General features: G+C 45.1%; 1 protein-coding gene across 2 annotated transcripts; it reads right to left on the bottom strand.

The window, feature by feature from the left end:
* Positions 1 to 96,290: 96,290 nt before the first annotated feature.
* Positions 96,291 to 266,972, bottom strand: OBSCN (obscurin, cytoskeletal calmodulin and titin-interacting RhoGEF). 2 transcript variants are annotated; one of them, XM_043467097.1, is made up of 57 exons: positions 266,822 to 266,972; positions 262,610 to 263,617; positions 261,213 to 261,482; positions 260,711 to 260,971; positions 259,646 to 259,954; positions 258,927 to 259,193; positions 258,130 to 258,414; positions 224,771 to 225,046; positions 220,638 to 220,913; positions 213,391 to 213,666; positions 209,545 to 209,820; positions 204,593 to 204,868; positions 194,300 to 194,575; positions 190,394 to 190,669; positions 186,566 to 186,841; positions 173,400 to 173,675; positions 168,953 to 169,228; positions 164,962 to 165,237; positions 158,838 to 159,113; positions 151,917 to 152,192; positions 137,061 to 137,336; positions 130,769 to 131,044; positions 129,187 to 129,471; positions 128,762 to 129,028; positions 128,329 to 128,598; positions 127,595 to 127,861; positions 127,051 to 127,317; positions 126,763 to 126,875; positions 126,500 to 126,653; positions 126,156 to 126,317; positions 125,934 to 126,038; positions 124,900 to 125,166; positions 124,184 to 124,453; positions 123,801 to 124,067; positions 122,722 to 122,988; positions 122,355 to 122,621; positions 121,559 to 121,831; positions 120,566 to 120,832; positions 120,104 to 120,370; positions 115,030 to 115,302; positions 114,359 to 114,625; positions 113,207 to 113,473; positions 112,830 to 113,093; positions 112,255 to 112,518; positions 111,471 to 111,734; positions 110,886 to 111,149; positions 110,226 to 110,489; positions 107,981 to 108,244; positions 106,570 to 106,833; positions 104,295 to 104,558; positions 102,883 to 103,146; positions 100,625 to 100,888; positions 99,212 to 99,475; positions 98,627 to 98,890; positions 97,586 to 97,849; positions 96,999 to 97,262; positions 96,291 to 96,475 (listed from the first exon to the last, which is right to left on the bottom strand). In XM_043467097.1, exons 2-57 carry the CDS (start codon positions 263,592 to 263,594, stop codon positions 96,306 to 96,308), a joined length of 15,225 nt encoding a protein of 5,074 aa, XP_043323032.1. In that variant the 5' UTR covers positions 263,595 to 263,617; positions 266,822 to 266,972; the 3' UTR covers positions 96,291 to 96,305. The 2 variants fall into 2 exon arrangements, with proteins under 2 accessions (XP_043323032.1, XP_043323033.1); XM_043467098.1 differs by lacking the exon at positions 130,769 to 131,044.
* Between the last annotated feature and the right edge of the window lie 6,670 nt (positions 266,973 to 273,642).

Raw genomic sequence — 273,642 nt, 5'->3', positions numbered from 1 at the left:
TGAGTGCAATTCAAGGGCAGTAACAAATTCCCGTTGCTATACAACTGTCTCCACTGTCCCTCCAGAGGCTGTATCACCCCAGCTTCATCTCTCTTGCCGTGAAACAGTACTTCCTGTTACTTTCTGTGCAGTGCTTAGTCTTTCAGTCGTGTCTGACTATCTGCAACCTCATGGACTGCAGCCCGCCAGGCTCCTCTGTCCATAAGGATTCTCCAGGCAAGAATACTGGAGTGGGTTGCCATGCCCTCCTCCAGGGGATCGTCCCAACCCAGGGATAGAACCCAGGTCTCCTGCATTGCAGGTGGATTCTTTACCGTCTAAGCCACCAGAGAAGTCCAAGAATACTAGAATGGGTAGCCTATCCCTGCTCCAAGGGATCCTCCTGACCCAGGAATTGAATTCAGGCTCTCCTGAACTGCAAGAGGATTCTTTACTAGCTGAACTACCAGGGTAGTCCCCTCTTACTTTCTACTCCCTTGTAAAGATCATTCCACTTTCTGTGTCTATGAATTTGACTACTCTAAGTACATTTATAAATAAAACCATCTTTGTCCTTTGGAGTGTGCTTTCTTTCAAAAGGATAAGGCTTTCAAGAGTCTTGTACATTGTAGCATGTGTCAGATCAATTCATTTCATTTTAAGGCAGAATACCATTGTGTTGAATACGTACATCAGTTTTATTATACATTTATCTGTCAATGGACATTTGGGCTGCTTTCATTTTTTGGTTACTGTAAGTAATGCAGGTAAGAGATTATCTTTCCAAGCCTCTGCCTTGAAATTGGGGAGAGTACCCCTAGATGGGAATTGCTCACTGATGCTAATACTATGTTTACTGTTAGAGAATAAAATATGCTATAGTATAATTTTTATATAATAAATTATACTATACTTAGACAAACTGTCAGACTTATTTCCACAGTAGCTGCACCATTTTTCATTCCCAGCAAGAACATACAAAGGTCCCAAATTTTACTTCCCCACAAACACTTTCTAATTAGGGGTGTCTGAATATTATATCAGAGGGACCAATAGGCACAATATACATATGAACAGTGACAGGAAATGTTTCTGTTTACCACATATTGAAATGTTGTACAAATGAAGAAATGCTGAATCCACTTTCTCCTCAGATGCAGAGAGTGTGACCAGAGTCCAGACCAAGGGCCTCCAAACATGGAGAGAAACTGCCTTCTCCCCAGAGTTGCCCCTTCTGGCCTTTGAGGACTCCTTGGGAATGTCACTGACCTGCATGGCTCTGCGGTTTTTGCCATCGCAGCTGTGGCTTTGTGGGTCCTTGTGAAGCACTGAGACTCCCCCACAGTCAAGGCCAATAACCGGGCTCTCAGCTGTGTCCTGCTCCTCTTCCTCCTCCTCTGCTCCTTGCTCTTCATCGGTCGTCCCAGCACAGCCACCTGTGTCCTCCAACAAATCACACTTGGAGTTGTGTTCACCATGGCTGTTGCCACTGTTTTGGTCAAAACCCTGACTGTGGTTTTGGCATTCAAGGTCAGGAAACCAGGAAGAACCATGAGACGGTTCTTATAGCAGGAGCTTCTAACTATGTCATTCTTATGTATTTCCTGATCTGTGGAGTCTGTCTGGGAACCTTTCCCCCTTTCCTTGAGATGGACACTCATTCTGAGCCCGAGGATCTCATCATGGTGTGCAAGGGCTTGGTCACTGCTTTCTACTATATCCTGGGATACCTGGGCCCCTTAGCCCTGTAGAGTTTCTCCTTGGCTTTCCTGGCCAAGAACCTGCCTGAGACCTTCACAGCACCAAGGGCAAGGTCATGGCGGCTGTGGAGATCTTCTCCATGTTGGCCTCCATTGCTGGGCTCCTTGGCTGCATCTTTGTGCCAAAGTGCTACATTATTCTCATAAGACCTGAGAAGAACTCTCTGAAAGGTTTAAGTGACCAAGCAGAGTCTGAGAGAAACAGGCATTCAGGTTTTATCTCATAATAAGTTTCTATTACACTTGGCTTTCGAACAGTATATCACTCTGATATGTTACATGTTTATTCATTCAGAAGTTAGAAGCCATTGCACCTGTTTTACCTATCTTTTTAGCAAGGGATTCTCCCTTCTCTTTTTAAAAGTCTCTGTGTACAACTTAGTCATTAAGAGTTAAAGATAGATGGTCTGTTTAATGGCAATATTCAAACTTTTTCTACTGAATCTAGCCAGTTCCTCCATTATTAAGTATATAGTAAGCACATCCTTATTGCTTCACCTATTCAGCCACCAATAAATTGATTCCACTAATAGGTAATAGCCTGAATTGTGTCTTCCTAGGCTTATGAAATTCAATAGAATCTTCTTGGAAAAGAGAAAACGCATTTCTCCCCAGAAAAGTATCTCGAGGATGTTTCAGTCTCACATGAGAAGCTGGGTGGGTGGTCTCTTTGCTCAAAGGGGCCACTCAGACTCCTTGGACTCATGGCCAAGAGATGACGGTGAAGCTTCGGGTCCCTAGGACCCTGGCTCTGACTCAAAGTTGAGCCACATGGCAGAGAAACAGTCGTCACCAGCTTGGTGGCAAGCAAGAGGAAGCATGTGGAGGAACTGGTATCTCCAAAGTTCTCCCAGAAGAGGGTGTGGTATTCGTGACACGGATGACAGCATTGGCCATGGTCTAGACGGTGTGATGGGACACAGGTTTTCTAGCTGTGGATCTCCAACCTCCTAGATGCTGTCGACCCATCCCCTGGGGTATGGATTCACCCCTCCCCCACTATGAAGAGGACTGTTTTGTCTGGCATCAGGTCCTCAAGGTGACTCATTTAGAATCTTCTGTCTCAGGAACCTCTAGAATCCCTTGTCAGCACAGGGGGTTGCCATGGTTATTATCAGGCTGCACCACCCAGACCACCTCTTCAGAAACTACCAGGGATGTTGTCTTCTGGGAGCTTGCAACTGAATCCTTTTTGCCAGAATTTTCCTAGGCTTAAGGGAGCTGCTTGGTCCAAAGTTATGTCCCCTCCCTAGGGGAAGTCACATTTGACGACTGGCCAGGGGCACAAATGCCTGCCCCACTCCAGTGCCTAAATGCATGTTGTGGGTTCAGTTGTGTCCCCCAAAAGATATATCCAAGATATATCCAAGACCTAATTCCCAGCACCTCAGAATGTAAGCCTCTTTGAAAATTACATTGTAGATGTAATTTGTTCAGGTTTAAGGTGAGGCTGTCCTGGAGTAGACTAAATCCCTAATCTGATATAACTGGGGTTCTTATAAAAGGCAGAAAATTGGACACAGACACGAGATCAGGGAAAGCCCTATGTGAAGATGGAAGCAGGAATTGGGAAAATGGGTCTACTAGCCAGGGAATGCTAAAGATCCCCAGCAAACTGCCTTCAGAAGGAAATAACCCTGCAGACAAATTAATCTTAGACTTTCAGCCTAAAAAACATAAAACAGAAGCAATGCTGTAACAAATTTAATAAAGATCTTTAAAATGGTCCACATCAAAAAAACCTTTAAAAAATAAGTAAACTAAAGTACAAATGATTAAAAGTTCTTCAGGGCTGTGACCCTGGAGTCCTTTTAGTCTCTTATTCCCACAGAATTCCTGGGCTCCTCCAAGATCTCCCCTTTACTGCATCTGAACTCATTGTCAAGATGGAAAACTATTTTTTGTAAATGACTTCTGGAACATGCAGCTGGTCAGCCTTCCTTGGTATCTAGAACACAAAACATTTTTTATTTTCTACATGGCCTCAGTTTCACTGTTTCATTGTTTCCTCTGTTAAGTTGGACATATTTTTTGAGCTATCTTTTTAAACACAAAATAAAATGTGACATTTGGATAAAATGTTGGACCAAGACTGTTCTCCAAGTCATGGAGAATGAGCTCATTTGAATAGTCTTTACTCCTTTTTTCCTTGGAGAAATGTGTTTCAAATTGTAAAGTTGCACCACAACCTCTGGAGGGTTTCTACAACTCAGAAGTCTGGACCTCAACCAGCAGTCTGGAGTGGAATGGAGAATTTTAATCTCTAAGAAGTTCCTAGCAATGTGGATGCTGCTGGTACAGCCACCACACATTGAGAACTGGAGAAAGCTGAAGGTCATTATCCAGTGCGGAATCCAGACCAATTCATGTAACAAATTACTCAAACACTAAAACTTCACTTCCTGAAAATTTTTAAAAAGATTCACTTAACGATACTTATGCAAATGTATCATCTTTTAAGTGATACACTGCAATAAATGAGCAATTGCAGCATAAGATCCCAAACTTTCTCTCCATAATCCAATCACAAGATGCTAGTCACAATGAAGGGTTTAAAATGCAAATCTGATCAGTCACTTTAATTTATATGTTAATGTTTTGAATTTTTTTTTTATATGAACCATTTTTAAAGTCTTTATTCTTTGAAGATTTCTACAGTATTCTTCTGTTTTACGTTTGGGGGTTTTTTGGCTGTGAGGCATAGGGGATCTTAGCTCTCTGATTAGGCATCAAACCCCCACTCCCTGCATTGGAAACATGGAGTCTTAACCACTGGACCACTGGACCACCAGGGAAGTCCCAGTAACCTTACTTTAATCCTTCATTTCTGTCTTCAGCAGATATTTATCCTGTTGTCTTATCATAGTTATTGATACTATACTTCCCTTTTCATTCCCCAATACGTCCCCATAGAGAGGGAAAATTATTTGGTCTTCTTTTTTATTATAGAGCACACATTTTATATGCGTAAACTTATTGTCCCTGTTGATGTTAATACTACTGAGAGGAAAAAGTTATGTGAGCACACAGATTTACAACATGTTATATAGAAATAACTTCCATGATGATCCACAAGGTTTTCTCCAGCCAGCACCAATAGAAATAAAACATGACCTACATAGTTTTAAATTTTGTAGAACACACATTGAGGAAAGCAAATACAAATAGAGAATATTTTTTTAATTCTCCTTTTAAACCAAAGAAGTTAAAGTTATCATTCCAAAATGAAGTCTGCTTCAGAATGATGCACAAAATATATTATATCCTTTTCTTCTTTCTGAGCCTTGAAAAATCATTTTCAAATTATAGCCCATCTAGTTCAAAAGTTTACTTTGATCTGTATCAAGATTTTATAGGATTTCCAGTTGTAATAAACACACAAGTATTTTTAATCTTTTAATGATGTTTTATTCTAGAGTTTGATCATTTCCAGTGCAGTTTTAGATTTTGTTTCATGACAGAATTATTAATATTTACGTAATGTCTTAATACACTCTATCTGATGTATGTAACTCAAAATCTTATCCCACTCATATTTTTCACCCCTTCCATCTTACTAGTGAATTTTGGTAAATTTTGAGAAATTTTGAGGAATTCTAATATAGCGTCATATGATGGGAGTTGCAATTTTTTATCATTTCAATCAGCTCGCTCAGTCGTGTCTGCCTCTTTGTGACTCTTTTTTTATTATTTGTGTTTAATTGTATCAAAAGGAATAATTTTTATCCTCACTGTAAAAATGAAGCTATGGGGACTTCCCCAGTTAAGAACCTGCCCTCCAGTGCAGGGGATGAAGGTTCAATCCCTGGTCAGGGAAATAAGATCACACATGCCTCAGGGCAACTAAGTCCTGGAGCCGCAACAAGAGAGCCCACCTGTCACAAGGAGAGACCCTACATACCTCAGTGTGAAGGAGGAAAGGAACAGGCTATGCTGACTCCATTTTGAGAAGGAAACTCTCTCTTATTTTCTCAGTGAACATTGGGCTATACGCCTGGCAGCCATGGAGACAACACACCTATGGCCGAACAGGCCTTCCGAGCTGATAAACACCAGACCCCGTGCCTAGATTTCCCGTTGCCAGAAAGAATGTAATGATCCCCTATGTCGTCAATCACTTCTGTAATCTTTATGGCACCCATTGATGTAGACTACAACATATAACCAGCTGACCTCTTAGATTTTGAATCATGACTGTAACCTGATTGTATCTCTCTTTAACATTTTCCAGGCTAGGTTTAAGGAATTTGGGGATGTGGGCTTGAGCACGTACACTTAAGGTATATAAGGTTTTCACAAAAGTTGCAGGGTCCCTGGCCAAAGAGGAGACTCTGCCACAGCCCGCTAGTATAATAAAGTGCACTTCACTATCTGCACTGTCCTTCTGAGTGAGTCTGTTTCCCAGGGTGATTGGCTATAACGTTTGGTGCATGGGCTGGGGAAACTCCTCACTTTGAGGAGACAAGTCTCGTTTGGGGCTACTCCCAGGCCTCACGGCTGGGATCTTCTAGAGGGGGAGAGGCGCCTCACCCCTCTGGAAAGGTTCTGTTTCTTGACGCCCGGACCTTTCACACTAGTGGGTAGTGGATGGCAGCAGGGAAGCTGAGCCCTCAGATAAGGAGGCTCCCACCCAGCAGGTTGGGAGAGGGGGCTGATCACACCCGCCCCTCCGGGAGGGAATCGGGAACACACTGACCGTGAGTATCACAGAGGAGGTAGTGTCTGCAAAGTCTTGGGATAAATTTGTCAGGTGGTTTCAAGAAGGCTTTTGGAGAGAAACTTGAATGTCACAGAGGAGGTGGTGTCCGCGCAGTCTTGGGGCAAATTATTACCAAGCCATTATTATTAGAGGGCTTTAGGGGGAAGAAACTTGGTCTTCGTATGCTCGTATTTTTGCCCTCCCCAAGGAGGAGTCCTATCTGCTGTGAAATTCTTAATCCCCTCAGGCTTGTCAGGAGAGGAGGGAAATACATGAGTGAATATGAATTGGCCTTTCCAGAGACAGCCTGGGACGTGGGATACCTAACTCATCTGTGTTTCCACCCACACCCGATCAAGCTCACCAGGACAGAACGAACTCCTAAAGGCCAGAGGAGAAACAGTCTTGGACAACGTAGTGTTCTGGTTCAACCATGTTGATCGGCAAGTGAGGACACGCTGATCCCCTTTCTCCCTCTGGGATCTGGCAGGTAAGGTTCTTCTCACTTCAGTCAGGAAAGAGGCAGAATGGCAATTTAAATGCTTCATTGAGTGGAAATATCAGAAGCACTTAGGATACCAAAAACTCCGTAGACAAAGAGGGAAGAAAAGAGAAGACCTGGAAAGGTAAGCAAAATGGGAGGAAATTAATCCAGGGCAACTGTATTGGAAAATATGATTTAAAACTTTAAAAAAGTATTTGGAGGAGATTATGGGATAAAGATGTCAGCTAGCCGACTCCGTGCCCTCTATGAGGATGAATGGCGCTTCATGGGAGTTGGATGGCCACCAGAGGGCACTATGGACTTAAACATAGTAAAAGCTGTTTCTGCCATGGTCACAGGGAACCCTGGACATCCAGATCAATTTCCCTATATTGACTCATGGCTAGGGTTAGCCCAACACCCTCCTCCTTGGACGAGGCTCTGTATCCAGAAAGGGAAGGGAAAATTATTCATGGCACAAAAATTGACTGATGATAAAAAAGAAATTCTACAGGATTTGGAGGGGATGACCTACCCCCTCCACCGTACTGGATGGTGATGCATCTGCCCTTTAGTGCTCCACCGGGACCAGACACTATCTTAATGCCTGATCCAGGGCGGCTGAAATCCCACACTGCCGCTGCTCCTCCGCCAGCTCCCGCGGAGATCATTGAGCCGCCGTTCCAGCAGGCTCCGATCCCAGCGGAAGGAGCCTCTGGACACCGCCCCCAGCATTCCGCCTCAGCCGGCCCTCCCAGGCTGTACCCGCCCCTCCCGGTGAGTAGGAACGAAAAGGGGGAAGGAAACACAGGAATTAGACAGAGACTGTGCTCCGCCAAGGAACAGGGGGGGAAACCCCACTGCAGATGCCCCTCAGAGAGATACAACTACCCCCAGTTCAGGACGCAGACGGGCCCTACCATCAGCCCCTTGTAGCCTATGATTTCCAGCCATCTTCCTCCACAGATATATTAAACTGGCAAAGATACATTCCTCCGTGCTGAGGGGGAGCCACAAGGTATGATTAGACTATTGGAGACTATTTTTCAAACCCAGCCCTACAGGGGATGACATAATCCAACTGCTAGTCTCCCTTTTCAGCACTGAGGCAAGACGCAGGATCCCAACTGAGGCTAGAAAATGGTTAAAGAGATGGCACCTGAAGGTACCGTCAACCCACAGCCGGGGCAGAGCTAGCTGCCCCTGATGAGAGGCCCAGTTGGGATTATAACTCAGAGGAAGGAAGGGGCCACCTGGAGAGACATCAGGTGGCTATTTTACAAGGCCTCAAGAAGGGACCCGAAAACCTATGAATATGGCAAAACCCTCTGAAGTGATTCAGAGGGAAATGGAATCACTCTTTGAGTTCTATGAAAGACTGTGTTAGGCCTATAGACTTTATATGCCAATAGATCCAGAGGCCGCTGGATCTCAGATGGTGATAGATGCAGCCTTTGTGTCTCAAGCCTACCCCAGTATCAGACGCAAACTTCCAAAGACGGACAGGGTATTGGCCATACTAACTCACAGATGATTGAGATCGCTGTTAAGGTATTCAGAAATAGAGACACAGAGATACAATGGGAAACAGAGAAAAAGCAGAGAGAAGATAGTAAGACAGCAGATCAGAGGATCCTGTTTCTGGCCGCGGCTTTACGAAGGCCCTTTCCTGGGTCCTCCCCAAAGTTCCCCCTGAGTTGGAGCCGATCTCTCGGCAAGCCCCCTACGAGAAGGCCCAGAGCCACCCTGCAACCAAATCAGTGTGCCTGATGCTGGGGCTTCGGCCATTGGGAAAATGAATGCCCCCACAATAACGGGGGAAAGGATTTGGCATCAGCTGTTACGGGGCTGGCTGGACTGGAGACTGAATAGGGGTGCTGGGGCTCAAAGACACAAGGTCCCCACGAGCCCATGGTGAAACCAAAAGTAGGGGACCAAATCACTGACTTTATGATAGACCCTGGAGCAGAGATGTCACTAGTAACCGAGCCAATGGCACCCCTCAAGAAAGGCCACTGCTACAGAAGGAGTGACCAGGGAACGGTTGATTAGACCTTTCTGCCTGCCCTGGAAATGCCAGATGGGGGGACATCAAGTGACTCATGAATTTCTGTACATTCCTGAATGCCCAGTACCTCTGTTGTGAAGAGATTTATTATCCAAGTTGGGGCACAAGTGACTTTCTCCCCCTGAGAAAGACCCACTCTTTGAGTGGGCTTAGCCACCTATTTACTGTCCCTCTCGGTAGCCCCTCAAGATGAATGGAGGTTACATGACCTCCTAGAAAGGAAACTAGATGGACTGAACAGCAGAGAAAAAGAGTTAACTCAACAATTCCCTGAGGTTTGGGTGGAAGATAACCTTCCCAGGCTTGCCATACATCAAGCTCCAATAGTAGAACTCAAACCTGGTGCTGCCCCAGTCAGAAAACGTCAGTACCAGCTGCAGCTAGAGGCTCGAATTGACATTTTGCCATACATAAACAGACTGAAACAGGCAGGTATCCTGATTGAATGACAGTCAGCCTGAAATACACCGACCCTGCCAGTCAAGAAAGAAGGGGGACAGGACTATAGACATGTGTAGGGCCTCAGACTGGTCAACCAAGCCACCGTGACTCTACTTCCCACTGCTCCTAACCCCTATATTTTACTTAGCCTCCTCCCACTGAGTGCTAAGATCTATACTTGTTTAGATATCAAGGATAACTTCTTCTGTATATGCCTCACCCCGGTGTCTCAACCTATTTTTGCTTTTGAATGGGAAGACCCAGAAGTGGGCAGCAAACAGCAGCTCACCTGGACTTGCCTCCCACAAGGATTTAAGGATTCTCCAACTGTCTTTGGGGAAGCCTTGGCTTCCGACCTGGACTCATTCCAGCCAGAGAGGTTCAGATGCTAGTTGCTACAATGGATGTGGTTGCTACAATGGACGTGGTTGCTACGTGGACGACTTGCTTTTGGCTGCCGAGAACAGAGAAGACTCCTGGGAAGGAACCAAGACTTTACTAGAGCTGTTGATGGAGTCCGGCTACCGAGTCTGGAAAAAGATGGCACAGATCTGCAAAGAGGAGGCAAGATATTTGGGGTTTGTTCTGAGAGGAAGCACGAGGCTGTTAGACCAGTCCAGAAAAGAGGTCATTTTGAGAATTCCACAACCAAGAACCAGATGACAGGTCCGAGAGTTCTTGGGAGCCACTGGGCTTTGTAAGATTTGGATTGCGGGCTATTCCCAGATGGTCCAGGTGTTATATGAACTCCTAACTGGACCAGAAGGAGATTTACTAAATTGGACTGAGAAACAGCAACAGGCCTTTGAGGAACTAAAGCTGGCAATTATGTCAGCACCTGCCTTGGGCCTGCCAGACCTTGCTAAGCCGTTTACTCTCTACATGACTGAAAAGGACAAGGTAGCTATGGGAGTGTTGACCCAGACTTTGAGGACATGGGGCAGACCCGTGGCTTTTCTCTTGAAATGGCTGGACAATGTTGCCACTGGGTGGCCGGGATGCTTACAGGCAATTGCTGTGGTTGCCTTACTGGTCCAGGAGGTAATCAAGCTGACTTTGGGCCAGGACTTGATTGTAAAAGTCCCCCATGAGGTCAACACTCCCCTATGAGAGAACCCCATAAATGGCTGTCGACATCCCGGATTACTCAGTACCAGGGACTCTTATGTGAGAACCCCCGTGTTACTATTGAGCCTTGTCAGGCCCTGAACCCAGCCACTCTCCTTCCTGTGGGAGAAGGTGGGCCCTCACATGATTGCAAGGAAATCCTAGAAGTTTATGCCAGCAGACCCAACTTGAGAGACCAGCCAATCCTGGACCTAGATTGGGTCCTGTACACCAATGGCGCACAGCCTGGTAAAACAAGGACGACAATTGTCAGGATGTGCAGTAATCACAGAAGAAACCATTGTTGAGGCCAGCTGTCTGCCATCGCTCTGGTCTGCTCAAGGGGCCGAACTACATGCTCTAATCCGGGCCCTCCAGCTGCCAAAAGGTAAGAAGATGAGTATTTACACTGACTCTAGGTGTGGTTTGCCACTTTGCATGTACATGGGGCTTTATATAAAGGGAGAGGTCTTCTGATGGCCAGTGGAAAGGACATTAAAAACAAGGAAGAAATCTTGACTCTATTATTTGCTGTGTGGGAACCTGAAAAGGTAGCAGTGATGCGTTGTCAGGGTCACCAAAACTCCCCCAAGCATGGGGAAACTGACTAGCAGATAAAGCTGCAAAACATGCAGCTGAGGAATTTGGGGCTGCTGGGGGAGGACTTGTCAGAACATTTGTGCTCTCAAAAGTGCTTGAACTAACTTTAACTCTCTCGCAGTATACCCTGGCCCAAGACCAGCTGGCAGAAACAGAAAAGGCCACCAAAAATGAAAAAGGTTGGTAGGAACTGCCGGATGGCGGGTCACTGGTACCCAAGGCAGTGGTCCCCACACTGGTGTCTCAGGTCCACCAGGCAACCCACTCAGGACATGACAAAGTGGAAGAATTTATTCTAAAATATTTCCTAATTCCACGATTTTCCTCCTTGTGTACAATGGAATCCCGGAACTGTTCTGCCTGCTTATAGGTCCATGCTGCCCCTGGACATAAAAACCTCCAGGAACACAGTTAAAAGGCACTCTGCCCTTTGAACATTTAGAGGTGGACTTTACTGAGATGAAAGCCTGCCGACATTATCGTTATTTACCCATCTATGTACCATCTCAGGATGGGATGTGGCCTTCTCTACCTGAACTGAAAAAGCTAGTGAAATGGCTTGCTGTCTGCTTCAAGAAATAATCCCCAGATTCAGGTTCCCAACCAGCATAGGATGAGACAACAGCCCTGACTTTATAGCTGACTTAATTCAACACGTATGTAAAGCTCTAAATCAGTTCAGTTCAGTTCAGTTCATTTGCTCAGTCGTGTCTGACTCTTTGTGACCCCATGGACTGCAGCACGCCAGGCCTCCCTGTCCATCACCAACTCACGGAGTTTACTCAAACTCATGTCCATTGAGTCAGTGATTCCATTCCAACCATCTCATCTTCTGTCATCCCCTTCTGCTCCCGCCTTCATTCTTTCCCAGCATCATGGTCTTTTCGAATGAGTCAGTTCTTAACATCAGGTGGCCAAAGTGTTGGAGTTTCAGCTTCAACATCAGTCCTTCCAATGAACATTCAGGACTGATCTCCTTTAGGATGGACTGGTTGGATCTCCTTGCTGTCCAAGGGACTCTCAAGAGTCTTCTCCAACACCACAATTCAAAAGCATCAATTCTTCAGCGCCCAGCTTTCTTTATAGTCCAACTCTCACATCCATACATGACTACTGGAAAAACCATAGCTATGACAAGATGGACCTTTGTTGGCAAAGTAATGTCTCTGCTTTTAATATGCTGTCTAGGTTGGTCATAATTTTTCTTCCAAGGAGCAAGTGTCTTTTAATTTCACCACTGCAGTCACCATCTGCAGTGATTTTGGAGCCCAAATGAAGTCTGTCACTGCTTCCACTGTTTCCCCATCTATTTCCCATGATGGTACCAGATGCCATGATCTTAGTTTTCTAAATGTTGAATTTTAAGCCAACTTTTTCACTCTTCTCTTTCACTTTCATCAAGAGGCTCTTTAGTTCTTCACTTTCTGCCATAAGGGTGGTGTCATCTGCATATCTGAAGTTATATTTTTCTTGGCAATTTTGATTCCAGCTTGTGCTTCATCCAGTCCAGCGTTTCTCATGATGTACTCTGCGTATAAGTTAAATAAGCAGGGTGGCAATACACAGCCTTGACATACTCCTTTCCCAATTTGGAACCAGTCTGTTGTTCCATGTCCAGTTCTACCTGTTGCTTCTTGACCTGCATACAGATTTCTCAGGTCAGATGGTCTGGTATTCTCATTTCTTGAAGAATTTTTAGCAGTTTGTTGTGACCCACAAAGTCAAAGGTTTTGGCATAGTCAATAAAGCAGAAACAGATGTTTTTCTAGAACTCTCTTGCTTTCTTGATGATCCAACGGATGTTGGCAATTTGATCTCTGGTTCCTCTGCCTTTTCTAAATCCAGCTTGAACATCTGGAAGTTCATAGTTCATGTACTGTTGAAGCCTGGCTTGGAGAATTTTGAGCATTACATTGCTAGTGTGTGAGATGAGTGCAATTGTGCAGTAGTTTAAGCATTCTTTGGCATTGCCTTTCTTTGGGACTGGAATGAAAACTGACCTTTTCCAGTCTTGTGGCCACTGTGGAGCATTCCAAATTTGCTGGCATATTGAGTGCAGCACTTTCACAGCATTATCTTTTGGGATTTGAAATAACTCAACTGGAATTCCATCATCTCCACTAGCTTTGTTCATAATGATGCTTTCTAAGGCCCACTTGACTTTGCATTCCAGGATGTCTGGCTCTAGGTGAGTGATCACACCATCGTGATTATCTGGATCATGAAGATTTTTTTGTACAGTTCTTCTGTGTATTCTTGCCACCTCTTCTTAACATCTTCTGCTTCTGTTAGGTCCATACCATTTCTGTCCTTTATTGTGCCCATCTTTGCATGAAAAGGGCTTCCCTTTTCCCTTTTTTGGTCATTCAGGCATGACCTAAATCAAACCCCTTACGTTTGCACAATGGAAGAGACAAATGGATTCAGGGGATTAGATCTGATAGACAGAGTGCCTGAAGAACTATGGATGGAGGTTTGTGACATTGTACAGGAGGCAGTGATCAAGACCATCCTCAAGAAACAGAAATGCAAAAAAAGCAAAATGGTTGTCTAAGGAGGCCTTACAAATAGCTATGAAAAGAAGAGAAGTGAAACGCAAAGGAGAAAAGGAAAGATACACCCATTTGAATACAGAGTTCCAAAGAATAGCAAGGAGAGATAAGAATGCCTTCCTCAGTGATCAGTGCAATGAAATAGAGGAAAACAATAGAATGGGAAGGACTAGAGATCTCTTCAAGAAAATCTGAGATACCAGGGGAACATTTCATGCAAAGATGGGCACAATAAAGGACAGAAGGCTCTCCATATTAAATGGAAACTACAAATGGCATATAGGCCCCAGAGTTCTGGATTGGTAGAAAGAACCAACTGGACTCTTAAAGAAACACTCTCAAAATGGATTGTAGAGACTGACTGTTCATAGATGGACTTGCTGCTGGCAGCCTTACTCAAATTAAGGGTGACCCCATGTTCCCACGGTTTTTCTCCTTATGAAATTACCTATGGGAGGCCCCCTTCCATAGTGAGACATGTGTCAGCAAATCTGCCACAGGTAAGAGGGAATGGAATTTCACAGCAGATGGAACAACTGGGTAAGGTAATAAATCAGATAACTAAGTTTGTTAGTTAACAAGTTAGTTAACAAGAAAGGGTGCCGCTCCCCCTTAGGGAACAGATTCACAAATTTGTGCCTGGTGATCAGGTGTGAGTTAAGGACTGGAAACACGACTCCTTGGCTCCACATTGGAAGGGTCCATAAACTGTTGTTCTAGCCACACCTACGGCAGTTAAAGTTATAGGTGTCACTCCCTGAATCCACCACACAAGGGTGAAGAGAGCATACCACACATACCCAGAGGACGCTGAGTGGACTATGCAAAAAGACCCCGCTGATCCCTATGAAACCGAGATCATCTTAAAGAAGAAGAGATGAAACTCTACAGTCAACTGCTGCTACAAGGACTTGCCAATATAAGGATTAGAGTTGAAGCTCTAACTAATTTCACCCAAAGAGCCCTAAATGACCACCTGAGGGCAATTCAAGCCTTAAATACAGAACAAATACAGATGAGAAAGGCAGTAATTCAACATCAGATGGCTTTAGATATACTTACAGCCACACAAGGAGGGGCCTGTGCTATAATCAAAGTTGGATGTTGTGTATGTATTCCTGATTTATCTGGCAATGTATCAGCCACTCTAGACGATATGAAAGGTCAAGTGAAAGCTATGTCTGATGGTAATCTTCCTTTTTGGACTTCTGTTCTGTCATGGGTAAATGGTGATTGGTGGAAAACTGTACTAACCGTTGTTATAATCACATTATTAATCTTGTTGTGTGGGCCTTGTATTCTCCAATGTATTGTTAATTTTGTTTCACTGAGACTATCTTCGTTCACCCAAATATATATCAAAATACCTAAAGCACAGTGCATCCCAATGAATGATGCTCACACTGGGAGTTGAGAGCATCAGGAGGCAGGAGTGAAGGAGGAAAGGAACAGGCCAAGCTGAATCCATTTTGAGAAGAAGGAAACTCTCTTATTTTCTCAGTGAACTTTGGACTATATGCCTGGCAGCCGTGGAGACAACATACATATGACCAAACAGACCTCCCAAACTGATAAACACCAGACCCTGTGCCTAGATTTCCCATCTCCAGAAAGGATGTAATGATCCCCTATGTAGTCAATCACTTCTGTAATCTTTATGGCACCCGTTGATGTAGACCACCAGCTGAACTCTTAGATTTTGAATCATGACTGTAACCTGATTGTATCTCTCTTTAACATTTTCCAGGCTAGGTTTAAGGAATTTGGGGATGTGGGCTTGAGCACGTACACTTAAGGTATATAAGGTTTTCACAAAAGTTGGTCAGGGTCCCTGGCTAAAGAGGAGACTCTGCCTTGGACTGCTGGTGTGATAAAGTGCACTCCACTATCTGCACTGTCCTTCTGAGTGAGTTTGTTTCCCCAGGTGATTGGCTGTAACAAATGAAGATCCTAAGGGCTGCAACTAAGACTCAATGCAGCCAAATAAACAAATATAAAAGATAAATAAAGCTATGCGTTTTGCTTTTGTCAGAAGTGAAATTAAGCATTTAATTGATTATGAAGGTGTTGTGTTTAGTTGTGAAAGGTTGTTGCTGAGCCATGCAAGACACCAGCATTCTTGGCCTCCAGAGAAGAGGAATTCAGTGACAAGGCTTGATCACTCAGAGGTTTTGTGTGATAAAGTTTTATTAAAGTAGAAAAGAGATAGACAAAGCTTCTGACATAGACATCAGAAGGGGGCAGAAAGAGTGCCCCCTGCTAGCCGTTAGCAATATGTTATATACCTACCAGCAAGCTGTTAATTAGAGAAAGGAAATGTCTCAAAGCTCAGAGAGGCACCAGGCCCCTCATCCACAACATGCATTTTGAGATAACACTGGCACAAAGTGAGACATCCCAGGCCATAAAGCGATTGACATGAATCTTGAAGAAAGGCAGGTTTCCAAGTAAATATATAGCTTCATTAGCATAGAATAGGAGAACAATGTATGAGGAAAACATACTGGTTTGTTGAGCCCTTATCAGTTCTGAGTCTTAAGAACTGACTAGAAGAAAGAGCCTAGGGTAAATACATAGTTCATTAACATAGCTTAAGAAAAACATTTCCATAAGAAAAATGCATTGATTAACTCAAGGTTTGAGAAAAGTTCAGGTGGAACCAGGTGTCATAATGGCAACAAAAAATTTTAAAAGAAACCTCGTTTTAAATTTGTATAGAGAAGAAAAAAAAATCCGACATTTGTAGTTTGTTTCCTCCGCTGCTTAAAAGAGAGATAAATGTCTGACACTTGCAGCCTATTTCCTCCATTTGGAGACCCCTAGCCTTCCTGCCTGTTACACTCTCAGTTGCTCAGTAGTTTCCTACTCTTTGCGACCCCATGGACTGCAGCCCACCAGGCTCCTCTGTCCATAAGGATTCTCCAGGCAAGAATACTGGAGTGGGTTGCTATGCCCTCCTCCAGGGATCTTCCCAACCCAGGGATAGAACCCAGGTCTCCTGCATTGCAGGTGGATTCTTTACTGTCTGAACCACCAGGGAAGGGAATTTGATGAGGAATGGACATCACAGTGAAAATATATACAAACATGTTCCAAATGGATGAGAGACATCAACCCACAGAGGGAATTAACTCAATGGTCTTTAAGCAAAGAAAATACATGGGAAAAATAATGAGTTACACTATGGTCTAATATCAGGTCAGGAAGCAACAGTGAGAACTGGACATGGAACAACAGACTGGTTCCAAAAAGGAAAAGGAGTACATCAAGGCTGTATATTGTCACCCTGCTTATTTAACTTATATGCAGAGTACATCATGAGAAACGCTGGGCTGGATGAAGCACAAGCTGGAATCAAGATTGCCGGGAGAAATATCAATAACCTCAGATATGCAGATGATGAAGAAGGAATTCACAGGGCCTGGACCCCATCTCAGGCCTGTCCATGCTGGTCATGCGCGGCCGCCTCTCCAGTGGACTCTGAGCTCAGTGCTTAGCACCTGTGGGAACGACAATGGAAGGATAGGACCCCCTCCGCACTGGGGGACCTTGAAGAGCATGTCGAGGTTACTCATTGCCTAAGAGAAAACAGACACTTATCACCCCTGTCTCTGGACAGGCCATAAATTTTTTCTGTATCTATTGGAATGTAGCCATAGGCTTATCAGTTATTAACTGGTTAGAATGTAACCAAGGGCTTATTGATTATTAACTATTTGAACACATAACACATGAATGATGGGGTTATTGTGATTGTATTTACCCTTCCTTTGTTTATGTAAGTCTCAAGGAATTTGGAGTGGTGGGTTTGGATATGTACACATGGGGTGTAAAAGATTTTCACATATGCTGGTCGGGGTCCTTGGCTAAGAGGAGACTCTGCCTTGGGCCTGCCAGTGTAATAAACTGCACTCCACTATCTGCATTGTCCTTCTGAGTGAGTTTGTTTCCCGGAACACGTGGCTATAACAATGACACCACCCTTATGGCAGAAAGTGAAGAAGAACTAAAGAGCCTTTTGATGAAAGTGAAAGAGGAGAGTGAAAAAGTTGGCTTAAAATTCAACATTCAGAAAACTAAGATCATGGCATCCAGTCCCATCACTTCATGGGAAATAGATGGGGAAACAGTGGAAACAGTGTCAGACTATTTTTTGGGGATCCAAAATCACTGCAGATGGTGATTGCAGCCATGAAATTAAAAGAGGCTTACTCCTTGGAAGGAAAGTTATGACCAACCTAGACAGCATATTAAAAGCAGAGACATTTCTTTGCCAACAAAGGTTTGTCTAGTCAAGGCTATGGTTTTTCCAGTGGTCATGTATGGATGTGAGAGTTGGACTGTGAAGAAAGCTGAGCACAGAAGAATTGATGCTTCTGAACTGTGGTGTTGGAGAAGACTCTTGAGAGTCCCTTGGACTGCAAGGAGATCCAACCAGTCCATCCTAAAGGAGATCAGTCCTGGGTGTTCATTGGAAGGACTGATGCTGAAGCTGAAACTCCAATACTTTGGCCACCTAATGGGAAGAACTGACTCATTTAAAAAGACCCTGATGCTGGGAGGGATTGGGGGCCAGAGGAGAAGGGGACAGCAGAGGATGAGATGGCTGGATGGCATCACCAACTTGATGGACGTGAGTTTGGGTAAACTCCAGGAGTTGGTGATGGACAGGGAGGCCTGGCGTGCTGCAATTCATGGGGTCGCAAAGAGTCAGACATGACTGAGCGACTGAACTGAACTGAAGGTCTAATAATCAGAGTGAATGTAAATGATTTTAGAGAATACAAAGATCAAATAAGCAAGGAAATGCTAATTGGTAACATCTGAACATAAATAACATAGAGATCAAGAAAGCACCATTGTTAAAGTGATCAAAATCATATCAAATCAGAATTGTATACTCACCATCAATATTGCCCCCAATAAAGAAGTTTTTAAAAAATGTAAAGTGAAACATTTCCTTGTTAGCAGCCTTTGAATAGATAGACTACTAGAGTGAGTTATGAAGTTCAAAGGAACATAATATCAGATTGAAAACCAGAAATGCAAAAGGAAATGAAGATAAAAGGAAAGAATAGTTTAGAAATAAATGTAAATAAATTTTGCTCTATAAAGAAATTCTAGAACTATCTCATGGAGATTAAAAAACATGCAGAATTAAGATGCATGACCACAGTAACAGAAAAATCAGGAACGTTGAAATGGAAATGAAAGTATTTTTAAGTACTAGCATTTGGGAGAGGTGATAAGAGCAATTAATTTTATTATTCTATATTAAGTAAAGGTTTCAGAATTTAACCACTAAAGTAACTGCAGAAGTTTTGCATAAGATTGGAACTAACAAGTTTATAGAGGGAAAATGGAATAAAAAAAAGAACTAAATCATTGTCAATGAAATAATGAGAAGGGTCAAAATGTCAGGAAGGAGTAAGATGATTGAAATAATACCAATTGTTGCTGCTCAGTCACTAAGTCTTGTCCCACTCTTTGCCACCCCATGGACTGCAGCATGCCAGGCTCCCCTATCCTTCACTATCTCCCAGAGTTGCTCAAATTCTTGTCCATTGAGTCAGTGATACCATCCAACCATCTCATCCTCTGCTGCCCCCCTCTTTTTTTGCCTTCAATCTTTTCCAGCATCAAGGCCTATTCCAACTGGTCTGCTCTTGTATCAATAGACAAAATATTAGAGCATCAGCTTCAGCATCAGCCTTTCCAATGAATATTCAGGGTTGGTTTTCTTTAGGATTGACTGGTTTGATTTCCTTGCTGTCCAAGGGACTCTCAAGAGTCTTCTCCAGCACAACAATTTGAAAGCATCAATTCTTCACCACTCAGCCTTCTTTATGTTCCAATTTTCACATCTGTACATGACTACCAGAAAAACAATAGCTTTGACTATATGGACTTTTGTTGGCCAAGTGATGTCTCTGCTTTTTCATATACTGTCTAGGTTTTTCATAGCTTTCCTTTCAAGGAGCAAGTGTATTTTTCATTTTATGGCTACAGTCTCTGCCTCCAGTCATTTTGGAACCCAAGAAAAGAAAATCTGTCATTACTTCCAGTTTTCCCCCTTCGATTTGTCATGAAGTGATGGGATCAGAGGGCTTGATCTTAGTTTTTGTATATTGAGTTTTATGCCAGCTTTTTCACTTTCCTCTTTAACCCTCAATGAAGCTATGAACAATGCTATGCAGGGCCACCCAAGACAGATGAATCATACTGAAGAATTATGAGAAAATGTAACTCCACTGGAGGAGGGAATGGCAAGCAACTACAGTATTCTTGTAGAGAGAACCCAATGAACAGTATGAAAAGGCAAAAAGATATGAGGCCACAAGATGAGCCCCCCACCCCCACCTAGGTCAGAAGGTGTCCAATACTCTACTGGGGAAGAGCAGAGGGGAATAGCTCCAGAAAGAATAAAGCGGATGAGCCAAAACAGAGATGATGTTCTGTTGTGGATATGTCTGATTGTGAAAGCAAAACCTGATGCTGTAAAGAACAACATTACATAGTAATTTGGAATGTTAGGTCCTTGAATCAAGACGTTGTCAAGCAGTAGATGGCAAGAGTGAACATCAACATTTTAATCAGTGAACTAAAATGGATGGGAATGGTTGAATTTAATTCAGATAACCATTATATCTACTACTGAGGGCAAGAATCCCTTAGAAGAAATGGAATAGCCCTCCTGGTCATCAAGAGTATGAAATGCAGTACTTGGGTGTAATCTCAAAAACGACAGAATGATCTAGGTTCATTTCCAAGGCAGACCATTCGACATCATGGTGAAGTGAAGTGAAGTGAAGTCGCTCAGTTGTGTCTGACTCTTTGTGACCCCGTGGACTGTAGGCCACCAGGCTCCTCCATCCACGGGATTCTCCAGGCAAGAATACTGGAGTGTGTTGCCATTTCCTTCTCCAGAGGATCTTCCTGACCCAGGGATCGAACCCGGGTCTCCCACATTGTAGGCATACACTTTACCGTCTGAGCCATCAGGGAAGTCCCTTGAATGGTATATCTGGCTTCAAACATGGTAATCTAAGCCTGTTCTCCAAGTGCTGCTGCTGAAGAAGCTGAAGCTAACTGGTTCTATGAAGACCTACAAGACCTTCTAAACTAAGAGCAAAAAAGGTTGTCCTTTTCACTACAAGGGATTGGAATGCAAAAGTAGGAAGTCAGTCAAGAGATACCTGGAGTAACAGGCAAGTTTGGCCTTGGAGTACAAAATGAAGCAGGGCAAAGGCTAACAGAGTTTTGTCAAGGGAATACACTGGTCATAGGAAATAACTATAGCAAACAACTATAGCAAATAACTTTTCCAATAACACAAGCGACAACTTTACACATGGACATCCCCAAGTAGTCAATACCAAAATCAGGTTGATTATATTTTTTGCAGCCAAAGATAGAGAAGTTCCATACAGTCAGCAAAAACAAAACCTGGAGCTGACTGTGGCTCAGATCATGAACTCCTAGTTGCAAAATTCAGGCTTACATTGAGGAAAGTAGGGAAAACCACTGGACCATTCAGACAGGGTCTATCAAATCCATTTCACAGGGAGGTGATGAATAAATTCAAGGGATTAGGTCTAATAGACAGAATGCCTGAAGAACTATAGACAGAGGTTCATAAAACTGTAGAGGAATCAGTGACCAAAACCAACCCCAAGAAAGAGAAATGCAAGAAGGTAAAGTTGTCTGAGGAGGCTTTACAAATACCTGAGGAAAGAAGAGAAGCAAAAAGCAAATGAGAATGGGTTAGATATACCCAAAGAAGAACAATGCAGAGTCATAGAGGCAAACAATAGAATGGATAAAACTAGAGATCTCTTAAAGAAAGTTTGAGATATCAAGGGAACATTTCATGCAAGGATGGGCATGATAAAGGACAGAAATGGTAAGGACCTAACAGAAGAAGAAGAGATTAAGAAGAGGAGGCAAGAATACACAGAAGAACTACACAAAAAAGTCTTAATGACTGGGATAACCTCAATGGTGTAGTCATTCACCTAGAGCCAGGCATCTTGGAATGTGAAGTCAAGTGAGCCTTAGGAAGCATCACTATGAACAAAGATAGTGGAGGTGAGGGAATTCTAGATGAGCTATTTCAAATCCTAAAAGATGATGCTATTAAAGTGCTGCACTCAATATGCTATTAAATTTGGAATACTCGCACTGGGATGACCCAGAGGGGTGGGATGGGGAGAGAGGTGGGAGGGGGGTTCAGGATGGGGAACACATGTAAATCCATGGCTGATTCATGTCAATGTATGGCAAAAACCACTACAATATTGTAAAGTAATTAGCCTCCAACTAACAAAAATAATTGGGAAAAAATAAATAAATAAATTTGGAAAACTCAGCGGTGGCCACAGGACTAGAAAAGGTTCATTTTCATTCCAATCCCAAAGAATTGGACAATGCCAAAGATTGTTCAAACTATTGTACAATCGTGCTCATTTCACATGCTAGTAAAGTTATTCTCAAAATACTTCAAGCTAGACTTTAGCAGTACATGAGTGGGGAACTTCCAGATGTACAAACTAGGTTTAGAAAAGGCAGAGGAGCCAGATATCAAATTGCCAACAGTCATTGGATCAGAGAAAGCAAGGGAGTTCTGGAAAAACATCTGCTTTATTGACTACAATAAGACTTTGACTGTGTAGATTGTGAAAAACTGTGGAAAATTCTCAAAGTGATGGGAATACCTGACTACCTTACCTGTCTCCTGAGAAACCTGTATGTGGGCCAAGAAACAACAATTAGAACCTTATATGGAACAGCTGACTGGTTCTAAATCAGGAAAGGAGTACAACAAGCTGTATATTGTTATCTGTTTATTTATCTTATATGCAGAGTACATCATCCAAAATACTGAGTTGGAATCAAGATTATTGGGAAAAATATCAACAACCTCAGATATGCAGATGGATACCACTCTAATGGCAGAAAGTGAAGCTAAAAAATTATCTCAGATTTACCTGTAGTTAGGTGAAATGTCAACATACAAAACATTCAGTTCTTATTGATGACTGTATTATAGATTTCATAGACTTGTTAGTAAATATGTTCAACAATATTTTATTTAAACATTGAAACAAGTTGTAATTTGTTTCTTGATGAACATAAATTGCATGGAAATTTTAGCTTATAGAAATGTCCATAACTATTTTTGTAGAAGGTGTCCATAAAAACAGAAACATCAAAATTTTGAAAGTAGAAATAACATCTCCACTCACAAATTATTAAATTTTTCATATAGTATTTCATATTTTTGAATAGTATCTAATATTGCCAATAGCCCCAAATTCCTGTGCTTGTGGATAAAAATTTAGGACTCTCTCTGATCCCTTTGATCTGAGATATAGGGTGTGTCCTCTGGATTGGGTTATTTTCTGATTGGGTTGTTCACTCTCTTCCCATATAAAAACAGAATCAGAGACAGAAGTCACTGTGCTTTCTGGCAAGGCGCAGGCTGTCTGCCTCTCAGCAGTGAGTCAGGAGAGGCTCTTTGAAGATGGGGGAACCTGCATTGACCAGGTTTCTAAGCCAACCTCTTCTGGTGTGTGTGGAATCCATATTGTTGGCAAGAGTATTCATTAGGATGCTTTCTTCTTGTGTAAAATCTCAGTAAGCAGAATTTAGCTCTTGAAATAAGAAGATATCTGGTAGCTCAGTGGTAAAGAATTTGCCTGCCAACAAGAGATGACAGAGACTCTGGTTTTATCCCTGGGTCAGGAAGATCCCTGGAGAAGGAAATGGCAACCCAATCCAGTATTCTTGCCTGGAAAATCCCATGGACAGAGCAGCCTGCTTTTTAAAAAAAGAAAAAAAGAAAAAAAAAATCCTTAGGTAGTGGAAGTAGTTTTTGGCCCTAGAGTAGTTAAATCATTCTCCTCTATGGACAATTCTTTGCCCACAGAGTGTTTGGTCTTTTTTTGTTTGTTTGTTTGTTTGTTTTTTCTTCTTGTATTTTAAAATTCTGTTCTGTGCTTCAAATAGGCCTTCTCCAATCTCTTGTCACCCATCATTGTAGATAATTTATTTTCCTATTCCCCCTCCTTACTTCTCTCTATATCTCCCTCTTATTCCCTCTGTTTCTATGTTGATGTTACTGTTTATCATAACACTTAATTATATTTAACACTGTTATTAAACATTTCTTAGTTTATGATGCTTTTCTCTCCCCAAGATGAAAATAATCAGAGTACTGAATTGGTTAAGTTAAATTCCGAGTCTTGGGTTTTAGTAAACAACTCAGCATATAAGGGTTGATGGATATATAGGCAGATCAAGTCATTTTTCTATCAAACATTCCATTATATCTTGACTAATGCAAGAGTTGGTCTAATAATAATGTCAGGAAAACAGGAATAAAATAAGGTTTATGGTTTCCCTTAAAAAATATCTTCAGGAGACAGAAATGTGAGATTTCAAGGAAAGGAGCCTCATCAGGAGGTTTACAATTTAAATAGATTAGTGTGATGAGTCTCATAATGGATCTCAGAGAGAAAGGATTGAAATCTTAGTGGCAACTGATTACAATTTAGCACAAAAGAGATAAACTCATTTTATAATTGTAGGTGTGTGAATTTGTTAGAAAAACTTGGAAAGTGCTTTTTAGAGTGTGCATAGTTTCTCTAAAAAAAGATATTTGTGCACCTTGGAAAGTGAAAGTAATAAGTGATTATATCCAAGAAAATATTAAATTTCTCTGTCTTCATTCAGTAGTCAACTTATTGAGAAAAGCAATCAAAGATAAGTAGATAATATCACACATAAAATTTAAAAATTAACAAAGAGACAATATAAGATTTATTTTGATATGGCATCAGGAAAGGTCATTCTGTGGAAATGGTACTTTGTAGATCAAATGAAAGGTGCCCAAGAATTATTGAAAAATTGGGAAGCTTCAGGTGGATTCAGAAGGTCAAATGGTTGACTAATTGGCATAAGAGTGTGAAGTGGTAGGGTGTCCAGACTGCCATTCAGGGTTAGACGGGATATTAGTTCCAATAAGTGAGTTTACGGGGACATTGAGATAAAGATGAATTATTTGGGAAAACTGGTTGGTTCAGCTTGTGACCTGGTCACTGTGAGTTGAGTCATGAATATTATCACTGATGTGGTGGGTGGACAGATGGATATTTGCCTTTTAGAGTTGAACTCAGATCAAGGAAACTGAGCATTTCTTGTTCATTAAGAATATTTGAAGCCAGGGAAATGGGTGGGATTGCCTGGAAGAAGGTGTAGATGTAGAACAGATGTGAAAGCAGGACTGACTTATAAGAAGCAAAAATAGTTAAGTGAGATAAAAGAGAGGAGTAGGAGGGGAAGAAGGGACAAAAATAGTTGTTTACAGTGGAAAAAAGGAACTTTATGAAGAGAATATGGCTTTTCTAAGTTATGTAATAAGCAGGAGAATATTTGAGGGAAGATGGGACTTGGGTTTGAAAGCAAAGTATCTGAGAGTTGAGAGGTACATGATCACACTGGAGATGAGGTACAAAAGGATGATGAAAATTAGATAATTGTGAGTCTTAAAGGAAAGTAAAAGAAGAGATATCAGAAAGTGTAATGTCTTGATATTCAAAGAACCCTGTGATCTCTGTCCAGGTGATGTTGGATTCAGGGGACCAGCATGTTTGTGCTTGACAGTGACAAGGATGGGAAAAGGAAAATATCCTCAAAGGAAGATGAGTAGGGGGAAGTCTGAAATTAATACTGGATGATGACCTGGAGCTTTCTGTTCTTTGAATATCTGCTTGATGCCCCAGGATTCAGTTCTCAATGTGTGGTGCCTATACTAGCAACATCACCATCCAATGGGAATGCTTGGAAATGCAATCTTTTGTCTCCACCCAAGACTGTTGGCATTGAGAGCCCAAAGTCTGAGTTCTGTCAATCCATTGAATAAATGTGATGCACAGAGAAATTTGAGATTCATTTCACTGGGAAGAGTGCAGTGTGGTTATCCAAATGTGCTGAAAACATTCTCTCTGACCGGCAGTGGTTTCATCCCCATTTTGTTCACATTTTTACATTTAATTTTGTTTTCAAAGGGGAGGTTCAAAAGAAATATGATGCCCAAAAAACTGGAGAAGAAAAGACAAGAGCTTTTCACCAAGGCCAAGCAGAGACATCATGACAGATCTGTACTTCCTCTGAGGCTGACCAGATGCACTTTCCAAAAGCCAGTCACAAGGATACCCTCCCATCCTGGAGATCTGGTCAGGCACCGCTCATGCGAGGGGACCCTAGGAGAAGCTGCAGCAAGTCTGTGCATTCAGGAGGCTGCAGGAGCTCCAGGCCTACAGCCCTTAAGGAGAGCCTTTCAGGACCTTGGACAGCACAAATGTTTTGTGGGTAATTGCCTGCTCTGCACACCAGCCCTGAGCCCATCACTGCTGTCTTCAGACAAGGCAGAAGACCCAGGATTGGGACTTTTGACCCAGGATTGGGGCAAAAACAAGAGGCATAAATGTTTTTGTGGATAAGAGATTGGGTTTCATGTGACAAGAGTAAAGATTTTCGCATATCTTTGTACACCTCAATTTCTGCTTGTCAGAATTTCTTTATTGAATTCTGCAAAGGCAGTCTAGCTTGGGGAATTATTTAGTGTTTTTAGTTATTATATTTTCTTACATTACTTATACTTAAGCAAGAAACAATCTGTTCTAAATAGATTATTTTAAGCTTGCTTTTAATTCTCCTTTTTAACATGAGCTACTTCCTTTCTTTTTATCATTCCTGTGTCAAATGCTAAATCAGACAGATGACATTTTACTGTAAATCAATTAGCACTTATGCTATGTGTTACGTCCATATCTGTTACCTAAAAACTGTGTATTGTTTTTGAAGAATGTCACTTTGTGAAATGTTATTTATTTGTTTATTTCCGTTTTGGCTGCACCAAGTCTTCCGTTGCTGCCCACCGGCTTTCTCTAGCTGCGGAGAGCCAGGCTAGTCTCTAGCGGTCATGCCCAGGCGTCTCGTGTGGTGACTTCTCTTGTTGCAGAGCGCGGGCTCTAGGTGCTCGGTTTCACTGTTTCTAGCACATGGACTTAGTTACTCCAGGGCATGTGAAATCAGGGATCAAACCCTCGTGCCCTGCATTGGCAGGCAGACTTTTAACCACTGAACCACCAGGGAGGTCCTATTCTTAAAAATTAGATTTGAATTTTGATTCTTAAGAAGGAACATGTTTTTTGGAAACATTTTCTGCTGAAAATGACTTGCCAGCAATCTTGCTGCCCTGACTAAAAGCAAGTCTGAGTCACTGAAATTTGTTCACCTCACAGTGTTGGGCCCATCATATTTGGTAATTTTTCAAGAAACACATCATTGCTTATTCAGTAAATAATTTATTTTACTTATAAACACTCCATTCAATAAACACCATAATTGTTTCCACTGAACACATAGAAGGTGGAATAAAGCTGTCATGCTACAGAAGTCCCAGAGGGACAGTATCAGGAAGGAAAATAATGACATTTTCTGAAATTCTTTGTACAATTTTGATAAAGTTGCTTTATCAGTAGTGAAGAGCAAAGGCTGATTCCAGAGGGCCAAAAAGGACTTCCCTGATGCCTCAGATGGTAAAGCGTCTGCCTACAATACGTGAGACCGAGGTTCAATCCCTGGGTTGGGAAGATCTCTTGGAGAAAGAAATGGCAACCCACTCCAGTATTCTTGCCTGGAAAATCCCATGGATGGAGGAGCCTGTTAGGCTACAGTCCATGGGGTTGCAAAGAGTCAGACACGACTGAGCAACTTCACTTTCACTAAAGAGTGGCTGATAAATAGAAGGACAGAGAGTGAGTAGGTGGGCAGCTGTTCCTTCTGTCAACAGGCTCTGGATTTAACTCTGTCATAAGTCTGATAAGTTCTCCCCACTGTGGGTAGTACTTAGATTTTCTTCTGTGATTTCAAAGTTCAAGCCACCAATAAATTTGTTCGTGTTCTCGAGTTTTCTCCATCATGGACTTGGTTACTTCAGCCCGATTCCCCGAAGCTGAGGGAGATGAGAGAGATTTCAGGGATGGATGCAGACTGAACCTGTCCTGGCTCTGTGGTGAGAGCATGTGTTGCTCCAGGAAACACTTCTAGGAGCACCTCCAGGGGGACCCAGCATTGCTGCTATGGCCTCTGAGCACCTGCCACCATTGAACCAGTCCTGGGCACCTTTCTGTCTTCCTACAAAACATCATTTGAACAGAATGACCATTCCAGATCCAAATATAATCAAAATTAATATAATATATTAATATATATTAACAACAATTAATATATTAATTTATAATAATATATTATATTAACATCTTATATATAAATAGAGGTCATGAAAAACCCATAGGTGACATCCTTCTTAATAAAATCTGAAAACATTTTCTGTAAGATCATGAACTCAAGAGAAAGATGACTGCTTTTGTCACTTCTAGTCACCATAGGAAAGGAATTCCTGCCCAGAGGAACTAGGCAAGAAAAATAAAATATACCAAGGCATCCACGTAAGGAAGATGTAAAATTATTTCTATTAGAACATGACATGAACTTGTACATAGAATCCCTAAAGATTACACATTCACATTAACCATTCACAAAAGACACACACAAACACACGTATGCAGTTTCAGAAACAATTATAAGTGAATTCAGCAAAGTTGCAAGATATAAATTAACATAAAAACCATTTGTGTTTCTATAGCATAAGACTAACAACACAAAAAGGAAAAAAATTCTTTTGAAAAAACATAATCAATGAGGCAAAAGACCTGTACTCTGAAAACTACAAACACTTACTGAACAATATTAAAGGAGACGTAAAAATGGAAAGAAAATCCATGTCATGAATTGGAAGACTGATATTGCTAAATGATGATACTAACCAAAGTAACATACAGATTCTATTCAATCCTAAGAAATTCTGGCAACATTTTTACACAAATAGGAAAATCTATCCTAAAATTCATTTGAAATCCCAAGGGACTTGGCCAAAAAATCTTGAAAAAGCAGACCAAAGTTGGAGATATCAAACCTCCTGATCCCCAACTTCCAGGCAAGAGTACTGGAGTGGGGTGCCATTCCCTTCTCCAGACTACAAAGCTACTACAAAGTAATTAAACCAATATGTTATGGTATATAGAACATTGAAGTAGAATCCAGAGCCCAAGGTGAAAACCCTCCAATACATGGTCAACCGATTTTCAACAAAAGTGCCTTTCCTTTCAATGAGGAAAGGACAATTTTTTCAGCAAATGATATTAAGCAAAGTGGCAAACCAGATGAAGGGCAAGTGTTTTTCATTGTTCTTGAGGGTAGGGCAGAGACTCTATAACGCGTCCAAGCCCCAGTGTCATCAGCATCTAAAGGCAGGGTTAATTTGGACAGATCTGAGCAGTAGAAGACAGCATTTAGTTCTTTCTGAGATAGACACTAATCTTAGAAACTGATTTCCCTTACTTTCAAGCAATGCTTCTATCAAAACTAGCATGCCTGGACCTACAGATCTCTTATCCATCATCATGGTGTCCCGTACACACTGCTTCTGAAGAAGGACTGCATTGCACAAGAAATGAAGTGTGGCAGTGAGCTACTGCTTCTGGAATCCACTGATCCTTCCCTTTTCCCAGTCATCCTGAAGCATCTTACCTGACACTACAGTGCAATGGGCTTTTGAGGACTGAGAGTCAATGTCCCTAGGTGACAATATATTGCAAAGGAAGGGAGATGCTCTTTGGGAGGCTATATAAGCTCTAAATCATCATCAGTTATAGGGAAATGATATTCTCATATCTAGGACCACAAGGTCCATGGAATAAAAGTTGAAATGGGAGTGACTCCACTGTGATCCCTGCTACTACCCAGGATCTGCTAACAGACCTTTGATGGCATGTCAATGGGACTTTGTGCTCTGCTGGTCTGGAGGTCTTAGTCCCTAAGGGAGTTGGGTTTTGACAAGACCTACTGATTTTAATAAACCGATTTTAAGATTAAGGCTAAACCTTTGGTCCAATCATGCCTATAAATCAATGAGCAAAGAAAGAAAATTTTGTACTGGGTCAGGTGGTAGATCTTGAACTCTTGACTCTGCAATGAAGGTGAGGAAGGCTTAGTCTGGAAATGAAGAGGTTCCTAAGGGCTTTCTTAGTATCAAGATATCCCATGATTAAAATCAATGGAGAACTACAAAGAACCCATCCACGCAAGACTACTAACGACCTAGACTCTTCAGGGAGAATGGCTCTCCCAGGCAGTCAGGCACACCAGGACCAGCTGAGATGTTTGCTGGGGGTAAAGGGCATATAACATGGAAACCCTTTATCTGCTAGTAATAGGGTGGATGCTTGGTGTGGCTGTTAACCACTCAGATTGGAGGCATTTCCATACTTTAATTGGTGGGGCTATGTCCATTCATGTCCACCTACCATCAGTCTTGGAGCATCTCCTCTTGTTCCCCTCAAATTGCCCTTCACAAGCTTCATCCATCAAAGCGCCTAACAGGGAATTTTCACACACATCACCATCACAAAACACATCTCAAGGCAGTGGTAAAGAACACAGCCAACCCAGGGGCTACAAGCTCTGGGGTCAGGCCCAGCTGCTCCTTTAGGACACGTCGGTAATAACGTGAACCTGGATGTAAACTGGTGATTGTGAGACGATGGGCCTCAAAACCACAAAGGCCCAAAAGTCACCAGGGACAGTAAAAGTGTAAATTTCTGAGGAATAGTCCTACCAAAGGAGGTTAAAAAAAACCTATACTCGGAAAAGTAGAAGATACTGATGAAAGAAATTGAAGATGGCACAAACAGGTGGGAAGATGACTTGTGCTCATGGATTGAAAGAATTAATATAATTAATTAAATTGTTAAGTATGTTAAAATGACCATTCTACTCAAGATAATCTGCAGATTCAAGCCAAAATCTGTCAAAATACTAATGATGTTTTTCACAGAACTAGAGCTAATAACTTTTAAAATTGTATGAAGACACAAAAGATGATGAATTGCCTAAACAATCCTGAGAAAGAAGAATGGAGATGGAGGGATTCTGCACATGTGACAGTTAACCTTCTTTGTCAACATGACTGGGGTAAGGGCGCCCCGAATAGGTGGCTAAGCACTGTTTCTGGGCAGGGGTGGGGAGGGGGGTAGGTGTTTCTGGAAGAGATTAGCATTTGATTCTGGTAGACTGAGTAAAGAATCCCCCTTCACCAATGTGGGGAGGTGTTTTCCAATCTCCTGAAGGGCCAAGTAGAACTCAAAGTGAAGGAAGGGTGAATCCACCCTCTCCTCCTGAGGTAGGACATCCATCTTTTCCTGCCTTTGGACATTGGAACTTCTGTTTCTCAGGCCTTCAGACTTGGACTCAATTGTATCACCAGCTTTTCTGATCCTCCAGCTTTGAAATGGCAGTCCCTGGGACTTCATCACTTAAACCTGCGAGCCAATTCCTACAATAAATTTTCAAATATACATGAGAAGTTATGATGAAATCATCAGGCTTATGTTTTAAATGGATGATTCTATCTAGAATATAGTAATTGATTTAATGAAGAAAGGAATTGCAATCATAAACTGTTATTGCAGATTTATTGCTCTATGTAGTATGCACCAAAATCACTGTGGACAGTTAATGCAGCCTTGAAATTAAAAGATGCTTGCTCCTTGGGAGGAAAGATGTGACAAAACTAGATAGCATATTAAAAAGCAGATACATCACTTTGCTGACAATGTCAAAGCTATGATTTTTCCAGGAGTCAGGTACAGATGTGCAAGTTCGACCATAAAGACTGAAAGCCGATGAACTGATGCTTTTGAATTGTGGTGCTGAAGGAGACTCTTGAGAGTCTCTTGGACAGCAAGGAGATTACACCAGTCAATCCTAAAGGAAATCAACTCTGAATATTCTTTGGAAGGACTGATGTGAAGCGCCAATACTTTGGCCACCTGATGCGAAGAGCTGAGTCATTGTGAGCTCTTCGAATCAGAGCTGACTCATTCCCCTGATGCTGGGAAAGGTTGAAGGCAAAAGGAGAAGCAGACGGCAGAGAATGAGATGTACAGATAGCATCACCAACTTGATGGGCATGAATTTGACCAAACTTCAGGAGACAGTAGAGGACAGAAGAGCCTGGCATGCTGCAGTCCATGATGTTGCCAAGAGTCAGACATGAATTAGCAACTGAACAACAAAATTGCAGTATGTGACTCAAAATGACATCTTGTGCAAGTGTAGTTAGTGAATGGATTTTAAATCTTTCAGGGGGTCAATTTGAGTGTTTCAATCATTTATTTGTAAATTGGTCTGGATTTGGCACTGGATTATGACCTTGAGATTTCTGTCATTGTCTCACATTCATTTCATGATGACCCAGGATCTAATTCTTACCATTCGTTCCCTGAGCCAGAAGCATTTACAATACCTGAGAATCTATTAGAAATGAAAATTCTCCATCCCCACCCCAGACTTACTGGTGTTGATGTCCAGCAATCTGAGATTTCAAAACTGTCTAGATGATTGTGATGCAGACTACAAATTTGAAATGCATTTCTCCAGGGATAGCAGGAAGACAGAATATCCGAATGAGCTGAAACATTTACCATGGATGACAGTCTTTGTCCTCATTTTACTAAATTCACACTTTATTATTAAAACCAAGGGTCAACCATATACCAAAAAAAAAAAGAAAAACATAATTCAAAAAGATATATACACACCAATGTCCATTGAAGCACTATTTACAATACACAGGACACGGAAGCAATCTAAATGTCTGTCAACAGAGGAATGGATAAAGAACGTATGGTACATATACACAATGGAAAGTTAGCCATATAAAAGAATGAAATATTGCCATTTGCAGCACCATCGATGGGCTTAGAGATTGCCACGTTGAGTGAAGATAGTCAGACACAGAAAGACAATATCATATGATACCGCTTATTGTAAGGTGAGTGCAGAGAAAAAGAGAGCAAGAAAAGGAAATTTATTAGAGGGAAAAGAGAGGGTGACTGGTTCTTAGGGAGAACCAGGGTCCTCCCTTTCTGACGGAGTCCTTCTTATACCCCACCAATGAAAAATTCTCTGAAGGGATGGTCACGTAGCCGGGGGTCTGGAATCTGGTGGTCTGGAGCTTTGAGAAGATAAGCGCCAGTGAGATAACAGGATGCCATTTGGGCAATTTGGTCAGTCTCACAGATCACTGTGATTTATTCTTTATTTGTGAGGTCAGCATAACGAGCCATCTTATATCAATGAGTCCCTATGTGGGCCCTATCATTTCGGCCATTTGATTTAGGATAAGGGCCAAAGGTCAATCTTCTGTAACAGCTTCCTGTGGGGCAGGGATGTTGTGGGAGTAAAATAAGAAAAGACTAGGATGCGGGTCAAGGGGATTTGTGTGGGATCGAAGTTTTTGATAATCTGAGTGAGTTAGAAGCAGCTCATGGATAGTTCAGTTAGTGAAGGCTTGTAAGTGGTCCTGAAGAAATTTTGAAAACAGACGCATTAAACATGGGCCGAAAGTTAGAATAAGGGTAAGTAGAAGGAGAGGGCCTAGAAAAAGTAGGACCCAGGGCCTCCAATTCCAATTGCTTAACCAGTTTTTCCATGAATTACTGAGGTGTTGGCGTATTCTCGAGGCCCTGTTTGTCAGATTTCTTGCTGCTTCCTTTACAATGCCTGATTTATTGATGTAGAAATAGCAGGCTTCCTCCAAAAATAGGCATAGGCCTCCTTTTTCTGCTGTGAGGAGGTTTAATCCTCTTCTGTTTTGGAGGAACACAGCTGCCAAGGAATCTAGTTGGTTTTGGATAGTGATAAGGCTGTTAGCTATTTCTTCTAGACTGTCAGTGAGGTCTTCAGAAAGGCTTTGATGGTAATTTAAAGAGGTTATGAGTCCTGCGGTCCCTGTCGCAATCCTAACATCTATTCCTAAACTGATTAATAGAGGAATGAACTAAATTGCCCGTCTGGGTCGGTTCTGAGTTAGTGGGATGAGGAGGGTCTGATTGTTAGGAGCAATAGAAATATCTGGGGCCAGATGTACCAGGGTGCATGTTCCTGGCCAGTTAGTGGGAAGACATAAATAAATAGTGGTTCCACACAAGAAAAGTACTCCAGGAGTAAGAAGACAACAGCTGAAATCAATAGCAAATAGGAGTCTTTCTGGGAACTTGTTAGTAGTCTCTGAAACTGATAGTGAACTTGCCTGTGTAGCCCCTACAAGAGGAGTATTTATACCATATGCAGAAGGGAGTCTCCCTGAGGAAGTAAGAAAATGTCATGCAATTCCTGAGGCATGACAGACAGATGAGCCTGAAGGAAAGGAGCGATGTGAAGTGTGATTACAGAGGTGTGGCGGTATGGTTCCTAGTTGGGGGTAAGAATTGTTTATAGGGTTTTGTCTGGAAAAATAGAAAGGAGCCTGTTGTTGTAGACGAACGTCAGAAGTGGTGGGTGTTAAAGTGCAGTAACCAGGCTAGATCAGAGGGTGGGCTTGGGGTAGTATAGAGGCTTTGAATTTTGAGAGAAGGTCTCTCCCAACAATAATAGGAGGGGGGCATTTTGGGAGTAGGAGAAAAGAATGGGAAAATGGGATGTCTTGAAGTGTGCAAGGTAGAGGCTCAGTTATTCTTGGTGTAGATATTAAAACTTCAAGCCCCTAACAGAGACCTGAGAGACCTTGGTTTTCCTGGAGTAGGCAGGCACAGTAGAGTAAGTGGCCCCCATGTCAATGAGAAAGGAGATCGGCTTACCCACCACTTTAAGAGTTACCCTGGGCTCCAGGCGAGGGTGGGATGATCTGAGAGAATAGCATTGAAACATGTATATTATCAAGAGTGAAACAGATCGCCAGCCCAGGATGGATGCATGAGACAGGTGCTCGGGGCTGGTGCACTGGGAAGACCCAGCGGGACGGGATGGGGAGGGAGGCGGGAGGGGGGATCGGGATGGGGAACACATGTAAATCCATGGCTGATTCATGTCAATGTATGGCAAAAACCACTACAATGTTGTAAAGTAATTAGCCTCCAACTAATAAAAATAAATGAAAAAAAAAAAAAGAGTTACCCTGGGCTCCATAGAGGTGATGAGAGTTGGGGCCTCAGGCCCTGGGCAGCTTCAGTCTTCAGCAGCGAGTCTGAGGAGGCTGGGCAGAGCTGGGTCAGAGGACTCCTGCTCGGGACCGGGAGGGGACGTCCGGATCCCTGGAGGGGATTTGGGCAGTTGACCTTTGTTAGGTAGTTAGAATAGGGAAAAGGAGTCCAGAATGGCGGTGGCTAAAAGACCTGGAAGGCAAAATCCCGCGAAAATAGAACAAAGGAAGGTCCGAGGACCGGAGTGAGAACCTCAGGTAAAACAAACAACACTCTTGCCTAAGCCCAATTTGCATAGGACAGGCTCCAGGGGGAACAAAAAAAAAAAAAAAACATATAAAAAGAGGAGCCAAAGCCCTTTTCTCTCTCTCTCCTGCATGATGGGGCGCTCTTCTCTTCCCGTCTTTGGATCGACGTGCCCTCACACCTCAAAGATGGATTTTCCAGCTATCATCTAAATAAAATAGAGCTGTAACACTGATTTATTTAAGAGCTGTAACACTGGTCTGCCCAAGACCCAAGAGCTGTGACCCGCCGAGGGGGCTTCAATGTCCACCACTCCAAATTTTTGTTGTGACGAGACAAAGAACGGAGGAGCAGACACTCGCCTGACATCTATGGTGCCGCGACTGATTCGAACCGACCGACGTTGCTGCGGCCACAACGCAGAGTACCAACCGCGTCAGGCGAGTGTCTGGAGGGGTGGGGCAGGGGAGGGAGCGGGGCCCTGCGGTGAAGTGTCCTGTTTTAAAGCTTTTCGGGACCAAGTAAAGGGAGGGGATGTAGGGAGGTCGGGGTGAAGCCTCGGGACCCTTGGGGTAGAGGTTGGGGCTCAGAGCTTATCTCAGGCACAGGCTGGGGAGGGGAGTTGGGAGCTGCACTTGAGAAGAGGGGAGGGCGGAGGGGACGTAAGGTGGAGGTTGTGGAACTGGACCTGGAGTGGCTGCAAGGGGATTGGGAGCGATAAGGGGTGGGCTGTGGTCGGAACGGTCGAAGGAAGAAGAAGAAAAGTCTCAACAGGGATCGGGAGACATTGTATTAGGAGGACGTGGCCCAGAGTGGGCTAAGAGTATCTGAGAAGTGTAACAGGATTCACAGAGAGAGGGTCAAGAGTGAAGAGCAAAGAAAGCCTGAACATAAGGGATTTCTAACCACTGCCCATTGCAGCAGCAGAAGTTACTGAGGTCCCGGAGAGTATTATAATCAAGAGTTCTGTTTTCTGGCCATTGGTACCTGTTATCAAATATATATTGCAGCCAGACAGTGTTGGAATAGTAAATAATTCTTTTTGGTCTTATCTCCCACTGGAAGCCCAAGTCTTTTAGGTTTCAGAGAAGGCATCCTAGAGGAGTAGATTTGGAGGGCTGGGATTGAGAATTTCCCATTGCGGCCGAATAGGGAGGTTAGACAAGGGCGAGTGAAAATGAAGAGAAAGGTCAGAGACAAAAGGCATCCCCGTTCTCAGGACTTTCTCAGAGAGTGATAACAGTCTGCTTTGAAATGGGCGTCCCCTATTTCAAAGTCAGACGGGGTGCAAGGCTGAGGGCCCAAGGCCCCAGGGCTGTGGGGATCCTCCCGCCAAGCACTAGGGCTTGGAAAGGAGGCGCGCGAGGGAGGATCTGAGAGGATGGGATTTCATTCACCCTTGTGACCAATGGATGAGATGTGGGCGGGTGCATGGATGTCAGTCCAGCAAGGCAAGCGCAGAGTCCGTGCCGGAGCTCGTCTCAGGTTCTAGGCAGGGTCCCAGGGAGGGGACCACCAGAGGCGGGCTTGTGAGAGAAGCCCACCCAGTTGCAGTGGATCCTCCCTCCTGGGTTTCAGCACCAGAATGTAAAGTGAGTGCAGAGAAAAAGAGCGAGCCTGCAGTCAGGCAAGAAAAGGAAATTTATTAGAGGGAAAAGAGAGGGTAACTGGCTCTTAAGGAGAACCAGCGTCCTCCCTTCCTGACGGAGTCCTTCTTATACCCAACCAATGAAAAATTCTCTGAAGGGATGGTCACGTAGCCGAAGGTCTGGAATCTGGTGGTCTGGAGCTTTGAGAAGACAAACGCCAGTGAGATAACAGGATGCTATTTGGGCAATTTGGTCAGTCTCACAGATCACTGTGATTTTTCCTTTGTTTGTGAGGTCAGCATAACGAGCCATCTTATATCAATGAGTCCCTATGTGGGCCCTATCATTTCGGCCATTTGATTTAGGATAAGGGCCGAAGGTCAATCTTCTGTAACAGCTTCCTGTGGGGCAGGGATGTTGTGGGAGTAAAATAAGAAAAGACTAGGATGCGGGTCAAGGGGATTTGTGTGGGATCGAAGTTTTTGATAATCTGAGTGAGTTAGAAGCAGCTCATGGATAGTTCAGTTAGTGAAGGCTTGTAAGTGGTCCTGAAGAAATTTTGAAAACAGACGCATTAAACATGGGCCGAAAGTTAGAATAAGGGTAAGTAGAAGGAGAGGGCCTAGAAAAAGTAGGACCCAGGGCCTCCAATTCCAATTGCTTAACCAGTTTTTCCATGAATTACTGAGGTGTTGGCGTATTCTCGAGGCCCTGTTTGTCAGATTTCTTGCTGCTTCCTTTACAATGCCTGATTTATTGATGTAGAAATAGCAGGCTTCCTCCAAAAATAGGCATAGGCCTCCTTTTTCTGCTGTGAGGAGGTTTAATCCTCTTCTGTTTTGGAGGAACACAGCTGCCAAGGAATCTAGTTGGTTTTGGATAGTGATAAGGCTGTTAGCTATTTCTTCTAGACTGTCAGTGAGGTCTTCAGAAAGGCTTTGATGGTAATTTAAAGAGGTTATGAGTCCTGCGGTCCCTGTCGCAATCCTAACATCTATTCCTAAACTGATTAATAGAGGAATGAACTAAATTGCCCGTCTGGGTCGGTTCTGAGTTAGTGGGATGAGGAGGGTCTGATTGTTAGGAGCAATAGAAATATCTGGGGCCAGATGTACCAGGGTGCATGTTCCTGGCCAGTTAGTGGGAAGACATAAATAAATAGTGGTTCCACACAAGAAAAGTACTCCAGGAGTAAGAAGACAACAGCTGAAATCAATAGCAAATAGGAGTCTTTCTGGGAACTTGTTAGTAGTCTCTGAAACTGATAGTGAACTTGCCTGTGTAGCCCCTACAAGAGGAGTATTTATACCATATGCAGAAGGGAGTCTCCCTGAGGAAGTAAGAAAATGTCATGCAATTCCTGAGGCATGACAGACAGATGAGCCTGAAGGAAAGGAGCGATGTGAAGTGTGATTACAGAGGTGTGGCGGTATGGTTCCTAGTTGGGGGTAAGAATTGTTTATAGGGTTTTGTCTGGAAAAATAGAAAGGAGCCTGTTGTTGTAGACGAACGTCAGAAGTGGTGGGTGTTAAAGTGCAGTAACCAGGCTAGATCAGAGGGTGGGCTTGGGGTAGTATAGAGGCTTTGAATTTTGAGAGAAGGTCTCTCCCAACAATAATAGGAGGGGGGCATTTTGGGAGTAGGAGAAAAGAATGGGAAAATGGGATGTCTTGAAGTGTGCAAGGTAGAGGCTCAGTTATTCTTGGTGTAGATATTAAAACTTCAAGCCCCTAACAGAGACCTGAGAGACCTTGGTTTTCCTGGAGCAGGCAGGCACAGTAGAGTAAGTGGCCCCCATGTCAATGAGAAAGGAGATCGGCTTACCCACCACTTTAAGAGTTACCCTGGGCTCCAGGCGAGGGTGGGATGATCTGAGAGAATAGCATTGAAACATGTATATTATCAAGAGTGAAACAGATCGCCAGCCCAGGATGGATGCATGAGACAGGTGCTCGGGGCTGGTGCACTGGGAAGACCCAGCGGGACGGGATGGGGAGGGAGGCGGGAGGGGGGATCGGGATGGGGAACACATGTAAATCCATGGCTGATTCATGTCAATGTATGGCAAAAACCACTACAATGTTGTAAAGTAATTAGCCTCCAACTAATAAAAATAAATGAAAAAAAAAAAAAGAGTTACCCTGGGCTCCATAGAGGTGATGAGAGTTGGGGCCTCAGGCCCTGGGCAGCTTCAGTCTTCAGCAGCGAGTCTGAGGAGGCTGGGCAGAGCTGGGTCAGAGGACTCCTGCTCGGGACCGGGAGGGGACGTCCGGATCCCTGGAGGGGATTTGGGCAGTTGACCTTTGTTAGGTAGTTAGAATAGGGAAAAGGAGTCCAGAATGGCGGTGGCTAAAAGACCTGGAAGGCAAAATCCCGCGAAAATAGAACAAAGGAAGGTCCGAGGACCGGAGTGAGAACCTCAGGTAAAACAAACAACACTCTTGCCTAAGCCCAATTTGCATAGGACAGGCTCCAGGGGGAACAAAAAAAAAAAAAAAACATATAAAAAGAGGAGCCAAAGCCCTTTTCTCTCTCTCTCCTGCATGATGGGGCGCTCTTCTCTTCCCGTCTTTGGATCGACGTGCCCTCACACCTCAAAGATGGATTTTCCAGCTATCATCTAAATAAAATAGAGCTGTAACACTGATTTATTTAAGAGCTGTAACACTGGTCTGCCCAAGACCCAAGAGCTGTGACCCGCCGAGGGGGCTTCAATGTCCACCACTCCAAATTTTTGTTGTGACGAGACAAAGAACGGAGGAGCAGACACTCGCCTGACATCTATGGTGCCGCGACTGATTCGAACCGACCGACGTTGCTGCGGCCACAACGCAGAGTACCAACCGCGTCAGGCGAGTGTCTGGAGGGGTGGGGCAGGGGAGGGAGCGGGGCCCTGCGGTGAAGTGTCCTGTTTTAAAGCTTTTCGGGACCAAGTAAAGGGAGGGGATGTAGGGAGGTCGGGGTGAAGCCTCGGGACCCTTGGGGTAGAGGTTGGGGCTCAGAGCTTATCTCAGGCACAGGCTGGGGAGGGGAGTTGGGAGCTGCACTTGAGAAGAGGGGAGGGCGGAGGGGACGTAAGGTGGAGGTTGTGGAACTGGACCTGGAGTGGCTGCAAGGGGATTGGGAGCGATAAGGGGTGGGCTGTGGTCGGAACGGTCGAAGGAAGAAGAAGAAAAGTCTCAACAGGGATCGGGAGACATTGTATTAGGAGGACGTGGCCCAGAGTGGGCTAAGAGTATCTGAGAAGTGTAACAGGATTCACAGAGAGAGGGTCAAGAGTGAAGAGCAAAGAAAGCCTGAACATAAGGGATTTCTAACCACTGCCCATTGCAGCAGCAGAAGTTACTGAGGTCCCGGAGAGTATTATAATCAAGAGTTCTGTTTTCTGGCCATTGGTACCTGTTATCAAATATATATTGCAGCCAGACAGTGTTGGAATAGTAAATAATTCTTTTTGGTCTTATCTCCCGCTGGAAGCCCAAGTCTTTTAGGTTTCAGAGAAGGCATCCTAGAGGAGTAGATTTGGAGGGCTGGGATTGAGAATTTCCCATTGCGGCCGAATAGGGAGGTTAGACAAGGGCGAGTGAAAATGAAGAGAAAGGTCAGAGACAAAAGGCATCCCCGTTCTCAGGACTTTCTCAGAGAGTAATAACAGTCTGCTTTGAAATGGGCGTCCCCTATTTCAAAGTCAGATGGGGTGCAAGGCTGAGGGCCCAAGACCCCAGGGCTGTGGGGATCCTCCCGCCAAGCACTAGGGCTTGGAAAGGAGGCGCGCGAGGGAGGATCTGAGAGGATGGGATTTCATTCACCCTTGTGACCAATGGATGAGATGTGGGCGGGTGCATGGATGTCAGTCCAGCAAGGCAAGCGCAGAGTCCGTGCCGGAGCTCGTCTCAGGTTCTAGGCAGGGTCCCAGGGAGGGGACCACCAGAGGCGGGCTTGTGAGAGAAGCCCACCCAGTTGCAGTGGATCCTCCCTCCTGGGTTTCAGCACCAGAATGTAAAGTGAGTGCAGAGAAAAAGAGCGAGCCTGCAGTCAGGCAAGAAAAGGAAATTTATTAGAGGGAAAAGAGAGGGTAACTGGCTCTTAAGGAGAACCAGCGTCCTCCCTTCCTGACGGAGTCCTTCTTATACCCAACCAATGAAAAATTCTCTGAAGGGATGGTCACGTAGCCGAAGGTCTGGAATCTGGTGGTCTGGAGCTTTGAGAAGACAAACGCCAGTGAGATAACAGGATGCTATTTGGGCAATTTGGTCAGTCTCACAGATCACTGTGATTTTTCCTTTGTTTGTGAAGTCAGCATAGCGAGCCATCTTATCAATGAGTTCCCATGTGGGCCCTATCACTTATATGTGAAATCTAAAAATGGGTGTAAGTCACCTTATTTACAAAACAGAAGTAGAGTCTTGAATGCAGAAGACAAATTAATGGATACCAGTGGATAAGAAGGGAAGAATAAATTGGGAGATCGGGATTGACATAAACCCACTATTATTTATAAAATCGATAGCTAATAAAGGCCTACTGTATATCACAGGGAACTCGTACCTATACTGCAAAAGAATCTAAAACAACAAAAAAAAGAGTGCATATATGTATATGCATAACGGATTTACCTTGTTGTACACCTAAAACTAACACAGCACTGTAAATCAACTGTACTCCAAAAAAATTTTAAAACAATGAAAACTCAGGAAACCACGCCCCAATGTCACAGAGGAAACAAAGAGACCGAGAAACAGGCCAGGCAGAAATTTGACTAAAACTCTAGACACTTTGTAAGGCTAACCAGCAGCATATTCCAGAACTAAGCTACAAGAACAATCTCCCAGCCTGACGATGAGTTCAGAGGCAACTAGAGGAAGAGGCCTTGGAGGAGCCCCAGCAAGTCTGTGGGAAAAAGAGACCGAAGGGACTCCAGGTTGCAGCCCTGAAGGAGAAATTGCATGTCTTTTGAATGCCATAAATAACTTAAAAGCAATTCCACCAAATAATTCAGGCAAATTCCTCAGTCTGGGAGAGGGTAGGGGTGTGTGTACCAGCCCTAACCCACCCTGGGCAATGTGCATACTGGGCAGAGATAAGCCCAGGAACAGGCCTGGCTCTCTCACAGTCCTTCTACAGGAAACAAGTAACTTCTGGAGACAGCAACAGAGAGGAGCTGATTGTGAAGAAACCAGGGGAGGGGCTGCCTCTTCCGTGAGAACACATGGAATGGCCAACAAGGCAGAGAGCATGAGGAACCAAGAAAGATCCCTGAAAACACAGTGACAAAGGCAACATTCATGCTGAGGAAAAGGAGGGGTGCAGACCTTGAGAAATTCATGTTGTGATCTGACATTCACTAACACCTACTTAGGAGAAGGTGATGGCACCCCACTCCAGTACTCTTGCCTGGAGAATCCCATGGATGGAGGAGCCTGGTAGGCTGTGGTCCATGGGGTCACTAAGAGTCGGACACGACTGGGCGATTTCACTTTCACTTTTCACTTTTGCACATTGGAGCAGGAAATGGCAACCCACTCCAGTGTTCTTGCCTGGAGAATCCCAGGGACAGGGGAGCCTGGTAGGCTGCCATCTATGGGGTTGCACAGAGTCACACATGACTGAAGTGACTTAGCAGCAGCACCTACTTGCAATGTGCATCATAATCTTCACATTTCTTGTAAACCTCAGTTTATATTATCCATGATTGGTCTTCACTTTTATATTGAAATCAATAAGATAATTGAGGCGGCTGGTTAACTTGCTTATTTGAATTTACATTTCTTGGTCCAGTCAGTCAGTCAATTCAGTCACTCAGTCATGTCTGACTCTTTGTGACCCCATGGACTGCAGCACACCAGGCTTCCCTGTCCATCACCAACTCACGGAGTTTACTCAAACTCATGTCCATTGAGTCGGTGTTTCCATGCATGCAACCATCTCACCCTCTGTCGTCCCCTTCTCCTCCTGCCCTCAACCTTTCCCAGCATCAGGGTCTTTTCAAATGACTCAGCTCTTCGCATCAGGTGGCCAAAGTATTGGAGTTTCAGCTTCAACATCAGTCCTTCCAGTGAACACCCAGGACTGATCTCCTTTAGGATGGACTGGTTGGCTCTCCTTGCTGTCCAAGGGACTCTCAAGAGTCTTCTCCAACACCACAGTTCAAAAGCATCAATTCTTCAGCGCTCAGCTTTCTTTATAGTCCAACTCTCACATCCATACATGACCACTGGAAAAACCATAGCTTTGATTAGACAGACCTTTGTTGGCAAAGCAATGTCTCTGATTTTTAACATGCTGTCTAGTTTGGTCATAACTTTTCTTCCAAGGACCAAGTGTCTTTTAATTTCATGGCAGCAGTCACCATCCACAGTGATTTTGGAGCCCCCCAAAATAAAGTTTCTCACTGTCTCCCCATCTATTTGTGAGAAGTGATGGGACTGGATGCCATGATCTTAGTTTTCTGTATGTTGAGTTTTAAGCCAACTTTTTTTCACTCTCCTCTTTCATTTTCATCAAGAGGCTCTTTAGTTCTTCTTTGCTTTCTGCCGTAAGGGTGGTGTTATCTGCATATCTGAGGTTATTGATATTTCTCCCAGCAATCTTGATTCCAGCTTGTGCTTCAACCAGCCCAGCGTTTCTCAAGATGTACTCTGCATATAAGTTAAATAAGTAGGGTGACTATATACAGCCTTGACATACTCCTTTCCTGATTTGGAACCAGTCTGTTGTTCCATGTCCAGTTCTAACTATTGCTTCCTGACCTGCATACAGATTTCTCAAGAGGCAAGTCAGGTGGTCTGGTATTCCCATCTCTTTTAGAATTTTCCACAGTTTGTTGTGATCCACACAGTCAAAGGCTTTGGCATAGTCAATAAAGCAGAAGCAGATGTTTTTCTGGAACTCTCTTGCTGTTTTGATGATCCAGCAGATGTTGGCAATTTGATCTCTGGTTCCTCTGTCTTTTCTAATACCAGCTTGAACATCTGGAAGTTCATAGTTCATGTATTGTTGAAGCCTGGCTTGGAGATTTTTGAGCATTACTTTACTAGCGTGTGAGATGAGTGCAATTGTGTGGTAGTTTGAGCATTCTTTGGCATTGCCCTTCTTTGGGATTGGAATGAAAACTGACCTTTTCCAGTCCTGTGGTACTGCTGCATTTTCCAAATTTGCCGGGATATTGAGTGCAGCACTTCCACAGCATCATCTTTTAGGATTTGAAGTAGTTCAACTGGAATTCCATCATCTCCACTAGCTTTGTTCATAGTGATGCTTCCTAACGCCCATTTGACTTTGCATTCCAGGATGTCTGACTCTAGGAGAGTGATCACCCCATCGTGGTTATCTGGGTTGTGAAGATCTTTTTGTAGAGTTCTTCTCTATATGCTTGCCACCTCTTCTTAATATCTTCTGCTTCCATTAGGTCCATACCATTTTGTCATGACGAACCTAGACAGTATATTAAAAAGCAGAGACATTACTTTGTCAGCAAAGGTCCATCTAGTCAAGGCTATGGTTTTTCCAGTGGTCATGTATGGATGTGAGAGTTGGACTATAAAGAAAGCTGAGTGCTGAAGAATTGATGCTTTTGAACTGTGGTGTTGGAGAAGACTCTTAAGAGTCCCTTGGACTGCAAGGAGAGCCAACCAGTCCATCCTAAAGGAGATCAGTCCTGGATGTTCACTGGAAGGACTGATGTTGAAGCTGAAACTCCAATACTTTGGCCACCTGATGCGAAGAGCTGAGTCATTTGAAAAGACCCTGATGCTGGGAAAGGTTGAGGGCAGGAGGAGAAGGGGACGACATAGGATGAGGTAGTTGGATGGCATCACTGACTCAATGGACATGGGTTTGGGTGGACTCCAGGAGTTGGTGATGGACAGGGAGGTCTGGTGTGCTGCGGTTCATGGGGTTGCAGGGAGTCGGACACGACTGAGCAACTGAACTGAACTGTACTGATATGAGAGTTGTATCATGAAGAAGGTTGAGCCTCTTGGACAGCACAGATGTCCAACCAGTCAATCCTAAAGGAAATAAGCCCTGAATATTTATGTGCAGGACTAATGCTGAATTCCAATGGCCACCTGATGTGAAGAGATGAATCACTGGAAAAGACCTTGAGTTTGGGAAAGATTGAAGGGAAAAGAGAAGGGAGCAGCAGAGGATGAGATGGTTGACTCAGTGAACACGAATTTGAGCCATCTCTGGGAGATAGTGGACGACAGAGGAGCCTGGCACGCTGTAGTCCATAGGGTAGCAAAGAGGTGGACACAAACTGGTGACTGAACAAAAACAACAAATATTTATTGGATTTGCTTCTAATTTTCACATAAGATCCATCAATCTTTCCCTTGTCACATCTTAATTCATATATAGGTAATTTTTATATAAGAAATTAGCTTCCTTAGTATTTGACATGGTTTTCACGTCAAGTAAGTAGGAAAATTATGATTTAAAATAATGGGGAAAATATATTACAAGATTGAAAATTGGCTAAATCTTCATTGAGAAATACATCTTTTATTTTTTATTTAATTTTAAATTAGTATATTACATTAATTTAGAGTTTTGAAACCCTAAAAGAGTTGCAATAGCACATTGGCAAATCACGTATAAGTTGAATATTTTATCTAAATGTGACTCTTTACACTAACTGACCACTGAAGAATCAAAACAGAAGGTACAGTGAAAGTATTCTGAATACTATTTAGTTATCTAAGAACAGTCACGGGATGGAGACCAGTTGAGGGAATAAAGATGTGCTTACTGTACACACAACAATAGAGGAAATGGCTAGATTAATACCAAAAGCTTTGGGAAAGTCATTAACCTGAGATAGAACGTCTCTCTGTGAGCATGAGGACCGAGCGTAGCTGTACAGGCTCTTAAGAGATGGAGCAGAATCCTTGACACATAGGCTTGAAATAGTTTTTGATGGCTTCTAACATTTGAATGAATAAACAGAATATTATTTCTCTGAGTCGTTCTTTGCTCAAGGCCAAAACTGTGATTGAGACTTACGGGCTAAAACATCAATGTCTATCTCCCTTAGAATCTCTTTTGTTACTCAGAACGTTCAGAGAGTTCTTCTCGGGTCTCAGGAGGATAATGTAGCACTCTGGGGCAAAGATGCAGCCCAGAAGCCCAGCACTGGAGGCCAGCATGGAGCGGATCTCTACGGCCACCATGCCCTTGCCCTTGGTGCTGTGGCAGACAGGGAGGACGGTGACCCAGACACTGCAGAACACCAGCATGCTGAAGGTCAGGAACTCAGCTTCACTGAAGGTGTCAGGCAGGTTCCTGGCCAGGAGAGCCAGGGAAAATGTTCCCAGGGCTAAGGAGCCCAGCTATCCCAGGACAGAGTAGAAGGCAGTGACTGAGCCCTTGTTGTACATGATAATAGCTCCTTGGGCTCAGAATGAGTGTCCATCTCAAGGAAAGGGGGCGAGGTTCCCAGCCAGACTCCACAGAGAATCACTTGGATCAGGGAGCACAAGGGAGTGAATGACATAGTTAGAAACTCCTGTTACCAGCAACTGCCACACGGTTCTTCCCGGTTTCCTGGCCTTGAATGCCAGGATCACAGTCAGAGTTTTGGTCAAAACGGGGGCAACAGCCACAGTGAACACAGTTCCAAATGTGATTTGTCGGAGGATGCAGGTGGCTGTGCTGGGACGACCAATGAAGAGTAAGGAGCAGAGGAAACACAGGATGAGGAGATGAGCAGGACATGGCTGGGAGCCCGGTTATTTGCCTTGACTATGGGGGTGTCTCAGTGCTTCACAAAGACCCACAAAACCACAGCTGTGATGGCAGATAAACAGAGAGCCGTGCAAGCCAGAGACATTGCCAGAGAATCCTCGAAGGCCAGGAAAGTCACAATTTTGGGGTGGGAATGATTTCTCTCCCAGTTTGGATACTCTTGGTCTGGGCACTGGACACACAGCTCTGCATCTGGGGAGAAATTAGACTCAGCATTTCGTTGTTTGTACCACATTTCAAAATGTGGCAAACAGAGACATTTCCTGTCATTGTACATGCTAATCCCTTCTGATATAATATTTAGAAGTGTTGGAGAGGATGTAAAGTTTGAAACCTTTGTATGTTCTTGATAAGAATGAGGAATGGTACAGCTGCTGCAGAAATAAGTGTGACAATTTCTCTAAAAATCAAACATAGAATTAGCATCAGTGAGCAATTTTTATCTAGGTGTATTCTCTTCAAATCTGAAGCAATGATTTGAATAAATAATGTCTCTCCAGCATTACTTACAATAGGCAAAAAATGGAAACAACCCAAATGTCCGTTGACAGATAATTGGCTAAACAAAATGAGGTGCATATATACAATGCAAGAGTACTCTGCCTTAAAAAGAAAGGAATTTATCTGACACAGGCTACAATGTGCATGAATTTTGGAAGTCTTATCCTTTTGAAAAAAATCACACTCCAAAGGACAAATATGGTTTTATTTATAGATGTGCATTAAGGGCTAAGTGATTTGAGTCATGTCCGACTCTTTGAGACACTATGGACTGTAGTCCTCCAGGGTCCTCAGTCCATAGGATTCTCCACGTAAGAATACAGGAGTGGGTTACCATTTCCTACCCCAAGGGATCTTCCCATCTCAGGGATCAAACTTGCATGTCTTATATCTCCTACATTGGCAGGAGGGTTCTTTACCACTAGCACCACCTCTGAAGCCTTTATTTATAGATGTATTAATGCTTAGAATAGGCAAATTCATAGACACAGAAAGTGGAATGAGGTTCACAGGGGAGTTGAGACTAAGAGGAAGTAAGTTTCATGTTAAAAGAGATGAAGTTAAGGGTGATCGTTCTGCAGAGGGACAGTGGAGAAGATCGCACAGCAATAGAAATTTGTTAATGTCACTGAATTGTACTCATAAGGATAAAATGGTAAATTTTAAATGATGTATCAGTCAGTCATTTCAGTCGCTCAGTCGTGTCCGACTTTTTGTGACCCCATGAATTGCAGCATGCCAGGCCTCCCTGTCCATCACAAACTCCAGGAGCTTACTCAACTTAACCACAATAAAAGTGGAAAGGTCAAAAAATAAATAAGTACATGAATTGAGAAACGAGTCCCCCATAACCCCTTCCGCATAGCCCTCCATTTCCTTCTCATCACGAAACGGGTGAGGGGCAGGATGACCATGCTGTGCTCAGTCAGTCAGTCGTGTCCAACTCCTTGCAACCCCATGGACTGTGTGTGGCCCACCAGGCTCCTCGGTCCATGGGATTCTCCAGGCAAGAATACTGGAGTGGGTTGCCACGCACTCCTCCAGGGGATCTTCCCGACCCAGGGGTGAACCCAGGTGTCCCACATTGCAGGTGGATTCTTTGCCTTCTGAGCCAGCAGGGAAGCCCAAGAATCCCAGAGAGGGTAGCCTACCCCTTCTCCAGAGGATCTTCCCAATCCAGGAATTGAACCGCGGTCTCCTGCATTGCAGGTGGATTTTTTACCAGCTGAGCTACCAGGGAAGCCCTGGTAGGATGACCACAGGTGAGTATAAATTTTTATACCTATGTGTCAGGGAATGTTTGACGGGAGGATTCCTACATGCTGTCTCTCATGAGTCCTTTGTCCCTCTTCAAGCGGAACAGCACACTGCTCCCAGGGACTGAGGTCATTGTGTGAGGCAAGCATGAGTCTCCTTTAGTAAATATTCTCCTTAGGACAAAACAGCTTAGTCTCCTTCCCCTTTCTTGAGATAGGGATTGTCTTCTGGCCTTGTGACTAACTTTAGCCCATGTTTCCTTGGTAACGTTTGCTGTACATTTGGTTTTCTGATCTCTATCATTCCCGAACGAAGTTTCTTGTACTGCAGCCTATATATACTCATAGAAAAATCATTAAAGCACCTTTGCTCCATCAGAGCTTGGGTCCCCGGGTCTTTTTTGTCTCTCTCTCTCTCTCTCTCTCCTTTTCTGGCTGACTCTCTGGAGCGTGGAGACCCGTCGTGCTCACTTTTCTGCCCGGGCTTCTAAGACCCCCTCGAGAGGGCGCCTGGTGCCTTCGTGAGCGATGCAAGTCCTGTGTCAAGGACTTTATTGGTCCTCTGCGTAAACCAAGGGACATCGGCCTCTTTCTCTCTTTCACTTTCTTATCGTCGACTCCGTACCTCCAGATTCCGGTCCATTAAAGGACCCCAACACCTATGCGGTTGGAAATGTCTCTCTCTGGACGCAAAGCACAATAAAGCAGCAAATAGGCCTTCCTTCTTGTGAATTTTCCTGAACCCTGAAATACATCTCTGGCTACATGCAAATTTTGGTGTCTGAAAGGAAAAATAGACAATCTTTGGTCAAATCTGGTATATGATTAGCTGCTATCAGAGAATATCTGTATTTCTCACAGAAGAAAAACATTTCATCTTCTGTTACATCACCAGGTCTCCTCCCCAATCCCAGCCTTGCCATATTCTCTAGAAACCTAAGTATGAGATACTAAATGACATTTCCACATTCTTTACACTGAAATATTTACAAAGACAAACTAAATTTTACCGCAGTATTTCATGGCTTCTATATCATATATTCCTGACAATGAACCTTGTGTTTCTCTTGTTTAACCACATAATCCAAAAATCTTGTCAGTACAAATATCCATAGGGTCATGATACCGAAGTTTTATCTGCAAAACATTATTTTACTATGCTCTCATATGTAAAATATGAGAGCATTTAATTTATGTAAAATATGAGAGCATAGTAAAATGTTCTGTATGTATTTTACTATGAGCATATGTCTCATATGCTCTGTATGCAGGTCAAGAAGCAACAGTTAGAACTGGACATGGAACAACAGACTTGTTTCAAATCAGGAAAGGAGTACGTCAAGGCTGTATATTGCCACCCTGCTTATTTAACTTATATGCAGAATGCATCATGCAAAATGCTGGGCCGGTTAAAGCACAAGCTGGAATCAAGATTGCCAGGAGAAATATCAGATACGCAAAAAGGCACCACCCTTATGGCAGAAAGTGAAGAACTAAAGAGCCTCTTAATGAAGACAAAAGAGAGTGAAATGGCTGGCTTAAAATTCAACATTTAGAAAACTAAGATCATGGCATCTGGTGCCATCACTTCATGCAAATAGATGAGGAAACAAAGGAAACAGTGAAAGACTATTTTCTTGGGCTCCAAAATTACTGCAGATAGTGACTGCAGCCATGAAATTAAAAGATACTTGCTCTTTGGAAGAAAAGCTATGACCAACCTAGACAGCATATTAAAAAGCTAAGACATTACTCTGCTGACAAAGGTCTGTCTAGTCAAGGCTATGGTTTTTCCAGTAGACATGTGTGGATGTGAGACCTGGACCATAAAGAAAGCTGAGCACTGAAGAATTGATGCTTTTGATCTATAGATTCAATGCAATCCCTATCAAGCTACCAACGGTATTTTTCAGAGAACTAGAACAAATAATTTCACAATTTGTATGGAAATACAAAAAACCTCGAATAGCCAAAGTAATCTTGAGAAAGAAGAATGGAACTGGAGGAATCAACCTGCCTGACTTCAGACTCTACTACAAAGACACAGTCATCAAGACAGTATGGTACTGGCACAAAGACAGAAATATAGATCAATGGAACAGAATAGAAAGCCCAGAGATAAATCCACGAACCTATGGACACCTTATCTTCGACAAAGGAGGCAAGGATATACAATGGAAAAAAGACAACCTCTTTAACAAGTGGTGCTGGGAAAACTGGTCAACCACTTGTAAAAGAATGAAACTAGAACACTTTCTAACACCATACACAAAAATAAACTCAAAATGGATTAAAGATCTAAATGTAAGACCAGAAACTATAAAACTCCTAGAGAAGAACATAGGCAAAACACTCTCCGACATAAATCACAGCAGGATCCTCTATGACCCGCCTCCCAGAATATTGGAAATAAAAGCAAAACTAAACAAATGGGACCTAATGAAACTTAAAAGCTTTTGCACTACAAAGGAAACTATAAGTAAGGTGAAAAGACAGCCCTCAGATTGGGAGAAAATAATAGCAAATGAAGAAACAGACAAAGGATTAATCTCAAAAATATACAACAACTCCTGCAGCTCAATTCCAGAAAAATAAAAAAAAAAAAAAAAAAATGGGCCAAAGAACTAAACAGACATTTCTCCAAAGAAGACATACAGATGGCTACAAACACATGAAAAGATGCTCAACATCACTCATTATCAGAGAAATGCAAATCAAACCACAATGAGGTACCATTACACGCCAGTCAGGATGGCTGCTATCCAAAAGTCTACAAGCAATAAATGCTGGAGAGGGTGTGGAGAAAAGGGAACCCTCTTACACTGTTGGTGGGAATGCAAACTAGTACAGCCGCTATGGAGAACAGTGTGGAGATTTCTTAAAAAACTGGAATAGAACTGCCATATGACCCAGCAATCCCACTTCTGGGCATACACACTGAGGAAACCAGATCTGAAAGAGACACGTGCACCCCAATGTTCATCGCAGCACTGTTTATAATAGCCAGGACATGGAAGCAACCTAGATGCCCATCAGCAGATGAATGGATAAGGAAGCTGTGGTACATATACACCATGGAATATTACTCAGCTGTTAAAAAGAATTCATTTGAACCAGTCCTAATGAGATGGATGAAACTGGAGCCCCTTATACAGAGTGAAGTAAGCCAGAAAGATAAAGAACATTACAGCATACTAACACATATATATGGAATTTAGAAAGATGGTAATGATAACCCTATATGCAAAACAGAAAAAGAGACACAGAAGTACAGAACAGACTTTTGAACTCTGTGGGAGAAGTGAGGGTGGGATGTTTCGAAAGAACAGCATGTATATTTCTATGGTGAAACAGATCACCAGCCCAGGTGGATGCATGAGACAAGTGCTCGGGCCCTGGTGCACTGGGAAGACCCAGAGGAATCGGTGGAGAGGGAGGTGGAGGGGGGCTCGGGATGGGGAATACATGTAACTCCATGGCTGATTCATGTCAATGTATGACAAAACCCACTGAAATGTTGTGAAGTAATTAGCCTCCAACTAATAAAAAAATAAACAAATAAAATTTAAAAAAGAATTGATGCTTTTGAATTGGTGTTGGAGAACACTTTTGAGAGTCCCTTGGACTGCAAGGAGATCCAGTCAGTCCATCCTAAAGGAAATCAGTCCTAAATATTCACTGGAAGGATTGATGCTGAAGCTGAAACTCCAGTACTTTGGCCACCTGATGGGAAGAACTGACTCATTTGAAAAGACCCTGATGCTGGGAAAGATTGAAGGTGGGAGGAGAAGGGGATGACAGAGGATGAGATGGTTGGATGGTATCACTGACCCAATGGGCATGAGTTTGAGTAAGCTCCGGGAGTTGGTGATGGACAGGGAAGCCTGATGTGCTGCAGTCCATGGGGTCGTAATGAGTTGGACACAACTGAGCTACTGAACTGACTGACTGACTGATGCTCTCATATTGGCTGCATAGAGGATGGAGGTTTTAGGTAAAAGAACCTAACAATGTCAAAGCAGACACACTATGAAAAGTGGCTTCACAAACAATTAATGAAGACACAAACCATGAGAAAGTGTTATGGAATGCAGATTTTGATTAATGCAATTCATGGCTCCTGAACAGGGTGGCACAGACTTGTAAAATAGTTCAAAGTATTTTCATGTGCAAAATGTTAAACAGGTGCACAAAGAATCATCTTAAAATTACCCTGGAGTTTTCAAATTGGGAAATTTTTTTAAAACAGCGGTCAATGCTTTGAAATACTAATTAGAATGAAGTTTGATGATTCAGTAATGTGCGTATAACCAAGGGAATGTCTAAATGGAATCTTCTAAGAAATAGTTGACATAATCTATTTGCGTTTATCTAAAGATAAGAAGGAATCTTATCCATATGTAAATAAGGTCATGGTGTTCAATATATCCATTAACATTATTTTTTGCATTCACCCAACTGTAGCAAAAATAGATACACCCAAACTAAAAATATTCACCTATACAACTACTCCTTCTAGACACTGCCTCAGAAGATATGTAAGATTCTACAATATGAGTGAAGATGTTGAATTCAAAGAGTAAATTTAGTGCTCAGGGAAATGTATATACTCTTCATTTCTTATGAAGAATCAGCTCTAATATCTTTAGTCTACATATCTAATCTTGAAACAATGTCATATCTCTTTGAATCCAATAGGCCATTCTACCATCTCATCATTGATCACCAAGCCTTGATCATATAGACCATTGAAGCCAAACTCTCCCACTTTAACCTGGAGCCAAAGACCAGCTAGAAAACTCACAGCATTCAGGATATCATACTGCATCACATGGCTTCCTTTCTCATCTAACGATATGTGCTCCCTGGCACTGTTTCTAAACTGGAGCTTTCTTAGGAATGGGTGAAGCTAGGAAAAAAGAAACTTTAAAATAAATAGTGTATTCAAATTAAAGATGGAAGGCCCATTCTTACAAAAGAACCATCTCTTTCCACCTCCCCAGCTTCAAGTTCTTGTTGGTAGTTGTGTGTGTGTGTGTTTACCATCTCCAGGACTCTAGTGACTTGGAATTTACCTCTCATTCTGAAAACAAAGAGAGAAGGAATTTAACTCAATGACACATTCAATGAACGTGTCAACACATTCATGACACAATCAAAGGGTGCTTCAGTCATGGGTTTTGGTGCATCCCAATCCCAGACAAATTTTTCTTGGGGTTTCTTGAAAGAAGAGTCTGTACTGTAAATCAGTATAACATGGGATTTTTCCTCTTACCTTTTACCCCACAATATGATTGGTGAAAACAGAGGGGAAACTTTCCCTATGAAAGGAAACTAAAATTTACATCTTGTAGAGTGTTACTGAAACTGGACTTCGCCTTTAATCCTTTAAACCCAGAACTTTTGACACTGTCTTGTAGGAGGTACTAAATCTATATTGTTTGCTTTAGATTTAGGTAAAATTTGCATAAGGTTTAATTCACCATTTTAAGCAGTATAATTCAGTGAGTTTTAGTAAATTCACATATTGTGCGATCATCACCACTGTTTGATGTCAAAACAGTTTCCTTATCTGAAAGGAAATCCCACACGAATTAAGGAATCACTCATTTCCCCTAAATCAGCATCTTAGAACACATAATTTACTTTTTGTTTATAGATAAACCTATTCTGCACATTTCATGCAAATGGAGTCCTTCACTGTCTGGCTTCTTTCACTTAGCATACTATTTTCTAAGTTTGTAAGTGTATCAGAAACTTATTTCTGTTAATGGGTGAATCTTACTCCATTGCATGCATTAGTCACATTTTGTCATTCATCAGTTGATTGACACTGGGGTTGTCTCCACTTTTGCTATTATGCACACTGATATGAATATTCATTATAAAATTTGAGTTAAATATTTGTGTCCCACTTGGGGGACTACATCTGTCAGAATGCAAGTGCAGTGTCATTAGAAAATACTATGTTTATTGTTGTTTAATTCGTGTTTTTAAGTTTGAAATAATCCACACAAAATTTATTTTCTTTCATAAATATAACAGCAAATGTCTATTTTATTCCTAGATAGACCACAAAATACTTATTTTTATAAGTTCTCCAGGTATGCATTTAAATTTTGATGAGGTGGTAAATATAGTCATGTGGAAACACACAAGAAAATGTACAATTAAATTATAAATATTCATTACCACTGATTTTTCTTCAACCATCAAATAGATGTATTCAGTATGACTGCTCAAAAGCTTATGAAGATGTAGGCTCAACAAAGGAGCATACATAGCAACTCCCAGATAGAATGTTTGAGCAATAATTCCTGAGAGGTGTCTCAGGCACCATTTCCATTAATTTATTTTTCCTATATGACACCTCTCTAGTGGAAAAACATGAAGAGGAACTAAAGGACCTCTTGATGAAGGTGAAAGAGAGTGAAATAGCTGGCTTAAAACTCAACGTTCAAAAAACTAAGATCATGGCATCTGGTCCCATCACTTCATGTCAAATGGATGAGGAAAAAATGGAAACAATGACAGACTTCATTTTCTTGGACTCCAGAATCACTGCAGATGGTGACTACAGCCATAAAATTAAAAGATGCTTATCCTTGGGAGAAAAGTTACGACCAACCTAGACAACATATTAAAAAGCAGAGACATTACTTTGCCAACAAAGGTTCATCTATTCAAAGCTATGGTTTTTCTAGTAATGTTCAAATGTGAGAGTTGAACCATAAGGAAGGTTGAGTGCCAAAGAATTGATGTTTTCTAACTGTGGTGTTGGAGAAGACTCTTGAGAGTCCCTTGGACAGCAAGGAGATCAAATCAGTCAATCCTAAAGGAAATCAACCCTGGATATTCATTGGAAGGACTGATGCTGAAGCTGAAGCACCAAGACTTTGGCCACCCAACACAAAGAGCTGATTCACTGGAAAAGACCCTGATGCTGGGAAAGATTGAAGGCGGGAGGAGAAGACGGTGACAGAGGATGAGATGGTTGGATGGCATCGCGGACTCAATGGATATGAGTTTGAGCAAACTCTGGGAGATAGTGAAGGATATGGAAGCCTGGAATGCTGCAGTCCATGGGGTTGCAAAGAGTCGGACACAACTGAGTGACTGAACAACAACAAGTATAAGCCATTCTTCCATGTTTCTCTGTATTTTTGATAAAAACTTGATATTCAGAGTATTTGTCCAAATTCTAATGGAAAAGCTACAGAAATCAGCTTCTCCCCACTACCCAGCAATTATAGTTACTGCTGATTGTAACACTTGTTATTTTGTTTACGGTGTTGTCTGAGCCAATCTTGTATATTCCACATTCTTTCTCATATATGGAGCCTTTTAAAGTCTTTATTATCCAAAGCATCTCTTTCCCCAGCCCATCCTCCAATGCTATAGAGGTTTTATATAGTGTTTCCCAACCGTAATTTCTGACCCCAGGTAAAGCTAATTCATTTACCTTTATATGTTCAACACACTTCAGGTTACCACCTCAGCCCTAGGAAGTTTCAAAGATACAGGAAATAAAGGAAGTCTTATATTAGTCCATCAGAAAACCATCAGGTAGGTCAAAACAAACAATTACACATTTTTTTTAGAATAAGTTTCATAGAACTCCTTCTGGTACTGGTAACCTATATGAAGAATGTGGGATATTATTTAAAAGACCACTTTTGAGCAGGAAACTAACAAATGATACCAGTGTAAATTAAAATATCATAAAGGTTTATACCAAAATTGAGCTGTATCTTCTTACTCTTTATTAAGAATTCTGCCTGTTGGAAATTGTACTTTGGGTACCAAGATTGTAGCATGTTTCCTTTAAGTATATATTAAAAGCTATTAAAAGGATAGGTACTTTATTGGATCTGATTATTTCATTTTATCAACAACTTGAAAATGTGTATTTGTCTCTTGTGTATGAGGACAAAAATTTCTAAATACATTCTGAAATGGATTTGTAGATTCATAAAAGCCTGCCTTAAAATCCAGTGAATTCACTGCTAAACTATGTAGCTTATGTTAAGTTTATAAACATCAGTGTTCTCACATTTTAAATTGTTTGCAGCTTTCATAGAAACAGTTATATCTAGCAATAATTCATTTTCCAGAGTCTGTAGAATATCAGGGAGCCTTCATTTCTCTTTGTCACCACAATCATTTCAAGGAATATTTGAGCCACAGCATATATACCACCATAGATGAAAGTGTTGGATTCTGTTATGATAATTGTGTCAGTACTTTGTGAAATTAACTACACTTTAAGGAAATGTATAGAATTTACAATTTTATGGTTTTCACATGTTTTGTTAAGTCTCCCTTGGATATTTTACTATATTACATCCTAAATAAGGAATTTTTTCCAGCATGCATCCTAATACAATAATTAGAAAGTAAAGACCACTCCATGGTAGAATTCTTTAAATAGACCTAGTCACTCAGTAGTGTCAGACTCTTTGTGACCCCATGGACTGTAGCCCACCAGGCTCCTCTGTCCATGGGATTCTCCAGGCAAGAATACTGGAGTGGGTTGCCATTTCCTTCTCCAGAAATTATAGATACATGTATAACCAGTGTGAAAGAACTCTGCATCCAATTTGCTGAATCCTGTGGACTTGAGACAGAAATATGGTCATGATGTTTCATCTCAATAAAATACAACCAGATAGCCTTTGCTTGTCCATTCATGACCTGCATCTGAAGGACATTTACCTTCCAGGGAAGAAGCATGCATCTCCTGAAGATTCCATTTCTGCTTTCACCACAAGCATTTCATGGAGGGTTTGGGCCGCTATATACACAGCATTTTAGGTGAAATAAGTGTATCGAGACAACCTCGTCATATCAGTAATTTAATGCATAAACTCTAAAGAAGAATTGAGTGGGCAGTCTCCAATTTTTTTCACAGTGTGATCCAGTAAGTGAACATCCAAAAATTTGATGCCACACACTCCTGAAGTAAAAGTTTTCTGGGTATTGGGAAGGATTAACTGTCTTGAGAAAGTGTTTAAAACCTGGGATTTCCCTCTTCCAGTGTGAAAAGGAGAGACTTCCATAGAAAGAGTGTAGTACGTGGTATGCCTCGTTCAAAAGAAAATCTCCCCTTGCTACCATAATCCATACCTTGCCCAAGGTTAAATAGTACACCGCTATTCTGTCCACAGAACTGAAGCATCCACATCATCATGTATTATATACACATTTGAAGATGAAATTATGGGTATGATCACTGAATGTAACTTACTTAATACATGCAATTCCCTAGTGCTAGGAAGTTTTTTAGTAAAGGCCACACATACACCATTCTTTACCATCTCTGCTTTCAGGTCCAAGACAAACTGCTCCTTTTCCCATCTTCAGACAAAAATAGTGCCACCCATGTCCAGTCAAAATGAAGCAACAGCCTAATCATTCCATGAACAAGATAGCTGTCCTCCGTGGCCGTCTGATAAAGAGATGGAAACTGGTCTTTATCACTCAGTGAAGAATCAAAAGGACCATATGCCACCTGAATAAGAAAAGAAAAACATGATTCTGAGTTTCGTGGGCTTGGGGCTATGTTTCTTGGGCAGAGAGTGAGCTGATTCTCTCTGTGACAGGGAGAAAAGAAAGATCTCAGTGGACATTTCACAGTTTTCATTTCATTCTGGGCCCACAGAAGACTATGTTTTCTAGACTCCTCACTTTTAGAAAGGACACATGGTTTCTTCAGACAATTCCTATCACTAGGTTACAAAAAATAAAAGAGAATATTAAGATCTCTATGCGCTTTTAATCTCCTTTGATGGTATTTGAAGAAAGCATGATTTTCAGATCGTGTGCCCAGGAGACTGCAGTGTCTCCATCAAACTCGCCCTGTGTGTGAAGAAGAAATTCCTTCTACTTAGCAATCAGTGTTTTGTGTAAACACTGAGAATAAATAAATCTTGTCTCATTAATATCTTCATGATGGATTCAATGTATCACCACAGCATTATCTGTTATTCTGGAGATTACAATGCCCTATCCTCTCAGATTTTCTTGAAAAAACATTCCAGAACAGAAATCTCCTACATTATGCTGTTGTGTTCATAAGTAATGTCTCTTGCTTGGGGCTGGTCAGATTGATCCTTGGAAAGAGATCTGAGATGGAGAGACCCATGTAGAAAATTTATGGCGGCACCCTCCATATATGCCAGTGGGATGTAGCAAGGCAGAAATGGGGAGAGAAAACTGACCTTCTGAACTGTGGTTCAGAACAGCTGAACAACGAAACAGTTACAACGGACTGCCAATCCTCTGGAGCTGGGATGATTCTTCAGTATTGTCAAAATTGAGAGGAGGGAACCAGGCTTCATATCACCATGTCTCCAAGACACTGGCTTCTGGCTGTTACCTGTGAGCTTCCTGTCCTTGGGTGAGGAAGTTCTCTGTGCTTGAGGCATGTCCTAGGATGTAAAGAGCTGTGAGCCATCATCACTCAATGTCCCCTTAACTGTGAGATTCATGCCTTGACCCTGAGCATGAACTTGGGTTTCAAAGTGCTGACTGCTCGTGCCTGTCACTTTCTTCCTACTTCCCAACCAAAGGAATAATCTCACAATCTGAGGAAGTCTCTGGAATGTGCTTAAAACTCTGTGCCATGCATACACACAGCTTCTACCTTGTTTTTTGATGGGATGAGAGGGAAAGGCATAGGGGAAGAGCAGAGTGTCTCACCAGAAGTCAGACTCTCACCTGTGGGATTCTGTTCAGCTCCAGAAGTGGTTCAATCTGGGCTGAAAATGATGACATAGTTCCTGTAACTATGGCCAGAGATTTCCTCTGTCTCTGGTAGCTGTAGTTAGGGACAGTCTGATTCCCTCCAGAGAGCCAAAGCAGGGCATTTTCCAGACTGCTGTGATCACTTTCAAAGGCATTGTAGAGATTATAACCCAAGGTCAGGTTGGGGAGGAGGTGAGGGTTCTTGTTGATCTCCTCAATGGCAAAGATAAAAGCCAGAACATATTGCTAATTCTTGAGGAAGCACCTAAACAGAGGGGACAGCATTGGACAGAATGGTCATATAATACAGGGCTATATCCTAAGCCATCCAAGGGAAGAGAAGAGCTTTAAACTTGGGGTTTATATTCAGAGGCTTTCCTGTCTTGTCATATGGAGATGGTGTGAATAAGTTTCTGAGGGCTCTGAACATGCAGATAATATTATGAATAAATAAGCAAAAGACCAGCACCCCAGTAGAAGTATCATTACAGGCAGAGTATGAACAAGCACGCTCTTTGACAAATCCATACAAGGTATAAAAATATAGACAACGTTATTTAGATTCTAATTAGCCAAGAAATGCACATTAAAATGAGGGCCAGGTGTTTCCTACCTTGAAGTGATGCAAAAAGTATCTCTAGTTCAGCAAGAAAAAGGAAACTCTGCCCTCTGCTGGCTTCATTGTGAAATGCTAGTCTCCCAGCTGTGACTACCGTCTGCACAGAGCCAAGGCTGTCTGAAGGCGCATGGGTCTTGATCCAACAATATACAATTACCAAAATCAGAGAAGTGTTCCAAGCTTGTTAAGAAAAAATAATTGTCACTCATTTAATGTTACATTAAATTAATGCCAAAGGCTAAATTATATCCCATATCTATATGAAACGACATTTCTAGACAGCAAATCACAAGGTAAATGTATATTTCCTTATATTAAATTATGTCCGTGATAAATTTCTATGTATGGGAAGTGGTTCACAAAAGAAGTTGATAGTGTATACCCACATGGCAACCCACAGAGTTTAAAATAACATTCCTGAGCTCCTCAGTTAAGTGATGCCTGCTGCTCCTCTGCCTAGAATAGAGATGTCTATATATTTCTCTGGCTGAAGGACAGGGGGGAGGGTACAAAGTTTCACCTCCAACCTTGGGACATCACTAAAGCTTCACCTCTCTCCTATACTAGCCACCTAGACAAAAACAGGTTCTGTCTTTCCCTAGACAGTGAGACAGAGAGTTTCCTCCATTCCCAATAGTCACTTCCTGCCATCCTAACCCCAAAAGAGGTCAAATAATTAGCAGCTTCCAGCAAACTAGAAGATGTACACACCTGAAATAATTTCCACCAAGCATTCTATTTCATATTTTTGTAAAATATGCAGAAGCAAACCATGGGGAGAAAAAACATGAAATGAGAAAGCGGAACAGGACAAAGATTGTCAAAAGTCCTCACACAGAAGAGTAAAAACAAAATTAAAGTTCTCCCCTCAAATTAGCAGCTCTCCAGTAGCATAGCAGTTGCCAACAGAACTAGTGTTTTAAAAAATTCTAAGTACAACTAGCAAAAAAACAAGGTGCACACGTTCTAAACACGTCTTCTGCTCTGAGGACATGGGCATGTTGATAAATATTGCAAAACCATTAGAAATTCTATGAACCAACAAAGCATGAACAGAACACAGACTGCTTGATGCAAACCCCTACTTAAGCACTGCTATGCTAACTCAAAGACATGCACGTCACACGGTTAGATAAAGTCCACATTTGGGGGCAAAATTCATCACTTTTCCCAGAGAAATTAATGATAAGGATAAAAATGAAGGGTTTCACTGTCTTCTGACATAGTATCTACTTTTCTATCTTTTGCTTCCAGAATATTAGGCTGAACACCCCACATTTGATGGGAGCAAATTAATAATATTAATATTTGGTGGGACTTCTTTTTTTAGGGTGGAGAATACATGTCCCTTAGAGTCTTTCCATGGGGGCACATTTCAGCACTATCTTTGTCAGCAGTGAACATTCAGGCTGAGCCACTTCATCCTAAGAGTGGCCTTTGGCCAGGGGATCAGTGTCTCAAAGGGATTGTCTTTCTCAGTCAAGGACCTTGGCAGCAGGAGGGACTGGGGCTCAACAGGCTCATTAACTCTAAGATCCTCTGGAACAGAGCTTGTGTATCCTGCTGGTGATACAACAGGAAAGATGCATAATTCTCTCCTCTGTCTTGGAGCAGGAAAAGTAGCTATTAGAGAGGCAAAGAAGGGATAGAATATTCAGAATCCATCAATCTAAATGAGATGGATGAAACTGGAGCCTATTACACAGGGTGAAGTAAGTCAGAAAGAAAAACACCAATACAGGATATTATTAATGCATATATTAACGCGTATATACGGAGAGTAGATACTATGTCAGCATCTGACCCCTGCTCTGCTCTCAGAGAGGAAAATGTCCCCTCATGTACAGCACGGCATATGCCCGCTACCACTCTGCCGCTCCGCCTGTGGAAGCCCTGCAGGGCTTGTGCCAGGCTGGCGTGCCAGACAAGGGCACAGTTAGAACCAGAAGGTTGGTGTGCATGCGGGAGTCACAGTGCTGAGACCTCACTCTCGGTGTCGCTGTGACAGGAGCAGCCTGGCTTCCCCTCCTTTTCACTGCTTCAGATCAGTCCCTTGGGGGACCTCTGGGGAGGCTCTTGTCCTGGGGCTCTGCACCTGTTCCCCTCCATCCTGGTGAAAAACAATGAGGAAAAGCATGTTTTCCCCCTTGCCTCTTTGGTTTCACAGTAGTTAGTCAAGCTTCAGCGCTTGGGGGCAGAAAGGGAGGTGTGGGGGGACAAGCCTATCATGGCACTGAGAAATCTGTCCCCTGTGTCCGTGACTGACGTCCCTGCCCAGAGCTCATGGCTGTTGTCACCACCGCTCTGATAGACTTGGCAGGTTTCAAATCATCTCAGGACTCTTCAGCATGATGTCAAATGATGCTTTAGCACTTAGGCAAAAAATAAACATCAGTTATTGATAGTGGCATATGTAATCAAGATGTCAGTTTTTTAACTCAAAAAGTTATTTCAAATCTATCTTAGCAAGAACCTAACTTTACATCTTAAAGAATTAGGAAAAGTAGGAAAAACTAGGCCTTCCATGTGGTGCTGTGTTAAAATATCTGCCAATGCAGGACACGCAAGAATCATGGGTCAGGAAGACCCCCTGGAGTAGGAAATGGCAACCCCCTCCAGTATTCTTGCTTGGAAAATGCCATGGACAGTGGAGCCTGGTGGGCTACAGTCCATGGGGTCCCAAAGAGTCAGACCCAACTGAGCAACCGAGTGCTCACAGACACACACACAGGGAAAACTAAAATCTATCAAACAGAATGAAACACTAGAGATTAGAGATAAATAATCCAGGAGAGAAAAACAATACTCAAAGCCATGAAAGTTGGTTCTTGGAAAAGATCAGCAACATTGACAAAGCTTTAATCACATTGACTGAGAAAGAACAGAGCAGACTCAAACTATTAAAAAGATAAGTGAGGAAATCCCTGACGGTTCACTGGCCAGGATTCAGTGCTCTCACTGTGGTGACCCAAGTTCAATCCTGGTTCAGAAAGTTAGATCCTGCAGGCTGTGTGGCCTGATCAAAAGATAAAATAAGAAACGAATGTGTGGGCATTACTCCTGAATAGACAGAAATAGAAATAATTATATAAAAATACTAAGTCCAGCTGCACATGAACAGATTAGATAACCCAGATGGTATGAATAATTCATGGAGATGCTCCCACCAAACTGAATCATGAAGAAATAGGAAATCTGAATAGACTAGTAATAAGAATGAATCAGCAACCCAAAAAGTCCAACAAAGATCAACCCTGGACCATATGAATTCAGTGTTGAATTCTACCAAACATAAAATATTAGTTAAGGATAATCATTTGCAAATGCTTCCCAAAAATGAAGAAAAGGGAACACTTTCTAACTCATTCCATGAGGACTGTAGTATATCCTTTTACCAAAGGGAGACAAAGACATTACAAAAAAGAAACCTCAGATGAATATCTTCATGAAGGCCAATAAAAATATCTTCAGCAAAATACTACCAAGTAGAAAGAGTAGGAATACAAGGAAACTTTAATATGATACAGGCCATGAAAAACCCACAGGTGACATCTCACTCAATAAAGTCTGAAAATATTTTCCATAAGACTGTGAGCAAGAGAAAGACATCAGCTTTTGCTGTTTCTAATCAAATAGGACAGGAATTCCTAGCCAGAGCAATTAGGCAAGAGAAAAAAAAATACTGAGGCATCCACATAGGGAAGGAAGAAATAAAGTTATCTCTGTTCAAACATGACATGAACTTGTACATAGAAACTCCTAAAGATTACACACACATGTTAACATACCCACACAGAATACACAAACACACATGCATTCACTTTCAGAGATAATAATAAGTGAATTTGACAAAGTTGCAAGATACAAATCAGCATAAAAATCACTTGTGTTTCTGTACAACAACAACGAACAGTACAAAGAGGAATAAAATTCTTGGGAATAAACATAGCCAGTGAGGCAAAAGACTTGTACTCTGAAAATTACAAACCACTGCTAAAAAAAATTAAAGGAGACATGACTAATGAAAAGACATCCCATGTCATGGATTGGAAGATTGATGCTGCTAAATGACAATACTAACCAAAGTGACCTACAGGTTCCATTCAACCCTATCAAAATTCTGATTACCTTATTACAGAAAGCAAAACATTTATTTGACTCAGAAGAGTCAAGATCTCCATCTTGCACTTGATTTTACAAGGTGTTTCTAGAGGATAATGTTCAAACTGCCAGATGGAAATACGTTAGCTCCAATCTTTGGGTGGATTTTGGGGTGCCTGTTTACTGCTCATTTCAATATTTTAACTGGTCAGAATGTGTGCATGCATGTCCACCCACTATCGATCTGGAGGCAACTCCTTCTGCACCCTTCACACTGCTCATCTAGTGCCTCATCTTTCAAACCTCCCAACAGGAAGCTTTGAAAGTTTCACACACACCCCATGACGAAAACACTCCTCAAGTCAGTGGTAAGAATATAGCCACCCCAAGGACTAAAAGCTCTGGGTTCAGGCCCATCTGCTCCTTTAGGACACATTGGTAACATGAATGAGGGTGTAAACCAGTGATTGTCTGAGATGACGGCCTCAGGTCTGCAATGTGGAAGACCTGGGTTCAGTCCCTGTGTTGGGACAATCCTCTGGAGCAGGGAATGGCTACCCACTCCAGTATTCTGGCCTGGAGAATTCCATGGACTGTATAGTCCATGGGATCACAAAGACTCAGACATGACTGAGTGACTTTCACTTTCATGTTCATGGACTTCAGAACCACATGGGTCTAGAAGTCCAGAAGTCAACACTGGCAGGAAAAGACAATGTAAAATTCCCAGGAGTAATCCTACCAAAGGAGGGGGGAAACCTGTACTCAAAAAAGTATGACATTGATAAAGGAATTGAAGAAGACACAAAGAGATGGGAAGATATTTTGTGTTCATGGATTGGAAGAATTAATATAGTTAATTAAATTGTTAAGTATGTTAAAATGAACATCCTACTCAAGGCAATCCCCATCAAAATACCATGACTCTATTTTCATAGAGTCACAGATATAGAAAATTAACTTATAAATACCAAGTGGATAAAGAGGAGAGGGACACATTGGGAGATGGATTGACACAAACTGCTATCTATAAAACAGATAACTAATAAAAACCTACACTATAGCATAGGGGACTCATTACTTTTTAATGACCTATACAGGAGATGCATCTAAAAAAGAGTGTACATATGTATATGAATAACCAATTTGCTATACAGCTGAAACTAAAAGTACATTGTAATTTAATAATACTCTGTAAAAGAATAATTTTAAAAAAGAACATATGAAGATAAAATTATTCATTAAAAAACCAGTGACACTTCTCACAGAACTAGGACTAATAATTTTGAAAAATTTAAAAAAAATGACACTAAATAGTCAAAACAGTCTTGAGATACAAGAAAAGAGCTGGAGCAATCACTGTCCGTGCATGACAGTTAATCTTACTTGTCAACTCGCCTGGGCCAAGGCTTGCCAGATGGGTGGCTAAGCACTGTTTCTGGGTATGCTCTTGAGGGTGTTTCTGGCAGAGACTAGCATTTGGTTCTGGTAGATGGAGTAAAGAATGCCCCCTCACCCATGTAAGCATGTGTTTTCCAGTCTTCTAAAGGCCGGAATAGAACCCAAAGCGAAGGAAAGTCAATCCACCCTCACTTTCTGAGCTGGGACATCCATCTCTTCCTGCCCTGGGACATCAGAACGTCTGGTTCTCAAGACTTCAGACTTGGACTCAATTATGCCACCAGCTTTTCTGCTTCTCCTGCTTGGAGATGGCCATCTCTGGGACTCCTCTATCTTATAACCCTGCAAGTCAATTCCTATAATAAATTTTTAGATATGTGTGAAAAGTTATGGTGAAGTGATCGTGTTTATGTCTGAACTGGATCAATGTGACTAGAATCACAAATGAATTTTACCAAGAAAGGATTTAGACTCCTAAGCTGCTGTTGCTAGTTCATTGCTGTGTATCACTCAAAAGATGACATCTTGTGTAAGTGTAGTTAGTGGATGGATTTTAACTTTTTCGGGAGGTAAAGGTTTAGTATTTGAAAAATGTATTACATAAATTGGTCTGGATTTGGCACTGGATAATGACTTTCACCTTTCTGTCCTTGTAGACTACAATTTGAGAGACATTTTTCAAGGGACAGAGCAGGATAGAACATTCAAATTAGTTGAGACCTTCCCCATGCATGGTAGTCTTCTGCCTCCATTTTATTCAAATTTCACATTTTAATTTTACAAAGAAAGCTCAAAAATAATGCCCAACTTCACAGAGGAAACAGTGAGGACATGAAACAAGCCAAGCAGAAAACCAGCATAAGCTCTAGACACCCTGTGAGACAGACCAGCTGCCTCTTCCAGAGGCCAGTGACTCGAACAGACCTCAGGCTGAGAGCGAGATCAGGGCAGCCAATGGGAGGAGACCTTGGAGAACAGGAGCCTGCAGGGGCTCAGGTGAAGGAGAACTGGTGTGTCCTTCGGATTCTACGAATGCCTTAATAACAATTGCACCCGTAGTTCGGTGAATCCCTGGACCCACCTAAGGGTGGGTGAGGGTCTGCATACCAGCCCTCATAAAGCCCAAGCAGTGTCCATACCAGTCACGGATGAGCGCAGGAATGGGCCTGGGTCTCTCACAGCCCCTCTGCAGGGAACAGGTCACTTTTGGAGATATCAAGAGTCAGACGCAGGTCGTGAAGAAAGCAGAGGAGAATCTGACTCTGGCCTCGATGGCAGGTGGGGTTGTCAGGGAGGCAGAGAGAAAGAGGAACCAAGAAAGACCGAAAGGCCCTGAAAAAAGAGTGGACAGGCTACACTGGTGCTGAAGGAAAGGACAGTGGGGTGGTCCTTGAGGAAAGTGCATCTGACAGATTTCACCTTCACCAGCCTCTCCTTGCAATGTCCATCTGATCTTTCAAGCCTCATGGGAAACTTCAGTTTGTATTTCCCGTGATTGGTCTTCATTTTTATACTAAGATCTATAGGCTAATTGAAACTGAGGGTCTACTTAATATTTGAAGTTACATTTGTTTCTTCTTGTAGTTACCCTCAAGGAAGAGATGATACCTATTGAAATGAGAATTTTCTGTTAACGTAATATAAAATCTGATCCCATAAAGCATTATTTTTCCCAGCTTGGCTTTGTATCTGATTTTAACAAAATCCAGCAATACTTTTCTTCTCTGTCACTCAATTCAGACATAGATAATTCTTTATACTAAGTTAAGTCCTTTAGTAATTCAAAAGTTGCCATTTCTAGTATGTTGGAAATTTATGATTTAAGAGGATGAGGAAAATACATGACAAACATTTTAAAATTGGCTAAACCATCATTTAGAAGTAATTTACAACTTTTTCATCTAATTTGAATTAGTATTTTATTTTAAATTTGCATTGTAAAAGTTAAAGAGTTACAAAGACAAGTGGGAAAACCATGTATAACTTCGATATTTTATCCAAATATAAACCTTTGCACTAAGTGTCAGTTGGTGAGACCAAACAGACAAGGTACAATAAAGTGTGGTGAGAAGTCTGAGTTCTAAAATGACCTTTGTGGACTAGAGGAGTGGCCGAATAATAAAGATGTGCTTTGTTGTGTGGTTGTTTAGTCACTAAGTCGTGTCCAACTCTTTAAGACCTCAAGGACTGTAGTCTGCCATGCTCTTCTGTTATTGGGATTTCCCAGACAAGAATACTGGAGGGAGTTGCCACTCCCTTCTCCAGAGAATCTTTCTGACTGAGCAATCAAACTTGGGTTTGATCTTCTGCTTGACAGGCAGATTCTTTATCCGTGAGCCACCTGGGAAGCCCCAAGGATGTGCTTACTGTGTACTTAATTGTGGAGGAAATGGCTAGATTTTTATCAACCATTTGTCCTCTGTAGTGCATTTCAAACAGATGCAGTAGCTGTTTTTCCAGAGCAGCGCGTTTATGGGTTTGCTGATCTAAAATAAAGTCAATAGTATTATTAATGGAAATCAAATGAATGCTCCCCTTCTGTCAAGAATATGCAAACACATTACATGTATCTCGTCTAATCCTAACACCTTCTAAACATTAAGCTCACTTTCTAGAAGGAAACAATGAAGCTCCAAAAAGTTAAGTCCTTATATAAGGTCGCACAACTACCCTTTGGCAGAGGCGGACACAGAATTTTATTACCATTATCATTTTTGTCAGTGAATGACTCATTTTTAAAGGTGTGGTTTATTTGTCAGCTTGTGGATGTTCTACCATGAGAAGAAAGCAGAGAATAACCACCTGAAATGACACTGCATGAGGTCCTTGAGATTTTCCTTCCAGAATATTTCCTGGGCACAGACATCCTATATCCTATGAGAAGTTACCCTATGAGACTAGAGGTCTCTTCAAAAACACTAGAGATACCAAGGGAATATGTCATGCAAAGATGGGCACAATAAAGGACAGAAATGATGTGGACCTAACAGAAGTAGAAGATATTAAGAAGAGGTGGTAATAATACACAGAACTATACAAAAAAGATCTCAATGACCCAGATAACCACAATGATGTGATCACTCACCTAGAGCCACACATCCTGGAATGTGAAGTCAAGCGGGCCTTAGGAAGCATCACTATGAACAAAGCTAGTGGAGGTGATGGAATTCCAGCTGAGCTATTTCAAATCCTAAAAGATGATGTTGTGGAAATGCTGCACTCAATATGCCAGCAGATCTGGAAAACTCAGCAGTGGCCACAGGACTGGAAAAGGTCAGTTTTCATTCCAATCCCAAAGAAAGGAAATGCCAAAGATTGCTCAAACTACCGCACAATTGCACTCATCTCAAACGCTAGCAAAGTAATGCTCAAAATTCTCCAAGCTAGTTTTCAACAGTACATGAACCAAAAACTTCCAGATGTTCAAGCTGAATTTAGAAAAGGCAGAGGAACCAGAGATCAAATTGTCAACATCCTCTGGATCATAGAAAAAGCAAGAGAATTCCAGAAAACCATCTACTTCTGCTTTATTGACTATGCCAAAGCCTTTGACTGTGTGGATCACGATAAACTGTGGAAAATTCTTCAAGAAATGGGAATACCAGACCACCTTACCTGCCTCCTGTGAAACCTGTATGCAGGTCAAGAAGCAACAGTTAGAAACGGACATCGAACAACAGACTGGTTCAAAATTGGGTAAGGAGGACGTCAAGGCTGTATATTGTCACCCTGCTTATTTAACTTCTATGCAGAGTACATCATGTAAAATGCCTGGCTGGATGAAGCACAAGCTGGTATCACGACTGATAGGAGAAATATCAATAATCTCAGATATACAGATGACGCCACTCTAATGGCAGAAAGGGAAGAGGAACTAAAGAACCTATTGATGAAGGTGAAAGAGGAGATTGAAAAAGCTGGTTTAAAACTCAACATTCGAAAAAACTAAGTTCGTGACATCTGGTCCCATCACTTCATGGTAAATAGATGGGGAAACAGTGGAAACAGTGAGAGACTTTTTTGAGGCTCCAAAATCACTGCAGATGGTGACTGCCTCTGTGAAATTAAAAGAGGCTTGTTCCTTGGCAGAAAAGCTATGACCAACCTTGACAGCATATTAAAAAGCAGAGACATTATTTTGCCAACAATGGTCTGTCTAGTGAAAACTATGGTTTTTCCAGTAGTCATGTATGGATGTAAGAGTTAGACCATAAAAAAGCCTGAGCATTGAAAAACTGATGCTTTTGAACTGTGGTGTTGGAGAAGACTCTTGAGAGTCCCTTGGTCTTCAAGGAGATCAAACCAGTCAGTCCTAAAGGAAATCAGTTCTGTATATTCACTGGAAGGACTGATGCTGAAGCTGAAACTCCAGTCCTTTGGCCATCTGATGCAAAGAGCTGACTCATTAGAAAAGACACTAATGCTGGAAAAGATTGAAGGCAGGAGGAGAAGGGGATGACAGAGGACGAGATGGTTAGATGGCATCACTGACTCAATGGATATGAGTTTGAGCAAGCTCCAGGTGATGGTGAAGGACAGAGAATCCTGGTTTGCCTCAGTCCATGGTGTCGCAAAGAGTCAGACACAAGTAGTGACTGAGCAACAACAAGTAGTGTGCCTAATTATCACAGCATCAGCATCTTCCATCTAGAAACTATTCTCTTCTTTCTAACCAAGTATGAAAGGATGGTAGGAATGTCATCAGGCATACAAGTTCTCAAAGTCATAACTACACAGAAACGCATGTGAAAGATTTTGGATAAAGTGTATAATAAAGTAGAGAGATTTTCATTGATTTATGAAATAAAACTGATTGGATATCTTGGTGATATTTGGTGAGCATTTTAAAAAGAGGAAAGTTAACCATCTCTCTCTCTCTCTTTAGTTGCTAAGTCATGTCTGAGTCTTGCGACCCCATGGACTGTATGTAGCCCGCCAGGCTCATCTGTCCATGGGATTCTTCAGGCAAAAATACTGCAGTGGGTTGCCATTTCCTTCTCCAGGGGATCTTCCCAACCCAGGGATCAAACCCAGGTCTCCTGCCCTACAGGCAGATTCTTTACCGACTGAGCTACGAGGGAAGCCCAGGTTAACCATCAGTTCAGTTCAGTTCAGTCGCTCAGTCATGTCCGACTCTTTGTGATCCCATGGACCACAGCACGCCAGGCCTCCCTGTCCATCACCAACTCCCGGAGTTTACCCAAACTCATGTCCATCGAGTCAGTGATGCCATCCAGCCATCTCATCCTCTGTCGTCCCCTTCTCCTCCTGCCCCCAATCCCTCCCAGCATCAGGGTCTTTTCCAGTGAGTCAACTCTTCGCATGAGACATGCTTAATTATATGTCTACATTGTATCAACAGTGGAGGGTGGGGGTACACAGTGATGACCTTCTATCAAAATTCTCACTTACAAGGCCAGAAATACAGACATCCTCTTAAAGCTGCTCATTTTCTGCAAAATTATGACCATAATTCTCTCTTCCCTTCAGATCCCTTAATCAGTGTGCAGCCAGACGTGTGTTCCAGGATTCAGGAAAATTCCAGAGGAAGGAAAGCCTATCTGCTGCTTTATCTGTGTTTCATGCACTGGGAGAGAATTTTCCAATCAGACAGGTAGAAAATAAGTTTGCACTTTATGGCAACTTCCCCCCATGAATACTCTCAATAAGAAGAAAACCAAGGGGATTGGCATCAGGGCCAATATGCACCATTGCTCTCAATTCATGCTTCCACTCATTCCTTCAACGTCTTCATATTTTAATCACTATTGTTTCCCAATTATGTGTAATCTCAGGTCGGCCTGTGGTCTTCCTATCAGGCTCCACTGAAGTACTGTTTCCAGGGGGAAATTTCATTCTGAAGTCTCATCAGCGACCATGCTAAAGCCTGCCATAAAATATAACATATATGATCAGCAAGGCAGCCTGTGGGTACCTTGAAAGCTTGAGACTTAATATTTTTCACACCCAGATGATAAGCACAGAGCAGGTACATATAAATCAATACAGAAATATTTTATTACCTTATGTACTAAGACCTGAATACTGCACAACTTATCAAGTGTGTGTAACTAACACCAGGGCTCTACCGTTTGGAATATTATAATATAGAAAAGAATCATGTAAAAAAGAAAAAGACGTTAAAAAGAATTCATTTGAATCAGTTCTAATGAGATGGATGAAACTGGAGCCCATTATACAGAGTGAAGTAAGCCAGAAAGATAAACAACATTACAGCATACTAACACATATATATGGAATTTAGAAAGATGGTAACGATAACCCTATATGCAAAACAGAAAAAGAGACACAGAAGTACAGAACAGATTTTTGAACTCTGTGGGAGAAGGTGAGGGTGGGATGTTTCGAAAGAACAGCATGTATATTATCTATGGTGAAACAGATCACCAGCCCAGGTGGGATGCATGAGACAAGTGCTCGGGCCTGGTGCACTGGGAAGACCCAGAGGAATCGGGTGGAGAGGGAGGTGGGAGGGGGGATCGGGATGGGGAATACGTGTAACTCTATGGCTGATTCATATCAATGTATGACAAAACCCACTGAAATGTTGTGAAGTAATTAGCCTCCAACTAATAAAAAAAAAATAAATTAAAAAAAAAAAAGAAAAAGACATCATTCTAATTTAAATCACAACTAATAGACCCTAAATGCAGCTGTTGCTTGAAATAGAGATTTATAAACTTATGTACTGAAACAAAACATGTTACTATAAAATATTAAATGGAGAAGGGTTACAGTGCTTCAATTTTCTAAAATATTAAGTCTCTGGTTGGCTGAGATTAAAACTGAGTAATAGACCCTCTGTGCCATCAATACAATCCTAATGCATTTTTCATTATGATGAACTCCCACTTGGGCCCTCTTTCTGAGGTTCAGGCAGAGGTAAAAGAGGCATGTCTTGCTTGTTTACTAGCATTTAAATAAGATTGCTCTTTTCCAACAAACAGTAACAATTTTGTGCTTAAGATGATTTCTGGAAAGGTAGAAATATTGTATTTATTTGACCATCTGTTAGGAGAGCACTGAGTCAATAGAACAGGCTTCCAACTGATTCACATTTCAGAACTTTAATAAAATATTTTAAGCAAAGGTCACATGGATAGCCCATTTTCCAGTAAATAATACCCAAACACATATACACATGCATACTTATCACACATTCTCATTCATACATACACTTACATGCATGTAACTGCTCACATGTGTACTAACATGCACACATGTGCATGTTACACATGTGTATAGATACACATACATGTATGAAGATACACATACATGTATACACAAGTATACACTCAGATGCACACACATGCACATACACATATATGCACACCCATGTACCCATACACAGGCATAGAGAGAGAGAGAGAGAGATGAGAGTTGGACCATAAAGAAAGCTGAAAGCCAAAGAATTGATGCTTTTGAATTGTGGTGTTGGAGAAGTCTCTTGAGAGTTCATTGGACTGTAAGGAGATCAAACCAGTCAATCCTAAAGGAAATAAACCCTGAATATTCATTGGAATGACTGATACTGAAGCTGAAACTCCAATACTTTGGTCACCGATGCAAAGAACTGACTAATGAGAAAAGACCGTGATGCTAGGAAAGATTGAAGGCAGGAGGAGAATGGAACAACAGAGGATGAGATGGTTGGATGGCATCACTGACTTGATGGAAATGAGTTTGAGCAAGCCCTGGGAAGTCTGGCATGCTCTAATCCATGGAGTTGCAAGGAGTCAAAACACGACTGAGTGACTGAACTGAACTGATATACCTGAAGTAGGCTGGAAATTAAACTCTCAAAGATAGGAGGACCTAATCCCTGCCACTTGTTATCTTATTTGGGGAAAAGGTCATGGATTTAGAAAAGGCAGAGGAAGCAGAGATCAAATTGCCAACATCAAATGGATCATAGAAAAAGCAAAAGAATTTCAGAAAAACACCTACTTCTTTTTCATTGACTGTGAAAGAAAGCTGAGCACGAAAATTGATGCTTTTGAACTGTGGTGTTGGAGAAGACTCTTGAGAGTCCCTTGGACTGCAAGGAGATCCAACCAGTCCATCCTGAAGGAGATCAGTCCTGGGTGTTCATTGGAGGACTGATGCTGACGCTGAAACTCCAATACTTTGGCCACCTCATGTGAAGAGTTGACTCATTGAAAAAGACGCTGATGCTTGGAGGGATTGGGGGCAGGAGGAGAAGGGGACGACAGAAGATGAGATGGCTGGATGGCATCACCGACTCGATGGACATGAGTTTGACTAAGCTCCAGGAGTTTGTGGTGGACAGGGAGGCCTGGCGTGCTACGATTCATGGGGTCACAAAGAGTCGGACACGACTGAGCGACTGAACTAAACTGAACTGGAAGCCAGTGGAACACCAATCCACAAACTGGATGCTATGCTTGGCCTTGATGGTGGCAGTGGCAGCATTGACATCTTTGGGAACAACATCACCACGGTACAACAGGAGGAGCAAGCCATGTATTTACCATGGCGAGGGTTGTATTTCACCATCTGGTTGGCTGGCTCAAAGCAAGCATTGGTGCTCTCTGCTACAGAAAGCTGTTTATGGTAGGCTTTCTCAGCAGAGATGACAGGGGATGACAGAGATGACAGATGTGGCCCGAGGGAAGTGGATGTGGGGATACGGCACCAGGTTGGTCTGAAACTCTGTCTGATCCACATTCAGGATTCCATCAAACCTCAGGGAAGCAGTGATGGAGGACACTATCTGGCTAAGAAGGAGGTTAAGATTCATGTAGGTTGGGCACTCAATATCAAGATTTCTATGACAGATGTCATGGATGGCCTGATTGTCTACCATGAAGGCACAATCAGAGTGCCCCAGGATGGTGTGGGTGGTGAGGATGGAGTTGTAGGGCTCAATTGCTGCTGTGGAAACCTGGGGGGCTGGGTAAATGGAAAACTCCAGCTTGGACTTCTTGCCATGATCCACAGAGAGACGTTCCATCAGCAGGGAGGTGAGCCCAGAACCCGTCCCCCCACCAAAGCTGTGGAAAACCGAGAGGCCCTGAAGACCTGTGCACTGGTCAGCCAGTTTCCAAATTCAGCCCAAGACAAGGTCAGTGATTTCCTTGCCAATGGTGTCATAACCTCGGGTATAGCTATTGGCAGCATCTTCTCTGCCAGTGATGGGTTGCTCAGGGTGGAAGAGCTGGCGGTAGGTGCCAGTGCGAACCTCATCAATGACTCTGGGTTCCAAGTCTACAAACACTGCTCTGGGCACGTGCTTGCCAGCACCTGTCTCGCTGAAGAAGGTGTTGAACCATCTTGTCACTTGGCATCTGGCCATCAGGCTGGATGCCGTGTTCCAGGCAGTAGAGCTCCCAGCAGGTAGTGTGGATCTGGACACCAGCCTGGCCAACGCGGATGGAAATGCACTCACATGAGGGATACAGATCAGCAGGCAACAGAAGTAGACACCGGTCCTGGTCACCGTCCCCAACAAGCTAAGAGTCAAAGTAAGTTACACACTCCATTATCCAGTTTTAATGGGTTTGAGAAAACTGGAGAGGAAATGGAATACAGGAAGAAGATAATCCAAGATAAGGTCACAGTGGTAGGCAAGGCCCAATCCTGAAAGACCATTTAGGCCTTGGCAATGGTCATAACTCCAAACACAGAAGGCTTTGGCAGGTCTTCAGCAGGGTACAATAGGACTTGTTTGAAAAGGAAAATTATTGCTGGGTGTGAAGAGGACTCAGATGGGACAAGCATGGTGAATGATGCTGCTTGCCCTCAATTGCAAACAGAGCTAGAGGAGAATAGAGGGTGTTTTGGCTGAAGTCACCAAGATGTGGTATTCCACGCACATTGGACTGGTACACTGGAGAGCTACTGGCAATATATATTCAAAGTCTTTTAAAAATACACATCTTTGGGAGGGGGTTTGGGGGAGAATGGATACACATATGGCTGAGTCCCTCCACTCTTCACCTGAAACTACCACACATTGTTAATCGGCTATACCCTAATACAAAATAAAAAGTTTAAAGTTTGAAAAAAAAAATACACCCCATTTGACTCATACATTCCATTTCCACTTTTGCACAGTTTTATATTTACAAGAATGTTCATCACAGCATAAAATAGGTAAATTTTAGAAGCAAACTAAATGTCAAATGGTGTATTGGTACAACTTTATCATGCGTCGCCACCAGGGGCAAAATTGGTTCTTGAGTGTGAGGAGGAGAGAATATGACTAAGCTATTACAATGGTTTTTGGCCACAGTATCTAAACAAGAGGTACAGTGTACCTATGCTATTAATATTTCACGTCGGGGAGAAAAAAATGTTGAGAAAAACTGATCTGTGTAATAGAATACTTTGCAGTTATTAAAAATGGTGACTAAAAGTATGTTTTTGGAAAGACATTTACAATATTTGTTGAATGGAAAAAACCAGTGAAACATTATTATGCATTATTAAGACTTCTCGGGTGGCTCAGAGGGTAAAGTGTCTGCCTACAGTGCGGGGGACCCGGGTTTGATCTCTGGGTCGGGAAGATGCTCTGGAGAAGGAAATGGCAACCCACTCCAGTACTCTTGCCTGGAAAATCCCATGGATGAAGGAGCATGGTAGGCTACCGTCCGTGGGGTCGCAAAGAGTTGGACACGACTGAGCAACTTTACTTATGAAGCAATAATACAGTATGGCTCAACATCCTGGAAATATAATTATGCACATGCATAGGAAAGAAACTATACATATATGGAAAAGATATAATCCAAGATGTTTACAGGGACTTTAGGTAAAAGGAGCATGGGTAAGTTTTTTCTTCTTCTCCTGTGTATTTTCTCTCTCTCTCTCTTTCTTTTTTCTTTTTTTTTTTTTGGCCATGTACAGAGCTGCGCACAAACTCTTAGCTCCCCAGCCAGGGATTGGGCCCGTGCACCCTGCAGTGGGAGTGGGGATTCTTAACCCCTGGACCTCCAGGGAAGTTCCTCTTCTCTGCTTTTCAGTTGTCAATACTAAACACATTACTTGTAGCTTTAAAACTTGACCATTTTCTGAGTGGTAAGGATTGAGAACGTTAGGATGTGTTTCCTCCCATCCTCCTAATACCATAGCATTAACTGCTTCAGAACGTGATGGGGACCAGGCAACCCCACTTTGAAGCTGGAAACTGTAAAGATAGGGACTGTGGTTCAGTTGTGAGTACCTAGGCACAGAGTCTCAAGCCCACCCCGACCCGGTGCAGCGTGGCTCGACCCTTTCGTCGGCATAATCATAGTTGTCTTAAATAAGAGCTCTTCCAACACCTGGTGCGGGCTTTGAAACCATCTCAACCACTCTGTATATTCTGATACATTTGCTTTTTCTACATGCGACAGAAAAACAAAGGGGTCCCCAACAGCCAGCCCCCACAGGGAGGCCCAGCTGCCTGGCCAAGGAGAGGGGCTGGTGCTCCTGATGGAGTCAAGTCAGCTTCTGGGGCCACCTGGAAAGGGGATCCTAACACCCTGTCTTCAGTTCACTCAGCATGTCTCCTTTGGGCAGAATGTGACTGCCATTGGTTTTGAACCTTCAAGGTATTGGCCCTGAATACTGAGAATATTCTGATTACTGAATACTGAATATTGAAGCTTCCCACAGCTTCAGCCAGGACACTCACTGTGGTTGAATCCTTCAGCCATGAATTCAAAATGTACTGATGACTAGTGTCTTTGTTGTTATTGTTTAGTCTCTCAGTCGTGTCTGACTCTTTGTGACCCCATAGACTATAGCCCACCAGGCTCCTCTGTCCTTGGAATTCTCCAGGCAAGGATACTGAGTGGGTTGCCATTTTCTATTCCAGGGGATCTTCCCTAGTCCAGGGATCAAACTTGTCTCCTGCAAGTCCCCTGCATTGCAGGCAGATTCTTTACTGAGCTGAGCCCAACTAATAACATTACTTACCTTTTAAAATGTTTTATTATAATAAAATATACATAACATGAAAGTTACCATTTTAAATGTACAATTCAGAGGTATTCAGTACATTTACAATGTTGTGCAAGTATTTCCACTCTCTATCTGTAGAACTTTTTCATCTTCTCCATTGAAATTCTGTACCATTTACATGCTTAACTCCTCAGCCCTTGGTAACCTCTGTTCTACTATCTATCTCCAGGAATTTGCCTTTTACAGTACCTGACATAAGTGGAATCATTCAGTAATTGTCCTTTTGAGTATGGTTTATTTCACTTAACACTGTTTTCAAGGCCTATCCATGTCCTCAAGAGTTTTCTTCCTTTTAAAGCTGAATAACATTCTGTTGTGTATATATATTATATACATATATATATATACTACATTTTGCTTATCCATTAATTCACTCAAGTGTTGGTTCCACCTTTTAGCTATTGTAAATAGTGCTACTTTGAACTTTGATGTGCAACTATCTTTTTGATTTTCTGCTTTCTATTCTTTCAGTCTGTATGGAAAACAGTTGGGCAGTTCTTCAAAAAGTTAAGCATAAAATTACCATTTGAAAAAAAAATTACCATATGATTCAGCAATTCCATTCCTAGATTGAACTATTTGACATCCCTCTCAGCAATACATGGGGCTTCGAAGTCTCTCTTTATTCTCACCAACACTTGTTGTTTTCTGGGTTTATTTTTGTTTTTTGACAATAACTGTCCTAAAGAGTGTGAAGTAGTATTTCACTGTGGTTTCGATTTGCATTTCCCTAATGTTTAGAGACATTGAGCATTTTTTTCATGTGCTTATTGGCCATTTGTATATCTCCTTTGGAGAAATGTCTATTCATGTCCTTTGTCCATGTTTGAATTGGGTTGTTTGGTTTTTCTGTTGTTGAGTTTTAAGGGTTCTTTATATATTCTGGATATTAATCCCCTGTCAGATAATGATTTGCAAATATTTTCTCTCATTCTCTGGTTTGCCCCTTACATTTTTGAGTCTTTTTAATTTCATCCTCCCTTTGAAAGGTTCCTTCACCCACTGCTTCCTAGCTTTCACACATGGATTCTGTTCATGAGTTTGTTCACCCAGCGAATGGTGAGCCCTAGAGCCGTGATCCCAGGAGGCAACATCCTGCCCTGAGAGCGACCTGTCTAGAGGGGCAGATGAGCAAAAATTAATAAACATGCAATTCAGTCCATGACTATAGACTGTGCCAAGTACTATGTATCATGGCAAGAGCCCCTCATGTAATTTGAGGGGTAAGGAAGTTGCTGAGAAAGTGGCACTCAAACTGGGATTTGACAGGTGGACCAGGCCTGGTTAGAAGAGGGTGATTTGGCAGAGGGAAGACTTTGAGGGTGGGAGACTCCAAAGCAGGAGTGGCAGCCCCAAGGCCAGATGAGCAGGGAGGGGTTCCTTCTACTTCAGAGGGAAACCGCTGAAGGCTCTAGGTGTACGGTGACACAGTCCAATTTATACACTTCCAAGACAGTCTTACTCCTATGCTAAGAACAATTTTATAAGGAGTCCTCCTTCCTCCCCTACCTCACCCGACATTCACCACATCCTGCCTTATGTCCATAGGCATCACTTTGTTCATCTGATGTCCCCTAGCCATCTGATGAATACAACTGATCTCCCTGGCTATACTCTTGGCCTTTGTCTGGTCACTCTCACCACAGTAAGAGTGATTTTTTTTTTCTCCCTGCCAATATTTTTCTGAGATACAATTTACATGCCATACCATTTTTTAAAAATTTTTGGCTGCACTGAGTCTTCATTGCTTCCCACAGGCTTTGTCTAGTTGTAGCATGCAAGGGTGACTGTCCAGTTGCAATGTGGTGGCTTCTCTTGTTGCAAAGCAAGGGTTCGTGGGCTTCAGTAGTTCTGGCGCGCGGGCTTAGTTGTCCTGCGGCATGTGGAATCCTCCCAAACCAGGGATCAAACCCATGTTCCCTGCATTGGCAGGCAGACTCCCAACTACTGGATCACCTGGGAGGTCCACAATTTTTTTTTTAAATATATTCACAGAGTTGTCCAACCGTGACATTCTAAGTTTAGAACATTTTCATCACCCCATAAAGAAACACCATGCCCATTATCCAGAGTCACCTTTCAAAACTGCAAATCATATCCCATAACTCCCCTGCTTTATATCCTCCATGGCTCCCAACTGCACTTAAGTTAAGAGGACCATTTCTTTGCCATGGTCCTCACTGTCCTGCATGGTGCGATGCCATGTACCTCTCCATCACCCCATTACTTTTCTACCACTTTTTCTACACCCCAGCTACACTGACCTCCTTTCTGCTCTTTTCTACCCACAGGCCTTTGCAAATGGTATTTCCTTTGCCTGGAGCACTCTCCCCAAATGCTCATCCTCACTAACTCCTTCTTCAGGCTTTTCTCTATCAAATTCCTCTATTCATTTCCTTCATAGTGTTTCTGCACTCTGTGATTATCTTATTTATTTATGTAACTACTTTTTATTGCCTGTTCCCTACACTAGAATGTTGGTTCCATTGCTAACACCAGATGGAGTGCCTGGAATGTACTAGGCATGAACACATAATTGTTGGCTGAGAGATGAATTAAGGAAAGGAGGGAGAAGGACATGTGAAGGTCAGTACACTGAGGTAGATGAAGGTGGGGAACACTGGAGGTAGACGGAAGGAGCAAGTCAGTAGGTCCATTTTGAACATGTTAAATTTGAAATGCCTCCAAGATATCCAAGTGGAGATGTCCTGGCTTAGCTGACATTTTACGAGTTTAAAGCTAAAAAGAGCAATCTAGATGGGATATAAAATGTGGACATAACAGGATACAGATGATATTTTCTTAGGAATAAATTAAGGGGCTTACCTTTGAGAAGTGGCTCTTGGGGATTCCATCTCCAGGTATCACACACATTGCAGATTGGGAGTCTGTGTCAATGAAAGAATGAGTGAATCAGTAGGAGAAAACAGCAAAAGAGGCTGAAAGGGAGTCGCCAGAAAGATGGGCAAAGCCTGGGAAGCATTAGGGTAACAGAAACAAAGAACAGGGTTTCTGGTGAAACAGTTTGGTCAACAGCATAAAATTATGGTGAGAGGATTCAGAAGATACAGGAAACAAAGCCCCAAAATATATGTCTCTGATGCCTTTGCAACAGGAGTTTAGGTTGAGCAGAAAGACTGGAAGCCAGACTAGAAACGCAGAGAAGATTAAGGGAGGGCATATGCAATATCAGCCTTCTTAGAATCAAATGTAATAAACATATGTTGATGTAGGCCACTGAATTTGTGGTAATTTGTTACAGAGTATCAGAAAATTAATACAAGGTTTATTCCAGGAATCAAATTAAGAACAAAAATCATATGATTACATATATCCATAAACAATAAATAGGATTGATGGATAGATCTCTATCCCTAATAAAATCATAAATAGGAATAGAAGTAAAATACTTAAATACCAAAAAGACTTTTTACCAAAACTCAAAAGCATAAAGCAAAGTAAATATAATTAGCAAAGTTGTTTCCACTAAAATTCAGATCAAGACAAGTACGCCCACTACTTCTTAAAATTGTGTTGGAGGGTCTAGCTAGACCATGCAATTAGAGCTGGTTTAAATGATCTCGGAGTCCAATTGGAGGGCTTCCCTGGTGGTTCAGTGGTAAAGACTCCACCTACCAGGATAAGAGGTTCCATCCTTGGTCCAGGAGGATCGCACGTGTCGCAGATCGACTAAGCCTGTGCAGCATGACTGTGGAGTCTGTGCCCTGGAGCAACTACTGAGGCCCACGCGCCTGGAGTCCGTGCTGCACATCGAGGCCACCACACTGCAAGCAAGGCAGATCCTGCCCCAGAAGAGAGAAAGCCCTCGCACAGGAACAGAGACCTAGAACAGCCAAAAATAAGTAAATAATAAAGTCCAACAGGAAGAACCAGTGCCTGCGTAGATCCCAGAACACTGTGAATAGGAGAATGGGAGTGGAGTAGAACTGGCCACGAAAAGGACAAGAAGAATTCAGAAATAGCCGCAGATAGATTTTGGAAATTAATACGTGGCTAAGACGGCATTACTGTTGAGTGGAAAGATGATTAATCTGATAAATGATGTTGACATTATCGGCCATGATTACGGGGAAAGAAATAAAAGCCAGGCTGGGCTGTAACCCAGCAGTTCTCAACTAGGGGGGATCTTTACCCCCAAAGGACATTTGGCAATGTCTGGTGACATTTTGGTTGTCACACCTGGGGCCTGCTATTGGCATGTAGTGAGTAAATGCCAGGGATGCTGCTAAATAGCCTGCAACGCACAGGACAGCCACAACAAACAGTTACCCAACTCCAAATGTCAGCAGTGCTGTGGTTTAGAAAACTGGCTCTGAAATAACACAAAACACCAAAATACTTTTCTGATGTATTAAAGGTTTCATAATAAATATTTAAATATAAAACAAGATAGCAGTGGGGGAAAAAAAAGAATATATAACTTTGGGGTGGAAAGTCCTCCCAAAGTCTGGAAACCAAGAAGTCTCTCTCTTCTTATATATAAGGTTTTTTTGTACTGCACATAAATTTTGAGTTTTTCTAGTAGAAAGTAAAATATATAAGCAAATGAGAAAATAGTTATAAAATTTGTGAAAGACAAAAAGTCAAAAGCCCAATATGTTGTTATACTACAATTTTTAACAGATCAAATAAAAAAAACAGGATATGTAAATATTTTATGAATAGGGGTTTATTAACTTTACTCATAAAGTTTGTGAATAGGGGTTCAACCTAACAAGTAGAGAAATGCAAAGTAAAGCAGCAACAGGATTGGCTAAAATTAAAGAGCAATTTGTGTCCACAATCCCTTATTTATTCCCAATCCAAAATTCATAAAATCCTGGAAACCTGAAAAATGTTTTGGCTTTGTCAAATTTGAGGCCAGTTCATTAAACAGCAAGACTTAACCTGAGCTACTATGAGGCTCTTTGCAGTCTTGACGTAACTTGTTTGGTGAGAATATTTCTTATATCCTGCTACAGAACCATTAATTAATGTGTTTGATTAGGAGATGCTACCTCAGAGCCTGCTGGGAGTGTCATAGAACTTTCTAAAATCCAGAAAATTCTGTATTCTGAAACGTAAGGATTTTGAATAAGAGTTTATAGATCTGTAATTTCCAGAGCTGACAAGGATGCAGTTAGTGAGAGAAGTATATATTGACTGATTTTCAAGTATTAAAACAACGTTGCATCCCTGAGATAATCCTACTTGGTCATAAATGTATTATATTTTATGGAATGTAGGTTTGATTTGCTAATGTTTTATAAGGATATTTAAGTCTCTATTCATGAGGGCTATTGGTCTGCAATTTTCTTTTTGTAATGACTTCATAGGTAATGCTGGCCTCAGAACAGGTTTCTTTAGAGTTCCTCATTCCTTTGTTTTCTGCAAGTGTTTGTATGAGATTGTTGTTTGTTTCTACTTTAATAAAATTGACCAGTGAAATCATCTGAGCCTGGATTTTTCTTTGGGAGAATGTTTGGATTACAAAATCAATTTCTTAACCTGTGTTTTTGTTGTTTTGGTTTTTTTTTGGTGGGGGGGAAGCCTGACGGCAAATACCTCCCCACCCCCCCACTGTCTCCACAGTCAGAACTTTGTTGCGTTCTCAGCCCCAACCAACCAAGGGCAGGGAGGTGGTTCTGCTGTGATTACCTTAAACAAGTCATGATTTATCCCTGAATCAGGATAAGGGGCACCTTCTCCAAAGATGGAACACAAACAGTCACAATTCTGTAGGCAAAGAAGCAGAGAATGGAGATAATACAGGCAACCCAGTGTCTGCTACAGAATAAGAAGGAGGAAAGAAAGAAAAATGGAAAGACTGAGGAATTGTCCCCTCAAAGACTAAATCCAGAAAGACTGTCACCATTAAAGAGCAGGTTAGCTTGGTTCAGTAGAAATGGGGCTCAGAACAGGATACGCTTGAATTTGAGGATACTTTGACCTGTCATCCATTGTTCAAGAAGGAATTCTAGATTCTCAGGGCTCACAGTCTCAAGGGTAATAATCTGTGTGCTTGCTTGTTTGTACTGTTTTGTCTCAGAAAGGATTTCATTTCTGTTCAGTTCAGTCGCTTAGTCGTGTCTGACTCTACGACCCCATGGACTGCAGCATGCCAGCATGACAGGGATCCATCATCAACTCCCAGTGTTTGCTCAAAATGTCCATCGAGTCAGTGATGCCATCCAACCATCTCATCCTCTGTCGTCCCCTTCTCCTCCTGCCTTCAATTTTTCCCAGTGTTAGGGTCTTTTCCAACGAGTTACTTCTTCACATCATGTGGCCAAAGTATTGGAACTTAAGAAAGGATTTAGCATCCATTAGTCAAGATGTGCTACATTATCCTGCAATAACAACCCAAAATCTCAACACAGAAAAGTTGATTTCTCATTGTTTTTTTTTTTTTTTTCCAGTGGGTTTTGTCATACATTGATATGAATCAGCCATAGATTTACACGTATTCCCCATCCCGATCCCCCCTCCCACCTCCCTCTCCACCCGATTCCTCTGGGTCTTCCCAGTGCACCAGGCCCGAGCACTTGTCTCATGCATCCACCTGGGCTGGTGATCTGTTTCACCATAGATAGTATACATGCTGTTCTTTTGAAATATCCCACCCTCACATTCTCCCACAGAGTTCAAAAGTCTGTTCTGTATTTCTGTGTCTCTTTTTTCTGTTTTGCATATAGGGTTATCATTACCATCTTTCTAAATTCCATATATATGTTTTAGTATGCTGTAATGTTCTTTATCTTTCTGGCTTACTTCACTCTGTATAATGGGCTCCAGTTTCATCCATCTCATTAGGACTGATTCAAATGAATTCTTTTTAATGGCTGAGTAATATTCCATGGTGTATATGTACCACAGCTTCCTTATCCATTCATCTGCTGATGGGCATCTAGGTTGCTTCCATGTCTGGCTATTATAAACAGTGCTGCGTGCCCTGGTGCCGTGAACATTGGGGGTGCACGTGTCTCTTTCAGACTGGTTTCCTCAGTGTGTATGCCCAGAAGTGGGATTGCTGGGTCATATGGCAGTTCTATTTCCAGTTTTTTAAGAAATCTCCACACTGTTTTCCATAGTGGTTGTACTAGTTTGCATTCCCACCAACAGTGTAAGAGGGTTCCCTTTTCTCCACACCCTCTCCAGCATTTATTGCTTGTAGACTTTTGGATAGCAGCCATCCTGACTGGTGTGTAATGGTACCTCATTGTGGTTTTGATTTGCTTTTCTCTAATAATGAGTGATGTTGAGCATCTTTTCATGTGTTTGTTAGCCATCTGTATGTCTTCTTTGGAGAAATGTCTGTTTAGTTCTTTGGCCCATTTTTTGATTGGGTCATTTATTTTTCTGGAATTGGCTGCAGAGTTGCTTGTATATTTTTTTGAGATTAATTCCTTTGTCTGTTCTTCATTTGCTATTAATTTTCTCCCAATCTGACGGCTGTCTTTTCACCTTGCCTTATAGTTTCCTTGTAGTGCAAAGCTTTTAATTCAATTAGATCCATTTTGTTAGTTTTGCTTTTATTCCAATCTCTTGGGAGGTGGGTCATAGAGGATCTTTGCTGTGATTTATGTCGGAGAGTGTTTTGCCTATGTTCTCTCTAGGAGTTTTATAGTTTCTGGTCTTACATTTAGATCTTTAATCCATTTTGAGTTTATTTTTGTGTATGGTGTTAGAAAGTGTTCTAGTTTCATTCTTTTACAAGTGGTTGACCAATTTTCCCAGCACCACTTGTTAAAGAGGTTGTTTTTTTCCATTGTATATTCTTGCCTCCTTTGTCGAAGATATACACACACAGGCAGGATATTTTCAGCTAGAATTTTTTGTATTATCACGTCTCATAGTCTATTCAACAAATACCAGTCAGAAGGAAAGGCAAATCATATTTTCCGTAACAGTATACACTTTGATATCCTTGCCAAAGGTAAAATATATTCCAAGTATTTAATAGAATGGAAAATGAAAAAAGGCCCCCATACTTATCACAGCCAAAATGTATCTTTCTCAATGAAAAGGGTATTTATATATATATAAACACACACACATATATTTATGTATATATAAACACACACATATATTTATATATATATATATAAACACACACACACACACATATACACAAAGCTACTAGGAAAATCCCATTAAATACCAAACTGCCCGAACTTCCCTGGTGGTGCAGTGGCTAAGACTCGGGGCTCCCAGTGCAGAGGGTTCCTGTTCCATCCTTGGTCAGGGAACTAGAAAATATCAAACTGTAATGTTTTCAATGGCCCATTAACTGATAATGAATAGAACATTATAAACCTTTCATTTCACTCTAATTTCACTTAACCCCACTCCAGGATCCAACAGGCTTCAAACAGGAAGAGAAAAAAACTCATTATCTGATTAAAAGAAAAAGTAACTACCTTTAAGTCTTAAGTTGAATGCTTCCTAATGTTGAAGACCTCCAGGTGGCAGCGGTAAAGGATCTGCCTGCCAATGCAGGAGATGCAAGCGACATGGATTCCCTGGCTGTGGAAGATTCGCTGATGTAGGAAATGGCAACCCACTCCAGTATTCTTGCCTGGAAAACCCCTTGGACAGAGGGGCCTGGTGGGCTACAGTCCATGGGGTCACAAAGACTCAGATAAAAGTGAGCCACTGAACACGCACACACACACACACACACACACACACACACACATTAGTGTTGAAAGCTTATAGAATTTGCTCATTTTAGTATTAATTTCTAAAATTTCTAAAACTAGTAGAATTCCAGCATTCAAGGATACACTTGAAGAAAGATCCTTAGTAAACACAACATGCCTGCCAACAGAGATGCAAGAGACATGGGTTTGACCCCTGGGTTGAGAAGATACCCTGGAGAAGGAAATGGCAACCCACTCCAGTATTCTTGCCTGGAAAAGTCCATGGACACAGGAGCCTGGAGGGCTACAGTCCATGGGAGTGCAAAGAGTGGCACATGACTGAAGCACTCATGCAACTTTCACACTTAGAGAAAAGTTGAAATAATAAGAGTCGCTCTGTGGTGAAGAACCTGCCTGCAATACAGGAGACCAGGGTTCAATCCCTGGGTCTGGAAGATCCTCTGGAGGAGGGCATGGCAACCCACTCCAGTATTCTTGCCTGGAGAATCCCATGGACAGAGAAGCATTCTGGGCTAGGGTCCATAGGGTTGCAGAATGAGACATGACTGAAGCTACTTAACACAGACGCATGCACCTCTTGGGATGGCTCAGAGAGTTAAATAACATCCTCTATGTAGGGCAACTGACCATGACTGGCACACAGTAAGGACTCAGTAAATGCCTGCTTTCAAAGATCCATTTAATAGTTATCGATGGCCTTCTGCGTCTCAGCTCTTGTGATAGTTTTGAGAGTACAGAGATGGATCTGTTGCTAGTCTCTCTCTTTGAAGAGTTTCCATGGTGCTTGGTGGCAAGACACACAGAGAAATGTCAGAGCTCTCAACTAGACATGGACCAGATTCTAGTGTTAGTTAGTGTGTTAGTCACTCAGTCGTGTTTGACTCTGCGACCCCATGGACTGTAGCCGGCCAGGCTCCTGTCTGTGGAATTCTCCAGACAAGGATACTGGGTTGCCCTTCCCTTTTCCAGGGGATCTTCCCAACCATTTCTTCCTCCAGGGGATCTCCCTGACCCAGGGATCGAACCCTGGTCTCCTGCACTGCAGGCAGATTCTTTACTCTCTGAGTCACCAGGAAACCCCAGACCAGGTGCTAAGGGCCATCAGAAGGAGTGTGACTGCAGCTTGGGAGCATCAGCCAGGTCGTCCTTCATTCCTGTACTCCAACAACTCTCACAAGTGCCCCCCTTCAAAGGACAATTGGGAGTTTCTGGAGACATTTTTGGTTGTTACAACTGGAGAAGTGGGGAGATGTGCTGTAATGTCTAGTGGGTCAAGGCCAGGGATGCTGCTCAACTTCCTAGAATGCACGTCGACTTAAAAAATAGTCACAACCTAAAAGTTGAGACTTATGTTTTATTCAGTGGAAGATGCTTGCTCCTTGGAAGAAAAGCTATGACAAACCTAGACAGCATAATAAAAAGCAAAGATATCACTTTACTGACAGAGGTCCATCTAGTCAAAGTTGTGGTTTTCCCTGTAGTCATGTATGGATGTGAGAGCTGGACTATAAAGAAAGCTGAGCATCGAAGAACTGATGCTTTTGAACTGTGGTGTTGGAGAAGACTGTTGAGAGTCCCTTGGACTTCAAGGAGACCCAACCAGTCCATCCTAAAGTAAATCAGTCTTGAATATTCATTGGAAGGACTGATGCTGAAGCTGAAACTCCAATACTTTGGCCACCTGATGCAAAGAACCGACTCACTGGAAAACCCTGATGTTGGGAAAGATTGAAGGCAGGAGGAGAAGGAGATGACAGAGGATGAGATGGTTGGATGGCATCACTGATTCAATGGACATGAGTTTGAGCAAACTCCGGGAGTTGGTGATGGACAGGGAAGCCTGGCATGCTGCAGTCCATGGAGTCGCAAAGATTCAGACACAACTGAGTGACTGAATTGAATTGGTTGAAGCCCAGGAGCCAGCATCTCAAGTAGCCTTGAGCGAATGACTCAGTGGAGGTGAGGGGAGGAACCAGGTTATACAGAGTATATAGAAGTTTTGTAACAAGGGCAGGTAGCCTGAACATCAAAAGATTATTATTAATTAAAGAAAACCAAATATCCCAAGTGAAGGGATTCAGGGCTTTTCTGTGTATGGGAAGATACAAGAACCTGGGCTCACCGAAATCTTTCGTTTCACAGGCACCTCACCTATCTCGGGCCAGTTTCCTGTGTTTTTCACTTCCTGAACTCCCTTGGGGCTCACTGTTGTTGTTCTTCAGTGACTAAGTCGTGTCTGACTCTTTGTGACCCCATGGACTGCAGCATGCCAGGCTTTCCTGCCTTTCACTATCTCCCAGAGTCTGCTCAAACTCATGTCCATTGGGTTGGTGATGCCATTCAAACATCTCATCCTTTGTCTCCCCATTCTTCTCCTGCTCTCAATCTTTCCCAGCTTTAGGGTATTTTCCAATGAGTCAGCTCTGCATCAGGTGGCCAAAGTATTGGAGCTTCAGCTTTAGCATCAGTCCTTCCAATGAGTATGCACGGTTGATTTCCTTTAGGATCAACTGGTTTGATCCTCTTTCTGTCCAAGGGACTGTCAACAGTCTTCTCCAGCACCACAACTAGAAAGCATCAGTTCTTCAGCACTCAACCTTCTTTATGGCCCAGCTCTCACATCTGTACATATGAGTTCCTACAGGGCTCACCAGAGGGAATGGGTATAGTCTCCTGGCTTCTAGAAGGTATTTTTCTCCTTCCCGAGTGCCTTTAGGGCTCACCAGCTCACATTGGAGGGTTGCAATTGCCAATGACTGGGACATCCTTGTTTACTGATATGGCAGGAAATATTCCATTTCTCATACAGAATAGACCCCACTGCAAAGATGAGCCAGCTTCAGATGTCAGCAGTGCCAAGGATGATAAACCCTGCTGTATTTACTTAACAAGGGCTTCCCAGGTGGTTCAGTGGTAAAGAATCCACCTGCCAATGCAGGAGACATGATTCAATTCCAGGGTCGGGAAGATCCCCTGGAGGAGGAAATGGCCCACTCCCATATTCTTGCCTGGGAAATCCCATTGACAGAAGAGCCTGGCAGGCTACAGTCCACGGGGTCTCAAAGAGTCGGACATGACTGAAGTGACTTAGCACGCACACAAGGGGAAGTCTAGCAGGTTAGGTGACTAGGTTAGGACTAGGTGCAAGCAAATACCCTTGACAACTAAATTTAAGGGACCACCACACAATTCAGTGGCCAAGAAAAATCACATTTCATGCAATATTTTTAAAACTCAAAATTAATGCAAAAAATTCACAATGAACAGAGTATCAGCATTTTAAATAAAGATGGGCTACAACTCTGCACTTTCATCAACCTGCCTCAGTCTTCTTGCTCTGACCCAGCCCTTGGGGTCTAGAGTATGACTCCTAATTGTATGTACATTCACTAAGTTCAACTTCTTTGGTTGTTTTTAATTTGTAACTTAAATTAATACCATGTAAAACTTGATAAATTTGTAAAGCAATTAATAAAAAATAATGTAAAGGAGTAAAAACACAGTTTGTTAAATTTCAGAATTCAATGACATTAATCAAACTAGAATGAGTTGATTTTTTTCTTTAGTGATCTCAGGGAAGCACACTGGCCCTTCTTGGATGTAATTCAGAAGTCACCTATGCTGTCAATTCTCTCATATTCACATAGTCTGATTCCTACCCATTTCCCAGGATGATCAGTATATTCTAAGATGTCTCCAGATTTGTGATCAGTCATGGAGCACCGGCTATACCCCAGGGCTTGTTCTAGCCACTTAATAATCCATTGTACATAACATTTTCAAAAGAGGCAGTCCTTACCATCTGGGACTTCTTCACAATTTATAATAGAGAAAAAGGATGTTTCCAAATATTGTTAATGAACTAACATGAATCTTTCAATACAACCCAGGAGCCTGACTTTATAAAAGGAATCAGAATTATTTTTAGCTCAAGCAACTTCACATTTAAACACAACACTCTTTATATTAATACACCTGCTAACAAAACCAAACACAAAAAGCATATAGCCTGTTTCATTAAACTTAAGACATGTCTCCCCAGGTCCCTCAAATCAGGTGTTTCTTCCTAACTACCAGAGAGCAGCATATTTTAAGCTTTGGCCTCATTTCATTGATGTCTGCTAAAGTTGGTGTCTTCTTTCCAATCTGGGTTTAAAAAAAAGGCTGTGATTCGTAGCACTGGGGTGTAAAGACTTCCACTGTGGCTGATTTCATCTGGGAAAAAATGGAAACAGTGAGAGACTTTATTTTTGGGGGGCTCCAAAATCACTGCAGATGGTGACTGCAGCCATGAAATTAAAAGACGCTTGCTCCTTGGAAGAAATGCTATGACTAAAGTAGACAGCATATTAAAAAGCAGAGACATTACTTTGCCAACAAAGGTCTGCCTAGTCAAAGCTATAGTTTTTCCAGTAGTCATATATGGATGTGAGAGATGGACCATAAAGAAAGCTGAGCACTGAACAATTGATGCTTTTGAACTGTGGTGTTGGAGAAGACTCTTGAGAGTATCTTGGACTGCAAGGAGATTGAACCAGTCAACCCTAAAGGAAATCAGTCCTGAATATTCATTGGAAGGACTGATGCTGAAGCTGAAGCTCCAATACTTTGGCCACCTGATGTGAAGAACTGATTGACTCACTGGAAAAGACCCTGATGCTGGGAAAGACTGAAGGCAGGAGGAGAAGGGGATGACAGAGGATGAGATGGTTGGATGGCATCGCCTACTGTATGGACATGAGTTTGAGTAAGCTCCGGGAGTTGGTGATGGACAGGGAAGCCTGGCGTGCTGCAGTCCATGGGGTCACAAAGAGTCAGATACGATTGAGTGACTGAACTGAACTAAATGTGATGTCACTGAAAGTGAAGCTGGGCAGAGATGCCCACAGTTGCCTCCTGGGAGCAGGTGAGAGTCAGCTTCAGCACACCACTGGATATGAGAAACAGGTTTGACAGTAGGTGTCTTTCTAATGGCTTTTATTTTCTTTTTGAGGTAGTTGGGGGTTGAGAATAAGTGGGAGGTCATATGCCTGAATGTGACAGGAAAGACAGGGCTGGGAATGGAGAAGATTTGATATCATGTTGCAGAAAATTAGAGACTAATCTGATGTATTAGTCTGGTTCCTGTGAGGAAACAGATGGACAGTCACACTGGGTAACTGAAGTAAAGCTTAACAAAGGGTTTGTTTTAAAGAAGGTTTAGGAAAAGACTAGCAACAGTGGAGAACCATTACCACCTCCTGGCCTGAAGCAGCAAGGGGAGGGAGTGATTCCATCACCTGGAGAGAAGATGGGAAGAGGCAGAGAGCCACCTGCAGGAATTGTGGTCTATGGTATAGACGCATGGTAGATGGATCAGCTAAACCACGGCAATTCAGCAAGGAGGGAGCTGGGCAAACAAACAGCTCCATCCACCCCTCCAGGCTCCCTCTGATGCCCAGTGGCCAAATGCAGCTAGAAACTAGAGGGTGAGGCAGGCTGTCTGGGGATCATTCATACATAAAGTTAGAAGTCTGCCTTATTGTTGTATGTGTGCATGCGTGAGTGCTAAGTCGCTTCAGTTGTGTCCAACTCTTTGTGACTATGGACTAAGCCTGCCAGGATTTTCTGTCCATGGGATTCTCCAGGCAAGAATACTGGAGTGGGTTGTCATGCCTTCCTCCAGGGTATCTTTCCAACCCAGGGATGGAACCCAGGTCTCCTGCAGCTCCTTCACGGCAGGCGTATTCTTTACCGCTGAGCCACCAGGGAAGCCTTCTATTGCTGTATAGTGTTTCCCTATAGTGTTCAGTGGCCTTCAGGCAGGCATAAGGTCGAAAGCTGGATTCATCCTGGATTGGGATTTGGTAAAAGAAGAACAAAGGGAAAAAGTGAAAAAATTAAATAGTCATAAGGAGATTGGTCAGACTGGTCAGCTGTAAGGAGAGAAAAGGGGTAAGAGGAAAGGAAAGAAAGTCCCCAGAAAAAAAAAAAAAAAAAAGCCAAGAAAAAAAAAAAAAAAGGCAAAACATAAAACAGAAACAATACTGGAACAAATTCAATAAAATCTTTTAAAAAATGGCCCAAGTAAAAAAAAAAAAAAATTACACAAAAACTCATTCAAGGATGAAGAGGGAGCATAGAGCCAGTTGCAGGGAATGGTTGGGAAAAAATAATAAATTTGTTTCCTCTTTGCACCCCACTGGGTCCAACCAGATAAATCAGAAATTTACATGAGGAAACCAGGCCAGTGGAGTCAGCCACACAAGCAGCATCAGGCAGGACAAGGTGAAAAAGAAACCAAACCAGACCATGACAGGGGTTCTGCCTTTGGCTGCTCTGATAATTATTCTTACCAGTTCATTAGTAAGGAAACACAGAAGTCCCATCTCAAAAGTCATTGATGTAGCACTTCAGAACCATTAAATCCAGTTAGCATTGTGATAACTATGTAGTAAGCTGTGTATTATTTTCATTCCCAAAATGAAAGTCCAAGTTTAAAAAAAAAAAAAAAAAAACAACCTGCGGTTTTGTTGTGTGGATACATCTGAACTGGGTTGGCCATTAGAAGTTCAGATTCTGGAGTCCAGAGAGAACAGAGTCATCATCTAGCTGGCATGGTAAAACATTTAGTCAAAGGGCTCTACATATGAAACCCTTGAAAATGGCTTTCTTGGTCTTAAAGTAAGTAAATGGCTTTCTTGGTCTCACTTACTAGGTTTGATTCACAAACCTAACACCCAAGTTCCTGTCTCGCATTAAAGAGACCCGTGTCACCGGCCAGTCGACACCCACTTTCAGTATCCTTGCTCTCCTGGAGTTCTTAGGCAGGGCACTGGGTGTCATTCTCTCGCCCACACCGCCAGCAGCCCTGAGAAATCAGCTCCACTGCCCTGCTATATAACCACAGACACCAAGGTTTGGAAAGATGAGGGACTTTTTGGAGGGCCTCAACCCAGGGATCAAACCCAGGTCTCCAGCATGGCAGGAGGATTCTTTACCAGCTGAGCCGCCAGGGAAGCCCAAGAATACTGGAGTGGGTATCCTTCCAATGAACACCCAGGACTGATCTCCTTTAGGATGAACTGGTTGGATCTCCTTGCAGTCCAAGGGACTCTCAAGAGTCTTCTCCAACACCACAGTTCAAAAGAATCAATTCTTCAGCGCTCAGCTTTCTTTACAGTCCAACTCTCACGTCCATACATGACCACTGGAAAAACCATAGCCTTGACTAGACAGACCCTTGTTAACAAAGTAATGTCTCTGCTTTTTAATATGCTGTCTAGATTGGGTATAACTTTCCTTCCAAGGAGTAAGCGTCTTTTAACTTCATGGCTGCAATCACCGTCTGCAGTGATTTCAGAGCCTAGAAAAATAAAGTCAGACACTGTTTCCACTGTTTCCCCATCTATTTGCCATGAAGTGATGGGACCGATGCCATGATCTCAGTTTTCTGAATGGTGAGCTTTAAGCCAACTTTTTCACTCTCCTCTTTCACTTTCATCAAGAGGCTCTTTAGTTCTTCTTCAATTTCTGCCATAAGGGTGGTGTCATAATCAACTATACTCCAATATAAAATAAAAAGTTAAAGGTATCAAAGTGATGAAAATTAGTTGGGATAAAATACTCATCTTGCAAGAACTGGAAGAATCAATACGTTTGTTCATAAATTTACAGTTTTGATCAGAAAGGTTTTAAATTGGAAATGAAAGTAGTGCAGTGAAAATGCTCAGTTAAAACTATAAAAATAGAATGGTTACTTTGGAGGACATAAATGATATTGGAAGAAGACTTGCAATAGAGGAGAGGCTCAATAATTTACATCAGAAAACCATTTGCAAAGGAGAGGCAGATGGTAAGAGTTATGATCTGAGATGTCTATACTCCAAAGCACAATGGGTAATAAATTTGAGATACTAACACAAGGAAATAAATACAATTTTATTTATCAGATCAGTAAATATTTATTGAATGCTGATTATGTACTAAGCCCTGAGTTACAGAGATGAAATACAGTGTCTGAGAACTTCAGTGGCTGCGACCTACAGTCTAGTGGGTGAGGCAGTTTAATGGACTAATAATTATAGTATTTTAAATACTGATAGAGATACATATGGATTTCTGTGAAATAAAAGATGAGGGACATCTAACTGAAGAGGTTAGGGAAAATTTGCTAGAGTAGGTGGCTCTTGAACAAAGTCCAAAAGAGCAGAAAGAGCAGGGATGTTCTAAGCAAAGAAGTGTAGTTGGCCTTTTGTAGACACAGGTTCTACACACAGATTGAACCAATTAGAGATGAAAACATTCTCCCCAAATTCCAGAATGTCCTCAAAAGCAAAATTTGAATTTGCCATACTCCAGCAACTATTTACATATTATTTACATTACATTTGCAACTATTTACATAGCATTTGCATTTTATTCTGTATTAAAAGTAATCTTAAGATGTTCTAAAGTATCCACAGATTTTACATAGGTTATATGCATATACGACACCATTTTTTAAAGAGACTGGAGCATCCACAGATTTTGGTATATGCAGTTCTTCCAAATCCCCAATGAATACCTAGGGGTGGCTGTAATGTATTTCCCAAAGTTGATAGGACAACACTGCAGCTGGATATCAGAGACTAAAATGTTATTATTTCACTGAAAAGAATCCCAGGCTGGAGAAAGAGCAATGTGACTGGTAGAAAAGCTGGAGGAGAATAAAAGGAGAAAAAGAAACCTGAGACCACTCAGGGCATATACAACAGGCTCTTTGGCCAACTGAAGGGTATAAATGCCACATTTCTGATGCAGCCATTTTAAAAGCAAAAAAAAAAAAAAAAACTCAGAAGGGACAGGATGGAAGACGGGATGTCTACCGGGTGGGTCAATACAGCTATGCAGCTGGGACATGTTCTATCCTACAAAGTTGGGAATAACCCCAAAGGCAAGGCTGCCACTGCAGCCATGGTCCCAGAGGGCCACCTCTGTGCAGGGCCCAGAAGTCAGGGCATTGAGCCAGAGGGTCATTCTCTAATCTTGAAAATCTCACAGCATTTGTCCTTACTAGGTGCCAGATTTCTGTGGAACCAGTGGCCTCTTTCTTCTTTCCTATTTCTTTCTTTTACAATGGGGATATCTACCCCATGCCTGTTCCACTGAAGTATTTTGGAAGCACATAACTTGTCTGATGTTTCAGGTTTATAACTGCAGAGGAATTCTGCCTCAGGATGAATCATATCTCCAATCTCACACACACTTGATTTAGATGAGATTTAGATGAGACTTTGGATTTAGCCTGACACTAAAATTGGTTAAAATTTTTGGGTTTGGGGTAAATGTACTCTGCATGTCAGAACATGCATTTTGGGGGCAAGAAACTGAGTGTCATGGACTGAATCATTTTTCTTCTCAGTCGCTCAATCATGTCCAATTCTTTGTGACCCCATGAACTGTAGCAGGCTTCCCTGTCCATCACCAACTCTTGGAGCTTGCTCAAACTCATGTTCATCAAGTCACTGATGCCATCCAACCATCTCATCCTCTGCGGTCCCCTTCTCCTGCCCTTGAACTTTCCCAGCATCAGGGTCTTTTCCAATGAGTCAGCTCTTCGCATCAGGTGGCCAAAGTATTGGAGCTTCAGCTTCAGTATCAGTCCTTCCAATGGACATTCAGGACTGATTTCCTTTAGGATTGACTGGTTTAATATCCTTGCAGTCCAAGGGGACTCTCAAGAGTCTTCTCCAAAACTACAGCTCAAAAGTATTAATTCTTCGGTCCTCAGCTTTCTTTATGGTCCAAATCTTTATGGACTGAATCATGTCTCCCCTCAAATTTATATACTGAAGTCTTAACCCTCAGGAACTAAGTATGTGAATTTATTTGGAAATAAGGTTTTTGTAGAGGTAATTAGGGTAGAATGGAGTTACCGGGAGGGTGACTAATTCAAATTGACTTATAAGTGTTCCTATAAGAAGAGATTAGAACACAGGACACACAAAAGGATAACCAGGTGAGGACAAAGAAAGAACACGGCCAGCTACCAGCCAAGGAGAGAAATCTCCTGCGGACACCTTGATCTTGGACTTCCAACCTCCCGGACTATGAAACAATAAATGTGTGTTGTAAGTCACCTGTATGTGATATTTGCTACACAGCCCAAGTTTTCTGAGACACAGCTCTTTAGAGGTTGCACACAATCTCCAAGGTCAATCAAACGCTGTCTGATTAGCACAACACAGGAGGGCTTGGCCTGTCCGCCACCTGCTCCCTGAACTGCCAAACACCACACCTCAGTCCTGCGGCGCAGCTCTGTCACCAGCATGAACGACCCCACCGCACACCTGGGGCCCGGAGCCCACACACCCCCTCAGCCTCAGCGTGGCTGAGGGCCGCTGTCTAAACCATAATGCCTGCTTGCTGGTGCCTCCCTGAGGGTGTCCTTGCACCACGCACCCCTGGGGTCTGCACCCACAGGGCCTACATAGGGTTGGCCAGTGTTTTTGTGAAAAGGATTGTAACCCTGAGCCAACAGTGCGCTGGGAGAACACGTTCCGAATGGCAGAGGGAAGTCACGAGCGTGGCCACGTGCAGTCTTTACCCGTGACACCAGTGTGGCCGAGGTGCTCTCCTGCCCACACACCCCACAGGGTCCACCACGACCAGGCCACAGAGCTCCAGCTCACACGCGGCCCCGTCCTGCCCCAGGCTCACTACGCTCTGTATGTGAGGAGCTCAGGCCCCTTCCTCCACTCCACAGGGCCGCCTTGCTCAGCTCACAGTGCAGGGTGGTTGTGGCCCCTTCTGAGGCCTTTTTGTTCCTCAGGTGCTTTGTGAAACTGGTGGGCAGGACTGGGCAGAAAGACAAACACGCAATCACAGTAGGTGAACACGCAGAGAAGACACGAGGTAAAAAGAACCAAGGAAACACGAAACCCAAGTGGACATGGGCCATGCTCGGGGTGGGCCAAGAACACGCCGTGGGTGGGGTTTCCCTCAGCGCCCCTTCAGGGGATGCCTCGGGCCTCAGACGTGGCATTCAGCTGACAGGCAGGGCTGGGCGCACCAGTAACATGGACACCATGAGATTCTCTGGAGAACTGTTGGGAAGGAAGTGACAGGGTGGAGGAAAGGACTCAGACTCGGACACGACAACAGAGGAGTGTCAGTGGCGACACAAATGGTGGGAAGTGGGTTAAATGCCGGCTTCTTTTGGTTCACACATCAGCACAGGAAGGTGAAAGAGATTCCACAGTCTTCTGGAAACAGGCGGCATTGACACAGGGAGGGAGCATGGACTGAATACAGAAGGACGCCGTGAAGTCAGTAACTGGACAACAAAGCACAGCTCTGCTTGGCCACACACGGTCTTTACCCCTGACGGTGAGCGTGGCTGAGGTTTTCTCCTGCCCGCACACGCACGAGTACTCCCCAGCATCCTCCATGGTTAGGTCACGGATCTCCAGCTCATACATGGCTCCCTCCTGCCTCAGGCTCACTCTGTCCCCGGCTCTGAGGGTCTCGGGCCCCTTCCTCCACTCCACGGGGGCCGCCTTGCTCAGCTCACAGTGCAGCTTGGCTGTGGCCCCTTCCACGGCCTCCTCCTTCCTCAGACCCTTTGTGAACTTGGCAGGCAGGGCTGGAGATGGGCAGACAGACACAAACACGATCACACTCTCTGAACGCACAGAAGCAGCAGGATGTGGACAGTGCAGAGAAGACACAAACCCCAGCTGGACGCGGCCCACCTGCTGGGGGTGGACACACACCGTGACTGTGACTTTAAAAGGTCCAACCTGCACATGTGCTGCAGAACAGACGGGAACACGGCAGGGAGACAAGGTAACTATGGGAGGAAAGGGAGCAGGACAGAGGGAGAGCAGGGCAGGAGAGGGAACTGGGAGCGGAGCGATGACTGGCAGCCACCAAACGCCAGTCCATGTGGTCACGCGTGGTCTTTACCCCTGACGGTGAGTGTGGCTGAGGTCTTCTCCTGCCCGCACATGCACAAGTACTCCCCAGCATCCTCCACGGTCAGCTCACGGATCTCCAGCTCACACACGGCTCCCTCCTGCTTCACCCGCAGTCTGTCTCCAGTTCTGAGGGTCTCGGGCCCCTTCCTCCACTCCACAGGGGCCGCCTTGCTCAGCTCACAGTGCAGCTTGGCTGTGGCCCCTTCCACGGCCTCCTCCTTTCTCAGACCCTTTATGAACTTGGCAGGCAGGGCTGGAGATGGGCAGAAAGACACAAACACTATAATGCTCTCTGAACCCACTGATTAGATAGGTCCTGGACATCACAGACAAGACACAAGACCCAGTTGGACACAGGCCACAGGCTGGGTGTCCCAGGTGCACACACTGGACCGTGGCCCCCTCGGCCCAGTCCGCTCAGCGTGCCCATGACCCCTTCCACAGACCCCTCAGGCCTCACATCTGTGAATCTGGTGAGCAGGGCAGGAGAGGTTAGAAGGTGTAGAGAACATCTGATTCTCCAGAGCTCACTGGGGGACAGGATGGGACAGGATGGAGTGAAAGATGCAGACCCCAACAGGATGCAGAACAGAACGTTCAGTGACACGAGGGGTGGGAAGCAGCTCAGAGGCTGGTTCCCTGCAGTTTACACAACAGCCCAGGAAGGAGGAAGGAAACCCACAAAGTTACGGGAAGAAGGGGGCTACCCTGGTGGCCCAGTGGTAAAGAATAAGCCTGCCATGCAGGAGACGCAGGAGACACAGGTTCGATCCCTGGGTCGGGAAGACCCCCTGGAGGAGGACATGGCAACCCACTCCAATATTCTTGCCTGGAGGATCGCACAGACAGAGGAGCCTGTTGGGCTAAGGTCCATAGGGTCCCTAAAGAGACACAACTGAAGCGACTCAGCACTGCACGTGGGGAAACGGCGATGCTGAGACGCGGAGGGAAGGTGGGACAAGTGCAAGATGCCATAAGTCGGTAACTGGACACCAAAGCACAGCTCTGCTTGGCCACACGTGGTCTTTACCCCTGACGGTGAGCGTGGCTGAGGTTTTCTCCTGCCCGCACATGCACGAGTACTCCCCAGCATCCTCCACGGTCAGGTCACGGATCTCCAGCTCACACATGGCTCCCTCCTGCTTCACTCGCAGTCTGTCTCCAGTTCTGAGGGTCTCGGGCCCCTTCCTCCACTCCACGGGGGCCGCCTTGCTCAGCTCACAGTGCAGCTTGGCTGTGGCCCCTTCCATGGCCTCCTCCTTCCTCAGACCCTTTGTGAACTTGGCAGGCAGGGCTGGAGACGGGCAGACAGACACAAACACTATAATGCTCTCTGAATACACAGAAGCAGCAGGATGTGGACAGTGCAGAGAAGACACAAACCCCAGCTGGACGGGGCCCACCTGCTGGGGGTGGACACACACCATGACTGTGACTTTAAAAGGTCCAACCTGCACACGTGCTGCAGAACAGACAGGAACACGGCAGGGAGACGAGGTAACTATGGGAGGAAAGGGAGCAGGACAGAGGGAGAGCAGGGCAGGAGAGGGAACTGGGAGCGGAGAGGACGGGCAGACACCAAACGCCAGTCCATGTGGTCACACGTGGTCTTTACCCCTAACGGTGAGCGTGGCTGAGGTTTTCTCCTGCCCGCACACGCACGAGTACTCCCCAGCATCCTCCACGGTCAGCTCACGGATCTCCAGCTCACACACAGCTCCATCTTGCCTCAGGCTCACTCTGTCCCTGGCTCTGAGGATCTCAGACCCCTTCTTCCACTCCACAGGGGCCGCCTTGCTCAGCTCACAGTGCAGCTTGGCTGTGGTCCCTTCTGGGGCCTCTTCCTTCCTCAGACCCTTTACGAACTTGGCAGGCAGGACTGGAGGTGGTCAGAAAGACACAAACGATCATGGCTTCCTGAACTCACAAAAGCAACAGGATACAGAGAAGACACAAAACCCAACTGGACTTGGACCACCTGCTAGAGGTGCCAGTATGCACCTTGACTGTGACCTTAAAAGGTCCCACCTGCACACGTGCTACAAAACAGACACGGAACATGACAGGGAGAACAGAATAATCATGGGAGGAAAAGGAGCAGGACAGTGAGTCAGCAAGGCAGAAAAGGGAACTGAGGGCAAAGAGATGATTATGGTGTTGTTCAGTGATTAAACTGTGTCCAACTCTTTGCAACCCCGTGGAGTGAAGCATGCCAGGCTTCCCTGTCCTTCACCATCTCCTGGAGTTTTCCCAAATTCATATCCATTGAGTGGGTGATGCCATCCAACCATCCCATCCTCTGTCATCCCTCTCTCTTCCTGCCTTCCATCTTTTCCCGCATCAGGGTCTTTTCCAACGAGTTAGCTCTTTCCATCAGGTGGCCAAAGTGCTGGAGCTTCAGGTGGGCAGCCACCAAACGCCAGTCCAGGTGGTCACATGCAGTCCTCACCCCTGACAACGAGCCTGGCCAAAGACCTCTCCTGCCCCCACACACTCCCCTGCAACAATTATAGCCAAGCCATGATCCCCAGCTCACACGCTGCCCCATCCTGCCGCAGGCACAGTCTTATTTCCATCTCTAGGGTTTCGGCCCAATTCTCCAGTCCTCATGGACCACCCTGCTCAGCTCACAGCACAGTATGGCCGTGGTCCCTTCCGTGGCCTCTTCATGGTTCAGACCTTTTGTGAGCTCGGCAGGCAGGGCTGAGGAGGGCTACGAAGTCACTGAGAACATGACTCTCAGGGTAACTCTCTCCAGGACACAAAACCCCACAAACGGCAAAAGACCACAGTACAAACAAGTAAAGAGATGCACAGATGGTAACGGAGGCAAACGTCCCAGACGGAACAGAAGACACACAGCAGTGGACATTGACATCTACTGAACGAGGAGCCCAAAGCCAAGAGACATCTGCAGGGACCCAGGTGAAAAGACAGAAAAAGTCACAGAATCCTACAGTGGAGCCAGTGACAGAGACCACACGCAAACATGAAGCCACAGGTCCCTGTGGCCTCTGATGGCCTTTACCCTTGACGGTGAGCGTGGCTGAGGTCTTCTCCTGCCCACACACGCAGGAGTACTCCCCTGTGTCCTCCACGGTCAGGCCACGGATCTCCAGCTCACACACGGCTCCCTCCTGCTTCAGGCTCACTCTGTCCCCGGCTCTGAGCATCTCAGGCCCCTTCCTCCACTCCACGGGGGCCGCCTTGCTCAGCTCACAGCGCAGTGTGACCGTGGTGCCTTCTGTGGCCTCCTCCTTTTTCAGGCCCTTTGTGAACTTGGTGGGCAGGGCTGGGCAGGGTCAGAGTGACAAAGGAAACATCAGAGTCTCTGGAAAATGTAGGGGATCAGCATGTGGACACTTGACAATGGAACAGTCACACGTTGGAGCAAATGAGGAATAAAAGCTTAGGCCCACAGACATATGGGTAGGTGGCTGTGCTGGGGCGGAGTGTGTGCAGAGGACAGACAAACCAGCACGGACATGGACTCCTCAGGGAGGACCTCACGGCATGGACAGAACATGGAAATGGCCACAGTGCCCGCAGAAAGTGATGATAAATTGGAACGGATGTCCTCCAGCATCTTCCATGGCCCAGCTTACACCACACCACGGCCATGGCCCCCTCCAGGCCTTATTCTTTAGTGACTTTATGATCTTGAGGGATATAGCTGGGAACGGAGATACAAATAGAGCTACCTAAACTATCCCACATGTCTACCCCAGCATACCCCCCTTGTCAGCTCCTACTGCTGCTGGGGCCAGAGCCCAGGGCTGACAGGGCCTGAAAAGCACAGACAGAACAAGGAGCACCATGGCCAGAAGGGAAGCAGAAGCCACCCCACTCCTGCCCTGTCGCCCTGGAGTAGGAGTCCCTGGGGTCTGCACATTCTGAGAAGCCGCTCTCTTGGACTGCTTGTGGCTGGTTAACTTGAGCGCTCTGCAGGCTTGCTCAGTCGCTTCAGCTGTGGCTGACTCTTCAGCTGTGTCTGACCCCATGGACTGTGGCCCGCTAGGCTCCTCTGTCCATGGCATTTCCAAGGGAAGAATACTGGGGTGCATTGCCATGCTCTCCTCCAGGGGTTCTTCCCAACCCAGGAATCAAACCTGAGTCTCTGATGTCTCCAGCACTGGCAGGCGGGGTCTTTACCACGAGCGCCACTGGGTTCTTTGGTCCTCGGCCCTTGGTGGTGCTTCCTCCCTGCAGTGGAAGCTGCTCCTGACTGTGTGGCAGGCCTCCAAGCCCACACCCCTTGTGGTCTCCTGGCGAGTCTGAACAGTGTGGGTACCAGTGTCTCTGTGCTAGAGATGCTATGCTCCACTCATGAAGTTCATTCATGAAGGTGGCATCGTGGCCTGATCTCTGCCCAGAGATCTGAGTATCTGTGTTCACAATGGCCCTGGCCAGCCTCGGAATCCTCTTCTTTACTGTTCCACCTTGTCTCATGAGTTCACCCCAACAGGGCCCAGAATGTGAGGCCTCTGTACACCTTTTGCTCTGGGAGGTCACATCACACCTTGACAGAAGACCTTCTATGGTAGCGTCTAGAGTCAGCTCACCCACCACAGATGCCAGACACTGACCCCGAGCCCAGGGTGGGTGCCCACCTGCCTTCCTGGATCTGGCTCTGCTCCCCAGTGTGGTGGCCCGTCCCTCCTTCCTCTCCTCCCGTGGTCAAGCACTGTCCACTCCAGTCTACACCTAGACCTCACCTCCCGTCTTACCTCCGCCTCACCTCCACAGCCAACTCTCACTCTCATTTCACTTTCACTTCAAACGCCACCTCACCTCCACATCCACGTGTCACCTCCACATCAACCCAAACTCCAGCACGTCTCCCCCTCCCCCACACCCCGCACTCACCTCCCATAACCACCAGACACTGGACAGAGGACCCCAGGCCCTCCCCTCATGGCTCTCTCACAGACTTCCCTCTCAACACCCCGTCAACACCCCACCCTCAAGGGCCACGCTCTCATCCACCTCCCAGCATCTCTCCTGTCATGTTCCCTCGAGAGGACTGCAATTCTGTGCTTTTCCTATGTGGCTGCCTGCCTCCTCTTTCTCAGACACGAGCCCCTGAGGACAGTGAGGACCTTATTCTCGGCTTGTTATCTGAGGTGGGCATTAGAGAAGGGAGGGAGACTGTGGAGACTCCCGCTCCAAGAGTGCAGGAGATACACAGAGACACGAAAGACTGCAGACAGACAGGGTGGAGCTGGAGGACACATTAAAGCCCGCAGACACGAAGCCTCTGCTCCACAGGCTGCACGGGATCTTTACCCCTGACGGTGAGCGTAGCTGAGGTTTTCTCCTGCCCGCACACGCACGAGTACTCCCCAGCATCCTCCACGGTCAGCTCACGGATCTCCAGCTCACACACGGCTCCCTCCTGCCTCAGGCTCACTCTGTCCCCGGCTCTGAGGGTCTCGGGCCCCTTCCTCCACTCCACAGGGACCGCCTTGCTCAGCTCACAGTGCAGTTTGGCTGTGGTCCCTTCCGTGGCCTCTTCCTTCCTCAGACCCTTTATGAACTTGGCAGGCAGGGCTGGAGACGGGCAGACAGACACAAACACGATCACGCTTCCTGAACTCACAGAAGCAAGAGGATACAGAGAAGACACAAAACCCAACTGGACTTGGACCACCTGCTAGAGGTGCCAGTATGCACCGTGACTGTGACTTTAAAAGGTCCCACCTGCACACGTGCTACAGAACAGACACGGAACATGACAGGGAGAACAGAATAATCATGGGAGGAAAAGGAGCAGGACAGTGAGTCAGCAAGGCAGAAAAGGGAACTGAGGGCAAAGAGATGATTATGGTGTTGTTCAGTGATTAAACTGTGTCCAACTCTTTGCAACCCCGTGGACTGCAGCATGCCAGGCTTCCCTGTCCTTCACCATCTCCTGGAGTTTTCTCAAATTCATATCCATTGAGTGGGTGATGCCATCCAACCATCTCATCCTCTGTCATCCCTCTCTCCTCCTGCCTTCCATCTTTTCCCGCATCAGGGTCTTTTCCAATGAGTCAGCTCTTTCCATCAGGTGGCCAAAGTGCTGGAGCTTCAGGTGGGCAGCCACCAAACGCCAGTGCAGGTGGTCACATGCAGTCCTCACCCCTGACAACAAGCCTGGCCAAAGACCTCTCCTGCCCCCACACTCCCCTGCAACCATTATTGCCAAGCCATGATCCCCAGCTCACACGCTGCCCCATCCTGCCTCAGGCACAGTCTTATTTCCATATCTAGGGTTTCGGCCCAATCCTCCAGTCCTCATGGACCACCCTGTTCAGCTCACAGCACAGTATGGCCATCGTCCCGTCCGTGGCCTCTTCATGGTTCAGACCTTTTGTAAGCTCGGCAGGCAGGGCTGAGGAGGGCTACGAAGTCACTGAGAACATGACTCTCAGGGTAACTCTCTCCAGGACACAAAACCCCACAAACGGCAAAAGACCACAGTACAAACAAGTAAAGAGATGCACAGATGGTAACGGAGGCAAACGTCCCAGAGGGAACAGAGGACACACAGCAGTGGACATTGACATCTACTGAACGAGGAGCCCAAAGCCAAGAGACATCTGCAGGGACCCAGGTGAAAAGACAGAAAAAGTCACAGAATCCTACAGTGGAGCCAGTGACAGAGACCACACGCAAACATGAAGCCACAGGTCCCTGTGGCCTCTGATGGCCTTTACCCTTGACGGTGAGTGTGGCTGAGGTCTTCTCCTGCCCACACACGCAGGAGTACTCCCCTGTGTCCTCCACGGTCAGGCCACGGATCTCCAGCTCACACACGGCTCCCTCCTGCTTCAGGCTCACTCTGTCCCCGGCTCTGAGCATCTCAGGCCCCTTCCTCCACTCCACGGGGGCCGCCTTGCTCAGCTCACAGCGCAGTGTGACCGTGGTCCCTTCTGTGGCCTCCTCCTTCTTCAGGCCCTTTGTGAACTTGGTGGGCAGGGCTGGGCAGGGTCAGAGTGACAAAGGAAACATCAGAGTCTCTGGAAAACGTAGGGGATCAGCATGTGGACACTTGACAATGGAACAGTCACACGTTGGAGCAAATGAGGAATAAAAGCTTAGGCCCACAAACATATGGGTAGGTAGCTGTGCTGGGGCGGAGTGTGTGCAGAAGACAGACAAACCAGCACGGAAATGGACTCCTCAGGGAAGACCTCACGGCATGGACAGAACATGGAAATGGCCACAGTGCCCGCAGAAAGTGACGATAAATTGGAACGGATGTCCTCCAGCATCTTCCATGGCCCAGCTTACACCACACCACGGCCATGGCCCCCTCCAGGCCTTATTCTTTAGTGACTTTATGATCTTGAGGGATATAGCTGGGAACGGAGATACAAATAGAGCTACCTAAACTATCCCACATGTTACCCCAGCATACGCCCCTTGTCAGCTCCTACTGCTGCTGGGGCCAGAGCCCAGGGCTGACAGGGCCTGAAAAGCACAGACAGAACAAGGAGCACCATGGCCAGAAGGGAAGCAGAAGCCACCCCACTCCTGCCCTGTCGCCCTGGAGTAGGAGTCCCTGGGGTCTGCACATTCTGAGAAGCCGCTCTCTTGGACTGCTTGTTGCTGGTTAACTTGAGTGCTCTGCAGGCTTGCTCAGTCGCTTCAGCTGTGGCTGACTCTTCAGCTGCGTCTGACTCTTCAGCTGTGTCTGACCCCATGGAGTGTGGCCCACTAGCCTCCTCTGTCCATGGCATTTCCAAGGGAAGAATACTGGAGTGCATTGTCATGCCCTCCTCCAGGGTTTCTTCCCAACTCAGGAATCAAACCTGAGTCTCTGATGTCTCCAGCACTGGCAGGCGGGGTCTTTACCACGAGCGCCACCGGGTTCTTTGGTCCTCGGCCCTTGGTGGTGCTTCCTCCCTGCAGTGGAAGCTGCTCCTGACTGTGTGACAGGCCTCCAAGTCCACACCCCTTGTGGTCTCCTGGCGAGTCTGAACAGTGTGGGTACCAGTGTCTCTGTGCTAGAGATGCTATGGTCCACTCATGAAGTTCATTCATGAAGGTGGCATCGTGGCCTGATCTCTGCCCAGAGATCTGAGTATCTGTGTTCACAATGGCCCTGGCCAGCCTCGGAATCCTCTTCTTTACTGTTCCACCTTGTCTCATGAGTTCACCCCAACAGGGCCCAGAATGTGAGGCCTCTGTGCACCTTTTGCTCTGGGAGGTCACATCACACCTTGACAGAAGACCTTCTATGGTAGCGTCTGGAGTCAGCTCACCCACCACAGATGCCAGACACTGACCCCGAGCCCAGTGTGGGTGCCCACCTGCCTTCCTGGATCTGGCTCTGCTCCCCAGTGTGGCGGCCCGTCCCTCCTTCCTCTCCTCCCGTGGTCAAGCACTGTCCACTCCACTCTACACCCAGACCTCACCTCCAGTCTTACCTCCGCCTCACCTCCACAGCCAACTCTCACTCTCATTTCACTTTCACTTCAAACGCCACCTCACCTCCACATCCACGTGTCACCTCCACATCAACCCAAACTCCAGCATGTCTCCCCCTCCCCCACACCTCGCGCTTACCTCCCATAACCACCAGACACTGGACAGAGGACCCCAGGCCCTCCCCTCATGGCTCCCTCACAGACTTCCCTCTCAACACCCCGTCAACACCCCACCTTCAAGGGCCGCGCTCTCATCCACCTCCCAGCATCTCTCCTGTCATGTTCCCTTGAGAGGACTGCAATTCTGTGCTTTTCCTATGTGGCTGCCTGCCTCCTCTTTCTCAGACGCGAGCCCCTGAGGACAGTGAGGACCTTATTCTCGGCTTGTTATCTGAGGTGGGCCTCAGAGAAGGGAGGGAGACTGTGGAGACTCCTACTCCAAGAGTGCAGGAGATACACAGAGACACGAAAGACTGCAGACAGACAGGGTGGAGCTGGAGGACACATTAAAGCCCGCAGACACGAAGCCTCTGCTCCACAGGCTGCACGGGATCTTTACCCCTGACGGTGAGCGTAGCTGAGGTTTTCTCCTGCCCGCACACGCACGAGTACTCCCCAGCATCCTCCACGGTCAGCTCACGGATCTCCAGCTCACACACGGCTCCCTCCTGCCTCAGGCTCACTCTGTCCCCGGCTCTGAGGGTCTCGGGCCCCTTCCTCCACTCCACAGGGACCGCCTTGCTCAGCTCACAGTGCAGCTTGGCTGTGGTCCCTTCCGGGGCCTCTTCCTTCCTCAGACCCTTTATGAACTTGGCAGGCAGGGCTGGAGACGGGCAGACAGACACAAACACGATCACGCTTCCTGAACTCACAGAAGCAAGAGGATACAGAGAAGACACAAAACCCAACTGGACTTGGACCACCTGCTAGAGGTGCCAGTATGCACCGTGACTGTGACTTTAAAAGGTCCCACCTGCACACGTGCTACAGAACAGACACGGAACATGACAGGGAGAACAGAATAATCATGGGAGGAAAAGGAGCAGGACAGTGAGTCAGCAAGGCAGAAAAGGGAACTGAGGGCAAAGAGATGATTATGGTGTTGTTCAGTGATTAAACTGTGTCCAACTCTTTGCAACCCCGTGGACTGCAGCATGCCAGGCTTCCCTGTCCTTCACCATCTCCTGGAGTTTTCTCAAATTCATATCCATTGAGTGGGTGATGCCATCCAACCATCTCATCCTCTGTCATCCCTCTCTCCTCCTGCCTTCCATCTTTTCCCGCATCAGGGTCTTTTCCAATGAGTCAGCTCTTTCCATCAGGTGGCCAAAGTGCTGGAGCTTCAGGTGGGCAGCCACCAAACGCCAGTGCAGGTGGTCACATGCAGTCCTCACCCCTGACAACAAGCCTGGCCAAAGACCTCTCCTGCCCCCACACTCCCCTGCAACCATTATTGCCAAGCCATGATCCCCAGCTCACACGCTGCCCCATCCTGCCTCAGGCACAGTCTTATTTCCATATCTAGGGTTTCGGCCCAATCCTCCAGTCCTCATGGACCACCCTGTTCAGCTCACAGCACAGTATGGCCATCGTCCCGTCCGTGGCCTCTTCATGGTTCAGACCTTTTGTAACCTTGGCAGGCAGGGCTGAGGAGGGCTACGAAGTCACTGAGAACATGACTCTCAGGGTAACTCTCTCCAGGACACAAAACCCCAAAAACGGCAAAAGACCACAGTACAAACAAGTAAAGAGATGCACAGATGGTAACGGAGGCAAACGTCCCAGAGGGAACAGAGGACACACAGCAGTGGCCACTGACATCTACTGAACGAGGAGCCCAGAGCCAACAGACATCTGCAGGGACCCAGGTGAAAAGACAGAAAAAGCCACAGATCCTACGGTGGAGCCAGTGACAGAGACCACACGCAAACATGAAGCCGCAGGTCCCTGTGGCCTCTGATGGCCTTTACCCTTGACGGTGAGCGTGGCTGAGGTCTTCTCCTGCCCACACACACAGGAGTACTCCCCTGTGTCCTCCACGGTCAGGCCACGGATCTCCAGCTCACACACGGCTCCCTCCTGCTTCAGGCTCACTCTGTTCCCGGCTCTGAGCGTCTCAGGCCCCTTCCTCCACTCCACGGGGGCCGCCTTGCTCAGCTCACAGCGCAGTGTGACCGTGGTCCCTTCTGTGGCCTCCTCCTTCTTCAGGCCCTTTGTGAACTTGGTGGGCAGGGCTGGGCAGGGTCAGAGTGACAAAGGAAACATCAGAGTCTCTGGAAAATGTAGGGGATCAGCATGTGGACATTTGACAATGGGACAGTCACACGTTGGAGCAAATGAGGAATAAAAGCTTAGGCCCACAGACATATGGGTAGGTAGCTGTGCTGGGGCGGAGTGTGTGCAGAAGACAGACAAACCAGCACGGAAATGGACTCCTCAGGGAAGACCTCACGGCATGGACAGAACATGGAAATGGCCACAGTGCCCGCAGAAAGTGACGATAAATTGGAATGGATGTCCTCCAGCATCTTCCATGGCCCAGCTTACACCACACCACGGCCATGGCCCCCTCCAGGCCTTATTCTTTAGTGACTTTATGATCTTGAGGGATATAGCTGGGAACGGAGATACAAATAGAGCTACCTAAACTATCCCACGTCTACCCCAGCATACGCCCCTTGTCAGCTCCTACTGCTGCTGGGGCCAGAGCCCAGGGCTGACAGGGCCTGAAAAGCACAGACAGAACAAGGAGTACCATGGCCAGAAGGGAAGCAGAAGCCACCCCACTCCTGCCCTGTCGCCCTGGAGTAGGAGTCCCTGGGGTCTGAACATTCTGAGAAGCCGCTCTCTTGGACTGCTTGTGGCTGGTTAACTTGAGCGCTCTGCAGGCTTGCTCAGTCGCTTCAGCTGTGGCTGACTCTTCAGCTGTGTCTGACCCCATGGACTGTGGCCCGCTAGGCTGCTCTGTCCATGGCGTTTCCAAGGGAAGAATACTGGAGTGCGTTGTCATGCCCTCCTCCAGGGTTTCTTCCCAACTCAGGAATCAAACCTGAGTCTCTGATGTCTCCAGCACTGGCAGGCGGGGTCTTTACCACGAGCGCCATTGGGTTCTCTGGTCCTTGGCCCTTGGTGGTGCTTCCTCCCTGCAGTGGAAGCTGCTCCTGACTGTGTGACAGGCCTCCAAGTCCACACCCCTTGTGGTCTCCTGGCGAGTCTGAACAGTGTGGGTACCAGTGTCTCTGTGCTAGAGATGCTATGGTCCACTCATGAAGTTCATTCATGAAGGTGGCATCGTGGCCTGATCTCTGCCCAGAGATCTGAGTATCTGTGTTCACAATGGCCCTGGCCAGCCTCGGAATCCTCTTCTTTACTGTTCCACCTTGTCTCATGAGTTCACCCCAACAGGGCCCAGAATGTGAGGCCTCTGTGCACCTTTTGCTCTGGGAGGTCACATCACACCTTGACAGAAGACCTTCTATGGTAGCGTCTGGAGTCAGCTCACCCACCACAGATGCCAGACACTGACCCCGAGCCCAGGGTGGGTGCCCACCTGCCTTCCTGGATCTGGCTCTGCTCCCCAGTGTGGCAGCCCATCCCTCCTTCCTCTCCTCCCGTGGTCAAGCACTGTCCACTCCACTCTACACCCAGACCTCACCTCCCGTCTTACCTCCGCCTCACCTCCACAGCCAACTCTCACTCTCATTTCACTTTCACTTCAAACGCCACCTCACCTCCACATCCACATGTCACCTCCACATCAACCCAAAGTCCAGCATGTCTCCCCCTCCTCCACACCTCGCGCTCACCTCCCATAACCACCAGACACTGGACAGAGGACCCCAGGCCCTCCCCTCATGGCTCTCTCACAGACTTCCCTCTCAACACCCTACCCTCAAGGGCCGCGCTCTCATCCACCTCCCAGCATCTCTCCTGTCATGTTCCCTTGAGAGGACTGCAATTCTGTGCTTTTACTATGTGGCTGCCTGCCTCCTCTTTCTCAGACGCGAGCCCCTGAGGACAGTGAGGACCTTATTCTCGGCTTGTTATCTGAGGTGGGCCTCAGAGAAGGGAGGGAGACTGTGGAGACTCCTGCTCCAAGAGTGCAGGAGATACGCAGAGACACGAAAGACTGCAGACAGACAGGGTGGAGCTGGAGGACACATTAAAGCCCGCAGACACGAAGCCTCTGCTCCACAGGCTGCACGTGATCTTTACCCCTGACGGTGAGCGTGGCTGAGGTTTTCTCCTGCCCGCACACGCACGAGTACTCCCCAGCATCCTCCACGGTCAGCTCACGGATCTCCAGCTCACACACGGCTCCCTCCTGCTTCACCCGCAGTCTGTCTCCAGTTCTGAGGGTCTCGGGCCCCTTCCTCCACTCCACAGGGCCCGCCTTGCTCAGCTCACAGTGCAGCTTGGCTGTGGCCCCTTCTGTGGCCTCTTCCTTCCTCAGACCCTTTATGAACTTGGCAGGCAAGGCTGGAGATGGGCAGACAGACAGAGACTCTCAGGCGGCCTGTACACACAGGTGAAGCAGGAAGTAGGCGGTACACAGAAGACACAAGACCCAGCTGGACACAGGCCACAGGCTGGGTGTCCCAGGAGCACACGCTGGACCACGGATGGAGGAAAGGACTCAGACTCGGACACAACAACAGAACAGTGTCAGTGGTGACACAAATGGTGGGAAGTGGGTTAAATGCCGGCTTCTTTTGGTTCACACATCAGCACAGGAAGGTGAAAGAGATTCCACAGTCTTCTGGAAACAGGCGGCATTGACACGGGGAGGGAGCATGAACTGAATACAGAAGGACGCCGTGAAGTCAGTAACTGGACAACAAAGCACAGCTCTGCTTGGCCACACACGGTCTTTACCCCTGACGGTGAGCGTGGCTGAGGTCTTCTCCTGCCCACACACACATGAGTATTCTCCAGCATCCTCCACGATCAGGTCACAGATCTCCAGCTCACACACGGCTCCCTCCTGCCTCAGGCTCACTCTGTCCCCGGCTTTGAGGGTCTTGGGCCCCTTCCTCCACTCCACGGGGGCCGCCTTGCTCAGCTCACAGTGCAGCTTGGCTGTGGCCCCTTCCACAGCCTCCTCCTTCCTCAGACCCTTTGTGAACTTGGCAGGCAGGCCTGGAGATGGGCAGACAGACACAAACATGATCACACTCTCTGAACGCACAGAAGCAGCAGGATGTGGACAGTGCAGAGAAGACACAAACCCCAGCTGGACGGGGCCCACCTGCTGGGGGTGGACACACACCGTGACTGTGACTTTAAAAGGTCCAACCTGCACATGTGCCGCAGAACAGACGGGAACACGGCAGGGAGACGAGGTAACTATGGGAGGAAAGGGAGCAGGACAGAGGGAGAGCAGGGCAGGAGAGGGAACTGGGAGCAGAGAGGATGGGCAGACACCAAACGCCAGTCCATGTGGTCACGAATGGTCTTTACCCCTGACGGTGAGTGTGGCTGAGGTTTTCTCCTGCCCGCACACGCACAAGTACTCCCCAGCATCCTCCACGGTCAGGTCACGGATCTCCAGCTCACACACGGCTCCCTCCTGCCTCAGGCTCACTCTGTCTCCAGCTCTGAGGCTCTTGGGCCCCTTCCTCCACTCCACAGGGGCTGCCTTGCTCAGCTCACAGCACAGCTTGGCTGTGGCCCCTTCTGTGGTCTCTTCCTTCTTCAGACCTTTTGTGAACTTGGCAGGCAGGGCTGGAGATGGGCAAAAAGACACAAACACTATAATGCTCTTTGAACCCACTGATGAGATAGGTCCTGGACATCACAGAGAAGACACAGGCCACAGGCTGGGTGTCCCAGGTGCACACGCTGGACCACGGCCCCCTCAGCCCAGTCTGTTCGGCGTGCCCGTGACCCCGTCCACAGACCCCTCAGGCCTCATGCCTGTGAATCTGGTGGGCAGGGCAGGAGAGGTTAGAAGGTGTGGAGAACGCCCAATTCTCCAGAGCTCCCTGGGGGACAGGACGGGACAGGATGGAGTGAAAGATGCAGACCCCAACAGGATGCAGGACAGAACCTTCAGTGACACAAGGGGTGGGAAGCAGCTCGAGGCGTGTTTCTCACGGTTCTTGCACGTGCCAGGAAGGAGGGAGGAATGTCATGGGAAGAGGCTAAGACTGAGATGAGGAGGGAAGGTGGGACGAGTGCAGGGAGATGCCATGAAGTTAATAACTGGACACCAAAACTCTGCTTTGCCACACATGGTCCTTACCCCTGATGGTGAGGGTGGCTGAGGTTTTCTCCTGCCCACACACACACAAATACTCCCCAGCATCCTCCACCACAAGGTCATGGATCTCCAGCTCACACACGGCTCCCTCCTGCTTCAGGCTCACTCGGTCCCCGGCTCTGAGGGTCTCAGACCCCTTCCTCCACTCCACGGGGGCCGCCTTGCTCAGCTCACAGTGCAGGGTGACTGTGGCCCCTTCTGTGGCCTCCTTGCCTCTCAGTCTTCTTGTGAACTCGGCAGGCAAAGCTGAGGACAGAGAGACATGAATATCAGAGTCTTGGAGAACTCTGAAGGCAAGGCATGACAAGACACAGAAGAAGACAGACGCTCCCACAGGACACAGGACAGAACCTGCAGGGACATAAGAGCTGGAACGCAGCTCAGAGGCTGGTTTCTCGTGGTTCACACAACAGCCCAGGAAGGAGGAAGTTCTGGGGAGTTACGGGAAGAGGGTGACGCTGAGACGAGGAGGGAAGGTGGGATGAGGGCACGGAGATGACACGAAGTCAGTAATGGACACCAAAGCACAGCTCCTCCTGGCCACACGTGGTTTTTACCCCTGATGGTGAGCGTGGCTGAGGTCTTCTCCTGCCCGCACACACATGAATATTCTCCAGCATCCTCCACGGTCAGGTCACGCATCTCCAGCTCACACACGGCCCCGTCCTGCCTCAGGCTCACTCTGTCCCCGGCTCTGAGGGTCTCGGGCCCCTTCCTCCACTCCACGGGAGCTTCCTTGCTGAGCTCACAGTGGAATGTGGCCGTGGTCCCTTCCACGACCTCCTTGCTTCTCAGTCTTCCTATGAACTCAGCAGGCAGAGCTGCAACAAGGTCCAATGGACACAGCACATCACCTTCATCCTCCCACAAAGGATGAAAGGGGTGGGGTGGGACTGCGTGGTGTCACGTGGGCAGAGTGGCTGAAGATGCTTACCCTTTACGGTGAGCCTGGCCGATGTCATCTGGTCCCCAAAACTGCAGAAGTACTGCCCGCTGTCCTGAGGCCGCAGGTCTCGGACCACCAGCTCCAGCACGGTCCCGTCCTGTCGCAAGCTGTACTTGCCTCCAGGCTGCAGAAGCTCATCCCCACGCCGCCACTCCACAGGCCTGACCACGGATGACAGCATGCAGCGCAGGGTGGCAGCACCCCCCTCCAGCACCTCCACGTCCTTCAGACCCTCTCGGAACTGCACTGGCCGAGCTGTGGACAGTCATGAGCTCAGTCAGTATAGCCCACATGGCTGAGGGTGGTGGAGGGCAGCAACCAGCAGAGGCAGGCAGGCCCACCTCACTGTCTGCATAGGGGACTAGGGATGGGGACCTCGAGACCTCTGCCTATCCAGGAGGGTGAGCCAAATGGCACGAAGCAGAGGAGGGTGGGGTGTTACGGGCGACATTTAATCCCCCAATTCACCTGCTGGAGCCCGAACCCTCAGGACCAAAGAATGCAGCCATATTTGGAGATAGGGGTCTTGAAAGAGATGATTGAGTTAAATTAGGTCAGTAGAATGGGTCTTACTCCCATATTATTGGTGTCCTTACAAGAAATGGAAACTAGCACACAGATACACACAGAGGGATGACCAGGTGAAGACACAGGGAAAAGATGGCCATCTATAAGCCCAGGAGAGAGGCCTTAAGGGAAACCAGGCCTACAACACCTTGATCTCAGACTTCTGGTCTCCAAACCTAGGAGACAATAAATGTCTGTATTTAAGCCACCCAGTCTGTGGCATTTGGTAGCCAGGCCAAGCCAACTGAGATGGAGATGAGCCAAGCCAAGAGAAGGGAGACATGGCAATGTAAGCACACAGATAGTCAGCAGTGAAGTTAAAAAAAAAAAGACTGCTGGTCAGAAGACCAGGAGAGGCTGAGAGAGGCTTTCAGGAGCAGAAGAAACCCAGAGACAGGGCAGCCAGCGGGCAGAGTGAGATCAACGAACAGGGGGACAGAAGGAGCCTTAGGACACCCTGCACCCACACATGAAGAGGACAGAGAGCGTCCTGGAGTCGCCCTGGCCCTGAGCATGGCGAGAGTGTCAGGAGTGTGGCTGGAGGCCACCCAGCACCACTCTCCCGGGGCTCACCATGGACCCTGACAATGGAACTGCTCCAGGCGCCCGCAGTCTCACACTTGTAGCGCCCGCTGTCCTGCAGGGTGGTCTCAGTGATGACCAGCTGGGCCCGGCGGCCCTCATAGGTCAGCTGGCACCGGGCCGATGGCCGCAGAGGCTTCCCATCCTTGGTCCAGCACACAGGGCTGTCTGAGGCAGAAGTCTCGCAGACCAGGGTGAGATCCTCCCCCTCTGTGACTGTGGCATCCGTGAGCCCCTGGGAGAAAGCACTTGGCTTCTCTGCAGACAGAGAGGGATGCGTAAGACTGTTGGGGGCTCCTGCAGGAGCAGCCCCTGGTCTTGCTACACACCAGCAACACTCCTGGTCAGTGCCCACCTGCCCCCACACCCCCATTCTGGGCTGCAGACAGGACTGCTGGGAGAACAGGACAGGCTCTATGTGGCCCCGCCCCCACACTGACCTTGGGTTCACCTCTGCATGCCATGTACAACAACATGTCTTCAAACAGCACCACTCAGCCCTGGGATCCAAGGCTCCAGCCCAAGAGAAGCCTATGGTGCCTTCCGTCTCTGTGAGCCCCAGGGCCTCACCCAGGAGATGGCCAAGCCACTGCCTTGAAGTTGCATGCTCAGCCATATGGACTGGCCCCCACCATGCACTGGGCGCTGGGCCCGCAACCTACCTGTGACCTGCAAGGCAGCTGAGGTTCGCTGGTCGCCTGCCTCAAAATGGACCGTGCCCGAGTCCTTGAGCGCCAGCTGCCGCAGGGTGAGCACGTGGTAGCCACCGGGCTGGGCCTCGATCTCATTGAGTTCATTGGCAGACAGGGGTGTCTTGTCCAAGAACCAGTGGACAGGCCTGTAGTCGGCAGGGGAGATGCGGCAGCAGAAGGTGGCCGAGGAGCCCTCCTGCACCTCCACATCCTCCAGGTCCTCTGTGATGAGCACTTTCTGGCCTGCAGAGACACAGACGGGCACGTCAGGGGCCCCCTGGACAGCTGCCAAGGGAAACAGGGTGCTCCCCAAGGCCTGATCTGGGGCGGGCGCTCAGCAGGGAGCGAGCAAATGCCTCTAACAGAAAACATTAAGTGGGTCTGAGCTGAACGGTCCAGGCCCACCAGTGAGCCCTCAATCCACCTCTCGGGTCTTTCTGCAGAGCACCCAGGCTGACCCACAGCATGGCCCCTCCCCAAGCTGTGCTCCATCCATTGTCCCTGTCACAGAAATTACCCAATGCCATTCAGTTCTGTATTAACAGAAGTGTGGGGGAAGAAAAGAGAATGTGGCTATGATAACATTTAAATTGAATGACTTGGAGGACTAACATGAATTTCTAGAAAAAAAATTTGTTTTTGCTGCTGTCTTAGGTTATGCGAGCAAATTTGGAAAACTCAGCAGTGGCCACAAGACTGGAAAAGGGCAGTTTTCATTCCAATACATAAGAAAGGCAATCCCAAAGAATGCTCAAACTACCACAATTGCACTCATCTCACAAACTAGTAAAGTAATGCTCAAAATTCTCCAAGCCAGGCTTCATCAATACGTGAACCGAGAACTTCCAGATGTTCAAGCTGGTTTTAGAAAAGGCAGGGGAACCAGAGATCAAGTTGCCAATATCTGCTGGATCATCGAAAAAGCAAGAGAGTTCCAGAAAAACATCTTTTTCTGCTTTATTTACTACGCCAAAGCCTTGGACTGTGTGGATCACAATAAATTGTGGAAAATTCTGAAAGAGATGGGAATACCAGACCACCTGACCTGCCTCTTGAGGAACCTGTACGCAGGTCAGGAAGCAACAGTTAGAAGTGGACATGGAACAACAGACTGATTCCAAATAGGAAAATGAGTATGTCAAGGCTGTATATCGTCACCCTGCTTATTTAACTTATATGCAGAGTACATCATGAGAAACGCTGGGCTGGATGAAGCACAAGCTGGAATCAAGATTGCCAGGAGAAATATCAATAACCTCAGATATGCAGATGACACCACCTTATGGCAGAAAGTGAAGAGGAACTAAAACGCCTCTTGATGAAAGTGAAAGAGGAGAGTGAAAAAGTTGGCTTAAAGCTCAACATTCAGAAAACTAAGATCATGGCATCTGGTCCCATCACCTCATGGGAAACAGATGGGGAGACAGTGGAAACAGTGTCAGACTTTATTGTTTTGGGTTCCAAAATCACCGCAGATGGTGATTGCAGCCATGAAATTAAAAGACGCTTACTCCTTGGAAGGAAAGTTATGACCAACCTAGATAGCATATTAAAAAGCAGAGACATTACTTTGCCAACAAAGGTCCATCTGGTCAAGGTTATGGTTTTTCCAGTGGTCATGTATGGATGTGAGAGTTGGACTGTGAAGAAAGCTGAGCACCAAAAATGATGCTTTTGCACTGTGATGTTGGAGAAGACTCTTGAGAGTCCCTTGGACTGCAAGGAGATCCAACCAGTCCATCCTAAAGGAGATCAGTCCTGGGTGTTCATTGGAAGGACTGATGCTGAAGCTGAAACTCCAGTACTTTGGCCACCTCATGCGAAGAGTTGACTCATTGGAAAAGACCCTGATGCTGGGAGGGATTGGGGGCAGGAGGAGAAGGGGACGACAGAGGGTGAGAAGGCTGGATGGCATCACCAACTTGATGGGCATGAGTTTGAGTAAACTCTGGGAGTTTGTGATGGACAGGGAGGCCTGGCGTGCTGCGACTCATGGGGTCACAAAGAGTCGGACACGACTGAGCGACTGAACTGAACTGAACTAGGTATGGTGAAAGCTGAAGAAGTCATAAATACTGACTGGCTGCCAGATTCCTTCTGCATTCACAGGTGTCTTGAAGCTATTGCATACCAGAAAGCATAGATGGCATATCTGTTCTTGTTGTTGTTCAGTCCCTAAGTGTGTTTGACTCTTTGTGACCCCATGGACTGCAGCACACCAGGCTCCTCCGTCCTCCACCGTCTTCCTGAGTTTGCTCAAATTCACGTCCATTGAGTCAGTGATGCTATCTAACCATTTCATCTTCTGCCACCCCCTTCTCCTTAAGCCTTCAATCTTTCTCAGCATCAGGGTCGTTTCCAATGAGTCGGCTCTTCACATTAAGTGGCCAAATACTAGAGCTTTGGCTTCAGCATCAGTCCTTCCAATGAATATTGAGAGTTGATTTCCTTTAGGATTGATTGATTTGATCTTCCTGCAGTCCAAGGGACTCTCAAGAGCCTTCTTCAGCACAATTCGAAAGCATCCATTCTTCAACACTCAGCCATCTTAATGGTCCAACTATCACATCCGTACATGACTACTGGAAAAAACATAGCTTTCACTGTATGGACTTTGGCAGCAAAGTGATGTCTCTGCTTTTTAATATGCTGTCTAGGTTTGTCATAGCTTCCTTCCAAGGAGCAAGCGTCTTTTAATTTCATGGCTGCAGTCACCGTCCACAGTGATTTTGCAGCACAAGAAAAGAAAATCTGTCACTTTTTCCCCTTCTATCTGCCATGAAGTGATGGGACCAGATGCCATGATTCTAGTTTTTAATGTTGAATTTTAAGCCAGAGTTTTCAAACTCCTCCTTCACCCTTATCAAGAGACTCTTTAGCTCCTCTTCCCTTTCTGCCATTAGAGTTGTACGATCTGCATATCTGAGCTTATTGATATTTCTCCCAGCAATCTTGATTCCAGCTTGTGTTTCATCCAGCCTGGCATTTCACATGATGTACTCTGCATATAAGTTAAATAAGCAGGATGACCATATACAATGCACTCCTTTCCCAATTTTGAACCAGTTCCTTGTTCCATGTCTGGTTTTAACTGCAGCTTCTTGACCCATATACAGGTTTCTCAGGAGACAGGTATGGTGGTCTGGTATTCCCATCTCTTTCAGAATTTTCCACAGTTTGTTGTGATCCACACAGGCAAAGGCGTTAGCGTAGTCAATGAAGCAGAAGTAGATGTTCCTCTGTAATTTTCTTGCTTTCTCTATGATTCAGCGAATGTTGGCAATTTGATCTCTGGTTCCCGTGCAGCTTGTCATCTGGAAGTTCTCGGTCCACGTGCTGCTGAAGCCTGGCTCCAAGGACTTTGAGCAGAACCTTATGCTGCTGCTGCTTAGTCGCTCAGTCGTGTCCGACTCTGTGCAACCCCGTGGACTGCATCCCGCCAGGCTGCTCTGTCCATGGGGATTCTCCAGGCAAGAGTACTGGAGTGGGTTGCCATGCCCTCCTCCAGGGGATCTTTGTGACCCAGGGATCAAACCCAGGTCTCCACCAGGGGAGCCCAGTGTGAAATGAGTGTAACTGTATAGTAGTCTGAACATTCTTTGGCATTGCTCTTCTTTGGGATTGGAATGAAAACTGACCTTTTCCAGTCCTGTGCCCACTGCTGAGTTTCCCAAATTTGCTGGCACATTGAGCGCAGCACGTTGACAACATCAGATGGCACATCAGGAGAGTGATTTATTCAAAAGGAGATAGGCACCAATCTCATCATCTTTGTGTGTCAGTTGTGATTCATGAACTGACACAAGGAAAAGGCTTTGGCAGGAAGCGTTAGCCTGGCACAAGCCTGTGTGTTCTGAATTTGTCCAAAGACTGTATGTTGTTATTATGGTACACTCACTTTTATAATTGTGTGTTAGTCGCTCAGTCGTGCCCTGCTCTTTGTGACCCCAAGGACTGCAGCCTGCCAGGCTTCTCTGTCCATGGGACTTTCCAAGCGAGGACACTGGAATGGGTTGCCATTTCCCTCTCAAGGGCACCTCCCCAACCCAGGGATCAAACCCAGGTATCCTGCATGGCAGGCAGATTCTTTATAGACTGAGCTACTAGGGAAACTCCACTTTTATAACACATACATTTATTTATTTACCATCTATTTAGCTGCATTAGGTCTTAGCATGGGGGCTTCAGTAATTGTGGCATGCAGACTTAGCTGCTCCAAGGCATGTGGGATCTTAGTTCCCCGAGCAGGGATTGAACCCATATTCCCTGCATGGCAAGGCAGATTCTCAACCACTGGACCACCAGGGAAGTCTGGACACTTGCTTGAATGGCCTTTTTTAAGTATTAACATTCACTTTAGATTAGACAGCTGTGCTTCCACTGCACTAATGAAATGTTTTCACTGAGCTCAGTGGATTCACTGTATTTCACTGAAAAAGAGGAAGAGATCAAGGGTGGGGCTTCTTTGTTATTTTCTATGGACAGATCCCAGGAAGGACCTACAGCTGACTTCACCCTGATGCCAGCCCTGGGATCAGCAGGGCTAGGGTCAACCCGGCCCTGACACCTAATTGCCCTGCAACCCTGGAGCAGCCAACAAGCCCCAGTGAAGCCCCAGTGTGTTTAGCAGTGTAGCAGGAGAATGACAACCCTCGTCCTGCTGGCCAGGGGAAAACCGATGTTCAAACCGTAAGACCTTGCTGAGCCAGTGACTCTGCACAGGAGTAGAGGAGGTACATTCACGTGTAAGTATGTGCACAGCCCAGGCGTGGACACATGCTGGAGGGCTCCAGAAACATTCACCCGGCAAACAAATGCACAAACAGGGGTGCCAACTCATTGACACAAGGCCCAGCAACAAGACCGCCCAGGGCAACCCTCCTTGGAAATGGGGAAACCAAGGCTGAGTTAATCCAGGGCCAGGCAGAGCTCTGATCTCTGCCCACCTCCAAATCTACTTTAAACAACGCTTACAGCTGAGCACGCCACAGGCCTTGAAATCTAGTGGGCAAACGCGAGCAACAGCAGAGTGCCCGAGCCTAACCTTTCACCAGCAGCCGAGCCTGGGACTGGGCCTGGCCAATGTCGCAGGTGTAGGTGTCACTGTCTGCCTTCTCCAGGGCGCTGATGGTGAGCCGCAAGGTCAGGCCCTCCTGGCTGGGCGCGTGCTTCCCCGAGGCCCGCAGCTCCGTGAGGCCCTTGCGCCAGGTCACCAAGCCAGCAGGGTGCTCTGTCTTGCAGGTGAATGTGGCTGTGCCCTTCTCCTCCACATGCAGGTCAGCCAACGGCTCCGTGAACCGGTTTGCCTTTTCTGGTGAGGGGCAGGAATGAACGGGAGGGTGAGGCCGATGCAGACGCCATGCAGGCCCTCAGGATGGGAAATCATTCCCATCACTCGTGGTTCTCCAGGCCCACCCCAGACCCTCAGGGACCTGGACGAGTCCCTTCTCTGCTGGGTGCCTCTCCCTTCCTACCTGGGGCAGCCCCAGGCGCTCATGGGGTTTACCTTTCACTTGGAGACTGGCTGTGCTTTTGGAAGACTCCGTCTCACATGTGTATTTGCCTGAGTCTTTGAGTGAGACTGCATGGATGACCAGCGAGGCCCGAGTGCCTTCGGTGAGCAGGTCGTACTTCTGACTCTTGCGGATGGCCTTCCCATCCTTCAGCCAGTGCACTGGGGTCCCTTCCCGCGACAGCTCACACCTCAGCACCACATCCTCACCCAGCGTGGCCTGCTGGTCTTCCAGTGGCTTCATAATGTCAACTGACCTCTCTGAAAAGAACAGACATGGTGCCTGATAAGGCCTGGCCGTAGCTCCACCCATGACCATGGCCCTAGCCACGCCTGGGGTTAAGACAGGGCAAGCATTCAAGAGCTTTCAAGCTCTGGAGGCTGAGACCACAGAACCTACAACTCTAAAACTTCTAACTCTGGAACCTCAGGCCTAGGGACCTCAGAGCTCTGGAATGATAGGGGAGGACCCTGGGAAAGAGAGCTGTTAGACCACAGAATCTTAGGTTCTCACCACTGTTCAAAGCTCTGGAACTCCAAGCATGGCCATGGGCTGAGCTTTACCCATTGGCACCAAGTATTTATGCTGGAAGTAACAGCTTATAAATTTCAATGGCAATTTCACTACCAACATGAGCCATGCACCCTGGGAGCTACCACAGCAGTTGAACCACGGGCTGAGGATTACAAAACCTGCTCCTGCCCAAAGGCTCCAGAACCTCATCCTAAAGGGTAATCCTGGTCGTCCACACACGTCTGGATGACCAGAACACCCCAGTACTCCAACAGATACCTCGAGGTGCTCAGCAGGGGCTGGGGAGACAGTCCCTAGACATACAGACACACATCCTTGCAGCTTCCAAGCCCAGGACCCTGCCTCCAGGCTTCCTGGGGAAAGCCCAGGCTCAGGAGCTCCCAAAACAGCCCCTGGACACAGCCCCTTGACCTGCCCAAGCCAGTCAGTCCCCGCTGCCAGCATTCACCCACCTTTGACGATGAGTGAGGCCTTGGAGGTGAGGCCCCGCACAGAGAAGACCACCTCCCCAGCGTCACTTGGCACGGCATCTCGGACAGCTAGAGTGTACTTGCGGCCCTGGCGCGTGGCACAGAAGCGGCCAGAGCTGCCCACTGTTCTCCCGCTCACTGTCCACTCAGCCACACCGCCAGTGTCCTCATGGGACAGGATGCACTCGAAGCTGCAGCTCTCGCCCTCCAGCACCTCCACCGTCTTCAGCCTCTTGGTGATGCCCACGTGCAGCTCTGCAGGCCACGGGAGACAGCTGTCATGCCGGCTGGGCCCAAGAAGGCCTGCCCCATGAGACAGGTGCCACCAAGCTGATAGCAGCCTCAGGCCAGACCCCAGGAGGGGGCACACCTCTGGATGACATGCATACCCCCTTCTCTAACCCCACTCCCAGGAGGCCTGCTGCCTCTCTCAGCAAGTGTCCTCTTGGCCTCCTGCTGTCCACACCCTGGCAGTCAGATGGCTGACAGCTGTGAGTGGCAACCAGAACCCGGAGCCACGCCCCACCGTCTGCAGCTGGCTGCCGCACGCACCACGCACGCTGACCCCGGAGCCACGCCCCACCGTCTGCAGCTGGCCCCGCACGCACCACGCATGCTGACCCCGGAGCCACGCCCCACCGTCTGCAGCTGGCTGCCGCACGCACCACGCACGCTGACCCCGGAGCCACGCCCCACCGTCTGCAGCTGGCCCCGCACGCACCACGCACGCTGACCCCGGAGCCACACCCCACCATCTGCAGCTGGCCGCCGCACGCACCATGCACGCTGACACGAGCACGGGTCTCATCAGTGCCCACGTCGCAGGTGTATAGGCCGGCATCATCCCGAGTCAGGCCGTGCACCACGAGGCCTCGCGTGCCCGCCGTGTGCAGGAAGTCATACTTGTCACTGGGGCCCAACTCCACGCCGTCCTTACGCCACACCACGTGGGCGTGCTGATCAGACACCTCACACTGCAAGGTCAGTGTGCCCCGCTCCTCTGCAGACACATCGTCCAATGCCTTCAGGAACACCACCGGCTTCCCTGCAGGAAGAGCGTGGGCGTCTCAGGGGACCACCTGCCACCTCTGGCCCTCTGGGCAAGGGTCCCAAGGGTCCCCACGGGCCACACACAGCCACCTCACCTCTGACCGCCAGGTGGGCGGAGGCTGCAACCTTGGGGGAGGAGATGCTCACGGTGCCCCTGTCAGCCTGCCGGACCCGCTTCAGCACCAGCGTGTGGCGGCGGCCCTCGTGGGTGATCTCGTGGAAGCTGTCGTTATACAGCGGCGTCCCATTGAGCAACCAGTCCACTTCTTCATCCTCGTGGGACAGCTCGCAGGAGAAGCAGGCACGGCCCTCCTCCAGCACCTCCACGTCCTCCAGCGGCTGTGTCACCGTCACCTTCCGTTCTGCCGGGAGCATGAGGCAGCTTCAGCCTGACCGCTGCCGCTGCCTCCTCTAGAGACCCTCTGGGGTCCATGGCCCTGCTCTACCTTCCACAGTGACCTCCCAGAGACCCTCTGGGGCCCACGCCCCTTCTCAACTTTCCACAGAGACCTCCCAGAGACCCTCTGGGGCCCATGCCCCACGTCTCTCTGCCTTCCACAGTGACCTCCTAGACACCCTCTGGGGTCCACGCCCCCTCGCTCTCTACCTTCCACAGTGACCTCCCAGAGACCCTCTGGGGCCCATGCCCCCTCTCTCTCTGCCTTCCACAATGACCTCCCAGACACCCTCCGGGGCCCACGCCCCCTCTCTGCCTTCCACAGTGACCTCCCAGAGACCCTCTGGGGCCCACACCTCCTCTCTCTCTGCCTTCCACAGTGACCTCCTAGAGACCCTCTGGGGCCCACGCCCCCTCTCTGCCTTCCACAGTGACCTCTTAGAGACCCTCTGGGGCCCACGCCCCCTCTCTGCCTTCCACAGTGACCTCCCAGAGACCCTCTGGGGCCCACGCCCCCTCTGCCTTCCACAGTGACCTCCTAGAGACCCTCTGGGGCCCATGCCCCCTCTCTGCCTTCCACAGTGACCTCCCAGAGACCCTTTGGGGCCCACGCCCCCTTTCTGCCTTCCATAGTGACCTCCCAGAGACCCTCTGGGGCCCACGCCCCCTCTCTGCCTTCCACAGTGACCTCCCAGAGACCCTCTGGGGCCCACGCCCCCTCTCTGCCTTCCACAGTGACCTCCCAGAGACCCTCTGGGGCCCACGTCCCCTCTCTACCTTCCACAGTGACCTCCGCGCTGCTCTGGGCACTGCCAGCCTGGCACCGGTAGACACCGGCGTCCTCAGGGGTGAGCCGCAGGACACGCAGCTCTGCCATGTGGCCCTCCAGCCTCATCTTGAACTTGCTGGACGGTGCCAGGGGTGTCTCCTCCTTGTACCACTGCACAGCCTTGGGGGGAGGCTTGAAGTCACAGGACAGGATGACGGACTGCATCTCCCGCCCCACCTTGGGCTCCAGGGGCCGTGTGAGCACCACGGGAATGTCTGTGGCGGAGCAAAGAGGGAAGCAGGCATAAAGTGGGCCAGACCATGAGGCCGGAAGCCCTGCCCGCCCAGGCCCTGTCCACCCTCCGCCGAGCCGTCGGGCAGGGCCCTCTCACCGGAGACCACCAAGGAGGCGGTGGAGCGTGACTTGCCGATGGTGAAGTGCACCGGTCCCGTCATGGTGGAGTAGGTGCGCCGCAGAGTCAGCCGGTGCACCGTGCCCTCCTGCTCTATCCCCACGTCAGCCCCCGCCTGCAGCACCGTCTTTCCCAGCAGCCACTTGGGGGGCCGCACCGAGGGGATGGAGGTTTCACACTCGAACCAGGCAGGCGCCGGCTCCATCACCGTCACATCCTGCAGGCCCCGCACGATCACAATGGACTGCTCTGTGGATGAGGGCCAGTCAGCGGGGCAGTCCTATGGGAAGGTCATGAGCCGCCCCGCACCCCCCACCTCTGCAGGGTCTGCTCCTGGGAACAAACCCTCTCAGACACACTCACATCCTCCCAGGAGCACCCCGAGGCCCTCCTCAGAGCTGGATGCTCAGTCGCTTTAGCTGTGTCCAGCTCTGTGCAACCCTATGGACTGTAGCCCGCCAGGCTCCTCCATCGATGGGATTCTCCAGGCAGGAATACTGGAGTGGGTTGCCCTGCCCTCCTCCGGGGGATCTTCCCCACCCAGGGATCGAACCCAGGTCTCTTACGTCTCCTGCATTGGCAGGTGGGTTCTTTACCACTAGCGCCATCTGGGAAGCTCAAGCCTCCAAGTGCCACAGGCCACAAACCCTCTCCTGGGGAAAAAAGGAACAGCTTCCACCCGGCCCTGCCCAAACCTTCTACGAAGAAGTGTGCACTGGTCTTCACGTCGCCGGCATCGCACGTGTAGGTGTCCTCGTCCTCGGGCTGGACGGTGTTGATGACCAGCTTGCGGTAGAGGCCGTCGCTGACCATCTCGTACTTGGCCCCGGGATGCAGCTCCACGCCGCCCTTGAACCACCGCACCTGGGCACTGGCCCTGGACATCTGGCATTCGAGCACGCCGCGGTGCTTCTCCATCGCAATCTTATCCCGCAGTGGGCGAAGGATGGACACGGGCAACTCTGGGGGTCCACCCCGCGGGGTCAGAGTGGGCGCACAGCGAGCCTGAACCCCAGGACGCGGTGCTCTGGCTGTGCATCTTCCCACCAGCCAAACTGGGACCCCACGCTCAGGCCGAAAAGAGCCCAGGCGACCCACCCGCCAGAGCCAGCAGGCGGCGAGGCAGAGTCTCACCCTCAGGCTGGCCTGGGACGCGCCGCTCACCTCCGACCACGAGGACAGAGTGCACACCCCCACACCCGCTACCGTCCAGTGGGCCCTCGGCACGTGCGTGCCCGCCCCACCCGACACCCCATCCATCCCCTCACCACACGGCCTCGCTCTCACCCGGCACGCCCCTGGGTCCACTACACCCTGTCCTCACCATGTATATCCCAGCAGCGCGGGCCCCTACCCCAGCCTGCTCCCAGGCCCCTTCCCCCTCCTGCCCCCCATCACCCCGACTGTCACCAAGGTCACCAGAAAAGGCTGCTATGCTCACCTCCTGCAGGGGCCTTTCTCTCCAGCATTTGCTGAGGTCCCAGGAGGGACAATTTACTGGTAATGACATTTTAAACAAAGAAGGAGACCCCAAGACTGCCTCCCCTACTCCACTTTCTTCCTGCTGAGGAGGGAACACCCCTTCCCCTCCTCCGGGGTCATTTCTAACCTCATTCCAGGAGGGACCCCAGGACAAAGACAGCGGGCATTCCAGCCCCGTAAGACTCAGCATGTGTGCTTGTTCACACAGACCCTGTCCAGCCCATGCCTTGTCCGGGGCTCCCATTACCTTTGACTCGGAGCTGGGCTCGCGATTCTGCATTTCCCGCTATAAACTTGATTTCCCCTGCATCTTCCACCAGGACCCTCCGATAGATGAGAATGTATGTCCTTCCTGGGGACAAAGCCCACTCAGCACTAAAAGGCAGGCTGGCCCGGGGACGGGGAGGGATGGCCTGGGGGCAGGAAGTGGGGAGAACCCCTGCTGGCCCCCCCACTGCTCCCGTCTCACCTTCCTGGCGGATCCTCACGTTGTCACTGGGCCGGAGCTTACTGTCCTCCCAGAACCACTGCGCAGGCACCTCATCGTGGGAGACCTCACAGGAGAAGGTGGCGCCCTCTTTCTCCACCACTTCCACATCCTCCAGAGGCCTCACGATCTGGACGTTCCGGCCTGGGGCACACAGCAGACCCTGCTACACCCCGAGGCACAGACCTCCTATCTGACCACCACCCCCGGCCCAGCTTGCTGACGGGATACAGGCTGGGCACAAGGGCAGAACCAGAGGGCCAAGCACTTGCTGGGGGACGCAGTAGGGGCCAGGAGGTCCTTGCAGCCACCCGCCCAGCCCTCACCTTGCACCTTCAGGGAGGCCGAGCTCTGAGCATCATGGGCATCGCACACGTACACGCCCTGGTCTCCAAGCTCACATCGGTAAATGACGAGACTCCTGCAGGCCCCCTGGGCCACCATGCCCATGGTCTTGCTTGCCCGCAGCTCCACACTGTCCTGTGAAGGGATGAGGCCGGGTCAAGGGCTGGCACTGCCCAGCAGAGTGGTCTGACACTTGCCCATCCCTGGTGAGAGGCAAGAGGGGAGCAGAGGAGTCCGCAGGCACCTTCAACCAGCGCACATCCACGTTGGGGCGTGAGAGCTCACAGTCCAGGGCCACCTTCTCCTTCTCTGTGGCCACCACATCCTGCAGAGGGCGGACGAACTTCACGGGCAGCTCTGAGAAGACAGGAGGGAAGTGCTGAGAAGCAGGGCCTCTGTGCAGGGACAGGGTCTGAACTGGCTGGAGTCACTCAGCTGGTTTCAGGAAGGAGTCCCCTCCCCTACCATTCCCCACCAGCCTCCCTGGCACCGTAGGGACAGGGGCAGGCACTCTCCACCTGTGAGCACCCACCAGTGACCACCAGATGAGCAGAGGTGTGCACGCCCTCCGCCCTGAAGGCCACCAAGCCACCGTCCTGCCGCTGCAGCCGTGACAGCGTGAGGGTGTGTGTAGGGCCGTGCACCGCCAGCTGGCAGTTGGGTCCCGGCTGCAGCCGAAGACCGTTTCGAGTCCAGCTGCCCTCCACGTCCGCGTGGGACAGCTCTACTTCCATGGTGGCTGTGCCCTGCTCCTGCGCCTCCACGGCCTGCAGGCCCCGCACGAGCTGGACCTGGCGCACTACGGGACAAACGAAGGGGAGGATGAGCCACTGCAGCAAGACCCTGGCCCTTGGGCCAGCCCCCGTCACTTCCCCCGGGAGCCTCTCGGTGCCCTGAGGGGGAGGCCTCCCCCGCTTCACTCCCTTCCCCTCCTCCCCAGCCCCGGCCAAGTACAGGGTGTTCTTCCCTTTCCCCCCTGTTCCAAGGCCCTGCCCCTAGACGGAGATCCCCTCTCCTCCTACCCTCGCTACCTCCTCAATGCTCAACCCCTAGACCAAGCTCGCTTAGCTGCTCACTTTCCACAGTCAGCTTGGCCTGTGTCTTATCGTCTGGTGTCTCGCAGCCGTAGAAGCCACGGTCAGCGAAACCCACGCCGTGGAGGACCAGACGGTGACTTGCGCCCTCGGCGTGGATCTCCACTTTCTCGCCCGACGCGAGTGCTACAGCATTGCGTGTCCACTTGACCTCCGGCCACGGCCTCGTCAGCTCCACCTCCATGGTCACCGAGCTCCGCTCCTCCACTGTCTGTGGCTCCAGCTTCTTTTTGAACAACACCGGAGCCTCTGGAGTCATGAAAGAAAGAGATCACCAGAACCCCTGTTTCCTCTCAGAAGAGCAAGGCAGAGGGACCTGGCCCCTGACCCCCAGCCAGAGAGCTACCCTCCACCACATTCTGACTCCGAGCTAGGGGAGGCCTTGGCCATACACAGGGCCCAGCTGTACGTGTGCGCAAGTACGATTTTATGGGTGGATAACAGCACTTCAGCTGGAGGAGAGCGTGGCAGCTCACTCCAGTATTTTGGCCTGGAGAATCCCATAGACAGAGAGTTTACCATCGCCCCTTCAGAGCAGGTGCCTGGCCCCATGGCCCCACACTGCATCTGACAAACCCACGGCCTCTGAAGCCAGCCCAAGCAGCTGGATCCAGGCCGGCAGCAGGGTGTGTCAGCACAGCCGCCTGGGAACCAGCTCACTAGGAGAAGTTGGTACAAGAAGCTGCCGCGCCCTCCCTGCCGCCCCACAAGCTCACCTCGGACCCGGAGGGCGGCCGTGGACTTGATGCCCTCAGCCTCCGCAGTGACTTGGCCGGCATCCTCCAGGGCCAGGCTTAAGATGGTCAGGCTGTGGTTGGCACCCTTCTGCGATATGAGAAACTTCTCGCCGGACTGTAGTTGGACACCATCTCGGAACCATGTGACCGCCACGTCGCTGGGGGTCACCACGCACTGGAAAGTGGCCTCGCCCCCCTCCTCCGCAACCACAGCGCTCAGCCCAGACGTGAACTTGACCACGCGGGGTACTGTGGACAGGGGATCCACTTGAGATACAGATAGGATAGGCGGGGCCTCCCCCTCTTGCAGACTCCGCGGAAGCACACGTCTTCCAGGAAGCCTCCCAAGAATGCGCCGCCAAGCCACCCACCCTCCCCGGCGACCCAGCCCATGGACCTGGCACGCGCATACCGATAACGGTGAGCGTGGCGCTGGTGTGGTCGTCGCGGCTCTCACACACGTACTCCCCTGCATCCTCTGCCCGCAGGCCCGACACCGTGAGTGAGCGCCGCGGCCCCGCAGCCGCCATCTGGAAGCGTTTGCCGGCCCGGAGTTGCGTGCTTCCGCGGCGCCACACCACCTCCGCCTGCTCGGGGCTCAGCTCACAGACGAGCGTCGCCGTGCCGCCCAGATCCCCGCTCACAGGCTCCAGGGGGCGGCAAAACTTGGCAGCCACCTCTAGGGTAGGGGAGAGGAAGGGACGTCAGCCTGGCAGGGTTCAGGCCGCGGGACCGGCTCCGAGCCACCTGGCTGCACGCCCGGAGCCCCACCCGGTCTCCACTCCAGGATGCTGCCAACAAGGGGTTCCCAGGGGACCACCCCATGGAGCCACTCACCTTCCACCTGCACCGGGAAGTCCTGCCCCTCTGCGCCCACGCGGCAGCTGTAGACAGCACTGTCCAGGGTCTGCGCCCCACGCATGGTCAGGGTGTGGGTGTCCCCCAGGCTGGCCATCTCATGCCGCTTGCTGCGGCGAATCTCCACACCATCTTTGAACCAGGTCACCGTGGCCACGGAGGGCGCGGCCAGAGTGGCTGTCAGGACGATGTCCTCGTGTTCCCTGACCACCAGCAGTTCCCTGCGTCTGGGTTTCTCTGGGGCCGGGGGCTCAAACTCTGGCTCTGGGCAGGGGGATAACAAAGGAACATTAGACAGGGGACCCTCTCATCCTTGGCCTGAATCCCAGCCCCCTCCAGGCCATGTGGTGGGAGAAGACTTGAAATGAAACTGCTTAGGCTGTCCGCCTCTCCACCGCGGCCTCTGCTGAGCAAGCCAGAGAGGAACACATCAGGGCCACACTCCGCCTGCCAGGCGCCATCCAGGCTCCCGGGGCAGCACAGGGCAGTGAGGAGGAGCCCCCTTGGACCACAGGCCTGGGGGCCACAAGCTCTGCCCAGCAAGAGCTGTGAGTCCAGGATCGCTGCCCCAGCCCAAGGGGAGATGGGCCCCGTGAGCAGCTAAGGCAGGGGTAGCGGGGCACATAATGGCCCTGACGCAGCCTGGGGCTGGGCCAGAATTCCAGAAGAGCAGGAGGGAGCGCGGCTGGAAGGGCAGCCAGGGAGGACAAGCTCAGTAGAGGAACCCTGCTGTGGGGAGGGGAGAGACCAGGCAAAGACTGGGAGGTGTGAAAGAGCCTGAGTGCCTCTAGCAGCTGGGCACCAGGGAAAGGCCAGGGCAGAGAAGGGGGCAGAGGGGGGCCTGGGAGGGGGCCTACGAGGGCCCCTGGGGGGCTGATCCAGGGGCCACCTGGCTGCAGGATCAGATGCCAGGGCCACGGCTGGGGAGAGAGACAGGGTCAGTGAGCTCAGGACTCGGAAACCCAGTGATGTCACCAGCAGCAAGAGGGACAGGAGCAAGCAGGCAATACCTCCGCTTGGCTCAGGCCCAGGACAGAGGCCAACACAACAGGCTGACCTAAATACAGCTGGACTGTCAGGGGCCCGAGCCCAGAGAAGGGGGCTCCAGACCCAGTGAAGGCAGGGGCGTTCAAGGCCAGAAGTTCCCCAGAGCAGGGCTCCACAGCTGCCCAGGAAGACTTAATATGGGAATAGTGCCCCCTGCCGACCACAGACAGAGAACGGTCATTTCAACAGACTACAGACTTTTGCAGCCTGCAGATGGCTGAGAAAGCCTCTGTGGCAGGTTTCATGCTGGGAAAGGTACGGATGTGGTGGGGAGAAGCGGGAATCTGGGGGAGCAGATGTCAAGAGTGTCCTGGACTCAGGGCTGTGGCAGGCATCCTGCCACTCAAGGGCCTTGCCAGGGGACAGAGCCCTGGAGCTGACTTCATCCACGGAGAACCCAGCAGAGGACCCCAGGCCCAGCATCCGCCGCACTCACGTCCCCCACCCTGCTGGGGACGTGCTCATTCCCCCGTTTGTCGGCTGCTCACGCCCTCCACCCAGCCCTGGCACCCACCCGTGACGTCCAGGTGGAAGGAGACCTTCTGGCCCCCGGCCTCGCAGCTGTACTCCCCGGCATCCGCCTTGCCCGCCTGCTGCACCACCAGCTGCCGGGTGCAGCCCGTGGCCTCCACATGCACTTTTGAGCTTGAACTCAGCTTCTTGCCGTCCTTGTACCACGTCACCTCCGTCTGGGCCTGGGCCACCTCGCAGCTCAGCGTGGTGCGGGCTCCTGCCTTGGCCTGCACCTCTGTGTGCACTGACTGCTCCTTGGCAAACGCCACCACAGGCTCTGCAGACAAGGAGGATGCACAGGGTCAGAGATGCATCTAAGCCGGGAATGCAGCAGTATGGGAAGAAGGCCTGGGCAGACAGAAAGGGGGGCTGGGCCCTGCTCCAGGCTCTGCCTTGGGCCACAAGTGCCCACAATTGATCTATACATTCTGTGCATGCTGCTCCAAGTGGGGACTCTGGGAAAGATTTCTTCCCTACACATATTCCTCTAGGAAAGGAACTGTGGGATCAGGATGCACGTGCCCTTCAACCTTCCTAGATGATGCCGTCTTTCTCCCCTGACTGTACAGAGAACACTCCCACCCACAGTGCATGAGAGTTCCTGAGGCTCCGTGCTCTCCGTGTCGTCAGCTGGCGGCAAGCCAGTAGGGAGCATGGTTGTACTTCCCGAGCTTTCTTTTGCACAGTCTTAACGGGCAATGGCAACCCACGCCAATATTCTTGCCTGGAAAATCCCATGGACAGAGGAGCCTGTGTGGGCTATACTCCACAGGGTAGCAAAGAGTCGGACACGACTGAGCAACTTCACTTCACTTTCAACAACTTGCAAAGTGAAGCACCATTTCTGATCTTTTTGGCTTTTGGTGTTTGTCCTTCTGCAGTATCACTGCCAGATGTTCACCCAGTTATCAGTAGCACTGTCTGTCTTTTCCTTTTTCATTTTCAGGAGCTCTTCATATATAGAACTTTGACAATTATGGGTGTGTAAATATTTTCTGCATCTTTGTCACTTGCTTCTTTATCTTTTTATGTGTCTTCTGTTGACATAAAGGTCTGAGTTTTAACACAGGCAAGTATGTCAATTGTCCTTTGTGGGACCCTCTTACACTGCTGGTGGGAATGCAAACTAGTACAGCCACTATGGAGAAAAGTGTGAAGATTCCTTAAAAAACTGGGAACAGAACTGCCATATGACCCACCAATCCCACTGCTGGGCATACACACTGAGGAAGCCAGAATTGAAAGAGAGATGTGTACCCCAATGTTCATCGCAGCACTGTTTACAATAGCTAGGACACCTGATGCAAAGAACTGACTCATTGGGAAAGACCCTGATGCTGGGAAAGACTGAAGGCAGGAGGAGAAGGGGATGACAGAGGATGAGATGGTTGGATGGCATCACCAACTCGATGGACACAAGTTTGAGCAAGCTCTGGGAGTTGGTGGTGGACAGGGAGGCCTGCTGTGCTGCGGTCCATGGGGTCACAAAGAGTTGGACACAACTGAGTGACTGAACTGAATTGAGGACATGGAAGCAACCTAGATCTCCACTGGCAGATGAATAGATAAGAAAGATGTGGTACATATACAAAATGGAATATTATTCAGCTATAAAAAGGAATGCATGTGAGTCAGTTCTAATTAGGTGGATGAAACTGGAACCCATTATACAGAGTGGAAGTAAGTCAGAAAGAGAAACACCAATATAGTATATTGATGCATGTATGTGGAATTTAGAAAGATGGTAGCGGTGATCCTATATGCAAGGAAACAAAAGACACACAGATGTAAAGAAAAGACTTTTGGACTCAGTGGGAGAAGATGAGGGTGGGAAGATTCGAGAGGACAGCATTGAAACATGTATATTACTATAGATAAAATAGATGGCCAATGCGAGTTTGATGCATGAAGCAGGGCACTCAAAGCCAGTGGCTCTGGGACAACCCAGAGAGATGAGGTGGGGAGGGAGGTGGGAGTGGGATTCAGGATGGGGGACACATGTGCATCCATGGTTGATTCATGTCAATGCATGGCAAAACCACCACAATATTGTAAAGTAAGTATCCTCCAATTAAAATTAATTAATTTTAAAAATGTATCCTTTGTGATTAATACATTTATATACTGCTTAAATCTTTTATTACCATCAGGTCATTAAATAATCTATATTAGCTGCTAAGAGCTTGTTTTAACGTTTATACTGGAGTCTCTAACTCACCTGAGTTAGTGTCCATGTCTGCTGTGAGTATGATGTTAATTTTTATTATAGAGGAGTAGATATAAATATATATATGGTTATATGGTATTAGCACAGTTTATGAAGAAAATTACTCTTTTTCTACACCACACAGTAGCACTACATAGTTAGAAAACAGAAAGGGGATGGGAGAGTTTGGTTAAATGCAGGGCTGTGTCAGAGCTCACTATTCTATTTCTTTGTATTTACCCCTGCACTGAAACCCAGCTGTTCACTACTGTAATTTTATAATGTTTGATATCTTGCAGATCAAGTGCTCTCATTTTACAAGTGCTTGAATTCCACTTGACCCCTGGAATCAACTTGTCAATTTTGACACACCCACAGAAGAACTTCTCTCTGGATTCTGATTGGTGGTATGTGCTCAGTTATGTCCACTCTGTCCACGGAACTCTCCAGGCAGGAATACCTGGCCTGGGCTGCCATTTCCTTCTCCAGGATTCTGAGTAGGAATGGACATCTTTGTGCCTCCCATGCATAGCTCACCATTCATCTAGATCTTCGTTGTCTCCCTAAAATGTTTAATAGTATCCTCTCCTGGAAGGCTTAAACACATTTTATTAGACATGGAGTCAGAAGCCTGACACTTTCGATGTTATTTAATTGTCTTAAAGTATCATTTTCTGACTCTCAGTATATCAACATAGAAGCATTTTTTGTGTATTTTGTATGTGGCGATTATTCTTAACTTTCTTACTAACTTTAAAAATTCTTTCTACTGTCTGCATTAATAATGTTATCATCTAGGAACTCACTTATTGCTTTATCTAAATTTTACTGTATATTTTTCCTGACAGTCTCTACAGTATTGGACATAAGTTGTGATAGTGGAGCCACCTGAAATGCTCCAATGAAAAGAAAAGCTTTCAAGGTTTCTCTGTAAGTGTGATGTTTGCTGTTGTTTTCTTTAGTACTCTGTATCAAATTAAGGAACTATCCATTTATTACTAGCTCAGTAAGAAGTTATCAAAATGAATATATCCTGTATTTTATAAAACTCAATCTAGATATGATATAAATATTTTATCAAGCATTTTTATTCTGCGTTTTTTAAGGCAGAAATATGCTTTTTCTCTTTTAGCTTCTTAATGTTAAAGACTGATTTTTCTAATGCTCTGATCCACAGGACTGGGAAAGGTCAGTTTTCATTCCAATCCCAAAGAAAGGCAATCCCAAAGAATGCTCAAACTACCGCACAATTGCACTCATCTCACACGCTAGTAAAGTAATGCTCAAAATTCTCCAAGCCAAGCTTCATCAATACGTGAACCGAGAACTTCCAGATGTTCAAGCTGGTTTTAGAAAAGGCAGGGGAACCAGAGATCAAATTGCCAACATCTGCTGGATCATCGAAAAAGCAAGAGAGTTCCAGAAAAACATCTATTTCTGCTTTGTTGACTATGCCAAAGCCTTTGACTGTCTGGATCACAATAAACTGTGGAAAATTCTGAAAGAGATGGGAATACCAGGCCACCCGACCTGCCTCTTGAGAAACTTGTATGCAGGTCAGGAAGCAACAGTTAGAAGTGGACATGGAACAACAGACTGGTTCCAAATAGGAAAAGGAGTATGTCAAGGCTGTATATCGTCACCCTGCTTATTCACCTAATATGCAGAGTACATCATGAGAAACTCTGGGCTGGAAGAAGCACAGCTGGAATCAAGATTGATGGGAGAAATATCAATAACCTCAGATATGCAGATGACACTACCTTTATGGCAGAAAGTGAAGATGAACTAAAGAGCCTCTTAATGAAAATGAAAGAGGAGAGTGAAAAAGTTGGCTTAAAGCTCAACATTCAGAAAACTAAGATCATGGCATCTGGTCCCATCACTTCATGGCAAATAGATGGGGAGACAGTGGAAATAGTGTCAGACTTTATTTTTTGGGGCTCCAAAATCACTGCAGATGGTGATTGCAGCCATGAAATTAAAAGACGCTTACTCCTTGGAAGGAAAGTTATGCCCAACCTAGACAGCATATTAAAAAGCAGAGACATTACTTTGCCAACAAAGGTCCACCTGGTCAAGGCTATGGTTTTTCCAGTGGTCATGTATGGATGTGAGAGTTGGACTGTGAGGAAAGCTGAGCGCTGAAGAATTGATGTTTTTGAGCTGTGGTGTTGGAGAAGACTCTTGAGAGTCCCTTGGACTGCAAGGAGATCCAACCAGTCCATCCTAAAGGAGATCAGTCCTGGGTGTTCATTGGAAGGACTGATGCTGAAGCTGAAACTCCATTACTTTGGCCACCTGATGTGAAGAGTTGACTCATTGGAAAAGACCCTGATGCTGGGAGGGATTGGGGGCAGGAAGAGAAGGGGATAACAGAGGATGAGATGGCTGGATGGCATCACCGACTCGATGGACATGGGTTTGAGTAAACTCCGGGAGTTGGTGATGGACAGGGAGGTCTGGCTTGCTGTGATTCATGGGGTCACAAAGAGTCGGACACGACTGAGCGACTGAACTGACTGACTGACTGATGTTGAACAAACCTTGCATTCCTGGATTAAGATCTTCATGTATTGCTCCACTCACTTTGCCAATATTTTGTACAGGATTTTGATATTGATATCCATAAAAGATTGGCCTGTAAATTCAATTCTTTATACTTTGTCAGATTTTGGTATCAGTGCTATGATAGCTACATGAAATGAGTTAAAGAGTGTCTGTCTATACACACACACACACACACATATAAATAGACATCTACACACACACACACACACATATATATATATCCTTTTTCCATTCTCTTAAAGAATCTCCATGAATATGAAATAGTTTTCCAGAATATTTCATATAATTTGCCAGTAGAGCCACTGAGCTTCATTTTGTGCTATGAGATTATTTTATTATGGTTCCATCTATGTAAAAGATTATAAGACTGTTCAAGTTTATTTCTTCTTGTGTAAGTTTTGATATAGTTTTATAAGAGTTGGCCCATATTTCAAAACTTCTTAAATTTACTTGTGTGAAATAATATCATATTTTATTATAATAATGTCAAAATGATTCACAGTGGATTTCTTGGTATCTATATACACCTATGAATCACTATATACTAATACAATATCAAACTGTTATCTGGTGGCACTTAGGAGTCAATGTAGGACCACAGCCCATCTCTACTTGAAGTTAACCTCTCTTAACAAAAGGAAACTAAAGTTAGTCTGCAGACATCTCTGTGGAGCACCTCAGAAGGCACAGAAAGATACACGTCATTAGGAATGAAACTACCAGTCAGTGGTGCTACTATAGTACCTCTTCTTTAAGAAAGCCTATTGCTGTAGGGAAAGCTCCTTAATACTCTGCATTTCTAAATTTATAAATCAAGCTCCAAAGGGAATACTGACACAGAATGTACTAACTGAAGGCAAAAACCCCCCCAAAATTTGCTTTTGAAAGAATGTACCATATCTCAGAGGTGCACATCAAAGGCACCAATCCTCTTCTCTTGGTTTACTTTGCACAGACGTTGCAACAGAACAGGAACCTAGATTTTGAAACATTTAGGTGCACAGATAACTTCTACAACCATGCGCAAGAAAGAAATAGTGTCCCATAACAGCTAAAATAAATTCAAACTTGAGGCAATGCCAAGTACGATTATGGGGCTGAAATCCTCTTGTCAGGTTCAAAAAACTACAAACATCTCTGATTATGGAGAATCCTTATATGATGCTGGGTGAGAGAATTTGGATATTGCTAAAATGTCCAAAAAGTACATTCACATATCCTGAGGTGAGGGATATCTGGTCTACTTGAGACCCCAAGGGCCAGATGGAGCCAGGGTCCTGGGCACCAAAGATCACCTGGAATATTACAACACGGAAACACCACTGGGGGTGCATAAGAGAGGCCCCTCCTCCTCCCCCACACACCATTCCCACCCAGTGTCCCTGGGATCAGCCACGAGCATGAGAATGGGAGCTGGGAAGATGGGAGACATGAAGAGGTTAAACGCAATGAAAAGATCCTGTCATGGCTGTAAGTCAGTCACATCATCTCCAAAAGATCCTCTCAAATAACTGACCTGTGACGTCCAGGTGGAAGGAGACCTTCTGGCCCCCGGCCTCGCAGCTGTACTCCCCGGCGTCCGCCTTGCCCGCCTGCTGCACCACCAGCCGCCGCCCGCGGCCCGTGGCCTCCACACGCACTTTCGAGCTCGGACTCAGCTTCTTGCCGTCCTTGTACCACGTCACCTCCGTCTGGGCCTGGGCCACCTCGCAGCTCAGCGTGGCGCTGCTTCCCGCCACGGCCTGCACTTCACTGCGCACTGCCTGCTCCTTCGCAAACGCCACCATAGGCTCTGGGGACAAGGAGGGATGCACAAGGTCAGAGACAGTAAGTCAAGATGCAGCAATGGGGAGGAAGGACTAAATGGTGAAGCAAGAAAACTGGAAATTTCTCTAGATCCTGGCTAGCTATGTGGCCTTCTCACCGAGTAATGACATTTTACCTATATGTTCTCCCACTGATCCATGCGTGTTGTTCCAGGTGAAGATGTTGCAAGAGACTTCAGCGTACACACTACTCTGGGAGAGCTTCAGGGTCCTGAGGCATTGGCTCCTCAACCTCTCTAGATGGGCACCCAAAGGTCAGTGTAGGCCCCCAGCCACAGTTATCTGACATTAACGCTCCCACAGGCCAGCTCAGGGAGGGATGCACTCTCAGCTGCAGTGCAGACGCGGTCTGGAGCCTCCAGCCTCTGGTGTACGCTCAGCGTGTCAGCTGTGGCCAGTCGGGTGGGCAGGAAGTTGGACCCCCTTGGCTGCCTCTTGCACGGCACGCATGACTCAGAAAGTGGAGTGGCGTTTTCAGTCTTCTGGCCATTACTGTCTGCTCTCCTGTGGTGTGACTCTTCCAGTGTTTCAGCTGACTTTCAATAGCATTTTCTGTCTCCCCCTTACTCATTCTCCAGATCTCTTCACGTGCTTAAGTGCTGGACATTTGACAGATGATGCAGTTTGCAAATACTGTACCCATCTGCATAACTTGCCTTTTCACTCAAGCTTTTGTTTTAAATCTGTTTATTTGGTTTCACCACATAGCTTGTAGGATCTTAGTTCCCCAACAACGGATTAAACCTGTGCCCCCTGCAGTGGAAGCACAGATTCCTAACCACTGGCCTACCAGGGAAGCCCCCAAATTTAGTTTTAAGGTAGTCGAATATAGGACATTGTTCCACTGTTCTATTTAAGACTTCTTTTACCCGAAGCCATTAGATAATCTATGTCATCACCTGATGTTCTATGGTCTTCCTTTCATACTCTGGTCTCGAAACCACCTGGAGTTCCTTTCTAAGTGCTGTTCCAGTTACCTATGCAATTTTTTATGGTTAAATGCTGCAAACATCATATTAAAAAGACCATCCTTTCTCCATTGCCTATACAAGCTCACCAGTTTAAAAACAAAAACGGTGCAGATGGGGGCGGAGTTGGAAGTTCATTTATTCACAGATCTGATTGTGAGTTCACTATTCTGTTCCTTTGATCTGATAACTATCCCTGTATTGTAACCCCAGTATCTTTATTACTGTAGCTTTATGATAATTTTTTTTCAAGAGTATGTTGGCTCTACTTGACCTTTGGAATCTGCTTCTCAATTTTCAACTATCCAAAGAAAAACATTTGTTGGACTTTGATTGGATGTGAATATATCTGAGTCTTTCATAGAGTTCCATCTGTTTCTTTAGGCATTTTTTACTCTCTCTCTCAACAATGTTTAACCATTCCCCCCCCACTAATGTCTTAAACATCTTTATTTTATTTGGAATTGGAAACATCATACTTTTCACAATTTTGTAAATCTTTTAAAATTTCATTTTCCAACTAAGTTGCTACTATATGGAAACATGTTTTCCATATATTGACTTTTTACATGGCAATTTTCTCAACTCTTATACTAAGTCTAATTAATCTTTTAGATTTTCTGAATTGATATCCATGTAATCTGTCATTTCTTCTAACGTTTCATGCTTTGTATTGATCTGCTTTGTTTCTGAAGCTACATAAGCCTTGCAATATGGGAGTACAACTTTATCACAGTGTATTGTCTTCTTGATATATTGCTGAATTCAGTTTGCTAATATTTTGTCTAGGGTTTTCCTTTGAGAGCTGTAATAAACTGACCTGTAATTTTAATTATTGGTACATTCCTTGTCAGATTTTGGTGACCATGTTATGTTACCTGCAGAAAACCATTTGCAGAGTGTATGTCCTTCTATTCTCTAGAAGAATCTCCCTGAACATGGAATAATTTCTTTCTAAAATGTTTAATATAACTTACCAGGAAAGCCACTGGGCTTAGATCTTTCTGAGAAAAATTATTTACTGTGGTTCAACTTACTTTTTAAAAGGTTTAAAACTGTTCAGTTCAGTCGATCAGTCGTGTCCGACTATTTGTGACCCCATGAATCGCAGCATGCCAGGCCTCCCTGTCCGTCACCAACTCCCGGAGTCTACCCAAACCCATGCCCATCGAGTCGGTGATGGCATCAGAACTGTTAGAGTTGTCTAATTCTCCTGTGTTACTTTTGATAATAGTTTTCTAGGAACTGGCCAAATTGCCAAAATTTTTCAAATTGACTACCATAAAATAATGTCATATTCTCTTAAAATATTAATAACATTTGACAAAGGTACAGAGTGAGTTTTCTGGTATCTGTACATACCCACAAGCTATTATGTACAGGTACAATACCACACTGTTAGGTACTGGCAACCAGAGGTCAGTCAGTGTAGGATCACAGCCATAGTTATTTGACATTAACACCCTCTTTTTGTAAACTATTTATTTATGCTTTTTATAGTATAATGAACAATGAACCCACTACCCACTCAGTTATCTACCTGTAACAAACTCCTAATGAAAGGAAAAGAAATTTAGATCTCAGACCTCTCTATGAACCAGCCAGGGAGGCACAAATACTGTAACCCTGAGGGAAATTCTATAAAGTAAATACTGTCTTATGAGACCATGGCTGCTGCTACTACAAAAACTCATCTTTAATGAAATGTAGTGGTACAGTATTAGCTACTTATTCGTTTCCATCTCTAAGCTTACGAATCAAACTCCAAGAATACTGACACAAAAGTTCTAACTGAAGACAAAGGAAAACAATATGTTGTTTGAAAAGAGCATTCTAAACCTCAGGCACGTATCACAGGTGCATACCTACCAACACTCAGACCAAACCTGCATCTAGAATTTGGTACACAGAGTGAAAAGAGAAAAGAGCCTCCCAGAACACCTAAAACTATTATGAACCAAATTTTAGTGTTGAGATAATTCCAAGCATGATTATGTGGCCAAAAAAGAAAAAGTCCCCTTAATTTTGGTTCAGTGAAATTCAAACAGGTCTCACTAGTAAGAACTCTCATGTGGTGGCAGGTGAGGGATGTGGGAACAGCCAAAACAGTCAACAGAAGGATATGCACACAGTCCCAGGTGAGAGACATCTGGTCTACTTCAAACCTCAAGCACCAGGTGGATTCCAGAGTCCTCAACACGGGGAAGATTCTATACAGCTGTTGGGACATGTGAATAAGTGTTTACATCAGACACTACTTGAAGTTTACAAGAAGGGCCAAGCTCCCTTCCATATACATGCCACTCCAGTTTAAATTCCCTTGGTTCGGCCATGGGCATAAGAATAGGAAGTGGAAGGACGGGAGACTTGAAGAGAAGAAATCTAATGTAAAGAGCACTAGGGTCCAGTGAGTCTATTAGTCAGTCCCATCACCTCCTCCAAATGCTCTCGGTCAGAACCCCCCGTGATGTCCATGCCCAAGGAGACCTTCCGGCCTCCAGCCTCAGAGCTGTACTCCCCAGTGTCTGCTTTCCCTGCCCGCTGCACCACCAGCCCTGAGCACGGCCCTGGGTCTCTTCACGCACTTCTGAGCTGGCACTCAGCTTCTTCTCATCCTTGAACCATGTCACTTCCTTCTGGGTCTGGGCTACCTTGCAGCTCAGCATGGCTGTCCCCCCAATCACAGTACGCCCTTCACTCAACACCGGCTGTTCCCTGGCAAATGATGTACAGCCATGGACTCTGGGGACAGGGGGCGAAGTACAAAGTTAAAGACATGATCATCTAAGGCAGGAAGGCAACAGTAGGGGGAAAGGGACTGCACAGGGAGGTAGGAAGACTAGAAACTTCTCTAAGCTCTGCACTAGATACGTGCCCAAGAGGCCCCATACCTTATCAGCAGTGGTGACTCAATTTATCTATACATTTGGCCACAGCTCCAAGTGGGCAGTTCTAAGTAAGAACATTGCAAAAGACTTCTCTGTATATAGGATCTGTGGGGGCAGGGGGCGGGGAGTCATGATCCATGCAACCTTCCTAGATGAAGGCAGAGTCTTCTTCCTAGATAAAGCCTCAACCTTCCTAGATGAAGCCAGTCTCTCCCACTCAACTGTGCAGAGAGCGTTCCTACCCGCAGTGCATGAAAATTACTGAGGCTCCACCCTCTTGCCTATTCTGTGTGTCTACTGTTGCCAATCTGGAGGAGTGAGGTGATACTTCCTGTGGCTGTCTCCTGTATGGTCCTGGTGACCCACAACGTGGAGAAGCTTTATTAATCTTTTTTGTAATTATGGTCATTTTTTGGTCATTTTCTCTTCTGTGGTGTCACAGTTAAAGAACTTGCCTGGTTTTCAATAGCACTGTCTGCCTTTTTCATATTCATTTTTAGGACTTCTATTTGCATGCTAAAACTTTTCTCTTCCATATCTGTGTGACTTGCATGCCACTCTTTTATGGTGTCTTCTGATGAATCGAGATGGTTCGACGGCATCACTGACTCAATGGACATGAGTTTGAGCAGGCTCTGGGAGATGGTGAAGGACAGGGAGGCCTGGCGTGCTGCAGTCCATGGGGTCGCACAGAGCTGGACATGACTGAGTGACTGAACTGAACTGAATGAATCTAATGAAAGCTTTTAGTTTTGCTTTTTTTTTTATTATTATTATTGTAAAGTTTTTAGTTTTAATGCAGTCAAATGTGTCTGTCATTCTTGTTCCATGGTAGTGCATTTGCGTTCTGTGTCAGGAATCTCCCCTTACTCAAAAACCACAAGGCAATCTTAAGTCATCATCTAAGAGTTTTTATGGTTTTATCTCTTACTCTGAGGTCTCTAACCGACCTGGAGTTGGTTCTGTGTGGTTTGTGTTATCAGATGAACTGTTTTTCCTTATATGGTCAAATGGAAAAACAAATTCTTACAAAAAGACCATCATTTTCCACTCCTTGCACAGCCACCACACTAAAAAAAAAAAAATGTGGGGATGGAACAAAGGTCCGTCTGTGGACAGATCTTTTGCTAAACTCTCTCTTCTGTTCCTTTGGTCTGATAACTGTCCTTTCATTGAGCCACCTTTCTACATTACTGTAGCTTGACAATAGTTTTTAATATTGATAGAGCAAATGCTCACACTGAATTTGACTGTCAATTCTCAATACTCTTCACCCTCCCGAAGAACATCTGCTTGGATATGGACTGTTATTGAACATCCTAGATTCTTTCATGAATTTCTATCCATTTATTTAGGACCTTCTTTATCATCTCTCAAAAATGTTATTCCCCCCCAAAGCCATTAAGCACCTTGTATTACATTTGGAATTAGAAACATGATACCTCTGATGCTATTATTAATGTTTTAAAATTTTATTTTAAAATAACTGTTTGTAATTAGTATATAAATGTAGTAGTATTTTCTGTGTGTTAATATTTGTGTGCATTTATATTTCCAAATGCTCTGTCAAATCATTTATCCTTGAATTTCAGCATTGATAATCATGTCATCTTTGAATTCCACCATGTTTTTCCAACTTTTATGCATTTCATTTACCTCGCTTCTGTTTTGTGCAGCGTTGGACAGCAGTGGTGACAGTTGGCCTACTTCTCTTGTTTGCTAACTCATATTGAAACTTTCAAGGTTTTACTTTAAATGTGATATTGGCTGGTGTTTTCTAGAATGCCATTTATCAAGGTAAGGGAAAGTTTGTTTATTGATAGAATTTTATGGCATAAATTGATGACAAAATTATGGTGTTAAAATTGATCAAACTTTTATTCTGCATTTACTGAGAAAAATCACATCATTTCTCACTTCCAATCAGTTAAATGTCATGCATTATATTGGTTTTCTAATGGTCAAATTATTAAATCAATGTTGCATACCTGGACTATGTCTTTCATTGTAATCTGTTCTCACCTTCATACATTGTTCAGTGACTTTGCCAGTATTTTGTTGAAGATATTGGCCTCAACATCCACAAGATTTGATGATGCAGAGTCCATGTCTCCCCACCAATAGGATATTTACCAGATGCTGGTGGAGGACCTTGGACACCCAGGAAGACCAGAGGAACCCCCGAACAACTGGGTAGGATGTGGGGGGTAGCGACGGGGGAGGAGAGGTGGAGGCAGGAGGGCGTGGCAGGCACACCCGAGGGGAGGCTGGGTACAGGGAGGGGTTTACACCCCTGAAGAGACACATTTACCTTCCGGGATCAGCAGGGACTAGGAGGGACCTGAGGGGTTGGGGATCAGGGAAACACATCTAGCATTCTCCACCCCTGGTCACTCAGCTCCAGGGAGCTTGCTGAGGCCCTGGGCCTCTAAAACTTGAGGCCAGAGGCACTCCAGAGGGCCCCCTACAGGCCAGGCTGAGCCTGGGCGCCACCCCAACACCCACCTAGGGCCTTTTCTGGCCTGGGTCCTAAGCCTAAACCCCACCCTGCCTAAGGGCAGCCCTGCCTAAGCCCTGCCCCCCACAGCCAAGGCTTTTTCTGGTCATTTTTGTTTTGGTTTGGTTTGGTTTTGGGTTTTTTCCTTTGCTACTGGAGTTCTGTTTTACCTTCTGGTATGTTTGTTTCATATATATTCTTATTTTTTCTAATATATCTGCTGGTTTTCTAAATTATAATTTTTATCCTTTGTTTTTGTTCTGCTCTTCTTTTTTTTTTTGCAGTGTCCTGTGACCTGTGAGATCTCAGTTCATGGGCCAGAGACTGGAAATGAGCTCTAGTGGTGGGCAAGTCTGAACCACTGAACTAATAGAGAATCTCAGACCCCAGGGAATACTAATCAGAGTAAGGTCTCCCAGAGGTCCACATCTCAACACCAAGACCCAGTTTGACCCAACTGCCTGCAAACTTCACTGCAAGAAACCTCAGGCCAAACAAACAGATAGGAACACATTCCTACTCATAAAAAAAAAAAATTAGGATGACAAAAAAATATGTTACAGATAAAGGAGCGAGGTAAAAACCTACAGGATCAAATAAATGAGGAGGAAATAGGCAACTATCTGAAAAATAATTCAAAGGAGTGATAGTAAAGATGATCCAAAATCTCAGAAATAGAATGAAGAAAATGCATTAAACAAACACCTAGAAGAACAAAAGAATGAACAAACAGTGATGAAAGATGCAATAACTAAAACTAAAAATATGCTAGAAGGAATCAATAGCAGAATAACTGAGGCAGAAGAATGAATAAGTGAACTGGAAGACAGAATGATGGAAATAACTTCCAAGGAGCAGAATAAAGGAAAAAAATGAAGAGAACTGAAGATAGTCTCAGAGCTCTCTGGGACAATATTATATTAAATGCACCAACATTTGAATTATAGGGGTCCCAGAAAAAGAGAAAGAAAAAGGGTCTGAGAAGATATTTGAAGAGATTATAGTTGAGAACTTCCCTAACACAGGAGAGGAAAGACTCACCAAAATCCAGGAAGTGTAGAGAGTCCCATATAGGAAAAGCTCAAGGAGAAACACACCAAGACACATATTAATCAAACTAATAAAAATTAAATACAAAGAAAAACTATTAAAAGCAGCAGTGGAAAAGCAAAAAATAACATACAAGGGAGTCCCCATATGGCTATCAGCTGATTTTTCAGCAGAAACTCTGCCGGTCAGAAGGGAATGACAGGATATATGTAAAGTAATGAAAGGAAAAAAGTCTACAACCAAGACTATACAGCAAAGATCTCATTCAGATTTGGCAGAGAAATCAAAAGCTTTACAGACAAGCAAAAGCAAAGAGAATTCAACACCAAGTAAGAAAACAGTAGAGAAAATGGTAATGGGAACGTATAAATCATACATAAATGTAAATGGATTAAATGCCCCAACCAAAAGACACAGACACTGAATGGATACAAAAACAAGGCCCATGTATATGCTGCCTATGAGAGACCCATTTCAGACCTAAGGACACATACAGGCTGAAAGTGAGAGATGGAAAAAGATATTCCATGCAAATGGAAATCAAAAGAAAGCTGGAGTAGCAATACTCATATCAGATAAAATAGACTTTAAAATAAAAATTGTTAAAGAGGTCAGGAAGGACAGTACATAATGGTCAAAGATTCAATCCAAGAAGGTAAAACAATTACAAATAGTTATGCATAGAAATAGGAGCACCTCAATACACAAGGCAGACACTAACAACCATAAAAGAAAACTTCATAAATCCATATGATTTCCAACCATATGGAAATCAACCATAACACAATTAGTATTGGGGGACTTTAGCTCCCCACTTACACCAGTGGAAACATCATCCAAACAGAAAATAACTAAGCAAACACAAGCTTTCAATGACACAACAGACCAGAAAGAGTTAATTGATATTTATAGGACATTCCACCTGAAAGCAGGAGAACAAACTTTTTTCTCAAGTGCCCATGGAGCATTCTCCAGGATAAACCACATCTTGGATCATATATCAAGCCTTGGAAAATTTGAGAAAATTGAAATCGTATCAGCATTTTTTCCTACCACAATGCTATGAGTTTAGAAATCAATTACAGGTAAAAAAAAAAAAAAACTGTAAAAAAAAAACAACACATGGAAACTAAACAGTGCGCTGCTAAATAAACAAGAGATCACTGAAGAAATTAAAGAGGAAATTTAAAAATATATAGAAACTAATGATGCTGAAAACATGACAACACAAAATCTATCGGAACACAGTAAAAGCAGTTCTAAAAGGGAAGCTTATAGCAATTCAATCTCACCTCAAGAAACAAGAAAAAAATCTCAAATGAACAATCTAACCAACTAGTGAAAGAGGAGAAAGAAAACCCAAAGTCAATAGAAGAAAGGAAATCATAAAGATCAGACCAGAAATAAATGAAATAGGAAACAAGAAAACAATAGCAAAGATCAATAAAAGTAAAAGTAGGTTCCTTGAGAAGGTAAACAAAATTGATAAATCTTCAACCAGACTCCTCAAGAAAAAAAAGAGCAAGGACTCAATAAAATTAGAAATGAGAAAGAAGAAATCACAACTGACAACTCAGATATACAAAGGATCATAGAGACTGCTATAAACAACTGTAATCCAGTAAAAAATGACAACCTGGGAAAAATGGATAAATTCTTGGAAAAATACATGCATGCTTTCAAGGGAGCTGTGGTACATATACACCATGGAATATTACTCAGCCGTTAAAAAGAATTCATTCGAATCAGTTCTAATGAGATGGATGAAACTGGAGCCCATTATACAGAGTGAAGTAAGCCAGAAAGATAAAGACCATTACAGTATACTAACACATATATATGGAATTTAGAAATATGGTAATGATAACCCTATATGCAAAACAGAAAAAGAGACACAGATGTACAGAACAGTCTTTTGGACTCTGTGGGAGAAGGCGAGGGTGGGATGTTTCGAGAGAACAGCATCAAAACATGTATATTACCTATGGTGAAACAGATCACCAGCCCAGGCTGGATGCATGAGACAAGTGCTCAGGCCTGGTGCACTGGGAAGACCCAGAGGAATCGGGTAGAGAGGGAGGTGGGAGGGGGGATCAGGATGGGGAATACATGTAAATCCATGGCTGATTCATGTCAATGTATGGCAAAAACCACTACAATATTGTAAAGTAATTAGCCTCCAACTAATAAAAATAAATGAAAAAAAATAAAATAAAAGTATCATACATCATGATCAAGTGGTTATCCCAGGGATGCAAGGATTTTTCAGTATATGCAAATCAAACAATGTGATAACCATATTAACAAATTAAAGAATAAAAACCATATGATCATCTCAATAGAGGCAGAAAAAGCTTCTGACAAAATTCAATAACCATTTATGATAAAAATTCTCCAGAAAACTGGCATAGAGGGAACCTACCTCAACATAATAAAGGCCATATACAACAAACCCATAGTAACCATCATTCTCAATGGTGAAAATCTGAAAGCACTTCCCTTAAGATTAGGAACAAGACAAGGATGTCCACTCTCACCACTCTTATTCAACATAGTTTTGGAAGTCCTCACCATGGCACTCACAGAAGTTAAAGAAATAAAAGAAATCCAAATTGGAAAAGAAGTAAAAGTGTCAGTGTAGGCAAACGACAGGTTATCACAGAGAAAACTCTAAAGATGCCACTAGAAAAACTACTGGACCTGATCAATGAATTTAGTAAAGTTGCAGGATACAAAATTAATACACAGAAATCTCCTGCATTCCTTTATACTAACAATGAAAGAGCAGAAAGAGAAATTAAGAAAACAATTCTGTTTGCCATCAAGACAAAAAGAATAAAATATCCAGGAATAAACCTACCTAAGGAAGCAAAAGATCTGTACTCACAAAACTATAAAACACTGATGAAAGAAATCCAAGAGGACACAAACAGATGAAGAAATAGACCATATTCTTGGACTGGAAGAATCAATATATAATGAAAATGACTACACTATGCAAAGCAATCTACAACTTCAGTGCAATTCCTATCAAATTACTAATGGCATTCTTTACTGAGTTAGAACAAAAAATGGTATAAATTATACGGAAACACAAAAGACCCTGAAGAGACAAAACAATCTTGAGACAGAAAAATGGAGCTGGCTCTCTGACTTCAAACTATAATACAAAGCTACAGTCACCAAGACAGCATGGTGCTGACACAAAAAACAGAAATATAGACCAACAGGACAAGATATAAAGCTGAGATAAGATATGGGCACCTTGCCTTTGACAAAGGAGGCAAGAATATACCTTGGAGATACTGAGAATATGGAGAAAAGACAGCGTCTTCAATAAGTGGAGCTGGGAAAACTGGACAGCTACATGTGAAAGAATGAAATCAGAACACTCCCTAACACCATCCACAAAAATAAACTCAAAATGGATTAAAGACCTAAATGTAAGACTGGACACTATAAAATTCTTAGAGGAAAACAGAAAAAACACTCTTGACATAAGCCACAGCAAGATCTTTTTTGACCCACCTCCCAGAGCAATGAAAATAAAAAGGAAAATGAACAAATAGTATATAATTAAACTTAAAAAGCTTTTGTACAGCAAAGGAAATCATAAATAAGACAAAAAGACAACCCTCAGAATGGGAGAAAATATTTTCAAACAAAGCAACAGACAAAGGATTAATCTCCAAAATATACAGGCAACTCATGAAGATCAATATCAAAAAACAAACAACCCAATCAAAAAATGGGCAGAAGCACTAAACAGACATCTCTTCAAAGAAGACATACAGATGGTCAAGAGGCATATGAAAAGATGCTCAACATCATTATTAGGAAAATGCAAATCAAAACTACAATGAGGTATCATCTCACACCAGTCAGAATGGCTAGCATCAAAAAAAGTCTGCAAACATGCTAGAAATGTTTGAAAGGGTGGAAATGCTGGGAAGGGTGTGGGGAAAAGGGAACCCTCTTACACTACTGGTGGGGATGTAAATTGATACAACCACTTTGAAGAACACTACGGAGGTTCATTAAAATCTAAATATTAAACTACCATATGACCCAGCAATCCCACTACTGGGCATATACCTGAGAAAACCATAAATCAAAAAGACACATATACCACACTGTTCACCGCAGTGCTATTTACAATAACCAAGACAAGGAAGCAACCTAGATGTCCGTAGACAGATGACTGAATAAAGAAGATGTGGTACATATACACAATGGAATATCACTTGGGCAGAAAAAGGAATAAAATTGAGTCATCTGTCGTAATGTGGGTGAACCTAGCCTGACATACAGCATGAAGGAAGTCAGAAAGAGAAAAACAAGTATTATATATTAACACGTATGTGGAATCTAGAAACATGATACTGAAGGACCTATTTGCATGGCAGGAACAGAGATGCAGACACAGAGAGTGGACTGTGGATGGGGTGAGGGGGAAGGAGAGGGACCAATTGGGAGAGCAGCACTGATGTATACACACTACCACGTGTGAAATAGATGGCTAGTAGGAAGCTGCTCTACAGCACACAGAGCCAGCTTGGTGCTCTGTGATGATCTTGGGGGGTGCAGTGGGAGCGGGGGAGTGGGAGACAGTCTCAAGGGGAAGGGGATATATATATATATACACACACACTTACGGCTGATTTGCATTGTTTTATGGCAGAAATGCTATGGGAGAAAAGCTTCCATGACCTTGGAAGAAAAGCTATGACCAACCTAGACAGCATATTAAAAAGCAGAGACGTTACTTTGCCTACACAGGACCGTCAAGTCAAAGCTATGGTTTTTCCAGTAGCCACATGTGTGGATGTGACATTTGGACTATAAAGAAAGCTGAGCACTGAAGAATTGATGCTTTTGAACTGTGGTGTTGGAGAAGACTCTTAAGAGTCCCTTGGACTGCAAGGAGATCCAACCAGTCCATCCTAAAGGAGATCAGTCCTGGGTGTTCACTGGAAGGACTGATGCTGAAGCTGAAGCTCCAATACTTTGGCCACCTGATGAGAAGTACTGACTCACTGGAAAAGGCCCTGATGCTGGCAAAGACTGAAGGCAGGAAGAGAAGGAGATGACACAGGATTGAGATGGTTGGATGGCATCACCAACTCAATGAATATAAGTTTGAGAAAGCTCCAGGAGTTGGTGATAAACAGGGAAGCCTGGCATGCTGTAGTCCATGGAGTCTCAAAGAGTCAGACACAACTGAACAACTGAACTGGAATGGCAGAAACCAACACAACATTGTAAAGCAGTTATATCCCAATTTTAAAATTTTCATCGGACTATTTGAGCTACCTATTTCTTCTTCTGTGACTTTTTCATATGGTTTTCTAACATTCGATCAATTTGTTGAAAATTTAAGAATTATTACCATAAAATAACTTAGTCTCTTAAAAACCATTTTAGGAAGATACATAAATATTTTAGTTATCTGTACTCACCCACAAATCATTCGTATACTGACATACAACCAAACTGTTACCTGTACATAATATAATACCATCACCCACACCTCTCTAATGTTGAGACCCAGGAAATAAATTGTTATCAGACTTCTCCATGAACCTGCCACAGTGGCACAGACACACACTCCTCAGGATGTGCTCTAGAATAAATACCAACTTATCAGTAAATGACTGCTACTATACGGACTCATCTTTAACAAAGTGCATTCACATAGCTTAGGCTACTTATTTCTTTCCATTTCTAAATTTACAAATCAAACTCCAGGAAGAATTCTGACACAGAATGGTCTTACTAAAGATAAGCTATGAATTCCAGACCTCACATGTGCATGTCTCAGACACACACCTACCAGTCCTCTGGTCTTTTTTATCTCCCACAAACACTGCACAAAAACATATCTAGATTTTGTTACAAATGGGAGCACAGATAACTTCTGCAGGCACACTTTGTTTTACTGCACTTTGTGGAGGTTGGCAGATATTGCATTTTGTGCAAATCGAAGGTTTGTGACAACCCTGCATCAAACAAGTCTTTCAGTGCCATTTTCCCAACAGCATTTATTCACTTCATGTCTGTGTGGCATATTTTGGTAATCTTTGCAATATTTCAACCTTTTTCATTACTATCTTAAGGGCAATCAGTCCTGAATATTCACTGAAAGGACTGATGCTGAAGCTGAAACTCCAATACTTTGGCCACCTGATACAAAGAACTGACTCATCTGAAAAGACTCTGATGCTGGGAAAGATTGAAAGTGGGAGGAGAAAGGGACAGCAGAGGATGAGAAGGTTGGATGGCATCACCAACTCGATGGACATGAGTTTGAGTAAGCTCCAGGAGTTGGTGACGGACAGGGAAGCCTGGCGTGCTGCAGTCCATGGGGTCACAGAGAGTCGGACAAGACTGAGCAAATGAACTGAACAGATACATGCTATGGTGATCTTTGATCAATGGTCTCTGATGTTACTACTACTCACTGAAGGCTCATATGATGGCTAGCATTTTTAGCAATAAAGTATTTTTTGCCTAAATTATGTACATTTTAAAACATACTGCTATTGCACACTTAACAGACTACAGTATAGTGTAAACATAACTTTTATATGCACTGGGAAAACAAAAAATCTGTTAAGTCACTTTATTGCCATCAATATTTACTTTATTACAGTGGTCTGGAACCAAACCCATAATATCTCCTAGGCATGTCTACCTATAAATATACATGAGGGTCTTAAATAAAATATTATTAACCCAAAGTTTAGTCAACCTTATACTTACACAAAGAAATTCAGACATCCAAAAAGGCACAGTCACATAACTCAGGTGTGAGATGACTAGTCTACTTCAGAATTCAAGCATCCAATAGAGCCACAGTCCCGGACACCAAGGAACATGACAAGGGTCGTGGGCAGGTTTAATCACGCTCAGGATGCGTGATTAAACACTACTATATGGAAGGACCACAAGGTGTTCAAAAACAGTCCCCTTCCTCTCATACACACCCTTTCCATCTTGTCTTCCTTGGCCTAGTCACGGGCATGAAAATAGGAGGTAGGAGGATGGGAGGCCTGAAGAGATGATGTCTAATGAGAGAGCATCAGGGTCTGATGGAATTCAACCACCATCTCCAAACAAGACTAAGTACCACAAAGGACTGACCTGTGACGTCCAGGTGGAAGGAGACCTTCTGGCCCCCGGCCTCGCAGCTGTACTCCCCGGCGTCCGCCTTGCCCGCCTGCTGCACCACCAGCCGCCGCCCGCGGCCCGTGGCCTCCACACGCACTTCTGAGCTCGGACTCAGCTTCTTGCCGTCCTTGTACCACGTCACCTCCGTCTGGGCCTGGGCCACCTCGCAGCTCAGCGTGGCGCTGCTTCCCGCCACGGCCTGCACGTCACTGCGTGCCGGCTGCTCCTTGGCAAACACCACCGAGGGCTCTGGGGACACAGAGGGGGAGACACAGGGTCAGAGACCCCATCTATGTCAAGATGCAACACTGAGGAAAGAAAGATTAAACAGGGAGGCAAGAAGACAGGAAACTTCTCCAGGCTTTACACCAGCTCTGTGACCTAGAGAAACTCCACCACCTTCTCAGCAACAAGCAACACCATTTATTTCTATATTCTACCCCTGATCTGTGGAGGCTGTTTGATTGAGAAGTTGTGAAAGACGTCTCTCATGCATAAGTCCTCTAAGAGAAGATTTGCAGAGTCATGCATTCCTCAACCTTCCTATGGGAGGCCAGAGTCCTTCCCATACAGCTGTTCAGGGCACGTTCTCATCTGCAGTGAATGAGCGCTCCTGAGGCTCCACCCTAACCACACTCTCAGTGTTGTCAGCTGTTGGCGACCTGATGGGAGTGAAGCTACTCCACTGTGGCTATCTATTACATGGTCCTAATGAACTTTGCCAACAAAGGTCCGTCTAGTCAAGGCTATGGTTTTTCCAGTGGTCATCTATGCGTGTGAGAGTTGGACTGTGAAGAAGGCTGAGTGCCAAAAAATTGATGCTTTTGAACTGTGGTGTTGGAGAAGACTCTTGAGAGTCCCTTGGACAGCAAGGAGATCCAACCAGTCCATCCTAAAGGAGATCAGTCCTGGGTGTTCATTGGAAAGACTGATGCTGAAGCTGAAACTCCAATACTTTGGCCACCTGATGCGAAGAGTTGACTCATTGGAAAAGACCCTGATGCTGGGAGGGATTGGTGACAGGAGGAGAAGAGGACGACAGAGGATGAGATGGCTGGATGGCATCACCGACTCGATGGACATGAGTTTGAGTCAACTCTGGGAGTTGGTGATGGACAGGGAGGCCTGGCGTGCTGGGATTCATGGGGTTGCAGAGAGTCGGACATGACTGAGCGACTGAACTGACTGAATGATTCACAAACTGAAGAACATGAGTTTTACAGTTATTCTGTAGTTTACTCTTCGGTGGTTCAAGTTTTGTACAATTTTCAAAATTTGCAGTCTGTTTTTCCCAGATTCATTTAGAAGCTCCTTATATAATTAAATGTTATACAGTGTTGATGGTTCAGTTCAGTTGCTCAGTCATGTCCGACTCTTTGAGACCCCATGAATCGCAGCACGCCAGGCCTCCCTATCTATCACAAACTCCCACAGTCCACCCAAACTCATGTCCATTGAGTCGGTGATGCTATCCAACCATCTCATCCTCTGTCGTCCCCTTCTCCTCCTGCCCCCAATCTTTTCCAGCATCAGGGTCTTTTCAAATGAGTCATCTCTTCGCATCAGGTGGCCAAAGTATTGGAGTTTCAGCTTTAACATCAGTCCTTCCAATGAACACCCAGGACTGATTTCCCTCAGGATGGACTGGTTGGATCTCCTTGCAGTCCAAGGGACTCTCAAGAGTCTTCTCCAACACCACAGTTCAAAAGCATCAATTCTTCGGTGCTCAGCTTTCTTCACAGCCCAACTCTCACATTCATGCATGACCATTGGAAAAACCATAGCTTTGACTAGACAGACCTTTCTTGGCAAAGTAATGTCTCTGCTTTTTAATATGCTGTCTAGGTTGGTCATAACTTTTCTTCCAAGGAGTAAGTATCTTTTAATTTCATGGCTGAAGTCACCATCTGCAGTGATTTTGGAGCCCCCCAAAATAAAGTCAGCCACTGTTTCCACATCTATTTGCCATGAAGTGATGGGACCGGATGCCATGATCTTAGTTTTCTGAATGTTGAGCTTTAAGCCAACTTTTTGACGCTCCTCTTTAAGAGAACACTCTACACATGGACATCACCAGATGGCCAACTCTGAAATCATATTGATTATATTCTTTGCAGCCAAAGATGGAGAAGCTCCATACAGTCAGCAAAAACAAGACCGGGAGCTGACTGTGGCTCAGATCATGAACTCCTTATTGCAAAATTCAGACTTAAATTAATGAAAGTACAGAAAACCACTAGACCATTCAGGTATGACCTAAATCAAATCCCTTAAATGGAAATGAGAAATAGATTTAAGGGACTAGATGTGATAGACAGGCTGCCTGATGAACTATGGACGGAAGTTCGTGACATTGTGCAGGAGATAGGGAGCAAGACCATCCCCAAGAACAAGAAATGCAAAAAAGCAAAATGCCTGCCTGAGGAGGCCTTACAAATAGCTGTGAAAAGAAGGGAAGTGAAAAGCAAAGGAGAAAAGGAAAGATATTCCCATTTGAATGCAGAGTTCCAAAGAGTAGCAAGGAGAGATAAGAAAGCCTTTCTCAGCAATCAATGCAAAGAAGTAGAGAAAAACAATAGAATGGGAAAGACTACAGAACTCTTCAAGAAAATTAGAGATACCAAGGGAACATTTCATGCAGATGGGCTCAAAAAAGGACAGAAATGGTACGGACCTAACAGAAGCAGAAGATATTAAGAAGAGGTGGCAAGAATACACAGAAGAACTGTACCAAAAAAGATCTTCACGACCCAGATAATCATGATGGTGTGATCACTTACCTAGAGCCAGACATCCTGGAATGTGAAGTGAAGTGGCCTTTAGGAAGCATCACTACGAACAAAGCTAGTAGAAGTGATGGAATTCCTGTTGAGCTATTTCAAATCCTAAAAGATGCTGTGAAAGTGCTGCCCTCAATATGCCAGCAAATTTGGAAAACAGCAGTGGCCACAGGACTGGAAAACAGTTTTCATTCCAATCCCTAAGAAAGGCAATCCCAAAGAAAGCTCAAACTACTGCACAATTGCACTCATTTCACACACTAGTAAAGTAATACTCAAAATTGTCCAAGCCAGGCTTCAGCAATACGTGAACTGTGAACTTCCAGATGTTCAAGCTGGTTTTAGAAAAGGCAGAGGAACCAGAGATCAAATTGCCAACATCTGCTGGATCATTGAAAAATCAAGAGTTCCAGAAAAACATCTATTTCTGCTTTATTGACTATGCCAAAGCCTTTGACTGTGTGGATCACAATAAACTGTAGAAAATTCTGAAAGAGATGGGAATACCAGGCCACCTGACCTGCTTCTTGAGAAACCTGTATGCAGGTCAGGAAGCAACAGTTACAACTGGACATGGAACAACAGACTGAATTCCAAATAGGAAAAGGAGTATGTCAAGGCTGTATATTGTCACCCTGCTTATTTAACTTATATGCAGAGTACATCATGAGAAACGCTGGGCTGGAGGAAGCACAAGCTGGAATCAAGATTGCTGGGAGAAATATCAATAACCTCAGATATGCAAATGACACCACCCCTATGGCAGAAAGTGAAGAAGAACTAAAGAGCCTCTTGATGAAAGTGAAAGAGGAGAGTGAAAAAGTGTTGATGGTTACATGTGTTTATCTCTCCTGCCACTTTTGTGCTATGTTTTTTCATTTTTTTAGTAATGTTTCTAGTGAGATTAAGTTATTTAACTAAGGCAAGTATATCCATTTGTCCTTTGTGGTTTCTGCATTTATGTTCTGTTTAAAAATCTTTCATTATCCCATGGTCATTAAATAATCTTTATTATCATATAAAAGCTTGCTTTACCTTTCACACAGAGGTCTCTAACCTGCCTGGAGTTGGTTCTTTGTGTGGTAGGAGGTAGATTCCAATGTTATTTTATTTGTCTATGGTTAATGGCCTTACCATCAATGACGAAAAGATCCTCCTTTCTCTACACTTCAGTGTGAGCTCATCATGCCATTCCTTTGGGCTATTTATCTCTGCATTGAGACCCACTTGTCTAAATTGCTGTAATGTTTTTTTTGTTGTTGTTGTTTAAAGTCATGATTAGGTTGGAGCAAATGTCCTCATTTTGTTAAGACTCACTTGGTTCTCTTTGGCCATTGCAATCAACTTGTCAATATTCTAACACCCAAAAGAACTGTGGTCTGGCATTTAATGGGAAGTGAACGTCTCTGAGTCTTCCATAGATTTGTATACATTTATTTACATCTTGGAATTAGTAACATGACCCATATACTCTTATTGTCATTCTTTTAAAATTTCATTTTCCAGTTGTTTGTTTCTGGTATATAGATATAGAATTGTTTTCTGTATATTGTTTTTGTATGCAGCAATGTTTACCAATTCTCTTACTAACTGTAGTAATCAATGTTTCTAGATTTTCTAAATTGCTAATCATATCATCTGCATGTTTCATTTTTATTTTTCTAAGTTTTAATCTTTTATTTCCCTCCTTAGTGTGTTATGAATGCAGCATCAAAGTGGTGAGAACTGGCTTCCTTATCTTGTTCCCTACTGCAAAGGCAATGCCTTCAAGGTTTCACTTTATGTACGAGGATAGCCAGTTTTTCTCTATACTGCCAATTATTAAACAAAAGAAGAATCCTTATACTTTGGTAAGAATTTTATGGCAGGAATTAATGCTCAATTTTATCAAGTATTTCTCTTGGATATATATAGCTATATTTTATTGTGTATTTTTATTCTCCATTTATTGGGGAAATCATATCATTTTTCTTTTATTTTATTGACATTAAGCTTTCCATCAGTATGACAAAACCCACTGAAAAAATAAATAAATTAATTAATTAAAAAAAAAAAAAAGCTTTCCATCAAATTTTCTATTGATTCTTGTTTTAAACCAACCTTGCACTCCTGGAATATGACCGTTGCTGTAGTGTATTTTCCTCTTAATAAACTACTGAATTCAGTTTACTATTATTTTGTGGAAGATGTTAGCCTTAATATCATCAACAGATTAACTGTGTTACTTCTTCATAACTACCTTGTCAGATTTTGGTATCAATATGTTCTCTATGTAAGATAATTAGAGAATGCATTCCATTTTTCAATACTACAGAAGAATCTCTGTGAACATGGAATAATTTCTTACCAGAATACTCAGTACAATTTAACAATAGAGCAAGTGGGCTTAGATATTCTGCTGTGAGAAGATTGTTTATTATGATTCCATTTATTTAAAATATTGGGGCCTTTACAACTTGCTTGTTTTCCACTTTGTGAGTTTTGACATAGTTTTCTAGGAACTGATCAATTTGCAATCTTCTCTATTTTCATGAATTTTGTACACACATTACAACAAAACATGGACTAGATTTTGCTACATCTGTGTTCAGGGAGTTTACTCATCCATGTGAAAATTGCTATCCCAGAATATCTAAAGATTTCTATCTATCCCAGAATATCCAAAGATTTATAAGCCAAAATTCTGCCATGAAATAATTCCAAGCATTACTGTGTGGCCAAAATTTTCTCTTATTCTGGTTCAGTGAATTCTTGCTAACAGGAACTCTCAAGTGTTCTGGGTAAGAATCTGCCAGGAAAACCCCAGGGGAAAGATATCTTGTCTACCTCAGCCCTATAGCTCAGGTAGAGCCCGAGTAATAGACACCCAGGACCACCAATGGAGTCTGAACACTTGTGATAATGTGACTGAGCATTATTACATGGAAAACAATGCATGGTATGAAAGAACTGCCTCTCTTCCTCCAGAATACACTCACTCACCCATGCTTTCTTGGCTCAACATTGGCAATAAAGATGGAAGAATACAGGATGGAAGAATACAGGATAAAATAATTCAGGAAATCAATTAAAAAAAAAAAAGAGTACCAGAATCTCTTGGCTATACGGGTGTCCTATCCTCATTGCAAAATATGATAATTTGGTATCCCAAGAAAACTCACTTATATAGATGGAAAAATACATTCAGGTCCTAGGAAAAACAGAGTATTACCTGATGTCAATCTTGCCAAACTGATGTACAGACAGCTACATCCCAAAGGCCTTCACTCCATACATACTTTCAAACTCGACTCAGCTTCTTCCCATCCTTAGACCACCCACTCAATCCAGTTATGCACCACCTCACATTTCAGCAGGAAAATGCACCAATTTGACCCATACCACTCTACACGCCAGGTGTTCCTTGAACACCACTGAGGACTACAGCAAAGGGACTGATGCACAGGATGAAAGACACCATATGACAGAAACAGAAAATGAACACAGGCCTGGATGGTGACAGGGAAGGAGAACTTCTACAGGCTTTCTACCAGCCCTCTGTGCCGCCAAACTCCCTCTGCCTATCTCAGTGACAAGGAGCATTCTCCCACTGACCTCCTGTATCTAGGGAAATGGAGGGAAGACCTCCCAGAAACCTCAAGTTTGATCATTCAAACGTTACTCCTGAGAGAATGCGAAAGAAGATTGTCAGGGATACATCACACTGAAACAGCTGACCAAGTGAGAATTCGCATTAGGTGCCCGGTGAGGATGTGTGCTGGCTCTCCGGAAAAATGCATGGTGGGAGGAAAGTCACACATCCCCAGGCCTACCTCAGCCCCCCGGCATCAGGGAGAGCCAGGGTCCTGACACCAGGAAAAATAGGAAGGTTCTGGGCAGGTGCTAAGACAGTGTGACTGAGCCCCACTGCCTGGCAACAGGGAGACAGAAACAACCTTTCTTCTTTCCATATGCACTCTCCCCATCCATCCTCTTCCAGGTCAAAATGGGCCTCCAATGGGATGCAGAAAGACAGGGAGGCTGAAGAGATGAAGGTTCAAGGCACTCATGTCTGAAAGCCAGGCCCCTCATCCTCTGCACACAGGCTAGCTCGGCGTCCTCCTCCAGGACTGACCTGTGACGTCCAGGTGGAAGGAGACCTTCTGGCCCCCGGCCTTGCAGCTGTACTCCCCGGCGTCTGCCTTGCCCGCCTGCTGCACCACCAGCCGCCGCCCGCGGCCCGTGGCCTCCACACGCACTTTCGAGCTCGGACTCAGCTTCTTGCCGTCCTTGTACCACGTCACCTCCGTCTGGGCCTGGGCCACCTCGCAGCTCAGCGTGGCGCTGCTTCCCGCCACGGCCTGCACTTCACTGCGTGCCGGCTGCTCCTTGGCAAACACCACCGAGGGCTCTGGGGACAGAGGGGGAGACACGGGGTCAGAGACCCCATCTCAGTCAGGACGGCAGCCCCGGGCAGAGAAGACCTGGATGGGGAGGTGGGAGGGTCCAGGCGGGGGTAGTGAAGCTGGAGACTTTTCCAGGCTCTGCACCAGCCCTGCGCCCTGCAGAGGTCCTTCAGACATTCTCAGGGACAAGTGACACAGTCTATGCATTTTCCCACAGGTCCACCTGTATGAGCTGGTCCCACACGGGAAGGGTCGTTGGAGAAGACCCACACGGGAAGGGTCGTTGGAGAAGACATCTCCCTGTTTATGACATCTGCAGGATAACAAAGCAAGTATCCCCCAACCTCCCTACATGATGTCCCAGTCTTCTCCATAGGCTTATGCAGGGAACTTTCACCTGCAGTCCATGGAGATGTCTGAGGCCTCAGTATTGTCAACTGGTAGCAATCTGGGAGGAGTACTTCCACCTCCCTGTGGCTTTCTTTGTCATCGTCTGAGGAATGAAGAAGTACCTTCCCCTTAGAACTGGGTTCCCCATCACTGTTTTCTTCTTCCTAGTGAAACCATTCAAATCTTTTCTCCACTTACTAATAGTAGGCTCTCTGTTCTCAAGATTCACCTCTGGCCACTCTTTATCCACTTAAATACCAGAGAATGACACATAGGTAGGTTTTAAGGATGTTCCCAACTATGTGACTTGCATTTTCACTCTCTGATTGAGTCCTCTGTTAAATCAAACTTTTTCCTTCCAATAGTGTCAAATGTCCATTTCAAAGCCCCTTGAGTTTGGAGCATTTGTGTTTGTACTTAAGAAATCCTTCCTTACCTTAAGTCTTCAAATAAGTCATGTTATCATCCAAGGGAATTTTGGGTTTTACCATTTACACTGAGGTTCTAATCCACCCTGAGTTGACTTTTGTATGTGGTGTGAATTGCTGGTACAATTTAAGTTTTCAGAATGGTCAAACAGTCCAAGTACCATTTATGAAGACAGCACTCTCTTCAACTTCTCCAATAGACAGCACAGTATCAAGTGGAAGGTGAGGGTGGGTAAATGGGTGGTGCAAAAATCCATTTATGCAAGGAACTATTTCTGAGCTCACTGTTCTGTCCCTCTGACGTGGTAACTATCCCTGCACTGGGATCCTCTTATCTTCAAAATTGTAGCTTTGTGACATCAGGTCCCATTAAATGCTCCCACCATGCTTTCCTTCAAGAAAACAGTGTATTGATGGCACCTGGCCTTTGGAATCTGCCTGTTATTCTTCCATCAGACCACGCAAACAGAAATCTGGTTTCAATTCTGATTGCTAATAAACATCTTTGATTTTTTTCCCTCAGATTCCTATCTCTTTATTCCAAATTCCTACTGTCTCTCAAGAATCTTGAATAATTTCCCCACACACAGCCACTTAGCAACTTTTATCAGACCTGGAATGAGAAACATAATGTAATTGTGCTAGTCTAACTCTAACATAAAATTTCATTTTCCAAGTATTCTTTGCCGAGACATAGGCAAAGAAATGCTTTCTGTATAATTACTTTTTTACACAATAATTTTCTACTCAAGAATCTTATACATTCTAATAATTTATCTTTGGGATTGTCTGAGTTGATAGTATATCGTTATGCCTCCCAGGGAAGTTGGTGGGGCCCTGGTATAGGACAGTTCAGGTAGAGAGCAAAATAAAAAGATGTTTAAAGCTAAGTGAGACTGCCAGAAGTTAGCACTTAGTTAGTTGGATGTGGGAAGAAGTTAAAAACGACTCCTAGGTTCCTGATCTACTAAGTACAGAGTGTGGAATGAGAATGAAGGAGGGCTTTAAGCCAGCAAATGATGCCAAGAAAAAATATTCAGGTAGGTAGAAAGAAATCCAACAGGACGTGGGTTGTAAAAGCCGATGAAAAGCTTATAACCAGAGCTTGAACATGTTCAACAAGCCATCACTACCCAATAATCTGACAGCAGGTTATGGAGCAGTAGAAAGGTCGTGGGTAAGTCTGGGCGTGCACAATACGGCCCACGTTAGGATCCTTGCACAAGACAAGATGCTATGTTTACAGTCAGCAGCTCACCTCCAAAAACCGTCTTGAATCATATGTTGCAAGAAACAGCAACGGTTCTCAGAGCAGATGTCTTAAGCAATATTTAGGAAGAAAAAATTTTCCTAAAACACATAATGTCTTCAGAGGTGCAGTTCTAGGCACAACAAACACAAATTTCAAGATGTCATAAGGGGTAGTTTGGCCTGTTCGAGGCTCCTGAATTACTTCATTCCAGATTGGGGCCTTTCACTTACTCAGTCCAACCAGAAGGTTCACTGATTCTGGTTCTCATTAGGGTTGTTCTAAGTGTTTAGTTAGTTAGTTTTGGGCAAATGGAGGGATTACACTTTTTCACTCTCTTGCTTATGTATGTGCAATCACCTACTGTTAAGCTTTCTACCTATTAACATGCTAACGTTAAAAACAATGTGCAATTCTGGACTATGACTTTCATCACTAATCTCTAACAACAGATACACTGGTGAACTCATTTTGCTAACATTTGATTTATGATTTTGGCCTTGATACTCAGAGAAGATTGGTCTGGAATTTCATTCTTCCTGCATTTCTAGTGTGATTCTGGTACTGATATTATGTTCTGTATGTGAGGAGAGTTATGTAATATATCTCATTCTTCTCTCTCTAGGACTATCTCCATGAGTGTGCAATATCTGTTTCCTGGTATTTTGCATAGTGTACTAGAGAACTACAAGTGTGGAGAAGACTTTTCATTATTGCTCCTATTGATAACACAACTGATACAATCTTTAACTTCTATATTCTTTTTTCCATTTTCATGTAGTTTAGAAGCAAAAGGCAAAGGAGAAAAGGAAAGGATATACCCGTTGGAATGCAGCTTTCCAGAGAATAGCAAAAAGAAGTAAGAAAGCATTCCTAAGTGAACAATGCAAAGAAAAAGAGGAAAACAATAGAATGGGAAAGACTAGAGATCTCTTCAAGAAAATTAGAGATACCAAGGGAACATTTCATGCAAAGATGGGCACAATAAAGGACAGAAACGGTATGGACCTAACAGAAGCAGAAGATATTAAGAATTGGCAGGAATACACAGAAGAACTATACAAAAAAGGTCTTAATGACCTGTACAACCCAACAGTGTGATCATTCACCTAGAGCCAGATATCTTGGAGTGTGAAGTCAAGTGGGCCTTAAGAAGCATTACTACTAATAAAGCTAGTAGAGGTGATGGAATTCCAGCTGAGTTATTTCAAATCCCAAAAGATGATGCTGTGAAAGTGCTGCATTCAATATGCTAGCAAATTTGGAAAACTCAGCCAAGGCCACAGGACTGGAAAAGGTCAGTTTTCATTTCAATTCCAAAGAAGGGCAATGCCAAAGAAAGTTCAAACTACCACACATTTGCACTCATTTCAAATGCTAGCAAGGTAATACTCAAAATCCTTCAAGCTAGGCTCCAACAGTACATGAACTGAGAACTTCCAGATGTACAAGCTGGATTTAAAAAAGGCAGAGGAACCAAACTGCCAACATCCGTTGGATCATAGAAAATGCAAGGGAATTCCAGAAAAAGTTCTACTGCTTCACTGACTATACTAAAGCCTTTGACTGTGTGGATTGCAATAAACTATGGAAAACTCTCAAAGATATGTAATACCAGACCACCTTGCCTGCCTTCTGCGAAACCTATACGCAGGTCAGGAAGCAACAGTTAGAACAAGACAAGGAACAGTGTACTGGTTCCAAATTGGAAAAGCAGTATATCAAGGCTGTATATTGTCACCCTGTTTATTTAACATAAATAAATAAACACCCTGTTTATTTTATATTCAGAGTACATCATGCGAAATGCTGGGCTGGATGAAGCTCAAGCTGGAATTAAGATCGCAGGGAGAAATATCAATAACCTCAGATATGCATATTACTACACCCTAAAGGCAGAAAGTGAAGAGCAACTAAAGAGCTTCTTGATTAAGGTGAAAAAGAAGGGTGAAAAAACTGGCTTAAAACTCAACATTTAAAAAATTAAGATCATGGCATCCGGTCCCATCAGTTCACGGCAAATAGATCAGAAAAAAATGGAAACAGTGACAGACTTTATTTTCTTGGGCTCCAAAATCACAGCAGACAGTGACTGCAGCCATGAAATTTTTTAAAAGATGCTTGCTCCTTGGAAGAAAAGCTATGACAAACGTAGACAGCATATCAGCATATTCAAAAGCAGACATCACTTTGCCAACAAAGTTCAGTCTATTCAAGGCTATGGTTTTTCCAGAAGTCATGTATGGATGTGAGAGTTGTACCATAAAGAAAGCTGAGCACCAAACAACTGATGCTTTTGAACCGTGGTGCTGGATAAGACTCTTGAGAGCCCCTTGGCAGCAAGGAGATTAAACCAGTCAATCCTAAAAGAACTCAACTCTGAATATTCATTGGGAGGACTGATGCTGAAACTGAAGCTTCAATACTTTGGCCACCTGATGTGAAGTACTGACTCGTTGGAAAACACCCTGCTGCTGGGAAAGATTGAGGGCAGGAGGAGTAGGGGTCGACAGATAATGAGATGGTTGGATGACTCAATGGCCATCAATTTGAGCAAACTCTAGGAGATAATGCAAGACAAGAAAGCCTGGGGTACTGCAGTCCATGGGGTCTCAAAGAGTTGGATATGACTGAACAACAACTATTTAACCACATTTTCCAACTTTTCTATGATTTTATCTTAGAATACACTCTAACATTGTCAAAAACAAAAAACATTCCAGAAAGATGCATGCTGAGATCTGGGATATCTGTACACATCCACAAATCATCATACATTATTAGTACAGTCAAAAACTGTTAGGTGTTGGCACCTAGAAGTCAAGGTAGGATGGCAGCCCAACTCTATTCAGCATGAAGTCTTCACTGCCAGAAGAAGAATAATCTGATTTCTTAGACTGTCCTGTTTTCCAGGCACAAGGCAGAGACTCATTCAGCACTAGGAAAATGCAATGAAATAAAGACTGCTTTGCGAGGCAGAGGCTAGTAGGACAGTAACTGCTCATTAGCAAAGCCTAGTGATGTGGCAGAAGTGACTTTTTCCTTTCAATTCCTAAATTCACCAGCATCACACCAAGGGGAATACAACCTGCAACATCCAACCTGTTTGAAGACAAAGGCAAAATCATATTTTGCAATCCAAGGTCACCCTAAATGGCACAGGTGACGCTCTACCAATCATCCTTTCTTTCTTCCTTTTGCCAGGACCTGACAACATAACATGGGCTTATTCTGGCTACCTACAGACAACCAGAGCAGGAACAGGAGGGAAGGGCATCCCAGAAACCTCAAATTTCATCATCCAAACTTCATTCCTAAGAGAATTCCAAGTAGCACTGTGTGGTCAGTATGTCTCCTAAACAGGGATCCATCAAGTCCCAGTTCTGGCCAACCGAGACCAGCAAGAGGTACTGGATGGAGGCCTATGCTAGCTCTCAGCAAAGAGATGATGGGAGGAAGGTCAGTTATTCCCAGGCCTACCTCAGCCCCCAAGCATCAGGGAGAAGCAGGGTCTCCACACCAGAAACAACAGGCAGATTATGAGCAGGTGCTAAGACAGTGTGACTGAGCCTCACTGCCTGAAAAATGCATGGACCAAAATGCCCCTTTTCTCTCCATGGACACCCTCCCCAGGGCCAAAATGGGTACCAAGGTGGGACATGGAAGACTGGAAGGCATGAAGAGATGAAGGATCCAGGCAAGTGCAAACATAGTCTGCTGAGGCTGGAAGCCAGTCCCCTCATCACCTGCACACAGGCTAGCGCAGCGTCCTCCTCCAGGACTGACCTGTGACGTCCAGGTGGAAGGAGACCTTCTGGCCCCCGGCCTCGCAGCTGTACTCCCCAGCGTCCGCCTTGCCCGCCTGCTGCACCACCAGCCGCCGCCCACGGCCCGTGGCCTCCACACGCACTTTCGAGCTCGGACTCAGCTTCTTGCCGTCCTTGTACCACGTCACCTCCGTCTGGGCCTGGGCCACCTCGCAGCTCAGCGTGGCGCTGCTTCCCGCCACGGCCTGCACCTCACTGCGTGCCGGCTGCTCCTTGGCAAACACCACCGAGGGCTCTGGGGACACAGAGGGGGATACACAGGGTCAGAGACCCCATCTCAGTCAGGATGGCAGCCCCAGGCAAAGAACAGGGATGAGGAGTTGGGAGTGGGAGGAGGGGAAATGGGGCTGGAGAATTCTTGGGGATCTGCACCAGTCTTGTGCTCTGCAGCGGGGCCCCCGCCTTTCTCGGCAGCAAGTCACACAATTTACGCATTCTCCCACAGGTCCCTGGGGGCAGGTCCACGGTGCAGGACAAATGGAACAGACTTGCCCCCTGCTCATGACAACTGCCAGGTCTCCAGGCAAATGCTCCCCATCCTTCCTCAGCAGTGCCCCAGTTTTCTCCATACTGTTTAAGAGCAGGGAGCTTTTCACCTGTAGTCTATGAAGACGGCTGAGGCTCGGTGCCCTTGTCCGCGCTTAGGATTGTCAGCTGACAGCAATCTGGGGGAGCGCCTGCACCTCATCACTGTCTGAGGAATGAAGAAAGGGAGCCCTTTCCCTTTAGGACTGGGCTTGCCATTCCTGTTCTCTTCGTCCTGTGACACTAGTCAAATCTTTTGCCCACTTACCAACAGTAGGCTCAACCTTTCCTTGATTCAACCCTGGCCACTCTTCAAACATTTAAATACTAGAGAATGATAAACAGGCAGGTCTGAAGGACATTCCCAACTGGGTGACTGCCACATTCACCCTCAGATCCAGTCCTCTGACAATCCAAACTTTCTTCTTCCAACAGTGTCACAAGGCCCATTTCTGCTCTTTGAGTGCAGAGGACTCATTTGTGTTCTATTCAGGAAATACTTCCTTACCTTAAGTTCTTATAGAAACCACTTTCTCATCTGAGGTTTTTTATACCCTGAGGTTTCTAATCCAACGTGAGTTGACTTTTGTGTGTGGTGTGAACTGCTAGGACATTTTAAGTTTTCCATGTGGTTCACTGGTTCAGCAACTATTTTTGACTACAGCATCCTTCCTCAACTTCTCAAATAGACAACACAATAACAAACAGAAGATAAAGAGGATCTGTGAGGATGGTGGGTGCAGGAACCCTTTTATGCAAGAACTGTTTCTGAGCTCACTATCCTGTTCCTCTGACGTGACAACTATCCTGCACTGGGATCCCATTATCTTGAAAAAACTGTAGCCTTACAATAATTCCTCACTTCAGGTCCCAGTAAATGCTTCCACTGTGCTTTTCTTCAAGAAAACAACATATTGGCTGTACCTTGCCTTTGATCTGCCTGTTATTCCTCTATCGACCACCCAAAAAAGAAATTTGGTTTCGATTTTGATTGTTAACATTTTTTATTTTTCCCTCGAATTTCTATCCACATACTGCAACCTCTGACTATGTTTCAAGAATCTTGAATAATGTCCCACACACAGCCTCTGAGTAACTTTTATCAGATCTGGAATTAGAAACATGATACAATTTTGCCAGTCTAACTCACACAAATTTCATTTTGCAAGCCTTCCTTGCCAGGATTAGACGTAGAAATAATTTCTGCATATTGATTTTTTTTACACACTAATCTTACTCAAGAATCAGATACAATCTAACCATTTATCTCTGGGATTGTCTGAGTTGATCATTCCATCATCAGCAAATTCCACCTTTAGTTTTCCAGTGATTTTAGTTTCCTCTTTACTCAACTCAGAGGTTACAGTTAGCTTGAGTGCTGTCCCTCATGTCAAAGATCTCCTGGTACTCCTTAAGTGGGATGCTGTTGTTGGGCTTGTTCTTGTTTTTGCAGGAGTGTGATAACATTAAAAAGAACTCTTTAATATAGTTTGCTAAGAATTTTATGGCACAAACTGATGCTCAATATTATCAAACATTTTGTTCCACCTTCAAGTTCAATCAACTATTTGATTCTGTACTCATGAAGACAATCACATCTTTCTGCATTCAATCCAAAGTCAAGCTTTCTACCTACCAACGATGCCAACGTTGACACAACGTGCAATCCTGAACTATGACTTTCACCACGCATCTCTACCCGTGGATACACTGCTGAGTTCTTTTTATTAACATTTAATATGTGATTTTGACCTTGACACTCACAGTAGATTTTCTGGAATTTCATTCTCCCTGCCTTTCTAGTGTGATTTTGGCATCGATGTTATATTCTGGACATGAAAGAGTTATGGAGGATATCTCATTCTTCTCTCTCCAGGACCATCTCCATAAGCATGGAATGACAATTTTCCAAATATTTTGCATGCCTCACTAGAAAACTACAGGGCTGAGAAGATTTTTCACTACTGGTTCTACTGATTCACAAGTCACAAACGCTTTAAATTTACTCTGTCTTCGTGTGTCCAATTATCACATAATCTCCTAGGATTTAGCCATATATCACAATTTTTCAAAGGTTTTACCATAAAATACTTTCTAATGTGCTCCCAAAAACCACATTCTAAGAGACCCATGGTGGGATCTGGGGTGTATACACACCCACACATCCTGCTACACTGGCATGGTCTCAAACTTTCACATGCTGGCTCCTAGAAGTCAATGTGGCATGGCTGCCACCCCTACTCAGCATGAAGACTCTCTTCCCAGAAAAAGCATGACCTGATTTCTTAGACTGCTTGACATTTCAGCCACGAGAAAGAGACACTCAATGAATACAAGCAAAATGCAAGGAAACAGAGGCTGCTTTGCCAGTCAGAGGCTGCTAGGACAGTAACTGCTTATTAGCAATACCTACTGATGTGGCAGAAGAGACTTTTTTCCTTTCCATTCCTAAATTCATCAACTAATGCCAAGTGGAATACTGACCTGCAACATACAAACTTGTTCGAAGACAAACACAAAATCATACTTGATCTAAGAAGATCACCCTAAATAGCACAGGTGACTATCAATCATCCTTTCTTTCCTCCCTTTGTAAAGCGTGCATGCATGCTAAGTCGCTTCAGTGGTGTCCAACTCTTTGCGACCCTTTGGACTGTAGCCCATCAGGCTCCTCTGTCCATGGGATTCTCCAGGCAAGAATACTGGAGTGAGTTACCACACCCTCCTCCACGGGATCTTCCCAACCCAGGGACCAAACCCGCATCTTCTGCGGCTCCTACATTGCAGGCAGATTCTTTACCGCTGAGCCACCAGGGAAGCCCCACTTTGTATGGCCCTGACAATAAAACATGGTTTTTTTTTTTCTTGCAATGTACAGGCTACTGGAGCTTCTATATCCAGAGAAAGGAAGGAGTGGCATCCCAGAAACCTCAAATTCAATCATCCGAAGTTCACTCCTGCAAGAATTCCAAGTAGGATTGTGTGGCCAGTATTTCCCCTAATCTGGAATGCATCAAACTGAAACACCGAAGCACTAGGATGAGGTACCAGATGAGGGCATGTGCTAGCTCTCAGGAAAGACAGATGATGGGAGAAAAGTCACATATTCCCAGGTCTACCTCTGCCCCCAAGCATCAGGGAGAGTCAGGGTCCCAATACCAAGAATGCGAGGAAGGTTCTGGGCAGGTACTAAGACAGTGTGACTGAGTCTCACTGCCTCCAAAGAGGTGGACAAAAATGGCCCTTCTTCATTGAAGTTGCATCCTCCCCTCCACCCTTCCTCAGGGCCAGGATGATATGAAGATGAGACATGGAGGTATGAAGAAATAAAGGCTACTGGTGAGTACACACATCTGTTGAGACCAAAAGCCAATCCCTTCATCCTCTGCACACAGGCTAGCTCGGCGTCCTCCTCCAGGACTGACCTGTGACGTCCAGGTGGAAGGAGACCTTCTGGCCCCCGGCCTCGCAGATGTACTCCCCGGCATCCGCCTTGCCCGCCTGCTGCACCACCAGCCGCCGCCCACGGCCCGTGGCCTCCACACGCACTTTCGAGCTCGGACTCAGCTTCTTGCCGTCCTTGTACCACGTCACCTCCGTCTGGGCCTGGGCCACCTCGCAGCTCAGCGTGGCGCTGCTTCCCGCCACGGCCTGCACGTCGCTGCGTGCCGGCTGCTCCTTGGCAAACACCACCGAGGGCTCTGGGGACACAGAGGGGGATACACAGGGTCAGAGACCCCATCTCCATCAGGACGGCAGCCCCGGGCAGAGAAGCGGGGGGAGCCGAGGAGGAGGTGTGTGTGGTGGCAGGGGAGCTGAAAGCGTTTCTGGGCTCTGCACCAGCCCTATGCTCTGTAGAGGTCCCCTGCGTTCTCAGCAACAGTCCCACATTTATGCATTCTCCTCTGAGCCCATGGGAGCTGGTCCAGCTGGCAGGGTGGCCACTGGAAAAGACGTCTCCCATGCTCACGGCATCTGCAGGGTCATGAGGCATGTGTCCCCGAACCTTGCTAGATGGTGCCCTAGTTGTCTCCATGTGGTTATGCAGGAACTTTTCGCCTGTGGTCCATGGAGAGGGCTGAGGCTTGGTGCCCTTCTGACTGTTAACTACTGTCAGCTGGTGGCAATCTTGGGGGACTGCCTCCCCCCCTTTCCCTGGCTTTCTTTGTCACCGAGTAATAAAGAAGCTGAGTACCTTTCCTCTTAGCACTGGGTTCACCATTCCTATTTTCTTCTTCATGGTGACACAATTCAAATCTTTTGCCCATCTACAAATAGGAGGCTCTTTTTTCATTCAACTCTGGCCATTCTTTATACACTTACATACCAGAGAATGACTCATACGTAGGATTTAAGGATATTTCCAACTGTGTGACTGGCATTTTCACTCTCAGATCCAGTCCTTTGATAAATCAAAGATTTTCCTTCCAATAGTTTCACAATGTCCATTTCAGCCCTTTTGGGCATAGATCATTTGTGTTCCATTTAAGAAATTTCTCCTTATGTTGTCTTTAAAGAAACCACATTATCATCTGAGGGGTTTTTTGGGTTTTGCCTTTTGCCCCGAGTTTTCTAACCCACTCTGAGCTGACTTCTGTGTGTGGTGTGAATTGCTGGCACAATTTAATTTTTCCGAATGGTTCAGTGGTCCAACACCATTTATTAGACAACATCCTTCCTTGAGTTCTCCCACAGACAACACAGTAACAATGGAAAGGTGTAGGGGGATGGAGGGACGGGTGGTGCAGGAAGCCATTTATGCAAGGAACTGTTTCTGAGCTCACCATTCGGGTCCTCTGATGTGGAAACAATCACTGCACCGGGATCCCCTTATCTCGAACACTACAGCTTTAGGGTAATTCCTGATACATGAGAACTGGTCCGGCTGGTCCCCCATGGAGCAGGGATCACGCGCCCACACACATGTGGCCTTGCAGCCGTTTGCAGAGCTGGCATGCCTGGGTGTGTGTCTGCTTCTGCAGCCAAGAGGGTCCTGAGAAGGAGCCTGCTTTTGTAGATAGCTCTGTGGTTTCAGAGGGCTTCCCAGGTGGTACTAGTGGTAAAGAGTCCACCTACCAATGCATGAGACATAAGAAACGCGGGTCCGATCCCTCGGTTGGGAGGATCCCCTGGAGGAGGAAATGGCAACCCACTCCAGTATTCTTGCCTGGAGAATCCCACAGACAGAGGAGCCCGCCTGGTAAGCTCTAGTCCACAGGGTTGCAAATGGTCTGACACTACTGAAGCAACTTAGCCTAACACAGGTCCCAGGAAACGTCCCCACCATGCTTTTCTTCAAGAAAACAGTGTGTTGGCTGTACCTTGCCTTTGAAATTGGCCTATTATTCTTCCATCAGACCACCCAAAAAAGAAAATTCTATTTTGATTGTTAATAAACACCTTTGACTTTTTCCCTTAGATTTCTCCATCTAATGCAACCTGCCACTGTCTCTCAAGAATCTTAAATATAATTTCCCCACACACAGCCTCTTGGTGACTTTGATCAGACCTGGAATTAGAAACATGATACAACTGTGCTAGTCCAACTCTTAACACAGATTTCATTCTTCAAGCATTCCTAACGAGGACTTAGATGTAGGAATTATTTCACCATACTGATTTTTTTCCTCAAGAATCATTCACAGTCTAATAATGTATCTTCAAATTTTCTGAGTTTCTAAATTTCATCTTTAGTTTTTCAAAACCATCTGCTGGTGATTTTATTCTCCTCTTTACTGGACTCAGGGGTTGCAGTGGCCTCCATGTATTATCCCTCACTCAAAGATTTGCAAGCGGGATACACCTTAAGCAGGATAATGTTATCACTGCTGTTCTTTTCACAAGAATTTTATTATGTTAAAAGAAAAAATATCTTTTACAGTTTCCCAAGTATTTTATGGCAGGGACAGATAGATGCTTGATGTTATCAAATATTTTGTCTTGATGTATGATGTTTGAATTTAATTAACCACTTGATTCTGTACTATGGAGATAATCACATTTGGGATCTTCACGGAACAAGGATCAAACCACTGTCCCTGACATTGGCATTCTGGACCACCAGGGAAGTCCTTGCACTCTATTTCTTAATATAAAGTTTTTTATCTATTAACATAACCAATGTTAAGCCCATTGTGCAACCCTAGACTACAACTTTTATCATGGATCCCTACTCCTAGATACATTGATTAATTCATTTTGCTAACAAATATTATGATTTTTTATTTTGGCCTTGATATTCACAGACAATTGGTCTGGAATTTGATTCTCCCTGCCATTTCTGGGTCATTTTGGTATCAATGCTATGCTTTGTATATGAAGAAAGTTACAGAGTCTGTCTCCTTTTTCTCTCTCTAGGATCATCTCTACAAGCACAGAATAACAGTTTTCCAGGACATTTTGTACAGTGTACCAGAGAACTGGTTTCCCTGGTGGCTGGGCAATAAATAATCTGCCTGCAGTGCAGGAGATGCAAGTTTGATCCCTGGGCCAGGAAGATCCCCTAGAGAAGGAAATGGCAACCCACTCTAGTATTCTTACCTGGGAAATCACACGGACAGAGGAGCAGGGTGAACTACAGTCTACAGGGTCATGAAAGAGTTAGACATGACTTGCAAATAAACAACATCAAAAACAACCAGAGATCTACAGGGCTAAGAAGACTTTTCATTATTGGTCCTACTGATTGACACGTCTTACAACACTTTGACTTCTCTCTATCTTCTTGTGTTCATAGAGCTTACAATGATTTAGCCACATTTCACAAGTTTTTAAAAGTTTTACTTTCAAATACTCTCTAGTGTGCTCCAAAAAACACATTCTATAAAGATGAACTGTGGGATGAGGTATCTATTCACACCCACAAATCATTCTACATTGGCACAGTCTCAAATTACGTGTCAGCACCTAGGAGTAAATGTGAAATGGCAGCCCATCCCTCTTTGGCACGAGACTCTCTTCCGGGAAGAAGAATAAGCTGATTTCTAAGGCTGCCCTATCTTCCAGTCACAAGACAGACACACTCACTGACCATCAGGAAACTGCAAGGAAATAAGCACTGCTTTGCCAGTCAGAGGTTGCTGGGACAGTAACTCCTTCTTAGTAAAGACTACCGATGTGGCAGAAGTGAACGTGTTCCCTTCTGTTCCTAATTCCCTCAGCGGAATGCAAAAAGGAGTACTGATGGGAAAATCCAACCTGTTTGAAGAGAGAGGCAAAAGCATCTTTTATCTAAGATCAGCCTAAATAGCACAGATGACTCTCTACCAATCAGCCCTTTTTCCTTCCCTTTGAAAATATGTGACAACAAACTGGGCCTATTTCCTGCTACCTCTAGGCAACTGGCGCGTCTATATCCAGGAAAAGGAAGAGAAGGCCTCCCAGAAACCTCAAATTTCATCATCCAAAGTTGACCCCTAAGAGAATTTCAAGTAGGATTGTGTAGCCAGTATTTCTCATGGTCAGGATCCACCAAATTGAAACACCTCTTGACAACTGAAAACTGGCATGAGGGGCAACATGAGGGAATGTGCTGGGTGTTAAGGAGAGACTTACGAGGGGACGGAAGGTCTACCTCAGCCCCCAAGCCCAAAGAGACCCAGGGTCTCAACACCAGGAATAACCATTAGGTTCTGGGCAGGTGCTAAGGCAGAGGTATTGAGCCTCACTGCCAGGAAAAGATGTGGGCAGAAACGGTCCCTCTTCATTGCATGCACACCTTCCCCAATTACCCTCCCCCAGGGACTAAGATGGGACAGGGAAGACAGGGAGGCTTCATAAGATGAAGGCAAGCGCACACATGTTTGGTGAGGCACGTAGCCAGTCCTCTGACTGCCTGCACAGGCTAGCTCGGCGTCCTCCCCCAGGACTGACCTGTGACGTCCAGGTGGAAGGAGACCTTCTGGCCCCCGGCCTCGCAGCTGTACTCCCCGGCGTCCGCCTTGCCCGCCTGCTGCACCACCAGCCGCCGCCCGCGGCCCGTGGCCTCCACACGCACTTTCGAGCTCGGACTCAGCTTCTTGCCGTCCTTGTACCACGTCACCTCCGTCTGGGCCTGGGCCACCTCGCAGCTCAGCGTGGCGCTGCTTCCCGCCACGGCCTGCACGTCGCTGCGTGCCAGCTGCTCCTTGGCAAACACCACCGAGGGCTCTGGGGACACAGAGGGGGATACACGGGGTCAGAGACCCCATCTCAGTCAGGACGGCATTCCCGGGCAGAGAAGACCTGGATGGGGAGGTGGTGGGGGGCAGTCGGGAAAGGGGATGCTGGAGCTGGAGACTTCTCCAGGCTCTGCACCAGCCCCGTGCCCTGCAGAGGTCCCCCTGCCTTTCTCAGCAACAGGGACACAATTTATGCATTCTCTCATGGGTCCCTGGGAGTACACCGTGGGGTGGGCAGTCATTGGGACAGATTTGTCCCTTGCTCATGGCATCTGCAGGTCTCGAGGCCACTGTTCCCCAACATTCCCAGATGGTGCCCCAGGCTTCCCCATACTACTATGCAGGAACCTTTCACCTGCAGTCCTGGAGATGGCTGAGGCCCGGCGTGCTTGCCGACTCTCAGGATTCTCAGCTGGTGGCCATCTGGGGGACTGCCTGCACCTCCCCGTGGCTCTCTGTGTCTGTCTGAGGAGTGAAGAAGCAAGCGCCTCCCCCTTAGGACTGGGTTCACCATTCTTGTTTTCTTCTCATTGGTGACACTATTCAAATTCCTTGCCCACTTAACCAATAGGTTCTCTCTTCTCTCAATTCACATCTGGCCACTCTTTGTCAATTTAAATACCAGAGAATGACACATAGGTAGGATTTAAGGATATTCTCAATTGTGTGACCGGCATTTTCACTCTGATCCAGTTCTCCGATAGTTTTTCCTCCAATACTGTCACAATAGCCATTTCGTCCCTTTAAGTGTAGAGCATATGTATTCTATTTAAGAAATCTTTTTACCTTAAGTCTTGAAGAAACCACATTAGCATCTGTGGATTTTGGGGATTTATCTTTAACACTGAGGTGTCTAACCCACCTCAAGTTGACTTATGAGTGTGGTGTGAACTGCTAGTACAAAATTTTTCTCTATGGTGCAGTGGTCTACCCACCATTTTTGGAGGACAACATCCTTCCCCTAGTTCTCAATAGACAACACAGTAACAAATGGAAGATGTGGAGGGTCGGTAGGAATGGGTGATGCAAGATTCCACTTCCACAAGGACTGTTTCTGAGTTCACTGTTCTGTTCCTTGGATATGGTAACCAACCCAGCACTGGGATCCCTTATCTTGAAGACTGTAGCCTTGTAATAATTTTTGACATTGGGTAACTGTAAATGCTCCTACCATGCTCTTCTTCATGAAAATGACATACTGGCTGTATCTTGCCTTTGCAATCTGCCTGTTATTCTTCCATCAGACCACTGAAAAAACAAATTTTCTTCCATTTGGACTGTTAATAAACATCTTTTTATTTTTTTCCCCCATTGGATTTCTATCCATCTCTTGCAACCTTTAACTGTCTCTCAAGAATCCAGAATAATTTCCCCACACACAGCCTCTTGGCAACATTGATCAGACCTGGAATTAGAAACATGATACAACTGAGCTAGTCTAACGCTTTCACACAAATTTCATTTTTTTTCCCAAGCACACCTTGCCAGGACTTAGACACAGAAATGTTTTTTCCATGTTAATTTTTTACACATTAATCCTATGCAAGAATCATATGCATTCTAGTAGTTTATCTTTAAGGATGGTCTGAGTTAATCATCCTATTATCAGCAAATCCAGTTTTAGTTTTTTGAAACCATGTCCAGCGGAACAGCAGTTTCCAGATATTTTGTATAGTGTACCAGAGAACTACAGGGCTGAGAAGATTTTCATCAGTGGTCTTACTGATTCACATGTCATACCTCTGATTTTCTTTTATCTTCCTGTATCTGATTTTCATAGAGATTACTAAGATTTAGCCACACTTCACTATTTTCAAAAGGTTTTACCTTAGAATACTCACTAACATGCTCCAAAAACCACATTTAACAAAGTTGCATGGTGGGATCTGGGGAACACACACACCCACAAACCAACCTACCCTGGCATGATCACAAAATGTCAGAGGTAAGCACCTAGCGATTAACGTGGGGTGGCAGAAGAGCAGGTGGACGTGGAGTACCTCTCCCTCCACGGATGCATCAGGAGTACGCCTTCAGACCCAGAAGTGCATGCAGAACACCAGCTGAGAGCAGGCAGGAGTACCTGACCACCGGAAAAGGATATATAGACCCACGCAAAACTCAGTAGGAGGAAGGAACTAGGGAAAAACAGGAGTGTTAGTAGGACTGGACCTTCCCTTGGTGGGTAGAGAAACTGAAGCAGGGGTCCGATCCCCACACTGGGGCAATTGTCTGAGAAGAGAACCATAGAACCATTTAAGGCTGAGAGTGAAACAGCTGATCCGTGGCAGCCTAAATGAAATAAGAATCAGACAGTCCTTGCTGCAGCCATATGTACCCTGGACAGGGACACAGGTCCCCTATAAGGCACAGCAGCTGTGAGCTGGAGAGTAGGGATTGTGGAGCAATCCCAGGGCGAGGGCTGCTGTTGACTGCGGAAAGACAGATTGAAGGGATGAGAGGGAGGAGATTATGGTGGGAAATCCCTGTGGAGGAAAGCCGGGCAGCCATGGAAGCAAGGTGATACTGCTGAGGCACGCGTAGGGGGTGGAGCCATCACCATAGCCCCTCCCTCCTCACATGCCAGCATCAGCAGCTGAACAATAGAGAGGCTGGCCCATCAAACGTCTGACGCACCAAATTACAGAGTGGGACCCCACCCGGGGTGCCCCTTTATGTGCCTGATGCGCCCATCTACAGAAGAGGACCCCGAATGGGCAGAGCAATGGAGAAAGACGAGACAAAGAGGCCTTCTGACTGCCAGCCGCCAGAGGCTAGAAAAAGACTGATAGGGCCATAACTCCTGCAGCCAACAGAGTCCACGTCCCTGCGCACTTGGTACCACCTGGGTCCTCATGACCCAAGCAGCTGCTCCACCTTCACACTCAACCCCACTGGGGCAGAACTGCCACAGGCAAAACAAAACAAAACAAAACAGACTTGCATCTATGCAAGGCGCAGGGCGCTGCAGTCCTGTCAATTCTGCGACCCTGTGGACTGTGGCCTGGCAGGCTTCTCTGTCACGGGGGTTCTCCAGGCAAGAAAGCTGGAGTGGGTTGCCATATCCTTCTCAGTTCAGTTCAGCTGCTGAGTCATGTTCAACTCTTTGCGACCCCATGGACTGCAGCACACCAGGCTTCCCTGTTTATCAACAACTGCTGGAATTTGCTCAAACTCATGTCCATCGAGTCACTGATGACATCCAACTATCTCTTCTGTCATCCCCTTCTCTTCCTGCCTTCAATCTTTCCCAGCATCAGGGCTTTTTCCAACGAGTCACTACTTTGCATCAGGTGGCCAAAGTACTGGACCTTCAGCTTCAGAATCAGCCCTTCCAATGAATACTCAGGGTTGATTTCCTTTAGGACTCACTGGTTGGATCTCCTTGCAGTCCAAGGGACTCTCAAGAGTCTTCTCCAACACCACAGTTCAAAAACATCAAAGCTTTCAGCTTTCTTTATGGTCCAACGCTCACATCCATACATGACTACTGGAAAAACTATAGCCTTGACTAGATGGACCTTTGTCAGCAAATTAATGTCTCTGCTTTTTAATATGCTGTCTAGGTTTGTCACAGCTTTTCTTCCAAGGAGCAAGCGTCTTAACTTCATGACTGCAGTCACCATCTGCAGTGATTTTGGAGCCTAAGAAAATAAAGTTTGGCACTGTTTCCATTGTTTCCCCATCTATTTGCCATGAAGTGATGGGACCAGATGCCATGATCTTCATTTTTTGAATGCCAAGTTTCAAGCCAGCTTTTTCACTCTCCTCTGTCACTTTCATCAAGAGGCTCTTCAGCTCCTCTTTGCTTTCTGCCATAAAGGTGGTGTCATCTGCATAGCTGAGGTTATTGATATTTCTCCCAGAAATTTTGATTCCAGCTTGTGCTTCATCCAGCCTGGCATTTCTCATGATGTACTCTGCATATAAGTTAAATAAGCAGGGTGACAATATACAGCCTTAATGTACACCTTTCCCAACTTGTAACCAGTCCATTGTTCCATGTCCAGTTCTAACTGTTGCTTCCTGACCTGCATACAGATTTCTCAGGAGGCAGGTCAGCTAGTCTCGTATTCCCATCTCTAAGAATTTTCCACAGTTTGTTGTGACCCATGTAGTCAAAGGCTTTGGCGTAGTCAACAAAGCAGAAGTAGATTTTTTTGTTTTTTTTAGAAGTAGATGTTTTTCTGGAATTTTCTTGCTTTTCCGATGATCCAACAGATGTTGGCAATTTGATCTCTGGTTCCTCTGCCTTTTCTAAATCCAGCTTAAACATCTGGAAGATCACCATTCACGTACTGTTGAAAACTTCCTCAAAAGAATTTTGAGCATTACTTTACTAGCATGTGGGATGAGTGCAACCGTGCGGTAGTTTGAACATTCTTTGCCATTACCTTTCTTGGGATTGGAATGAAAACTGACCTTTTCCAGTCCTGTGGCCACTGCTGAGTTTTCCAAATTTGCTGGCATATTGAGTGCAGCACTTTCACAGCATCATCTTTCAGGAGTTGAAATAGCTGGGCTAGAATTCCATCACCTCCACTAGCTTTGTTCATAGTGATGCTTCCTAAGGCCCACTTGACTTTGCACTGCAGGATGTCTGGCTCTAGGTGAGTTGATCACATCATTGTGATTATCTGGGTCATTAGGATCTTTCTTTGTATAGCTCTTCTGTGTGTTCCTGCCACCTTTTCTTAATATCTTCTGCTCCTTTTAGGTCCATACCACTTCTGTCCTTTATTGCGCCCATCTTTGCATGAAATGTTCCCTTGGCATCTCTAATTTTCTTGAAGAGATCTCTAGTTTTTCCTATTCTATTGTTTTCCTTGATTTGTTTGAACTGATCACTGAGGAAGGCTTTTTTATCTCTCCTTGCTTTTCTTTGGAACTTTTCTTCAGATGGGGGTATCTTTCCTTTTCTCCTTTGCCTTTAGCTTTTCTTCTCTTTTTTAAAATTTTTTTTTAAAAAGTATCTATTTTAATTGGAGACTAATTACTTTACAATATTGTAGTGGTTTTTTCTCAGCTATTTGTAAGGCCTCCTTAGACAACCATTTTGCCTTTTTGCATTTATTTTTCTTCTAGAGCATGATATTTCCTGCTGTCCTAGCCACCAACTCCCCTGAGTACCTGGTGCTGCCAGAACCCCTGCGACCCAAGCAGCTGCCCCACCTCCACACCTGGCCCTCACAAGGGCAAACCCTAGTCCTCCAGGGCAGCCTCAGGAGTAAACCTCAATGGACGACCCACATGCAGAGGGGGAAATAAAACCACAGCTGAAACCCGGGGGCACTGTGACTAAGGAAGAAGACCCAAAACCTTCCCACCAGCTGTACAAGTGCAGATTAAATCCACATGATCAACTAGGCAGACTCTGTGTCTATGGAATATATAAGAGGTCACTGAGAGCTCCCACAAGAGAAACGCGCTAGTTCTGATAGCTGTGGGCATTGGAGGCGAGGACACACAGGAGTAGGAGCAGATTGGAGTCTGAGCTGCCCCCACAGCAGGTCCAGAGACCAGCCTCATATTAGAGGGCGTCCTTGGAAGGCAACGTGGACTGTGACTCACAGTGAGGGAGAGAATGCTGACAGCAGAGACTCAAGAAAAACATTTATTATGCTTATATTTTGACTTGCTCTATAGTTGCTTCTGGATTTTTTTTCTCTGTTTTTTTCCCTACCTCCCCCACCCCGTTGTAGTTGTTGATTTTATTAGCCCTATGAAATCTATTTAAGTTTATGAGATTTTTTTTCAATCACACTTTTTATTTCTGTTATAAACTTCTGCCTTTTGCAGAACTTTGGCCTTTTGCAGTTCTGTAGTTTTCCTTTTTTTTCCTCTTTAATTTAAAAAAAATTTTTTTAAACATTTTCTACATACATTTATTTTTTTGTTTGCTTTTCCTACTGTTCTTTCCCCTTGCAGTTAATCTTTAATATATATAAATCTTTCCCTGCCTCTATTTAACTTTGCATTTCTATTCTTTCTTTCTTTTCTTTTCCTCACCATATTTGTTAGGTTTGTTTTCATTGCTTTATCCCCCAGTTGGTATCTTGCTTTAGTTTTGTTTTCCAGTTTGTGCTTTAGTTAGTTTTGTTCTTAACTGGTGGATATCATTTTTGGCTTCTTTTGTTCACTGGGTCAGTCTGTTGTACTTTATTTTTGTTGGACTGTTTTGATTTTGCTGTGGGTGTTTATGTATGTGTGTGTTGTCCATTATTTTAATTATTATTTGCCTGATTTTGTAATTGCCGTTTGTCTGGGGTTCATCTTTGGTTTCTCCTTTTTGGGCATTTGTTTTAATCCCATTTAATGCCATAACCACCCACCTGTGGAATCTCAGTTCCTGGCCAGAGATCAAGCCCCCAGCCTTTGGAGTGGGAGTGCTGACTCCAAGACCCTAGACTACCAGAGAACTCCTAACCCTAGGGAGTATCAAGTATCGAGAACTCCCACAAAGGCAACCACTTGAATACAAAACCTGACATCGCCCAGCTACCAGTAGCAGGGTGCCTCATCCAAACAACAAAAAAGACAAAAATACAAACCCAATCGTCAGTAGACAGGATGACCACCTACTCAGTCCTGCCCATCAGAGGAAGAAAAAAAAAACTCACTGCCTCCCACCACATGCAAGCACAAGTCACACCCTACACAAAGCTGACACAAACCACTGGACCAAACTTATGAGGGCAGAAACCAAAAGGAAGAAAGAATTCACCTTGAATTCTTTTCTCCTGGAAAAAGGAGACCTCAAACATAATAAGTTTAAAAAAATAAAGAAAAGGCAGAAGCACTGCGCAAACGAAGGAACAAACCAGAAAACACACAAGTCCAAATAAATGAAGAGAAAATAAGCAAACTACCGGAAAAAGAATTCAGAATATTGATAATAAAGATGATACAAAACCTTGAAAATAAAATGGAGAAAATGCAAGAATCAATTAACAAAGAGCCAGAAGAATTAAAGAATACACATACAGATACAAACAACACAATTACTGAAATTAAAAATACTCTAGAAGGAATCAAGAGCAGAATATCTGAAACAGAAGAATGGATCAGCGAGCTGAAAGATAAAATGGTGTAAATCACTGCTGAAGGGCAGAATAAAGTAAAAAGAATGAAAAGAACTGAGGACAGTCTCAGAGATCTCTGGAACAATATTGAATGCACCAAAATTTGAATTACAGGGATCCCAGAAGAAGAAGAGAGAAAGAAAGGGTATAAGAAAAATTTTTAAGAGATTATAGTTGAAAATTTCCCCAACATGGAAAAGGAAATAGTCAGTCAAGTCCAAGAGGTGCAAAGAGTCCCATACAGGATAAACCCAAGGACAAACATGCCAAGACACACAGTAATCAAACTAACAAAGGTTAAACACAAAGAAAGACTATTAAAAGCAGCAAGGGAAAAGCAACAAGTAACATACAAGGGAAACCCCATACATTTAACAGCTGATCTGCCAGCAGAAACTCTGCCCGCCAGAAGGGAATGGCAGGATATACTTTAAGCACTAAAAGGGAAAAATGTACAACCACGATTACTCTGCCTGGCAAGAATTTCATTCAAAATTGATGGAGAAATCAAAAGCTTTACAGACGAGCAAAAGTTAAGAGAATTCAGTACCACTAAATCAGCTTTACAAGAAATATTAAAGGGACTTTATAGTCAAGAAACACAAAATAAAAAAAAATCTACAGAAACAAACCACAAACAATTAAGAAAATGGAAATAGGAACATATATATCAATAATTACTTTAAATTTAAATGGATTAAATGGTCCAACCAAAAGACACAGACTGGCTGAATGGATATGAAATCAAGACCCAAACATATGCTGTCTACAAGAAACCCACTTCATACCTAAAGACACATATAGACTGAAAGTGAGAGGATAGAAAAATATATTTCATGCACATGGGAAGCAAAAGAAAGCTGGAATAGCAATCTTCATATCAAACAAAACAGACCTTGAAATAAAGAATGTTACAAGAGATAAGGAAGCATACTACACAATGATCAAGGGATCAATCCAAGTAACAATTGTAAATACCTATGCACCCAACACAGGAGCACCTCAATGCACAAGACAAACACTCACAGACATAAAAGGAGAAATTGACACAATAATAGCGGGAGACTTTAACACCCCACTCACACCAATGGACAGATCATCAAAACAGAAAATTAATAAGGAAACACGAGTCTTAATTGATACATTAGATGAGATGGATCTCATTGATGTCTTCAGGACAGTCCATCCAAATGCAGAAGAATACACCTTCTTCTCAAGTGCACATGCAACATTCTCCAGGATAGACCACATCTTGGGTCACAAATCAAACCTCAGGAATTTAAGAAAATTGAAGTCATATCAAGCATCTTTTCTGACCACAACTCTATGAGACTAGATATCAATTATAAGAAAAAAACTGTAAAAAACACAAACACATGGAGATTAAACAATATGTTTCTAAATAATGAACAGGTTACTAAAGAAATCAAAAGGGAAATTAAAAAATCCCTAGAAATAAATAACAATGAAAACACGACAACCCAAAACCTAAGGGATGCAGCAAAAGCAGTTCTAAGAGGTAAGTTTATAGCAATACAATCCTACCTCAAGAAACAAGAAAAACATTGAATAGACAACCTAACTTTACACCTAAAACAACTGGAAAAAGAAGAATAAAAAGACTCCCAAATCAGCAGAAGGAAAGAAATCACAAAGATCAGAGCAGAAATAAATGAAAAATAAATGAAAGAAACAATAGTAAAAATTAATAAAACTAAAAGCTCATTCTTTGAGGAGACAAAATTGATAAACCTTTAGCCAGACTCATTGAGAAAAAAGAGAGAAGAAACAAATCAACAAAATTAGAAATGAAAAAGGAGAGGTTACAACAATACAGAACTACTAAGGATTATAAGAGACTATTATGAGCAACTTAATGGCAATAAAATGGATAAACTGGAAGAAATGGGTAGATTCTTAGAAAAGTTAAATCTTTCAAGACTGAAGCAGGAAGAAACAGAAATAATGAACAACCCAATCCACAAGCACTGATATCAAAACTGTGATCAAAAATCCCCCAAAAACCAAAGCCCAGGAACAGATGGCTTCACAGGTGAATTCTAATCAAACACATAGAGAAGAGCTAATACCTATTCTTCTAAAAATCTTTCAAAAAATTGCAGAGGAAGGAACACTTCCAAACTCAATCTATGAGGCCACCATCACCCTGATACCAAAACCAGACAGAGAAAACTACAGGCCAATATCACTGATGAAAATAAATACAAAAATCTCAACAAATTCTAGTAAACAGAATTCAACAACACATTAAAAAGCTCATAACCATGATCAAGTTGGGTTTACTTCAGGGATGCAAGGATTCTTCAGTACACACAAATCAATGTGATGCATCATATTAACAAACTGAAAGATAAAAATCATATGATAATCTCAATAGATGCAGAAAAAGCCTTTGACAAAATTCAGCACCCATTTATGATTAAAGCTCTTCAAAAAATGGGCAGAGAAGGAACCTACCTCAACACAGTAAAGGCCATATATGATAAGCCTACAGCAAACATTATTCTCAATGGTGAAAAACCAAAAGCATTCCCCCTAAGATCAGGAACAAGACAAGGGTGTCCACTTTCACCACTATTATTCAACATAGTTTACAAAGTCCTAGCTACAGCAATCAGAGAAAAAAAAGAAATAAAAGGAATTCAAATTGGAAAAAGAGAAGTAAATCTGTCACTGTTTGCAGATGACATGATACTACACATAGAAAACCCTAAAGATACTGTCAGAAAATTACTAAAGCTAATCAGTGAATTTAGCAAAGTCATAGGATACAAACTCAATACACAGAAATCACTTGCATTCATATATACTAACAATGAAAAATAAGAAAGAGAAATTAAGGGATCAGTCCCATTCACCATTGCAACAAAAATAATAAAATATCTAGGAATAAACCTACCTAAGGTGACAAAAGAACTGCATAGAGAAAATTATAAGACACTGATGAAAGAAATCAAAGACAACATAAACAGATGGGGAGATATTCCATGTTCCTGGGTAGACATAATCAGTATTGTGAAAATGACTATACTACAAAATGCACTCTACAGATTCAATGTGATCCCTGTCAAATTACCAATGGCATTTTTCACAGAACTAGAACAAAATATTTCACAATTCATATAGAAACACAAAAGACCCTGAATAGCCAAAGCAGTCTTGAGAAAGAAGAACGGAGCTGAAGGAATCAACCTTCCTGACTTCAGATTATATACAAAGCTACAGTCATCAGGACAGTGTGGTACTGGCACAAAAACAGAAATATAGACCAATGGAACAAGACAGAAAGCCCATAAATAAACCCATGCACCCATGGGTACCTTATTTTCAACAAAGGAGGCAAGAATATACAATGGGGCAAAGACAGCCTCTTCAATAAATGCTTCTGGGAAAACTGGACAGCTACATGTAAAAGAATGAAATTAGAACACTTTATAACACCATACACAAAGATAAACTCCAAATGGATTAAAGACCTAAATGCAAGATCAGAAACTATAAAACTCTTAGAGAAAAGCATAGGCAGAACACTCAATGACATAAATCAAAGCAAGATCTTCTATGACCCACCTCTTGGAGTAATGGAAATAAAAACAAAAGTAAACAAGTGGGGCCTAGTTAAACTTAACAGCTTTTGCTCAGCAAAGGAAACTACAAACATGGTGAAAAGACAACCCTGAGAATAGGAGAAAATAACAGCAAATGAAACAACTGACAAAGGATTAATTTCCAAAATATACAAGCAGCTCATACAACTCAATACCAGGAAAACAAACAGCCCAATCAAAAAGTGGGGAAAAGACCTAAACAGACATTTCTCCAAAGGAGACATACAGATGGCCAACAAACACATGAAAAGATGCTCAACATTGCTCATTATTAGAGAAATGCAAATCAAAACTACAGTGAGATATCACCTCACACCAGTCAGAATGGCCATCATCAAAAAGTCTACAAACGATAAACTCTGGATAGGGCGTGAAGAAAAGGGAATGCTCTTGCACTGTTGGTGGGAATATAAATTGAAATAGCCACTATGGAAGACGGTATGGAGATTCCTTAAAAAAATCTAGGAATAAAAAAAATCACCACATGACCCAGCAATCCCACTCCTAGGCATATACCCCTGAGGAAACCAAAACTGAAAAAGACACATGTGCTCCAATGTTTATTGCAGCACCACTTACAATTGCTAGAATATGGAAGCAACCTAGATGTCCATCGACAGATGAATGGATAAAGAAGTTGTAGTACACATACACAAGGGAATATTAGTCAGCCATAGAAAGAAATGCATTTGAGTCGGTTCTAATGAGGTGGATGAACCTAGAGCCTATTATAGAGTGAAGTAAGTCAGAAAGACAAAGATAGATATCGTACACTAACGTGTATATATGTGGAATCTAGAAAGATGGTACTGATGACCCTATTTGCAGGGTAGCGATGGAGACACAGACATACAGAACAGACTTATGGACATGGGGAGGGGGAGGAGAGGGTGAGCTGTATGGAGAGAGTACCATGGAAACTTACATCACCATATGTAAAATAGAGAGCCAACGGGAATCTGCTGCATGTCTCAGGGAACTCAAACAGGGGCTCCGTATCATCCCAGAGGGGTGGGATGGGGCGGGAGATGGGAGGGAGGTTCAAGACGGACGGGACACATGTATACCTATGGCTGCTGATGCATGCTGAGGTTTGACAGAAAACAATGAAACTCTATAAAGTAATTATCTTTCAATTAAAAATTAATAATTTTTTTTAAAAAAAGGAAAAAAAAATGTGGGATGGCAGGCCATCTCTATATTGGCATGAAGATCCTCTTCCCAGAAGACTAACCTGATTTTTTAGACCGTCCTGTGCTTGAGGTACGAGGCATGAGGCAGAGAGTCTTACTGACCACTATGAAAATGCAACGAAATAAAGACTGCTTTGCCAGTCAGAGGCTGCGAGGGCAGTAAATCCTCATTAGCAACGCCGACTGATGTGGCAGCTGTGACTTTTTCCTTTCCATTTCTAAATTCATCAGTGTAACACAGACAGGAATACTGACATGGAACATAGAGTCTGTTAGAAGACAAAGGCAACACCATCTTTGATCTAAGAAGATCACCCAAAGTAGCACAAGCGACTTCCATCAATCATCCTCTGTTTCTTCCCTTTGCAAGGAAGTGACAATAAAACATGTCTATTTTTTTTTTCTATGTATGGCCAACTGGAGCTTCTATATCCAGGAAAAGGGAGGAAGAGCCTCCCAGAAACCTCAAATTTTGTAATTCAAAGTTCACTTCTGAGAGAAGGCCAATGAGGATTGTGTGGCCAACCTTTCCCCTGATCAAGATCCCTCAAACTGACACACCACTGGTCAACTGGGACCAGCATGAGGCGCTGGATGAGGGCATGTGCTAGCTCCCAGAAAAGACAGATGATGGGAGGAAAGTAAGTTATCTCCAGGCCGACCTCAGCCCCCAGGCATCAGTGAAAGGCAGGGTCTCGACAGCATGAACAGGAGAAAGGTTCTGGGCAGGTGCCAATACACTGAGAGTGAGCCTCACTGCCTGGACACAGGTGGACAGAAATGGTCCCTCCTCTTTGCAAGCACACCCTCCCTTTACATGCTCCCCCAGCCAAAGTGGGGACCAAGTGGGACAAGGAACACAGGGAGGCTTGAGAGATGGAGGATCCAGGCAAGCACACACATGTTTGGTGAGGCAGGTAGCCAGGCCTCTGATCGCTTGCACAGCCTAGCGCAGCATCCTCCTCCAGGGCTGACCTGTGACGTCCAGGTGGAAGGAGACCTTCTGGCCCCCGGCCTCGCAGCTGTACTCCCCGGCATCCGCCTTGCCCGCCTGCTGCACCACCAGCCGCCGCCCGCGGCCCGTGGCCTCCACACGCACTTTCGAGCTCGGACTCAGCTTCTTGCCGTCCTTGTACCACGTCACCTCCGTCTGGGCCTGGGCCACCTCGCAGCTCAGCGTGGCGCTGCTTCCCGCCACGGCCTGCACCTCACTGCATGCCGGCTGCTCCTTGGCAAACACCACCGAGGGCTCTGGGGACAGAGGGGGATGCACAGGGTCAGAGACCCCATCTCCATCAGGACGGCAGCCCCGGGGCAGAGAAGACCTGGATGGGGAGGTGGGGGGCTGTGTAGGAGGATGGTGGAGCTGGAGACTTCTCCAGGCTCTGCACCAGACCCGTGCCCTGCAGAGGTCTCCCTGCCTTTCTTAGCATGTGACACAATTTACACTTTCTCCCACAGGTCCCTAGGAGCAGGTCCCGGGTGGGAGGCCCTGAGAACAGACTTGTTCTCTGTTCATGACATCTGCAGGTCTCGAGGCAACTGTTCCCCAGCATTCCCAGATGGTGCCCCAGGCTTCCCCATACTACATGCAGGAACCTTTCACCTGCAGTCCTGGAGATGGCTGAGGCTCGGCGCGCTTGCCGACTCTCAGGATTCTCAGCTGGTAGCCATCTGGGGGACTGCCTGCACCCCCCGTGGCTCTCTGTGTCTGTCTGAGGAGTGAAGAAGCAAGCACCTCCCCCTTAGGACTGGGTTTGCCATTACTGTTTTCTTCTTCCTGGTGACTAGGGTCAAATCTTTTGCCCACTTGCCAATAGCAGGCGCTCTCTTGGGTTGATTCAAAGCTGGCCAATTTTTATACATTTACGTGCCAGAGAATGACAAACAGGTAAACTTTAAGGATATTCCCAACCATGTGACTCATATATTCATTCTCCGATCCAGTCCTCTGTTAAGTCAAAGTTTTTCCTTCCGATAGCGTGACAATGTCCATTTCTTCCCTTTGAGTTTAGAGCATTTGTCTTCTACTTAAGAAATCTTTCCTTACCCTAAGTCTTTGAACAGACCATGTTCTTATCTGAGGGCTTTTTTATTTCTCTTGGTTTTACCCTTTACTCTGAGGTTTCTATCCCACCCTGAGCTGACTTCTGTGTGTGGTGTGAATTGTTAGTACAACTTAAGTGTTCTGTGTGGGTCAGTGATCCAACTACCATTTCTTTCTGCAACATCCTCCCTTGACTTCTTCAACAGACAGGAGAGTAACAATCGAAAGGGGTTGGGCGAGGGGGGATGGTGGTGCCGGGAAGTCATTTATGAACTGTTTCTGAACTGAGTTTTCTGTTCCTCCAGTGTGGTAACCATCCCCGCACTGGGACCCCCTTGTCTTGAGAACTGCAGCCTTATGGTAATTCTTGATTCATGTCCCAGTAAAGACTCCCACTCTGATTTTCTACAAGAAAACAACACATTGGCTGTACCTTACCTTGGAATCTTCCTGTTTCTCTTTTATCTGACCCACCCCCCAAAAAACTGGTCTCGATTTTGATTGTTAACAAACATCTTTGATTTTTTTCCCTTGAATTTCTATCCATCTATTTCAACCTCTGCCTGCCTCTCAAGAATCTTGAATAATGTCTCACACACAGACCCTCCGCAACTTTCATCAGGCCTGGGAATTAGAAACACGACACCATTGTGCTAGTCTAACTCTTCCACACAAACTTAACTTTCCAAGCGGTCCCTGCCTGGACTCAGATGTAGAAATAATTCCTGCATACTGATTTTTTACACACTTATCTTACTCAAGAAACAGATGCACTCTAATCATTTATCTCTGGGATTGTCTGAGTTGATCATTACATTATCACCAAATCCCATCTTCAGTTTTTCAAAATTCTACCAATGATTTTATTCTCCTCCTTACTGAACTCAGTGAGTGAACTCTTACTGAGCACTTTGTCAATGACTTTATTCTCCTCCTTACTGAACTCAGCGGGTAGAGCGGCCTGAGTGTGCCGTCCCTCACATCAAAGACTTCCAGGTATACCATAAGTGGGATGTTGTTGTTTTTGCCAGAATGCAATAACATTAAAAAAAAGATATCTTTTATCTAGTTTACTAAGAATTTTATGACAGAAACTGATGCTCAATTTTATCAAACATTTTGTCTCAGTGTTAAGACATGCAAGTTCAATCAACCATTTGATTCTGTGCTTACGGAGATGATCTTTTTGCATTCAATCTAATGTCAAGCTTTCTATCAACGTTGTCAACATTAATACAACATGCAATCCTGAACTACGACTTTCACCACTGATCTCTACCCCTGGATACACTGCTGAATTCACTTTCTTAACATTTAATTCATAATTGTGATACTCGCAGTACATTGGTCTGGTATTTCATCTTCCCTTTGTCTTTCCGGAGTGATTTCAGTATCAATGTTATGTTCTGTACATGAAGACAATTATGGAGGGTATCTCATTCTTCTCTCTCTAGGACCATCTCCAAGCATGGAATTACAATTTCCTGAATATTTTATACAGTTGACCAGAGAACTACGAGGCTGACAAGCCTTTCATTATTTGTCCTCTTGATTACAACTACAAGTCATCCAATTCTTTGAGTTTTCTCTATCTTTGCAGGCAGTCTGATTTTCATGTATTTTACGAGGTTTTAGACACATTTGACAATTTTTCAAAGGTTTTTACCTTAAAGTACTCTTCAATGTGCTTCAAAAATCACATGCTACAAAGATGCATGGTGGAGTCTGGGGTATATACACACCCATGCATCCTGCTACACTGGCACGGTCTCAAACTCTTCGGGGTTGCCACCAAGAGTCAATATGGCTTGGAAGCCCACCCCTATTCTGCATGAAGACTTTCTTCCCAGAAGAAGAATAACCTGATTTCTTAGACTGCCTGATGTTTCAGCCAGGAGAAAGAGACACTCACTGACCACTAGGAAAATGCAAGGAAATAAAGGCTGCTTTGCCCATCAGAGGCTTGCAGGGCAGTAGCTTCTTCTTAACAATCCACACAAATGAGGTAGAAATGACTTTCTCCTTTCCATTCCTAAATTCGTCACGTAATGCCAAGAGGAATGCTGACCTGAAACATCCAACCTTCTTCAAAACAAAGGAAAATCATATTTTATCTAAGAAGATTACCTCTCTACCATCATCATTTGTTTCCTCCTTTCACAAGTCAGTGACAACAAAAAGCAGCCTATTTCTTGGGACCTACCAGCAACCAGACCCTCTCTACAGAGGAAAAGGAATGAAGGGCATCCCAGAAACCTCGAATTTCACCATCCAAAGTTTACCCCTAAGAGAATTCCAAATAGGACTGTGTGGCTGATGTTTTCCTTAATCCAGCATCGACCAAAGTGAAATACCCCTGGCCAGCTGAGGTTATAGATGAGGGTGAGCACTAGTTGTCAGGCAAGACATATGATGGGAGGAAAGTCAATTATACCCCAGGCCTACCTCAGCCCCTAACATCAGGGAGAGCCTGGGTCCTAACACCAGGAGCAACAGGAAGGTTCTGGGCGGGTGCTAAGACAACAGTGTGACTGAGCCTCATGCCAGGAAACAGATGCACACAAACAGGCCCTATTCTTTCCACGAAAACCTCCCCATCCAGCCTTCCTGGAGCCAGTGGGTACAAGATGGGACACAGATGACTGGAAGGTGTGAAGTCCTAAAGCTTACAGGCGATACACAAGTCTGTGAGGCTGGAAGCCAGTCCCCTCAGCACCTGCACACAGGCTAGCTCAGCGTCCTCCTCCAGGACTGACCTGTGACGTCCAGGTGGAAGGAGACCTTCTGGCCCCCGGCCTCGCAGCTGTACTCCCCAGCGTCCGCCTTGCCCGCCTGCTGCACCACCAGCTTCCGGGTGCAGCCCTTGGCCTCCACATGCACTTTCGAGCTTGAACTCAGCTTCTTGCCGTCCTTGTACCACGTCACCTCCGTCTGGGCCTGGGCCACCTCGCAGCTCAGCGTGGCACTGGTTCCTGCCACGGCCTGCACGTCACTGCGTGCCGGCTGCTCCTTGGCAAACACCACCGAGGGCTCTGGGGACACAGAGGGGGACACACAGGGTCAGAGACCCCACCTCAGTGAGGACAGCAGAGAAGACCTGGATGGGGAGTTAGTTTCGGGTGCGATATGAAGGAGCAACAGAGCTTAGAGACTTGTCCAGGCTCTACACCAGCGCTGTCCTCTGCGAGGTCACCCAAACTCTCTCAGTAACCAGTGACAATTTATGAATTCTCCTCTGGGTCCATCCATGAGAGCTACTGCAGGATGGGGTGGCCACTGGAACAGACTTGTTCCCTGCTCATGGTACCTGGCATGTGCTCCCCAACCTTCCCAGATGGTGCCAGTCCTTTCCATAACTTCATCCTTGGAACTTTTCACTTGCAGTCCATTATTTATATGTCTGAGGCTGGCACCTCTGCCTGCTCTTATCATTGCCAACTGGTGGCAACCTGGAGAGAGTGCTTACACCTCCCTATGGCTTTCTGTGTCATTGTCTGAGGAATGAAGAAGCAAGCACCTTTTCCCCTGAGCACTGGGGTCACCATTATTGTTTTTTCTTCCTGGTGACACTATTCAGATCTTTCGCCCACTTACTAGTAGGATGGGAACTGTGGGGTCATGATGGGCGCTTTCCTAGATGCAGCCCCATCTTCCCCACAGAAACGTGCATGCTCTCATCGCAGTGACCAGGACTCACTGAGGCTCCACTCTTGCCCACTCTCACGCTGGCCATCTGGTGGGAATGCATGTGCCTCCTGTGGCGTTCTTCTGCATTTTTCTCATGACACGGAGGAAAGAACCCTTTGTGATATTTTTGCTCACTGGTATTTGCTCTTCTGCATCATCGCTGTTCAAAGATTTTGCCCTGTTTTCAATAGCATCTTCTGTCATTTTGAGGACATTTTTATATATTTAAATGCAAGGCACTGGCAAGTATATATGTTCTAAATGTCTTCCACGTCTGTGTGGTTTGCCCTTTAGTCACTCATGCTAACTTCTGATGAATCTTCATGGTTAGTTTCAGTAAAGTGTTTCAAATTTGTTTCATTATGGCTAGTACACTTGTATTCTAAGAAATTATTCTTTATCCTAAGGCAATTTACGTCTATGATTTTCCCTTCCATTCTGTGGTCTGTAACCCAACAGGAGCTGACTGTGTGTGGTATGACTTACTGGTCCAATCTCTTCTCTGTAGGTTAAATGGTCCACACATCATTTATGAAAACTATGCTGCCTCCATGCCTTGCACCATTCCATAATTTTTAAAAAGGAGAAGGGAAATGTGGTCATTCAGGTCTGTGCCTGAAATCACTCTTGAGATGCTTTGGCCTGTGTGTCTATCTTTGCAACAAGACACTATTATATTCATTACTATAGCTTTATAGTAGTCTTGATATTTGGTAATATCACCAAATATTTGCTCTTCTTCATGAGTGCATTGACTCTACATGGTCTTTGCAATTTACTTGTCAATTTTCAAAGTCCCCTCTAAACAAACTTTTTTTTGGATTTTAATTTGTATTGAACATTTTTTATTCTTCCGTAGATTTCTACCAAACTATTTAGAACTTCTTGACTGTCTCTCAAAAAAATTCCAATAATCCTTCCCACCACAGAGCCTCTCAGAACTTTTTATTAGACTTGTAATTAAAAAATGATGGCTTTGATGCTATTTTAACTCTTAAAATTTCATTTTCAACACGTTTGTTGCTACTATTAGACACAGAAGTTTGTTTTCTTCATACTAACTTTTTCCACAGTAATCATTCTTAACTATCCTATTGTCTCATAACTTATCTTTGGGTAAATCATATTATCTGTGAATTCCACTTTTGTTTATTCACACTTTTATATTATTTTGTTTTTTCCCTAACTGTGCTGTAAAATGTTGGATAAAAGCATTAACAGTGGGTTTCCTTGTCTGGTTCTCTATCTCATAAGCAAAGCTTTCAAACTTTCACTTTTTTGTGTGCAATTAGCTGGATTGCCTGCAGAGTCATTGATCAAATTAAGAAAGAATTGTTTTATTTATAATTCGTTAAGAATTTTATGGCAAAAATTGATGCAAACTTCATTAAACATTTTTTCTCTATTTATAATGCCAAATCTCATCCTTTATTCTGCATGTCATGAACAGAATGTTTTGCTAACATTTCTAGTATTTCAACAATCTTGCACTTCTGGACTATGACTTTCATCACAGTGTATCACCAGTTATCCTCTTAATACATTGTTAAACTTATTCTGATCATGTTTTCTTTCATATGTTGGCCTTGCTCTCTGTAATAGATTGATGATAATTTCAGTCCTCACCCCTTTCCTTGTCAGATATTGGTATCAGTGTTACACAATCCACATGGAACAAAGCAGAGACTGTATCTCATTTTTCTATTCTCCAGAATAACCTCCATGAACAGGGTTCTCCTTTTTAAAGTAGCTCATGTAATTTACCAGTGGCACTACAGGGATTAAACATTCCTCTGTGGGAAGATTTTTCACTGTGATTCCAATTATGTAAAAGGTTCTAAGCTTATCTGAGTTGTCCAGTGTTTCTGTGTCCCTTGGTATATAATTTTCTAAGAACCTGATTAACTCGTCGAGCCTTTCACATTTATTGCCATGAAAAAAATTGTCATACTCTCCTAAAATATCACTCTTTAAAGATACATGCATATTGGCATAGGAGAAGTGACTATTCCTCTTCAAGTCTAAATCTATAAATCAGACTCCAACTATTATTCTGACATAGAATGTTCCAACAGAAGACAAAGGAAATCCATATTTGCTTTGAAAAGAGAATTCCAGACCTCACATGTGCATATTTCAGGCACACATCAACCAATCCTCTGCTCTGTTTACTTCGCACATGTTACAAGCAAAATAGACCTAGATGTGTATGTGCGTGTGTGCTCAGTCCCTTCAGCTGCCTCTCCGTGACACCATGGACTATAACCCGTCAAGCTCCTCGGTGCGTAGGATTCTCCAGGCAAGAATACTGGAGTGGGTTGCCATGCTCTCCTCCTGACCCAGGGATGGAACCTGCGTCTCCTGCATTGCAGGCAGATTCTTTACCCACTAAGCCACCTCAGAAGCCCTGTAGATACACAGATAATTTCAATATCCAGTGCAAAGAAAAAGAGTGTCCAGAACAACTGAAACTCTGGTAAATCCATAGTTCATTCCTGAGATAAATCAAGTACGACAGTGTTGGTCCTGGTTTAATGGAATTCAAACATCTCTCCCTGGGGGGAACCCAGAGGCATTGCTGGGTGGGGCATCTAGGAGCTGTCAGGACAGCCAAGAGGAGCAAATTCACATGCCCACAGTTGAAAGACATCTGGTTCATATCAGACTCCAAGTGCAAGACAGAACCAGAGGCCCAGACACCAGGGAACACCCAGAAGACCCTGGGCAGATGCTGGGAACTGACAACCGTGCATCACTGTGTGGAAATGTCACTCTGGGTTCACAGAACGCCTTTCTCCCTTCTGTTCACACCCTCCCATCCAGCTCCCTTTGCCCAGCCTTGGGTGTGAAAATGGGTGGGAGGACAGAAGACCAAAAGAGATGAAGTCCAATGGAAAGATCATCGGGTCAGTCAGGGGTGCAAGCCCGTCCCATTACCTCCACATAAGGCTAACTGACTGCCTCCAAGGACTGACCTGTGACGTCCAGGTGGAAGGAGACCTTCTGGCCCCCGGCCTCGCAGATGTACTCCCCGGCGTCCGCCTTGCCCGCCTGCTGCAGCACCAGCCGCCGCCCGCGGCCCGTGGCCTCCACACGCACTTTCGAGCTCGGACTCAGCTTCTTGCCGTCCTTGTACCACGTCACCTCCGTCTGGGCCTGGGCCACCTCGCAGCTCAGCGTGGCGCTGCTTCCTGCCACGGCCTGCACCTCACTGCGTGCCGGCTGCTCCTTGGCAAACACCACCGAGGGCTCTGGGGACAGAGGGGTACACAGGGTCAGAGACCCCATCTCAGTCAGGACAGCAGCCCCGGGCAGAGAAGACCTGGATGGGGAGCTGGGAAGCGTGGTAGTGGGAAGGAGTGATGGAGCTGGAGATTTTCCCAGGTTCTGCACCAGCCCTGTGCCTTGCAGAGGACACTCTGTCTTTCTCAGCAGCAAGTCACACAAATCATGCATTCTCCCACAGGTCCCTGTGAAATGGCCTGGGAAAGGGGCTGTTGAAAAAGACATCTCCCCTGCTCATGACATCTGCAGGTTCACAATGCAAATATCCGCCAACCTTCCAAGATAGTGCCCCAGTCTTTTTCATATGGTTATGCAAGGAGCTTCTCATCCGCAGTCAGTGGAGATGTCTGAGGCTCAGCACCCAGCCCACTCTTACTGTTGTCAACTTGTGGCAATCTGCAGGGAGTGCTTACACCTCCCCAAGGCTTTCTTTGCCATTGTCTGAGGAATGGAGAAGCTGAGCACCTTTCCCCTCAGGACTGGGTTCATCATTACTGTTTTCTTCTTCTCAGTTACACTATTCAAATCTTTTGCCCACTTACCCTTGGTAGGCTCTCTCTTTTCTCGATTCACCTCTGGCCACTCTTTATGGTTTAAATACCAAAGAATGACACACAGGTAAGTTTTAAGGATATTCCCAACTGTGTGACTCGCATTTTCACTTTCTGATCAAAACCTGTGATAAACCAAAGCTTTTCCTTTCAACAGGGTCACATTGTCCTTTCATCCCTTTGAGTATAAAGTATTTCTGTTCTATTTAAGAAATTTTTCTTTACCTTAGTCTTTAAAGAAACCATGCTCTCATCTGAGGGTTTTTGGGGAGTTTTACTTTTTACATTGAGGTTTCTAACCTACTACATGTTTACTTCTGTGTGTGGTGTGAACTGTTAGTATAATTTATTTTTTCCCTATGGTTCAGTGGTCCAAGCACCATTTATGAAGACAACATCCTTCCTTGACTTCTCTGACAGACAACACAGTAACAAAAGGAGGACTTGAGAGGGAATGGGTGGTGCAGAAATCCATTTAGGCAATGAATTGCTTCTGAACTCAGTCTTCTATTCCTCTGATGTGGTAACTATTCCTGCACTGGGATCCCCTTATCTTGAAAACTGCAGCTTTATGACAATTCCTGACATCAGGTCCCAGCATATGCTCCCACCATGATTTTCTTGAAGAAAACAGTGTATTGGCTGCATCTTGCCTTTGAAATCTGCCTGTTATTCTTCCATCTGACCACTCACAAAACAAATTCGGTTCCATTTTGATTGCTAATAAACACCTTCAATTGCCCCCCCCCAGATTTCTACCCCTTTATTGCAACCTCTGACTGTCTCTCAAGAATTTGAATCCTTTCCCCACTTACAGTCTCTTAGCAACTTTTATCAGATTGAAATTACAAAAAAAAAAAAATTTTGCTGGTCTAACTCTTTCACACATATTTCATTTCCCAAGCATTCCTTGCCAGAACTTAAGACATAGAAATGTTTTCTGCGTGTTAATTTTTTTACACACTGATCCTATTCAAGAATCCTATGCAGTCTAATCATTTATCTTTGGGATTGTCTGAGTTGATCACCCCATCATCAGCAAATTCTACCTTTAGTTTTTCAAAACTGTTGGCAAGTAATTTTATTTTCCTCCTTACACAACTCAAGGGTTAGTCACCTCCCTGTATTGTGCCTCATGTCAAAGATTTCCTTGCTCATCTCAGGTGGGATGGTGTTGTAGTTCTGCAGGAATTTTACGTTAAAAACTAAGAACACTTGTATACAGTTTGCCAATAGTTTTATGGCAGGAACTGATACTCAATTTAGAAAACTTTCTGTCTCAATGTATGACATTCAAGTTTAATCAACCATTTGATTCTGAACTCATGAAAATGGTCACATCTTTCTGCATTCAATCTCTTAGTGTCCAGCATTCTATTTATTCACATTGCCAACATTAAATTCAATATGCAATCCTGGAATTTGATCACTGGTCTCTAACTGTGGATACATTGCTGAGTTCATTTTGTTAGCAAATGTTATGGTTTATTATTTTGACCTTGATATTTGCAGTAGATTTGTCTGGATTTCATTCTCCCTGCCTTTCTCGTGTGATTATGGTGTTGATGCTACGTTCTGTACATGCAGAGAGTAATGGACGGTATGTATCTCCTTTTTCTGTCTCTAAGATCATCTCCACAAGTATGGAATAAGCGTTTTCCAGGAAATTTTGTATACTGTACCAGAGAACTACAAGGCTGACTTCTCATTATTAGTCTGATTGACAGGTCATACAACTCTGACTTCTATCTTCTTCTCTCCTCTTTCATATAGTTTACTAGAATTTACCCAAATTTCACAATTTTTCAATGGTTTTATCTTAGAACACTCTCTCCTATTCTCAGGAAACCACATTCTACATAGATGCATGATGGGACCTAGGGTATCTATACACACCCATAAATCATCCTACCCTGATAAGTATTGCCACAAAGGAGTCAATGGCATGGTAGCCCAGCCCTATTTGGCATGAAGACTCTCTTCCCAGAAGAATAACCTGATTTCTTGGACTGCCCAAAGTTCCAGCCACAAGAAATAGACCATTAGGAAAATACAACAAAATAAAGACTGCTTGAGGGACGAAAACTCCTGAACTGATTCTATGAGGCCACCATCACCTTGATACCAAAGCCAGACAAAGATATCACAATAAAAGGAAATTACAGGCCAATATCACTGATGAACATAGATGCAAAAATCCTCAACAAAGTTCTAGCAAACAGACTCCAACAACACATTAAAAGAATTATACATCATGATCAAGTGAGATTTATCCCAGGGATACAAGGATTCTTTAATATATGCAAATCAATCAGTGTGATACACCATGTTAACAAATTGAAAGAAAAAATATGATTATCTCAATAGATGCAGAGAAAACTTTTGACAAAATTCAATATCCATTTATGATAAAAAAAAAAGTCCAGGAAATTGGCATAAAAGGAACACACCTCAACATAATAAAGGCCATATATGACAAACCCAGAGCAAACATCATTCTCAATGATGAGAAACTGAAAGCTTTTCCTTTAAGATCGGTAACAAGACAAGGGTTAGGTTACAAGAAAAGGCCCACTCTCACCACTATTATTCAATATAGTTTTGGAAGTCCTAGCCATGGCAACAAAGAAGAAAAAGAAATAAAAGAAATCCAGATTGGAAAAGAAGAAGTAAAATTCATTGTTTGCAGATGACATGATACTATACATATAAAACCCTAAAAGCACCACTAAAAATCTACCAGAGCTAATCAGTGAATTTAGTAAAGTCATAGGATATGAAATTAATACACAGAAACTCCTTACATTACTATATACTAACAATGAAAAATCAGAAAAAGAAATTAAGGAAACTGTTCCATTCATCATTGCAACAAAAAGAATAAAATATCTAGGAATAAACCTATTTAAAGAAACAAAAGACCTGTATGAGAAAACTATAAGACACAGATGAAAGAAATCAAAGACAACATAAACAGATGGAGAGATACTATGTTCTTAGATTAGAAGAATCTATATTTTCAAAGTTGCCATACTACCCAAAGCCATCTACAGATTCAATGTAATCTCTATCAAGCTACCAATGGTATATCCATAGAACCAGAACAAAAAACTTCATAATTTGTATGGAAACACAAAATCCCTGAATAGACAAAGCAATCTTGAGAAAGAAAAATACAGCTGGAAAATTCAACTTTCCTGACTTCAGACTATACTACAAAGCTAACAGTCATCAAGACAGTATGGTACTGGAACAAAAACAGAAATATAGACCAAAGGGACAAGATATAAAGCCCAGAGATAAACCCACACACCAATGGACACCTTATCTTTGACAAAGGAGGCAAGAACATACAATGAGAAAAGACAGCCTCTTCAATAAGTGGTGCTGAGAAAACTGGACTGCTACATGTAAAAGAATGAAACTAGAATATTTCCTAAAACCATACACAAAAATAAAGTCAAAATGGATTAAAGACTTAAACGTATGGCCAGAAACTATAAAGCTCAAAGACAGTATACTGTTTTGCATAAATCACAGCAAGATCCTCTCTCACCCACCTCCTAGACTAATAAAAACAAAAATAAACTAATGGGACCTAATTAAACTTAAAAGCTTTTGCACAGCAAAGGAAACTAAAAACAAGATGAAAAGGATGGGAGAAAATAATAGCAAATGAAACAACTGACAAAAGGTTAATAACCAAAATATATTAGCAGCTCATACAGCTCAATATCAGACAAACAAACAGCTCAATCAAAAAATCAGTGAAAGACCTTAAACAGACATTTCGCCAAAGAAGAAATACAGATGGTCAATGAACACATGAAAAGATGCTCAACATCTCTCATTATTAGAGAAATACAAATCAAAACTTCATACAACTCAGAATGGCCATCATCAAAAAACCTACAGGCAATAAATGCTACAGAGGATGTGGAGAAAAGTGAACCCTTTTGTACTGCTGGTGGGAATGTATACTGATACAACCATTATGGAAAACAGTACAGAGATTCCTTTAAAAACTAGGAATAAATCTACTAAATAACCCAGCAATCCCACTATAGGTCATATACCCTGAGAAAAACCACAATTCTAAAAGACACATGTACCCCAGTGTTCATTGCAGCAGTATTTCCAACAGCCAGGGAATGGAAGCAACCTAGATGTCCACTGACAGATGAATGGATAAAGAAGTTGTGGTACATTTCTACAATGGAATATTACTCAGCCATAAAACGAAATGCATTTGAGTCAGCTGTAGTGAAGTGAATGAACCCAGAGCCTCTGATACAGAGTGAAGTAAGTCAGAAAGAGAAAAGCAAGTATTGTATATTAACGCAATATATATAGAATCCAGAAAAATGGTACTGATGATCCTAGTAGAGAACAGACTTGTGGGCACAGAGGGGGAAGATGAGGAAGGGACTAATTGAGAAAGCAGCATTAACATATATACACAATCGTGTAAAACAGATAGTGGGAATTTGCTAAATAACACAAGGAGCCCAGCCCGGTGCTCTGTGATGAGCTAGAGGGGTGGGATGAGGGCAGGGGAGGGAAGAGCGGCTCAGGAGGGAATTGATTAATTATATATAATTAAATATATATGTAATTATATATTATATACATAATTATGATTGATTCATGTTGTACTATGGCATAAACCAGCACAAAATTATAAAGCAATTTTCCACCAATTAAAAAATTTTTAAAAATATTGCTTGCCCAGTTAGAGGCTGCTAGGACAATAGCTCTTCATTAGCCAAGCCTAATGATGTGACAGAAGCCACTTTTTCCTTTCCATTCCTAAATTCAACAATGTAACGCCAAGGGGAATACTTACCTGCAACACTCAAACTCTTTGCAGGCAAAAACAAAACCATATTTGATCTAAGAAGATCTCCCTAAATAGCACAGGTGTTTCTCCACTAATCATTCTCTCTCTCTTCCCTTTGCCAGGACATGACAGCAAAACACGGCCCTGTTTTTTGCTACCTTTGGGCAACGGGAGCTTTTAAATTCAGGACAAGGAAGGAAAGGCCTCCCAGAAATCTCAAATTTCATCATCCAAAGTTCACTCCTGAAAAAACTCTAAGTGCAATCTTGTGGCCAACATGTCCCCTAATCTGGGATCCATCATACTGAAACACCTCTAACCAACCAAGAACAAGTATGAGGTTTCAGATGAGGGCATGTGATCGCTCTCAGGTAAGACATATGATGGGAGGAAAGTCATGTATCCGCAGGCCTGCCTTAGCCCCCAAGTATCAGGGAGTACCAGAGTCCTCTTAGGGAAGTTACCATGCAGGAGGTATTGTTCAGGCTTCAGAAGCAGGAGAGCAGGCTCTTGACCTTCCTTGTGACCTGCCAGGACACTGCCCGCATTTCCTGCCTGTCTGCAAGCACAGCAAGTCAGGTTGCACTTTAGATAAGAAAGGGAGTGAGTCTTGGAATTCTTGAGCCCCTGGATTCATGCCTGGGTTCTAATGAAATCCTATGACTCACAAGATAAAGCAAACAGCACCGTAAAAATGTTAAACTAAAACCAGAGCTGCATTTTTGCATGCAAACTGGTGATGCGGCCTGGGGTTATAAGCAGGGGCCCCCCAAATTGTAATCTGAAGTCTCATCTGTGGAGTGAACTGCCGCTGAGGCCCTCTTCCCAACTGGGACTCCAGATTGCTGTTAACAAGAGACTTCTCAGCATGATGTTTAAGTCTGGGTGTTGCTCAGCCCAATTTGGTGATATATGTGCTGTTACTCTTTGCTTTTGTTTAATTAATTTATTTTCATTGGAGGATAATTACTTTACAATATTCTGGTGGCTTTTGCCATACATTAACATGAATCAACCACAGGTGCACATGTGTCCCCCCATTCTGAAAACCCCTTCCACCTCCCTCCCCACCCTATCCCTTTGGGTTGTCTCAGAGCACCAGCTTTGCGTGCCCTGCTTCATGCATCGAACTTGCACTGGTCATCTATTTTACATATGGTAATACACATGTTTCAATGTTATTCTCTCACAATTTCCCACCCTTGCCTTTTCCCACAGAGTCCAAAAGTCTATTCTTCACATCTGTGTCTCTTATGCTGCCTTGCATATGGGGTCATTGTTACCGTCTTTCTAAATTCCATATATATATGTGTTAATATACTGTATTGGTGTTTCTTTTTCTGACTTACTTCACTCTGTATAACAGGCTCTAGTTTCATCCACCTCATTAGAACTGATTCAAATGTGTTCCTTTTTATAGTTGAGCAATATTCCATTGTATATATGTCTTCTCTTGTGTTGTTGGAAGAGGTAAACTTCAAACTGCAATTTGAACTCTCATCAGTGGAACTGCCACTGAAGCCCTCTTCCCAATTGGGACTCCAGATTGTTGTTAATGAGAGACTTCTCAGCGTCCTGTTTAAGTCTGGATGTTTTTTTAGTTTACCTCTTCCAACAACACAAGAGAAGACTCTACACATGGCCATCACCAGATGGTCGATACCAAAATCGGATTGATTATATTCTTTTCAGCCAAAGATGGAGAAACTCTATACAGTCAGCAAAAACAAGACTGGGAGCCGACTGTGGCTCAGATCATGAACTCTTTATTGCAAAATTTAGACTTAAATTGAAGAAAGTAGGGAAAGCAACTATACCATCCAGGTATGACCTAAATCAAATCCCTTACGGTTGTACAGTGGAAGTGAGAAATAGATTTAAGGGACTAGATCCGATAGAGTGCCTGAAGAACTATGGATGGAGGTTCATGAGATTGTACAGAAGGCAGGGATCAAGACCATCCCCAAGAAGAAGAAATGCAAAAAGGCAAAATGGTTGTCCAAGGAGCTTACAAATAGCTGACAAAAGAAAAGAAGCTAAAGGCAAAGGAGAAAAGGAAAGACATACCTATTTGAATGCAGAGTTCCAAAGAAAAGCAAGGAGAGATAAGAAAGCCTTCCTCAGTGATCAATGCAAAGAAATAGAGGAAAATGACAGAATGGGAAAGACTAGAGATCTCTTCAAGAAAATTAGAGATACCAAGGGAACATTTCATGCAAAGATGGGCTCAATAAAGGACAGAAACGGTATGGACCTAACAGAAGCAGAAGAGATTAAGAAGAACCGGCAAGAATACACAGAAGAACTGTACAAAATCATCTTCATGACCCAGATAACCACAATGGTGTGACCACTCACCTAGAGTCAGACATCCTGGAATATGAAGTCAAGTGGGCCTTAGGAAGCATCACTACAAACAAAGCTAGTGGAGGTGATGGAATTCCAGTTGAGCTATTTCAAATCCTAAAAGATGATGCTGTGAAAGTGCTGCACGTGATATTCCAGCAAATTTGGAAAATTCAGCAGTGGCCACAGGACTGGAAAAGGTCAGTTTTCATTCCAATCCCAAAGAAAGGCAATCCCAAAGAATGTTAAAACTTATAACACAATTGTACTCATCCCACATGCTAGCAAAGTAATGCTCAAAATCCTCCAAGCCAGGCTTCAACAGTACGTGAGCCGTGAACTTCCAGATGTTCAAGCTGGTTTTAGAAAAGGTAGAGGAACCAGAGATCAAATTGCCAACATTTGTTGGATCATCAAAGAAGTAAGAGAGTTCCAGAAAAACATCCACTTCTGCTTTATTGACTATGCCAAAGTCTTTGACTTTGTGGATCACAACAAACTGTGGAAAATTATTAAAGAGATGGGAATACCAGACCACCTGACGTGCCTCCTGAGAAATCTGTATGCAGGTCAAGAAGCAACAGTTAGAACTGAACATGGGACAACAGACTGGTTCTAAACTCTGAAAGGTGTATGTCAAGGCTGTATATTGTCACCCTGGTTATTTAACTTACATGCAGAAGACATCATGCAAAATGCTGAACTGGATGAAGCACAAGCTGGAATCAAGATTGCCAGGAGAAATATCAGTAACCTCAGAATCGCAGATGACACCACCATTATGGCAGAAAGAGAAGACCTAGAGAGCTTCTTGATGAAAGTGAAAGAGGAGAGTGAAAAAGCTGGCTTAAAACTCAACATTCAGAAAACTAAGATCATGGCATCTGGTCCCATCACTTCATGGCAAATAGATGGGGAAACAGTGGAAACAGTGGCTGACTTTATTTTTCTGGGCTCCAAAATCACTGCAGATGGTCACTGTAGCCATGAAATTAAAAGATGCTTGCTCCTTGGAAGAAAACCTATGACCAACCTAGACAGCATGTTAAAAAACATAGACATTACTTTGCCGACAAAGGTCCATCTTAGTCAAAGCTATGGTTTTTCCAGCAGTCATGTGTGGATGTTGAGAGTTGGACCATAAAGAAAGCTGAGTGTTGAAAAACTGGTGCTTTTGAACTGTGGTGTTGGAGAAGACTCTTGAGAGTCCCTTGGATTGCAAGGCGATCCAACCAGTCAATCCTAAAGGAAATCAGTCCTGAATATTCATTGGAAGGACTGATGCTAAAGCTGAAACTTCAATACTTTGGCCACATAATGCGAAGAAATGACTCACTGGAGGAGACCCTGATGCTGGGAAAGACTGAAGGCAGGAAGAGAAGGGGATGACAGAGGATTAAATGGTTGGATGTCATCACTGACTCGATGGACATGAGTTTGAGCAAACTCCAAAAGTTGGTCATGGTCAGGGAAGCCTGGCACGCTGCAGTCCATTGGGTCACAAAGAGTCGGACACGACTGAGCTGAACTGAACTAAATATTCCATTGTATTCCAACTTCCTTATCTATTCATCTGCCAATGGACATCCAGGTTGCTTCCACGTCCTAGCTATCATAAACAGTGCCGCAATGAACACTGGGGTACATGTGTCTCTTTCAATTTTGGTTTCCTCGGTGTGCATGCCCAACAGTGGCATTGCTGGGTTTTATGGCAGTTCTATTTCCAATATTTTAAGGCATCTTCACTCTGCAGTCCTAGAGACTGTACCAGTTTGCATTCCCACCAACAGTCTATTACTCTTTTCTATTGTTTCTATTTCTTTTAATGATTATATATTGAAATTAAGTTAAATAAACCTCTATTAAATATTGAAATTGCTTATTTGTGTGTAATGATCTGTTTCTTTTGATAACAAATTCTCTGAACCTGAAATCAAAGTAAAACTTTTGGTAAAATAGGTTTTGACACCAGGGAAAAGAAGAAGCTTCTGGGCAGGTGATAAGACAGTGGGACTGAGCCTAACTGCCTGGAAACAGGTGGGCAGAAATGGCCACTCCTCTTTCCAGGCCACCCTTGCCATTCATCCTCCTCCAGGACAAAATGGGTATCAAGATGGGACATGGAAAACTGAGCGGCAAGAAGAGATGAAGGTTATAGCCACGTGCACACATAGTCTGGTGAGACCAAAAGCCAATTCCCTCATACTTGCACACAGGCTAGCTCGGCATCCTCCTCCAGGACTGACCTGTGACGTCCAGGTGGAAGGAGACCTTCTGGCCCCCGGCCTCGCAGCTGTACTCCCCGGCGTCCGCCTTGCCCGCCTGCTGCACCACCAGCCGCCGCCCGCGGCCCGTGGCCTCCACACGCACTTTCGAGCTCGGACTCAGCTTCTTGCCGTCCTTGTACCACGTCACCTCCGTCTGGGCCTGGGCCACCTCGCAGCTCAGCGTGGCACTGCTTCCCGCCACGGCCTGCACGTCGCTGCGTGCCGGCTGCTCCTTGGCAAACACCACCGAGGGCTCTGGGGACAGAGGGGGAGACACAGGGTCAGAGACCCCACCTCAGTCAGGACGGCAGCCCCGGGCAGAGAAGACCTGGATGGGGAGGTGGGCCGAGGGGTGGTGGGAAGGGGCATCGGAGCTGGAGACTCTCAGGCTCTGCACCAGCCCTGTGCCCTGAGGAGGACCCCTGCGTTTCTCAGCAAAAGACACACAATTTAAACATTCCCCATGGGTCCTTCTGAGCTGGTCCGGGGGCGCCACTGGAAAAGACTCCCTGCTCCTGGCATCAGCAGGGTCATGAGGCACCTGTTCCCAAACCTCCCTAGATGGACCCACGGTCGTCTGCCTCCGATTATGCAGGGACGTCTCACCTGCAGTCCACGGAGATGTCAGGCTCAGCCCCCATGCCTATTTGTACTATTGTCAACTTGTACGCTTACACCTACCCATGGTCTTCTCTTCCAGTGTCTGAGGAATGGAGAAACTGACCACCTTTACCATTAGGACTGGCTTTGCCATTACTGCTTTCTTCCTGGTGACACCATTCAAACCAAACTGGTGGGGCGTCATGGGTGCACTCCTAGCCTTCCTCACGAGCCCAGAGTCTTTCCCACAGTGCTGTGTAACCCATGTTCTCATCTGCAGTGAATGGGACTTGCTGAGGCTCCACCCTCACCTACTCTCACCGTTGGCAAACTGGTGGGAGTGAGTGCGCCTCCTGTGTGCTCTTTCGCATTTTTTCTAATGACCCAAAGTAAAAAACTTTCTGATGTTTTTGCTCAACAGTGTTTGCTCTTCTGTGTTGTCACTGTTCAAAGTTTTTGCCTTATTTTCAATAGCACCATCTGTCATTTATTTATTTGAAGGACCTGTTTATTTATTTATATTTAAATGCTGCTGCTGCTGCTGCCAAGTTGCTTCAGTCGTGTCCGACTCTGTGCGACCCCATAGATGGCAGCCCACCAGGCTCCCCCGTCCCTGGGATTTTCCAGGCAAGGACACTGGAGTGGGTTGCCATTTCCTTCTCCAATGCTAGGCACTGACTGACAAGTATGTGTTGTCTAAATATCTTCCATATCTGTGTGGTTTGCCTTTTTTTTTTTTTTTTTTAATTATTTTTTTTTCCAGTGGGTTTTGTCATACATTGATATGAATCAGCCATGGAGTTACATGTATTCCCCATCCCGATCCCCCCTCCCACCTCCCTCTCCACCCGATTCCTCTGGGTCTTCCCAGTGCACCAGGCCCGAGCACTTGTCTCATGCATCCCACCTGGGCTGGTGATCTGTTTCACCATAGATAGTATACATGCTGTTCTTTTGAAATATCCCACCCTCACATTCTCCCACAAAGTTCAAAAGTCTGTTCTGTATTTCTGTGTCTCTTTTTCTGTTTTGCAAATAGGGTTATCGTTATCACATTTCTAAATTCCATATATATGTGTTAGTATGCTGTAATGTTCTTTATCTTTCTGGCTTACTTCACTCTGTATAATGGGCTCCAGCTTCATCCATCTCATTAGGACTGGTTCAGATGAATTCTTTTTAATGGCTGAGTAATATTCCATGGTGTATATGTACCACAGCTTCCTTATCCATTCATCTGCTGATGGACATCTAGGTTGCTTCCATGTCCTGGCTATTATAAACAGTGCTGCGATGAACATTGGGGTGCACGTGTCTCTTTCAGATCTGGTTTCCTCAGTGTGTGGTTTGCCTTTTATGAACTTATGCTATCTTCTGGTAAATCTTCATGTTTCGTTTCAATATATTAAAGTATTTCAAATTTGTTTCAGTATGGTTGAGAGCTTCCAAGAGGTGCTAGTGATAAGGAATCCGCCTGCCAATGCAGGAGATGCAAAAGACTAGGGTTCAGTACCTAGCTCGGGAAGATCCTCTGGAGAAGGAAATGGCACCCCACTCATTATGGCTAGCGAACATTCTAAGAAATCATTCTTTACCCTTAAGTAATTAAAATCATCTATGTTTTCATCTAAGAGTTTTATGAGGACTTCTTTTGTGGCACAGTGGAGAGGAACCTGCCTGCCAACGCCGGGGACACAGGAAGAGTTCACGTGTGAGCTCTAAGAGCATCTAAGCCCATGTACCACGACTACTGAGCTCAAGCTCTAGAACCCAGAAGCTGCAACTACTGAGCCCATGGCCACAACCACCGAAACCTTTGCACTCGAGGGCCCACAAGCTGCAACTGCTGAACCTGAGAGCTGCAACTTCTGCGCTTGCCTCCTGCTGAAGCCTGTGTGCCTAGAGCCTGCGCTCCACAACAAGAGAAGTGACTCAATGAGAAGCCCGTGCACAGCGGTGAAGAATAGCCCCGGCTGACCACAGGCAAAGTCCACATGCAGCAACAAAGACTCAACCCAACCAAAAGTAAACAAATAATTTTTTAAAAAAGAATTGTATGATTTTCCCTTCTATTCCCTTCAACTCCAAAAAGGAGTTGACTATGTGTGGGATGAGTTACAAGTCTGATCTTTTTTTTCCTATTGATTTACTATGGTTAAATGGTTTAAGTACCATTTATTAAGAACATGCTGTCTTTCCCCTTGCACTATTCCACAGTTTTCTTTTAAAAAGAAGGGGAACATGGTCATCCACTCATAGGTCTGTGTCTGAGATCATTTTTCTGGTCCATGGTCTCAATACCTATCCTTGCAACAAGACACTACTGTATGCATTACTTTCTAACAGTATTGATATCTAGTATAGCAAATAACTCTCCTTTTATTCTTCTTCAAGAGTGAATTCACTGCACATGGTCTTTGAAATTTATGTGTCAATTTTCAAAGTCCCACTAAACAAACATTTGTTTGAATTTTAATGGGTATTGAACATGTTTTATTCTTCAACTGATTTCTATCCAACATCTTAGAACTTCTCGACTGTCTCTTAAAAAATTTTTTTAACGTCTCTCTGCCCTTACAGAGCCTCTCAGCACATTTATTAGACTTGGAATTTAGATACTGATCCTTATCATGCCATTGTAACTTTCAAAATTTCATTTTCGAAATGTCTGTTACTACTTATAGAAGTGTTTTTTTCATACCGATTTTTTACATGGTAATCATTTTTAACTATCTTATTATGGCGCATATTTTATCTTTTGGATAAATCATATTATCCATGAATTCCACTTTTGCTTTTTCACACTTTTATATCTTTATATCTTTCACTTTATTTTTGTCCTAACTGTGTTTTAGAATGTTGGACAAAAGCAGCAATAGGTGGCTTCCTTGTCTGGTTTCCTATCTCAAAGGCAAAGCTTTAAAACTGTCACTTTTTTTGTGTACAGACAGCTGGTTTGCCTGCAGCATTGTTCATCAAATTAAGAAAATTGCGTTCTGTATAATTCATAAAGAATTTTATGGCATGATTTGATGCTAACTTGATAAAACGTTTCTTCTGTATTTAAGATGCCAAATCTTATCAAGTACTTTATTCTGCATATCACGAACAGATTGCTTGCCAATGTTTGTAGTGTATAAATAACCTTGATTTCTGGAGTATGACTTTCATCACATTACCAATTTTCCTCTTACTATATTCTTAATTTTGATATTTTGTTCCAGATTTTGGCCTTGATATCCATAATAGATTGGTCTACAATTTTAATTCTTACTACTTTCCCTGTCAGATACTTGTATCAATGTTATATCATCAACATGAAACAGAGACTGTACCTCCTTTCACTGTTCTGTAAAAAAATCTCCATGAACAAGACTTTTTTCCCAAAGTATTTCATGTAATTTGCCAGTGGAACTACTGGGACTAGATCTTTCTCTATGAGAAGATTTTTCATTATGGTTCCAATTACTTTAAAGGTTTTAGGACTATTTAAGTAGTTGAATGTTTCCTGAGTCACTCTTCATAGAGTTTTCCAAGAATCTGATCAATTTGTCAAACTTTTCATATTTATTGCCATGAAAAAATTGTCTATTCTCCTAAAATACCATTTTAAAAAACAAATGCATGCTGGTACAGGAGAAGCTACCATTCCTGTCCAAATCTATAAATCAGATTCCAAGTAGAATTCTGACTCAGAATGTTGTAACAGAAGACATAATAAACTCCGTATTTGCTTTGAAAATGTACCTAGATTTTGTTATATGTAGATGCACAGATAACTTCTAATCCCATGTATAAGAAGAAAGAGTGTCCAGAACACCTACAATTTTGGTAGTCCATAATTCAGTCTTGAGAAAAATCAAGTTAAGACAGTGTTGGTCCTGGTTTAATGGAATTCAAACATCTCTCCCTAGTGGGAACCCAGAGGCATTGCTGGGTGGGCCATTGGGGAGCTGTCAGGACAGCCAAGAGGAGCAAATTCGCATGCCCACAGTTGAAAGACATCTGGTTCACATCAGACTCCAAGTGCAAGACAGAACCAGAGGCCCAGACACCAGGGAACACCCAGAAGACCCTGGGCAGATGCTGGGAACTGACGACCGTGCATCACCGTGTGGAAATGCCACTCTGGGTTCACAGAACGCCTTTCTCCCTTCTGTTCACACCCTCCCATCCAGCTCCCTTGGCCCAGCCTTGGGTGTGAAAATGGGGGTGGGAGGACAGAAGACCAAAAGAGATGAAGTCCAATGGAAAGACCATCAGGTCAGTCAGGGGTGCAAGCCCGTCCCATCACCTCCACATAAGGCTAACTGACTGCCTCCAGGACTGACCTGTGACGTCCAGGTGGAAGGAGACCTTCTGGCCCCCGGCCTCGCAGCTGTACTCCCCGGCATCCGCCTTGCCCGCCTGCTGCACCACCAGCCGCCGCCCACGGCCCGTGGCCTCCACACGCACTTTCGAGCTCAAACTCAGCTTCTTGCCGTCCTTGTACCACGTCACCTCCGTCTGGGCCTGGGCCACCTCGCAGCTCAGCGTGGCGCTGCTTCCCGCCACGGCCTGCACCTCACTGCGTGCCGGCTGCTCCTTGGCAAACACCACCGAGGGCTCTAGGGACAGAGGGATACACAGGGTCAGAGACCCCATCTCAGGACGGCAGCCCCGGGCAGAGAAGACCTGGATGGGGAGCTGGTGGTCAGGTGGGAAGGAGGCACAGAACTGGAGACTTCCCCAGGCTCTACACCAGCCTTATGCCCTGAAGAGGACCCCCCGCCTTTTTCAGCAATGAGTGGCACAATTTACACATTCTCCCATGGATTCCTGTAAGCTGGTCTAAGGGTGGGGGCACTGCTGGAAAATACGTCTCCTCTGCTATGGCATCTGTAGAGTCACGAAGCAAGTGTTCCCCAACCTTCCTATATGGTGCCCTGCCATCTCCACATGGTGACACGGGGAGGTTTTCAACTGCAGTCAACAAAGAAGATGTCTCAGGCTTGGCACCCTTGCCTACTGTTACTATTGTTAACTTATGGCTATCTGCTGGGAGTGTTTGCACCCCTCCGGGGGCCTTCTTTGTCACTGTCTTAGGAATTAAGAAGCCGATCGCCCTTCCGCTTAGGGCTGGGCTTGCCATCACTGCTTTCTTCTTGTTGATGACACTATTGAAGCCTTTTGCCCACTTGCCCATAGCAGGCTCTCTCTTTTCTCCACTCACCTCTGGCCACTCCTTTCCATTCAAAAACAAGAGAATGATGAGACAGGTAGGTTTTAAGGACATTCCCAACTGCGTGGTTGGCATTTTTACTCTCTGATCCAGTCCTCTGATAAACCAGAGCTATTCCTTCCAACAGTGTCATAATGTCCAATAGGCCTTGGCGTATAGATCATTTGTGTTCTATTTAAGAAATCTCTCTTTACCCTACGTCTTCAAAAAAGACCATGTTATCAGCTGAGGGTTTGGGGGGTTTTACCTTTTACACTAAGGTTTCTAACTGACTACGAGTTGACCTTTGTATGTTACGTGAAAAGATAGTACAATTTAATTTTCCATATGATTCAGTGGTCCAAGCACCATTTACAAATACAACATCCTTCCTCGACTTCTCCAATAGACCACCCAGTGACAAACGAAGACACAGGTGTAGGGGATGGGTGGAGCAGGAGTCCATTTATGCAAGAACGCTTTCTGAACTCACTGTTCTGTTCCTCTGATGAGGTAACCAGTCCTGCACTGGGATCCCCTTATCTTTAAAACTGCAGCCTTATGGTAATCGCTGACATCAGGTACACTAAATGCTCACACTATGCATGTCTTCAAGAAAACAAAGCACTAGATGCACAGTGCCTTTGGAATCGGCCTGTTCTTCTTCCTTCAGAACACCCTAAAAACACATGTGGTTTGATTTTGATTGTTAATGAACATCTTTGATTTTTCCCCTCAGATTTCTATCCAACTTTGCAATCTGTCTCTCGAGAATCTTACATAATCTCCCCACATACAGCCTCTTACCAACTTTTATCAGACCTGAAAATAGAAACATAGGACAATTGTGCTAGCCTAACTCTTTCACGCAAATTTCTTATTCCAAGCATCCCTTGCCAGGACTCAGCTGTAGAAATGTTTTCTGCACATTGATTTTTTTACACACTAATCCTACTCGAGAATCATACACAGTCTAATAATTTATCACTGAGATTATCTGAGCTGATTATCACGTCATCAGCAAAGTCCACCTTGATTTTCATATTTTCAAACCTGTTTGCCAGTGATTTTATTCCCCTCCTTACTGAACTCAGCAGTTCCAGTGGCCTAAGTGTGCCGTCCCTCACATCAAAGATCTCCTGGTACGTCCTAAGGGGGATGTTGATGTTGCTGTTTTGTAGGAAGTTTACAACGTTAAAAAAAAGAACACTTTTACATAGCTTGCTAAGAATTTTAAAGCAGGAGTTGATTTGTTCAATACTATCAAATTTTTTATCTCTCCAATTTAATCAACCACTTGATTCTGTATTCATGGAAGTGACATCTTTTTTCATTCAATCTCTTTAAGTCAAGCTTTCTATTAACATTGGCAAAGTCAAACCCAAAGTGCAACCCTGGACTAGAATCACTGATCTCTACCCTCACATACACTACTGAATCCATCTTGATAACATTTAATTTATGATTTGGGCCTGAATATTCACAGTATACTGGTCAGAAATTTCATCCTCTCTTCTTTCACTGTGTGATTTTAGTTGATGTTATGTCCTGTACATTAAGAGAGTTATGGGGTGTACTTTCTTTCTACCTTCTAGAACCTTCTTCACAAGAATGGAGTAACAGTTTTCTAGGTAATTATTTACAGTGTACCAGAAAACCATGGGTTGAGAAGACTTTTCATTATTGGTCTTAATGATTGACAAGTTATACAACTCTTTGACTTTTCTCTATCTTCTTTTGTCCATTTTCACATAGTTTACCGGGATTGAGCCACATTTTACAATATTCCAATACTTTTACCTTAGAATAGTCACTGACATTTCCTGACAACAACTAACCACAAACAACTAACCATGTGAGATCTCAAGTTGTACAAACCCACGAAAATACAAACCTACACTGGCATGGTCCCAAACTGGTATGTGTTGGCACCTAGCAGTCAATGTGAGATGGCAGCCCATCTCTATTTCCCATGGAGTAAGTTTTTCCCAGAAGAAGAATAACCTTACTTCTGGGACTATCCTATGTTCTAGCCACAAGGAACACACACTCACTGAACATTTGGAAAATAGAACAAAATAAAGACTGCTTTGCGAGTCAGAGACTGAGAGAATAGTAACTCCTCATTAGCAAAAACTAGTGATGTGGTAGAAGTGCCTTTTTCCTTTCCATTCCTAAACTCATCAATAACACCAAGGGAAACATTGACCTGGATCATCCAACCTTCTGAAGCCAATGGAAAAACCATATTTTACCTAAGATGATCACCCTAAATAGCACTGGTGACTATACATATCATCCTTTCTAATTCCCTTTTCAAGGACGTGACAAGAAAACATGGGCCAATTTCTTGCTACCTACAGGCAATAAGAGCTTCCACATCCAGCAAAAGGAAGGAAAGGCCTCCCAGAAACCTAATATTTGATCATTCAAAGTTCACTCCTGAGATAATTCCAAGGTCATGTGGCCAACATTTCCCCCCCAAGAAAATGATGAATTTTTGATGAAATTTTATGAATTTTTGATGAATCTGGGATTCATAAAATTGAAACAATTCAGACCAACCAAGAATCTACATGAGGTCCTGAATGAGGGCAAGCGGTGGCTGTCAGAAAAGACACCTGATGAGAAGAAAGTCACATATCCCCACATCTACTTCAGCCCCAAGCTTCAGGGAGAGTCAGGATCCTGACACCAGGAACAATAGGAACGTTCTGGGCAGATGCTAAGACAGTGTGACTGAGCCGCACTGCCTGGAAACAGGCAGACAGAAACAATCCTTCTTCTGTCAACCCCCACCCTCCCCTCCATCCACCCACCCCTGAGCCCAGACAGGTGTCAAGATGGGGCATGAAAGACAGGGAGATATGAAGAGATGAAGGCACCAGGTAAGTGCACACACGAGTCTGGTGAGGCTGGAAGCCAGTCCCCTCATCACCTGCACACAGGCTAGCTCAGCGTCCTCCTCAAGACTGACCTGTGACGTCCAGGTGGAAGGCGACCTTCTGGCCCCCGGCCTCGCAGCTGTACTCCCCGGCGTCCGCCTTGCCCGCCTGCTGCACCACCAGCCGCCGCCCGCGGCCCGTGGCCTCCACACGCACTTTCGAGCTCGGACTCAGCTTCTTGCCGTCCTTGTACCACGTCACCTCCGTCTGGGCCTGGGCCACCTCGCAGCTCAGCGTGGCGCTGCTTCCCGCCACGGCCTGCACCTCACTGCGTGCTGGCTGCTCCTTGGCAAACACCACCGAGGGCTCTGGGGACACAGAGGGGGAGACACAGGGTCAGAGACCCCATCTCAGTCAGGACGGCAGCCCCAGGGCAGAGAAGACCTGGATGGGGAGGTGGGCCGAGGGGTGGTGGGAAGGGGCATCGGAGCTGGAGACTCTCAGGCTCTGCACCAGCCCTGTGCCCTGAGGAGGACCCCTGCGTTTCTCAGCAAAAGACACACACTTTAACCTTTCCCCATGGGTCCTTCTGAGCTGGTCGGGGGCGCCACTGGAAAAGACTCCCTGCTCCTGGCATCAGCAGGGTCATGAGGCACCTGTTCCCAAACCTCCCTAGATGGGCCCACGGTCGTCTGCCTCCGATTATGCAGGGACGTCTCACCTGCAGTCCACGGAGCTGGTTCAGCACCCTTTCCTGTTCTTACTGCTGTCAGCTGACGGCAATCTGCTGGGAGTGCTTACACCTCCCCCTGGCTCTTTTCACACCGCATGAGGATTGAGGAAGCTGAACCCCGTTTCCCTTAGCACTGGGTTCTCTCCCTGTGACTGTGTTCTCCTTCCGAGCAACACTATTCAAAGCTTTTCACAACTACCGATAGTGGGCGCTCTCTTTTCTCGCTTCACCTCTGGCTGCTTTATCCATTTAAACACCAGAGAATGACACAGAATTAGGATTTAAGGATATTTCCAACTATGTGACTACCATTTTTACTCTTCGATCGATTCCTCTGATAAATCAAACGTTTTCCTTTCAATAGTTCTCACATCTTCTCATCTCTTTCATTGTAGAGCGCTGTGTTCTATTTAAGAAGTCTTTCCTTAAATCTTTAAAAATATCATCTGAGGGTTTTTTGGGTTTTACCTTTTACACTGAGGTTTCTAATTTACTACAAGTTTACTTTTGTGTGTGGTGTGAATTGCTATCACAACTTAAGCTTTCTGTATAGTTCAGTGATGCAACCACAATATTTGAAGACCATATCCTTTCTCAACTTCTCTGATAGACAACAGAGTAACAGATGGAACGTGTGGAAGAGGGGGAAGGGGGGTGGCTGGTGCAGGAATCCCTTCATGCAAGGAACTGTTTCTGAGCTCACTATTCTGCCCCTCTCATGTGCTAACTACCCCTGCACTGGAATCCCCTTATCTTGAAAACTGCTGCCTTATGATAACTTCTAACATGGGGTACCAGTAAATGCTCCCACTGAACATTCTTTGAGAAAACTGCATATTGACTGTACCACGCCTTTGGAATCTGCCTGCTATTCTTTCATCTGACGATTAGAAACATACTTTGTTCCATTTTGATTTTTAATAATAATTTTTGATTTCTCCCTCAGATTTCTATCCATCTATTTCAACCTCCGCCTCTCAAGAATCTTGAATAATTTCCCCACACACATCCTCTTAGCAACTTCTATCAGACCTGAAATTAGACTCATGATACAATTATACTACTCTAACTCTTTCACACAAATTTCATTTGCCAAGCATTCTTTGCCAGGACTTGTATGTAGAAATGTTTTCTGCACATTGATTTTTGACATACTAATTCTACTCTATAGTTATATACAGTCTAATAATTTATCTCCGAGATTGTCTGAGTTGATCATCACAACATCAGCAAATTTCACTTTGAGTTTTTCAGAACTGTTTGCTGTTGATTTTATTTCCTTGTTATTCAACTCAGTGGTTGGAGAGGCCTACATGTACCATCTCTCACATCAAATATTTCCAAACAGACCTTGCTCTTCTTGTTGTTGTTGAATGAATTATGTAATGTTAATTTTAAAAAAGAATACTTTTATACATTTGCTAAGAATTTTATGGCAGGAACTGGTGATCAGTATTATTAACTTTTTTTCTTAGTGTATAACATTCAAGTTCAATCAACCATTTGATCTGTACTCATGGAGATTAGTTCAAGGCAGCAGAGTGGATGTGCACTCACCTCCTTCTGGAAGAGCACCAAAATCACAACTAACTGTTGAACAACCATCAGCAGGACTAGGCTTGAACCCACCAATAAATATTCCCCAAGTCCAAAGACAAAGGAGACGCCACAACAGACGGCAGGAGGGGTGCAATCATGATAAAAGGAAATCCCATACCCACCAGGAGGGCAACCCGTGGTCCAGAAAACAATTATAGCACAGAGGTTCTCCCACTGCTGTGAAGGTTCTGAGCCCCACATCAGGCTTCCCACCCTTGGGCTCTGCCGAAGAGACCAGTAATCCCCAGGGCATCTGACTTGAAGGATTTGACTGCAGATTTCTATAGGCCCTGGGGAAACAGAAGCTCCACTCCTGGAGGGCACACACAAAATCCTAGGCACATCAGGACCCGGGGGAAAGGAGCAGTGACCCCGCAGGAGACCGAACCAGACCTGCCTGCTGGCATCAGAGGGTCCCCTGCAGAGGGGTGGGTTGGCAGGGTGATATCTCCTTATCACCACAGAGATAAGGGTACTGACAGGAAGCACCTGTAGGCGTGAGCCCTCCTGGAGGTCTCTGCCATTAGCCCTACCCTAGAGCCTGTGGATACCAGGCAAGAATCACCTCAGGTCAAAACACTAACAGAGAGGGCGGGCAGACCCACCCATCAGCAAACAAGTGGATTTAAGTTACTAAACGCTGCCCTGCAAACCAGAGCAAGACCCAATTCTACCCACCATCAGTCTCTACCATCAGGAAGTTTGCACAAGCCTCTGAGATAGCCTCATCCACCAGAGGGCAGACAACAGAAGCACAATATTCTTAAAGTGATGGAAGAGAAGAAACCATAACCAAAAATACTCTACACAGCAAGGCTCTACTTCTGATTTCATGGAGAAATCAAAAACTTTACAGACAAGAAAAAGTTAAGAGAATTCAGCACCACCAAATCAGCTTTATAGCAAATGCTAAAGGAACTTCTCTAGGCAGGAAATGCAAAAGAAGGAAAAGACCTACAAAACAAATAAAAACAATTAAGAAAATGGTAATAGAAGCATATATATTGATAACTGCCTTAAATGTAAATGGATTAAATGCATCAACCAAAAGACATAGACTGGCTGAGTGGATACAGAAACAAGACCTGTGTATACGCTGTCAAGAGACCCACCTCAGACTGAAAGTGAGGGGATGGAAAAAGATATTCCATGCAAATGGAAATCATAACAAAGCTGGAGTGGTAATGCTCAGACAAAACAGATTTTAAAACAAAGACTGTTATAAGAGATAAAGAAGGACACTACGTAATGATTAAAGTTCAGTTCAGTTCAGTCGCTCAGTTGTGTCTGACTCTTTGCGACCCCATGGACTGCAGCATGCCAGGCCCCCCTGTCCATCACCAACTCCCGGAGCTTACTCAAACTCATGTCCATCAAGTTGGTGATGCCATCCAAACATCTCATCTAATCTAATGATCAAAGGATCAATCTAAAAAGAAGATATAACAATTGTAAATATATATGCGTCCAACATAGGAGCACATCAATATATAAGGCAAATACTAACAACCATAAAGGGAGAAATCAACAGTAACATAATAATAGTGGCAGACTTAACACACCTCTTTTGTCAATGGGCAGATCATCCAAACAGAAAATTAATAGGAAACACAGGCCTTAAATCACACATTAGACCACACGGACTTAATTGATGTTTACAGAGCATTTCATCCAAAAGCACCAAACCACACATTCTCCTCAAGTGCACTCAGAACATTCTCCAGGATTGACCACATGCTGGGCCACAAGGTGAGCCTTGGAAATTTAAGAAAACTGAAATAATCTTTCAATGAAAGTATTTCAGTGAAAACATTTCAAGACTGAAAGCATCTTTTCCAATAGCGATGCTATGAGATTAGAAATAAACTACAAGAAAAAAAAACTATAAAACATACAAACACATGGAGGCTAAACAAGATGCTATGAATGAACAGTAAACGAATCAGTAAAGAAATCAAAGAGGAAATTGAAAAATACCTAGAGACAATGAATCAGTAAAGAAATCAAAGAGGAAATTGAAAAATACCTAGAGACAAATGAAGATGAAAATACAGTGATCCAAAACCTAAGGCATACAGCAAAAGCAATTGTAAGAGGGAAGTTTATAGCAATACAATCTTACCTCAAGAAACAAGAAAAATCTCAAATAAACAATCTAACTCTATACCTAAAACAATTAGTGAAAGAAGGACAAACAAAATCTAAACTTAGTAGGAAGAAATTAATCCTAAAGATTAGAGTAGAAATAAATGAAAAACAGACAAAACTACGGCAAAGATCAAGAAAACTAAAGGCTAGTTCTTTGAAAAGATAAAGAAAATTAATAAACCTTTAGCCAGATTCATCAAGAAAAAAAGGGAGATAACTCAAATCAATAAAATCAGAATGAAAATGAAGAAGTTACATCAGACACCACAGAAATACAAAGGATCATTAAGAGTCTACTACAAGCAACTATATACCAATAAAATGAACAGCTTGGAAGAGATGGACAAATTCTTAGAAAGGAACAATCTCCCAAAACTGATTCTGTACTCATGGAGATGATCAAGTCTTTCCACATTCAATCTCTCAAAGTCAAGCTTTCTATCTATTAACGTTGTCAAGGTTAACTCCAAAGTGCAATCCTGGAGTTGGACTTCCATCAGCGATCTCTAACCCTTGGATACATTGCTGAATTCCTTCCGGTAACATTTAATTTACAATTTTGGCCTTGTTACTGGTAGCACACTGGTCTCAAATTTCATTCTTCCTGCCTTTCTTGTGTGATTTTGGTACTGATGTTGTTTGTTCATGGAGAGAGTTACAGAGTATATCTTCTTTATCTCTCTCTAGGACCAAATGCACAAGCATGGAAGAATACTTCTCCCATTTTGTATAGTTTACCAGAGAACTATGAGACTGAGAAAACTTATCATTATTGATCCTACTGATTGACAAGTCATACAACTCTTCAACTTTTCTCTATCTTCTCGTGCCCATTTTCATAGTTTACTAGGATTTAGCCACATTTCACAACTTTTCAATGGTTTTACCTTAGAATACTCTAACATGCTCTGAAAACCACATCTTCCAAGGATGCATGGTGGGATCTGGGGTATACACACACCCACAAATCTTCCTATCTGGCATGGTCTCAAAGTGTTAGATGTTCGGACCTACTAGTCAATGGAGGATGGCAGCCCACCCCTATTTGGCATGAAGGCTCTCTTCCAATTCTTAGACGGCCCTATGTTTCAGCCATGAAGCAGAGATACTCACTGACTATTTGTTAGGGAAATTAAATGAAAGTAATTTAGTTCAGGCTTCAAAGACAAGAAAGCAAAGTAGACCTCTGACCTTGCTTCTGACCTGCCCAGACATAGGCCTGACTGTGTGCCAGATGTGAGTACAAGCCAAGCAGCACCATAGATAAGAGAGGGCAGATCTTGGGATTCTTGAGCCCTGGAGGGCATCTGGCCAACCATACCTGAGGCTTAACAACCTTCCAAGCCTTGCGAAACAAACAGCTTTGTAAAACATGATTAACATAAAACCCGAGCTGCAATTTACTCCTTTGCAGCCAGGGATTATAAACGGGAACCCCCAAACTGCAATCTGAAGTCTCACCCATGGAGCAGATGGGCTGCCTGAGACATTTTCCCAACTGAGACTCCAGATCGCTGTTACACGGGACTTCTAGCGCTGTTTGAGTCCGGATGTCAGTGGAAACACAATTTGGTGATGTATGTACTGTTACCCTCCTTTACTGTTCTATTTCTCTTTTCTTGTAATGATTGTTTACTGAAAGTTGTTTATTGAGCTTTCCTGGTGGCTCAAATGGTAAAGAGTCTGCCTGCAATGCGGGAGACCCAGGTTTGAAATCTGGGTTGGGAAGATCCCCTGGAGAAGGAAATGGCAACCCACTCCAGTACTCTTGCCTGGAAAATCCCATGGATGGAGGAGCCTGGCAGGCTACAGTCTATGGGGTCAGTCGCAAAGAGTCGGACACTACTGAGCGACTTCTTCTTATTGACAGTAAGATAGATAATTCTCTATTAAATATCAAAATTGTGTATTTGTGTATAATAAGTGGTTTCTTTTGTTAACGAATCCTTAAAATCTGAAACAAAAATTGAAACTTTCAGCAAAACACCATTAGGAAAACAAAATGAAATAAAAGACTGCTTTGTGAGTCAGAGGCTGCTAGGACAGTAACTCCTCATTAGCAAAGCCTACTAACGTAGCAGAAGCAAATTTTTCCTTTCCATTCCTAAATTCATCAATGTAATGCCAAGGGGAATACTGACTCAGGACAGCCGAATCGTTTGAAGACAAATGCAAAATCACATCTGATCTAAGAAGACCACCCTAAATGGCACAGGTGACTCTCCACCAATCATCCTTCCTTTTTTCTCTTTGCAAGGGTGACAAGAAAACATGGACCAATTTCTTGGTACCTACAGGCAACTGGGGCTTCTACATCCGGGAAAAGGAAGGAAGGACCACCCAGAAACTTAAAAATTGATCATCAGATGCTCACTCCTGAAGAATTTCAATAGGACTGTGTGACCAATATCTCCCCTAATCCAGGAACAATGAAATTGTATCACCTCAGGCAAATCAAGAACCTGTATGAGGTGTCAGATTAGGCCATGTTGTGGCTGTCAAGAAAGACATATAACGGGAGGAAAGTCACACATCTCTAGGTCTACATCAGTCCCAAATTATCAGGCAGAGTCGGGGTCTCGACACTAGGAGTAACAGGAAGATTCGGGGCATGTGCTAAGACACTGTGACCGAGCCTTACTGAATGCAAACAAGTGGAGAGGCACAGCCCCACTTCTCCAGGTACCCTCCCCACCCATCCCCCCCAGGCCCACATGGGTATCCGTGTAGGACATGGAAGACAGGGAGGCATGAAGAAATGGAGGATCCAGGCAAGCGCACACGTGTTTGGTGAGGCAGGTAGTCAGTCCCCTCATCCTCTGCACACAGGCTAGCTCGGCGTCCTCCTCCAGGACTGACCTGTGACGTCCAGGTGGAAGGAGACCTTCTGGCCCCCGGCCTCGCAGCTGTACTCCCCAGCGTCCGCCTTGCCCGCCTGCTGCACCACCAGCCGCCGCCCGCGGCCCGTGGCCTCTACACGCACTTTCGAGCTCGGACTCAGCTTCTTGCCGTCCTTGTACCACGTCACCTCCGTCTGGGCCTGGGCCACCTCGCAGCTCAGCGTGGCGCTGCTTCCCGCCACGGCCTGCACCTCACTGCGTGCCGGCTGCTCCTTGGCAAACACCACCGAGGGCTCTGGGGACACAGAGGGAGAGAGACACAGGGTCAGAGACCCCACCTCAGTCAGGACGGCAGCCCCGGGCAGAGAATGAGGATGAGGAGTTGGGAGTGGGAGGAGGGGGAAATGGGGCTGGAGAATTCTCGGGGATCTGCACCAGTCTTGTGCCCTGCAGAGGTCCCCCAAACTTTCTCAGCAACAAGTGACATAGTTTATGCATTCCCCTACATGTGAGCTGTCCATGTGAGCCGGGTCAGGATGTGGTGGCCTTTGGATCAGCCTCATCCCCTACTACTGGCATCAGTAGGGTCACAAGGCAAGGATTCCCCAAGCCTTCTAGATGCATCCCAGTCTTCTCCATAAAGTGCAAGCAGGGACGTTTTCACCTGCAGTGCATGGATGGCTGAGGCTCAGTGCCTTGCCCACTCTTACTATTGTTAACTGATGGCAATCTCGGGGAGCGTTTGCACCTCCCTGTTGCTTTCTTTGCCATTGTCTGAGGAATGAAGAAGCTAAGCAACTTTCCCCTTAGGACTGGGTTCGCCATTTCTTCTTCCTGGTGACACTATTCAGATCTTTTGCCCGCTTACCAGTAGGATGGGAACTGTACGGTTATGACATGTGCATTCCCAGTCTTCCTATATAAGGCTAGAATCTTTTCCATAGGAATGTGCAGCCCCTGTTCTCATTTGCAATGAACGATCCTGAGGCTCCACCTTCACCTGCTCTCACTGCGGGCAAACTGGTAGGAGTGAGTGTTATCTCCTCTGTCTTACACATTTTTTCTGATGACTCAAATTCAAGAACCTTTTCTGATGTTTTGCTCATCGGTGTTTGCTCTTCTGGGTTGTCATTGTTCAAAATTTCTGCCCTATTTTCAATAGCATTGACTGTCATTCATGTGTTCATTTTAAGGAACTCTTTTGTATTTAAATGCTAGGCACTGACAAGAATGTGTGTTCTAAACATCTCTCATATCCGTGTGGTATGCCTTTTACTAACTCATGCTGTCTTCTGATGAATCTTCATGTTTAGTTTTAATGTACTCAAGTATGTTAAATCTCTTTCATTATGGTTAGTGCATTTGTATTCTAAGAAATCACCTTTATCCTAAATTAATCAAAACCATCTATCTTGTCATCTATGATTTTTCCCTTTAATTCCATGGTCTCTAACTCAACAGGAGCTGACTACGTGTGGTATGAGTTATTGGTCTACTCTTTTTTCTATATGGTTAAATGGTTCAAGTAACATTTATTAAAACCATCCTCTCACTAGTCCACATTTTTTAAAGAGGAGAAAGGGAATGTGGTCCTCCATTCACGCACAGGTCTGTGTATGAGATCACTGTTCTGGCCCCTTGGTCTGTGTATCTATCCTTTCAACTAGACACCATTCTAATCATTACTGTAGCTTTATATCAGTTGACACTTGGCATAGCAAATAACTCACCTTTTGCTCTTCCTCAAGAGTAAATTCACTGTACATGGTCTTTGCAACTTGTCAATTTTCAAAATCCCCACTAAAGCAACATTTTTTTAATTTTAATTGGTATTGAAAATTTTTTATTCTTCCACGGATTTCTACCTGTTTAGAACTTCCCATCTCTTTCTCAAAAAAATTTTAATAATCCTCCCCCAGCATCTCTCAGCACATTTTATTAGACCTGGAATTAGAAAATGATTCTTTTCATGCTATTGTAACTCTTTTAAAATTTCATTTTTAGATGTTTGTTGCTAAACACAAAAGTATCTACTTTATGTTGATTTTTTACATGGTAATCTTTCTTAATTATCTTATTAGGTCTCATAGTTTATCTTTTGGATAAATCATATTATCCATGAATTCCACTTTATTTTTTCACTCTTTTGCTTCATTTTTGTCTTAACTGTATTGTAGAATGTCAGATAAAAACAGTAACAGCTGGTTCCCTTGTCTGGCTCCCTATCTCATAAGCAAGGCTTTCAAACTTTCACTTTTCTGTGTGCAATTAGCTTGTTTGTCTACATCATCACTTGTCAAATTAAGAAAAAACAGTTTTAGTTATAATTGGTTAAGAATTTTATGGCATGAATTGATGCTAATTTTATTAAACATTTCTGCATTTATAATGCCAAATCTCATCAAATTCTTTACCCTGCATGTCATATATAGATTGTTTTGTAATGTTTCTAGTGTTTCAACAACCTGGCATTTCTGGACTGTGACTTTCACCACAATGTATTTTCAATTTTCCTCTCAATATACTGCTGAATTTATTTTGATAGTATTTTGTTTCATATTTTAGCCTCGATATCCACAATAGATTGGTCTGTAATTTTAATTCTTACTACCTTCCTTGTCAGATATTGGTATCAATGTTACACTACCTACATGAAACAAATCAGAGACTGTAGTCTTTTTTCTATTCTCAAGAAAAATTTCCACAAATAAGGATTTTTCCAAAGTATTTCACGTAATTTACCAGTGTAAACTACCAGGATTAGATCATTTCCTATGCAGATTTTTCACTATGGCTCTAATCACTTAAAAGATTATAGGACTATTTGAGTTGAATGTTTCTTGTGTCACTCTTAAGACAGTTTCCTAAAAATCTAATCAATTTGTCATAGCTTTCATATTGATTGCCATGAAAAAAATTGCTATATTCTCCTAATATACAATTTTCAAAAGATACATACATGCTGGTATAGGAAAAGCAACTATTCCTTTCCAAGTCTAAATCTATATATCAGACTCCAAGCAGAATTCTGACATAGAATGTTCTAATAGAAGAAAAAAGGAAATCAATATTTGCTTTGAAAAGAGAATTCCCAGAGGGATGGGATGGGGAGGGGGGGTTCAGGATGGGGAACACATGTACACCTGTGGCGGATTCATGTCAATGTATGGCAAAACCAATATAATATTGTAAAGTAATTAGCCTCCAATTAAAATAAATAAATTTACATTTAAAAAAAACAAAAAAAAAGAAAAGAGAATTCCAGGCCTCACATGTGCATATTTCAGGCACATACTGACCAATTCTCTGCTCTATATACTTTGCACACATATTGCAAGAAAAATGGATCTAGATTTTGTTACATGTTAGATTTTGTTACATGCATGCATGCTCAGTCGCTTCAGTTGTGCCTGACTCTTTACAAACTTATGAACTGCAGCTCACCAGGCTCCTCTGCCCATGGGATTCTCCAGGCAAGAATACTGGAGTGAGTTGCCATTCCCTCCTCCAGAGGGTTTTCCCGACTCAGGGATCAAAACTGCATCTCCTGCACTGCAGGCACATTCTTTACCCACTGAGCCATCTCGGAAGTCCTATAGATACACAGTTAACTTCAATATCCATGTGCGAGGAAGAAAGAGTGTCCAGAACACTTAAAACTCTAGTAATCTATAGCTTGGTCTTGAGATAAGTCCAAGCCTTTGCAGCAGAAATTTCCCCTGGTCCTGGTTTAATGGAATTCAATCATCTCTCCCTAGTGGGAACGCACATGCATTGCTGGGTGGGGCATCTAGGAGCTGTCAGGACAGCCAAGAGAAGCAAATTCACATGCCCACAGTTGAAAGACATCTGGTTCACATCAGACTCCAAGTGCAAGACAGAACCAGAGGCCCAGACACCAGGGAACACCCAGAAGACCCTGGGCAGATGCTGGGAACTGACAACCGTGCATCACTGTGTGGAAATGTCACTCTGGGTTCACAGAACACCTTTCTCCCTTCTGTTCACACCCTCCCATCCAGCTCCCTTTGCCCAGCCTTGGGTATGAAAATGGGAGTGGGAGGACAGAAGACCGAAAGAGATGAAGTCCAGTGGAAAGATCATCGGGTCAGTCAGGGGTGCAAGCCCGTCCCATCACCTTCAAGGACTGACCTGTGACGTCCAGGTGGAAGGAGACCTTCTGGCCCCCGGCCTCACAGCTGTACTCCCCGGCATCCGCCTTGCCCGCCTGCTGCACCACCAGCTGCCGGGTGCAGCCCTTGGCCTCCACATGCACTTTCGAGCTCGGACTCAGCTTCTTCCCATCCTTGTACCACGTCACTTCCATCTGGGCCTGGGCCACCTCGCAGCTCAGCGTGGCGCTGGTTCCTGCCACGGCCTTTACCTCCTTACGCATTGGGTGCCCCTTGATAAACACTGCAGAGGACTCTGGGGACACAAAGGGATATACACTGTCAGAGACACAAATCTGATCCTATTCTAGGGGATCTTCCCGACCCAGGGATTGAACACACATCTCTGGTGTCTCCTGCGTGGGCAGGCAGATTCTTTTCCTCTAGCGCCACCTGGGAAGCCCAAACCAGCTTATGAGACTTCAGAGTTCAGGAAAGTTTCTCCTTGGAGCCAGTGATGCCCTAAGCCCAGAAGGGTGCACAGGTAAAGAGTCTGATATGTCTTCTGTGTCAGAACCTCACATGTATTATACTGATGTTCTAACTCAGAAGTAATTCCTAAGGCTGGGAGAAGGTGGCCAAGGTTATTTCAGCATCTGTCACAGCTAGTTCATTCTCCTTCCCACATGACCGTCACCTCTGGTGGACAGACTGAATTGTGTGCTTTTGTATGCCCAGAACGAGGCATACGGTATATTCCCCACAAACTAGCCTACATTTTTCAAGGTATAACGCACATGTAAAGTACACTAATTCACTTACAGCTCAATAAAGTTTAAGTGTACCTATCCCCATGTGACCAAAACACATCAACAAACATTTCCAGATCCCCATTCACTACTGGCCACTCCCCAAAAGTCACCTTTCGACCTTTATCACCATCAACTACTTTTATCTGTTCTTTGATTTCACATGAATGGAATTAAACATTATAAGTTGTTTGGGTCTGTTTTCTTTCACTCAACATAATGTCTGTAAGATCTATCTATGCTATGCTGTAGCAGCAGCCTGTTCTTTCATACTAATATATAGGATTTGTTGTATGAGCAAGCACCACAATTTATTTTCTCCTTTTTCTCTTATGGTTCATTTGGGTTGCTTCCAATTTGGCAATATGATGTGTAAAGTTGCTATGAACATTCTTTTATGTATCTTTTAGAGCACTACAACTGTTGGAACACAGAAGCACCTGCTTTTGGCTTTCACAGATATTTCCAGTTTACCAAAACTGTTTTACCAATTTATGCTGCCAACATAAGTGTGTGGAGTTCCAGTTCTCTACATCCTTACCAACAGCTTATATCATCAATTTTAATAACTGTGCATATGCCAATAAATTCAAATAAATACAGAGAGGATCTCAGAGATTCCATGCTAGAGATGCAGTCATTCACTTATTCACTCAGTCACTGAGGAAACTAATGTCAATGAAGGGTCCATTATCTGCAGGCACTATGGTATAACTGGGAATGCTACACCACAGCTGGAAATGTATACAACACAGTCTCTGTTCTTATAGAGCCCACTTTCTGCTGAGGAAAGACAAACAAACATATAAACCTGAAAATGATGTAATGCTAAGTTGAGTGGTGTGATGAAGTAAAGTGATATGCTAGAGAAAAGGGACTGGTTGGTGGCTTAGATTTGGCAGTCAGAGCAAGCCTTGCAAAGGAGTGATGTTTAGGTGAAGGCTAAATGATAGAAGGGAGGTAGCCTTGAAGAACGCTGAGCGGGTCATTATACTAGAGATGAGACCTAGAGCCAGGTCTCTCCTGAAGGGAAAGGTATGGAGTGAGTGAGGAAGGTAAAAGGGAACTGCACTTTTAGAACCACACTGGGCATCTGATTTTCTCCTGTGGGCATTGCTGCTCCTTGGTACGGCATACGGCCGCTGCAATAAAACAGGAATACTGATCATGCTGTGGACACCTTGTGTGAATAGGGAGATGACGTCAGGGACTGAGGTGACAAGCCTCCAGGGAAAAGAGGCTTTGAGGAATTGAGCCCCACACTCAGTCACATTTCCCCCCAAGATGTTTGATGAGTTCCCCAGCTGCATGGCCCAGGAGACTATGAAGCCAAGCAGAAGATCTCTGAAAACTATAGCAGACATTTTAGCACCTTGCATTAACGGAGAGACAAAGATTAAAATTGAGTCTCTGCTTGGAAAGAGACCCTCACCCCTGCCCCAAGTCTCTGCAGGAATCCTTGGAGGATGCCCAGGACTGGAAGCCAACCAGAGACAGACAACCCTGATCACAACTGCAATGCAGGCTTGAATCAGTGCCGTACCAGGACAGACTAAAATTCTTGGTTGTTCCCTTTATCCCTAGCAAAAGAAATACTGATCCTCTTTCTAAAGAAAGATAACATCATCCACGTTCAAAAAAAAACAATACCTGACCATCAGCTGAAAATTCACTGGCATGCCAAGGATAGGAGTAAATAGAAAATTTTTAAAAGGCAATATTAGACGATCAGTTTGATGGCTATCAGACCAGGATATAACCATGATGTCTCCATGTGCTCAGTTGCTAAATTGTGTCTGACTCTTAGCGACCCCATGGACTGAAGCCCACCAGGCTCCTCTATCCATAGGACTTCCCAGGCAATAACACTGGAGTGGGTTGCCATTTCCTCCTCCAGGGGATCTTCCCAACCCAGGGACTGAACCCATCAAGAACAGGGTCTCTTGTGTCTCCTGCACTGGCAGGCAGGTTCTCTACCTCTGAGCCACCTGGGAAGCTGATACATAAGCTTGATAACATACCTTTAATATGAAAGAAAAGAAAATAGATCACATATAAAAACTTTACTACCAACTCTGGAATCTAAGGACTCTGTAAGAAATTAAACAAACATAAATTATAAAATGGGAAAATACAACTGAAAGCAAACACAGTATAAATGGATTTGACAACATTTAGATAAAAAGGAACAGTAAACCAGTGAACTAGAAACAGAGCTAAAGAAAATATCCAGACTCAAGGAGAGAGAGAGAAAGAACTGAGGTAGAGAGGGAAAAAAGAACTGAGGTAGAGAGAAAGAGAAAAAGACTGAGGTGGAGAGAAAGGGAGAGAAAAAGACTGAGGTGGAGAGAAAGGGAGAGAAAAAGACTGAGGTGGAGAGAAAGGGAGAGAAAAAGAACTGAGTTAGACAGAAAGGGAGAAAAAAAGAACTGAGGGAGAGAGAAAGGGAGATACATGAGAGACACATGAGAAAACTTACTCCATGACTGAGCAAAGACGAAAATCTGCACTGAAAATGCTCTGAAATCCTAACCAGAACGAATACAAAGAAAACCATACCTAGGTGCATCAATATAAACTGCTGAAAGTAAAAAACAGTATCTTAAAAACAACAGGGAAAGAAAAATGAGATCTTGAGGGAAGATAAATCTGACAGTTGATGTTCCAAACAATACCTGCAATCTGGAAGATGGTGGAATAGTCTCTTTAAAAAAAAAAAAAAATTAATATAGTTTGGAGGGTGGATTGTTAAACTGCAATTTGATATTGAGAGAAAATAACCCTCAGAATATTGGGCTAAACTCTGGCTCTATATTTCTCTGGCTACACGAACTTTGGCAAGTTACGGAGTTTCCTTTTGTGCCTTATCTTACAATGGTAGCTCCTCTTCCTGAAGCGATTGTGAAGCTTACACAAGTAAAAACACAAGAAGCACTCATAAAATCCGGCCCTAGGCATATAATTAATACCTGATAGCTGCTATGCCGTAAGCCTTGTGTGGAAACAGGCTTCTAGGTGGCATAATCACACACTCCTCACTCATTAACAGTTAACTTAAGGAACATTAAGGACTTTAAGGAACCCACTTGTGACACTGAGTTGGAAGGAAACCTTCCAGGTCCTGACTTCCCAACCACACTCCTCAGGATCCACCCTGCCCACCTGCTGCGCCACCAGGCTCCAGGTGCAGACCTTGGCCTCCACATACACTTTCAAGCTTCTTCCCTCTTTGAATCATGTCATCTCTGGGCCTGGGCTACCTTACAGCTTAGCGTGGCGCTGGCCCCCACCTCAGCCTGCACTTCCCCTCATGTTGGGTACTCCCTGGAAAACATCAATGTGGGCTCTGAGGACAGGGAGGAACAAACGGTCAGAGACAATCAAATTTCTAGAGCTGGATGAGGGCTCACCGTCTGGAACTCAAAACTAGAATGCCTTGGCTCCAAGCTGGCCCTATCCCTAGCTTTCTCAATGCAGAAAACTTCACATGCAGAAGATGCACAAAAAGCAGGGAACAGCACAGTTCTTGGAATCTGAACGCTCCCAGTTCAGTCGTGTTCAGGTTGATATATGCTACAATCCAGGTTTACTCATCAGCTGTGATCTCATAATTATTCTAACAAAGGGACGCATAATTTGAGGTTGGCACATCAAAGAACTGGTATTTTCAGGGAGAGTTTCTTATACCATGTCACCAAGAACAGGCAATACTCTTGTCAGAGGAACATTAATATGCTAATACGGTCTACAACTTCTAGCAGGCCAACCACCACTGGTGAAATCAAATCGTGTAGTCAAATCCTTGGCCTTGAAATCAGATGTCCTTTTTTTATTAACTTGTTTTATTTGCTTCATATCACATTACTCTAGAACCCATTCTATTACTCCAGATTTGATTTTCTTCTTTATAAAATAAATTCATTGGTAATTATATTTCAGTGAGATTCTGTGAATGATAAATTATCTCCATTTACTCTGTGCTCTTCATTGCTGTTGATAAACCTATATAAGAATAAATATCACCCCATTAATCTTTTTTCTATTTGGAAATAGATGGAGAAACAGTGGAAACAGTGGCTGACTTTATTTTCTTGGGCTCCAAAATCACTGCAGATGGTGACTTCAGCCATGAAATTAAAAGATGCTTACTCCTTGGAAGGAAAGTTATGACCAACCTAGACAGCATATTAAAAGAGACATTACTTTGCCAACAAAGGTCCATCTAGTCAAGGCTGTGGTTTTCCCAGTGTCATGTAGGGATGGGAGAGTTGGACTATAAAGAAAGCTGAGGGCCAAAGAATTGATGCTTTTGAACTGTGATAATGGAGAAGACTCTGGAGAGTCCCTTGGACTGCAAGGAGATCCAACCAGCCCATCCTAAAGGAGATCAGTCCTGGGTGTCCATTGGAAGAACTGATGCTGAAGCTGAGACTCCAATACTTTGGCCACCTGATGTGAAGAGCTGACTCACTGGAAAAGACCCTGATGCTGGGAAAGATTGAAGGCAGGAGGAGAAGGGGACGACAGAGGATGAGATGGTTGGATGGCATCACTGACTCAGTGGACATGAGTTTGAGTAAACTCCAGGAGGTGGTGATGGGCAGGGAGGCCTGGCATGCTGCGGTTCATGCGGTCACAAAGAGTAGGACACGACTGGGCATCTGAACTGAACTGAAGATCTCCTCTTGGTTTTTGACCTTCTGCAATTCACTATGATGTGTCTAGCTGTGGCTGTTTTTACAATTTCCATTATTACTCACAAATCTTACAGTTTAGGATTCATGTCTTATGCCATTTCTAAAATGCCTCCAGTTATTTCTTTCATTATTTCATCTTCTTCATTATTTCCATTCTCTCCTAGAAGTCTTTTTAGATATACATATGGCCTGCTTCTCATCTCTCTTCTGTTATTAACTCTTATTTTTTACTTCTTTGTGATTCATTGAGTAACTTTCTCAGATCTATCTTCTAATTCATAATTTTATGTTCAACTAAGTTTAATTTGCTGTTTATCCCTCTTCTAAATTGTTCGTTATAAATTTTATGTTTCCTTTCCAAGAAATTTCATTTGTTCCTTTAAATCTGCCTGTTCTTTTCCCTAGTATTACACTTTTTCTTACATTTTCAAGTCCTCCATACATCTTTTTAATCATTTTAAATACATTTATATTCCTCTTTCGGACTGTTGTTCTATCATCTGAAGTTCCTGGGTGGTCTAATCTTGCTTATGTTTGTAAGTTCCAACTCTCATTTATATTGGATCATTCCTATGATACTTAGATTTTTATTGTGAGAGCATATTTATCAGGGATTCTTTTTTAAAGAATTTTATTTATTTATTTGGCCATGTCACGCGGCTTATGGAATCTTAATTCCCCAATCAGGGATTAAACTCAGGCCCTTGGAAGTGAAAGTGGGGAGTCCCAACCACTGAACCCCCAAGGAATTCCCCAGGGATTCATTAAGTATGGCCTGATAGTGGAGGGGTATCCCTCCTGAATGCTTACATTTACTCCTGTCAGGTATTTCAGGATTATCATTGGCCTAGAGCTTCATTTTTAGCTTAACTTCTTAATCTGGGGTCCCAAATATGATAAATTCACATACTAATCCATTTCTTTTTGCACCAAGCCAAGGAAAATAGAAAAATACTTTCATACCTCCCTGGGCTATGGGTAGTTTACTTTTGAAAAGTAAAAGGAAAAGTCCAACTTTTCCTTAAATATGTGTTTCTATAAGATTCTCAGATTTGTATAGTTGTCTCAGTTCCACTCCTCCAACTCTCTTGAACCAAAGTTCCTACTGCCTATTTGCAAGTCAGATCCAGATCCCTGAAACCAAAACAACATCAAGTGCACCAATTCATCACTGACTGCTTTAGTCTTTCATTCCATCTTCGCTTCCAACACCAAGAAACTTCCCTTTTTTCCCCTTGTCAGTTCAGATATTAACTTAACCTAACTTTGCTACATTTTGTCCACAAGGAAAGGCCATGTGAAGATAGAGGAAGAGAGCTCTCACAAGAAACTGATCATGATGGCACCTTGATATTGGACTTCCAACCTCCAGAACTGCAAGGAAAAATAAAGTTTTGTTGTTCAAGCCATACAATCTGTGGTATTTTGCTATAAAAACCTGAGCTGACTAATATACTGGATAAATAAAATACACTATACCTCTCCTCTTGAATTCTTTAAAATATGTTTGATAGTTAAAAGCCAAAGATCATCACACTGTCTGAATAAGTTTACAATGTACACAGAGATAATACATAAGACAACTAGTAACATAAAGAAGAGATGATAAAAGTACTTATATATAAGTTCTACAAGTCAACTGAAGTAGTAAAATTCTGGATTCTAAACAGATGGTGAAGAGTATGTTTAGTGCAATCCCTAGGGTAACTACTATGTCACAACAGACAAATTAAAACGAAATACTAAAAACATCATAAATAACCCAGAAAGACAGCAAAGGTAAAAAGAGAAAAAACAAAAATAAATAATAAGGCAGTAGACCAGAATTCAAACAATTACTGCATTAAAACAAGTATAGTCTAAACACACCTATTATAAGAAAGAGATTGTCGGGATGTGTAAAAATGACCCAACATTATGCTGTCTGCAAGAAACTCACATCAAATATGTATAGATAAAATAATGAAACAATATATACAATGCAAACACCAATCAAGACAAATCTTGCGTATCTACATTAATACCAAGCAGAATAGACTTAAGCCAAAAAATTACCAGCAAAAAAGAGGAGTATTACCTAAAGATAATCCAGTCAATGTACATAGAAGACCTTACAATTCTAAATGAGTAAGCACCAAATAGCAGAGCTTCAAAATTCATGAAACAGAAATTGACAGAGCTGAAAGTAAAGCCAGAAAGGCCACAATTACAGCTGAAGACTTCAACACTCTTCACACAATAACTGGTAGAACTAGCAGACAGAACATTGTTAGAAGCTGAACCAATAACTAGCATGATCTGACACGTGTAAGACATTCCACCCAAGGGCAAACTAGGCATCCCTGTCAAGTACACATGGAACATTCACCAACATATACCATATTGTGGTCTACATAAGAAAGTTCTAACAAGTTCTAAAATCTAAAAAATATAAAGTATGTGCTAGTTAGACTAGAAATCAACAACAGAGAGGTAAAAGTAAAATCTCTATAAACACTTGGAAATTAAACAACACACCTCTGAGTAATACAGCAGTTGAAGAAGTTTCAAGCAAAATTAGTAAATATTTTAGACTGAATAACAATGAAAATACAGCATATCAAAATTTGAAGAACAAAGTTAAAGCAGCACTTAAAGGAAATGTGTAGTATTAAATATTTACATTAGAAAAGAAGAAAGATTTCAATCAGAAATCTAAGTTTATACCTTAAGAAATTCAAGAAAGAAAAGATTAGAAAGAAGGAAATGATAAAGATAACTGAAATCAATGAAGTTTAAAAATAAAATCAATGAAACCTACATCTGGTTCTTTGAAAAGATCAATAAAATTGATAAACCTCTAACAAGAAAAAGAAAGAAGATATAAACTAACAATATCAGGAATGAAAAAAGAAATATCACTACATATACTGCAGATATTAAAAGTGAATAGAGGAATACTACAAACAACTCTATGAGCATGAAATAAACAAATCTGATGAAGCAATCATTCCTTAAAATCCAAAAACAAACAAAAAAAAAACTTGCCAAGAGGAAACAGATAAACTATATATTTTCATAAGTATAGCTAAAATGTTTTTATTATTTAGACCTTCCAAAAAAGAAATCTCTGGGCCAGGATGACTTCACTGGTTTACCCAGTGAAATAACTAAAAAAGAAATTAAAGAAGGAATAGAACCAATATAGATTCTACACAACCTCTTCTAGAAAACAGAAGCAAAGAGAATATTTTTCAATGCATTTTGTGATTCCAGCATTACCTTGATACCAAAGCCAGACAAAGACAGTGTAAGAAAGTTACAAACCAAAATTCCTCATGCATGTAAATACAAAAATACTCAACCAAATATTTTCAAACTGAACCCAGTAACATATAAAAAGAACAACACACCACAACCAAATGGGCATAATCCAAGAAAAAAAAGGCTGGTTTCAGTATTTTGAAAATCATCCTGTTGCCATTTACTTTATTGCTTTGGGTTCAAGTTTATACACCCTTTCTGGGTTTCCTGTCTAGAGAAGATCCTTTAGCATTTGTTGGACAGCTGGTTTGGTGGTGCTGAATTCTCTCAACTTTTGCTTATCTGTAAAGCTTTTGATTTCTCCTTCATATCTGAATAATAACCTTGCTGGGTACAGTAATCTGGGCTGTAGGTTATTCTCTTTCATCACTTTAAGTATGTCCTGCCATTCCCTTCTGGCCTGGAGGGTTTCTACTGAAAGATCAGTTGTTATCCTCATGGGAACCCCCTTGTGTGTTATTTGTTGTTTCCCCCTTGCTGCTTTTAATATTTGTTCTTTGTGTTTGATCTTTGTTAATTTGACTAATATGTGTCTTGGGGTGTTTTGCCTTGGGTTTATCCTGTTTGGGACTCTGGGTTTCTTGGACTTGTGTGACTATTTCCTTCCCCATTTTAGGGAAGTTTTCAACTATTATCTCAAGTGTTTTCTCATGGTCTTTCTTTTTGTCTTCTTCTTCTGGAACTCTTATGATTCGAATGTTGGGGTGTTTCACATTGTCCCAGAGGTCTCTGAGGTTATCCTCATTTCTTTTAATTCTTCTTTCTTTTTTCCTCTCTGTTTCTTTTATTTCTACCATTCTATCTTCTACCTCACTTATCCTATCTTCTGCCTCCACTGAATGCCCCAACCAAAAGACAAAGACTGGCTGAATGGATACAAAAACAAGACCCCTATATGTGTTGTCTACAAGAGACCCATCTCGAAACAAGGGACACATACAGACTTAAAGTGAAGGGCTGGAAAAAGATATTCCATGCAAATAGAGACCAAAAGAAAGCAGGAGTAGCAATACTCATATCAGATACAATAGACTTCAAAACAAAGGCTGTGAAAAGAGACAAAATGGACACTACCTAAAGATCAATGGATCAATCCAAGAAGAAGATATAACAAATATAAACATATATGCACCCAACATAGGAGCACCTCAGTATGTAAGACAAATGCTAACAAGTATGAAATGGGAAAATTAACAATAACACAATAATATTGGGAGACCTTAACACCCCACTCACACCTATGGATAGATCAACTAAACAGAAAATTAACAAGGAAACACAAACTTTAAATGACACAATGGACCAGCTAGACCTAATTGATATCTATAGGACATTTCACCCCAAAACAATGAATTTCACCTTTTTCTCAAGCACACACAGAACCTTCTCCAGGATAGATCACATCCTGGGCCATAAATCTAGCCTTGGTAAATTCAAAAAAACTGAAATCATTCCAAGCATCTTTTCTGACCACAATGCAGTAAAATTAGATGTCAATTACAGGAGAAAAACTATTAAAATTCCAGCATATGGAGGCTGAACAATATGCTGCTGAATAACCAACAAATCACAGAAGAAATAAAAAAAGAAATCAAAATATGTATAGAAATGAATGAAAATGAAAACACAACAACCCGAAACCTTTGGGACACTGTAAAAGCAGTGCTAAGTGGAAGGTTCATAGCAATACAGGCTTACCTCAAGAAATAAGAAAAAAGTCAAATAAATAACCTAACTCTACACCTAAAGCAACTAGAAAAGGAAGAAATGAAGAACCCCAGGGTTGGTAGAAGGAAAGAAATCTTAAAAATTAGGGCAGAAATAAATGCAAAAGAAACAAAAGAGACAATAGCAAAAATCAACAAAGCCAAAAGCTGGTTCTTTGAGAAGGTAAATAAAATTGACAAACCATTAGCCAGACTCATCAGGAAACAAAGGGAGAAAAATCAAATCAACAAAATTAGAAATGAAAATGGAGAGATCACAACAGACAACACAGAAACACAAAGGATCATAAGAGACTATTATCAGCAACTATATACAAACAGAATGGACAACTTGGAAGAAATGGACAAATTCTTAGAAAAGTACAACTTTCTAAAACTGAACCAGGAAGAAATAGAAAATCTTAACAGACCCATCACAAGCATGGAAATTGAAACGGTAATCAGAAATCTTCCAAGAAACAAAAGCCCAGGACCAGATGGCTTCACAGCTGAATTCTACCAAAAATTTAGAGAAGAGCTAACACCTATCCTGCTCAAACTCTTCCAGAAAATTGCAGAGGAAGGTAAACTTCCAAACTCATTCTACAAGGCCACCATCACCCTAATACCAAAACCTGAAAAAGATGCCACAAAAAAAGACGACTATAGGCCAGTATCACTGATGAACATAGATGCAAAAATCCTTAACAAAATTCTAGCAAACAGAATCCAACAACATATTAAAAAGATCATACATCATGACCAAGTGGGCTTTATCCCAGGGATGCAAGGATTCTTCAATATTCACAAATCAATCAATGTAATACACCACATTAACAAATTGAAAGATAAAAACCATATGATTATCTCAATAGATGCAGAAAAAGCCTTTGACAAAATTCAACATCCATTTATGATAAAAACCCTCCAGAAAGCAGGAATAGAAGGAACATACCTCAACATAATAAAAACTATATATGACAAACCCACAGCAAGCATTACCCTCAATGGTGAAAAATTAAGCATTTCCCCTAAACTGAGGAACAAGACAAGGGTGCCCACTCTCACCACTACTATTCAACATAGTTTTGGAAGTTTGGGCCACAGCAATCAGAGCAGAAAAAGAAATAAAATGAATCCAGATTGGAAAAGAAGTAAAACTCTCACTGTTTGCAGATGACATGATCCTCTACATAGAAAACCCTAAAGACTCCACCAGAAAATTACTAGAGCTAATCAATAAATATAGTAAAGTTGCAGGATATAAAATTAACACACAGAAATCCCTTACATTGCTATACACTAACAATGAGAAAACGGAAAGAGAAATTAAGGAAACAATACCATTCACCATTGCAACGAAAAGAATAAAATACTTAGGAACATATCTACCTAAAGAAACAAAAGACCTATACATAGAAAACTATAAAACACTGATGAAAGAAACCAAAGAGGACACAAATAGATGGAGAAATATACCGTGTTCATGGATCAGAAGAATCAATACAGTGAAAATGAGTATACTACCCAAAGCATTCTATAGATTCAAGGCAATCCCTATCAAGCTACCAATGGTATTTTTCACAGAACTAGATCAAATAATTTCACAATTTGTATGGAAATACAAAAAACCTCAAATAGCCAAAGCAATCTTGAGAAAGAAAAATGGAACTGGAGGAATCAACCTGCCTGACTTCAGTCTCTACTACAAAGCCACAGTCATCAAGATAGTACGGTACTGGCACAAAGACAGAAATATAGATCAATGGAACAAAACAGAAAGCCTAGAGAGAAATCCATGCACCTGTGGACACCTTATCTTTGATAAAGGAGGCAAGAATATACAATGGAGAAAAGACAATCTCTTTAACAAGTGGTGCTTGGAAAACTGGTCATCCACTTGTAAAAGACTGAAACTAGAACACTTTCTAACACCATATACAAAAATAAACTCAAAATGGATTAAAGATTTAAACATAAGGCCAGAAACTATAAAACTCCTAGAGGAGAACATAGGCAAAACACTCTCCGACATAAATCACAGCAAGATCCTCTGTGACCCACCTCCCAGAATATTGGAAATAAAAGCAAAAATAAACAAATGGGACCTAATTAAAATTAAAAGCTTCTGCACAACAAAGGAAACTATAAACAGGTGAAAAGACAGCTTTCAGAATGGGAGAAAATAATAGCAAATGAAGCAACTGACAAAGAATTAATCTCAAAAATATACAAGGAGCTCCAGCAGCTCAAGTCCAGAAAAATTAATGACCCAATCAAAAAGTGGACCAAAGAACTAAACAGACATCTCTTCCAAAGAAGACATACAGATGGCTAACAAACACATGAAAAGATGCTCAACATCATTCATTATCAGAGAAATGCAAATCAAAACCACAATGAGGTACCATTTCATGCCAGTCAGAATGGCTGCTATCCAAAAGTCTACAAGCAATAAGTGCTGGTGAGGGTGTGGAGAAAAGGGAACCCTCTTACACTGCTGGTGGGAATGCAAACTAGTACAGCCACTATGGAGAACAATGTGGAGGTTCCTTTAAAAACTGGAAATAGATCTGCCATATGACCCAGCAATCCCACTGCTGGGCATACACACCAAGGAAACCAGAATGGAAAGAGACACGTGTACCCCAAGGTTCATTGCAGCACTGTTTATAATCGCCAGGACATGGAAGCAACAGCAGATGAATGGATAAGAAAGCTATGGTACATATACACAATGGAATATTACTCAGCCATTAAAAAGAATACATTTGAATCAATTCTAATGAGGTGGATCAAACTGAAGCCTATTATACAGAGTGAAGTAAGCCAGAAAGAAAACACCAATACAGTATACTAACGCATATATATGGAATTTAGAAAGATGGTAATGATAACCCTGTATGTGAGACAGCAAAAGAGACACAGATGTATAGAACAGTCTTTTGGACTCTGTGGGAGAGGGTGAGAGTGGGATGATATGGGAGAATGGTATTGAATGGTATTGAAACATGTACCATGTGTGAAATGAATTGCCAGTCTAGGTTCGATGTATGATACAGGGTGCTCGGGGCTGGTGCACTGGGATGACCCAGAGGGATGGGATGGGGAGGGAGGTGGGAACGGGGTTCAGGATGGGGAACACATGTACACCCATGGCAGATTCATGTCAATGTATGGCAAAACCAATACAATACTGTAAAGTAAAAAAATAAATAAATAAATAAAACTGAAAAAAAAATAAAATAAAAATAAAATCATCCCAAGACACATGAGCAAAAATGGCAAAATAATAACTTTTTTAAAAAACTCTCTCCCATGAAATCAATTAAGACATTTGCAAAAATTGTTGTAATCAACTTTCCCAAAGCTCTGGATATTAACCAAAGGCTTATTAGCAATCTGAGGAACATACAGTCAAGAAAAACAGTCACATCTTGGTAAGAACAGCAAGACGTGGTGTTTTAACTTGCCCAATCCTCATACCCTTCTCCCTGGTTCTGACGTAGCCTTGAAAACCAACGGTCCACTATCACAATGAAAACCAGCAGCCTGGAAGCCCCCTGGTAGGGTAAAGAATGAAAGGAGGGCTCTTTCAAAGTTCCATTCCCAGAGAACAGTCATTATTTAAGCTGACTAGTGGCTCCTTGCAAAGCCCCACTCACAAGGCTGTCTTTATTTATTCATTATCCAAGTCTGAACAGAAGCTCACCAATTAAAAACAGCTCTTCCCCATGGTTTTTGTTAAAAATAAGCACAGGCAATTACTGAACATGGCTGTCTGGGTTTGTGGATAACGACTGGCAGACAACAGGCTAATCAATGGGCTTAAAAGGAAAAGCTGGATTATGAGATGTTAGTAGATAGCTTTGAAAAGCTCTGACCCCTTCCTGGGCATCTAGAAGGCCATACATACATGATACTCAGAAGATACCCGAGAAGGTTCTAAACTCACACATCTGCTTCATGAAAGCCTACAGTAAAGGCAAAGGTGGATATGGCTTTGAGTTACATGCATGCAACAACACCCACACAAAGTCCCCTGGCAAACACTGGGAGACTTGCAGGTTACAGACATCGAAGGAAATCACTGTGAAATCATTAGCTGACCAATCAGCTAACTGAGGAGACTTCAGTATCTTACACACACACACACATACACACACACAGACTTTACAGAATTAGCTCAGAAAAGTCACTGAACATCCAAACAATAGCAGAAAAAGCAAATAGCAACACCAACACCAGGGAGGATGGGAGAATCTGAACTCCAGAGTTTCCACATATTATCACTTAATATTCCAGTTATCAACAAAGAATTACACGACATGCTAAGAAACAAGAAATCATGGCCCACATACAGGCAAAGAAGCAGTTAACAGAAACCGTGCTTGAGAAAATCCAGATACTGGACTTATTAGAAAAAGTCTTCACATCAGCTATTTTAAGTGTGCTTTTAAAAAACTAAAGGAAACAATTTACAGTGAAATAAAGGAATACATGAGGACAATGTCTCACCAAATAAATAATATCCATTAAATTTTAAAAGTATAATAATTGAAATGAAAACTTCACTAATGAGGTATTCAACAGCCAATTTAAGCAGGCAAAAGAAAGAATCATTCAAGTTAAAGACTCTCTTGAAATTAGCTAGTCTGATGATCAGAAAGAAAAAATAATGAAGAAAATGGACAAAGCCTCAGACACCTGTGGGGCAACATGGATTGTACCAACACATGCATAATGGGAGTCCACAGGAGGGGAGAGAAAGGGGCAAAGAGATTATTTGAAGAAATGGTCAAAAACTTTCAAAACTGATAAAAGACATGAATCTATACACCTAAGAAGCTCAACAAACTCCATGAAGATAAGCTAAAAGAGATTCACACTAAGACAATGTATGTCAAATTGTCAAAGGTCAAAAAAGAGAGAGAGACTCTTGAAAGCAGCAAGACGTGACCTGTCACACACAAGAGCTCCTCAATAAGACAAATAGCTGATTTCTTCTTGGAAACCACAGAGGCCAGAAGGCTGTGGGATGATGAGTTTAAACTGTTAAAAGAAAAAACTATCAGCCAGTGGTTTTAGATTTGCCAAAGCTGTCCTTCAAAAATGAAAGAGAACTTATACAGTCCCAGATAAACAAAAGCTAAGGGTCTCTTTGCTATCCTACTGTCCTACAAAAAAAAAACAAAACACAACTGTCCTACAAAAAATTCTAAAGGAATCTTTCAGCTCAAAATGAAAAGATACAAGACAGTAACTTGAAACCATATGAAAATCAAAGAACAACAGTAAACGTAGCTACACAACTAAATATAAAAGCCAGTAGCATTTTTATTCTGTAATTCATCTTGTTTTTTATATGATTTTTAAAAAGGTATAAACAATAATCATAAAACTACAAAGTTAATGGATACACTATGTATAAAGACATAACTTGTGACAATAAGAACATTCAGCTTGGGGCACTAGTTGTAAATATGCAGTTTTAACTGAAACTAAAATCATATAATTTCAAACTTGATTATTATAAAGCTATATGATAATGACAAATCCCCAGAGTAATAACTTAAGAAAAAATGAATGTATATATACATAAAGAAATGAAAAAGTAACAAAATGGCACACTAGAAAAAAAATCAATTAATCATAAATGACAGTAATGCAGAAGCAACAGCAAAAAGATATGACAAACAAGAAACAAGAGAACAAAATAGCTTCTTTTTAAGAATTAACACCACAAAATGAATTTAAGTGCTGCCTATAAGAGATTCACTTGAGGTCCAGACATACAACTAGGTTGAAAGTGAAAAGATACTCCATGCAAAGAGCAATCAGTAGAGACCTGAGGTGGCCATACTTAAGTAAAAAAAAAAAGAGAAAAGACATTACAAGACATTATATTATAATGTATATAATTTTAGACTGGGCTTCCCTGGTAGCTCCGAAGGTAAAGAATCCGCCTGCAATGAGGGGGACCTGTGTTCAGTCCCTGGGGTGGGATGATCCCCAGCATTCTTGCCTGGAGAATCCCGTGGACAGAGGAGGCTGGCGGGCTCCATGGAGTTGCAAAGAGTTTGACAAGACTGAGCAACTAATCACAGCACAGCACATAGATTAATGATGTTACATATTGATTAAATGAGTCAATTAATTAAGAAGATAACACAGCTATAAACACAAGCACAACAGGAGAGCTCCAAAACATACGAAGTGAAAACTAGAAGATTAAAGAGACAGTTCTCCAAGAACAGCTGAAGACTTCAATATCCTACTTTGAATAATGGACAGAATAACAGATCAATAAAGAAATATGACATGAAAAGCACAACACAAGAAACCAGACCCAACTGAATTATAGCAGACACTCCACCCAACAGCAACAAAAGACACATTTTGCTCAAGTACATATGGAACACTCTCTAATATATGTTAAGTCATAAAACTAGTCTCAATAAATCTTCAAAGACTGAAAGCATACCAAGAGTCTCTTTGACTATGATGGAATGAAACTAAAAATCAATAACTGAAGGAAAACTAGAAAATTCACAATCACATGTCAAAGATATACAATACGCTCAAGACAGAATTACAAGGAAAATTAGAAAATATTTGGGGATGAATGAAAAATGAAAGCAGAGCATACCAAAACTTATGAGATGCAGTGAAAGCAGGGTTCAGAGTTTCCTGCCATCCAGAGCTATAAATTACAGGCCTATGTTTAAAAAAAAAATTATAAATCAATAACCTAACTTCATGCCTTAAGAAACAAGAAAAAGAAGATTAAGTTAAACCCAAGCTCAGAAGAATGAAAAAAATAAAGATTATAGCACAGATAAACAAAATCGAGAATACAAAAGCAACAGAAAGAATTGAGGAAACCAAAAGGTGGTTTTTTGAAAAGATCAACAAAATTGACAAAACATTAGCTAGGCTGATCAAGAAAAACATAGAAGACTAAAATTATTAAAATCAGGGAAAAAACAGGGGACATCAATAAAGACTTTGTAAAAATTAGAAGGATTATAAGAGAATACTACAAGCAACTACCTACCAACTAGATAACCTAGATGAAATGGAGAAATTCCCAGAAACACATAAACTATCAAAACTAACACAAGAATAAACAGAAAAACTCTGAATGGACCTATAACAAGTAAAGAGATTTAATCAGTAATCAAAAGCAAAATGAGAGGCATCCAGACTGGAAGTGAAGTAAAACTATCTGCAGGTGACATGATTTGCCTATTGAAAATCCTAAGGCATTCACAAAAGAACTAAGAGTAAATAAATGGGTTCAGAAAGGCTGCAGGATAGCAGACCAACCGCTATTGCTCAAGTACATATGGATCAAGTCTATTTCTTGATCAAGTCTATTTATATGCATTAAATATGAGTAATTTAAAAGAAAATTAAGAAAATAATTCCATCTACAGTAACATGAAAAAGAATAAAATAGCAACAAATTTAACACATTAAGCACAATTCCTGCACACTAAAAACTATAAAATAATTGAAAGAAAGTTAAAACACCAAAATAAATAGAAAGTCATTTCATATTGTAGGTTAGGAGACTAATGCTGTTACGATGTCAGTATTCCCCAAATTGATCTACACATTGGATGCAATCCCAATCAAAATACGACCTGTAGTTTCTGTAAAATTTTTAAAAGATGATCCTAAAATTTATGTGCAAATGCAAGAGACCTAAAACAGCCAGATCAATGTTGTTTGAAAAAAAAAAGTTTAAAGGATTCACACGTCCCAATTTCAAAATTCACCACAAAGTTACAATAATCCACACTGTAGTAGACATATACATCAATGGAGTAAAATTAAAGAGTCCAGAAAAAACAAGACGGTGTCAAGGAAGAGGAGCACAAAGGTGGGAGGATAAACTCTGCTGCCAAAGCATAAACAAAGGCAGGAGAGATGGAAATCAGCGGGCATACAGCTTTGGCGTGCTTTAAAATTTGAGCAGCAGGAAGGGCGTGTCCAAAAAACGTGGTCTCCAGGTGAGGCCGATTTTATGCTAAGCAAGTTCCCGGCCTCAAGATTCTCCTCAGCAAAGCCCCGGGGCTGGGCACTGTGGCTGGCCTACTTCTGGTAAGGCTGCTCCAAGTGTTTAAAATGTTGGGGGCAGCGTGTCGAAGGGTTGAGTCTTCAGTCGGCAATGCTAGAGCCAGCGGCACTGACTGGGACCATGCTCTGTGCTGAGTTCTCAGTTGGGTTTGACTCTTTGTGAGCCCATGGACTGCAGCCCGCCAGGTTCCTCCGTCCACGGGATTCTCCAGGCAAAAATAAGGGAGTGGGTTGACATGGCCTCCTCCAGGGGATCTTCCCAACCCAGGGATCGAACCCACGTCTCCTGCATTGCAGGCGGATTCTTTACCAACTGAGCCAGCAGGGCAGATTCTTCTGGTGAAGACCTGTTCCTGATGCGCCAATCACCCGGTCCTGGTCCTGCACTACAGGGTACAGACGTGAGCGGTGCTGCTTTCCGAGCGAGCCTCATCCTGGACCTGCTGCTGCTGCTTTCACCACTAACGCCCCAGGCTGTTACCACCCCGCTCCAGACCTCCAACATGCCGGCTCTGGTGGTGAGAAGGCTGCTCCGGGCAGCCACAAAGTACCATGTGGGCGCAGCTCTCAGCCATCATAGTCTTTCTGCTCTTTGGGGATTCCTAGCCCAAATCTTCACCTCCATTAAGGAAAATGGAAACCCCCTCATGTCTGGAACCTTTGTAGTCTCTTCTCTCTGCAACACCCTCATTACTGTTCAGCTACTCTTCTACCGGAAGGCAGACTTCCCACAAGAAAAAAAAGCAGTAGAGTTGAGCTGGCTCCCGGAGTACATTCATTGTTTCTATTCATCCACCCAACCTTGGGGCCCTTCTCATCTGAATCAGTCTGCTGGTGAGAGTTTTAAACATTCCTTGTTCCTGTGCAACTGCAACTTTAGTGGAAATACTTGGTTGACTGCCATCCTTAGAAAGGATAGGGGGAGAGATTTTCAGACTGACATTTTGACATTGTGTGCATTATTACAAAATTCAGGAGAAGAAAGTAAGGAAAACCACTAAGTCATTCAGGTACGACCTACATCAAATCCCTTATGATTATACAGTGGAGGTGACAAATAGATTCAAGGGATTAAATCTTGTAGAGAGAGTGCCTGAAGAACTATGGACAGAAGTTCTTAACACTGTAGAGGAGGCAGTGACCAAAACCATCCCCAAGAAAAAGAAATGCTAGAAAGCAAAGTGGTTGTCTAAGCTATTAGAAAAGAAGAGACGTGAAAGGCAAGGTAGGAAGGAAAAGATATACCCACTGATTGCAGAGTTTGAGAGAAAAGCAAGGACAGATAAGAAGGACTTCTCAAACAAACAATGCAAAGAAACAGAGGAAAACAACAGAACGTGAAAAATCAGAGATCTCTTCTTGAAAACTGGAGATCTCAAGGGAACATTCCATGCAAGGATGGGCATGATAAAGGACCAAAATGGTAAGGACTTAACAGAAGCAGACGAGATTATCAAGAGGTGGCAATAACACATGAAGAACTATATTTACAAGGTCTTAATGATGTGGGTAACCATGATGGTGTGGTCACTCACCCAGAGTCAGACATCCTGGAATGTGAAGTCAAGTGGGCTTTAGGAAGCACCACTCTAACCAAAGCTAATGGAGGTGATGGAATTCCAGCTGAACTATTTGAAATCCTAAAAGATGATGCTGTGAAAGTGCTGCATTCAATGTGTCAGCAAATCTGGAAAACTAAGCAGTAGGCACAGGACTGGGAAAGGTCAGTTTTCAGTCCAATCCCTAAGAAAGGCAATGCCAAAGAATGTTCAAACTACCATACAACTGCATTCATTTCACATGCTAGAAAGGTTATATTCAAAATCCTTCAAGCTGGACTTCAGCAGTATGTGAACAGGACTTCCAGATGTACAAACTGGATATAGAAAAGGCAGAGGAACCAGATATCAAACTGCCAAAATTCATTGGCTCATAGGGAAACCAAGGGAACTTCAGGAAAAAATCTACTTCAGCTTCATTGACTGCACTAAACCCTTTGACTGTGTGGATCACAACAAACTGGGAAATTCTTAAAGAGATGAGAATACCAGATCACCTTACCTGCCTCCTGAGAAACCTGTATGCAGGTCAAGAAGCAACAGTTAGAACTGGACATGGAAAAATGGACTGGTTCCAAACTGGGAAAGGAGTACGTCAAGGCTGTATATTGTCACCCTGCTTGTTTAACTTCTATGCAGAGTATACAGGGGAAATGCCAGGCTGGATGAATCACAAGCTGGAATCAAGATTGCTGAGAGAAACACCAACAACCTCAGATATGCAGAATATACCACAGAAAGTGAAGAGGAACTGAAGAGCCTCTTGATGAAAGTGAAAGAGGAGAGTGAAAAAGCTGGCTTAAAACCCAGTGTTAATAAACCCATGCACCTATGGGTACCTTATTTTTGACAAAGGAGGCAAGAATATACAATGGGGCAAAGACAGCCTCTTCTACAAATGGTGCTGGGAAAACTGGACAGATTCATGTAAAAGAATGAAATTAGAACACTTCCTAACACCACACACAAAGATAAACTCAAAATGGATTAAAGACCTAAATGTAAGACCAGAAATTATAAAAGTCTTAGAGGAAAACATAGGCAGAATATTCTATGACATAAATCAAAGGAAGATCCTCTGTGACCCACCTCCTAGAGTAATGGAAATGAAAATAAAGGTAAATGAGTGGGACCTGATTAAACTTAACAGCTTTTGCACAGCAAAGGAAACTATAAGCAAGGTGAAAAGCCAACCCTCAGAATGGGAGGAAATAATAGCAAATGAAACAACTGACAAAGGATTAATTTCCAAAATATACAAGCAGCTCATACAACTCAATACCAGAAAACAAACAGCCCAAACAAAAAGTGGGAAAAAGACCTCAACAGACATTTCTCCAAAGAAGACATACAGATGGCCAACAAACACATGAAAAGATGCTCAACATTGCTCATTATTAGAGAAATGCAAATCAAAAACTACAATGAGATATCACCTCATACCAGTCAGAATGGCCCTCATCAAAAAGTCTACAAACAATAAATGCTGGAGAGGGTGTGGAGAAAAGGGAATGCTCTTGCACTGTTGGTGGGAATGTAAATTGATACAACCACTATGGAATACAGTATGGAGATTCCTTAAAAAAACTAGGAATAAAACCATCATATGACCCAGCAAACCCACTCCTAGGCATATACCCTGAGGAAACCAAAGTTGAAAGAGACACATGTATCCCATTGTTCACTGCAGTACTATTTACAATAGCTCAAACATGAAAGCAACCTAGATTTCCATCGACAGATGAATGGATAAAGCAGTTGTGGTACATATGCACAGTGGAATATTACTCAGCCATAAAAAGGAATGTATTTGAGTCAGTTCTAATGAGGTGGGTGAACCTAGAACCTATCAAACACAGTGAAGTGAGTCAGAAAGAGAAAGATAAATATCATATTCTAACACATATGTACGGAATCTAGAAAAATGGTATTGAAGAATTCATTTACAGGACAGACATAGAGGAGAGACATATGGACATGGGGAGAGGGGAGGAGAGGGTGAGATGTATGAAAGAGTAACATGGAAACTTACATTACCATGTGTAAAATAGATAGCCAACAGGAATTTGCTGTCTGGCTCAGGAAACTCAAACAGGGGCTCTGTATCAACCTAGAGGGGTGGGAATGGGGAGGGAGACAGGAGGGAGGTTCAAAAGAGAGGGGACATACATATACCTGTGTCTGATTCATGTTGAGGTTTGACAGAAAACAACAAAATTCTGTAAAGCAATTTTCCTTCAATTGAAAAAAAAAGAAAAAAAAACCAACATCAAAAAGAAGTAAGATCATGGCATCCAGTCCCATCACTTCATGGCAAATAGAAGGGGAAGAAGTAGAAACAGTGACAGATTTTATTTTCTTGGGCTTCAAAATCACTGCAGATGTTGATTGCAGCCATGAAATTAAAAGATACTTGCTCCTTGGAAGGAAAGCTATGACAAACCTCAGTTCAGTTTGGTCATTCAGCATGTCTGACTCTTTGCAACCCTATGGACTGCAGCACGCCAGGCCTCCCCGTCCATCACCAACTCCCAGAGACTGCTCAAACTCATTTCCAACGTGTTAGTGATGCCATCCAACCATCTCATCCTCTGTCGTCCCCTTCTCCTCCTGCCTTCAATCTTTCCCAACATCAGGGTCTTTTCAAATAAGTCAGTTCTTTGCATCAGGTGGCCTGAGTTTCAGCCTCAGTCCTTCTAGTGAATATTCAGGACTGGTTTCCTTTTTTTTTTTCCTCCATTTATTTTTATTAGTTGGAGGCTAAATACTTTACAATATTGTAGTGGTTTTTGCCATACATTGACATGAATCAGCCGTGGATTTACATGTGTTCCTTTAGAATTGACTGGTTGGATCTCCTTGCAGTTCAAGGGACTCTCAAAAGTCTTCTCCAACACCACAGTTCAAAAGCATCAATTCTTTGGCACTCAGCTTTCTTTATAGTCCAACTCTCACATCCATACATGACTATTGGATAAACCATAGCTTTGACTAGATGGACCTTTGTTAGCAAACTAATGTCTCTGCTTTTTAACATGCTATCTAGGTTGGTCATAGCTTTTCTTCAAGGAGCAAGCGTCTTTTAATATCATGGCAGCAGTCACCATCCACAGTTATCTTGGAGCCCAAGAAAATAAACTCTGTCACTGTTTCCATTGTTTCCCCATCTATTTGCCATGAAGTGATGGGACCAGATGCCATGATTTTAGTTTTCTGAATGTTGAGTTTTAAGCCAACTTTTTCACTCTCCTCTTTCACCTTCATCAAAAGACTCTTTAGCTCCTCTTCACTTTCTGTGGTATCATCTGCATATCTGAGGTTGTTGATGTTTCTCCCAGCAATCTTGATTCCAGCTTATGCTTCATCCAGCCCAGCATTTTGCATGATGTACTCTGCATTAAGTTAAATAAGCAGGGTGACAATATACATAAATAAGAATTATTGTCACCCTGCTTATTTAACTTATGCAGAGTACATGGCTTAAAGCTCAACATTCAGAAAACTAAGATCATGGCATCCAGTCCCATCACTTCATGGCAAATAGATGGAGAAACAGTGGAAACAGTGGCTGACTTTATTTTGGGGGAATCCAAAATCACTGCAGATGGTAATTGCAGCCATGAAATTAAAAGACACTTACTCCTTGGAATGAACGTTATGACCAATCTAGACAGCATACTAAAAAGCAGAGACATTACTTTGCCAACAAAGGTCTGTCTAGTCAAGGCCATGGTTTTTCCAGTAGTCATATATGGATGTGAGAGTTGGACTATAAAGAAAGCTGAGCACCAAATAATTGATGCTTTTGAAGTGTGGTGCTGGAGAAGATGCTTGAGAGTCCCTTGGACTGCAAGGAGATTCAGCCAGTCAATCCTAAAGGAAATCAGCCCTAAATATTCATTGGAAGGACTGATGCTGAAGCTGAAGGTCCAATACTTTGGCCACCTGATGCAAAGAACTGACTCATTGGAAAAGGCCCTGATGCTGGGAAAGATTGAAGGCAGGAAGAGAAGGGGACGATAGAGGATAAGATGGTTGGATGGCATCACCGACTCAATGGACATGAGTTTGGGTAGTTGATGATGGGCAGGGAGGCCTGGCGTGCTGCAGTTCATGGGCTTGCAAAGAGTCAGACACGGCTGAGCAACTCAACTGAAGTGAACTGACTGACAATATACAGCCATGATGTACTCCTTTCCCAATCTGGAACCAGTTCATTGTTCCATGTCTGATTCTTGACTTGTATACAGATTTCTTAGGAGGCGGGTAAGGTTGTCTGGTATTCCCATCTCTTTAAGAATTTTCCACAGTTTGTTGTGGTCCACGCAGTTGTCTCCTGCATAGGCATGGGTCAGCAGTGGCCTGCTCCAGGGGCTCTGGGTAGAGCAGACCTGGTCACACAATCTGTGGCATAAGCCCTCTTGGAAGAGGTCGCCATTAACCCAGCACAGAGCTGCCGAGCAGACGACCCACAAACTGCAGAACAATTATACCAAATAAATTCTCACACTGTTAAGAAAGTTCTAGGTCCCACAACAGATTTCCCAACCTGGGGATCTGGCAAAGGGACTGAGAATTCCCAGGGAATTTGACTTTGGAGGCAAGGGGGATTTGATTACAGAACTTACAGAGGAATGGGGAAACAAGCCTCTTGTAGGGCACAAACAAAACCTTGTGCACACCAGGACCCAGGAGAAAGGAACAATGACTAACCTAGACAGCTTATTAAGAAGCAGACACATCACTTTGCCTACAAAGATTCATATAGTCAAAGCTACAGTTTTTCCAGTAGTTATGCACAGATGTGAGTGGTGGACCATAAAGAAGGTTGATTGTCAAAGAATTGATGCTTTTGAAATGTGGTGCTGGAAAAGACTCTTGAGAGTCCCTTAGACAGCAAGGAGATCAAACCAGTCAATCCTAAAGGAAATCAACCCTGAAGATTCTAAGAGCCAATTCACTGGAAAAGACCTTGATGATGGGAAAGACTGAAGGTGAAAGGAGAAGGGGTTGGCAGAGGATGTGATAGTTAGATAGCATCACTAACTCAATGGACACAAATCTGAGCAAACTCTGGGAGATAATGAAGGACAGGGGAGCCTAGCATGCTGTAGTCCATGGGGTCGCAAAGAGTCGGACATGGCTTAGCAACTGAACGACAACCACGTTTATAGTCATCTGGCTGAGATTCTTCCTTTGGCAGAAGTGTCCAGCCTCTTACCTATTCTGGGCAAAAGTCTTACCCTGTCTCCCCCATTTCCCCACTTCCCTTCTGACCCTACAGGACACAGCCTGGACAGTGGAAGGGACTAGGTGATGCTGGCTTCCTCCTCTGCTCAGACTAGCTCAGCCTGTCTCCTGGGCCCCAGTGCTTGGTGGGGGGTAGGGGAAGAAGAGTGACTCGGGCCGGGCCCCAGGGTGGGGTGAGGAGACTCCTGTTCTGGCCGGGCCAGGCAGGAGCGGGTGGAGACTGCTGGAGTAAAGGGGAACAGCGATGGGAAAAAAGACTCAGAAACGTGGAAAAAGGTAAGAGTCTCCAGAAGCAGATCCTTAATTCATGGTTAACTGATTTTTCAACAAGGATGCGAAATTCAAAAAAACTGTTTTCAACAAATGGTGCTAGGACAACTGGATATCCACATGGAAGGAATGAAGCTGTACCCCCTACCTCACATCATACACAAAAATTAGCAGAAAATGGATCAAAGACCTACTTAAAGGTCTTTGGGCTAAAAGACCTTTAAAGGGCTAAAACGGGAAAATTATTAGAACATAGGTATCAATCTACTTGACCCTGGATTAGGCAAAGATTTTGTAGATGTGACACCTAAGACACAAGCAACCAAAGAGAATAAACTGGGCTTCATCACAATTTTAAAGCTTTTGTGTGTCAAAGGGCACAATTTAGAAAGTAAATGGAAGAAAATATTTGCAAATCATCAATCTGATAAGGCTCTACTATTCAGAATAAATAAAGAACTCTTACAACTCGTTAATAAAAAGATAAATAACTAAAAACAAGCAAAGAATTTGAAGAGACATTTCTCCAAAGAAGATATGCAGATGGCCAAATGCATATGAAAAGAAGTTCAACGTCATTAGTCATCAGGGTAATATAAATCAAAACAACAAGAAGATAGTCATCCACCAGGATGACTATAATCAAATAAACTGAAAATAACAAGTGTTGGTAGGGATGTGGAGAAAATAGAACCTTCAAACACTTCGCTGGGAATGCAAAATGGTGCAGTCACCCTGGAAAACAGTTTGGCAGCTCCTTAGAAAGTTAAACACAGAGTTACTATATGACCCAGCAATTCCAAGAGAACCTGAACTATATGTTCACACAAACCCATGTATAAGAATATTCATAACAGCACTATTCACAACAGTCAAAAAGTGGGGACAATTTAATTGTCTATTAGCTGATGAATGGCTAGAAAAAATGTGACCCATCGATATAATGAAATGTTATTTGGCCATAAAAAGGAATGGAATACTAACACAGGCTATAGTAAGGATGGCCCTTGTAAACATTACATGGAAAAAGCAGACACAAAAAGCCACACATCAGCGCATTCCTTGGTGGTCCACTGGTTAGGACATGGCACTTTCATTGCTGTGGCCTTCGTTTAATCCCTGGTCGGGGAACTAAGTGCAAGCCACATGGCACCACCAAAAAGAAAAGGACTCAATGTTTTCACTGCAGACACAAAAAGTCATATTGTCATATGATTCCATTTAAATGAAACGTTCAGACGAGTCAAATCCATAGAGACAAAAAGGAGACTGGCAGTTGCCAAAGACTGGGGAAGTGACTAACAGTGGGTTCCGGGTTGCTTTGCGGGGGCCCATAAAAACGGCCTAGAATTAGACTGTGGCAGGGTTGCCATGAATATACTAAAAGCTACAGAACTGCACACTGTAACAAAAGGGTGGATTTGATGCCACGTGAACCTGTTGCTATTTAAGTTGTGTCTGACTCATATGCGACCCCATGGACTGTAGCCCACCAGGCTCCTCTGACCATGGGATTGTCCAGCAAGAATACTGGACTGGGCTGCCATTCCTTCTCCGGGGGATCTTTCTGACCCAGGGACTGAACCCACATCTCCTGCGTCGGCAGGTGGATTCTTTACCACTGAACCACAAAAAAGCCCCGTCATGTGAATCACTCAATTTAAAAAGTCAGTCAACACAATCCTCCATATTAACAGTCCAAAGTAGAAAGCCCATGCTCCTATCAACAGATGCCCAATAAAGCTCACCGAGGACAACTCTGGACTGCATTTGACCAGCTCCCCTTGGTGTGGGGGCTCAGTGCTCTGCTTACCGCAAGGAGACTTAGAGAAATGAGTCTATTAAACTTCACAAGCTCATCAATCAGACTGGCTAGTTTTAATCACCTCTTACAGGTTTCTGTTTTTTAAATTTTAATGCAGAGGGATGCTGAAATAACAAAGTCCCCACACTACTGACACTACTGTGTTATCAAAGACCTCCCTAGGGCAAGTAAATGGAGCAAAACCAATTGCATATTTATATGTAAAAATGCTTGGGGACAAAGAAAAACGCAGGAACTGAAATTAATGGCGCATGAGAAGCCCTGCATGGATTATAGTACATCAAACTCTCTTGGTGGGAACTAACAGTTTAGACTTCCCTTTGTCACCGAGGAACCCCAGTTCCCAACTTCTCCTCACCTGGGCTAAAGACATTAATCCAAGTCTCTGAAGTGGATGGCAGGGCACCAATGGAATGAGAGCAAATGGAACCTGTCTCAACAGTTGTGTATGAATTTAAATATTTAAATCAAATATCAGAAGAAAACAGAATTATTCTAATCCAAACTGCTTGCTCCTCAAAAGAAAAGCCATGACAAACCTAGACAGCATATTAAAAAGCAGATACATTACTTTGCCGATAAAGGTCCATATAGTCAAAGCTATGGTTTTTCCAGTAATGTACAGAGAGTTGGACCATAAAGAAGGCTGGGCGCTGAAGAACTGATGCTTTTGAACTGTGGTGTTGGAGAAGACTCTTGAGAGTCCCTTGGACTGCAAGGATATCAAACCAGTCCATCCTAAAGGAGATCAGTCCTGAATATTCACTGGAAGGACTGATGCTGAAGCTAAAGCTCCAGTACTTTGGCCACCTGATGAAAAGGGCTGACTCATTAGAAAAGACCCTGAAGCTGGGAAGGACTGAAGGCAGGAGGAGAAGGGGATAATAGAGGATGAGATGGTTGGATGGCATCACCAACTCAATGGACATGAGCTTGACCAAGTTTCAGGAGATGGTGAAGGATAAGAAAGCCTGGCGTGCTGCAGTCCACAGGGTCACAAAGAGTCAGACACAACTGAGCTACTGAACAACAAATCCAAACTGCACAGATATCATTGCTAAGGAGGGCTTAGATGGGCAACATTAACTTTTTCAAGGAGTCGATTTAAAGAAAAGTTTTATGCAACGACCACCAATTTGGGATAAAACTCCGGAGGCCTACAGGGATCTGGCTTCCTCTGTACAGCCACAAAGAACCCCACAGCCCATGCAAAAGGGCATCACAGCTTATCACTCAAGTGGACAAATGTGAAAAAGCCATGCAAGCCTGTGGACACATAGCTTCTGTCTCACATTTAGAGTAGCGTGTCTCAGAGGAATAATTTGGGGACGGGCAGAACAGACGGAGCATTAGTGTAGACTGGGTGCTACGTGCACCTCTTGACAAGTGCCATCTCAACCTAATTCCCTGGACAGCCCTCACACTGGGTGGGCCTCATTATGCCCATTATACAGGTGAAAAACTGACACCACACAAAGTAATGATGTGGCTTCCCTGGGGCCCCACTGCAAGCGAGAGCATCGGGACTCAGGCACAGGAGCACACACTACCCAACAGGATCAGGAGCCAAGCACGTGCCCAGACGTTCCCACATCACGTCCAGAACTTTCTGGAGGCCCTGATGCACATTCGGTGGAATGCCACCGTGCCTGACTTGCTTGGGTTCATCCTCCAGTACCAGACACCGGGCCCTGATGCCTGCACCTCTGGCCCATTATGAAAGCTCCGCCCTCCTCCCTTGACCGACCTCACTCCCAGAATCTCAATCCAGCAGTGCTGAGGGAGCCAGACCACACCACTCCTCCAGGGTGTCCTCAGGACAGCTCCAGTAGTTCTATGACTGCCCCTCACCGCAAAGATACTTTGGCCACCTGATGCAAAGAACTGACTCACTGGAAGAGACCCTGATGCTGGGAAAGACTGTAGGCAGGAGAAGGGGACATGAGTTTGAGCAAGCTCCAGGAGTTGGTGATGGACAGGGAAGCCTGCCATGCTGCAGTCCATGGGGTCATAAAGAGTCGGACACGACTGAGCAACTGAACTGACCGAAAAGATGAGAAAACGGGGGTGGGAGGCAAGTGTATGAGGTCCTAGAATGGTCAGAACAAATGACCACAAATGGGGGCTTAAGACAACAGGAATTTGTTCTCTTCCAGTTCTGGACACCAGAAGTCTGGGATAAAGGTGTGGGCAGGCCGAGCTCCCCCCTGAGGCAATGTGGGCAGATCTTTCCAGGCGCTTCCAGTTTCTGGTGCCAGCCATGGGTTTGTGACTGCATCAGCCCAACCTCCTCCTTCACTATCACTGGCCATTTCTCTGTGCCTCTGTATTGCCAACATTCCTCTTCTTTCTCTCATAGGACACCTGTCACTGGCTTCGAGGCCCATCCTAATCCACGGTTATCTCACCTTGTGATGCCTTCCCTGATGTCATCTGCATAGACCCCATTTCCAGTTAAGCCCCCATTCTGAGTTTCCAGGCAGACATGAGGCTACACACTGACAACTCGCCTGAGGTCAACTGGCTCCTAAGAAGCCAGGGTGAGTCTGACCCCGTCCACACGGTGATCCCTCCACAGCCTGCCTCGAAGTCAGGGTCTAAAATCAAGGCACAGTCACGCTGGTGTTGGCACGGGCCAGTCCTGCAAGACAGGCCCCTCAGCAGAGTCAGGCCAGCCACACCACCCTCAGTGTCACGCTGCTGAACCTGGAAGGCACGGCCATCGGACCCAGGTAACACTGGGGGCATCGGGAAACTCTGCTGCGGGTTCCTCAGTGTCTGCTCTCTGAGGAGAGGAACAAGCTGGTGACCCCTGTGCCAGGCTGGACTGTCCCGAGATCCCCACCCCACAGTGTGCGTGCCCCTCTCTAAGCTACTCCCCCAACACTCCTCCAGGTGCAGCTGTGCAGAAACTCTGCAGAAGGAAGCTAGCGCCCACGTCAGTCAACGATGAGCTCACTCACCAACAAGGAGACCCTCCTGGTTGGAGCTGACCTAATCAGGTGAGACCTTACAACAGAGGGGGCACTTCCTGGCCAAAGAGATTTTAAGCGTAAGAGTGAGTGGACGTGAGTTGCCATGTGGCAAAGGACCTAAAAACAGCCGCTAGGGGCCAGCCAGCCAGAACACGCCCCAGAATCACAAGGAAATGAATTCTGCTGGCAACCTGGATGAGCTTGGAAAAGACCCTGAGAGAACTCAGCCTGATGGCACATGGATTCCAGCGCTTGAGACCCTGAAAAGAGAATCCAGATCTATAGAATTCTGATTTATAGGACGATGAACTAACATACGGGCCTTATTTTAAGCTGCTGAGTTTGTGACAATTGACAACAAAAGGAAAGAAAACAAACACACACACAGTCCTCACATGTTCTTCCCACCTTGGACACGATGGCTGGAGCTGTGGAAGCCATCTTGTGAGCATGAGGCAATAAGCATTAGAAAGATCTTTATCCCATGCTCAAGAAAGATCTAGACAGACAGAGCCATGTTCCTGTAGTAGACTGTAAGAAACTGTCCCGAAAAGTCAGGCACCCCTCATTAACAGCAAAGTCTTCTTTTCCAATCCCTTGGAACTAGGCTGACCTTATGTCTGGCTTTGTGCAACAGAACATGCAGAATGTAACACTCTGGGGCTGGTGAAAACAACCCTTAACAAACCTCGTAGCATCTCCTATTCCCTGAAGGGAACCTTGTCACTATATGAAGGAGCTCAGGCCACGCACATGGAGAAAGAGGCCTTCAGAATGAGATGTCACAAGGAGAGAGAAAAGCATGGTCCCAGACAGACAACATTACTAGAAGAGAGAGGCCTGCCATCCCAGCCAGCCCCCTGGGACATCAGACACACAGATGAAGCCAGACTGGATCCTCCTGTCCTGGCCAACACCATGTAGAGCAGAGATGAGCCACTCATACTGATGCTGCTTGAATTCCTTCCTGCCCATGGGTTGCGCCATTGGGCCATTAAGTTCCAGGGCTACTTGTGTAACTGACGGACACAGACCTGCTGAGTCTGCTGGGACTGCCACCATCCACACTGAAATGGTTCCTCCAGGCCTGTTGCTGTTCAGTGGCTATATGTCTGCTTCATCAACTGACTTGTGACGCCTAGGTGGAAGGAGACCTTCTGGCCCCTGGTCTCATGGCTGTGCTCCTCAGCATCTCTGTTCCCTATCTGCTGCACTACCAGATTCTAGGTGCAGCCTTTGGCCTCCAGGCACACGCTTGAGCTTGCACTCAGCTCCTTCCCACCCTTGTACCACATCATCTCCATCTGGGCCTGGCCACCTCACAGCTCAGGGTGGCACTGGCCCCCGCCTCGGCCTGTACCTCCCCCAGGGCTGGCTGCTCCCTGGAAAACACCATGAGGACTCCAGGGACCGGGAGGGAGACACAGTCAGAGGTTCTGCCCAAGAGAGGTTTTCCAAGTCCTGGAGTCATGACAGAGCTGTGCTCTAGACCTGGAAGTCTCAGATCCACCATGAAAATCCTTTGTGATTAGGGGCTGCACAGGGGACCCTCCACGGACACAGGTGGTCCAGGTACTCCAAGACCTCCTGGGGTATGATGGGAAGCAGCCTCAGAGCTCCTGATGGGCAGATGGCCCTACGGCCTGTGTGCAGATGGAAGGACGCATCAGGGACAAGGCAGAGACCCTCCTGAAAGCCAGGATGGGGCAGGGCTGGACTTAGAGAATCTGCCAAGAGACCTCAACGGCGTCAAGAAAGAGCCAGGACCTCGGACTTACCAAGGTCCAAACCTAACCTTCCAAGGACACTTCCAACCCTTTCTAGGTCTTCTCTGCCTCATTTCCTCATTTTTACAAAGAAGAGATGGGTTTTAAATTTCCTTCCTATTTTTTATACTACAAACCTGTATTCTTCCTATACATATATACACACATATATACATACATGTGTTTTGTGGGTAGTTTCTTTACCCAAATCCAGGAGTAACTACACCTACTCCCAAGTATTCTCAGAAGAAATGAAGTGAGAAAGCTTGGCCTTGCAAGTGCAACATAGTTGGAAGCAGCCAGAGCTACTCCCCACAGACCAAGCCCAGAAGGCAGGACGTTGACCACAGACACAGAGTCAGGAGTCCAGAGTCCTCACCCCCTCAGCACCAGTAGGTGCCCTCACCCTGCACAGTGCCTGAGGCAGGCACCACCAGTGCCGCGTGCCTACATCCTCCTGGGAGAAGTGTCGGCAGGAGCAACCGAGCTCCACGCCATCCTTGTACCCGGGAGCGTGAGCATGGGCGTCTGAGGTCTCCAGTTCCAAGTGGGCTGGGCTCCCCGCCACGGCACCCACATAGCCACCAGCCATGTCCTTGTGCAAAGAGGGTGTGAGGCCTACAAGGGCACACAGGCAGCTCAGGGGGCTGACAGAGCCCTAACCACACACGTGCCCACGCAGCGAGTCAACGAAGACGCTCGTGCCTCAGGATCGTGGTAGACAGCAGCCCTCGCCCAGACCTGGAGACCGAGCAGCCTGCGCGGCTGACTGTCAACCACCAAGTGCCGCCCTCCCCTACGGAGCAGAGGTCCTGCCCCCACCCTCCCACCGGGGCTGGCCGGGCTCCTGCTTCCCCACCCTACCCTCAGGGGTGACCTGACCGCCTAGCCTCCTCAAGAGGTCGGCAGAGCTGCCCAGAGACCTCTGCCCTCCCCACGTGGTCACCTGACACCATCCCATTCCCCCACTGTCTCCACGGGGTGGGTTGAGCACCCCCCGAACACACCTCTGACCTCCCCCAGGGTAACCTGAGCCCATCCTACTCCCCGCCACGGGCTTGGCAGAGCTGCTCCACGGGGGCCGAGGACAGCGGCTCCTGCCACTCAGGGCTTCTCCAGAGCTGGGGGGGGAGGAACACACACACTCGTGTCACCTTGCACCAACAGCTGGTAGGCAATGCGGGCCCCGCGGCTGACACACTCGTACAGGCCTGCGTCTTCCCGCTTCACGTCCCGCACGAGCAGTGCTCGCTGCCCGGCTGAGGCCTGCACCTCATACTTGGGGCCGGGAGACAGCGTGTGTCCGTCCTTGAGCCACGTCACGGCTGCCGCCTGGTCCGAAAGCTCGGCCAGGAGCTGGGCCTCCTCGTGCAGCCGGGCCAGCACCTCCCGAGCCGCCGCCGCGGGTGCCGGACGCTTGGCCGTCAGCTCCAGGGCCGCTGGAAGTCACAGACAGGTGACAAGCGGGTGTAAGTGAAGAGGGCGGTGAAAGGAGGAGAGTGACCAGCGGAGGAGGGTGGGGAAGAGGGATGAAGGCATGGACAGCAGGGTGTGGATGGGAGGAAGGGGATGGGAGCAGAAAGTGCCAGCGGACAGAGGAGGAAGAGCCAGATATGAGGGAACGGACTCCGAGAGGCAAGAAAAGAAGACACAGGACAAGAAGAGAATCAATAACAAGAGGGGAGGAGGGGAGAGGGGAGGGAAGCGGTGGGGGCACAGATCACAGAACGGAAGCTTGGCACTGTTGGACTCTTTAGACTGTCCTCCACTCACATCTAGTGGCCTTGCACGGCCTTGCACACCCCACCGCCTGGCCCCACGTTATCCAGCTGCTCTGAAAGCCACAACAGATCTCCCAGGATCCCTGAGACTGCAGGGACTCCATCCCACCCCTATCCCTCAAGGAAACGTGGCCTCGGGAAGCCCTGGGGTCACAAGACAGGGCCCCTACCTCGGACCTCCATGCGGATGCTGCTCTCGATGCCGTCAGCTACGAACTTGAGCTCCGCCCCGTGCAGGCTGACAGGCACCGAGCGGATGGTGAGAGTGTGGCGGGTGCCATCCCGGTGTATCACATACACGCTGCTGGCCTTGAGGACCCGCCCGTCCAGGAACCACTCCCCTGATGAGGCCGTGGTGAGGTCCACGGAGAAGGTCACCTCGCCGCCTTCCACTGCCTGCACTGCCTTCAGAGGCGTTTTCACAGCCAGCTGGGGAGCTGTGGAGTGAGAGCTTCAGGAGGTAGTTGGGCCCCTCCCCACCTCCCCTCCAAAGCCTAGCCCCAAATAACCCCTCCTCGAGGAAGTCCACTGGGCAAGCACATGGAGACCCTGAGTGAAAGCCAGACCCAGGGTGAAGTGAGAACAAGTCAGAGCCACCCAAGATCCCCCTCAGCTCCCAAAGACCCAGTGGGTAGCCCCCTGCCCTAGGGCTGGTGGGCACAGACAGTTCCTGGGGGTTTGAGTCCTATGTTGGGGTCACCTGGCCTTCCCACCAAAAAGCCTTCAATAGCATCAGGATCCTGGACCCGCCCCCTAGCACAAAGAGGAGGCAGGAGCCACGCTGGCCTCTCCAACACTGGGCTACACTCGAGGTCTGGGCGATTCAGAGGCAGATGGCCCCACAGACCGCCGTCAGGGTGCCGTGGAGAAGAGAGCCTTCCACACTTACCCAGGTGTACAGTTCCTGGGAACTCGAGGTAGGGGCTCTGGCCAAAGCTGTTCACCGCTGACACCCTGAACTGGAATTCCCCCTCTTCGGCCACGCCAGCCACAGTCAGCTCAGGCGTGGTCACCCACTCATCTTCATGGCACCGGCTCCAGGTGTAGGCGCCCAGTCTCTTCTTCTCCACCAGGTAGCCCTCGATGGCAGCAGGGCGGTCCCCGGGGGGTGGTGGGGACCAGGCAAGAGTCACAGAGCTCTCTGTCCGGGCCTTCACCACGGGGGCTTTAGGAGCATGCAGGGGTGGCCTCCTGGGGGCTAAGCAGAGGACGGGCCCATGTCACAAACTGGGAACCCCCTCCCCAAGTCCTGGGTCCAATACCACGGTAGGGAAAAGTTCTTGTGACAGAACTCCCAGCCCTCCCGGGGAGGGGGGGGGGATGGGGAGCACTGCCCTGGTGGTCAGAATGGCCACAGCCTGAGGGGCCTGCCAGGCCAAGACCATGCTGCGGGCCCGGCCCCCCCCCCCCCCGTCTCAGCTGGTGACTGTTATTCTGTCTACAGTGGAACAAGTACCCGGGCCTCAGAGGCCACACTTGGCCCAGGGCCACCATGAGCTGTCCACGGGGCCTGGAAAGGGACTCCTTCCAGTTCTCACCCTTGACCCCCTCTGTGCACTGGAATCTTGGGCTGGATGATGGTTAAGGCAAGGCACAAGGACCCTTCCAAGGGTGCTGAGACCCACGTGCAGGGGCACACCCCTGGCCCCAGCAAAGGGCTGATCCTGTGCCAGCTGGTCACAGCACCAAAAGCCAAGAAAGAGAACACACGCAATGTTCCCCCACACGCTATGCTTCTTGGGGCGGGGGGGTCAGTGCTAGGACTCGCCCTTTGCGGACGCCTAGTGTGACCATCATGGAGGAGGGTCAGACAAATCACGCAGCCCACAGAACCAGACCTACAACCTAGGCATTCCTGACAACCTAGGCAGTCTACAGTGCACGGTGCTCCCCGCAGCAGGCGAAAAGTCAGAGCAGGGCCCCTCCATCCGACAGGTGCTCCCACGGCCCTTACCTGACACGCAAAACTGGGTAGTCGTCCGGCAGTCCCCAGCCACAAAGGCCACCTCACCCACATCCTCCAGGCTGCACCGGGAGATGGTCAGCGTGTGGCGCGTGCCCTCAGCAGTGACGGCCACCCGGCCCCCAGCCACCACCACCTTCTGGTTCCACAGCCACTGAACAGGGCCCTCTGGCTTGGCCAGCTCCACACAGAACATGGCCGTGTCCCCCACTCGCACTGCTGTCTTCCTCGGGAGCTTCCGAAGGAGGTTGCCTGGGGTGGGCAGAGGAGCAGGAGCGAGGGGGCAGGGGGTAGAGCTGGTCAGAGCGACCCCCACAGGCCTGCCCACCCACACCTCCTTCCGGCCCCTGCGTCCAGAGTTCCCACCCCGCCCCTCCCTGACCCACCCCGTGTCCTGGGATCCTGCCCGCCCCGCCGCCCAGGGCCTCGGTCACTGGCCCAGGTCCTGGGAGACCCACATGCTGCCCAGTGTCTCGGCCCGCGGCCCGCTCACCTTGCACGGCCAGCTCGGCCACCGTGCGGCTGCCCTCTGCGGTCTCGCAGATGTACACGGCGTCGTCGTCAGAGGACACGTTGAGCACTGTCAGCCGGCGCTCCGCGCCCGCCTCCTCGATGAGGTACTTGGCGCTGGCCCATAGCCGCGTCTCCTCCTTGTACCAGGTAGACTCCATGTCCGGCGCCGGCACCTCACACTGGAACATGGCTGATGCCTTCTCCGGTACCTCCAGATCCTGCAGGCGCTTTCTGAAGGGCAGCGTGGGCTCTGCAGAAGAAGGGCCAGATGAGTGGGGCGGGGAGGGGAAGAGGGGCAGGCCGGAGCGGCGCCAGAGGCTGGGGGTGAGGGGGCAGTGCAGAGGGGCAGGGAAGAGGCTGCAAGAAGGGAAGGAGGCAAGGTAAGGCAGGTATAAGGCTGGGGTGGGGGCAGGGAGCCAGGGTAGGGGTTGGAGCGGCTTTGCGGGCAGAGGGTGGGTAAGAGGGCAGAGGAGCTTCAGGGAGCGGGGACAGAAGGAGGTAGGGGGAGAGCAGAGGAGGGAGGACAGTGGAGAGGGAACAGCACTTAAAGGAAAGAGTCCCTGCCCCCAAGAATAGAGAGAAGAAAGAAGGAGAAATGACGCAGGTAAAGTCATAGCAAGCAGCACTGCAGGGCAGCCCCCTGAGCTGGTGGTCCCGGACAGCCAAGAGAGGCTGGACTTACACAGCAGGGAGGCCACTGGACAAGTACTGGCCTGAAAAACTGCTCAACCCCAGCACACTTCCGTGCAAAAAAAAAAAAAACCGAAGAAGCAGACACACACACACAAAGGTTGAAGCGCCCTGCGGGAGATCCTACAGCTGGAAAAAAGTGGAGGTGGTACTCCAACCACATCGAGGGTGGTCTTAGGAAACAAGAAGGAACAGTCCCCCAGCAAGTTCTGATGGTGTTGTCCACAGCTGCCCTGGTGCGCTGGGGACAGGAGCCTGCAAACTGACCCAGAGTCACGTTCAGTCTGCGCCCTGGTGCAGCCCCAGCCTGCGGCCCGCACGAGGTCTGTCCTTGCTCCCACCTCCCTCCAGCTCTGCTGGGGAGATCCCCCCTCCCAGCATCCTGTAGGAGAGGGGGGAGCCTGGGTCTCCCGCAGCCTGGACAGGGCAGGCTCAGCCACGGGGCAACCATCTCCCGAGGGAGAGGGTGTTAGTGACAAGCACTTGGTTGTACACGCGCGTTATTTTCACAAAGACAATGAAACACCACAGCAAGAGCCGGCAAGACCTCCAGCCACGGATTTCTCTACACGAGAGGGAAATGGCAGGAGCAGCAGCCGCTAGAAGGAAGGGATGGAAGGCCTGGGGAGGGACCTCCGCCTGTGCTCACGGCGCACAGCGACTTCGTGCCAGCCGCCAGGAGCTCACCTCTCACGACGACGAGCACCGAGCTGTAGGTCTGGCCCACGAGGTTGGACGCCGTGCAGGTGTAGAGGCCACAGTCTGACTGCTTGCAGAAGAGGATCTTCAGCACGAAGTTCTCCTGCTCGTCCTCATACACCACGTGCCGCCGGCCCTCCACCACCAGCTGTCCATCCTTCTTCCACACGATCTCAGGCTTGGGCTCGCCCGTCACGAAGCAGCTGAGGCGCGCGTGTTTGCCCTCCGTCACCGTGCAGGTGCGCGTGCCGGCGCTCGGCGGCGAGGCCGGGGCGCCCCCCGCGCGCATGGCCTCGCGCCGCCGCTGCAGGTGGGCCAGGAGCATGGCGGTGGAGGCCCCCGGCGGGCTGGCTGCCTCTGCCTCCGCGTCCACCGTCAGCCCGGCGGCGGCGCTGGCGGCGCCCAGCGGGTTCTCCGCGTGCACCGTATAGGTGCCGCTGTCTCTCGGCTGTGCGGCGCGGATGCGCAGAGCGCTCGCCTCGCCGCTCTCCTCCACTCGCACTCGGGGGGCGTCCAGCACACCCAGGCGCCGCCCGTCCTTGGCCCAGCTCACCGACATGGGCGGCGAGCCGCGCACGCGGCAGCGGAACGTGGCCTCCGCGCCCTCGCGCACGCGGATGGAGGTGGGCCGCAGCAGGAAGTGAGGCGCCTGCTCGGCGCACGCGGCGTCGGCGTCCACCTGCAGGCCGACCGCCGCGAAGGCCTCGCCGATGGCGTTGCGCGCACGGCACACGTACTGCCCACTGTCGCCCAGCGCCAGGTCCAGGATGGTCAGGCGGTACAGGTCGCCGTCCTGGGCCAAGCGGAAGCGACCACCCGCCTCCACCAGCTGCCGGTCTTTCTCCCAGCTCACTTGCGGCGTGGGGTTGCCCACGATCTGGCAGCTCAGCGTGGCATCTTTGCCCACCGATACCACGAAGGCCTTGGGCCGGGTTAGGAAGCGGGGTGCGCCGCTGAACGAGGAGTGATCCATGGTGGGGGCAGAGGCGGGAGAACCTGTGAGTGGGGTGAGGGAGGGCATGGTGGGGATGAGTCCCTGGAGTGCTCAGAGACCGCTTGGCTACTGTGCCTGTGCCCCCCTTGGCTACTTCACCGGCCCAGTGCCGCCTGGAAAATTCAGCTTAATACAGGTGAACGTCTCCCCATTCTGCTCCCATTTGCTCCCACACACCCCGTCCCTGCAGGTGGCATCACCAGACGGTATGGTGGTCCAGAAGTGCCAGTTTGCCTCTTTCTGGGCCTTGGAGTTTGGCCCCACCTCCACCCCCCAAATGGGCTCTTTTTAATTGGCTGGAGCATCTCCTCCCTCTTGTCCCAGCTCCAGGCCTGCTGCCCCGACTCAAGATCCAGCTGAGCCCCTATCCCCAGACAGGGCACCAGCACCAAGCCTGCCCTCCTCCCTGCGTAGCCTCTGCCATGCTATATGTCGCCACCAGGACCTTCCCCGTCCCTCCTGGCCACTCCAGATTCCATCAGGTGTCCGTCTCCCCACACACTGGTGCTTCCTGGAGCCTGAAACTCCAATCTACCTAGTGTCTCCCAGTCAGAGAGAGGCAACTCTCTGCACCCTGGCCGTGGAGGCTCATGAGGTGCCCAGCTGGCCTGTCCTCTCTAAGGCACACCAGAGGTCACCTGTTCTCTACTCCAGCAGGCTCTCCTCTGAGCCCCCTGCTTGGCCTGCCCCCTTTGCTCCCCGTTCTCCTCAGTGGTGTTCCCCACTCAAGCATTCGGGCTGCTCTGCAGGCTGTGTGAGCAGCTTTCCAGCCCTCCTCACTGGACATTCCCCAACAGAGAGTGCAGTACACAGGGCCTGTCCCTCCTGCCACTGTCCTGGGTCACATCTCACCCCTCCTGGGGTCCCACCACACATCCCCTCGACCCCTGAAGGGGGGTGCTCATCAATGAGCAAAGAATGGAAATTCTACAGCTGGAGGGGTGGGCACCCCTCCAGCACATAGGGCTACCCACGAGCTCTTGCTATGAGTGCCTGCCTCCTTTCATCAGAAGTCACAATGGGGAAGGTCAATGGTGTGTCTGTGGAGGACAGTTGAGAACCCTGCAAGAGGAGTCAAGGATGTCAAGGCTGAGAATGGGTGGGCCAGCTAGTCAGGTCCAACCAGGGGGCTGTGGGGGGACTGGAGCCCAGTCACTGCAGGTCTTGGCTGAGGCTCCACTGGCTGTGGCTCTGCCGACTGGGCACCTTGCAGGGGTGGGTTTGGCACCAGCAATGCCAAACGCCTCTGAATGACTGGCCTCTGCCAACTCCAGGTTGGATCCTGCTGGCCCCCAGCACCGGTGGGTGAGGTGAAACTGGGCCTTGCCTACACACAGGCTTCTGTAAGGAGAGCCAGCACAAATGGGCCCCATGGGCCCTGGGCTGTCCCCAAGTGCCTTAACTCTTCACCCCGGGAGCTGGGCCTTCAGCATGGGGCTGCCCACCGTGGGACAAACAGGGCAAGGTTCCCAGGCCCTCCAGCTCCCCATCCTGTGATTCGGGACCTAATCCGCTTAATCCCCCTCAAGGAGGTAAGCTGGGACCAGCCTGCTGACTCACTGTGCAGTCAGCACCTCTGCCCTGCCCACTGCCCCCCCCCCCCTTCATTAGCTCCCCCATGGCCTGGCTGGGCTCTTGGCCTGAGAAGGACCTGGGCAGGTGGCCACCAGCCTCCATGGACAACCTCCTGGGCCTCAGCGTCCCTCTGTGGAAGAATTACTTTGACACCAGTTCCCCAGGGGCCTGAGTTCTGATCTCTTCCCAACACACCACTGCCTTCTGAAAACAGTCAATCTGGGGGTTCCCCAAGGCAGGACATGGCACCCTGCCCCTGCCACACCCAGAGCAGGTGTGGGAGGGAAGACACCTGCTCTGAGCTCATGAGCAACTCTGTGCAGGGTCAGGGGGCCACTTCCACAGCTGGCAGCCCTTGGGCCCTTGGGCCCTAGAAAAGAAGGATGGGGAGGTCTCATCTCTGCACATACTTAGTGGGAGCCAGCTCTCAGCAGGTGCACAAGGGTGGGCAGAGACTCCAAGATCCTCTAAAGCCGTGGAGATGAATCCTCTGTCCAGGGCCTGCATGCCCCACTCCCAGTGCAGCAGAACCATGGAGGTCTAAGACAAGACCCCCCTTGACACCTCCACACCAGGCAGGCATCCTCACTGGACAGCAGGGCCAAGGTAGCCCGAGGTATGCCAGAGGACTCTGGAGCCACCCTGCTTCAAGCTGAGTGTGGGGTGGGGACCACCCAAGGCCCCTCTGGGCCCAGGTTCATCCACAATCTCCTCCTCCTCCCCCTGCCATGGTGGGAGCTGGGGCCACAGGAGCTGCAGCCACAAAGGCAGGATCAGGCATTTCAGGAGGAGAGACCAAGCCAGGACCCGAACCCCAGCATCTCAGGGAAGCCCCTTCCTCACTCAGATGCCCACCTGTGGATCTGGCTTGGGCTCCTCAGTCCCTTGGAGCCCCCATCTTGGCACTGGCAGGCTCCTCCCCTGGAGGCCAAGACCCTCCCCCCTTGCAAGTCTACCAGGGAGCCTGTGGCTGACCCGTGTCACACCTACAGCCCCTCGCTTTCCCAGAACTTGGCCACTCTTGGGTCCTGATGGGACTGGGCCATTTTCCAGATGAGCCCAGAGTGAGAAGTGGTTCGCAGCCGCTTGGCTGGCCCCCTCCCAGAGGCCCTGTCTGCCCCGCTTTCATCTCCCCACTGTGTTGCCCCCACACCATTCCAGGAAAGACTTCAAAGGGCAGCTCCTGTAGTCTGTGCTTTCCCCCTAGACCTCTTGGGCCTTCCAGCTTCCCAAACTCCAGGGGAAATTCTTTCCTGGAGTCAGGTGTCACTGCCCCTCTGGCTGTCCCCTCCGCTGAGCCAACAGGCCCAAAATAGCCCCAGCTGTCAGCGGGCATCCATCTCAACAGGGCTGGGGGCAGGGCCAGCCGGACCCTCAGGGAACTAGGCAGAGGGGAGGTGGGCGCTTCGGACGCCCCCCGCCTGCCCCAGCTGCTGCCTCCCCACATGCGGGTCTGGCTCCATCCGCCAACGCGCCAGGGGCTGGAATCCACAGCCCCAACCCCAGGAGCAGCGCGGCCTGGCTGAAATTCTAGCCCAGGTCCCTCCGTCCCCCAGAGCCGTGACCTTCAGCTCCGCCGTCCTCAGGGGCCCTGGCTGGCCCCCCAGCCCTCCTGCGCTCTGCCTCCTCACCTGTCTCTCCCGGGGGCACTAGGCAGCACCCAGGCGAGGCGCTCAGATGGTGCGGCAGGGGCTGCTGGGTCTCACCTCCTCCGGGGGCCCAGGACCGACAAGCTTCCCACCCAGCAGCCCGCACGCCTGCCGGTCCTCAAACTGGACGGGGACGAAAGGACAGGCGCATACATCCGCTGAAGAAGGCCGGGCCCGCCCCCGCCCCGCCCCCACCGCGCCCGCCCGCCCAGCCCAGCCCAGCTCCAAAATAGCCCGGGTGTCACTGCCCCAGATTGGGTCTCACCCCTGGCCCCAGGGAGGCAGAGGGCAGAGGCTCAGGGCTGCTGGGGGAGGGGAGGCCTGTGTGTGCCAGTGATGGTGAGGGCGGGGACCCCTGCTCAGACCAGCGTCCTGGAGCGCAGGGAGGGACAGAAAAAGGGGGATCCAGGACCACTCATAGGAGCACCCAGGACCACCGTCCAGAGGGGAGCAGAACCACCCCAAGATCAGCGATCACCAGAGCATGCTGCAGCCTTTAGGTTGAGAGGAGCCGCTGGGAGCCTAGCACAGGTGCCCAAGGTCAGCCACCCTAACCACACACGTGACTGGGGTGGGTTCATTATCCCTGGCCCCTCCCGGCCACGCCTGGCCTGGCTGGGTGTCCCTGGCATCTTTACATGGGAGTGAGGGTCCCTACATCCCACCCCGTGACCTTCACTTCCCAGGGACCCCGCCCCGGGAGGTGGGCAGACAGGACGGGGCAGGGGGTGTGGATGACACAAGCCACTTCCCACCCAGGATGGCTGCCCCCCATCCCCATGACCCCGGCACAGGGACAAGGGTGAACAGGATGCTGGGCCCACCCAGGTGAGAAGGTGAGCTCCACTTAGCAGGGGTCTACTGGGGAGCCAGAGAAAGCAGTTTTGCTACCTTTAGGAGAATGAGAGGATGGGAATCAGAGATCTGGTAGAAGTCCAGGGGCCTCTCTTGGGAAGAGGCTGACCCGCCAGGGGAGGGTTGGGTGCTGCTCTCTGCCCATCATCACCCTTCCCCTGAGCCAGCTCCAGGGCATTGTGTTCCTGCCCAGCACCCACAGCCTGCAGTCTGAGCCATGCCCTCACTCATCTATGCCCTCTGCACCCAGGTTATGAGCACAGACCACTCACCTGAGTTACACCGAGTCTCAGCTCAGGCTGTCAAAACAGATACCACAGACTAGGGGACTTAAACGAAATTTATTTTACAGTTCTAGATGCTACAAGTTCAACATGAAGGTACTGGCAGATTCCACGTTGGCTAACAGCCTGTCTGGTAAACAGATGGCACATCCTGTGTCCCAACTTGGCAGAGAGAGTGAGTTCTGATATCTCTGCTTCTCATATGGGCAATAATCCCACCGTGGGGACACACCCCTAACTTCATCTAACCCGTCGTCGAACCCTCTGCCTTCCCAAGCCACATACTCTCCTGTCTGTGGTCCTCCACAGCTCACCCTCCTCCAGGCATTTGGTCGTGCCCAGCACCCGCAGCCTGGGGTCTGATCCATGCCCTTGCCCCATCTATGCCCTCTGTGCCCAGGCCTGTGCCCCTCCCTATCTGTGATCCTCCATAGCTCCCCCCCTCCTCCTCTGTCCTCCTCCCTGTCCTGTGACCATCTCCATGCCTCAGCTGCTCTGAGGACCAGCCTGACTCCACACTGCCTGCAGACAAGTCCCTGGTTACCAGCTACAATCAATGGATCCATACACCACTGTGCACTTGAAGGATGCTCTCTCTCCTGGGTATTCTCCATTGCTACAGGGAAGATCCCTAGCACTCAAGCAATGTATTTTTCAACAATTCACATACTTGTTGCACCCCTGAAACCCGCATCGTCCACCCTCATCGTCTTTGGCATAAAGAATGGGTAACTATCACCCACCAGGACCTCTTTGACTATAAATCATCCACCTATCAATCTGGAGGGACCATATGCTTCAAGGGTCCTGGACCCTGTCTTCTTCACCTAGCCTGAGACTCTTGCACTAATGTTCCCATGAACAGAGGAATAAATGCAAAACCAAGTGGGCCCCCCAGGGTGTCTCAGATGTTATCATGTACAAGTCTTGTGTAATCATGTCAAAAGTCTGTGGTTTCAGTGCAGTTGTGAAGATGGAAGTTGTATATTCTGGGGAGAAAGGGGTTTTATTTCCCTTCTGAACATTTTAAAGGGAAAACATTCATGACGTTTGATCAGCTTATGAATAACAGATGAAGGAGATGCAAACTCTCATATAGAAAACAAACACACATAATAGCACTTTTTAGTGTTTCATATCAAGAGTTTATTGGATCTTCCCGAAATTTTTTTTTTTCTCATTTTACAGCAGAGACCTGAGGCTCAGAGAAGTTAGAATAACTTGTTTAGGTTTATACAACTGACAGTGCTTAACCAAGTTTCTTCTAAGAATAAATGACAAACAGTCTGTAAGACCAGGGTGTAAATGCATCACCACAGCCTGCATAACATCCTGGAACAAAAAGGGGACATTAACAGAAAAGCTGGTGAAATCCAAATAAAGTCTGAAGTTTGGCTTTGAAAACATATGTAAATGGTTAAAAATTCCTTGGTGGAGAGGTGGGCGGGGGATGCGACAGGGTAGGAGATTGGGGGTCGGGAGGATGCAACAGCAGAAAGTTTAAGGACAGATGACCAGATGAAAATTCTCCATGTATTTAGGTAGATAAGAGTTTTCAAATCATACTATAGCTTTTAATGGGGACTTCCCTGGTGGCTCAGTGGTAAAGAACCCACCTGCCAGTGCAGAAGATGCAGGTTCGATTCCTGGGTTGGGAAGATCCCCTAGCGAAGGAAATGGCAACCCACTCCAGTATTCTTGCCTGGAAAACTCCATGGACAGAGGAGCCTGGCAGACAAGTGTATGGGGCTGCAAAAGAGTCGGACACGACTGAATGACTGTAAACAACAGCAACTGCTTTTAATGGAGAAACTTTGGAAAGAACCTAAATGCCCACCTATATTATAATAAAGAAATGATTGTGTCATTGGGCAGTGAGTGCTACACATCAGTTTAAAAAGTGAACTGGATTTGTATCCACAGTGTCAGTAAATAAAGTAAGTAATCAAATGGAAAAAAATCAATCGAAAGTTGGGGGCTCCCACTTCCTCGAGTCTCTGCTGGTTCCTGGCATGCCCACCACCTCCCTTTGGCCACAAGAGGCTAAACCTACAGCTGGAAGCTGAGGCAGGGGGAGGAGGGGCAGGAGGTGGGTCAGAAAGGAGCTGAGGCCAGAGCTAAGCAGGGAAGAAGAATGTGCCAGAATGACAAGGGAAGGAGCCTCTGCCAGGCCAGGACAGCCTAGGTGAGGACCGCAGGACCTGCAGAGACCTCCTGGGGCCTCATCTGCCCACAGGGCCTTTGGGACTCCACGCTCAGAAGTGCAGACCCTGGAAACAGCTCCAGGATGTCCTCCACATGGCAGGGCCAGAAGGGGGCCCAGGATGAGGGGCCAGGAGGAAGAAAGGGTCCCAAGGGAGACCCTGGGCTGACTGCTGACCACCAGCGGTGCAGGCGCAAGAGAGGCGAGTGGCCTGGCCTGGCTCTGCACAGTAGGGGGCTTTGCTCCTCAGGCACCAGGAAGACCGAGCGGGCTCTGGGCATTCTGGGCTGCACAGGCCTCTGGGAGAATGCATCCGTGGGCCTCTGGGTCCAAGGAGAGCTGGCACTCTGAGAGGCAAAGCCAGAACCTCAGGGACACTCACAATCAAAGGAGAGAGACCAAAGGGGTGAGGGGCTTATCAGCACCCTGTTTGTCTTCCCACCCAAGTGGTGAATGATCTCTTTGTAGATCTGAGTGTATTCCCCATGCCAAGGCTGGAACGATCCTGGTCCCTATCTGGGGACCCTGCCCCAGGACACATGCCAGTCGCCCCCAGGCCTGAGCTCAGCATCCCTCCCAGGACCACAGTGAGCCCCAAGACGGGGGACTGCTTTCCCCAGTCCAAGGGCCTGAGCACCCCAGGGGCCGGCCCACTGCAAGGCAGCTGCAAAACTCAAGAGACAAGACAAGTGCTTCTGAAAGAAGGTTATTATAAAATCATACCTTGTCCAGTATAAGAAAGGGGGAGGCCCAAACTTGGTTTCGAGAAAACACCACACAAGAAACCACTGTTACTTGGAAAATGAAGCACCTGATGACCTCAGCAACAGCTCCAAAGGGCTGTCTCACTGACTGATACCCTCCAAAGATGTTATGAGAATTGATAGAGAAAAAAATAAAGTGGTTCATAACATCATTCACGGCCAGTGTAGGTAAGCCTGCTTTTCAGGGAAGCCTCGAAAATCACCAGGGAGTAAATACCTGCCCAGGGCAGGAATAGAACCCACCACCACCCAAGTTTTAAGGTCAGAAACCACCAAACGACTGAGGAAAACTCTCGGTAAACTGCTAACTATGGTTATCATTAGAAGTGGGGGGTGTTTTAACTGGACGTACTTGTATATAATTTAAAATTCGAACACTAAGCATGTTTTCCTTTGCAAGGAAAAGAAGTGAAAGACAAGACTTCCCTAGCAGTCCACTGATTAAGACTCCACACTTCCACTGCAGGGAGCACAGGCTCAATCCTTGGTCAGGGAACTAAGATCCTCCATGCTGCATGGCATGGCCAAAAAAAAAGAGAAGTGAAAGACAAAAATTAGTTCCAGGAAACTGAGTGGCTATGAGAGTTTCCTGAGTCTCCTCACTCCTCATCACAAGTGTGCAGGAAAAATGATGGCTTGATTTTAAAATCCTACCTGAGCCAGACCCAAAGAAAGTGAAGTCACAGCCTCAGCCTCCTGCCTAAGATAGTCTGGTGGCCTCGTGAGTTGACAAAGGGTGGCTTCTTCACCTGGGGTGGGAGGCTGACCTGTCCCTCCCAGGGGAATCAGCTGTGCCCACTCCCATGCAAACAGGTGGGTGTTTGGTGTGAGCAGTCTGGTGCCTTTCTTCATTGGCAGCCCAGGCAGGGAGACTCTTAGAGATCCCTTTATTCCAGAAGGAATCTGAGAAAGTTCTGAGCTCACAGTGCCGACTTAATGGACTCACAAAGGGGGCTTGTTTTAGACCAAATGTTGATCCAAATTAATCAAATGTTGATCCAATTAATTTGTTGGCCCCAAATTAATCAGGGGCCACACAGCATGATACTAGGAGCTAAATCAGCTGCCATAGACTAACATTCGTGTCCCCCCAAACTGCTGAAATCTAACCCCCGATGTGTTGGTATTAGGAGGTGAGGCTTTGGGGTGATTAGGTCATGTGGATGGAGCGCTCAGGAATGGGATTAATGTCCTTATGAAAGGGACCCCAGACAGGGCCCTTGCCCTTCCACCACAGAAGGACATAGTGAGAGGTTGAAAAATTAAGTGAAAGTGTTAGTCCCTCAGTTGTGTCTGACTCCACGACACCATGGACTGTAGTCTGCCAGGCTTCTCTGTCCATGGAATCCTCCATTGTATCATAGCATTTTATCAGGATGTTAACAGAATTAGAGCTTGAAATACTAAATTACTTGAATTTAGCGTGAATGTTTAAATGGATATAAAGGATGGCTGTGGATGTGCAGGTAAAATGATCAATAAGTATAACTTTATGCTTTATTTTTTCACAGGTGTTAAATAAGTGTATCCTCAGTAAAAAGATAAGTTAGCTGCTCAGTCGTGTCTGACTCTTTGCGACCCCATGGACTATAGCCCGCCAGGCTCCTCCGTCCATGGAATTTTCCAGGCAAGAATAACAGAGTGGGTTGCCATTTCCTTCTCCAGGGGATCTTCCTGACCCAGGATTGAATCCAGGCCTTCAGCATTGCAGGCAGCCTCTTTACCATCTGAGCCCAAATCTTCAGTAAATTTTTCTGTTACTGTTACAGTGCCCCTTCAGATTTAGAAATAGATAGACCCAGGGGTGTTTTCCAACAACCACAACCAATTCTCCCATTCTTGGTGGGTATAAGCTGGGTGTTCCTACAATTTGACAGTATCTGATTTTTAAAGTTAGCTATCTGGATGCAGTAACATCAGATCTCACAGGTTAAGGGCTCAGTCCCACAAAACCACCCCCGTTTCAAATGCTAACTGCAAGTCCAGAGCTACCCAAACTTCTGACCTACTGGCTATAAATCAGGGTTTCCACGACCCCCTTCTCAGGTTCAGTCACTTGCTAGAATGGTTCACAGAACTCCGGAAACAGTTATGTGTATTTACTGGTTTGTTATATAATAAAGGAGATCAAAGGAGCCACGATCAATTATTAACTCCATTTCCAGCCTTTCATTCTTTGGAGAATGGGGTTGGGGTGGAGTTGAAAATTTCAAGTTTCTAATCATGGCTTGATTTTTCTGATGACCAGCCTCCATCCCCAAACCATCCAAGAACCCACCCACAGTCATCTCATCAGAACAGAAGTGTTAGTCTCTCAGTCGTGTCTGACTCTTTGTGACCCCATGGACTGTTACCTGCCAGGCTCCTCCGTCCATGGGATTCTCCACGCAGGAATACTGGAGTGGGCAGCCATTTCATTCTCCAGGGGATCTTGCTGACACAGGGATCAAACCTGGGTCTCCCACATTGTAGGCAGACTCTTTACATCAGAACAAAACACAACTTTAATTGATTAAAGTTGTTTAACCCATTAAAATCATTTTATAAAATCCTTCATCATGAGGATATAAAAACTACAATTTTGACAATGAAGATTTGGCCTTTCCAATACTACTATTTCTTCTGTAGTTGGTGGTTTAGTTTCGGTTGCTAGAGCCAAATACCATAGATTGGGTGTCTTATAAACAACAGATATTT

The sequence above is a fragment of the Cervus canadensis genome, chromosome 4 (genome assembly GCF_019320065.1).
Source record: "Cervus canadensis isolate Bull #8, Minnesota chromosome 4, ASM1932006v1, whole genome shotgun sequence".
Taxonomy (NCBI): Eukaryota; Metazoa; Chordata; class Mammalia; order Artiodactyla; family Cervidae; genus Cervus; species Cervus canadensis.
This window is presented reverse-complemented; position numbering and strand designations above follow the sequence as displayed.

Bases quoted from the DNA above. Each gene is read 5' to 3' on its own strand.
- OBSCN (XM_043467097.1), bottom strand. From the start codon at position 263,594: ATGGATCACTCCTCGTTCAGCGGCGCACCCCGCTTCCTAACCCGGCCC. The intron at 126,654-126,762 runs GTGCCTGCGGAC...ATCCCTTCACAG, and splicing joins TGGATGTGCGCTGGTTGAAG to GACAGTGTGGAGCTGCGGGC. The intron at 125,167-125,933 runs GTAATGGGAGCC...GTGGACCCCCAG, and splicing joins AGCCCAGCTCCGAGTCAAAG to AGTTGCCCGTGTCCATCCTT.